The sequence below is a fragment of the Vipera berus genome, assembly GCF_964194415.1.
Source record: "Vipera berus genome assembly, chromosome: 2".
NCBI classification, from domain to species: Eukaryota; Metazoa; Chordata; class Lepidosauria; order Squamata; family Viperidae; genus Vipera; species Vipera berus.
In genome coordinates, this window is record NC_138203.1 from 87,837,092 (window position 1) to 88,125,449 (window position 288,358).

At 42.9% G+C, this 288,358-nt stretch overlaps 5 protein-coding genes, 3 long non-coding RNA genes and 1 pseudogene across 11 annotated transcripts; 4 read left to right on the forward strand and 5 right to left on the reverse strand.

The window, feature by feature from the left end:
* Positions 1 to 56,772: 56,772 nt before the first annotated feature.
* On the forward strand, positions 56,773 to 117,095 carry ACO1 (aconitase 1). 2 transcript variants are annotated; one of them, XM_081317145.1, is made up of 21 exons: positions 56,773 to 56,984; positions 71,880 to 71,997; positions 72,815 to 72,983; positions 77,685 to 77,822; positions 80,109 to 80,178; positions 81,560 to 81,743; positions 87,207 to 87,346; positions 88,207 to 88,378; positions 90,489 to 90,589; positions 92,796 to 92,912; positions 102,651 to 102,810; positions 103,979 to 104,114; positions 105,768 to 105,852; positions 107,126 to 107,282; positions 107,710 to 107,834; positions 108,371 to 108,475; positions 109,317 to 109,459; positions 110,899 to 111,046; positions 113,644 to 113,766; positions 115,956 to 116,141; positions 116,409 to 117,095. In XM_081317145.1, the coding sequence occupies exons 2-21, from the start codon at positions 71,901 to 71,903 to the stop codon at positions 116,520 to 116,522; spliced, it is 2,670 nt and encodes an 889-aa protein (XP_081173271.1). In that variant the 5' UTR covers positions 56,773 to 56,984; positions 71,880 to 71,900; the 3' UTR covers positions 116,523 to 117,095. The 2 variants fall into 2 exon arrangements, with proteins under 2 accessions (XP_081173271.1, XP_081173272.1); XM_081317146.1 differs by lacking the exons at positions 56,773 to 56,984; positions 71,880 to 71,997; positions 72,815 to 72,983 and adding an exon at positions 77,139 to 77,497.
* Positions 117,096 to 117,183: 88 nt separating this feature from the next.
* Positions 117,184 to 152,623, reverse strand: RIGI (RNA sensor RIG-I). 2 transcript variants are annotated; one of them, XM_081317140.1, is made up of 18 exons: positions 152,320 to 152,623; positions 147,299 to 147,427; positions 140,866 to 141,044; positions 139,692 to 139,842; positions 138,699 to 138,815; positions 136,933 to 137,040; positions 135,724 to 135,982; positions 134,816 to 135,074; positions 132,511 to 132,673; positions 128,990 to 129,091; positions 127,251 to 127,408; positions 126,104 to 126,239; positions 125,106 to 125,254; positions 124,564 to 124,654; positions 123,232 to 123,402; positions 120,752 to 120,903; positions 120,312 to 120,458; positions 117,184 to 118,065 (listed from the first exon to the last, which is right to left on the reverse strand). In XM_081317140.1, exons 1-18 carry the CDS (start codon positions 152,423 to 152,425, stop codon positions 117,772 to 117,774), a joined length of 2,871 nt encoding a protein of 956 aa, XP_081173266.1. In that variant the 5' UTR covers positions 152,426 to 152,623; the 3' UTR covers positions 117,184 to 117,771. The 2 variants fall into 2 exon arrangements, with proteins under 2 accessions (XP_081173266.1, XP_081173267.1); XM_081317141.1 differs by having other exon boundaries at positions 135,832 to 135,982; positions 152,320 to 152,622.
* Positions 134,687 to 149,072, forward strand: LOC308661909. Its single transcript, XR_014025050.1, has 3 exons — positions 134,687 to 134,721; positions 148,438 to 148,500; positions 148,776 to 149,072. It is a non-coding gene; the product is annotated as an uncharacterized lncRNA (long non-coding RNA).
* Positions 152,624 to 164,082: 11,459 nt separating the features above from the next.
* Positions 164,083 to 167,730, reverse strand: TOPORS (TOP1 binding arginine/serine rich protein, E3 ubiquitin ligase). The gene is made up of 2 exons (XM_081321220.1): positions 167,587 to 167,730; positions 164,083 to 166,640 (listed from the first exon to the last, which is right to left on the reverse strand). Exons 1-2 carry the CDS (start codon positions 167,665 to 167,667, stop codon positions 164,097 to 164,099), a joined length of 2,625 nt encoding a protein of 874 aa, XP_081177346.1. The 5' UTR covers positions 167,668 to 167,730; the 3' UTR covers positions 164,083 to 164,096.
* A 1,623-nt stretch (positions 167,731 to 169,353) lies between these two features.
* LOC308662265 lies at positions 169,354 to 172,341 on the forward strand. The gene is made up of 3 exons (XR_014025154.1): positions 169,354 to 169,675; positions 170,290 to 170,450; positions 170,791 to 172,341. It is a non-coding gene; the product is annotated as an uncharacterized lncRNA (long non-coding RNA).
* A 199-nt stretch (positions 172,342 to 172,540) lies between these two features.
* Positions 172,541 to 175,843, reverse strand: LOC308662266. Its single transcript, XR_014025155.1, has 3 exons — positions 174,870 to 175,843; positions 174,184 to 174,258; positions 172,541 to 173,345 (listed from the first exon to the last, which is right to left on the reverse strand). It is a non-coding gene; the product is annotated as an uncharacterized lncRNA (long non-coding RNA).
* A 2,651-nt stretch (positions 175,844 to 178,494) lies between these two features.
* Positions 178,495 to 181,993, forward strand: LOC308662752 (E3 ubiquitin-protein ligase Topors-like; annotated as a pseudogene). Its single transcript has 3 exons — positions 178,495 to 178,630; positions 179,456 to 179,893; positions 180,031 to 181,993. The product of its transcript is annotated as an E3 ubiquitin-protein ligase Topors-like (transcript).
* Positions 181,994 to 182,004: 11 nt separating this feature from the next.
* NDUFB6 (NADH:ubiquinone oxidoreductase subunit B6) lies at positions 182,005 to 189,571 on the reverse strand. The gene is made up of 4 exons (XM_081316935.1): positions 189,285 to 189,571; positions 186,702 to 186,794; positions 183,198 to 183,242; positions 182,005 to 182,151 (listed from the first exon to the last, which is right to left on the reverse strand). The coding sequence occupies exons 1-4, from the start codon at positions 189,507 to 189,509 to the stop codon at positions 182,077 to 182,079; spliced, it is 438 nt and encodes a 145-aa protein (XP_081173061.1). The 5' UTR covers positions 189,510 to 189,571; the 3' UTR covers positions 182,005 to 182,076.
* Positions 189,572 to 192,768: 3,197 nt separating this feature from the next.
* Positions 192,769 to 198,429, reverse strand: LOC308662753 (SUN domain-containing protein 5-like; the record flags this gene model as incomplete). Its single annotated transcript, XM_081318894.1, has 4 exons — positions 198,269 to 198,429; positions 195,558 to 195,725; positions 193,844 to 193,933; positions 192,769 to 192,906 (listed from the first exon to the last, which is right to left on the reverse strand). The coding sequence occupies exons 1-4, from the start codon at positions 198,422 to 198,424 to the stop codon at positions 192,769 to 192,771; spliced, it is 552 nt and encodes a 183-aa protein (XP_081175020.1). The 5' UTR covers positions 198,425 to 198,429.
* Positions 198,430 to 288,358: the final 89,929 nt, after the last annotated feature.

Sequence of the window (288,358 nt, forward strand, 5' to 3'; positions counted from 1 at the left end):
TGCAAGTAGAAAAATAGGGACCACTACGGTGGGAAGGTAACAGCGTTCTGTGCGCCTTTGGCATCTAGTCATGCCGGCCACATGACCACGGAGACGTCCTCGGACAAGCGCTGGCTCTTCGGCTTTGAAACGGAGATGAGCACCAGCCCCTAGAGTCGGAAACGACTAGCAGGCATGTGGGGGGGAACCTTTACCTTTACCTTTATCATAGTAAACCATTCCGTACAAAAATTAGTGATTTCTTTTTCCTAAGAATTTATTTATCCTAAGAATTTGGAGAGAAAATCCACCTCTCATAGCAGCCATTGGTGGAGCAGGGGTGTGTGTGTCAGCCATTGGAACAATGAATCCAGGTTGTAAGTACCTTTGGGGAAAGATCCATCATAACTTCAAACTTTGAAGCAACTGGTTGTAAGTCAAGGATTGCCTCTACTAATGGCCACCATCAATTGCCTATTGTATCTGCCCTTCAACCAAAGTCCAATGTGCCTTATTATCTCTCATTTTGGATTCAACAGATTGGAAAATGTGCTTAAAAAGATAGGCATCTACTAATACTATTGCGATGATCGTGGTGGTTGCTGGATTTGATCCCATCTCCCTCCATCCTCAAGCTGTTTATTGTTTGAGAAAATGAACAAATCGGGGGGGGGAAACCTTCCTTTTTAGGAAGGAAAAAAAGAACTTTACATAGAGTCTTGCTAAATCTGTAATAGTAAGTGGTTGTGTTACAGAATCTGTTAGAGCAGACATGTCAAACACAAGGCCCGGGGGCCGGATCCGGCCCGCGAAGTGGTTTCATGTGGCCCACGAAGCCATCCTGGAAACAGTGAGGGAACGGCCCCCACTGCCTTGGCCCTGGCCCAGAGACCCTCCTTCTGCCAGAGACCCTCAGATCTGTCCCACTCCTGCCCAGGCCCCCATAGGCACCCTTGATGCGAACGATGTAGAGCTGGCCATGCCCACCCAGTAGGCCATATGCACTCTAGCCACGCCCATCCAGTAGGCAATGCCCACCCTGGCCATACCCACCCGGCCCCCTAAGGGCAACCGCAATGCTAATGTGGCCCTCAGTGAAATTGAGTTTGACACCCCTGTGTTAGAGGGAAGAAGAAATGGCCTTGAAGAACAAGAGATGCTAATAGAAACTGTGGTGGCACAGTGGCTAGAATGCAGTATTGCAGGCTGACTCTGCCCACAGCCAGGAGTTCGATTCTGACCGGGTCAAGGCTGACTCCGCCTTTCATCCTCCCGAGGTTGGTAAAATGAGGACCAGATTGTTGGGGGCCATACGCTGACTCTGTAAACTGCTTAGAGAGGGCTGTAAAGCACTGTGAAGTAGTATATAGGTCTAAGTGCTAAGTGCTACTAAGACAATGGTCAGATGAGCAAGCCTTGAGAACCAGGCCAGGAAGATAAAGAAAGCCCAGGCCAAGAAAACATCAGAGAACATCTGAGAAAAGCCTCTTCCTAGTTCACACAAAGATAAATGAAAGGTGGGGGAAGCACATTCAGACTTGCAAAGTTCTGTTACTATTGCTTTTCCGTATAAGCAATTCTGTCTCCTATGTGGCATTGATTTCTTAATCTGGTCTATCTTGAAGGGCTGACAGAATCTCATAATGATTATTTTGCACAAAATCATCCTCAAGGCAGAATGAAGCTGGACTTAAAATATGTTGACTCTATTCATCAGATCCCATTCCTTCATTGAGTGACCCTGGTAGGTAGTTCTTATTTTCTCTTTCTTGGAAGCCCTAGAAATCCCCATTTTAAAATATAATGGTGAATTCTTTTAATTCCTCACACAGTAAAACAGTCTCCGAGCTTTGTAGAGAATGAATTGCTAAATAAGATAATAGTTGAGGTAACCTGAATTTAATGTACCTACAGTACATGTAAAGAGAACCAAGTAAGAAAGGGTTGGTGGATGTAATTTATCTTTAATGACTCTACATAAAAGAGACTACCTGCACCTGAAGCTAACAAATGATTAGTAATCATGGTGATAGTAAAAAAAAAATCAAGTACAAGATGGGCTTGTAATAATCATTTAGATAAAATTGCATAAATGGGGGCTGTATTAAGTGCTTCCTAGCAATTAGCATTGGGGGGGGAATGAAACTTTCTTGTAATATGAATGGCAGCTGGGACCATTTCTTCTAGAGATAAGCAGTTGGGTATAATGTAGAACATTGGCATGCAGGCTAGAGCTCAGATGACAATTTCCCCATCCCCAACTTGCCTCCTGTTTAATATTTAAAAACTTAACAAGATGATTGCTAATCACATCATTAACTTCATATGTGGTTAGATCCTAAGTATACATCCTGTCTGCTCAAATCTTTCTGAGCCTTATTTTGGATTGTTCGTCAACGGTCTGTATTTACATTTGTTTTCTGTTGCGAGAAATTTCATTTTCCTTGCTTTTAAGACAGGATAGGAAAAGATTCACAGGGCTGGAAGGCACCTTGGAGGTCTTCTAGGGGTCTTCAAACATGGCCCTTTTATGACTTGTGGACTTCAATTCCTCCGCTGGCTGAGGAATTCTGGGAGCTGAAGTCCACAAGTCATAAAAGGGCCAAGTTTGAAGACCCCTGATGTATGCAGTACTTAAATTGTGGCCTCACTAGTGCTGTATAAAACAATATGATCACTTCTCATGATCTTGATGTTATCCCTCTGTTGATGCAACCCAGGACTGCATTGGGTGGGTTTTTTTCCCCCTTCAAGTATAAATCGATCTGTCATCTACTAAGCTGAGGACATCATGCTGTAGTTATAATAATATGGCTGATCAGACTATTATCCCTGATTTGACAAACAAATGTGACAAGCATATTATCCACATTTTCATCAGCAAAATGTTATTTTTCACCAGCATAATGTTAGTGATGAACTTGCTGTGACATTGCTTTTTGCATCCCATCTATCTTCATTAATCTGAAAGGCAACGGTACAGCAGATGTAGCATTAGACTTGGCCTGAGCTCATATATCTGCTTGCCTACAAAACTTTCTGGATCATTTTGATCTAGACTCTCATTCTTATCTGTCAGTCTAGCTTGTTTTAAAAGATGGCTAGGAAGATACTAATAAGGGAACTGCCATATAAGCTCCTTAGGATAAGAATGGGATAATTATGTCTTAAATAACAGCTCTGGAACTATTTTTATTTTATTTTTTTGTAGTCCATGCTGTAGGCCATTTGAATTTGTCACCGTGAGCCCTAATATACCTTGGATCATTTATTCTACAGAACAGTGATGTAGGTAACTCATTATTAATTCCATTGTAATGATAGAAAATTAAGGCTGAGATTAATCACGCCCAACTCTTCCCAATAAAGATATTGTACCTTGGTTCCTGTACAAGCTAACCGCCTGATCTCATCCATTCTTATTCAGAAATAAATGTCCATGGGGGGAAAAAGAGGGCAGTATTAAACAGGAGCTATCCTATAATGACTTTTCAGCTTCACTGCCTCTGCAGTTAATATCTTCTGTCTAACACCCTTTCATCTATACAAGCACCATTAATTGCTAGAGAGGGGCTTGAATTTGACTCCATGGATAGGCATTGGGGATATTTGATCACTTTGATTAGGAAGAAAACCGTCACTAATTCCATGGCTTATTCAGTGTCCAGAAGGGAGATACATTATAAAAAATGCAAATTATATATATCCTCTGGTGGTCATATATACTGTAGGTAAGACAGCCAAGGTCCTTGCTTATTGCCATGGAAATGGCTTCGGTTAGTCTCCCTCTGTTATTCTCATAACATCAAAGAGCACAGTATTAGATCTGGTAGGCAACAACTCATCCAGTTAAAGAAAAGATACAAATAATTGAGCTTTTGCAACGACAATACACGGTAGATAGTATTTTAACCATCTGAACATTTTAAAAATGATATATTTGAAAACTGATCATAAATCCAAAGATTTATGAAAACAGAAATGACTATGAGAAAAACTGCATTTCTTTCCTTTGAGCTTGCCACCAAATGGAACGAGAGAAATGAATACAGGTAGTGACCGTTCAAAGTTACAACAGCACTGAAAAAAGTGACTTATAACTGTTTTTCACACTTTTAACCATTTACAACATTCCTATAGTCACGTATTAAAATTCAGATACCTGGCAATTGATTCATATTTATGACACTTGCAGTGTCCCTGGGGTCATGTGATCACGTTTTGCAACTTCCTAACAACCAAAGTCAATGGGGAAGCCAGATTCATTTAACAACCGCATCACTAACTTAACAACTGCAGTGATTCACTTAACAAGTGTGGCAGGAAAGGTCACAAATGTCTCACTTAACAACAGAAATTGGGGCCTCAATTGTGGTCATAAGACATGGTCTACCTGTACTTTCAACAATCAGTTCTGAAGTCAGGCGACAGTCCTGACTTCATCCAATCAGAAATTTTCTATCGTCAGATAAAATGACCATCAGAACAGTCCTCCTCATAACTGAGCGGTTCCAAATGAAGATCCAAATGAAGAAAAGAGATATTGGGTCTTCTTGCTATTTTTAATTAAGAAGTTCCAGCTCCTACGTTCTTCAAGTCGGTCCTGTTTATGTAGATTGTACATGTAGCTTCATGAATCAAATGAGGCCTTTAGGATCTGGAAAGTCAACAGTCCTAAGAGCAGCCAAAAGTCTGGATTACTTCAGAAGCAGTGATAACCCTTAAAACGTAAGGCTGGTGATACAGATGCATACGTGGAAGAAATACAGGTAGTCCTCAACTCACAATCACAATTGGGACTGGAATTTCCATTGCTAAGCAAAGCAGATGTTAAAGGAGTCGTGTCCAATTTTATGACTTTTTTTTTTCATTTCTTCCACAAACAAGTCAACAAATATACCGCAATACATAGATACATACACGTACGTTTGGGTGCTGCTCGTCCATTTCCCCTTTCACTGTATCCACCCTCCTTCTCTCTCTTTCCCCTTCTCTACTTTCTTTCTCCCTTTCTCCTTTCTTTTCTACTTCCCTCTTCTTCCTCTCCTCTCCTCTTTCCCTCACCACTCCCCTCCCATTTCTCCCCACTTCTCCTCTTTTCCTCTAACCTTCCTACTTCCTTCCCCCTCCTCTACTCTCTTCCATCTCTCCTCTCCTTTCTTCCCTCCCATTCCTCTTCCGATACAATTCAGGGGTAATGTCTGAGCAGCTCCTCTCCTTAGATTTTCAATATCTATATTAGGTATGATAACATTAATTTTCTATTACATCAATATTTCTATAAATCTTCTCGGTATATACTTCTATAAATTTTTATACTACCTCCAGTTATGCAATACTGTGTCGCCTGGGTCTCCCTCCTTATCTCCTCATTTTTCTTCCATCTAAATTAGTGTTAGCCGTCTTTTAAGCATATTCTCTTTTTCACCCACTCGTAAAATTTTCCCCAAATTTCAAAATATTCTGACTCTGTCTTATCTTTAATTATCATTGTTAATCTATTCATTTCCGCACATTCCATTATTTTCCTGATCCATTCCATTATTTTCCTTCTTCTGGAGGAGCTTTCAGTGCCTTCCAGTTTTGTGCAAACACAATCCTAGCTGCAGTGGTTATATGAATAATCAAATATGTGTTCTCTTTACTATATTTCTCTGGTAAAATACCCAACAGAAATATTTCTGGTCTTAGTTTTATACGTTGTAGTATCATCTTTTCTATCCATGATCTGATTATGTTCCAATAGGTTTTAGCTTCTGCACACGTCCACCACATATGATAGAAAGAGCCTGGTATTTGATGGCATTTCCAACATTTCATAGATCTGTCCTTAAACATTTTAGCTAGTTTTTCTGGAGACATATGCCATCTGTAGAACATCTTATACATATTTTCTTTATACGCCATCACCATTGTCAGTTTATAGTTTCTTTCCCATAATTGCTGCCATCTGTATAATTCAATCGTATATCCAAAATTTCTTGACCATTTTATCATTGACTCCTTAACTTGCTCCTCCTCTAATTCCCTATATAATAAGTAGCTATACATTTTTAATCCATTTTTCTTCAGTTCCCATAAGTATTTCATCTAACTCTGTTCTCCCCAAATTAAAACCATCTATTTTAGCATCTTTTTCATATCTAGATTGTATTTGCGTTCTCATGTACCAATCCATCTTTATTCCTTTTTCCTCTAATTGTTGTTTGGTTTTCAGCTTCCCCATGTCTGTTAGTAGGTCTTTATATCTTACAATGTTTCCCATGTTAAACATATTGGGGTGTATTAATGCTTCCATAGTTGAGAGCCAATCAGGAATCCTCAAGTAATGCTTCCTCTTTATTTTCTCCCAAACCATCAATAAAGAATTCCTGATATGATGTCTCTGGAAATAGCTATGTATTCTATTTTTCCCATACCATATGAACACATGCCATCCCAACTGTAAATCATGTCCCTCTAATGCCAATAATCTAGTATTCCTCAGTAAAATCCATTCTCTCATCCATGACATTGCTGCAGCCTGGTAATATAATTCCCAATTAGTTAAGCTAAACCCACCTCTGAGTCTTGCATCCTGTAACATTTTAAAATTAATCCTTGCCTTTTTCCCCTGCCAAATATATTTCAAAGTTATTTTATTTAGCCCCTCAAAATATTTCTTTTCCAATCTTATTGGTATTGTTGAAAACAAAAACAACAATCATGGTAATATATTCATTTTGATTATTGCAATCCTACCCATTAATGATAGTCGTACCTTTTCCCATTTATCCAAATCTACTTCAATTTGTCTTTTAAATTTATAATAGTTATCTTCTTTAATTGTTATACATCTTGCTGTCAGGTGAATCCCCAGATATTTTACCTTCTTTACAATCTGTATCTCTAACTTTCCCATCAATTCTTTTTTTTAATATTTTTCACTAACATTTTTGTTTTATCTTTAATAATCTTCAAACTTGCTACCTCACCATATTTTTCTATTTGTTCTAATAATACAGGTCCTGTCTCTAGTGGCTCCTCCAAGATAAATACTAGATCATCTGCAAAAGCTTGTAGCTTATATTCTTCTCTCTTAACTTTCATACCTTTTATATCCTTATTCTGTCTTATAGTTCTAGTTAGTATCTCTAGTGTCAATACAAACAATAATGGGAATAAAGGGCATCCCTGCCTTGTTCCCTTCATAATATTAATCTTTTCAGTCATATCTCCATTAATCATTATTTTGGCTATTTGCTTATTGTAGATTGCTTTAATTACATTTATAAATTTCTCCCCAAAATCCATAATCTGTAGTTGTCTTATCATGAATTGCCAATTCACATTATCGAATGCTTTCTGCGCATCCAAAAACATCAATGCCATCTGTTTTTTTGGGATGTGTTTCATAGTATTCTAATGTGTTTAATATAATTCACATGTTGTCTCTAATTTGTCTTTTGGGCAGGAACCCATTTTGATCCAAACGTATAAATTTGTTTAGGAACTTTTTAAGTCTTTGGGCCATGATTGATGTGAATATTTTATAGTCCACATTCAGCAAGGAAATCAGTCTATAGTTCTTTATTTTCTGTATTTCGATTTCTTCCTTTGGTATCAGGGTAATAAGTGCTTCCGACCACAAATCTGGTATCTTAGCTTCAGAGAGGAGTTCATTATAGAGTTCCAGCATTACATTGCCTAAGAATTCCTGCAATGTTCTATATAGTTCCGCTGGTAGCCCATCTGGTCCTGGTGTTTTGCCATTCTTTTGTCTTTTAATTGCTTCTGTTAATTCCATCATTGTTATTTTCTCTTCTAGTAGCTTTTTAAATTTCTCCGGTACTTTAGGTATCTCTGTTTTTTCCAAGAATTGTTTTATTCTATCATCTGAAACTGCTTGTTGCTTATATAAATTCTCATAATATTCCCAAGCTATTTTTTTTCCTTTTCTTCATTCCAGTGTTGTAAAGTCTCCTCAGCATCTTCCTGTTGTTTAATCCATCTCTTCTCTTTCTCCTTTTTAATTTTATATGTCAACCATCTCCCTGGTTTGTTTGCATGTTCAAAAAAAGTTTGTTTAGCTGCCTTTATTTTCATTGCCACTTCTTCATTTTCTATTAAGTTCATTTTATGCTTGTTCAACTCCATTAATTTTTTTTATCTTTTCATTTTGTGTATCTTTCTGTAATTCTTTCTCAAAAGACTTATATTCTTCCACCAGTTTTTTCCTAATTTGTCTTTTCTGTTTATTCTTTTTCCCCATATAAGATATAGCGAGTCCTCTCATGTACGCTTTTGCCGTATCCAGACATTTTGAAGTGAGGTATCTTCTGTTTTGTTTTCCTTGAAGAAGAAAGTCATTTCTTTTTCGATATATTGCTGGAAGTCTTTTTCATTCAATACAGTTTGATTTAATGTCCATCTTGTTCTTTTTTTTGTCCTTTCCATATAAATGTGACTGGGTTGTGGTCCGCCCATGTGCTTGTTTCTATGTTTATATTTTGTGTACTTGTAAATAAGTCTATTGATGTCCATATCATATCTATTCTCGACCAGGACAGGTGTCTGTTAGAATAGAATGTATATTGCTTCTTTTCTGGATATATTTCTCTCCAAACAGCTAATATATTTGATTCATCCACCATATTATAAAAAGATTTTGGAAGTGTTCTCCTTAGGGTCTTGTTGTTGTTTTTTGTCATATTATAATCCAGCCTGGCCTTTACAATAGCATTGAAATCTCCAGTCATGCTTTCAAATTCCAATTCTATTATTTTCTGGTGTAATTTTGAATAGAAATTTTCTTGGTTTTCATTTGGGGCGTAAATCGCTACCAATAAAGTTTTTTTACAATTCATAATTACTTCCACCATTAAAATTCGCCCTTCTTCATCTGAATATATCAATGTAGTTTGTATTGCTTTTTGAATATATAATACCACACCTCTTTTACTCTGATCTGCAAGTGAGGTATATAATTCTCCCAATTTTGGACTTCCGGTGGCTGCGCGGCGCCGGAGACAGCCTTCCCGGGCTGCCCGCGGCTCAGCTGTGTGATTTTCGCCCGAAACAGCGCCGATCAGCTGTTTGGGCGAATTTGAAGCCCCCTCCTCGGGAGAAGAGGAGGGGGTGAGGCCCCAGGTAGGGGTCGAGTTCTCCGGGGCCGCCTGAGCTTGCAGCTTGGGCGGCTGAAGGATCGAACTCCCCCGTAGCCTGGGTCGCTCCCAGCTGGCCAGCGCCTCTGCTCCTGATTTCATGGAGCAGAGCCAGGCATCTGCGACCACCCCTGCCTGAAGGAAGGACTATGGATTAAAAGGAGCAGGCAGAGCGGTACAAGAGGAAAAGGTGAAGAGGATTATTTTATTTTACTCTCGAGCTTGATGGACTTTTTTAAACTTTAAGTGAAAGTGCGTCACAATTGAAAGTTAAAGATGGCGGCTAAACCTCCCCCTAAAACTCTTCGGAGTGGTGGATCTTCTCCGGTGCAACAATCATCATTACAGGCGTTGCACCCTCCTGATGTATTGACACCGAAGGATTTACGAGATGCTTTGGATAAACATGCCCAGGTACTTTTGGAATCAATTAATCAATCAATTGGTGATAAATTTGCACAGATGGAGGAGAAATTGAAGAAGTTGGAGGAGAGAATGGAGGAGAGGATGGAACAGAAGTTCAGGGTGATGAAGGTAGACATTTTGTCTTCAGTGTATAAAGTGGCTGAATGTGTGGAAGATTTGGATGAAAAAGTGGAAGATTTGACTCAAAAGAATGCCATATTAGAAGCAAAAGTACTGGAGAATGAAGATTTAAGAGATAAAATGGATAGAGAATTGAGTCTTGCTCAATATTTCCAGATGCAGTTTGCCATTAGAATCAGAGGTTTAAAGGAGAATATTAAGGAAGATCTAAAGCAGCTGGTTTCTGAGGCTCTTGAAGTGGTATTGAATCAGCCAGCATCCGAAATAAAAGGAGGCATGGATAAAGTGTTTCGTGTGAATTCATGGATTGCTAGACAGAGAAAGTTGCCTAGAGATGTGGTGGTTTATTTTGCAAAAAGGGAAATTAGAGATGAAGTTATACAAGCTGCCTATGATACTAAAGTCGTGATTGCTGATCAAGAAGTTCTGGTTCTAAAAGAAATTCCTCCAAAGATTTTAAGGAGAAGGAAGGATTTTACATTTCTTGTGCAAGAGCTCAAGCAACGAGATATAAGGTTCAGATGGGAGATCCCAGCTGGGTTGATGGTGATGCATGAAGGTAAAAGGTACCGTCTGGTTACTGTGATGCAAGCGCGTGATTTTTACAATAATGTTTTAAAAGCAACCCCATTAACACTTCTGGAAGCTGCAAAGGGATCTGGAGAAGGAGAACATCAAGAGGCTGAAGATGGACAGACAGAGGAGAATGGTGCTGGAGGAGATCAAGTTATAACACCTTTGGATGATCCCAGAGAACAGAGGGTGACGCGTGCTGCTTTAAAACGATCAAAAAAGATAAAAGAACAAGAACAGCAGAAGTCTATGGAACTTTCACAACGTACTTACAGCCAAGTAGTGGGAGGTGGGAAAAGATTTGGGTGAGGAATGTAAAATTTAAACAAGTTTGAAATCTAAGAGAGAATGTTTACAAAATGTTTTATAGATGGTATTTAGATTTTAAAAAGCTAAGTATGTATCTGAATCATTAGCCTAAATGTTGGAGGTGCGGTGATGAAGACGTAATATATTTTCATATATGGTGGACTTGTAAAAAGGTTAAGGCTTTTTGGATAAAAGTCTGGTGGAACATACTAAGTTGATGTTGAATTTAATTACGGCAGCAAGACTTTTGATAGGTTAGTACTGGAAAGAGGAACTGCCGACCATAGAAGAGTGGGCTTTAGAGGTTTCCGACTTGGTTGAAATGGCGAAGATTTCGGCCTATTTGCAAGATTACGTGCAGGAACGCTATATTATGGAAGGGAGAGAATGGTTTGAGTTTATCCAGAATAAGTATAGGGTTAAGAAGTTTTATATTTGAATAAGGCTTCTTTCTTTGTTTCTTTTTCTATATTAGTTTTTTTTTATATATATTTAATATTACTAAGGTTTGTTTTATCCTATATAAGCTAGAGAGTGATAGATTTTAGAGTTTATGGTTGTTAGTATATGGTTGTTTATGATTGGTTTTTTTTATACATACCTTGTATTTAGCTCTGGGAAGTCGGGGGGGGAGGGGGGGAGGAAGGGGGGAGGGAGAAGGGTGGGGGAGGGGGGATTTTCTAAGGGAAAAATTGTATGTTAAAACTTTTCAATAAAAAAAAAATTCTCCCAATTTTAGATATTCTAGTAGAAATTTATGTTGTTTCTTAATATGAACTTCTTGTAAGCAAATTATGTCCATTTTTAATTTCCCCAATTTATTTAGTGTTCTTTTTCTTTTTATAGCTGAATTTAGTCCATTTACGTTTATCGAAATTGCTTTTATCTCTTCTTCCATGATTATTTATTTGAAGTTTTAGTTGCTCTCATTATTCTCATTTCTCTTTGCTCTTTTGCCTCTTTTGCTCTTGTCCCTTCTCTCAACACCCTTTCCTCCTGTTCTATGCTATACTTACTGCGTTGCTTCTCTGTCTCATCTCCTTGCTGTCTGATTACTCTTTCCCCTCTCAGCCTTTCTTCTTCTTGCTGCCCAAAGTATTGATCATAGAAAAGTTCTGCTTTCTCTAATGTGTCCAGTCTATGTCTCTGTTATCATAATCATAATCATAATCATAATCATAATCATAATCATAAAGTTGGAAGGGACCTTGGAGGTCAACTAGTCCAACCTCCTGCTCAGGCAGGAAACCTTATACCATTTCAGACAAATGGCTGTCCAGTCTCTTCTTAAAAACCTCCAGTGTTGGAGCATTCACCACCTCTGGAGGCAGGTTGTTCCACTGGTTAATTGTTCTAACTGTCAGGAAGTTTCTCCTTAGTTCTAGGTTGCTTCTCTCCTTGACTAGTTTCCATCCATTGCTTACTCCTTCTGGTATTAACCATCTAAAATTTATCCCTTTTTTAATTAAGCATTTTGTCAGAAATTGATACTCCTTTCTCAGGTTTCTCACTCTTCTTGGGATCTGTTTTAATGTCACTATCTCTCTTCCTTTGTATTTTATTTGAACATTTCTCAGCTTCTGTAGTATATCTGCCCTTAATGCTTTTTAGTAAATCTTATATGCCTCTCTCTGGGGAGAGTATTTCTCGTTGCACATCTAGTATGTATTCTAAATATCTCATCTATATCATTAATTATCTTTTCCTTGCTTTCCTCCAATGCTTCTGCTAATATTCCCGCCATTACATCTGCTAGGTTCTCTCCCTTTTCTTCTTCAACATTTTGGAATCTTAAATAATAATCAGCTCTATCTATCTCTAAAGCAATGATCATTTTTTCCTGATTCCTGTCTGTTAATATAAGTCGGTTATCAATCTCCTCTAGTCTCTTATCTGTTAATTCAATTCTTTCTTCAGCTTGTTGCAATCTTTGTTCATTTTTCTCCATCAGTTCTTTGACCTCTTTTAGGTCCTCTTCTAGTCTGTCAATCCCTTCTTTGAAGTCTGCGTGTAGAGCCAGTATCATATTTTCAAATTCCATGTTAGATCTATCTTGCTGTGTTGTATTATTGTCCAGTGATTTCTGTGCCACCGGACTCTGTGATATTAGGGCAGCTGTTGCTGGGTGTGTTGTGTCTTCTTCATTTTCTCCAGTAGTTTGTAATGTCGTTGGGGTATTATAATCCAAATGTGCTCCAAAAAAAAGAGTACAAAAAATTTCAGCGACAAGAAAAGGTGAGAACAAAGGGAAAAGGAAAGAAAAAGAGAAGGAAAAAGCCAAATATCCTTATATCTAAAAAAAAGAAAGAAAGAAATTAATCCACACAGGTTACGCTCTTTGTTCATTTCAGAATCTCCGTGCCTTAGTCCAAAAGAAGAGAAAATCAAAAATATGGTCTCCAAAGTAAAACACAATCCACCATTCAACAAACTAAAAAACAGACTCTATAAACTTCTTATCAGTGAGTCCAGCAGCTGTCATTCAAGGTCACTTACTTTCCCTTATTTTTTTCCTAAGCTTCAAGAGTATTCTCAGCTGAGATACTTGATTCATTGCCTTCTTTTGCCTTCCATTGTTATCCGCTGCTGCAGTTCCAGAAGAGGAGCTGTTTAAAAATCCGCTCCCCCTCCCACTTCTCCACGGCTTCAAATTCTTCTTATTTCCCCCCCACACACACAGTTTCCAGCATTTAAGGTTTCTCAATTGTCTCACCCAGGCAGTCCTCCAAACTTACTTTCAAGATCTTCCAAGTGGCCGCCCCGGCTTGTGACAGCTCGCAATGGCCATCTGACAGCTGCTGGTCTGGGAAGCTTCCGTCGGCTCTCCAGGAGGTTGCGATCCCTCCTGTGCTGCCAAAACTGTGCCTCCCTTCTTCACTGTCCCTACAGGACGGCTCTGATCTGTCTGAAACTCAGACAGACCCCCCCCCCACAAACAGCTGAAAAGCGACAATCCTTCAGGAGCTTCCAAAAGATGTGTCATCCCGCCACGGTGCTGGCCCCGCCCCCCCAATTTTATGACTTTTTTGCCACGGTTGTTAAGTGAATCACAAAGTTGTTAAGTGAATCATAAAGCTGTTAAGTGAATTCAGCTTCCCCATTGACTTTGCTGGTTGGAAGCCAACTGGGAAGGTCACAAATGGAGATCACATGACCAGAGATGTGGATGGCCAAGCACCTAGATTTTGATCACGTGAGTTGCTATGATGTTCATAGGTTTGAGGACTGGTAAGTCATTATTTTTTTTCAGCGCCTTTGCAACTTCAAATGGTTGCTAAACAAGTGGTCGTAAGTCAAGGACTACTTGTATGCATTCTGAAGTACTTTTCGCCCATTTCTCCTCCACTGAATTTCTTTATACTAAAGAGATATTTGAAATTTTTCCTCCCCGGGTTCCTAAATATTGCTTTATCCCACTCCTCTTAGCTTGCTCAGCGTGCCATAAAATGATTCAGGGAAGGAGGAGAAGAGAAGAGAAACAGCACACAGAATCACAAATATGGAACTGATTAGCATTGCCCACTGCAAAGACCGAGAGCTTCCCCACTTTGTAGTGCACAGATTCACATGGCTGCTCCCTCTGGAAATTGTTACGCTTCTGAGAGTTGCTGGGAAGAAGCTTTTTGAAATTTTGTGTATTTGCAAATTGCACAATGTTAGAGGAATAGTTAGAGCTGCCCTTACGGTAATACTTAGAGAGGAAATGTGGTACTTGGGGGTCTCTAGATTACCAGCCATCACAGCCAGCTCTCTGAGATGGTGGGAGATGTGCCAGAATGACAGCTAAAAGTCCAAAGATTCCTTGGTCTTCTGACCGTGGGTCCGTCTTTCTCCCTTCTTTCTTCTGAACCATTTGGTGGCGTGGTTAGCAAGGGTATTTTTAAGAAGGTGGAATCATTTCTAAATGGAATAGTACATTTATTCCAGCACTGAGCCACTGGCAAAAATGGAACCTACTAATTAACATAGTAGGTTGGATTCAAAAGATAGCCCTGGGGCTGGGTTCAAGTCATGTCCTTTTGGTTATACCTCAGCCCCCTCAAACTTTGCTCTGGACATTGTGCACTTATCATTCTCTTCCCTGTTACAATGACAGAGTGTGACAGTGACTTCTACCCAATGTTGTGCTGCAGTAAATGTCAGAGGGATAATGATGTGCACTGCCTTCTCAGATTATCACAGAGCCAACTAAAGCACCAGTAGTCTCATCTCTCTTGCATTCTTCAACTCTACATTCCTTGAGCCAAAGGATGGCACCTAGATCAGAATGGGACATCTGCTAGAATAATATGGAAAATAACAGTGAGGGCTGGAAGAAAAATCCCTCCCCAACACTGACATCTTTTTCTGTAAAAGTATTTTTTTGGGTTGAAGCCACCTAAATGAAACTGAAGGGCACACATAGATAATCTTCCAGCAGCAGTTGATCGTGGACAGCTAGGTTCAGAAAGTTGAAGTGTCATGATATTAGGAGTTATGTTAAACTAAAAGCTTCAGGAAAATGGAAGACTAAATTTTTCAGGGCAATGTGTATTCTTTTCCTTATGTACTATACTGTAAGGTAAAGGTAAAGGTTCCCCCGCACATGCGTGCTAGTCGTTTCCGACTCTAGGGCCGGTGCTCATCTCCGTTTCAAAGCCAAAGAGCCAGCGCTTGTCCGAGGATGTCTCCGTGGTCATGTGGCCGGCATGACTAGACGCCAAAGGCGCACGGAGTGCTGTTACCTTCCCACCGGAGTGGTCCCTATTTTTCTACTTGCATTTTTACGTGCTTTCGAACTGCTAGGTTGGCAGAAGCTGGGACGAGTAACAGGCGCTCACTCTGTTACGCGGCACTCGGGATTCGACCCGCCAAACTGCCAATCTTCTGATCGACAAGCTCAGTGTCCTAACCCACTGAGCCACCGCGTTCCTTCGTACTATACTGTACTGTATAGGAAATACCCCTCGTTCTGTAGAGGAGTTTGTATTTAAGAATGCTTGGATTAGAAATGGATTTTTCTTTTCTTTTTTCTGAATCTCTTTCTGAGAATCACTTTGCAATCTTGAAAATATTCTACTTCAGTATGAATTTGCACAGCACGCAAACAAACAGCTTCTTTGATCCTGATCAGGGGTCCTGAAGCTGCTGTGCTGTGGCTAAATAATGAATGGCTTCAAAATTAAGGGCTTCCTTAATGATAACAGCTTGCTGGGCTGTGAGTTTTTCATCCATTCTACATACCAAATGGTTTTACACATAAACACACACACACACACACACACACACACACAAACATACATATATACATTTATACATAGAATAGTACATTTATTCCAGCATTGAGTCAGTGGCAAAAATGGATCAATAGATATATAAAACAACAAGATGCAGCAACCAAAATAAGCAGGACTTCAGTGAAATGTATGAATCTCATTTTTACAAAAAAAACTGCCTGAAGGCTTAAGCACGGGTTGTCTTTTGTAAACTGTTTTGAAGAGAAGTGGGGAAAAACATCTAGATCTTATTTTATTGCTTTCTTTTTATCCACATCCATTAATACACTCAAGCAGAAAATAGGCCTAATGTCTTTAGCAGCTTGAGATGTTTGGGTTTTTTTTCTAAAAAAACAAAAAAAGACTTAGCAAGGAAGGAATATAGAACTCACCATGAACAAAAAATGATGACATAAAACCATGGATACTGAACTGGAATTGTCTTTCAGGGGGAAAAAACATCTTTATCAACTATATATATGTTGTCACTCTTGAGGTATTTTTTTACAAATGGCCTTTTAGAAAATTTGTATTTATTTATTTAAAAGATTTGTATGAGCACCCACCTTGGAGCAGAACTCTGGGTAGCTCCCAACCACAATAAACCATAAAACAATTTTAAAAACTGTTTAACTTGGTGCCTCAAGCCATCCTCCTTGAAGTTCTCCCACTAACCATCCATGAGCCCAGTTTCATACTACCCTAGTGCCTGGGGGAAGAGCTTCCGGGAGCCTAAAAGAGTAGAGACCTGCCAGATCACCGGGCAGGCACCACTTTCTAGGTTCTACTAGATCACAATATTTAAGAGAAGAGACCTTGAAAGTGGTCAGTCTGGTTGGGTGGGTAGACAGCCTGGCAATCTTGCAGATCACCTGGCCACATTCCACACTGGAGGGTTATCAGTGCTTAAATACCATGATTTAATTTAAAAAAAACAGTAATGGGTCTTTGTGTTTAGATATAATCTCATACAATGTTTTTCAAACTTGGCCATTTTAAAAGGGGTGGACTTCGACTCCCAGAATTCCCCATCCAGCGGTGGTCCCTGGGGAATTCTGGAACTTGAAGTCCACCCCTCTTAAAATAGCCAGGTCTGAAAGATAGTGATATAATAGATAAAGGAGATTCATTTCCCAAGGCCATTGGTCCCAAAGCCCAATTCCAATTCATATTCTAGCTCCCGTTTTTCTGTCCTCACCTAAGTGGTCACACCAAGCTTTGTAGCACAGCCACGGTTTTTTTCCTCACATCCCCACTTGAAAAGAAAGACAGGCATCTCCCTCCCCACCCCCTCCGGCCAGGTCAGGCATATTGAGGGAATTGAGACTGCAAGGCCCTGGAAGATCAGTAGAATAATCCACCGTAAATGCAAGAGCTGCTTGTGTTCCATTAAGCACAATGAATAAAACATGACAGAAACAGCACAAATGCAGAAAGCCAGGAATTTTTGTTTCAAACCCGATTCCCCGTCTACCCCAGCAGCTCCCGGCTAGTGGGGTCTCATTGCTAGTCAGCCATTACTCTGATGAATCACTGCAGATAGCTGTCAGTATCCTTGTCGGTATGATAAATGAGGCCAGGAGCTACAATGTTCCCAAGCAATGTATTCAGTTCATCTTGCATTAAAGCATGTAGCACACTTCTCCTGAGGCTTTCCTTCAGCTTAGCAACAGCTCTTTATTTTCCTTTCCCTCATTGGGAGTTTCTTCATGTGCTCTGTTTCCTCCATTCTCCCCAGCTAAAAAAAAAAAAGGCCTGAATTTCCTTCCTAGATTGCAGAAGCAATAGAGTGAATTGGCACAGTCCAGAATAAAGCAGACCCTGTGCTTTAAGGATGGATCCATGTTAAGAAGGCAAGTTGAAGCAGATAATGGTGGGAGGGAAGCCTCTTATTTGGATTCCTTTAAGACAGGGTTGTCCAAGACTGGTAACTTTAAGGCCTGTGGACTTCAACTTCCACAATTCCTCAGTCAGCCATGCTATCTGAGGAATTCTGGGAGCTGAAGTCCACAAGTCTTAACTTGCCAAAGTTGGACACCCTTGCTTTAAGAATTAGCGCATCAGGAACAAAGTTCCTCTCTATCTCCTTTCAAAAAGAACTAATATTTCAAGTGCAAGAATTTCTGCTGTGGAGGATATTCAATCATATGGCGTGAATCGCTGAAGCAATACAGACCCAGAAAGCTTAGTTCATGTTCCCTTTTTGTTCTCCAGACTGTAATAACAATTGAAGCCCTTTTAGCTTTACAGCCTTGTATCTTCCAGCCTTCGGAACTAGTTTTAAAACGGCTTCTGGCCTGCGCACATGGTGCCAGCAGATGTGCAAGAAAAAGCCTCTCCCTGCTGTCCGATCTATCTTCCTTGGAGGACCCTGAAAAGGGTCAAAAGTCACCCTGGAGGAGCAAACACCATGAGGAGGCCCTCCTTGAGATTGCAAAAGGGTGGAAGCCCTTCATTTGATCCAGAGCAGCTCCTCTGGCTTGAAGAAGAAGAGATCGGCCATCAACATGGCCGATCACTAAGCCGCTCCTGCCGAAAGCCAAATCACCATCAAGCACAACGAAGCAATCTGGAGGATTTGGGTGAGACCTTACCTTTCTTACTTCGCTAATTACTGCCCTGTGGGACTCTTCTGAAAATCTTCTCTCCGTCTCTTGAAAGATCGGCGACTGCTTACTTGGGGAACTAAAACCTTAAAGCCTCAAAAGAAACTAAATGACTAAGCTAAATAATTAAACAACCCTATTTGTACCTCTGGAATTTTTGGGCTACTAAAACATTCTTATTTCTGTGGGGACCTTCTACCCTATTTATTGCTAAAAAATGGACTAATTGAATAAAAGCCTCATATTAGTCTGGAAAAAGATTCTACATGCTATTGAGGACATCTTGTGGCAAAACCTGATATAGCAAGTAAACCTTTTTTTATTGTGAGATCTGGCTGTAACAGATGTGTGCTTGACATTATCTCTAAAGATAAGAATTGGGAACACCTGGCACTGAAAACAACCTTTAGGAATAGTGGAGGTGGACATTCACTGACTCTTATTAAAATAACCTCCACTAAAGACCTATCTGTAAACATCAAAGAAATGGAGGATTATATTCCACCACTTGACTATAAACTTGTACTTGATACAATTTTGGCAATGACTGAACAAATGAAAGCCAGACTTAAAGACAAATCTGACAGCATAAACCCACTAAATGAGACTCTGACTTCAATCGATGAACTGACAATCTAAAAACTAACAGAAGAGGAGGAAATCAACAACAAAATAGGGGACCTTAAAGAACAAGTACAATTTACTGAGAGCCTTAATGCCCAAACTTCAATTTCAACTATAAAATCTACATATCAACAAACAACAGAAGCTGAAGAAAGTAATACTAAGATGGAGGATACCAAAGGCCCTCAAACACAGTACATTAAAAATCTAACCAACCAAACAAAAACTATAACACCGGACATGACCTCTTACCTAAGCCAGATGGGACTGAAAGAAGAAGATCAGACTGAATTAATGACAACTATACTATGCCAAACATGGAGACCTGATTTATTACAATGATAATTTAATGACTATAAAGGGGTCACTCTCTTTGAAATATTGACAACTGGATGGTCTCCCTAGATTCAAACAATGTGTGTAGGAAGAAAGAGAGACACATTGGAGAAGTTAAAGGCAGTGATACAGAAGCCTGCCTGGCACAAAAAGAAACCTAGAGTTAGATTTTAAAAATGGGTGGGGTTTTTTAATGTTGGAATTTGTAATAATAAAGTTTAAAATTGCTTTTAATGGGCTAAGGGGAACTGTTAAAAGAAATAAACTGATTTTATATTTAGGACCTAGATTTTTAAGGGAATGAAAATTAGCTACTAGAGCATAATTTTGAATTATATTATAGAACTTGGAATGACACAACAAAAGATACATTGTTAATTATTGATAATTACAAAGATGATAGATAGAAGATGTTTTTGAAATATAACAAGAATGCACTTAAATGAACAATGTATGTATTTCAGATATGATAACTACTATATAATTAAATAGGGGAAATGTGGGTTACCCAAAAATTAAGTTTCTTAGATACCATAGGCTAATTTGGAGCACTGAATTGAAATTAGATAAAACTTAAAAACAGGACGTGGATAAATATCTGTGAAAATGTATTGATAATTGTTCTAATTGACTCTGTCACAACCAGAAATGTATTAATTTGATTTTGATATTATGATTAAGGGAATTGGAGAGGGAATTTTTGTTGATCTATCCTGACCTATGTACAAAAAGATTTTGTTATTGGACTTTTGATTATCCAATCACCACATTGCTTCATAAATATTTTGGATGTAAAATTAGAAAATTAATAAAACTTGTTTTTTTTTTAAAAAAAAAAAAGAAGAAGAAGAAGAAGAAGAAGAAGAAGAAGAAGAAGAAGAAGAAGAAGAAGAAGAAGAAGAAGAAGAAGTTTTAAAACAAACCTGATTGACCAACCTATCTAGACTTTCCTGATTATTTTCATACCTATTCATATCTATTTGAACATCAAGGGGTTAAGGGCACAAATAAATGTTTCTTCTGAGCCCACAAAAGTTTGTAAATCAGTTCAGTCAGCTGAGCAAAAGAAACTTTAAGCTATTAAATGCTTGCTTCTGGCCAATGACTGAGTGTCCTTCTCGCCCCCTTTAGATACTGTACATGATTAAGTATACATCTCTAATGCTTTGAGAGTTCACCATGTTGGCAAATCATCATTGCTTTCAAAACATGTTGTGTTGATGTGCTGGCTTGATGCTCTGTATTTGGGGCTGTATTACTTTATGAACCACCATGCTGCATAATCGGGGCCCAGGAAGTGGGAGGCAGAGTAAGCTCAAACTTTACTTTATTGAGAGCACAGGGAAGCTTTTCCAAGCTCAATAAATGGTATGCTATCATTTCTGAAGGAACATTCCCCTCCTGAAACAATATGGCTCCATCTGGATAACATTGCCTGTTATGATGCCGTGTGATGAAAAGGAAGGCTGTCTTACAAGGATATCAGGTCTTCCCTTTCACCTGACACTGTTTATTATCTACCTATTAGAGTGCCTGCTAAATTATGATTGGATTTCATGTCCCAACATGACATAACTAATAATACTTACAAGATTGCTTTAATCTCCTTTCAAATCAATCATTTCCAACATTATTTTTAGTAAGCACAGCTTTGTCAGTGAGAGAATTAGGAGTCCTGCTGAATAGAATCAAAGTCCCCTCTAATTTAATGTCTCTTTTTTCACATTGGCCAACTAGATGCTTTGGGAATCCTGTAAGCAGAATAGGAAAATAGTGTCTTTTTTTCTCTCTGTCTGTTTTTCTGTCTTCTTTCCATCTTCCTTCCTTCCTTTCCTTCTTTTGATTTATAACTTGCCTTCAAGATGATTAATAAACAAAAGAAGTCATTTAAAATACCGTTTTTAAAAAGTACACTTTAGAACAAACACACATCAAGAGTCCTTAAATCAGAAGTCAGAGGTCAGCCTAAATAAAAATAGGCTTGTCTGCAAGCAATAGAGAAGGACCTAAAAGCCCTTATGTTTTTTGATAGGTGAATTGTCTTCACAAAGACAAGAGGGAGACCGTAGGCAAAGTTCACAAAGTTTATTCGGTTCAGCTCCGGGCAGCTGACTGTCAACACAAACCCGGCTTTTATAGGGAACTGTCAAAACGTTACAACCAATCAGATAACAGTGTTTCTCCCGCCGTTTGGGCGGCGACCAATCAACGTACGGCAATCTGACAGCTCGGCGGCTGTCAGGGAATTCCTCTCAGCTGAGCGTTCGGCTCGGTTGGAGGACCTGATCGAGGACTGCCGATTTGACAGCTCCGGCAGCTGTCAAATCTGGCGCGTGCGTGTTTGTTATCGGCAGCTCGTCTGACAGCTGTCATTGAGAATGGCGGCCGGCGGGGCAGTGCGCATGCGCTGTTACTTCCGGCAGCCATTTGACAGCTGTCAACTGTCAAAGTCTGCCGGGCCGGTGTTTCCCTTGCTGTTTGGCGGCTCCGGGGTTCTCGATATGAATCACCCCCTTTCCCCCCCCCTGAAATGGGTATGTTATTTGTAACAACAGTTGAACCTTTAAAACAAACACTATTAACGGGGTTTTTGTCTGTTGGCGTGTTTCCCTCCCATTCAAAGTCCGCGAGGTATGCGGGGGGTCTTCTGACTCGGCTGGATCGGCGGAGGCAGGGGGTGATTTCTTCTGGTTGTGTTGCCGGTGGGTTTGTTTCCGGAAGGATGTCGGTTGGTGGTTGTAAGTCCCGGGGGGGTGAAGGTTCGTCGGGGTTGGGGGTGCTGGATGGCGCAGGCTCCTCTGGGGTTGGTTGCGGAGTGGGGTTGGGGGGTGACCTGGGTCGAAGCTGGTCTGCATGTCTGCGTTGTGCTAGCCCTGTCCCCGTGTCCACCGTGTATGATAATGGCCCTGTTTGGTCCAGGATAACCCCCTGGACCCACTTATCCCTTCCCCCATAATCCCGAGACCAGACATTTTGTCCCCGGGAGAAAGTTTTTGGTTGGGCGTTGGAGGCCATTTCGGCTGCTGGTCTGTCTGGGTGGAGTCTGTCGAGCCTTGTCACCAGGCGGCGGCCCCATCGCAGTTCGGCAGGGCTTTTCCCGGTGGAGGAGCAGGGCGTAGCGTGGTGGGCCAGGAGGAATTGTGCCAGGCGACGGTGCCAGTTCCCTGTGATGATTCTTTTGAGGGCGTCTTTGGTGGCCCTCACCATAACCTCCGCGAGGCCGTTGGACGATGGGTGGAAGGGAGCCGACGTCGAGTGCCTAATACAATTGCTCCTCGTGAAGATCTGAAAGTCATGAGAAGTAAATTGAGGGCCATTGTCTGATATTATAACGTCGGGGAGACCGTGTGTTGCGAAGATTCCCCTGAGGGCTTGGATGGTTGCGGTACTTGTTGTGCTGTGAACCGGGAGAACCTCCAGCCACTTGGAATAACTGTCCACGACTATAAGGAAAACCTGCCCTTGGAAGGGTCCAGTGAAATCAATGTGGATGCGGGACCAGGGGTTTTTTGTGAGTTCCCATTTGTGAATTGGGGCTCTGGGTTGGAGCGGACGGGACTGCTGGCACAAATAGCAGCCAGCAATGTGTTTTTCTATGTCTTGGTCGATGCCCGGCCACCAAACGTAGCCAAGGCTTTTGTTTTTACGATGCCAGGGTGGCCCTCGTGCAACGTGTGCAGGACCTTGGGTCTGTGCCTGGGTGGCACGATTACCCTACACCCCCAGAGTATGCATCCCAGGTGAGAGGTTAATTCATTTTGCCTGGAGAAGTATGGCTGGAATTCTGTGCCTGGACAGGAGGATTGCCAACCAGTGTGTACCCACGCTAACACTCTGCTAAGCGTTTGGTCTTGGGAGGTTGCAGCGGCGATATCGTTCGCCATCAGTGGGCATTCCAGGAGCTCCTGAATGGCCAAGATGTTGCTAGCCGGGGCTGGGTCTGGTTCTACGTGGGGTAAGGGAAGCCTGCTGAGGCCGTCAGCGTGACACATTTGGTGTCCCGGCTTGTATATTAGCTGATAGGAATATGCTGCGAGGAACGTTGTCCAGCGCAGTATCCTGGGAGACAAAATTTGGGGGGTTTGGCGGTCCCAGGTGAACAATCCTAACAGGGGCTTGTGGTCTGTGTAGATCACGAAGGGGCGGCCATATAGGTAGTCGTGAAATTTTTTTATTCCCGCCACTATTGCTAGGGCTTCCTTATCTATCTGGGCATAATTTCTTTCCGTTTTGGAAAGGGTCCTAGAATAATAGGCCACCGGGGCTTGAGTGCCGTTACTGTCTAAATGGCTCAAAGCTGCTCCGATCCCGTATGGAGATGCGTCGCAGGCTATGTAGAGAGGTTTGTCTTCTTTGTAGTGGGAAATGGTGGCGTTGGTGGATAGCATTTGTTTGAGTGATTTGAAACTGTTTTCATGGGCTGTTGTCCACTGCCAGGCTGCCCCTTTATCGAGCAGCCTGTGGAGTGGCTCTGCGATAGTTGCCTTCCCCGGTAGGAAGGCGTGATAAAAATTCAAAAGCCCAAGGAAAGCCTGGAGCTCTGTTTTATTTTTGGGAGTTGGGGCGGCTTTGATAGCAAGGATTTTAGAGTTGGTGGGGTGGATTCCTTGTGAGTCAATTTTGTAGCCTAAAAAATCTGCGGATGGAACGCCTATAGAACATTTTTCTCGTTTGAGTTTCAAACCTGCTTTCCGAAATCTGGATAGTACCTCTTGCAGCCTGGCTGCCAAGTTGTTTTCGGATTCCCCTGCGCTGAGTACATCATCGAAATAGGGGCAGACCCCTGGGATTCCCTTTAAGGTTTTTTCCATGACTTCCTGGAAAATACCAGGAGCCACTGAGATTCCAAATTGTAGGCGGTTTACCTTAAAGGCGCCACGGTGTGTGACAATGGTTTGGGCCTCAGCTGTTTCTTGGGTGACAGGTAGCTGGAGACACGCATGCGCCAGGTCGGGTTTGGCGAATATTGAGCCAGAACCTATTTCTGAGAGCACGTCCCTAACTGCAGGGACTGGGTATGCATGGGGATTTAATGCGCGGTTTAGGGTCGCTTTATAATCTGCGCATATTCTCACGTCCCCATTAGGCTTGACTGGTGTCACGATGGGTGTTTCCCAGGTTCCCCCATCTGTTGGTTCTAGAACCCTGAGGGCGACTAAACGATCTAGTTCGGCCTCAATTTTTTGTTTTAGTGCAAAGGGGACCCTTCTTGCCTTTATGCGGATGGGACCCACCTCTGGTTTAAGTTTGAGGTCGATGGGGGTGCCGGTATATTTGCCAAGTGTCCCGTCGAAGACATCTGCGAACGCTTGGCAAACATTTTCCAGTGTTTGGGATTGTATGCGGTTGGTACCCTCCAGGCGGATGCCCAGAGCCTCGAACCAGTCTAAACCGATGAGGCTGGTTCTGGGTGCCTCTGTGATCTGGACTGTTAAGTGCCCTAGGAATTTTTTGAATTCCACTCTCAGTTGTGCTTGTCCCTTTAATTGAATAGCGGCCCCCTGGAAATCTGCGAGGAGTATTTTGGAGGGCTGAAGGGAGATACGGCGTCTGCTTTTAAAGCCGATTTTTTTGAGAGTGTCCCAGGACATTATTGAGACGGAGGACCCGGAGTCGACCTCCATCTCGCAGGGCACCCCTTGAATCTTAACCCAGATTTTGATTTTGGGTTGTAAATGGTGGATGGTCGAGATTTTTTGTTTGGCAAGGATGGAAAACACTGAGGGCTGGGAGGTTTCCTTGGCAGGGAGGGGGGTTTTGGTCCTACCTGCCGGAATTTCCTCAAGCTCGTGGAGGGTTTCCCGGTTCAGGCTGCGGCACGCGGAGCGAATGTGCCCGGTCTTCCCACATCCGTGGCATTTTGCATTTCTAAAGCGGCAAGTGGCTCTGGCGTGAGCCCCGCCGCAGCTGGCACATTTCGGTTTGGGGCCGGTGGAAATGGATCTTTGGCCTGGACCGGCTGGTTTGGATGGCCTACGGGTTCTTCCATGGTCGGCGCTCATTTTGTTGAAGCGAGACATGATGTCATCGATGCCGGTGCAGGCCTCCGGGTGCTCGCTGTCCGGCTCCCAGGCATGGTGGACTGACCCGGCGCTGCCTCTGAACACAGGGGAGCCCTCGCGGTGGCTGTCTTCGTAGGCCATGATTTCTAATGTGAGTTCCGCGAGGTCCATCGTGGGCTTGGCTACCAATTTCCGCTGGAGCCGTTCGTTAGAGAGACCGGCGATAACCTGGTCTCTGATGCGGTCTTCCAGGTCGGGAAATTGGCATCTGCGGGCTGCGTGACGTACCCCTGCGATAAAAGCTGTGGATGCTTCGCCCGGTTGCTGGCAGCGGCGGGCGAAGTGGAGGCGCCAATACAGCTCGGACCGTCGGGGCATAAAGTGCTTGCTGAGGCGATCGGTCAGCTCAGCGTATGGAATGGTCGTGACGGGGTCAGGGCTGCAGAGCCCTACAGCGATGTCGTAGACGGCAGGCCCACTGAGGCACAGGAGGGCTGCAGCTTTGTGGCGGTCCTCCGTTATCTTGTTGACGAGGTAGCCCTCAACTTGCCCCCAGTGCGACTCCCATCCCTCGGGATGGCGGACGTCGAATTCTCTGATGTGACCTAAGTTTGCCATGGTCTGGGTCCACAGTACTGTTCAAGCTGCAGAAGGGTTCCTTTGCCCTCAAAAAAAAGCGACTTCAGCAGTGACTTATCAGCGAGAGGGATCGGAACTCCTTCGCGGTGTGAATCAGCTCAGTAGGCAGCTCTGTAGTACCGGGATCCCACCTTCGTCGGCAGGTGAATTGTCTTCACAAAGACAAGAGGGAGACCGTAGGCAAAGTTCACAAAGTTTATTCGGTTCAGCTCCGGCCAGCTGACTGTCAACACAAACCCGGCTTTTATAGGGAACTGTCAAAACGTTACAACCAATCAGATAACAGTGTTTCTCCCGCCGCTTGGGCGGCGACCAATCAACGTACGGCAATCTGACAGCTCGGCGGCTGTCAGGGAATTCCTCTCAGCTGAGCGTTCGGCTCGGTTGGAGGACCTGATCGAGGACTGTCGATTTGACAGCTCCGGCAGCTGTCAAATCTGGCGCGTGCGTGTTTGTTATCGGCAGCTCGTCTGACAGCTGTCTTTGAGAATGGCGGCCGGCGGGGCAGTGCGCATGCGCTGTTACTTCCGGCAGCCATTTGACAGCTGTCAACTGTCAAAGTCTGCCGGGCCGGTGTTTCCCTTGCTGTTTGGCGGCTCCGGGGTTCTCGATATGAATCAATAGGGAATTACAAAAGCGGGAATTGTTCTCTCATGCGCTATCAGAGATATCATTCAGAAGTTTATGGCTGTAAGAGTTGTCCTCACTGACTTGCACATGAGGACTTTTGACCTTGGAGACTGAACTGTTATAATTCATAGTTTATTCAATATCCTTACCTTCCATGGATTTGTTTTATCTCTGAAGTCACCCAAAATGGTGACCAATTAAATATGTTTTGGCGGCAAACACCTTAATTATTTATTAGCTTATCAAATAATAACTTTGTAGTTCAAAAACAGGTAAACGCAACTAGATAAATAAGTACCACTTTGGTGGGACGTTATCAGCATTTTGTGTGCATCAGCATATAGCCATGCCAGCCACGGGACCACAGAAGCATCTTCAGACAATCCTGGCTCCCTTGCCTAGGAAACAGAGATAACCACCACTTCCTAGAGCTGAACATGACTTTTTTTTTTAAATGGAAAACTGCATCCTTAATTTTTTATGATTCAGCTTCATGAGATGATTTGGAGTTCAGGGGGCATGGGGAGAGAGAGAGAAAAACACTCATCTCAGCCAACCTCCCATAGGATAAATAACGACTTTACTCAATAATAGCATATTCTTCACCCATATAAACCAAAATACTGTATATGACCTTGTTAACTGTTACAGTTTATGAATGTAAGAATAGCTCACATGTAAATCCATGTGTATGAAAGGGTAGATGTTTACGAAAAGATGTATGAAAACATCACAAAGCAAATTCTGCTGGTTTTTGCTTCATCTTAGTGCAATTCTAAGTCTCCGTGTTTTCCAGCGGGATACGTGATCAGGGTGTTAAGTGGCAGAAATTACACAATAGTAATTAGTGTGGAGTGCGAACTATTGTAAAGTGACAATGAGTTCTACCACAGCTTATATCTAAAATGAAATGTGTATTTTAATTTTATTTATATGTTTTTCTGATGTTAGCTTTTATCTATGTGCATCTCCACATGCGGGTCAAGAAGCAACAGTGAGAACTGGACATGGAACCACTGATTGGTTCAAAATTGGGAAAGGAGTCCGGCAAGGCTGTATACTGTCACCCTGCCTGTTTAACTTATATGCCAAGCACATCATGAGAAAGGCAGGGCTAGATGAATCAAAAGTTGGAATTAAGATTGCCGGGAGAAATATTAACAACCTAAGATATGCAGATGATACCACTCTAATGGCAGAAAGTGAAGAAGAACTAAAGAGCCTCTTGTTGCGGGTGAAGAAGGAGAGTGCAAAAGTTGGCTTGAAACTTAACACTAAGAAAACCAAGATCATGGCATCCGGCCCTCTCAATTCCTGGCAAATAGATGGGGAAGAAATGGATGTAGTGACAGATTTTATTTTCCTGGGCTCCAAGATCACTGCAGATGGGGACTGTAGCCAAGAAATTAAAAGATGCTTGCTCCTGGGGAGGAAAGCCATGTCAAACCTAGACAGTACACTAAAAAGCAGAGACATCACCCTGTCAACAAAAGTGCGTATAGTCAAGGCTATGGTCTTCCCAGTTGCAATGTATGGTAGTGAAAGTTGGATTATGGGAAAGGCTGAGCACCGAAGAATTGAGGCCTTTGAACTATGGTGCTGGAGAAGACTCCTGCGAGTCCCCTGGACTGCAAGGCGATCAAACCAGTCAGTCCTGGAGGAGATCAACCCTGACTGCTCTTTAGAAGGCCAGATCCTGAAGTTGAAACTCAAATACTTTGGCCACCTAATGAGAAGAAAGGACTCACTGGAGAAGAGCCTAATGCTGGAAAGGATTGAGGGCAGTAGAGGAAGGGGATGACAGAGAATGAGGTGGCTGGATGGAGTCACTGAAGCAGTAGGCGTGAGCTTAAATGGACTCCAGAAGATGGTGGAGGACAGGAAGGCCTGGAGGAACATTGTCCATGGGGTCGCAATGGGTCGTACATGACTTCGCAGCTAACAACAACAACATAAAGCTATGGTTTGGATAGTTTTCCTCATGAAAAAGGTGTTTGCACTGTGTACTTTTTTCACACAACAACCCTGCAAGATAAGTTAGGTTGGAAGAGTGTGACTGGCCCAAAGTCACTCTGTGAACTAATGTAACTGAGGATAGACTATATACCAGGGGTGTCCATTCTTGGCAATGTTAAGACTTGTGGACATCAGCTCTCAGAATTCCCCAGCCAGCATGGAGAATTGTAATTAATATTGTAGTTAATATGTCTATTTTTTTCTTTTTCTTTATTTACAAGACTGTGTTATATAAATAATAGAGTGTCACAAATTTGTAATTATATCAGATAAATATCATTGCATTGAAATAACAATTTATCAAGATTTTCAGCAACAGAAAAAAAGAAAAGAAAAACCTATTCATAGTTGTATTGCTTCATAGCATTAAAAAGTGCTGGAATTCATGTCTGTGTGTGTGTGTGTGTGTGTGTGTATACATACACATAAACATATATACATATATATACATATATACATATACATATACATATACATACACCTGTATATATATATGTATATATATATGGTATTTATGTCAGGAAACACCTGTATTCAAACATTATCCAATCCATGTGGGAAAGGCATGCTTAGGCTAATTAACCTCAATGATTATGGATTGAATGCTTAAGTTCCTACCACATAGTGAGGCCTAATTGCAATCATGTGAAAACCAGCAGAGATGCCAACAAAATTGTCCCAAGGTGAAAACTAGCTATTGAGGTTATAAAAGTTGACCTTAAATCAGATTTTAAAAAGGCTCTAATTTTTGTCTGGCTTGCATCAAAAGGATAAGGATATATGATGACCTTCCATCTTCAGAACAAGCCCCTTTATTAGAACGGTAACATGGGGCGTTACAAGCCAGAGGCATAGACGTCACAATAACATTAAATTAACATTAATGTAATATAGCATAACATTAACATTGTAAGATATGGCAAAAGTAAAGCAATAATGTTGGTGTGATGACCTCATGATGGACCTGATCTCACTTGCTCCCCCTTCTCCATGTAATGGATCCCCGTGGCTAGAGTTACTACTGAAATTCAGAAATGCAGTTTCTTTTCTATATTAAAAAACAAACAAAGCAAAATTGGTTAGTTAAGGCCTCCAAAGCCCTTAGTTTAGCTAAGAAAATACATGTACTATTTTAATGTTTGAGATATTTTTGGAATGACTCGGCTTCTGAGTTAATCCAGAGAAAGCAAAGAGTATATCAGTCAAGATCGATTTTGTTCCACTAGTCATTTTTCTGACTTTAAATTCATTTCATCTTATTTCCGCATCAGTTTGCCATTTTGGTCAAAGCAGTCCAAATGAAAAATGAAGGCATTCTGCCCACATTTGTCTTGATATACACATTTTTCTATACAGACTTTTTTTTTTCCTGTTTGCACACACTATTTACTCCGGTCTCCCCGACTCTTTGCTCTGTGTGTTTCAGTACTGGGGTTTTGTTTTGTTTTTTTTTTGTTTTTGCTAATGTGTGCGTTTTTGTGCACTAACTTCTGAAGAGAGATATTAATAGATTTTTAATAGATTCATCAAACAGAAATTGAATGGATTTCTTAACCATCCTTAATGAATAACAATAACCATAACCATAACTAATAATAACAACAACAATAACAACAATTAGGGGATTATTTAAGAGAGCTCACTTATATTTTCTCTCAGAAGCAAGCATGGGCTTGTCTGGTAGTGCCAGCTCTAATAGATAGGAATCTCCATCTTTTCTTTTCTCACCTTAAACAATAGGACACGGCTGGTATAAAAATTGCATGACCTCAGCTGCTGCTTCTGCTAGTCCAATCCTGCAGATAGACACTCTGCATAGAATTGCACCTGTCACCTGGTTAAGATTATGTTTTTGCCAACCCAGAGAAAATGCGGGTCAGGAGCACACAAATCCCCTGACATCGAATCCGTATGAATTTGTAAAATTAATGAATCAATACAAAACAAGTGCAATAAGCCTCCGTGAAGCGTTTGGGTAGGGCAGCACGTAAATAAATATGAATTTTGCGAATATATATATATATATATATATATATATATATATATATATATATATATATACATACATACATACATACAGAGTATTCTCACATCTGAAATAGCCAATATAATTTCATAGCCAATTGGTCCTCAAGGGAAACTGTTCTGCAACTTGAAAACCAGAAGGCAGGTATTCTTACTAAATAATGAAGCTTCAAAGCTGATAGCTACAAAGAAGAAAGTGACATTTAACACACACCCATACACACACACACACACAGAGAGAGAGAGAGAGAGAGAGAGAGAGAGAGAGAGAGAGAGAGAGAGAGAGAGAGAGAGAGAGAGAGAGAGATATTCCTCAACCCTAGGCTTCTGATTTTCTCCTGTTAAAGGTGACACCACTACTCCTGGGACATAGATGAATTAGTTCATTAATTCCTACACTCTCCTTAGTAACTGGGGGAAAAGATAGCAGGCCCTTTTCTCAGCTAATATAGACTGGCTGGGGGGCTCAGTGTAGCAATACAAATTAGTAAAGCGTTGGAAAGCTTGTAACAAATAGAGAAATTCTTATTTTCCTCAACTTCCTTTTTAATCTATCGGGCACCCCACCCACCAATATTTTCCAAGTGAAAACTGGGATACATAGAAGATCTGTATTGATACTGATTTCCCCTTTAAGGAAAAGGTGGAAGAGACAGGATCAGAAAAAGGAAAGGAGGCGAGGTTGTCGTGCAGGAATACCAGCTAATTTGAGGGCTAATCCACATGGAGCCCCGTTTCCCTCTGTCCTGTTTGCCATCGTTCACTCCCTGGAGACTAAAATGGACGATCTGTAACTTGAGCTGGCCACGAACAAGGAGTGCATATCAGAGGTGGTGGCCCTTTGAGAGCTGTATGCAACGAAATTTCATTTTGATGTATGCCAATTGGTGTACATTCAAAGTGACAATAAAATTGTTGTTGTTGTTGTTGTTGTTTGTTGGAATAACCATGATCTCTGTTCCTATACATGTAGCTGGCTAGTACTTTTCTGGCTAGTACTTTTCTACCATGGAAAGTCTTCAGTGAACCATGTGTAAGGAAGTAAGCCATAAACCCAGAAAACAAAGAAACCTAGGAGAGAGGCCATTTGGCTACAGCCAGATAAGGGCATAATCACAGTATTCCTTCACACCATTGGCTATTCCATTTAAGGCAAATTCTGACGCCTCCTGCAAATGATTGGTCATTAGTGTATTTGAATCTACCTCTAACACCTATGTCCTTTTAGGATAGTTTAGAAGAAAACATGTGTAACCATGATTGGTCAATTTGAATAATAATAAAATGTGATTGGTTGCTTTTGCTATAAATAAACAAGGTCCACTGCTCCTGGGAGTTGAGTTCAGAGTTCAGTGTCCAGTATTCAGTGTGCATCCCAGGAGCAGCGGGGCCCTCACCCCGAGAGATCTCTGTGTCTTTCTTTCATGGGCGCTAACCCTGGGCAGGAGCAGCCTCTGCCCAGCTTCACCAGCAGCATTCCAGAAACAGCAGCTTCCCAGCATCCCTGCAGTTGTTGTTGTTGTTGTTGTTGTTGTTGTTGTTGTTGTTGTTATTATTATTATTATTATTATTATTATTATTATTATTATTATTATTATTATTATTATTATTTACCAAGGTATCTGCCCATACATGTCCAAACACCAGTTACATCATTAGAGTTCCTTTTCTGCTTGCTTTCTGATGTTGACCTGTTAGGACAGTGGTGTTGAACCTATGGCACGTTTGCCAGAGGCGCCATTCAGAGCCCTCTCTGTCGGCACGCGCACCACCGCTGCCAGCAGCAGGTCCATCACGCTGCCATCACCCGCCACCTGGAGCAGGAGCCCTGCCCAGCACAAAGGAGGCGAAGCGGCCGACTAGCAAGCTCGAGTAGAGGTGGTAGAGCAGAGGTCACCAACCATTGTCGACTGGTGGACTGGAAGAAAAGGGAGGGGGAAGCATTTTACATGCATGCGTGCATGCGTGCAGGTGGCCACGAGCATGCACACACTGCAAATGGGGCATGGCTAGTGCCTGCGTGGTGCAGCACCCTGCGACATGGCAGCAGCCGTTTTTGCATTTTGCAGCACGGTGGCACATTTTTGCGCCCCTGTTTTTTGCATGCTGGAGGCATCACTCAGAGGTGCCTCCCAGCCCCTCCCTGAGGGCACCACAATGCTGATGCAGCCCTGGCACTTTGCGATGAATAAGTGGGTTTTGGGTTGCGGTTTGGGCACTCGATCCCTAAAAGGTTCGCCATCATTGAGTTAGGAAATCCATTACAGGTGGTCTTCATTTTACAACAGTTCATTTAGTGGAGGTTCAAAGTTACAACAGCACTGAATAAAGTGACGTATGGCCATTTTTCACAGTTACAACCGTTGCAGCATCTCCATCCTCATGTGATCAAAATTCTTGGCAACTGGTTCGTATTTATCTCACGCGATCCCCTTTTGTGACTTTCTGACAAGCAAATTCAAAAAGGGAAGACAGATTCACCTAACAACAGTGTTGCTGACTCAACAACTGCAGTGGTTCACTTAACTGTGGCAAGAAAGGTCATAAAATGGGGCAAAACTCACTTAACAACTGCTTCACTTAGCAACATAGAGTTTGGGCTTAATGGTGATTTTAAGTCAAGGACTACCATCCGTAGCATTCTTTCCCACATACAGATCTTTTCCTAATATGTAGAGGGAGTCAACCCCCTTCATGGATTACTGCCTTGTCGTGGCGAAGGGGCTTGAGTAATTCAATGAAGCTATGAGCTATGCCGTGCAGGGCCACCCAAGACGGACAGGCCATAGCTGAGAGTTCTGACAAAACGTGATCCACTGGAGAAGGAAATGGCAACCCACTCCAGTATCTTTGCCATGAAAACCCTATGGACAGTACCAAAAGGCAAAACGATATGACGCTGGAAGATGAGCCCCTCAGGTCGGAAGGCGTCCAATATGCTACTGGGGAAGAGCAGAGGGCTAGTACTAGTAGCGCCAGAAAGAATGAAGCGACTGGGCCAAAGCCGAAAGGACGCTCAGCTGTGGATATGTCTGGTGGTGAAAGGAAAGTCCGATGCTGTAAAGATTTTTTCTCCATAGGAACCTGGAATGTAAGATCCATGAATCAAGGAAAGCTGGACGTGGTCAAACAAGAGATGACAAGACTGAACATCGACATCTTAGGTATCAGCAAACTAAAATGGACAGGAATGGGTGAATTTAATTCAGATGACCATCAGGTATACTACTGCGGGCAAGAATCCCTCAGAAGAAATGGAGTAGCCTTCATAGTCAATAAAAGAGTAGGAAAATCAATACTGGGATACAATCCTCAAAATGACAGAATGATCTCAGTTCGAATCCAAGGCAAACCATTCAATATCACAGTAGTCCAAGTCTATGCCCCAACCACCAGTGCTGAAGAGGATGAAATTGACCGGTTCTATGAAGCCCTACAGCACCTTATAGAAGTAACACCAAAAAATGATGTCCTTATCATCATGGGGGATTGGAATGCTAAAGTAGGAAGCCAAAAGATAACTGGAATAACAGGCAAGTTTGGCCTTGGAGTACAAAATGGAGCAGGGCACAGGCTGATAGAATTTTGTCAAGAGAATACGATGGTCATAGCAAACACTCTTTTCCAACAACCCAAGAGACGGCTCTACACATGGACATCACCAGACGGTCAACACAGAAATCAGATTGACTATATGCTCTGCAGCCAAAGATGGAGAAGCTCTATACAGTTGGTAAAAACAAGACCAGGAGCTGACTGTGGCTCAGACCATGAGCTTCTCCTTGCAAAGTTTAGGCTTAAACTGAAGAAAGTAGGGAAAAGCACTAGGCCACTCAGGTATGAATTAAATCATATCCCTGTTGAATATACAGTAGAGGTGACAAATAGATTTCAGGAATTAGATCTGATAGATAGAGTGCCTAAAGAACTATGGACAGAGGTTCGCGACATTGTACAACAGGTAGCAACCAAAACCATCCCAAAGAAAAAGAAATGCAAGAAAGCAAAATGGCTGTCTGAGGAAGCTTTGCAAATAGCTGAGGAAAGGAGGGAAGCAAAAGGCAAGGGAGAAAAACATAGATATGCCCAATTGAATGCAGAATTCCAGAGAATAGCTAGAAGAGATAAGAATGCCTTCTTAAATGAACAGTGCAAAGAAATAGAAGAAAACAATAGAATAGGGAGGACCAGAGATCTTTTCAAGAAAATTGGACAGATGAAGGGAACGTTTAATGCAAAAATGGGCATGATAAAGGACCAAAATGGCAGGGACCTAACAGAGGCAGAAGAGATTAAGAAGAGGTGGCAAAATTACACAGAAGAACTATACAAGAATGAGCTTAACGTCCCAGATAATCACAATGAGGTGGTCACTGACCTCGAGCCAGACATCCTAGAATGTGAGGTGAAGTGGGCCTTAGAAAAGCTGAGCAACAACAAAGCTAGTGGAGGTGACAGTATTCCAGCTGAGCTATTCAAAATCTTAAAAGACAGTGCAGTAAAAGTGCTACACTCAATTTGCCAGCAAATTTGGAAAACTCAACAGTGGCCACAGGATTGGAAAAGATCAGTTTACATTCCAATTCCAAAGAAAGGCAGTGCCAAAGAATGTTCAAACTATCGCACCATTGCACTCATTTCTCATGCTAGTAAAGTCATGCTTAAAATCCTACAAGCTAGACTTCAGCAGTATGTGGATCGAGAACTACCAGAAGTACAGGCAGGATTTCGAAGAGGCAGAGGAACTAGAGATCAAATTGCCAACATACGCTGGATCATGGAGAAAGCTAGGGAGTTCCAGAAAAACATCTACTTCTGCTTCATTGACTATGCTAAAGCCTTTGATTGTGTGGATCATAACAAACTGTGGCAAGTTCTTAAAGAGATGGGAGTACCAGACCATCTTATTTGTCTCTTGAGAAACCTATATGCGGGTCAAGAAGCAACAGTGAGAACTGGACACGGAACCACTGATTGGTTCAAAATTGGGAAAGGAGTCCGGCAAGGCTGTATACTGTCGCCCTGCCTATTTAACTTATATGCAGAGCACATCATGAGAAAGGCAGGGCTAGATGAATCAAAAGTTGGAATTAAGATTGCCGGAAGAAATATCAACAACCTAAGATACGCAGATGATACCACTCTAATGGCAGAAAGTGAAGAAGAACTAAAGAGCCTCTTGTTGCGGGTAAAGAAGGAGAGTGCAAAACTTGGGTTGAAACTTAACATTAAGAAAACCAAGATCATGGCATCTGGCCCTCTCAATTCTTGGCAAATAGATGGGGAAGAAATGGAGGTAGTGACAGATTTTGTTTTCCTGGGCTCCAAGATCACTGCAGATGGGGACTGTAGCCAAGAAATTAAAAGACGCTTGCTCCTGGGGAGGAAAGCCATGGCAAATCTAGACAGCACACTAAAAAGCAGAGACATCACCCTGTCAACAAAAGTGCGTATAGTCAAGGCTATGGTCTTCCCAGTTGCAATGTATGGCAGTGAAAGTTGGACCATAAGAAAGGCTGAGCGCCAAAGAATTGAGGCCTTTGAACTATGGTGCTGGAGAAGACTCCTGCGAGTCCCTTGGACTGCAAGGCGATCAAACCGGTCAGTCCTAGAGGAGATCAATCCTGACTGCTCTTTAGAAGGCCAGATCCTGAAGCTAAAACTCAAATACTTTGGCCACCTAATGAGAAGGAAGGACTCACTGGAGAAGAGCCTAATGCTGGGAAAGATCGAGGGCAATAGAAGAAGGGGACGACAGAGAATGAGGTGGCTGGATGGAGTCACTGAAGCAGTAGGCGTGAGCTTAAATGGACTCCAGAAGATTGTAGAGGACAGGAAGGCCTGGAGGAATGTTGTCCATAGGGTCGCGATGGGTCGGACACGACTTCGCAGCTAACAACAACAGAGGGAGTCAACAGTTAAAATACCGTGGGGTGGAGAGATGGGGGCCAGCAAATATAAGACAAAATAGTGGAATTTCATTTCCTTTTGGAAAGCTTCAATGCAAGAATTTTCACTGAAATTGAAGCCATGCTAGATTCAGCCTGGCAGAGCAGAAAGAAAGAGAGCTTTTTATAAAATGTTTGTCTCCATACTCATTATTTTTAGAAAGAAACAAGTAACTAGGCCAACACTGGAGCTGATATAAAGCAAATGTTTGGCTGCAGGCAGCTTGGGAGCTTTTGATGCAGCTTATCCATAGTCCCTCTACTCCAGCCCTAGCTTGAAAAGTATTGCCTTGGGCAGTTCTTGAGAAATCAATGGATTTTTCCTACTTTTGCTGGATTTCCCTCCCCAAAATTGCCAGACATGCGAGGGGGACTCTGAAAAATGCATTGCTCCCTGGGATACATCTTGGGAAACATGTATTTTTCGTGGGAATAAATCACTGTTGCAAACTTCTATGTAAACAAACAGAGGAGGCTCTGTAAAACAGCAATCCCATACTACCTGTTAGGTAAGCCATCTTATCAGGGGCTTCTGAGATAATGTGCACAAAATTGTGCTTATAAGCATGCATTGTGCAGCATAATTCTCTACACCTGTTCTCAGAAGTGAGTATATAGAAGCAGACATACCTCCAACTCGGATGCACTGTAAATATACATGTAAATCCATTAGCAACCATAATGCTATGACTGCTTCCTTGGAAATAAGGTGCATTGTTTCCAGCAGGGCTGACGGGAAATCAGTGGAATGCTGTCAGAGTGTGCACAGTCTTATTGCGCTGAGATAACCCAGGAGTAAACACAGTAAACAATGGTTTGTATTAAATGGTGGTTTATCTTACACTATCTACAATATCATATACCAGGAACAATGTGCATACACGTGCTAATACAGCAGGATCCAACAAACTACAATTAGAGCAGGAAACAGAAGAAAGAACACATCAGCAGAGACTTCCCTTTATACAAATGCTCTTAAAGAGACACAGACCCTGCTGAGTCATTCCAATCATTACATCTTACAGCTTATATAAGCTGGTTAGCTGTTAAATCAATACCTTGACAAATGTATTCTTGAATAAACCTCTCTAGGACTATCCTGAAAATTGTTCATTTTGTTTATTCAATTGGGTTGGTTTTGGGCAGAAAGAGAGTGATGGGTGGCAAGGATGGGGCAGAACAGAAAGGGATGAACATGACATATTTTTGTATTCCTGCAATGAATTTGGGCTCATAGTGGCTTCTTCCCAGTGCACCAATATGGTCACCCCACAAACAAACATTTTGTAAATACTTCTGCCCCAATATCTCGAGAATGCTATTGTCAACAGCATTTCTTTTTAAAAAAAAACCTAACTGTAGGCTTACTATTACAATGCTGAAATATAAAGATAATAGAAAACAGGCAAATATTAAAACAAAGTTCGGGGGACAAGGTCATACACAAAAAATGACTTGTCACATTTAATGTTTTTAAAAACCATAATAAAAAAAGAATTAATTACTTTTTAGTGACATATCCTTTGTTCCCCTTCTTTTTTTTATTCTCAGCCATTAGCTGCAGGTTAGTTATTCGAACTTTGCATCAAATATTAGCCATTGTTGTTAATTTCTATCTGAGTCCATTGATCACTTAAACTGTAGCTTGGAGTAATTTGTACGGATTTTTCCCCATAGCATTTCCCATTGTAATTAGGCCTCTTAAATATTGTCTTCAATTACTGGCATTGTGTATGATCCAGGAACCAAATGTTTGCCTTCCATTTCTTTCAATGGGAGCTATAGGAATCTGCATTTTATGGGAGAGCTTGTGTTTCAACTAGAACTTGCTGGTGAACTCTTCACCTTAAATTAAGGGTGCCCTACCTTAGCAACTTTAAGACTTGTGGACTTCAACTCCCAGAATTCCCCAGACAGTGTACTTGCTTGGGAACTCTGGGAGTTGAAGTCCACAGGTCTTCAAGTTGCCAAGGTTACACACCCCTGCCTTAGATCTCGCAACACTAACTGCCCATGACTCTGCTTAAGTGCTACAGTCTTGTAGGCCCCACCTAGGCAGGAAGCAGCGCAGATGATCCTGGCTCCGTAAGAATTAATAAGCCTTTAAGGTAAGTCTGGAAAACCTGTTGCTACCATAACTAATCCATTCCCCACTTCTTGCCCTACATTGCATCATCTTCTCTTCTGTGGATCAGACCGTGGCATCAAGCAGGCTCTGCCGACCCACAGCAATGCCTTGATGAGTGCCTGGCCGAAACAGAAAAATTAGTACATGGATGAGAATCCACCAGACAGTATCTGTTATGTATTGATGTAAATTACTTGGGAACAGTTATAGATAACTGTTATGTTCGTTTAAACTCCAGACTGCCTGTCTGCAGAATTATAAGCTTGTGTTTTGGGTGGGAAAAACTGCTTTAATTCTATTGGCCACCGCCTAGCGGCAGTCCGTATAAATAGGAGTTAAGCAGCTGTCAGAGCTGCTTCTGTGTTAACCTAATAAACGTTCTGTTGTTTAACTAACTACCTTCGCCTCCTCAATGCCTCACTGATCCCAATACTTAACAGTATCCAGATTATAAACTAGATTGGGAACTAAAGAGGACTTGAGAAAGTCCTTGTTTCTCTTGACCTTCCTGCTTTTTGGCAACACCTGAAAACAGAGCCTTTGAAAAGAGTTTGCGGTCCCACATTGCTTCAAAACCTTTAATTGTGTGACAGATTCTCAGGGCTAACAGGCAACAAATCGACAAAATGCAGACTACCCGTGCCTGGCCACCCACTCCTTTCCTTTTTTCTGAGTATAATCTGAGACTCTGTTTTTTCTTCTGACAGTTCAGCAGGGAGAACTTCTTTTGCATCCACTCAGGGCCGTGGGCATCACACAGAGGCTAACATTTGAACAAACTGACTTAAAATAGCTTTTGATGCCTGCTCTCAGCATCTGTCTCCAGCTTGAGAGTAAATGATAGTGGCGTGACTCTGCCACGCTGAGCTTTTACTCCCGATTTGAGGTTTATCTGCATGATGTTAGAAACAGGGCAACTATGGAGGGAGGGGGGAACAGGGATCATGTGTCAGCCTCTCTCTCTCTCTCTCTCCCTCTCTCTCTCTCTCTCTCTCTCTCTCTCTCTCTCTCTCTCTCTATAAAACCTGTCAAAGGAATAACGCTGCTGTCAATACCCTTCCAATATGACTGGACTGCATGATTCTAAATTGACATCCCTTCATTTTGATTGATTAATTTGATCATGTGTTTTCATTTTTGCATTGCTGGTTGTTTTAATTTTACTTTAATACTGCTCGTCATCCCAGAGTCATTTTTTTGAGATTGACAGCTATACAAATTCATTAATTCCCCCCACCCCCAACGTTGCCATTCTTCCAGTGAGCTTTGGAAACTTGTTTTTTGACCCAAGGCCCCCAGAATAAGGACTTGTTTTCTTTGGTTGCCTTACGTTATCAAAAAAACTCCTCTTTGAGGGAGAAGGGCAGTTCAGAAATGTGAAATATATACATACCGTACATATATGCATACATACATACATACATACATACATACTTATTTACTTACTTACTTACTTCTAGTGGGATATATATATATATATATATATATATATATATATATATATATATATATACATACTAAGGGACACGGTGGCTCAGTGGGTTAGGACGCTGAGCTTGTCGATCAGAAGGTCGGCAGTTTGGCGGGTCAAATCCCGAGTGCCGCGTAACAGAGTGAGCTCCTGTTACTCGTCCCAGCTTCTGCCAACCTAGCAGTTTGAAAGCACATAAAAATGCAAGTAGAAAAATAGGGACCACTCCGGTGGGAAGGTAACAGCGTTCTGTGCGCCTTTGGCGTCTAGTCATGCTGGCCACATGACCACGGAGACGTCCTCGGACAAGCGCTGGCTCTTCGGCTTTGAAACGGAGGTGAGCACCGGCCCCTAGAGTCGGAAACGACTAGCATGCATGTGCGGGGGAACCTTTACCTTTACCTTTACCTTATATATATATATATATATATATATATATATATATATATATATATATATATATATATATATATATATATATATATATATATATATATATATATATATATATATATATATATATATATATATACCGTATATACTTGAGTATAAGCCGACTCGAGTATAAGCCGAGACCCCTAATTTTACCCCCCAAAACTGGAAAAAGTTCTTGACTCAAGTATAAGCCGAGGCTGGGATCCGCCGAGTGGCTTTCAGCACTGGAGAAAATGCAAAATCGCTCAAGACCAAACTCGAAGGAATCAGCTGCCGGTGGGAGCGAGGCGATCCGTGCGGTCCCGTGACAGCCAGTCGGGCAAGCAACGCGAAGAGCAGCAGGGCTTTATTTTTGCACCGTGGAGCTCCCCCTCCCCCTCCTCCCAAACTCCCCCTCTCTCCCCCTTCCCCCCACTTCCCAGAGCTGAATACAGGGTATTAACCGGCGGCAGAGGCTTGCAGAACGGCGGATCGAGCCTCTGTCGCCGGCGGCTGGATCCGCGCTCCGCAAGCCTCTGCCGCCGGCTGGATCCGCGCTCCGCAAGCCTCTGCCGCCGGCGGAGGCTGGATCCGTGCTCCACAAGCCTCTGCCGCCGGCTGGATCGGCGCTCCGCAAGCCTCTGCCGCCGGCGGAGGCTGGATCCGTGCTCCACAAGCCTCTGCCGCTGGCTAGATCCGCGCTCCGGAAGCCTCTGCCGCCGGCGGAGGCTGGATCCGTGCTCCAGCCTCCGCCGGCGGCAGAGGCTTCCGGAGCGCGGATCCAGCCGGCGGCAGAGGCTTGTGGAGCACGGATCCAGCCTCCGCCGGCGGCAGAGGCTTCCGGAGCGTGGATCCAGCCGGCGGCAGAGGCTTGTGGAGCGCGGATCCAGCCGGCGGCAGAGGCTTCCGGAGCACGGATCCAGCCTCCGCCGCGGCAGAGGCTTCCGGAGCGCGGATCCAACCGGCGGCAGAGGCTTCCGGAGCGCGGATCCAGCCGGCGGCAGAGGCTTGTGGAGCACGGATCCAGCCTCCGCCGGTGGCAGAGGCTTCCGGAGCGCGGATCCAGCCGGCGGCAGAGGCTTGTGGAGCACGGATCCAGCCTCCGGCGGCGGCAGAGGCTTGCGGAGCGCGGATCCAGCCGGCGGCAGAGGCTTGTGGAGCACGGATCCAGCCTCCGGCGGCGGCAGAGGCTTCCGGAGCGCGGATTCAGCCGGCGGCAGAGGCTTGTGGAGCACGGATCCAGCCTCCGGCGGCGGCAGAGGCTTCCGGAGCGCGGATCCAGCCGGCGGCAGAGGCTTGTGGAGCACGGATCCAGCCTCCGCCGGCGGCAGAGGCTTCCGGAGCGCGGATCCAGCCGGCGGCAGAGGCTTGTGGAGCACAGATCCAGCCTCCGCCAGCGGCAGAGGCTTCCGGAGCGCGGATCCAGCCGGCGGCAGAGGCTTGTGGAGCACGGATCCAGCCTCCGCCGGCGGCAGAGGCTTCCGGAGCGCGGATCCAGCCGGCGGCAGAGGCTTGTGGAGCACGGATCCAGCCTCCGCCAGCGGCAGAGGCTTCCGGAGCGCGGATCCAGCCGGCGGCAGAGGCTTGTGGAGCACGGATCCAGCCTCCGCCGGCGGCAGAGGCTTGTGGAGCACGGATCCAGCCTCCGCCGGCGGCAGAGGCTTGTGGAGCACGGATCCAGCCTCCGCCGGCGGCAGAGGCTTCCGGAGCACGGATCCAGCCTCCGCCGCGGCAGAGGCTTCCGGAGCGCGGATCCAACCGGCGGCAGAGGCTTCCGGAGCGCGGATCCAGCCGGCGGCAGAGGCTTGTGGAGCACGGATCCAGCCTCCGCCGGTGGCAGAGGCTTCCGGAGCGCGGATCCAGCCGGCGGCAGAGGCTTGTGGAGCACGGATCCAGCCTCCGCCGGCGGCAGAGGCTTGCGGAGCGCGGATCCAGCCGGCGGCAGAGGCTTGTGGAGCACGGATCCAGCCTCCGGCGGCGGCAGAGGCTTCCGGAGCGCGGATCCAGCCGGCGGCAGAGGCTTGTGGAGCACGGATCCAGCCTCCGGCGGCGGCAGAGGCTTCCGGAGCGCGGATCCAGCCGGCGGCAGAGGCTTGTGGAGCACGGATCCAGCCTCCGCCGGCGGCAGAGGCTTCCGGAGCGCGGATCCAGCCGGCGGCAGAGGCTTGTGGAGCACAGATCCAGCCTCCGCCAGCGGCAGAGGCTTCCGGAGCGCGGATCCAGCCGGCGGCAGAGGCTTGTGGAGCACGGATCCAGCCTCCGCCGGCGGCAGAGGCTTCCGGAGCGCGGATCCAGCCGGCGGCAGAGGCTTGTGGAGCACGGATCCAGCCTCCGCCAGCGGCAGAGGCTTCCGGAGCGCGGATCCAGCCGGCGGCAGAGGCTTGTGGAGCACGGATCCAGCCTCCGCCGGCGGCAGAGGCTTGTGGAGCACGGATCCAGCCTCCGCCGGCGGCAGAGGCTTGCGGAGCGCGGATCCAGTGGGGGGGAAAAGCCCTTTAGCAGGATTTGCCTGCATGTCTCAAGTGCTACCTAATGTGCTTTCAGCCTCAGTCGGCCACTCCACATTGTAATCACGAAGGTAGCTCTCTAACGGAAAGGGAAGGGAAGGGAAGGGAAGGGAAGGGAAGGGAAGGAAAGGAAAGGAAAGGAAAGGAAAGGAAAGGAAAGGAAAGGAAAGGAAAGGAAAGGAAAGGAAAGGAAAGGAAAGGAAAGGAAAGGAAAGGAAAGGAAAGGAAAGGAAAGGAGGAAAGGAAAGGAAAGGAAAGCCCACCATCTCTCCTCTGCCGCTCGCTCTCGCCGCTCCAGCCCTGGCGAGCCAAAGAGACGAAAGGCCCCGAGCGATAGGAAGGGGATCTCTGCCCTAGAGCGGGAGGGGGGAGGGAAAGGGGGGGAGGAAAGGCCCGATCGCTTTGTGTTGAGCTGGTTCAGCTCAGCCGGACTAGGCGGGGCTGCGGCCACCCTGACCAAACCCTCTCTGCCTGCGCGCGCCCTCCCTCCCTCCCTCCCTCCTCTCTGTCTCTAGCTGGGCGAGGCTTCCAGCCGTCGCCGTGACGCTGCACGCCCAGCTTCTCTCTGATTTCCCTGGCCCAGTCCAGTGATGCTTGAGAGGAAAAAAAAAGCGAGCGGGCGGGCGAGGGGGGGAGGGAAAGGCGAGAATGACCGCTTTGTGTTACCTGCCATGAAACCAGTCCTTGCAGGCGTCGCACTCTATCATGAAGCGGGTTACATTGTAGGGCAGCCAGGCAGCGGAAAGAAGCAGGCAGGCAGGGCGCGGAGCTCCGGAGACCTGCCGACGTTTGGGGAGGTTTGGGGAGGTGCGCGCGCACCTCCCCAAACCTCCCCAAACTTCGGCAGGTCTCCGAACGGCGGCGGCTTGGGAGAGGTGCGCGCGATCCCAGAAGCACCAAAGCCTCGGCCGCGCACAAGTCCTCGGTAAGTTCTTTTTTTTTTTGTTCACTGGAGTATAAGCCGAAGTGGATTTTTTCAGCCCAAAAAGTGGGCTGAAAAATTCGGCTTATAATCAAGTATATACGGTATATATATATATATATATATATATATATATATATATATATATATATATATATATATATATATATATATATATATATATGTATATATGTATATATGTATATATGTATATATGTATATATGTATATATGTATATATGTATATATGTATATATGTATATATGTATATATGTATATGTGTATATATATATATATATATATATATATATATATATATATATATATATATATATATATATATATATATATATATATATATATATATATATATATATATATATATATATATATATATATATATATATATATATATATATTCAAAATTGAAACCCAGTATTAGTGGAATGGGGTTTCAGAAATTGCCTAATGTTTCTATATTGTATGTAGGTCCAGCATTGTATGAAATACAAGGGAGGACAGAAAACAAGGTAAGAGTAGTCTCCTACTGGAGAAAGTCTATTCGGGAATAAACTGCCCAGTAGATTAGGGATTGGGGAAGAGACGGGCAGGAGCTCTCCTTTGCTAAAGATATTCCACCAAGGACAGAGTAACCTTGTTGCTGATACTGATATGTAGTACCCTCAGATTTCACAGTATTATAGCCCCCTCCCCACCAAACAAACTGTCCAATATCCCTCAAATTAAAATATTGTGGGAGGGTTTTTTTAAAAAAATGGCCAAATTCCTACATGATATTCAAATCTTGTGAGATTTCAGCGATCTCACTTATAAATGTATCTTTAGGATCAAAGGCTTTCATCAAAATCACAAATGCTCTGCCCTTTTCTTACACTGGATGGGAGAATAATTGCTCTCAGATCGCAATGTTGATGTCCGTCTTACCAAGCAGATCGTACAGGAAGCCTGACAGGCGGGTGAATTCTACTTTGCTCTAAAGTTACATTAACGGAATCTTGCAAGTCTGAAAGTGGAGTTCTGCCGCCATCTTCTTTACAGCCCAACAAATTAGGGAAGGTTCTTCTAAGCTTCTTGACCGATCCACTATCCAGCTGTGGGCTACAGTATGCTGCCTGTGGGCTATGATTGTTCCATAAGGTAGCATTGTTTAGTCCCTTCTCCCAAGGTCTTTCCCACATACCATTACAAGAGGGATGTATTAGAGCTGGGTTTTTCCACACTTATTCACAATAGGAACCTCTTGGTTGAAAAAAAAGGGAGGGGTACCAGTACTCCTGATCAAGAGTCAAAGTTTTAGCAAAAGATAATTGGCTGGGTTCAAATGAATCTTTTAAAAAAAAATTAGTCTCTCACAAAGGCACACTAGTTCATACCCAGAACCCTAGAATATAGTTTGCAGGATTGTGGGCTAGACTAGAGAACATCCAAAATTAGTTTCAACTCTTTGGTTCTGCATCCTAACCCCAGATTACTCAGATTACATCATTATTTATGGGGGTGTAGATCTTGGAGGCTCAATGTGCTTAGAAGGCAGTATAGGTGTGCAGAAAGAATCATCAGACAGTTCACGTGTTCAGAAATGTCATCTTTCTGAAATATATATTCAGGCTAGGCACCAGAAGAGCCACATGTTGTTGAAATCAATCAGAAGGTGAATAAATATACGCTAACGTGTGAATTATAAGGAGATATGTTTTTTTTTAGAAAAAAAAAACTTTGTAATGAGAACCTGTGTTTCTTCTTCACCCCACCCATTGATGCTACTTAAAAAAAAAAAGAATGATCTTTTTATAAGGTTTACATTGGCCACGATGGCTGGTTAAGTGCTTTCTCCTCTAACTATTGCCTGAAAATCCTTAGCCTTTATTGGAAAATGGAAACTACTCTGACTAATCTAGCGCGGCATCAGCTTGAACAAGGGAAACTCACATTTAAGGCCCTAGTTGACCCACAGATCAGTGGATCATTTTAGGCAAGTTATTTAATCTGTCCTACCTCACAGGATTGTTGTTGCCAAGGCAAGATAAAGGAAATCCCCCCACACACCTGCACACCTGGAAACAAAGTCCAAGCCGTAAGTAATGCCAGCAATTCTACTGGGTAGTTGTTCTGTCTCCTTCTCTCTTTCAGCAAGTAATTCATTGAAACAAATTGTTACTGAAATCTCCACAAAATGTGTGCGGGTCAGTACCCAGGCAAAAAATACTTCTTTTGTTGTTAGCAACCCCTTTCTATTTACTCCCAAGCAAATTTACATAATTAGCTGTGGGTGAGCATGCAGGTGCACACGCAGGGACTCAGGGTGAGAAAAAAGGGTCATCTGTGTTTTCACCCTTGTTTGATATATTTCATTGTTGAAAGCCTCTATGTAATAAACTTGTTTTTCTTTTTCATGTGTTATTTTTATTAGGAAGATCTATTTTCCCTTTCCTGTAAAATTGTATGTTTTCCATCTTTGCAACCAAAAAGGATTGGACTGATGCACCAATAGCGCCACCTATGGGTGAAAGAAGATACAGAGTCTTGGCATCTGTTCTTTGCCTGAAAGAGCTTAATTTTTGCTGACCCCTTCTGAGCAGGTTTTTGACAAGGATTTTGTTTTGCTTAGTTAAGCGAGTCATCTGTGCAGCAAAGGTGCTTCCTTCAACACCGGCACAAGCCACGCAGTCAGCAGACAGGACTGCCATCCTTTGCCTGGGAACTGATCCTCCTGCCACTTGTTAGCGTATATGGGTGCAATTAAATTAAGTATATTTAACATTGCATATCGCCTGACTTTAACACTCATCTAAAAACAAGCAAAAAGATGTAGTCTAAAAGGGAAATCAAACTGTTGCCATGGTTTAAAATGAGCCTTGCGCCGTACGAGAAGCATGGTATGAATTATGCTGCAATTAAGTCTTTTATAAACACCTTGATTCAAGGAGGAAATAACACGGAAAAATAACTCTAACCTATTCAATTGTTCCAATTCTTCTTATTAAGGTAATAGGGAGAGCAGGCCAACTAATCAAAGGCTTGTTGTTCAATTGAAGCAGCAGCAGTAAATCTTTATTTGTAGAGCACTTATGCCAAGTTATGAAAATAAAATCAAATTATACAAATAAACAGATCTAAACAAAGACGAGACAAGGTACAAGCATATGCTTGCTTATCCAATTTCAGGTTCTCAATCTGGCATTCAAGAAAGCACTTCAATAAGGATAAGAGCTTGTAAATCAGAGAGCTGTGTCCCATCGAAAGAAGAGAGCCCTTCATTTTATTTTATTTTTTGAATAGAGTTACTATATAAGTCAGGACTACACTGCTTTACCTTTGTGCAATCAAAAAGATGCAAATAAATGAAGATCTGGAACAGTACCATCAACTGAAATGGTGCCTAAGTAAAATCTAGGGGGGTAAAATGAAAGAAAAAAAATGCTTCTCCCTAGATGGAAAGCACATTAGCAAAATGATGAGGGAAATGCTACTATCACTTTGCCCATTTGGCTAGGAAATACATATCTATGTGAACAATTAAACTTCAGCACTGCCAAAGTTATTATGCATCTTGTTCCCAATTTTTTTTTTGGGGGGGAACGGTCCATTTGATTCATTTTGGATCAAAGAGCCCATGAAGATAAATGATGAAAAGGCTCTCTGAAACCACATTTGTCATAGAAGGTCCTGAAATGTACAGCAAATTCAGTATGTGAATTCTAATAGAGAAATCAATATTGCATGTTTTGCTCAATGATAGGTTGCATAGAAGCGTGTTTCCTGACCGAAGCAACATGGGTTGACTTTTTTCCAATCAGTTTCCAAGCAATCTTTTTTTTTCATATCCTTCAAAAAGTGTAGGTAGTCCTCGACTTACGATCACAATTGAGCCCAAAATTTATGTTGCTAAGTGAGACAGTTGTTGTTAAGTGAGTTTTGCCCCATTTTACAACCTTTCTTGCCACAGTTGTTAAGTGAATCACTGCACTTGTTAAGTTAGTAACATGGTTGTTAAATGGATCTGGTTTCTCCCATTGACATTGCTTCTCAGAAGGTGACAGAAGGTGATCACATGACCCCCAGGGACTCTGCGACCGTCATAAATATGAACCTAGATGGAGCTGCGTCCATGCCCATGCTCACCTGTCACTTCCGCAGCCTGGGGGGCTGGAGACCCCTGCTCTAATGTCCAGTTTCTAAAATTGTTGCCTTTTTTTTTGTTATCACTTACAATGCCTCAAGTAGCCAAAATAAGTCTGTTTCTATGGTTGAGCGTAGTCTTTGTGTCATTCTTGATTCCTGTGTATGACAGTTTCCCACACAAATTGTCTATTTTTTAAAGTTAATTCCAAAACCTTATAGAAAAAGTCACCGTTCCGAAAACCTGGTTCACAAACCTTGTGAGCTCTAAAGTTTCCTCCTTCTGTTATGTATTCAAGATGGACAGTGAATAATATTTATATAATGTTACTTATATGTAAGGGTGTAGGTCTATACATATGCTGTATATAGTATGTTTTAAATGTGTGTTGTGTATGTGTACACTTTGAGAGAAAGCAACTAAATTTCATTTTTAATTTGTGCCATTGTGCCTCCAGGAAAAAAAATGACAATAAAGGTTATCTAATCTAATCTAATTGAAGCCTTTGAACTATGGTGCTGGAGAAGTCTCCTGCGAGTCCCTTGGACTGCAAGGCGATCAAACCGGTCAGTCCTAGAGGAGATCAACCCTGACTGCTCTTTAGAAGGCCAGATCCTGAAGCTAAAACTCAAATACTTTGGCCACCTAATGAGATGGAAGGACTCACTGGAGAAGAGCCTAATGCTGGGAAAGGTTGAAGGCAAGAGAAGAAGGGGACGACAGAGAATGAGGTGGCTGGATGGAGTCACTGAAGCAGTAGGCGTGAGCCTAAATGGACTCCAGAAGTTGGTGGAGGACAGGAAAGCCTGGAGAAAGTTCTTCATGGGGTCACAATGGGTTGGACATGACTTTGCAACTAACAACAACAACAAATCTAATCTAATCTTATCTGGACCCTTAATCTATTTATAACATTTTCAGATCAAAACCTTATTTAACTTTTTTTTGTTTACTTCAAATTCTGTAAGTTCTATAATTTTTCTGTCAAGACAAACTCATCCCATGAAGACTTTTCAACTTCTCCTTCCGAAGGCCTCTAAGACAAACAGGCAGTTTTGGTCATAGGCAATTTTTAAAACTGATTAGAAAGTAAGGTTTGTGAACTTAGTGTGCTTTAAAAGGCTCCACTGTGGTTATGAGCAAAATGGTTGATCCCATAGCCTCCCGGACTTCAAACCCATAGAAAAACACTAGCCTGTGGTCTCCTCATGAGAAGTAGCCATCCAGAACAGAATTAATTTAAAAAAAAGTAGTTATCTAATCTAAAATGTCCATTCTTACTTAACAAAGTGTGTAAAAAGCAATATATTAAAGCCACGAATTAAGAGAAACTCTAACGTTGGGTGTTGTATAAATCCTCATGTAGAGTTATATTCCAGATGATTTCCAAGGTGACTTAAATTCTGTGTGCAAGACCTGTTTTGTTATAAATATCAGATTGTTTGATACTGATGCATACTCCTCACTCTTAGTTAGCAATACTTCTCAAGAGGGAATTTAAGTGTGATTTCCAATAAAAGGTGTAAAACAGGAGTCTGCAACCCACGGTCTGTGGACCTGCATCGAGCCACGGCATGCCAGAACCCGAGCCGGGCACACAAATGATGCCCCATCCTTGGCATCCTCGGAAAATCCTTTCTCCATGGAACCAGTCCCTGGTGCCCAAAAGATTGGGGCCACTGGAATAAAGAATATACACAGCTCATAAATAAGCTATCGTAGTAAACTTTGTACTAATGCTTTTTGTGTGTGCCTTCAAGACAAGTTTTGACTTTGGGCAGCTGACTAGACTTGTCCTTGCAGTTTTCTTGGCAAGATTTCAGAAGTGGTTTGCCATTGTCTGCTTCCTGGGGCTGAGAGGTGACTGACCCCAAGGCCTCTGAGCTAACTTTGTGCCTAAGGCGGAACTAGAACTCACAATCTCCCCGTTCCTAGCCTGATTTCTTAACCACTACACCAAACTCACTTGCTTGTGAGTTTCATTTGTACAAGTAGTCCTCAAGTCACGACCACAATTGAGCCCAAAATTTATGTTGCTAAGTGTGATATTTGTTAAGTGTGTTTTGCCCCATTTTACCTTTCTTACCACAGTTGTTAAGTGAATCAGTGCAGTTGTTAAGTTAGTAACACGGTTGTTAAGTGAATCTGGTTCCCCATTGACTTTGTCTGTCGGGAGGGAACAAAAGGGGATCACAACCGTCATAAATATGAACCAGTTGCCAAGTGTCTGAATTTCAGTCATGTGACCATGGGGATGCTACGACGGTCATAAGTATGAAAAACAGTCATAGGTCACTTTTTTCAGTGCTATTGTAACTTCAAAAGGTCACTAAGTGAACTATTGTAAGTCGAGGAGTACCTGTACTGTTTTTTATTTGTACTGATATAAGGTTTGATGATGTTGAACTGAAAAACAGCAGGCATTGTCCTAAAAAATTTTACAGTCAAATAAATGAAACATAGTAGCCGGTGGCTGCATTTTTCATCCAAACAGCATTCTTAATGCCACCTGCTGGTTAGGAAAACAGCCACCAATCACATTCCTTAAGGATAATGGAAGCCTGCCAATCAGAGACCTGGCACTCTTCTCATCAGTAATTATTTTTACCCTATTGAAAGTTCAACAATCATTTTGATGGGGGGGGGGGGAATAAAAAAAAAAACCACAAGCCCAGTGCCACTTTTAAAATTGCCTCAGATTGCTCATAGTCATGGCAATCTCCTGCTACTGGTCAACATTTAGTGTCATATCACAAAAATGATGAATAAGTCTAAATGTGCCCTGCTCTGTGATATGTTGTATGTAAGGGAGCCATTCTTACTTGAATTTAGTTAAACTTCTATTCTGGATGTATCCTGTCAATTTTGCCAGTGCAGCATCCCCATGGTCACATCATCAAAATTGAGATGCTTGGCAATCATATTTGACAGTTGCAGTGTCCCGGGATCATGTGTGATAACCATTTGTGATCTTTTGACAAGCAAAGCCAATGGGGAAGCCAGATTCTCTTAACAACCATGTTTCTAACTTAACAACTATAGTGTTTCACTTAACAACTGTGGCAAGAAAAGTAGTAAATTGGGGCAAAATTTACTCAACAACTGTTTCACTTAGCAACAGAAAGTTTGGGCTCAATTGTGGTCGTATGTCAAAAGCTACCTGTACAGAATTAGACTGCCTCAGATGTGGGTTGGAGATGATATGAAGAGGTGGCTTTAAAGCAGGGCTTTTCAACCAGTGGTACGGGTACCACCAGTGGTACATTGGCACCTGGCAGGTGGTATGCGACCATCCTAGAAAAGTGGTACCGGGAGAGGGGAATGAGCTGAACCGGTGGCAGCACCGCACAAGCCTGAGCGAGAGATGGCTGGAGCTGCAGGGCTGTCAGGGCTGAGCGGAAGCGCCAGGATCAGCACCAGGCTCCAGCTGGAGCTCGGCGCTTATCCCGGCACATCTGCTGAGCCCAGAAGAAATGCCGATCAGCTGGAATGTTGCAGCATCTCCAGGGTCTTGTGATTTACATTCAGATGCTTGGCAACTGATTCATATTTATGACGGGCACAGTGTCCCAGGGTCATTGAAGTGACCAAAACCTGCTGCAACTACCCAGCAGACAGGGGGAATAAAAACCAAACAACCTCCCACCCCACCCCCGCTGCCAATCCTCAACAGAAATGCTCACAACAATGAAAACCTCGGACAAGAAGAAGAGCGCCGCCAGGAGGGCAGGCAGGTGTCTTGCTTGGCTGTGGCTTGGGGGGGCACTTTTTTCAGTGTCATTGTAACTTCAAACAGTCACTAAGTGAATTGTTGTAAGTCGAGGACTACCTGTACTTCATCACTTTTTTCCTTTTTTTTTTGGTCATCAGGTTTTTGACAGCTTGCTAGGCGACTGGTGGTACTCAGATGTTGCCATATCCTAAAAGTGGCACAATGGGTGAAAAGGTTGAAAAGCCCTGCTTTAAAGAACAGCCAGTGAGGCATCCCCGAGTCTTGGTTAGGGGAGCCTTCAGGATTTGTCTGTCAGCTCAAAGCTTTGATCACCTTTCATAAAAGAATGAGTATGTTTCCAGTCCTTTCAGCAAATAGCAGTTTGGATTTTAATTCTTCCACATATCACTTCTTCTTTTTTTTCTTTTGAAATATTTCTCCTGCCCCATTCCTATAACAGATGTAGTTGCTTTTCCTCCTGCTTTCCTCTATCTGCAAATTTCTTCCAGTACCATATTAATGAAAGGAATAATGAATTCTGCATTTATTCTTTGATGTTTATGCATTCAATCATGGAAATATTTTGACACCAGCTAACCAGAATACTGGTATATGGGGCCCAGTTTCCTTCTTATTGAATATGCCTAATATTGCATTTCTTTTTATTGCATGGCAAGAAGATTCTCTTAAAACTTTTGGTAATATTTTATAATATTTATTTCTTGCTTAAGTTAGTAAGCTGCAAAGTGAAAAAAAATAAATTTGGAAATGTATAATGATTTCAATAGTCTTTCATGAGCCTGGGTCCTCTCTATTGTTACCCCTCCCACTGCCTGAGGCTACTGTAATGACAGTTGCAGTCCAAAATATAAAAGACTACCTATCAATTTAATAAAATAGAGTAGAGTAGGGTAGGGTAGGGTAGGGTAGGGTAGGGTAGGGTAGAGTAGAGTAGAGTAGAGTAGAGTAGAATAGAATAGAATAGAATAGAATAGAATAGAATAGAATAGAATAGAATAGAATAGAATAGAATAGAATAAATTCTTTATTGGCCAGGTGTGATTGGACACACAAGGAATTTGTCTCTGGTGCATAAGCTCTCAGTATACATACAAACAACAAAGTGACTCAGGTAATAATTCTGTGTTTCTTTGTGACTTTCATTGCATGTTCCATTTTCTGTCTCTGCAGCAACAAAATTGCTTTTCACCCATTCTACAGTTGGAAGCAGATAGTTTAAACAGGACCATTTATCATTGTTGTAGTCTTCTTTGTACACTGTGTAACTGATGTAGGCGGCTATTGAATCGTGCCTGTTACGTTGCTGATAACTTTAGAAATTCCCCATTCCTTTCTACTTGTGGCTTTCAAAAATTCTACGGAATTAAGATTATCTAGAATTCTCAGACCCAGGTTACTAAAGAACCACTGGCTACAAAGAGATACAGAGAACTACAAGTAGTACTCAGCTTACAACAATTCATTTAGTGACCATTCAAAGTTACAATGGCACTGAAAAAAATGACTTATGACTGTTTTTCATACTTACAACCATTGCAGCATCCCCATGGTCACGTGATCAAAATCCGGATGCTTGGCAACTGAGTCATATTTATGACAGTTGCAGTGTCACAGGATCGTGTGATTACCTTTTGCAACCTTCTTATAAGCAAAGCCAATGGGGAAACCAGATTCACTTAACAACCATTTTACTAACTTAACAACTGCAATGATTCACTTCACAACTGTGGCAAGAAAGGCATAAAATGGGGCAAAACATATTTAACAATTGTCTCTTAACCTCGCTAAGATTTTTCAAAATTAGACAAAGCAATCTAGTTGCTATCATTTATTCTGGCAGAATGCAGTTCATAGAATAGTAAATATCAAGAAGAATGTTACTGTTATTTTTGTTAAAAAAAACTTACTTGGATTTATAGAAATGCATTCAGGGCAGTATTTGAGTTGTGTCCTTAATTTTTTGCTGTATTTTCAGTACTTCACCATTAGATGGCAAACTTTGCTTAACAATTTTGATCATGAGCTAGCTACTGCACTTAAAATGTTACAGTACTCAAACCTTTTATACAAGACTTCAGTATAAAATCATATAGCTGGTTATAGCTTTTATTATTTGTTATACCTTTTATTTTATTTACTCATTCACTCATTTCCCTTTCTCGAGTAGTTTATATAACATTCCACAAAACTGTTCACTTAAACAATAACTTTAGAATGCCATTGGGAGAGAGTTGCTTGGCTTCTAACTGTTTTATCAAGTATTAGGGCATTTATACTGGGTAGCTCTTTATAAAAGGAAATGCTCAATACTACTTGTTTTTATTTCACACACACACACACACACACACACACACACACACCCTCTAAGAATCCAGTAGTCTTCGAAGTGCTCTAAATTCTGAAATTACACCAAAATAAATTGGTTAGTCTTTAAACTCTCACAAGTTTTTTTTTGTTTTGGTTATACTAAACAAAACTTGTAACCCTTCTGGCCATTATTTTAATTTGTTATAAAAAGCTTTAGAATAGAATAGAATAGAATAGAATAGAATAGAATAGAATAGAATAGAATAGAATAGAATAGAATATAGAATGGAATAGAATAGAATATAGAATGGAATAGAATATAGAATGGAATAGAATATAGAATGGAATGGAATGGAATGGAATGGAACGGAACGGAACAGAACAAGAACAAGAACAGAACAGAACAGAACAGAACAGCTTCTCTCCTTGGTTAGTTTCCAACCATCGTTTCTTGTCTTGCCTTTTGATGCTTTGGAAAAAAAGTTTGATCCCTGGTCTTTGTAGGACCCCCTCAAATATTGGAACAGTGCTACAGACTAAACATACCCAATTCCAGTAACCGTTCTTTGTATGTTTTAGCTTCCGGCCCTCTAATCATTTTTGTTGCTCTTCTCTGCACTCTTTCCAGAGTTTTAACATCTTTTTTTATATTGTGGTGACCAGAACTGGATGCAGTATTCCAAGTGTGGTCTTCCAAGCGGTACTAGAACTTCACGTGGTCTTGATTCTATCCAGTGGTGGGATTCAAATATGTGAACGACCGGTTCTCTGTGTGGGATGCCGCTTCCGGAAGTCCATTCTGGGCCTGGGCAACAAGAAATTAGCTACCGGTTCTGCTGAAGTGATGCAAACTGGTTGAATCCCACCACTGATTCTATCCCTCTATTAATGCAGCCTAGGATTGTATTGGCTTCTTTTGGTTGCTGCTGCTGCCTACTGTTGGCTCATATTTAAGTGATTATCCACTAGGACTCTGAGATCCCTCTCACAGTTACTTTGCCACTTACTACCCTGAAGGATGTCAGGTAGCTGCCATCACCTGACAGAGAAGCAAGATAAGAAATCAGCACCATGAACATCAAATGTCCAGTGGATATAGTTATTGGTCCTTACAAGGACGGGTGGAGGAGAGCACTACATCTCAGTGTGGGGGAAAGCTGAAATAATAATAATAATAATAATAATAATAATAATAATAATAATAATAATAATAATAATAATAATAATAATAATAATAATAATAATAATAATAATAATAATAATAATAATAATAATAATAATAATGGTGGTGGTTATTGGTCCTTACAAGGACAGGTGGAGGAGAGCACTACATCTCAGCGTGGGGGAAAGCTGAAATAAGGACTGATTCCTAATGAGTCAGTTGAAGGGCTTTTATTGCTTGCTAGAGGTGCTCAGTGGCTTAATGAGGCCGGAGATGGTTTCTGCTCCAGTGGTTCGAGTCCTAGCACTGCGTGTCTTGATGAGTTCCCGTCACTGACCTCAGCTGAATGGATTCGTGTTAATGCTCACTAAAATCGTCTTCAGATTACAGAATACGCCTATGGAATTGTTGTTGCTCTGTTTGCTCGCAGACGTTTCATTGCCCAATCAATTACCTAGTTGGGTAATGAAACCTCTGCGAACAAGCTCAGACAGCACTATGGCAACCCCGCACGTCAGTCCCGAGCCACGGATGTTCTCTTCTATTGTCCCGAGATGTTTTGGGTTGCAGTTTGGGCACTCGGTCTCTAAAAGGTTCTCCATCACTGCTTTAGCATCTTGACTCTCCCCTTTTCTCGAAAACACGGGGAGAGAGAGAGAGAGAGAGAGCGAGCGAGAGCGAGAGCGAGAGAGAGCGAGAGCGAGAGAGAGAGAGAGAGAGAGAGAGAGAGAGAGATATGCCGTAGGAAAGTCGGTTTCGCCGATTCAGACGCGCAGCTGCAAGACTCGGGATTAGGACGCAGGAGAAGCCAAGCGGGCGTTCCGATCAGCAAAGGGGGACGGAGTGTGTGTGTTGGACTAGATGACCTACCGTCCCTTCCAACTCTGTTATTCCATTCCAGGGGTAGGCAACCTGGGCTCTTTTACGACTCGTGGACTTTTTTTGGATGCGATTTGTTTCTGACTGAACCCAGTGGCCAAAAATGAACCACTGAAGTTGAATTCTTATTTGGGTTAACACCTTTTCTCAACAGTTCATCCCATAATCATACAGCCTGATGCTGGGTTTGCCGTAAAGAAAACTTTTACACTTCCCTTGGATTATTAATGACTCAGCAACCTGGGCTCAGCAACCTAGGCAACCTGGGCTCTTTTACGACTCGTGGACTTCAACTCCCAGAATTCCTGAGCCAGCCACGCTGAGGGGGAAAGGGAGAGGTTTCCAAGCTGAGCCACGGCTGGCTGAGGAATTCTGGGAGTTGAAGTCCACGAATCGTAAAAGAGCCAAGCTTGCCTACCCCTGGTCTATTCTACGGGGGGGGGGGAGGACGAGGGGAGCGCAGAGACTTAAGGCTTTTTACCCCGACGGGGAGGCGGGGCAGCTGCTTGTCTTGGTCCGCCCCCGCTGACCCGGGAAGGAGGAGCCTCCGGGGAGGCCGAGCAAGACTGGCAGCGGTGGCGAGCACGGGGGGTCGTTGCTTGCCCGCTCTCTCTCTCTCTCTCTCTCTCGCTCTCTCTCGCTCTCCCCCAGCGCTGCGCAAACAGCCGCCGCCTCCGCTTCTCCGGCCGGGTAAGTCTCGGCGGCTTCTTCCGGCGCGGGAGAGCGCTGCAGGGTTGCGGCTTTAAGCTTCCTTCCCTTTCCTCCGCTCCGCTTCCCTCCCTTCGTTCGGGGGCACCTGCTCGCGAGTAATCCCGCTGGCTTTTAGCGAGAGGCTCAAGAGCACGGGAAGAGGGCGCCCGGCCGAGCTACGGCGTTAAGCAGCCTTCTTTCTTTTTTTTTTCCCCGCCTCGCATTGCTGAAGGACCCGGTGGGGGAAGATTTGGCTGCGGGCAAGAGTACACGTCTGGATTCGATCGGGGTTTCGGGGACCAGACCCAACTCGCCCGAGCTGTGTCGCACCGTCCCGCGAGGGGGTTGACGAAGGGCGGCTTTCGGATACCGCTCTTGGGTCTTCTTGTCGGCTCTCTCCCCCACCCCACCCCGATCTGAAACCGTTCCGGAGGCCTCTTGGGAGGAAAATTCCCCCAAATTTGCTGGCCATCGGTCAGGCTTCCTGGGAATTAACGGAGGTTGTAGACCAGTAGAATTTGATTAATTTATTTATTTATTAATTTAATTTGTATACCGCCCTTCTCCCGAAGGACTCAGGGCGGTGAACAGGGCAATACATAAAAACAAGATACAAAAATTAAAAAAAAATTATTCAAAAGTAATTCAACAGTGCCCGTAATAAATTTATACAGATTAAAAGTTAAAAGTCCATTTATAAAATCCAACCCCGTCCCATTTTTTGAATTGAATTGAAGGGCTTCTTCGGGTGAAAAAGAGGCGCTCCGAATTCTTTTTCTTTCCCCTCCCCCAACCCCCACCTTTTTCTCCTTTATTTATTTAATTAAGGGGTGACCGTCATTTGCAATCGAATGGCGAACGACAGTCACCTCTTTATTAAATAAATAAAGGAGAAAAGGAAGAATTTGGAGCGTCTCCTTTTGGGGGGGGGGTTATTAAGTTTAGAAGGGAAAGGGGAACATAGCGGGGGGGGGGGCAGTGGATACCTATTTATTTATCTTTATTAGGTTATATCAGGGGTAGGCAACCTTGGCTCTTTTATGACTCATGGACTTCAACTCCCAGAATTCCTGAGTCAGCATAGCTGACTCAGGAATTCTGGGAGTTGAAGTCCATGAGTCATAAAAGAGCCAAGGTTGCCTACCCCTGGGTTATATCATTAAGGGGTTTGGGGTGGTTTTTTTTGGATGCGATTTGTTTCTGACTGAACCCAGTGGCCAAAAATGAACCACTTTAGTTGAATTCTTATTTGGGTTAACACCTTTTCTCAACAGTTCATCCCATAATTATTCTTGGATCGCCAGAAAACGCCACATACAGCCTGATGCTGGGTTTGCCATAAAGAAAACTTTTACACTTCCCTTAGATTATTAATGACTCAGCAATCTGAGGCTTTATTTTCTTCTCGTTTTTCTCTCTACTTCAGATTTCCTCCTTTTTTCTTTTCTTTCCCCCCCCCCCTGCCCTATTTATCCTGTTTGTCAGCAGGAGCAAAGTTCAGTGTCACTTTCACAATGTAGATTCTTTTATTATTATTATTATTTCCTAAGGCTAAGAAAGACTCTTGGGAAACTCTCATGTTTCTGTAAAAGCAGATTAAAGTGATAAAGCTTTTGTCCTAGTTGCTAATATATCTGTGAAAGGGCTTCTCAAAAGATCAATATTCAGACTGAGCACAGAAGCATTAACAGAACTAAACCTGCTAGAATTTAGAAGCTTTTCTACTAAGAAAGCTTTTTTTTCTCTCCTGCCGCTGTATTGCAAATATGAATGTTGAATTGCAGAATCGTTGTCAGACTCTTGGCTCTCTGTGCCTTAAACTGTTAAAATTAGATGGAGTTACATTGTATAGTATTTAAAGAGTGCGTATTAAATGGAATTTCCTTTCAGGAATGTATTATATGTATTTCTTCATGGTGCTCAGGATATTCACTCTTAGCCACACAGTCTTAAGTTGTGGTCTCTGCAGAGGTACTCTGAAGTTCTACATGGAACTTTATTAGGTTTGAAGTTACCTTTAACTCACCTTGATTGACCTTGGAAAGGCTAAGGAGAGAAAAACTTGGGGAATGCACTGCTAGCCCAGGAAATCCCAAGGCTGTAGGACAGACTGAGACAGGAACAACAATAAATCCACAAGCAAGCAAAGAAATTGATATTTTTTTCAGGCAAACTTGTCCATGTGGTCATTAGGAGCAAAGACCAACTCAATCTTTATTTTTTTAATCTCAAAAGCCTTAGTTCTACACTATAACCAAACACCAACATTGGGTTCATGTATCTCACTAAGCCATAATTTGTGTTGCCCATGTTTTGCCTGCTTTTAACACACTGAAATGGCTTCTTGAAAATGCCGCTTTTTCTTCTACCCAGCTAGGCAAAAGTAAGCATGATTTGAAATGTTCACATGTGCAGAGGGAAAAATAGCATATGAGTCACATTGGTCATGGAATGTATGTTGCTATGCTGTCTTTTGTGTTCCAGATGAAATACAGTGACTGGTCTAAACTGCTTTGCATACTTAAACCCCTGAGAGTCTAACTAGATTTCTTGTGTAAAAGTCATCTGTTGATACAACTGGGAGTAATAGCAATACACAAAGGTCTGGTACCCTGATTAAGCCAGCTCACAGGTATCGGCAGAGGCATCTCTTGTGTTATTAGTGCAAAGCTTTCAAGAGTTATTCTTTCAAGTGATAAACTTTGGCCCAGTTTATAGGAGAATTAATTGGTGAGACTATGTAGGAGAAGTAATTGGTGAGACATACATGTAAAACAACCTGGGGAAGTTTGAATGTTGTTTCCACCCACCCACCCTGCTGCTTGGCAAAAGAGCATCAGCTATGTTAAAAAATTTTTTACTGTTCTACCGATATACGACAGATTTTAGTTTGAAGCTTGACGTTATCTTTTTAATCTGTCTTATCATGCAAACTTTAATTAGAGGTTTAAATTGAGGGTTTCATGGGTAATGCTTAAGTCAGCTGTTCTCTAGGGATGATTAGTTTTGTCTATTGCAGGAAAATCAAAGGCTAACAAATATATAATGACAAATGCTTTCAAGGATTAAGAATTTCTGTCCTTCGTTTGCAAGCATATACACACTTCTTAAATACCAGAGGGAGAATTGCAAGCAATGAAGTTAGGTTGCAGTTATTTTCTGAAATTCCAATCACCCCAAAGCTGCAGTTCTCAGTATGATGTACAGATTTTAAATGTTACATTGGAAAAGCTAATATGGAGGAAAAAGACAGCAAACAAGCTGAAAATGGTGATAGCTGTAATAAAAATAATGTAGAATTCTAACAGCATTGAAAAGTTTTTAGTGTTATGTAAGATAAAGATAATAAATCTGCCGTTGATTGCAATACTATTAGATCCCCACATTGTTAGAATTTAATTAGAAGCAGGAAGGTAAATTTTTAGATTGAACAGAGTATGGTGGAAGAATAAAGAGGAATAAAACAATGTGGGAAACAAGTGGAAAAGTTTGTCTGACCCAAACAATGCATTATACTACAACAATTTTTGAATCGAGGTACCTAAAATCTACTACCTTAAAGAATGTGTTAAAAATCCGGGCCCCGTTACTCCTGTGGAATTGAAATTCCCACGATGTCCATGCTAGTTTTAATTGCAAATTTGTGGCCATTGCAGCATTCTAGCAGTCAGCCAATCATGATTTCTGATGCTCCCTACCAGCTTCCCACAAGCAAAGTCAGTGGGGAAGCCAGTGGGAAGTTGGAAGTCATTCCCACTTGCCTTGCTTGTTTACCCACACATGGCCATTCTGATTATCTATTCAGCTAATTAACTTACTATTGAAGTTTGTTTGCTACTACAATTATTTTTCATATATATATATATATATATATATATATATATATATATATATATATATATATATATATATATATATATATATATATATATTCAGCCTAAAATTGAATGTCCATTCTAGTCATATCAAACTCTACTACCTTTCTCTCAAAGGATGACCCAATGGGTTACAAGGTTGTTTACAGCAAAGACTTGTAGAACATTTGTAATGTTTAGTTAATTGATTCAGTTAAATCTCCCAGAGTCACAGCAGGCAGCCTCCTTATTTATACAGGTAGTCCTCAACTTACAACAGTTCATTTAGTGACCCTTCAAAGTTACAGCGGCACTGAAAAAAGAGACTCATGACCATTTTTCACTCTTAATGACCTTTGTAGCATCCCCATGGTCATGTGATTTATATTTATGACGTTTGCAGTGTCCCGGGGTCACTTGATCCCCTTTTGCGACCTTCTGACAAGCAAAGTCAATGGGGAAACCAGATTCGCTTAACAACCATGTCACTAATTTAAGATCTGCAGTGACTCACTTAACAAATTTGGCAAGAAAAGGCATAAAATGGGCAAAACTCACTTAACAAATGTCTCACTTAGCAGCATTAATTTTGGACACCATTGTGGTCATGAGTTGAGGACTACCTGTAATGAGCTATTGGGAATCAGACTAGGAAGTTTGGGTCTGTTTACTTTCCACGTAAGAACGTGGATGATCACACATTCCTAAACTTCATCTTTCATGCCCAATTTATTCTATGGGTGACTCCAGAGATAAGCCGTCTTGCAACAGCAGTACAAATGCAGAATTTCAGCACCACACGGGAGAGGATTTTAAAGGTTGTATCACAAGGTTGCAAAAGCTTTTTGGCGTATTCTACAAATATGTGACATGTTTACAGTACAATGGTTCACATGAGAGTAATCCTTTCTTGGCAGTTGCAATAGGCAAATACTGATCAAAGCATCCATCTTCTATTCCCTACAGAATGTTCTTGTCATTTTGTAATAAATGGGAGAATTTTACAACTCCAGTACTATATTATTTGACCTCTAGTTCTTTGAATAAAAGCAATTAGAATCTGAATAAATCGCCTTGATGTGATTTCTTCTCTCTCGTTCTTTGCTTGAGACCACAAATATTTTCTACATTGAGATTTTTAAAAATATTATATGTGTGCAAAGTAGTTATTTTTCCTGTAGGATGGCGTGTATATGATTGAGGATCTGGAGCTAAGATCAACAATTTACACTAAACTGTGACATGATTTGGCTTAGTATGTTGAATGAACCCCCAACAATTACAGTTTGTAATCATAGTTGTGGCTGATTATTAAGTTTGGATTCATCTTACGTGACATATTCTTTAAACTGTGGTTTGGTGCATTAACTAAGGGGTCTGTATATGTGTGCAAATGTAATTTTCTTTCCGATGTGCTCTTACACTGTTCTCTGTTTTCTGGGTCTTTTCTATCATGATCCTCACATGCAGTATTACTGTATAGTTTAGCTGAGATTGGCCTAAAGCAGGCAAACTGTGTGTGTGACCTTCCGATGATTAAAGTGAGAATTTATGATTAAGTGCCATGTTTTTCACATACCAGCAAATAGCAACAACACGTTTTTAATGAATATTTTTTTTATTAAAAGAAGATTTTACAAAGATTTTTTAAAACTACAGGAACAGAAGAAGAGGGGGGGAAAAGTTTTTAAAGGGTAAAAGAAAAAAGTTGAGAATAAGAAAATAGCAAGAAAAAGAGATCTAAAGAAGGGATTTCCCTCTCTTTTGAACAGTTACAAATATAGCGAATTTTGCTACATTTTTGCTACCTGCAGCAATCTCCACTCTTTCATTTTGCATATCACAGTTCTCTTCTCATAAACATTTCTTTTTAATCTATAAATCCAGAAATCAGCAGTTCATTTTATTCATTTTCAGCAAACCATCCAGTCAGGGTGCCTACTTTTAATAAAGGTAGTTGTAGATCCCTCTTTCAAAGCCAAGTCATCTACTAATGACTTGGAATCCGTAAAAATGTTTTGCTTCCTGAATGCTTTCAGAAAAAGGGAATGATACATGCCTCTTTTTTGGAAACTAAAACTGGAAAAATATCTCGTTGCTGGGAATAAGACTTTACCTTTTAGACCCTTTTTAAATCTCTGTGGTTTGCTAGTGACAGTGATTTTTAAGAGAGCTGAAGGTGGCAAAATTTAATGTATCTTTTTACGACAGAGGTCAGCCATGTCCACCAAAGAAACCATTTTATAATAACCAGGTGAGTCTCCCATGGCAGCTGAGCTACAGATTGTCCTCGACTCAAAAGCAACATACTGTAAATTTAAAGGAAGCCCAAATATCCAAAGAAGGAAGGTTACACCTTGGAGAAGATAATATAACCATTTAATGATGGTTATTGGATTCATTTTTTTTTTTAGCTTTATGCTGCTCGGGCATTGGTTAATTCTGAGAAAGGGATAAAGTTATCCTAAAATCTGACCAAATGGCACAGGAGTAGGGTCACCTCTCAATACTTTTCTTTGGCCTTCCTGGAAATATTTTTCCAAAGCACTGTAGAGCATGATGAAGTCTCCTTCAATTCAGGCTCAGCTCCTGTGGCCTGATCAGTGTATATGTAACCGTAAATGTAATTTTCTTGGCACAAAGCAGAAAAAGAGGAATTATTCGGTACACGGGATAATTTTTTTTAAAATTCCATTTATATCCTGCCCTTCTCCGAAGACTCAGGGCGGCTTTACAAACTTAGCAGTAGCCTTCATTCTATGTATAATGATTTTAACTGAAGCTAATTGAGATAAACTCTCGTATAAACTAACAGTTTTAGTTTTGTCCTAGTTCCTTCCACCCTGCCTCCCCACCACCACCAAAAGTAGTGTTCTGATCTACCCCTCTATCTGTTTTCTCTTGGTGGCTAACAAAATAGAAATGTGTCCTGCAGATAACTAGTAAAAGGTAAAGGTTCCCCTGCACATGCGTGCTAGTCGTTTCCGACTCTAGGGGCCGGTGCTCATCTCCGTTTCAAAGCCAAAGAGCCAGCTTTTGTCCGAGGACGTCTCCGTGGTCATGTGGCCGGCATGACTAGACACCAAAGGCGCACGGAACGCTGTTACCTTCCCATCGTAGTGGTCCCTATTTTTCTACTTGCATTTTTACGTGCTTTCGAACTGCTAGGTTGGCAGAAGCTGGGACAAGTAACAGGCGCTCACTCTGTAATGCGGCACTCGGGATTCGACCCGCCAAACTGCTGACCTTCTGATCGACAAACTCAGCGTCCTAACCCACTGAGCCACCGCATCCCGCAAAGCAGATAACTAGCATTACACTAAACACAAATGCCATTTAAATGCTTAACAGTCCGATGAGTGAAATAAGGGGGAAGGGGAGTGTTCGAAGCTACAACTGAGTGGGATACATGGGTGAAGTCCCATCCCACCCTAGATTGTCTTGTCCCAGCACACACACCTGCTTTTGCTTTCAACATCAGCTGGTGTAATTATTGCATAATTTGCATTGCACCAAGTTTAAGATCAGGCGATCAGCGTTGTTAACAGACAGTCTGGTTCTGGCTTTGTTATTTTCTGCATGGGAAAACCAAGCACAGCTATTCAGGACAGGGTGTATCTGAAGATCTTGTACACACACATTCAGTGGGTGGAGTGTCTTTTGATGGTTTTCCAATCAGCCCTGTGGATTTTAATCATATCTCTTCTCTCCCCCCCCCCCACTTTCTCCACCCCCACCCCCAATCTCCAGCTTGTAAAAAATCTTGCTTGCCTGCTTTAAGCACTGGCTTAAAGAGGTGGGAATGCTTGCAGAATCTGTCTGTTTCTTGGGGAATTCTCTGTTATTAAGTTGGGAATTCAGTTGCTGTATTTTCCATCTTCAGCAGATCACTTGGGATCTCTTTGGGATGAAATACGTATGTATCCTTTTCCCAGGATCTCTTGATAGAAAACTTAAGCAAACGTCCGCAGCCGAATTCTCGGTAACAGCCTTACGAACTGGGGAATTCTGGGAGTCACCACATCTGGATAGTCCCAAGTCTGGGAAGACTGGCATAAAACTCATAATAGAGAGTACCAACCAATCTACTGAGATCGGCACCCTTTCATTCAGCTAATCAGAAGTTGCGTGCCATTTCTGAAATACATGGAAATAAGCATTCCTTATGTTTTCCCTTGGATTAGACCACTTTGAAATTGGTGGAATTAATTCTAAGTTGTGGCTTGTGTTTTTAAGGTCCCTTCTTAGGTTCTTATGATTCTTTACTTGCTCAAAACAGAAGAATATGTGTGCGTAGGATTTTTAATTAAGAGTCAGCTCATAGAAGAGAGTTGTGGTCCAGTTACGTTAGATCCTGTCCGATTTCCACCTTCTCTTTTTCCCCTCTCACAATGCTTTCTCTGGAAACCTTTGGAGAAAATATTCCTTGCTTTTTAAATTAAATATGTAACATTGTATGCTGGATTTTTTTAAAAAGGCTAGTTAAACTGGGAAGTTGGGGGGGGGGAAATAACCCATTCCTGAAAAAGTAAATGGCAAATCCCTTCCTTAGTCAAGAAAACTATATGAATCCAGCATAACTCAAGAGCATATTCATCAGTTTCTAAACTCTGTGTTTGCTTTCTTCTGCCTAGAAATTGAGACTTGGGAAGAAGCATTCAGTACATAATAGGAGATACAGTTGCACAAATCAGCTGAATTTAGTAGACAGCGATTTCCACTGATTTGAATAGTAATAGTTATATTGAAAATCACAGCTGGTACATGCAAGAAAATATGGCCGTATGGAGTGATTTGGTTCTCCAGCACTCTTTCTCCACCATACCCTGTTCAATTCCTTTCTACATTCATTTTTTCCTACTTTCCCCTGGCCCTGTCGGAACCATTACCTAAGCATCTTGGAATAATTGAGCAGGTTCAGCCTTCATTTGTGGGCTGCCTTGCATTTGTGAAGTTTGGTTTAAGATTTCATTTTCTTTTGTAGAAATCTTGGTTTCCCTTAAGAATCCCTATACCGCCCTGGCATGTTGATGGAGCTATTTTGACCATACAAGTCAAGGGATTTTTCTGCATGGGAAAAGGCATAAGAAAGTGCTTAATGGCCAAGAATGAAGGATTTGATCCATCTCATGGCAAGCTGTTTTTTAAAACAAAAAATAACCCTTTCTTCTCCTTTCACTGTTTCGTTGCTGTGGTCAAAATGTATGATTAGCTAGGAACAGATTTCTGTCCAATGAGCAGAGGAATTCTATGCTTCATTTGTTCACTCACTTCAGAAACTATGAAATCCAACCTTAACCATCTTGAAAATAAAACCACTGGGAGCCGGAAGGGGGCGTTAGGTAGAAGGTAAGCAGACACAGAGGGACACAGTGGGTTAGGACGCTGAGCTTGTCCATCAGATGGTCGGCAGTTTGGCGGGTCGAATCCTGAGTGCCACGTAACAGAGTGAGCGCCTGTTACTCGTCCCAGCTTCTGCCAGCCTAGCAGTTCGAAAGCACGTAAAAATGCAAGTAGGAAAATAGGGACCACTACGGTGGGAAGGTAACAGCGTTCCGTGCGCCTTTGGCGTCTAGTCATGCCGGCCACATGACCACGGAGACGTCTTCGGACAAACGCTGGCTCTTCGGCTTTGAAACGGAGATGAGCACCGGCCCCTAGAGTCGGAAACGGTTAGCATGCATGTGCGGGGGAACCTTTACCTTTATCTTTTAAGCAGACACAGAGTGAACGGATCAAGGCGTAAACTCTTCTAAAATCTTGGTTTTAAATGTTAGGGTCCCATTCTTTTTAAGCACCCTCCTCCGAGTAACTCAGGCCAGTTAAGAGTAGTGCCTCTACTTGTGATTGAAACTCAGTAGTCTTTAACATTGGGGCTTAGTTGGTAGATTATATACACAGTGAATTGCTTCAGATCTTGTGGGTTTGACATTTCTAGAATTGTAGGTTTGCAAAATCTGATTCAAACCTGTCGAAACCCCCTGTGTGAAGGAAGATTGTTTTCAGCAGCAGCAGCAGCCACATGGCCCCAAACAAACGATCGCCCAGGAGGACATGTTCGCTGTGCCGTAGACAAAAAGCAAAGGCAGCCATTTTTAGAAGTTCCTGGAAAATTCATAAACGGAAACAATGATCCTACATATAGATCTGAGATAACCTCCAAGCGAAAACTCTTTTATGGCCAGATGAGTACTTTTGACTGTTGAAAAACCAGAACTGGTTTAAATCTGAGCGGTCAGGTTAGATTTCCTTATTCAAATTTTAAAAAAAAATAGTATTCTAGACAAGTCAGAATTCTGTGCTAAAATTCCCAGAACTCTTAGTATTTCGGATTCTAAATGCTCAGATAAAAGATTCACAATTCAAAGAGGAGCAGGGACTCGAGATTACTTGATTATTATTTTTTCCCTCCTCTTGAGCAAAAAAGGTCAGTAATTTATCTAGAAAGCCGGAAAAACATCCTTATTTTTCCTCAGTAGGCCCTGCACGTCCGTCCTTATAGCATCTACCGGTAGTTCTTGGTTAACATCCAATCATTCAACCATCAGTTACGATGGTGCTGAACAACGGGACTTATGATCAGTCCTTGAAGTTCCAGCTGTGGTGTCTCCACAGTCATGTGAACAATGTTTGGGCCCAGTCACATTTGTGCCTGCCTTTTGGTTGCCTTCCTAGCCATGGCGGTCAGCTGCCATACCATCTGGCTACGCTCACCGCCACCACCACATCTGCCAAACCGTGCGCTGCTAGTGAACCAGCTGGGCCCTTCTTTTGCCCCTTTCTTCTTTTGTGCTGGTCTAACGGAGGCCTTTCTTCACACATCAGCCTTCGTTCGCCAGAGAATGCCCTGAGGGTGGCCTGAACTGAAGCCCTGGCTGACGCACAAATGGAGAGCCCGGTCAGCTCACGCAAAAAGTCCCACCTACACTGGTGCAAATGAACGCGATGCAAAGGAAGGCCCTGGGTGATATAGAGAGGCGCATGGTGTGCTGTGGGCACGGTGGCGGTGGGCAGGGTTCGGAGGGGGAAACAGCTGGCAGCAACTGGCAGGCATGCAGCTAAAAGGACAGAGAGGGGTGAGGTCTAAAAAGAGGCAGTTGACCTGGCTCTTTGAGCTTTCTGGCCTGGACTGAGGGTATTAATTGGGGTTTTAATTGGTTTTTAATTAACATTTTTATATTCAAGGTTTAATATACGTAATCATTTTAATTGTTTTAAATTTTGTAATTGTGATATTGTTTCTTTTAAAAAACCTTGTAAACCGCCCTGAGTCTTACGGGAGAAGGGCGGTATATAAGTCTAATAAACTAAACTAAACTAAGTTCCTTACCTTATCGAGGCTCAGGGCTGAGAGGGACCAAGCTGGGAATAGCTTGGATCAGGATCTTGCAAGACATCAGGCAGGTGTCTTGCCCGGCTGAGGCTTGGGGGGCATTTTTTTTCAGTGCCACTGTAACTTCAAACAGTCACTAAGTGAACTGTTGTAAGTCGAGGACTACCTGTACTTCATCACTTCATATAGTTTTCTTGTCTAAGGAAGGGATTTGCCATTTTTCAGGAATGGGGTTGTGTTGTTTTTTTTCAACTTCCCAGTTTAACTAACCTTTAAAAAAAATCCAGCATACAGTGTTATATATTTAATTTAAAAAGCAAGGATTCAGTTAACAGCAGCAATGGGGAGTGCTGGGATTTCTATCCCTAAGCCGTTGAGTCACATGAAGTCGTCCTATATAACTCCGTTGCTTAGCAACAGAAATGCCAGTCCCAATTGCTGTTGTTAATTGTACAGGTAGTCCTCGACTTACAACAGCAGTTCCTTTAATGGCCGTTTCCAATTTACAGCAGCACTGATAGAAAAGTAACTTAGGACCATTTTTTACACTTAGCGACCGTTGCCGCACCCCTGTGGTCACGTGATCAAAATTTGGACACACTGACTCATATTTATGACAGTTGCAGTGTCCCGGAGTCACACGATCAACTTTTACGACCTTCTGACAGGCAAAGTCCAGGTTCACTTAACCGCGGTGTTGCTAACCTAACCACTGCAGTGATTTCACTTCACAAATGTGACAAGAAAAGTGGTAAAGTGGGGCGAAAATCACTTGACAAATGCCTCACTTAGCAAAAGAAATTTTGGGCTCAGCTGTGGTTGTAAGTCGAGAACTACCCGTATTGCTCTAGCTGCTGGCATAATTTCACTGTAAGCCTGGATGCTGAATGGTGTCCATTTATTGCAGTATGGACATTAGGCTTTCTCTAATGAAAATGGCCTGTTTGTTTAGAATGTGGTCAGTATAATTAGAAGAATGAATGATCAAAAGCGTCATTCTATTTATTGCTATCATCCTTTCCGCAGCTGAAAACTGCAGAACAGTCTCTAGACCTTATATCCACGTAGCCGGTTTAAAGTTCAGATGCCTTTTGAGGCCAACAGCAGCTTTTCAATTGATTTCTGTAAGGTCAGGTTGCAGTTAGCGTACTTCAAAAGGGAAGGCAACACATAGTGAATAAGCATTGCAACCGTGAACTTCAGTCCAGATAGCCTTATCTTGGGTGCCCTGATGTTTGTTCTGTACGGAATATAACTGCCTCGGTTTGTGCAAAAGCCTTGAAGCAGAGATGTAATTGCATTTATTTTTACGCCCAAAACTTAATTGCTTTTAGAAGAATAGGGAGTTGATTTTAAAAAAGGTAATTATTCTACAGTTTGTTTTTAAAAGCAATTCTTTATCAATTAGTTTTTAATTCTATTATCTCATAAATGTTTGGGGGCTGTTTTGGAGCTGGATAAAAATTATATCTTGTCTTCTACCTTGGTTTCTCGTTTACAAATGATATTAGGGCAAGCAGTGATCTACTTCTGAATATTTATTTTTCCTCCCTGTCTTGTGACGGTTTAAATACTGATATGTCTGTTGTATTTAATTTCTACAGAATTAGAGAGTTCTTTTATAACTAATGCAGCATAAATGTAAGATACGCAGTCAAATCTGATGATGATTATTGTCTTTTCAAATCACTTCTTCTAACTCTGCATTACTTATTTTACAAAACAGCAATATTTTTTTTCAAAAGAAATGAAGCATGAGTGCTTTATTTTACCATCATATAAGTGGAAGAACTGGCATAAGGCTAAGAATCTAAATTATGAATCTCATCTCTCTTAAAAGTTCAATGAGCTGTGTTAGTTAATAACAGAAAATATGGGGGGCCTAGAATACTGACTTATCCTGCAAAGACTCTAGCTAGCTAAAGTGTAGAAAGCTCTTTAGATATTTGAAAATGTTGTAGAAAAATATAATAGTGATAATTTACTAGTACCTGTGACACAAATTAATAAGATAATGTAACCCTTTCTTGTGTTTAAAGAAAATGCACGTACACATTTCAAGAAAAATATGGAACTTTAAGATTTGTTAAATGCTAATACAATAACAAATAACTTATATCAGGGGTTGCCAAGCCCCGGTCTGTGGACCACTACCGCAAGTGGTGTGTGTGTGTGTGTGTGTGTGAGCACGGGAAGCTCCATTTACACAAGTGGTGTGCATGCACATGAAAACATCTTCTCCCTGCCATTGTCGCTGCCGGCCCCTGGAAGCAGAAAGGTCGGGGGTCGCTCATTTATATCAGGGCTTTTCAACCTTTTCACCCATTGTACCACTTTTAGGATAATGACCCTGGGACACTGTGACCATCATAAATATGAATCAGTTGCTAAGCATCTGAATGTAAATCAGAAGACTCTGGAGATGCTGCAGCATTCCAGCTGATCGGCGCTTCTTCTGGGCTCAGCAGAAGCACCAGGATCAGCACAAGCTCCAGCTGGAGCCTGATGCTGATCCTGACGCTTCCGCTGAGCCCTGACAGCCCTGCAGCTCCAGCCGTCTCTCGCTCAGGCTTGTGTGGTGCTGCCACCGGTTCAGCTCATTCCCCTCCCCCCGCTACCACTTTTCTAGAATGGTCGCGTACCACCTGCCAGGTGCCAATGTACCACAGGTGGTACCCATACTGCTGGTTGATCTATATGACACCACATTAATTTCGTTTTTTTCCCCATGGGAATAAAGTGCATATCTTAATTTTAAAACAATTTAACAGTGTAATAGGCATGTCTGCTCATAAATTAGCTTCATTTTTTCCCATGAGGTTGCAGCTTAATAACACTATTTATTGACTTTAAATTTAACAAGGAAACTTATCAATATATATTTTACTTTATCATAACAATACCACATCAAAGAGATATTTTGTTGAAACTGTAAATATTCTATTGGTTCCCGAAGTGTGAATCCATTAGACAAATTTGTATTTGATAACGTACAGCAGGGATCTCCAAATTTGGGGATTTTTAAGACTTGTGGATTTCAACTCCCAGAATTCCTCAGCCAACCAGTTAGGGAATTCTGGGAGCTGAAGTCCACAAGTCTTCAATTTGCCAGGTTTTGCCACTCCTGACATACATAGGCCCAGGATTGGGAACCTATTTGTTGAAAGTGACTTCCTTTTCTAAAAAAAAGTCACCAAAGCCTTTTCTTAATGTGCAGCATAGGATTTTGTGGTTTTTAGGATTAATGTAATGTGTTTTGCCTTAGAGTAGACTTTGACTTTTAAAATAGGTTTCTTTAAAAAAAAGCGCCTCATGAAAAAAAAAGCAGATCTTGTTCCTCAGTGCTGAGGTCTTCATTTGTAAAGCAATAAAGGCGGGGGGGGGAAGTCCCTGCTCCAAGCATATCCTAGACATATTTAAATTGATCATCTTAAGAGCTAGTTTGGTGTAGTGGTTAAGGCACCGGGCTAAAAAGCCAGAGATCATGAGTTCAAGTCCTGCCTTAGCCAGGAAAGCCATTGGGCCAGTCACTCGCACGTCAACCCACCCTCCACAAGGCTGTCATTGTGAGAAAAATAGGAGGAGGAAGATATGTTGGGTATGTTCGCTACCTGGAGTTCTTTGTAAAAATAATAAAGGTGGGATACAAAGAAATTAAAAACTCTTAAAATAAAATTCAGTGATATAAATCTGCCTTACATTTTTCAGTAGCAGCAAGACTTTTCAACTATGAGCAACCCCTTTGCACATCTCACGGAGCCTCTGGACTTGGGCCAGTCAGCAAAGAGGTTCTTCAATCTGAACCATTTGAAAGACGCCAGATATGGTATGTTGGCTACGGCGAAAAGGACTTCTCCCATACCTGAATTCACCTCTGCTTCTTTTCCCATTTGTTGAGGGTTCTCGATGATCACTTTGGCTTTGTCCTTTGGAGAGCCATAGTGTCAGATTTTAAGATTTTTTCAGTTCCAGCCAGAAAGTTGAAGTATGGAAAGACTGGTTTTTAAGCATTAGTGCCCTTCAAAAAAAAACACATATCGGGTCAAAACTCTGAAGCACGTTTTCTATTTTGGGTGGGGGGAAAAAAGTTGGAGAAATATCTCTCCTAACAATCCAAGTGGCTTTCCTCAGGCAACCCAAACCTTTGCACCTTCGTAGATATGTGTGCTAACAATTTCCACATTTATAGGTGTCACTTTCGCACTGTTTATCACAGAAAGTCGTATCTTTTTCTTTATATTGCAGCTTCCCCCACCTCAGAGCCAGCCTCTCAGTGGGGTGGGTCTCCAAGATCCAGAATTATTAGTTGTTGATCTAAAAGATTGTAGATCTATAGATCCGGAGATTGTAGTAGAAGACTGACTTGGTTATCAATCTTCTCCATCTGTATATTCTGGAAAGTTGTGAATTTCAATTGCCAGAATTTTCAACAATGTTTGGCCGGCTGGCAATTGTGGGAGTTAACCTCTGGAGAGTGTGTGTCCAAATGGCTTTAACTCAGAGAACTTACTCTTTTTTTTTTGTGAGACTGACGTTTGAAAACCTCAGCTGTAGTTTACTGACAGAAGATAGAGACTTTCCTTTTGCTGAGTCTTCTTCTGAATTTCATTTATTCCTTCTTCCCCTTTTCCTTTCTTCCCCAGCGCATTTACCATTTTCTATTAGAATCTTGCTCGAGGCTGCCATTCGCAACTGTGACGAGTTTCTTGTGAAGAAAAGCGACGTTGAAAATATCCTTAACTGGAAAGTGATGCAACACAAAAGTATTGAAGTGCCATTTAAGCCTGCTCGGGTTATTCTGCAAGACTTTACGTGAGTTGTATATCTTTGGTGGAGAACGTCTGGCAAAATTTGAGCTTTGGGTTAAATACTAAGTCCTCAACTTACAACCACAATTGAGGCCAACATTTCTGTTGCTAAGCAAGGCAGTTGTTTGAATCACTGCAGTTGGTTAGTAATGCAGTTGTTATGTGAATCTGGCTTCCCCATGGAATTTTGCTTGTCAGAAGGTTGCCAAAGGACCCTGGAACACAGTATCCAAACTTTGATCACATGACCATAGGGATGCTGGGATAGTCATGTGAAAAGCAGTCATAGGTCACTTTTTTCAGTGCCATTGCAACTCTGAAGAGTCACTAAATGAATGGTTTTAAGTTGAGGACCGCCTGCACTGCAAATTGCACTGGGTTGAAGACTTATAAGCAGACAGCATCAGTCTCTTTCTAGGAAAACATTCAGTTCATGTTCATGAATATCAAGCAAAATTCACCAAAAACACTGCCTTTTGATATTTCAGCAGACTGTAAAACCAGTTGTTGGGCTGTAGTTGGCTACTAAGAACCCGGATACAATTAATTCATTTCCAGTTTGGGAATCCTCTAAAACAGGGGTGTCAAACTCGCAACGTCACGTGACATGTCGCGACGTATCGTGACTTTTTTGCCATTGTTGGCAATGGGGTGAGTGCGGTTTCGCCATGAGGCACCCGGCTCGCAAGCCGGCAGTTTGACACCCCTGCTCTGAAACATATGAACTTCAGTTCCCAGAATTTTCAGAATGATTGTTAGTTAGGAATTACAAGAGCAACATTCATACAACAAGTGAACATCCAGGTTGGATAAGGCTGATAATACAAATCAATACAAGTGTATACAAATCGACTGTTTTTCTCAATACTTGGCTATGTACTGCTAACATTGTGTCTCCAGGTTTCAGGACTGCTCTTCCAAAAGAACAGTTACAGAAAATAACTTTTTTCCCCTTGAACTAACCGTCTTCAATACGTGGGTCATAATTTTAAAATTAAGCTACCTTGCATCAAGGAGATATTAGTACCCTCTTAAACCTGAAAAGCAAATTTGAGAATCCTCTGGTCATGTTTTCTACTAGAAGGGGAGAAACGACCGGTGTAGAGTCATAGCTCAGAGGATCGGTGACAAGCAGAGGGCAGAGTTCTGATGACTTTAGTCTTTGATTTGGTGACCAAGGTCAGAATCCATTTGTGAAGTTCAAGTTTGAGCAAACCTTTCACAAGCATCTTTACATTCTAGGCAATATTAATGATTGCACATTGCACCTTTCTGCCAATTATTAACATCTGCTGTATTTCTTAACATCTCAGTGATGTTAATATTCTCTTTTTGAATATTTTTGCAAGCTAAATTTGAATTCCTTATTTGTAGTTAAAAAGACCTGTCAAATTTTCTACATACCACACAATCATTCAAAACTGATAGTAAAGAAATAAAATCCTACCAAACGTAATAATTGCCAGCCAACTTATCTATAAACATACAGAAAAATGATGCAGAACAAAGTAGTAAAATGAATTTTAAAATGTTAACCCATTTAACAAGTAGAAGAATTGAAAATATCCAGAATGTCTTAAGTGTTGTATTAAAAAAAACCCAGAAGATTAAAATGAAAGGGGGGGAAATAAGGTATACAAAGGAATACAGTATTAATGCCATGCCAAGTAAAGATATAAAGATTATATCTGATATTTTCCATTTTTTCTTACAATGAACCATGATCATTTTATCATATTTTCAGATCACGTTATGGAATTTTAAAAAGAAGGTTGCATTTATTTCTATATGAAAAAATACATATCTTGTAGGTAATTGATGAGCTAAGAACCGGAAAAGAAGCATTTAAAAATATCTGTTTTGTGCTGGGAAAAAGATGAATATTCTGGGGGCTTGTTACAAAAAATATTGATAGGGTATGTTTGTGTCGTCCTTGGGTGCAAGCGGGGAAGGGACCTCTATGTCTGGGTATATAGTAAATGAAGAGGATGAGCTTTAAGAACAAAGGAAGACCATCATGATTTTGCTCTCATAAAAGTAGCTTTAGATCTCCATGGTGTTGATTTCTTAGACTGGTACACCTAATAGGGCTAACATTAGTTTTGCGAATCTGAATGTGCTATCTTTCCTTCTTTTATCTTCATAACAATTGAGTTGGGCACTATCTGGAGCACTTTTGCAAATTATTTTCTTGCTTGGCTTACATTTTTCTGATCATTGTCTTGGCCTTCTTTCAGTCCTTTAAGACCATCCTCTTTAGGCTTATGGGAAAATAGTATGTGAAGCTTGAGCACATGAAATAGTTTGATTAGGTCCAGGAGGCCTCTATTTTGGCATTGGTGCTACTCGCCTGACTTGCTACCCCTGTTCACATGTGGAGATCTATTCTGTCAGGAAGAAAGATTTGAACTAGCTTTTTTCCTGACAAGCTACATGCTGTTTTTCTGAATGAAGAATATGTATTTGGAACAGGGGAACGCAGCAGTCCTTTCCAACGTTGTGTTTATTCAATACCTCCTTTGAGTCTCATATGACAGTCCGTGAAATTCCATCTATACGTTGTACACAATGGGCGTTTTTCCTCAAATCAACAGTAGTAACTATTGTTGTGAATCAAAGTCTTGTGCACAAAGTCTGAGCTTTGTGTAAATATGAATGAATGATTTAACACTTCGATAGAAGCTTCGCTGCAAGAGTAGAATCTCCATTTTCTTAAATTAGTTTTAATACATGCATTTTCATGACAAGCTAAGTACTACAACTAGAATAAGAGATTAGACTCTTGATTCTGGCTATGTGTTGCATACGTTTTGATTTTCATGTATTCAGAGCTTGTAGGTTGCCACGTAAATTCATGAGCATTTATTCCATAGTAGGCTTACTGTGTGCCTACTATGCCTAATATATGCTAGCTAAAAATACTACATATCTAAAACAAATATAATGTAGTGAAATGGAATGGAATGAAATCACTAGATTCCAACCCTTGCTAAAACCTACTGTGTGGTCTTAAGGAAGCAACTAATACCATTTTTTGAAAATGTTCCAGATGAATATGGGTTGCTGATGCTGGAGAAATGTACTTGCAAAGGATTTATTCAGACATTAGCAATGTCTGAACAAATTCTTTGTAACTACGTTTTAAGTAAGCCAGAGCATTATTAAGTTGTAGATTTAATTATGGTTTTGAATAATTTTCTTATTTTCCATTGGAGGAATTGATATTTGTGCAGACGTTTTGGGGGTGTAAAGTTAGAATAAGCTCTCCTCAGTGTATTGTAAGTTATATAAAATATAAAGTTAGTGCCAGGCTAATTTATTCAATGGATTTGAGCTATGGTGAGATACAAAGGATTTTGGGATAATATTATGAGAGTTCTAGCTTGTTTACTGTCTGTGACAAATTGCATTAAAACTGGAACACTTTTTCACATTAGTCTTTTCCTCTCTCACCCCCCATCCCCCAATCCCTGGATCTATTTGTGATTTGAGTCTCAAACACTTGATTGCAGAAAGTCTGCTTAATATTATTCAGTGTCCAAAGTAACTACAGGTAGTCCTCAACTTGCAGCCGTTCATTTAGTGGCTGTTCAAAACTGGGGGGAAAAACATTTTGCACACTTCTGGCTGTCACGGCATCCCCGTGGTCACATGATCAAAATTGGGATGCTTGGCAACTGACATGTATTTTCAACAGTTGCTGGGGCCCAAGATCATCTATCTGATCACTTTTTGCGACCTGCTGACTAGGGAAGCCAAGGGAGAAGCCAGATTCACTTAACAGCCGTGCTACTAACTTAGTAACTCCGGTGATTTACTTAACAAGCGTGGCAAGAAAGGTGGTTAAAAATGAGAGAAAATTCACTTAACGTCTATCTTGCTTAGCAAGAAAAATGTGGGGCTCAGCTGTGGTCATAAGTGAAGGGCTACCTGTATATAATAATTCTAAATGTGGGATTGGCTCTTTTATGACTCGTGGACTTCAACTCCCAGAATTCCTGAGCCAGCCTTGCTGAGGGAAAAGGGAGAGGTTTCCAAGCTGAGTCATGCTGGCTCAGGAATTCTGGGAGTTGAAGTCCACAAGTCATAAAAGAGCCAAGGTTGCCTACCCCTGATTTAAACTAAAAAACAACAACAACCTATTGATTGTGGTCTTCTGAGAGTTGTTCTGTAGTATCAATATACCTGTAAGGAAGAACAGTTTCATGGGTAATTCATGCACCTGACTGCAGTTTGGAGAATTAGGAATCTTCCTTTCCTCCTCTTTTGCTGCTTGATTTTTCAGCCTGCCCTACCATGCTATCTACAACTGAATGAGTCAGCAATCTCTGGCATTTGCCTGTTAGCATGACCTAGAGCTTGCCAGTTCAGATAACCACAGATAATTATAGTTAATGCTACAACACAAGTTGTAAAAGGACAGAAGGAAAGAGGAAAGAAAACGTGAATCTGGAGCTTGTTTGTTTGGAAAAGTCTTTTTTTTTTAGCCAGCGTGGTTTGCTCTTATCGCCTATTCAGGTGTGCTGAATCTTTAACTTCTACCATTCTCCACCTAGCAGCTCCAACCTTTGGCCTTACAAAGGTGTCGCTTGAGTGTTTCGATTTCAGAATCTTAACTTGCACGTTTTTCACAGCTCCTGGGCGATCAGTTTTGACAAAGTTTTGCCTGGTGTTGTTTTTGTTTTTTTTAACTCTCCTGTTGCAGAGGTGTCCCCGCCGTGGTTGATTTTGCTGCCATGCGTGATGCTGTGAAGGGCCTGGAAGGTGACCCTGAGAAAATCAATCCTGTCTGTCCTGCTGATTTAGTCATTGACCACTCCATCCAGGTTGACTTTAATAAAAGGTAAGAAATGTATTTTAAGCAACATGCAAAAAAAAAAAGAAAGAAAGAAAACCCCCAAATAAACTCCAGGCCTTGTTTCTGAACACTGGGTTTCCGTTTATCTGAAGCTGGAAAATAGTGCAAGAAGTAAAATAGAAATGGTTAGGAACGGTTGCTGGAATTGAGTAATCTAATGAAGAGAAGGACGAGGGTGAAGATGATAGCAGTGTTCCAATATCTCAGGGGCTGCCACAAAGAAGAGCGAGTCAAGCTATTCTCCAAAGCGCCCGAAGGCAGGCCAAGACGCAACGGATGGAAACTCATCAAGGAGAGAAGCAACCTAGAACTAAGGAGAAACTTCCTGACAGTTAGAACAACTAACCAGTGGAACAACCTGCCTCCAAAAGCGGTGAATGCTCCAACACTGGAAGTTTTAAGAAGAGACTGGCCAGCCATTTGTCTGAAATGGTATAGGGTTTCCTGCCTGGGCAGGGGGTTGGACTAGATGACCTCCAAGGTCCCTTCCAACTTTATTACTATTATTATTATTATTATTATTATTATTATTATTATTATTATTATTATTATTATTATTATTATTATTATTATTATTATTATTATTATTACTTCAGGAGGCCTAATTAAAGAAAGCCTTTAAGACTATTTTGCTTAAGAGTAAAAATCAAGTAAGAGAGGATATGATAGAAGCATATGTAATTATTCATCTTATGGAGTAAGCACAGGGAGAGATTTCTTTTCGTAATGAAAATCTAAGGCCCCACAAAGCAAATTTCAAAGGTTTAGAGTAGATAAAGATCAGTCACTTCACATACAGGTAGTCCTCGACTTACGGCGGCCCAAAATTTCCATTGCTATGTGAGTTTTGCCCCATTTTGTAACCTTTTTTGCCACAGTTGTTAAGTAAATCATGCAAGAAATGATGAAGCAAATCCGGTTTCCCCAATTATGTTTGCTTGTCGGATGCTATCTGGAAAGATTACAAATGATGACCACATGATCTCAAGACTGTGCCAAGGGCCATAAATAAATACATGCCAGCTGCTAAGTGCCCGAATTTTGATCAGGTGACCATGGGAATGCTGCAGTGGTCGTAAATATGAAAAACGATCGTAAGTCACTCTTTTCAGGGCTGTTGTAGCTTCAGTCACTAAATCAGAGGTCTTCAAACTTGGCCCTTTTATGACTTGTGGACTTCAACTCCCAGAATTCCTCAGCCAGGCATGGAATTCTGGGAGTTGAAGTCCACAAGTCATAAAAGGGCCAAGTTTGAAGACCCCTGCACTAAATGAATAATTGTAAGTCGAGGGCTACCTCTATTCTAACTCCATAGGACACACTAGATGAAGTTAAAGTGAGGTGGCATCAGTGTCTCAACCATGATTTTAGCATATTGTGAAAGGAGGATACTGGAGGATACTGGTTGGGCACACTGTCCTGAGCACAGCCATTCTGTTTCCTTGTTCCAGATTAAGGATTGATTGAGTCCAAATATGTTAACTAGTGGAGTTTGCCCTCATGCAGTATGGGTGAGGGTCACAAACCTAAGTCTTAAAAGGGGATTAGATGAATTTGTGAGGGAGAAAAAAAAGGAATGATCACCTCAGAGGTGGAGAACAAACTGAAAATTATTTACTGGGAAGAGCGCATTTCCCCTTGTGTCCTGCTAGTGTGTTTCCCATAGGATTAGCTGAACCTTTTGGTTTGAGTCAGAAACAAATCTGTCTTGGTCCTAGGCCAGGGGTAGGCAACCTTGGCTCTTTTATGACTCGTAGACTTCAACTCCCAGAATTCCTGAGCCAGCTGTGCTGGCTCAGGAATTCTGGGAGTTGAAGTCCACGAATCATAAAAGAGCCAAGGTTGCCTATCCCTGTCCTAGGCCTTTTGGTCTGATTCAGCCAATATTCCAGTCCGTCTTAACATAGTACTTTTCAAAGCCCTGAGTGCATTTTTGCCAGCTGTACTTTCTAATCTTTTTCTGCTTGCTTGTTGTTGTAATAATTAATGTTTTAGAAAACTTTCCCTCACTGTTGTATTCAGGATACCCTTTGCCAAAGTGCCTCCATGGAATTAACCATTCCGTGAGACAGTAGGAATTATTATAAAAGCTTTGTGAGTTCCTGTTTTCTCCCAACTCTCTAGTCTACAGCAATTAAAGAGCCCCGGGATCCTGAACTAAATAAATACCAACTCGCTCCCCACTTTCTTTTTCAAGGTACAGAAACTGAATTCTGCACTCTATCCTACTGAAGTTTTCTTACTGTATTAACTCCTTACCTTTCATTGCAGGCCAGACAGTTTACAGAAGAATCAAGATTTGGAATTTGAGAGAAACAAGGAAAGATTTGAATTCTTAAAGGTAAGATTGTACTCCCTCTCTGTGTCTGCAAAGCTAAACATGGAAAAGCCTACTAAGGTAGGGCAATCTACAGAATCACAATTCCTAACGTACGAGGAAATAAGACGTGGGCCTACTTTTGTCCTGGAAGAATAGCTAAGGAGAGAAGTCAGCGAAGTTTTTCTTTTCCATAAAGGAAGGGAAAGAATGTTAAAAAATTTACACAGGCACAGAATTTAAGAGAGAATTTTTATAAGATGTTTTATAGATGGCATTTAGATCCTAAGAAATTGGCATGTATGTATCCAAATTATCAGCCTAAATGCTGAAGGTGTGGTTGTGATGATGCAACGTATTATCATATATGGTGGACTTGTAAAAAAGTTAAAGCTTTTTGGATTAAAATTTGGTGGAATATGCAGAAGATATTTAAGAAAAAGATAAAGTTTTCTCCACAATTATTTTTGCTGGGTATTACTATAGACTGTACTGCTATAGAAACTAAATCGATGTTGAATTTAATAACGGCAGCAAGACTTTTGGTAGCGCAATATTGGAAGGAGGATTTGCCTACTATAGAAGAACGGACTTTAAAAGTTTCGAACCTGGCAGAAATGGCAAAAATTTCAGCATATTTGAAAGACCATTCGCAACAAAGATATATCTTGGAATGGAGAAGATGGATTGATTACATTCAGAATAAATATGGGACCAAAAAGTTTCATTTAGCATTTGAATAAGTATTAGATTTATAAGATTTATTATTATTTAGTTACTTTTAAGGAGAGTTAAAGTCCGATAGGATTTAAAGTGTTATTATAGTTAGTTAGCATATTATAGTTTAAGATTGTTAGGGTCAATACCCTGTATTACGCTCTGGGAAGTCGGGGGGGAGGGGGAGGGAGGGGAAATTGGGTGGGGGTGGGGGAGGGGTGGGTTTTATGTTTATAATGTATCTGCAAAACTTTTTAATAAAAAAAATGCTCTCCAAAATTTAGGCATCTTTAAATTTGAGCTTGGTTATTCATCAGTATCACGCATACCAAGCCAGACAGTTAATTTTGTAATTTCTGTCTAGCTTATGCATCTGATTCAGTGGCTAGCCAATTAGAATGTGGCTGTTTGCTTGAGTGTAATATCTTAATTTTATATCACGTCAAATTTTAAGATTAAAAAAATACAGAGGTCTAGACTGAAACCCTACATTGGTGAAACCACAAAGTCTGAATAGAACTTCAAAAGCTGGGTAGTAGGTCCAAGTGGGCAGAATAGTCTATAAATCAAATCTTCATATCCCAAACCTTATCAACTGAATGAGGTTTGCTGACTAGGCTAGTGAAATACTTCGTTCTTAATTTTTCTACTTCTTAAGACATTTCCCTCTTTTCCATTTGTGTTTTAGTGGGGCTCTCAAGCCTTCCAGAACATGAGAATTATTCCTCCAGGTTCAGGAATTGTCCACCAGGTGAATTTAGAATATCTGGCAAGAGTTGTCTTTGATCAGAACGGATTCCATTATCCAGACAGTGTGGTGGGTACCGATTCACATACCACAATGATTAACGGCTTGGGTGTGCTTGGCTGGGGTAAGTGCTTTTAAAATTAAGCCGTCTATTCATTGGGAATTTAAGTGGTGTTTAGCAAAATTCAAAGAATGAGAAGGTGTTATTCTGAATTTCTTCTTGTTGTTCCCTCCCCTCTTGATAAATAATGGACTGAGATAAAATTTGTTTCTGTTCAAATAGCTTTGTATGCTTGTTTATTATTTTCATCACACCTTTTTTATGTTTACAAACAACTCAAGGTGATGAATATACCCAATATCCCTTCCTCCTCCTCCTCCTCCTTCTCACAGACCTGTGAGGTGGGTTGGGCTGAGAAAGAGAGAGAGAGACTGGCCTAGAATTACCCAGTTGGTTTTCATGGCTAAGGTGTGACTAGAACTCACAATTCCCTGCTTTCTAAGCCTGATGCCTTAACCATTTGACCAAAATGGCTCTTCATCTTCTGAGGAAAAAATAAATCCATAGATAACATGCACATGTCTATGGAGATTCTCAGTCATCCAGGTAATGGCTGCCCCAAAGGTGCTTTTTTTCAAGTGGCAACTGGACTTTGTTTCTCCTTGAAGACATTTCGCTTCTCAGTCAAGAAGCTTCTTCAGTTCTCTGAAAATTCTCTGAAATGAAGAAGCTTCTTGGATGAGAAGTGAAACTTCAAGGAAAAACAAAACTCCAGTTGCCTTTTGAAAAAGCGCCTTTGGGATATGGACCATGCAATCGAACTTGGAGTCCTGATCTTGCTGAAGTGCAGCTTCCAACATCTCTAGCCAAAATCCAAAATGTCTGGAAAATTAATATATTCCCTATATCCGGTCAATGGTTTTATTTTATTTTTTAAAAAAAGGCTAATTCAGGCCAGGAACTTCAGATCACACAACCTCTTCAAATGTAGTAGCAGAAGAAGACCCTATAGCAGGCATTTCAATAGGAGAAAAAGCAAGCGGTTACTAACCCCAGTACAAAAACAGAGAAGGGATCAAATTCATAGGTGGAGCCCATATCTAGCCATAACTATGTATGGCCTAGGTCAGGGGTAGGCAACCTCGGCTCTTTTATGACTCATGGACTTCAACTCCCAGAATTCCTGAGTCAGCTGACTCAGGAATTCTGGGAGTTGAAGTCCATGAGTCATAAAAGAGCCGAGGTTGCCTACCCCTGGCCTAGGTCTTTTCATACCGTAGTTGATGTCTGATCCAAGGAAATGCTGGTATAAGCAGCACCATGTTGACATTTCTCTGGAAAGTTAGGGGGGAAAAACACCACTTAAGTTATCCTGTGACAAATTAATACCACTACTGAAATAGCCCTATTCTTGAATGGTGGAAGGAAACAAATCAGAGATTGTCCCTGTGATTGAAGGATGACAAAAGTCTCACAAGATAGAAGCCATGCCTTTAATTTCTCTAATTTCAAAGTTCTCACCATAAATCACTGAGTCAGATGAAGATTATTTTGGCCCCTTCCGTGGGAAGAGAAGAAGTTTACACCTTGGATAATATCAGTCATTGTCAGTCCCCAGAAGAAATGTTCCCACATGCCAGGAATATACTTGGAAGAATTCTAATGTTTATACATCTTGCTTGCATTCTTACTCCACTTTATTTTAAGATCAAAATCTTCCTGATTCTAGATTACCAGTCCGGTTTCAGGCCCGGCTACACCACGGAAACGGCATTGGTCGCACTGGTTGATGATCTCTGCCGGGCCCAGGACAGGGGCTGTTCCTCTATCCTGGTCCTACTTGACCTCTCAGCGGCTTTTGATATCATCGACCATGGTATCTTGCTGCGATGGCTCGAGGGGTTGGGAGTGGGAGGCACTGTTTTACGGTGGTTCTCCTCCTACCTCTCGGGCTGTTTGCAGTTTGTATCGGCAGGGGGACAGAGATCTACCCCGAGGCCCCTCTCTTGTGGGGTGCCTCGGGTTGGTTCTCTCCCCTCCTGTTTAACATCTATATGAAGCCGCTGGGTGAGATCATCCGTGGCTTCGGGGTGAGGTATCACCAATATGCCAATGATACCCAGCTGTTCATCTCCATCCCTAGCCAACCCAGTGATGCCCTTGACGTGATGTCCCGGTGCCTGGAGGCAGTGCGGGTCTGGATGGGAAGGAACAGGCTCAGGCTCAGGCTCAAACCCTCCAAGACTGAGTGGCTGTGGATACTGGCATCTCGTATGGTTCAACGTTCCATCTCTTTTGATGGGGGGAGGCACTGCCCCCCTCAGAAAGGGCTCGCAACTTGGGTGTCCTCCTGGATTCATGGCTTAATTTGGAAGTTCATCTAATGGCCGTGACCAGGGGGGCCTTTGCACAGGTTCGCCTAGTGCGCCAGTTGTGCCCCTTTCTGAACCGAGATGCCCTATGCATGGTTACCCATGCCCTCGTCACTTCTCGCCTGGATTACTGCAATGCTCTTTACATGGGGCTGCCCTTGAAGTGCACCCGGAGGCTTCAGCTGGTGCAAAATGCAGCTGCGCAGGTGCTTATGGAAGTATCTTGATACTCCCATGTTACACCACTCCTCCGTGAGCTGCATTGGCTTCCGGTTACCCTCCGGGTGCAATTCAAGGTGCTGGTAATAACCTTTAAAGCCCTATATGGCTTAGGCCCGGGGTACTTGCGAGACCACCTGCTGCCATTATCAACCTCCCATCGCCCGGTTCGCTCCCACAAAGTCGGCCTCCTCAGGGTGCCGTTGGCCAGGCAATGCCGTCTGGCGACCCACAGGGGGAAAGCCTTCTCTGTGGGCACGCCGACCCTCTGGAATGAACTGCCTCCGGAGCTGCGGATGGCCCCTGACCTTCAGTCTTTCCGCCGTGACCTGAAGACTTGGTTATTCCAACAAGCGGGTCTGGACTGACTATATGTTTTTTAAATTTGGCTTTTATTGAGTTAAATTGTCATGTATCTATTACATTTATTGTTTAATTCTTTTTTAAATTTTGTATTCCATGTTTCTTAAAAATTTTTGTTGTGAGCCGCCCTGAGTCTTTGGGGAGAAGGGCGGCATATAAATTCAATAAATCTAATCTAATCTAATCTAATCTAATTAAAGGCAGGATTTTAATATTGATGGTGATAAAGTTGAGATTCTTAATGTATGTCGAGAGAGCCTTGATATAGATCTGTACTGGTCTGTGAAGAGAGAAGAAAGGTTGATAAAGCAAGGGGAAGTTAAGATTGGCATGTGTCAAAAAGAAAGCAAAATCACGCAGTGAGATCTTAAAATACTGTCCTTGATTTCTTGCATCTCAGAATGTCTAGCCACGCTGGAAAGAGTTTAAAATAGGGATTCAAAAAATAATCACGTATATTAATTAGAACCCCTCTCCTAAATATTAAATCCCTAAAAGACCCTTTTAAATCCCAAGGGAAAAAAAACCCAGCAAATTTGACCCTCATAATCACTTTTAAAATAAGCTGAAAGTAGCAATACGCTTAATCTTTCTAGAGAATGCTTTGACTCAGCATCTGGCAGGAAACCACAGGTTTCTCTTCCAATTCCAGATGTGGTTTGTTTGGTTTTACACACACACACACACACACACACACACACACACACACACACACACACGCTCGCTCACACTTGCTTGATCAGCTAACATAAAAATGCATACTGTGCAAAGTAATAAACTTTTAAAGACTTGTTTGATTTAATGAGTACAACTACAGGCCTTTCCTCACCGCTTAGTTGAAGTGTTCCCTACTTATTCTGGAGGTGGCTCAAACCATAATGGCATGAAATTTGCTGCCCCAGTTGCTGAGCCGTGTGTCTTATTATTCTTTTGAAGACACTAGGTAAGTAAAGGTAAAGGTTCCCCCGCACATGCGTGCTAGTCGTTTCCGACTCTAGGGGCCAGTGCTCATCTCCATTTCAAAGCCGAAGAGCCAGCGCTTGTCCGAGGATGTCTCCGTGGTCATGTGGCCGGCATGACTAGACGCCAAAGGCACACGGAACGCTGTTACCTTCCCACCGTAGTGGTCCCTACTTTTCTACTTGCATTTTTACGTGCTTTCAAACTGCTAGGTTGGCAGAAGCTGGGACGAGTAACAGGCGCTCACTCTGTTACGCAGCACTCGGGATTCGACCCGCCAAACTGCTGACCATCTGATCGGCAAGCTCAGCGTCCTTATATCAATTCAAGATCAAAGTTGACAATCTTAGCAGATTTCAGACTACCCTCAACTATGATTAAACTGAAGGATGACTTAAGAAGGGGTCACTTACCACCGCAAAACAATGTGTTGGGGGGGCACAGGAAAAAAACATCCAGCCAAGACACGTGCCACGGTTAGATACAAGTGGGGAAAGCCGTATGTATCTAGAAATGTGGTGGTGTATCCCTTTAAAATCGATAAGACAGTGTACAAAACATAGCCTTGTTTTCCTCTGGTAATAGCCAAGGAAAACTAGGTCCACAATTGATCTAAATTTGATGAAGAGATGCGTGCCTGGTGTTCCGCTGCTTAATAAAATATGCTTCCTGATGTCATGGTTGGCAGATGTTTGCATGTGAGAGTATTGGGGGGGGGGGTTATGAATATAGGAAGAAGATGTAGGATCTAACAAGGGAAGGAGGCATTAAATGCAAAGACAGTACTCTTTTTATGATAGTTGTGTGCTTACGGTTCTTCCATTCCCTGTTCTTAAGCTCACTGATTCCTTTACATTTAAATGCCTTATTCCCTTGTTTTTAGGTTAATTGTGTTCTAAGTGCCTGTGGAAAGGGGGAAACCTTGATTTTGCATGCATGGTGATTTGCATAGTGCGAGAGAACAGGTTCACAAGTTAAAAGAGTTTATATGTTTGATCCTTACAGCAGAGCTTTTATAGCAAAACTATACCACGTGTTTAGCACGTACATGTTTCTCAAGGGGTGCAACGCTTAGCTTAATTTCATCTGCAGATTGGTGAATCCTACTTTGAAACTGGGTGCTTTGCAGCTTCTCAGTCCAGTGTGAGTTCTTTGGGGAAACTGGGCAGGGGACATGCCAGTGCAGGTGTCCCCAACCCCTGGTTCGTGGACCAGTACCAGGCCACAGCATGCCAGCAACCGGTCCACAAACAAGCAAAGCCCTATCCATTGGATGCAGGCAGCACACAAAACCACCCTAACCCTCCGGTCCACAAAAAAACCTCTCTCCACAAAACCGGTCCCTGGTGCCCAAATGTTTGGGGGCCTTTGTTTTGTTGGGTCTTCCTGTTACCACCTGCTTGGGCATTGTGGGAACAAAAACCTAACCTGGACAGGCTATTGTTTTGCTCTAACAGTACACTTCTGATGTTTTTTACCCTACCGGGTTACTTGCATTTCTGAAAGCATATGGAAAAGCTTCATTTTAGATGAATAACTACTGTTTTCACCTCCCCGTCAATAAAATTGTTGATCCACTGTTGCTTTCTTTGGATGTTGCTGCAAGATAAATTAGCAATTATATTTAATACCCCCTCTCTCTCTCCCCCCCTCCCTCATTCTCATTGATCAGGTGTGGGTGGTATTGAAGCTGAAGCAGTGATGCTGGGCCAACCAATCAGTATGGTACTTCCCGAAGTGATTGGCTACAGACTGAGCGGTAGTCCTCAGCCATTGGTCACATCCACAGACATAGTGCTCACGGTTACCAAGGTAATAACTTGCTTGACTGACCACGGCTGATCTTGATACAAGGCTATTGCTTAATTAATCTCAGAAATCTGCATGCTGATAGATGCAAGATGTAGAGTCTAAGTCCTCTCCGTCAAGTGGCATCAGTAAGTGTTTGAACTTTATTTCTGAGATTGTTTATTCCAATTTAATGTAATCTACAAAATCACGTAGTGGTCACTACTCTAAGCACTAATGTGTGTCAGCAGTATTGAATGAATAGAATAGTTCAATAGTACCACCTTTTAGAGATAAGGGTGTCTCTTAATGCAGAGATACAGAGGACCACAAAGTATGTTAGTGCATATTAGACGTGTGCAGGATTTTTACTTGTGATATACTTAATTTGATGACGACGTTATAATTGTTTCCTAATTCAAAAGTGCAATAAAATTTACTATCAGTTATCAACAAACATTAAAGGGGTTCCAAGAGGCATAAAAATAGAACTCAGCCAACATTAAGTTGATTGAGGCAGCCAACGCAAACTGGAGATAGTGAGATTTCAGTTTATGGGGGATACTGGTTGGTAACTTACACTCAGAGGGATTTTTACTCTAAACTTCCAACAGAAAGTTTTGTGTCATATTTTAAAACTGTAACGCAGTTGTATTTATCCACAAGAATTATTGGAATTCAATGGAACCTATTATTAAATTTGTATCTAGTGTTGCAAGATAGGTTTAGATTTGGCAGCAAATTTTGCTTAGATGGAACCTCAGATTCTCATTTATTAAAAAAAACAAAACCAAAGCTCGGTTATGACTGTATTCAGTCTTATTAGATATAGTATAAAATATGCTATGAACATGGGACTGAATGCAGACTTAAATGTGTTGCAGCATTTACGGCAAGTAGGTGTTGTGGGCAAATTTGTCGAGTTCTTCGGGCCTGGTGTTGCTCAGCTATCCATTGCTGATCGAGCTACCATTGCCAATATGTGCCCAGAATACGGAGCGACTGCCGCCTTTTTCCCAGTGGATGAAGTTAGCATCAAATACTTAGTTCAAACTGGTGAGTGGAGAAAAGGCAATATGTGAAACCAGGGTTTCTGAAACAAGAAAGCATTCATTTCAGATGGTGATAGGTTGCCTGCTTTAAGACTAGCCCATTTAAACCAACCCAGCGTTCGTGGAAAGAAAGGTAAGCACCAGTCTTGGCCATGTATCGAGATTCTCCGGTTCTTTAAAATCTTAATTCTAATGCGGTTTTAAAAATTGAATGGAAAGCTGGCACGACGCAAAACTGCACAGTGGACAGGATGCCACGTTTCCTTAAGCAATGCAGGAAATCCCCATAACAGTCATATAGATAGACCTCGGGATAAAAAAAAAAGGGGGAAGCTGGCACTATGGAAAATACCTTGCGGAACCAGAGGTGGTGCAGCAAGATAAGATTCTGTAATTAAAGATAGCCACTATAGCAGGGGTCTTCAGACTTGGCCCTTTTATGACTTGTGGACTTCAACTCCCAGAATTCCTCAGCCAGGCATGCCTGGCTGAGGAATTTTGGGAGTTGAAGTCCACAAGTCATAAAAGGGCCAGGTTTGAAGACCCTTGCACTATAGCAATCGCTATAAAAAGGAAATCTCATGGAAGACTTCAAATTCCCACAGCAGACCTCAACGTACCAAATGGACCAATTAACCCCAAAGGGCGAAAGGATTCTGAGTTAAAAAGTGTGGCTATTTCAGGTAGAAGAGAAAGGAGATATTGGTGCATTTCTATCCTCCCATTCCTTTTCGCTTGAGTGGGAGAAAGGAGTTCAGATTGTATGTATAGATTCTACTTGTGATTGTGTCCCATATAATTTATCCTGTTTTCTCAGCCAACTGGGCGATATTCATAGTTTCTCATAATTCATATAAAATGGGAAAAAGTGGTTTGTAGCAATTCATAACCGAAAGTTTTTTCTCTTCTCTCCCCAATTCCATAGACAGAAGGGACCCCCTAGATCAGACACGTCAAACACAAGGCTCGGGGGCCAGATCCGGCCCGCTAAGTGGTTTCATGCGGCCCGCGAAGCCATCCTGGAAACAGTGAGGGAAAGGCCCCCACTGCCCTGGTCCTGGCCCAGAGACCCTCCTTCTGCCAGAGACCCTCAGATCTGTCCCACTCCTGCCCAGGCCCCCATAGGCACCCTTGATGCGAACGATGCAGAGCTGGCCATGCCCAACCAGTAGGCCATACGCACTCTAGCCACGCCCACCCAGTAGGCCACGCCCACCCAGGCCACACCCACCCGGCCCCCTGAGGGCAACCGCAATGCTGATGCGGCCCTCAATGAAATTGAGTTTGACAGCCCTGCCCTAGATAGTTCTGAGGTTCTATTTGCTATTTTTTAATAGTAAACTAGGATTTCCTGCATCTGAATTTGAACAATATTTATTGCTTTATGTGCCTATACATAAAATTAAATATTGGAGATTTGTGAACTATGCTTTGGTCAGTATGTGATCTGATAAGGTGGCTTACATTGGTTAGACAATTGAAAATCACAGTTTTAGCAAAATATAAAATACTGGTCCAACCTCATGTGTGAATTGTTCAAGTTCCTATACTTTAGTGTATTTAGTTAGTAAGTCAGATGCAGCCAGTCTTCCAATCTGAACTTCTAATTTCACAAACAAGACACATGTCATCCTGAAAATTAAAGTTAGTAAAGAACAAACTTGCTTATTAATTCAAGAAATTGACCCATCAGCTCAACTAATAGTTTCAGGGATATTACATGCACATTTATATATAGACCGTATGCATTTCATATACTATTGAACATATAAATAGTAAATCCTCCACCATGTTTTGCATGCAGTATGTTTCAATTACACCCAAAATATCTTCTCATTACATGAAAAGTTAGCTGTGTAAGTATACATTGGAAGTGCCAATATGATGATTCAGACATGTTTATATTCTTCATTTTTAAAGTTTGGTTAGAACTTTACAATCAGGCTGTTAGTGTGCACACTAGATAGTTTGGTAGTGCCCAATATTGTACATTTGATGTATACACTCGAGGTTTTCTGAAATTCTATATTGCATTTTAGGTTTGCTGTTCCTTAAGAAATGGTCTTACTATCTTTTTTGTACATTCACCGAGTTGCTATTTTTGTCCGCTACAGGCCGTGATCAAGAAAAGATTAATCATATAAGAAAGTACCTTGAGGCTACAGGGATGTTTAGAGATTTCAATAACTCATCTCAGGATCCAGATTTTACTCAGGTACCTGTTCTTAAATTTGCACTTTCCTCCAGGGACAAGCCCCTGACTTTTAGACCTCTCAGGAAATGATCCTGCATCTTCCACTGACTGAAAACATAGAAGCTGATCACATTAGAAGAGCTACAAAAGCCTCTAATGAGTACAGTGGCTAAATTAAAAGATATCTAAAAACGGGTTATGTTTTTAAAATTACTGGATGGTCATAGAGTAGGCAGAATCGTGCGGCTACCTCTGGCAATCTAATTGGATTTCTATTGACGCGAAATGCATTGTTGAATTTTCTGCCCAAATCTGTCGACTGGCCTTAAGTACCGTGCATCTTGACTTGGTGGAAGCGAAAGATGGATAACCTCAAGGCTTCTTGCCTAGTTAAAATTATTGCTGAAGCCTTTGAAACAAGTCAGCACAGGAGCTACCCCATCAGATTAAGCCCACCCCCTACCCAGGGCAGACCACCGAGGAAGGACTGGAGAAAAACCCTCTTATTAACACCTCATGGCTGGGATTTCAGAACTAGAAAGGAGCACGAAGAACATTGGCAGACGTACAATGAAGCCGCTGGTGGTTTCAATTCAGGCTGGTACAGGCCTGTGTTGAAATCATTCCCCCAAGATTGTGCTATTAATCTTGGTGATTTGGGCACGCTCTGTACTTTGCAATAGCCCTCCTCTCAGCTTTTTTGATGAATGGCAAACCGTCATTGCAAACTCTCGAGAGGCAATAGATCCCCTTTATACAAGATCTTTCCAAAGTGAGAGGCTGCAGTTCCCCAATACTGCCAGAATTGCCCTTGCTGGCTGGAAGGGACGTCTCTCTTAATAATCTGTGGCGACCGGAGGCCCCCCGAAAGGCTGCCAATGCAGACTGCCCCTGCTTGACAGAGGCCTGTTGGACTCCAGCTCTTAATTCCTAGGGGATGTGGCTCTCAGCATATTTACAGGGGCGCTAGATGGGAGAAATTACACAGAACGTATAGGCCGTCCTCGACTTGCAACTTAACCACTGTAATGGCCCCTGCACCCCTCCCCAACCTCTGTTGTTCCTCACGTAGTTGTCAAACGACAAGGGTCATTAAGTGGACTAGAGGTGTCTCGTGGACGGGGCAGGCCCCTGGGAGGCCTACCACCCAGCTGGATCCAAAAAAGGAGGCAGGCAAGCAGTTTAAAAAAGGGGTGCAAAATGAGGCCCAAGTGCTAAAGAGGCTTCCAGACAAGCCTGCGTGCTTGGCTGGCCACGAGAAGCCCTGATGCTTTGAAACACCAGGAAGGAAGCTTAGTGATCAATCCAGTGGTACATTTTGCAAAAAAAAAAAAAAAAAAGGAAGCCAGGCTTGGGGATTAGGCCTCTGCCCCATTCAGCTGGTAGTCAGGAGACTGTAGACCTCTCTTAGCTCTTGCTAGTCTTTGGGGAAGCCAGCCCTCTAAATGCAAGCATGAGCTTCCTCAAACCTTTCTCTGCTTTACCCCTCCCTCATAAACCCACTATTTTTCCCAATAAAGAAAACAGAAAAAAAAGCATTCAGGGGCGGGGAGGGGGGGAGGGAGGGAGACAGACTTGTTGATCTGTCTCCCTCCCCTTTTATTAGGTGCTGAAGCTAATTTCTCCTCCTCCGCCCTCCCGTCTTGATTCCCCTTTAACCACTTAGGTTTGCTAAATTTGCTGCATCCCTGGAAAGGGGATGACAAAATCTGCAAGTTCCTTACCTCGTTGAATGGCCGGCAGGCTGAAGAGTAGAGGAAAAGAGCTTTCGTTGAAAAAAGGGAGGCGGGGAGAGTGAAGGAAGCAAAGAAAATCCTTCTGGGGATTTTTTTTTGTGTGTGTGTGTGTGTGTGTGTGAGAGCCGAAGGAAAATACTTTGCAAAGCTAGCCAAGGGCTCAGCTCCTGCGGCAAAAGGCCACAGCAGAAGCTAGGTCCTTAAGGAAAGTCAAGCAGCAAAAAGCTTTCCAAAGAAGGTTTTTCCAAGCATTTTGTCGCTTGTCTGACTCTCTTTTAGCTTTTTTTGCAGTGGCCTTTTTTAAAAAAATTAAACCTCTTTTTTGGCATGAGTTCTTAAGTCCCTTCATTCTGTGCCATCGTAATTTTGAACGGTCACTGAATGAACACTCGTAAGTCGAGGACTACTTCTATAAATATGTAAGGGGGCAGTTTCAAGAAAGCTAGCACCTCTCTGTTCCTGTTTCTTCCTGCTTCCTTTCTTTTCAGTAGATTGTAGAATTGGATCTGCAAAGCGTTGTGCCGTGTTGCAGTGGTCCTAAAAGGCCACAGGACAAAGTGGCTGTCTCTGACATGAAGAAGGATTTTGAGACCTGCTTGGGAGCAAAGGTGATGCTATTTTCTATTTAAAGCATGCCCCCTTTGTTTGGTATGTGATCTTACTTCTGATATGTTTATTTATAATTAATGTACAGAAGATACTTTGCTTTTGAGAGGCTAGTCACGTTTATTTGTGGAGGATCTGCTTGTGGATCAAACCTGAGTATTTATATATAAAGGTAAAGGTTCCCCCGCACATGCGTGCTAGTCGTTTCCGACTCTAGAGGCCGGTGCTCATCTCCGTTTCAAAGCCGAAGAGCCAGCGCTTCTCCGAGGACGTCCCCGTGGTCACGTGGCCGGCATGACTAGACACCAAAGGCGCACGAAATGCTGTTACCTTCCCACCATAGTGGTCCCTATTTTTCTACTTGCATTTTTACGTGCTTTCAAACTGCTAGGTTGGCAGAAGCTGGGACGAGTAACAGGCGCTCACTCTGTTACGCGGCACTCGGGATTCGACCCGCCAAACTGCCGACCTTCTGATCGACAAGCTCAGCGTCCTAACCCACTGAGCCACCGCGTCCCTTGTATTTATATATATGTGTGTGTGTGTGTATTGTGTATATACCGTATATACTTGAGTATAAGCCAAATTTTTCAGCCCACTTTTTGGGCTGAAAAACTCCACTTCGGCTTATACTCCAGTCAACAAAAAAAAAGAACTGTCCCTTCGTTCGGAACAGGCTGCTGAGAGAAGCTGCCTCGCCTGCTGCGCCCCCAACAACCGCCGCTGCCGCTTTCCCCCCCATCGCTCACCCGCTGCCCCCGAAAATGCCGCTGCCGCTTTCCCCCCCCATCGCTCACCCGCTGCCCCCGAAAATGCTGCTGCCGCTTTCCCCCCCCCATCGCTCACCCGCTGCCCCCAAAAATGCTGCTGCCGCTTTCCCCCCCCCATCGCTCACCCGCTGCTCCCGAAAATGCCGCTGCCGCTTTTCCCCCCCCATCGCTCACCCGTGCTTTCCCCCCCATCGCCCGTGCTTTCCCCCCCATCGCTCACCCGTGCTTTCTCTCCCCATCGCTCACCCGTGCTTTCCCCCCCCATCGCTCACCCGTGCTTTCTCTCCCCATCGCTCACCCGTGCTTTCTCTCCCCATCGCTCACCCGTGCTTTCTCTCCCCATCACTCACCCGTGCTTTCCCCCCCCATCGCTCACCCGTGCTTTCTCTCCCCATCGCTCACCCGTGCTTTCTCTCCCCATCGCTCACCCGTGCTTTCTCTCCCCATCGCTCACCCGTGCTTTCTCTCCCCATCGCTCACCCGTGCTTTCCCCCCCAATCGCTCACCCGTGCTTTCCCCCCCATCGCTCACCCGTGCTTTCTCTCCCCATCGCTCACCCGTGCTTTCCCCCCCCATCGCTCACCCGTGCTTTCTCTCCCCATCGCTCACCCGTGCTTTCCCTCCCCATCGCTCACCCGTGCTTTCCCCCCCCATCGCTCACCCGTGCTTTCTCTCCCCATCGCTCACCCGTGCTTTCTCTCCCCATCGCTCACCCGTGCTTTCTCTCCCCATCGCTCACCCGTGCTTTCTCTCCCCATCGCTCACCCGTGCTTTCCCCCCCAATCGCTCACCCGTGCTTTCCCCCCCCATCGCTCACCCGTGCTTTCTCTCCCCATCGCTCACCCGTGCTTTCCCCCCCCATCGCTCACCCGTGCTTTCCCCCCCATCGCTCACCCGTGCTTTCCCCCCCAATCGCTCACCCGTGCTTTCCCCCCCCATCGCTCACCCGTGCTTTCTCTCCCCATCGCTCACCCGTGCTTTCCCCCCCAATCGCTCACCCGTGCTTTCTCTCCCCATCGCTCACCCGTGCTTTCCCCCCCATCGCTCACCCATGCTTTCTCTCCCCATCGCTCACCCGTGCTTTCCCCCCCCATTGCTCACCCATGCTTTCTCTCCCCATCGCTCACCCGTGCTTTCCCCCCCCATTGCTCACCCATGCTTTCTCTCCCCATCGCTCACCCGTGCTTTCTCTCCCCATCGCTCACCCGTGCTTTCCCCCCCAATCGCTCACCCGTGCTTTCTCTCCCCATCGCTCACCCGTGCTTTCCCCCCCCATCGCTCACCCGTGCTTTCTCTCCCCATCGCTCACCCGTGCTTTCCCCCCCATCGCTCACCCATGCTTTCTCTCCCCATCGCTCACCCGTGCTTTCCCCCCCCATTGCTCACCCATGCTTTCTCTCCCCATCGCTCACCCGTGCTTTCCCCCCCAATCGCTCACCCGTGCTTTCTCTCCCCATCGCTCACCCGTGCTTTCCCCCCCATCGCTCACCCGTGCTTTCTCTCCCCATCGCTCACCCGTGCTTTCCCCCCCCATCGCTCACCCGTGCTTTCCCTCCCCATCGCTCACCCGTGCTTTCCCCCCCCATCGCTCACCCGTGCTTTCCCTCCCCATCGCTCACCCGTGCTTTCCCCCCCATCGCTCACCCGTGCTTTCTCTCCCCATCGCTCACCCGTGCTTTCTCTCCCCATCGCTCACCCGTGCTTTCTCTCCCCATCGCTCACCCGTGCTTTCCCCCCCATCGCTCACCCGTGCTTTCTCTCCCCATCGCTCACCCGTGCTTTCCCCCCCAATCGCTCACCCGTGCTTTCTCTCCCCATCGCTCACCCGTGCTTTCCCCCCCATCGCTCACCCGTGCTTTCTCTCCCCATCGCTCACCCGTGCTTTCTCTCCCCATCGCTCACCCGTGCTTTCCCCCCCCATCGCTCACCCGTGCTTTCCCCCCCATCGCTCACCCGTGCTTTCTCTCCCCATCGCTCACCCGTGCTTTCTCTCCCCATCGCTCACCCGTGCTTTCTCTCCCCATCGCTCACCCGTGCTTTCTCTCCCCATCGCTCACCCGTGCTTTCTCTCCCCATCGCTCACCCGTGCTTTCTCTCCCCATCGCTCACCCGTGCTTTCCCCCCCATCGCTCACCCGTGCTTTCTCTCCCCATCGCTCACCCGTGCTTTCCCCCCCCATCGCTCACCCATGCTTTCTCTCCCCATCGCTCACCCGTGCTTTCCCCCCCAATCGCTCACCCGTGCTTTCCCCCCCATCGCTCACCCGTGCTTTCTCTCCCCATCGCTCACCCGTGCTTTCTCTCCCCATCGCTCACCCGTGCTTTCTCTCCCCATCGCTCACCCGTGCTTTCTCTCCCCATCGCTCACCCGTGCTTTCTCTCCCCATCGCTCACCCGTGCTTTCCCCCCCAATCGCTCACCCGTGCTTTCTCTCCCCATCGCTCACCCGTGCTTTCCCCCCCCATCGCTCACCCGTGCTTTCTCTCCCCATCGCTCACCCGTGCTTTCCCTCCCCATCGCTCACCCGTGCTTTCTCTCCCCATCGCTCACCCGTGCTTTCCCCCCCAATCGCTCACCCGTGCTTTCTCTCCCCATCGCTCACCCGTGCTTTCCCCCCCCAATCGCTCACCCGTGCTTTCCCTCCCCATCGCTCACCCGTGCTTTCTCTCCCCATCGCTCACCCGTGCTTTCTCTCCCCATCGCTCACCCGTGCTTTCCCCCCCCATCGCTCACCCGTGCTTTCTCTCCCCATCGCTCACCCGTGCTTTCCCTCCCCATCGCTCACCCGTGCTTTCCCTCCCCATCGCTCACCCGTGCTTTCCCCCCCATCGCTCACCCGTGCTTTCTCTCCCCATCGCTCACCCGTGCTTTCCCCCCCATCGCTCACCCGTGCTTTCTCTCCCCATCGCTCACCCGTGCTTTCTCTCCCCATCGCTCACCCGTGCTTTCCCCCCCCATCGCTCACCCGTGCTTTCCCCCCCATCGCTCACCCGTGCTTTCTCTCCCCATCGCTCACCCGTGCTTTCTCTCCCCATCGCTCACCCGTGCTTTCTCTCCCCATCGCTCACCCGTGCTTTCTCTCCCCATCGCTCACCCGTGCTTTCTCTCCCCATCGCTCACCCGTGCTTTCTCTCCCCATCGCTCACCCGTGCTTTCCCCCCCCATCGCTCACCCATGCTTTCTCTCCCCATCGCTCACCCGTGCTTTCCCCCCCAATCGCTCACCCGTGCTTTCCCCCCCATCGCTCACCCGTGCTTTCTCTCCCCATCGCTCACCCGTGCTTTCTCTCCCCATCGCTCACCCGTGCTTTCTCTCCCCATCGCTCACCCGTGCTTTCTCTCCCCATCGCTCACCCGTGCTTTCTCTCCCCATCGCTCACCCGTGCTTTCCCCCCCAATCGCTCACCCGTGCTTTCTCTCCCCATCGCTCACCCGTGCTTTCTCTCCCCATCGCTCACCCGTGCTTTCCCCCCCCAATCGCTCACCCGTGCTTTCTCTCCCCATCGCTCACCCGTGCTTTCCCCCCCCATCGCTCACCCGTGCTTTCTCTCCCCATCGCTCACCCGTGCTTTCCCCCCCCATCGCTCACCCGTGCTTTCTCTCCCCATCGCTCACCCGTGCTTTCCCTCCCCATCGCTCACCCGTGCTTTCCCTCCCCATCGCTCACCCGTGCTTTCTCTCCCCATCGCTCACCCGTGCTTTCCCCCCCAATCGCTCACCCGTGCTTTCTCTCCCCATCGCTCACCCGTGCTTTCCCCCCCCATCGCTCACCCGTGCTTTCTCTCCCCATCGCTCACCCGTGCTTTCCCCCCCCATCGCTCACCCGTGCTTTCTCTCCCCATCGCTCACCCGTGCTTTCCCTCCCCATCGCTCACCCGTGCTTTCCCTCCCCATCGCTCACCCGTGCTTTCCCTCCCCATCGCTCACCCGTGCTTTCTCTCCCCATCGCTCACCCGTGCTTTCTCTCCCCATCGCTCACCCGTGCTTTCCCCCCCCATCGCTCACCCGTGCTTTCCCCCCCCATCGCTCACCCGTGCTTTCTCTCCCCATCGCTCACCCGTGCTTTCCCTCCCCATCGCTCACCCGTGCTTTCTCTCCCCATCGCTCACCCGTGCTTTCCCCCCCCATCGCTCACCCGTGCTTTCTCTCCCCATCGCTCACCCGTGCTTTCTCTCCCCATCGCTCACCCGTGCTTTCCCCCCCCATCGCTCACCCGTGCTTTCTCTCCCCATCGCTCACCCGTGCTTTCCCCCCCCATCGCTCACCCGTGCTTTCTCTCCCCATCGCTCACCCGTGCCGCCCCGAAAATGCCGCTGCCGCTCGCCCGCTTGCTCGCTTCCTCGCCCGGGGACCAGCACCAGCCAGCCAGCCCGCCGGCGAGAAGCCCGGCCCGGAGGTGAGGTGAGGGAGCGGAGTCGCTCACCCGTGCTTTCCCCCCCATCGCTCACCCGTGCTTTCTCTCCCCATCGCTCACCCGTGCTTTCCCCCCCATCGCTCACCCGTGCTTTCTCTCCCCATCGCTCACCCGTGCTTTCTCTCCCCATCGCTCACCCGTGCTTTCTCTCCCCATCGCTCACCCGTGCTTTCTCTCCCCATCGCTCACCCGTGCTTTCTCTCCCCATCGCTCACCCGTGCTTTCTCTCCCCATCGCTCACCCGTGCTTTCCCTCCCCATCGCTCACCCGTGCTTTCTCTCCCCATCGCTCACCCGTGCTTTCTCTCCCCATCGCTCACCCGTGCTTTCCCCCCCATCGCTCACCCGTGCTTTCTCTCCCCATCGCTCACCTGTGCTTTCTCTCCCCATCGCTCACCCGTGCTTTCTCTCCCCATCGCTCACCCGTGCTTTCTCTCCCCATCAAAGATCCTTGGAAGTAATGGTTGGAAAAGTTTGCAAGTCTTTGGGAAAGTTCAAGAAGTGAAAGGAATACCCTCCTCTTGAAAGACCAGATAAGGCAGACAGGGAGATGAAGAGTTCAACCGAGTTTCCTCTTTTGTTCAGGCATCTGCACCCGCTGCTTTTAAACTCGCCGGGCGCTGCAACGGCACCCGTTTTCCCCGGCGAGTTTTCCCTACCTGGCCCCTGCAGAATCGCGGCGGCGCCCCCGGAGAAGCCTACCCCGAGGCTGCAGCCGATTTTTCTTTCTCCAAGACTCTGCCGCCCAGAGCGTTGTTTCTCCCCCTCGTGCGTGCGTGGGATGAGGCGAGAAACCAACAGCCTGCGTCCGTCTCTCTTTATGTATATTTCTGTATATATCTTATCTCGGGATCTAGACCTTTCGAAGGAGAAGGGGCGGCTGGAGTTCGTGAGTTGCTGTGGGACCCAAGGGTTGGGGGAAGAGAGATGGGAGGGAAAAGGGGAGAAACCTGCCGCTGGCTAGTTCTTTGTCTGATCGGGGGAGCCTGAACAAAAGAGGAAACTCGGTTGAACTCTTCATCTCCCTGTCTGCCTTATCTGGCTTTTTGAAACGCACCACCGGCTGCTCCGTCCAGAAGCCCAGATTCGGGAGGGCTGCTTGGCTTCCACTTGAGCCCATCTATGTCCACGGGCCTCCCCCCCACTACCCCTAGACCTCCGCCGCCGGCGGAGGCTGGATCCGCGCTCCGCAGCGGCAGGGCGCGGATCCAGCCGGCGGCAGAGGCTTGTGGAGCACGGATCCAGCCTCCGCCGGCATGCAGGCAAATCCTGCTAAAGGGCTTTCCCCCCACACTGGATCCGCGCTCCTTTCTGCAGCGGAAAGAAGCAGGCAGGCAAGGCACGGAGATCCGGAGACCTGCCGACGTTTGGGGAGGTTTTGGGAGGTGCCCAAACCTCCCCAATCATCAGCAGGTCTCCGGATCTCCGTGCCTTGCCTGCCTGCTTCTTTCTGCAGCGGAAAGAAGCAGGCAGGCAAGGCACGGAGATCCGGAGACCTGCCGACGTTTGGGGAGGTTTGGGGAGGTGCCCAAACCTCCCCAATCATCAGCAGGTCTCCGGATCTCCGTGCCTTGCCTGCCTGCTTCTTTCTGCAGTGGAAATTAGCAGGCAGGCAAGGCACGGAGATCCGGAGACCTGCCGACGTTTGGGGAGGTTTGGGGAGGTGCCCAAACCTCCCCAATCATCAGCAGGTCTCCGGATCTCCGTGCCTTGCCTGCCTGCTTCTTTCTGCAGCGGAAAGAAGCAGGCAGGCAAGGCACGGAGATCCGGAGACCTGCCGACGTTTGGGGAGGTTTGGGGAGGTGCCCAAACCTCCCCAATCATCAGCAGGTCTCCGGATCTCCGTGCCTTGCCTGCCTGCTTCTTTCTGCAGCGGAAAGAAGCAGGCAGGCAAGGCACGGAGATCCGGAGACCTGCCGACGTTTGGGGAGGTTTGGGGAGGTGCCCAAACCTCCCCAATCATCAGCAGGTCTCCGGATCTCCGTGCCTTGCCTGCCTGCTTCTTTCTGCAGCGGAAAGAAGCAGGCAGGCAAGGCACGGAGATCCGGAGACCTGCCGACGTTTGGGGAGGTTTGGGGAGGTGCCTAAACCTCCCCAATCATCAGCAGGTCTCCGGATCTTCGTGCCTTGCCTGCCTGCTTCTTTCTGCAGCGGAAATTAGCAGGCAGGCAAGGCACGGAGATCCGGAGACCTGCTGACGTTTGGGGAGGTTTGGGGAGGTGCGCGCGCACCTCCCCAAATCTCCCCAAACTTCGGCAGGTCTCCGGACGGCGGCGGCTTGGGAGAGGTGCGCGCGATCCTGGAAGCACCGAAGCCTCGGCCGCGCGCAAGTCCTCGGTAAGCTCCGGGCGGTCACTTGCTTCCGTCTCCTGAGGGAAGGGGGGGCGACTGGAGCGGGCGTGTTTCCTCGCCTGCTGGGCGCCGCGATTTGCCCGGGGAACGCGCGGGCCCCGAATGGCAGCGTGGAGCGAGGAAGCGGACAGCCAGGGCTTCCCCGAGAGCCGCGGCCACACAGGGTATTCCTGTGTATTCAGGCTTGCAAAATGGCGGATCGAGCCTCTGCTGGCGGCGGAGGCTTGCAGAACGGCGGATCGGCTTATACTCGAGTCACGAACTTTTTCCAGTTTTTGGGGGTGAAAATGGGGGTCTCGGCTTATACTCGAGTCGGCTTATACTCAAGTATATACGGTATATATTCTTTCACACCTCAGTTTACATGAACGATGAAACTTTGCATAGCTGCCTTGGATAGAAATTCATTTTCTCTCCTGCTATCCAGTTCTAAAGTTTGATTCTTTAGGACAAGGTGTTTTATTTTACTAGCGAAGCCAACTTTGTGCCTAAATTTCAAAGACAGAATTGTAACAGTTTTGTTGTGCAAAATAAGGGATTTTGTAGCTAAATGAATGCTGATAACTATGGCATGGCATTTAATCAGCCAAAGGCTATACTATACTTATACTGTCATGACCATTCCCAGGCCACAGCACAGAATAAAGGATCCTCCAGGTTAGACTACAGCTTTTGTTATCCTAGATTATTGACCGTGGCTGAGGATAGTGAAGGATGGAGTCAAAGGTCAGCTGGAAGACTGAAAGCTCCGCTAAATTCTGCTAAGACATTCGCAGAGTCGGTCATTCCAACTGGCTAGGTGAGGAAGAAGCAATACAATATTTCTCTTCTCACCAGCATTTTTACAGAGCGTTTGTCTGTGATACACATCACATATGCGGAATATGGTATATCCTTCAGTTGCACCAGGCTTTGAATGACATACAAGGGTCCACCTTCTCAATATAAAGATAGAGCTGGGGGAAGGGGAGGGGGGAAATGAATTGGTTTATTTTATTTAAATCGGTTTAAAATTAATCAAAGGCAATTCATGCGCTACAAATTCGTGGGATTACTCCCATCTATCCACAAACAAAAGGATGTCCGTTAGCACATTCAAGAGAACCGTAAAGCTTCCCGAATTGTTACGATAGCAATAGCACTTAGACTTGTGTACCACTTCACAGCCCTCTCTCTAAGCGGTTCACAGAGTCAGCGTATGGGTCCTCATTTTACCGACCTTGGAAGGATGGACGGCTGAGTCAACCTTGAGCCGGTGAGACTCGAACTGCCGACCTGCAGGCAGCCGGCAGGCAGCAGAAGTAGCCTGCAGTACTGCATTCTAACCACTGTGCCACGACGGCTCTTCCATGATGGCGCGGTGTAATGAGGATTACAATAATGTAATCCAAGGCAGCAAAGAAAACCCGAAACTGGTTGATATGGAAAAAAAAAACCCAACCAGCTGACAATTGGAAGGATTTTTTTAAAAATTATATTTATATACCGCCCTTTTCCCGAAGGACGAGAAACTGAGAGATGCTAGAATGGAACAGAGCATTCAGTGGTGGACCACTGAAAGGATTGGCTGTGCTACAATATTTTGTGGCAGCTTTTCAGTTTCAAACCTCTAGATCAGTGTTTTTCACTTTCGGCAGCTTTTTAAGATGCGGGGACTTCAACTCCCATAAATCAGGGCTGTTTCCAGAGGAGGCAGAGGAGAGGACCTGGAGCTTATGGGGCGAAGGAACTGGATGAGGCTGTCGGCAGGCCCAGAGGAAGAGAGAGAGGCTTTTGGAGGAGTTGGTGGCAGCGGCAGCAGCGTTCTCCAGGGGCGAAAAGAAGCAAGGCCTCTTTAAGGAAAGGGTGGAAGAGTCAGGATCAGAAAAAGGAAAGAAGGCGAGGTTGTCAGAATACAAGCTAACTTGAGGGCTAATCCACATGGAGCCCCATTTCCATCTGTCCTGTTTGCCATCGTTCACTCCCTAGAGACTAAAATGGACAATGTGAAATTTGAGCGGGCCCCAAACAAGGAGTATATATCGGAGGTGGTGACCCTTTGAGAGCTGTATGCAACGAAATTTCATTTTGATGTATGCCGATTGGTGTACATTCAAAGTGACAATAAAGTTATCATCATATCCCCAACTAGCTCTGTCTGAGCATTTCTTACCGAATTTTTAATTTTTAAAAAAAATATATATGTTTTTGTTTATTTCTATTTGCAGCAAGGATTTAAAGGTTTTCAGATTGCCCCCGAATGTCACAACCACCATGTCAAGTTTGTCTACTGTGACAAGGAGTTTGAACTGACACATGGGTCAGTTGTGATTGCTGCTATTACTAGCTGTACGAACACTAGCAATCCTTCTGTGATGCTTGGAGCAGGTAGGTAGTCATTTAGAGCACCAGTTAATCAAAGTTATAAACTGATAGTCCTCAAATTTCGAGCACAGTTGAGCCTGACATTTCTGTTGTGAAGCGAGGCAATTGCTAAGTGAGTTTTGCCCCCGTTTTGTGACCTTTTTGCCACAGTTGTTCAGCGAGTCACTGCACTTGTTAAATGAAACGTGCAGTCATTAAGCAAATCTGGCTCCCCCCATTGACTTTGCTTCCTCCATTTTGGAAGTCATTTTGGATCTCGTGACGGTTACAAATGGTGATCACATGATCCTGGGTCAATGCAACTATCATGAAGGCATGCCAATGGCCAAGCACCCAAATTTTGATCGCATGGCCATGGGGATGCTGCAATGGTTGTGTGAAAACTGGCCACTTTAGTTCCATTATAACTTTGAACAGTCACCAAATGAATGGTTGTAAGTCGAGGACTTCCTGTGCTGCGTATTTAACTGCAGTGCCCCAAAAGCCTCTTTCAAGAATTTAGTTTGACAGCAAAACTGTTTGAAAGATTCTTGGGTTTCCCACCGTAGAAGTTGAACTCAAGAATTTTCTGGAAATAGGGAATAGCTGTTAAAAATCAGCTGAAAACTGCTGGAGACGAGGCTGTTCCCTGCCTCTTTTATTTCTCCCCGAATGCTCATTTTATTACATCTGAAGGCAGTACAGATTCCACAAAATTGAATCATTAATGTTTCTCCAAGATCTCTGGATCACTGCGCCACAGGTTCTGAGATGTAGTCAGCTTTGTTTTTCAGTGGCTTAGTCCATAAACCATAGAGAGCACATTGCTGCAGTGGTTATTCCGTTGAGTTATCATGAGGATCATGGAGAATGCTTGGCCTCTTTAAGTGTTGCAAAAAGGCAGCAAGAACAGGGACCACCATTATTATGGGAAACAGAGGCTTCACATTTTGGATTTCCTTCCATTTCAGGAGGTAAGCCTTACCCAAAGAGGAAGAGATGTCTGAGATTTATTTGAGCCTGTTTGACTAGTAGTGTGGCAAGCTGTGTAAATATTCTGAACCTAGGGCTAAATTCTCCGATTATTTCTACAGAATATTTTTTTAAAAAAAATAGAAATAGCCTGAACTAGGCTGAACGACATAAACTCATATATACCTTGGGTACCTAAGATACGCGACTCTTCATGCAGGTTTGCTTGCAAAGAAAGCTGTAGAAGCCGGATTGACAGTGAAGCCATACATTAAAACTAGCTTGTCTCCAGGAAGTGGAGTAGTCACATACTATTTGAGAGAGAGTGGAGTGATGCCTTACCTTGCTCAACTAGGGTAAGCCAATTTTTTGTTTGTTTGAATAGAAGTTTTCATTTGTACTCTCAAAGAGAGAGATTCCTGATTGCAATAAATAAATAATAAACATTTGTTTAATCAAGCACTGTATCCAAAAAGTAAGGAAAATATTGCCTTAAGACAGGGGTGTCAAACTCAATTTCATTGAGGGCCGCATCAGCATTGTGGTTGCCCTCGGGGCTGGGTGGGTATGGCCAGGGTGGGCATGGCCTACTAGGTGGGCGTGGCTAGAGTGTGTATGGCCTATTGGGTGGGCGTGGCCAGCTCTACATCGTTTGCATCAAGGGTGCCTCTGGGGGCCTGGGCAGGAGTGGGACAGATCTGAGGGTCTCTGGCAGGAGGAGGGTCTCTGGGCCAGGGCCAAGGCAGTGGGGGCCGTTCCCTCACTGTTTCCAGGATGGCTTCGCGGGCTGCATGAAACCACTTCGTGGGCCGGATCCGGCCCCCAGGCCTTGTGTTTGACATGTCTGCCTTAAGAGAATCTTAAGTAAAATATTGCAGCTGCAACTACATATGCTGTAGGGGCGTTTAGTACTTTGGATTTCCAGAGCTGCAAATACGTAGAGTACTTAATCCACAACTAGTCATGTCTTCTTCTCCGTTCAGGGCGCAGCTGCTTTAAGAAGTTGCAGACCAGGGCTGTGCTAGTGATCTTGATGTTGTGCGCCCTAAAACACCTTTTTACTGTTGAATCAGAAGAGCCGCATGGCCTTAAAAGTCACCGGTTGTGTGGCTTTACATAAACCCAATTCATACATTCAGCTGAAGAGGGGAGGAGTACAAACTGAATAGAGAATATATTAGGCCTACGGTATTGAAGATCTCATTGACTCTGAAGGTTAAGAGACAGCTGCACACAGCTAGTAGGGGAATGTTGCATGTGCCGGCATTGTTCACTGGATTACAGATTACCTGGAAAGGTGGAAGAAATTTGACACTACTTTCCTTAATTAATTCCTTAAGAAAAGGAAAGGAAAAATTAAGTCCTAGGCTAGGGGTAATTCAAGGTAGGGTGATTCGCTTATTTTCCAAATAAATTGGAAAGTGCCACGTTTGCTGTATGTCATATTGAGATGCATGCATGAGAAAGCCCAGCTCAGCTGAAATTGTACACAAGGGGATAAAGTGTCTCATGATGGGTGAGGATTATAAAATTAAATGTTAATTTTTTTACTAAACCACAATCTGAATACTTACTCCAGCCCGTCCCCACCCCTTGCTCATAAATTGATGTATCAGAAAGAAGGCTAAGCTGGAAAACGTCTTTTGTCCTCAGCCAACTTTTTTTTTGTCCCATCCTCAATCTGAAGCAGCTGAGGTACAAGTAGTTTTTACAAAAACCGCGCTTTCTGAAAGGCTGAGAGTGATTGTGAGAAGAGGTTAAGTTTCGCTATTGGAAGCACGTGGAACAATACATCGAAACAATTGATCCACCCTCCCACTGTCCCCTTCACGGGGATCAGATCAGGCAAAGCTTCCTTGCCTAGTTAGAAGTATGTACCATCGTCCTCACCATCATCATTACTCTGAATTTATTACATGGTCTGGCAAACAGTAGAAATGCAATTGTTTGATCCTTCCTTTTCTGCCAGATGTCCATTGGTAATATATTGACTTTCGTGCTCTCCGCAGGTTTGATGTGGTTGGCTATGGGTGCATGACGTGCATTGGTAATAGTGGGCCTTTGCCAGAATGTGTAGTTGAAGCCATTACTCAGGTATTGCTGAGGGTTTGTTTTTTTTAAATCCTGTGTTGTTGCAATTTTGCGTACAAATGATCAGAACCAAGCAAAAAGTAGGGTTGGTAGTGGCTGGATTTGTGGATAGACCAGGGGTAGGCAACCTTGGCTCTTTTATGACTCATGGACTTCAACTCCCAGAATTCCTGAGTCAGCATAGCTGACTCAGGAATTCTGGGAGTTGAAGTCCATGAGTCATAAAAGAGCCGAGGTTGCCTTCCCCTGGGATGGACAGTGGAAATATGTATGAATACACAGAATAGAAGGCTTATTGTTCCTACAGGTAGTCCTTGACCTACCACTGTTCATTTAATAACTGCTCATAATTACAATGGCCTTGACCCGTCCTTGAAATTGCAACTGTCACCCCACTCTCACAGTCGGCGGCAATCAACTTTATTTATGATGGTGGCAGGCTCTTGTGGTCACATAATTGCAATTTGCAACTTTTCCAGCCGGCTTCCAACAAGTAAAGTCAACTGGGGAAGCCAACAACTCCGTGATTCACTTAACCCCCATAAAAATGGCAGTAAAATCAGGTCTGATGATGATTTGTTGAATGACCACATTGCTTAGTGACCAAAATTTCTGGGGCCAGTTGTGGTTGCCAATCGACTATTGAAAAGGAAAATGCTCTACGTGCTGTAGGTTCCTTTTGCTTATTTAACACTGATCTAACCTTGTCAGTGTGTTGTTTAATGATCATTATCTTGCTCTTTCTCTGCACAGTTTAAGAACTGTTGCGATGATAGAATTATGTCCCTTTAAAACGGAGGTGGGGAACCATGGCCCCTTTATGACTTGTGGACTTCAACTCCCAGAATTCCTGAACCAGTATGGCTGGCTCAGGAATTCTGGGAGTTGAAGTCCACAAGTCATAAAAGGGCCTTGGTTCCCCACTCCTGCTTTAAAACAGTGCTTTTCAAGCTTGGCAACTTTAAGATAATGCGGACTTCAACTCCTAAGCTGTCGGGGAATTGAAGATGAAACATTTTAAAGTTGCCAAGTGTGAAAAGTACCGCTTTAAAAGAATTCCTCGCTCTTATAGTAAAGGAAAAGTAACATTGAGCTTTACTTGGACATTGAAAGCCAACTTCCCGTTTGTATTCAATATTAAGAAGTGGGTGTTTCGCATAGATTTAAGGCAGGGGAATGAGATTTCATGTGACTTTGATGGACATTGTATGTGGACCTGGGCGATGTGAACAAATAGAAACTCTTTTCTTTTTCAATATGGATGATATTTTTGCAGGGAGACCTAGTAGCTGTAGGGGTGCTGTCTGGAAACAGGAACTTTGAAGGCCGTGTCCATCCAAACACGCGAGCCAATTATCTGGCTTCCCCTCCGTTGGTAATCGCCTATGCTATTGCAGGGACTGTAAGGATTGACTTTGAAAAGGATCCTTTAGGTAAGACGTGATTTGCAAACTATTTGACCTTTTGAAGGGGTTGATTTTAAATAAGTCAGAAACCAAGCCTAATCTCCGTGTCTATGTGTACAGATCATAAAAGACTATTTTCCATATTTCTCTGTATTCATTAAGGATCATACACATGTAGGGTTTATTTATGTTCGTGGAGAAGGGATCAGCCTAGTTGTAGAAAATGAGATCCAGTTCAGCTCATTGCCTCTGTGGAGAACAAGCTAGTGGTCTAAATCAGGGGTGTCAAACTCACAACCTCACGTGACGTGTCGTGACGTATCGTGACTTTTTTTCCATTGCCGGCAATGGGGTGGGCGTGGTTTCGCTATGATGCATCTGGCCAAGAGGCCGGCAGTTTGACACCCCTGGTCTAAAGGGTGCCTGTTGAAAACCAATGTTCAATTAATTGCAGGTGTGAATGCAGAAGGCAAAAATATCTTCCTGAAGGACATTTGGCCTCTGAGAGATGAAATCCAAGCCATTGAACGTCAGTATGTAATTCCAGGAATGTTTAAAGAGGTCTACCAGAAAATAGAGGTAATACTTACTGTAATTTCTGCATCTGCTCAGATGTTACTTTTGCTTCTTGTTAGTTACAAGTTAAAACATCAGACAAAATTATAAAGGTTTTCCCCCAAACAATAAAGAGTTTCCTTGTGATAATGATATTCTAATAAAAAATCACCAGAAAGATGAGGAAAGTGCCAGTATGGGATTGACCAAATTTTGATGGAAGCAAAATGTAAACTTTGTTGGAAGCAGTGAAATTTTTGGGGAACCATTTCAGAGAAGAAACATTCTAAGTAGGCACGCTACTTGATTCTCCTGATCTCAAACTTAAATCAGGTCAGCCAGACTTTGAGTTGGAAAAATAACCACGGTTAGATGAATGTGTAAAATAATGGAGCCTTTAGTTCAGAAATTACACAATAAACGTAAGCCTGCATTTGTTTTCATGTGTTTCTGGATCAAAAAGAACTTTTTTCTGATATTGCTTGTTTATCCATAGGCTGGAGATATTTAGAATATTTACATTTGCTGTTTGTATCCTCATTTTTTTTTAAATTTTTCAGACAGTAAATAAATCCTGGAATGACCTAGAAGTCTCATCAGACAAACTATATGGTTGGAATCCAAAATCCACGTATATTAAATCTCCTCCATTTTTTGAAAACCTGGTAATTCTCTTCTCATGGCCTTTTGATGAATTTTCTGACAAATGTGCTTTGTGTATTGTGGTTTGTTTAAATTATTTAAGGGGTTTTTTTGTTTGTTGCTCTGAAAGTTTTGTAAAGTGTAAACAAAAGTAGCATGTTTAATAACAAAGTGGTGACATATAGGAAGTCTGTTGGAGGGAGGGAGGAAAGAAGGATCATTAAAATGAGTTTTTATTAGTAGGAAATAAAGCTTTTACATTTGCAAAAGTATTTGAAGTAACTAGATCACGGGTGGCAAACCCGTCACGTGACGTGTCGCGACGTATCACGACTCTTTTTGCATTGCTGGCAATGGGGTGGTCACAACTTCAGTATGATGAAACCGGGCCCGCGGGCCGGCAGTTTGACACCCCTGAACTAGATTATCTTCTAATTAGGTCAGTGCTCTGAATAACACATTCAGTTTATAATCTTTAGATTATTTGGATACAGAAGAAAGGTGGATGTACAAATAGAAGGGGGCAATGTGAACTGCTGCCCCCCCCCCCAATTTGTAACCCTGGTTAAGGAATTATCTACATGAATTATTTTGGGAACAGCCAGTTTAGTGATTATTTTAAAACACTGATCTTCCTAGAATTTGAGGTTCCCCCAAATTCCACACAAAATAGCACAAAGTGAGGGGGGGAAAAGACGGGTTATGTCCATTTAGATTTTTTTTGCAATATGATTAAGAATGGCCAGTCCTTAGATACTTCGGATCTAATGAAAGCTGGGTAAATTTCCCTTTTCATAAACCAGTCCTTATTTATATGCCTGACCAGCAAACATGAACCTATTTTGCTGATCTTTTTTTCCCCAGACCCTGGAGCTTCTTCCCCCTAAGTCTATAGTTGATGCCTACGTCCTGCTGAATCTCGGCGATTCTGTGACCACTGACCATATATCTCCTGCAGGGAATATAGCAAGGAACAGTCCAGCTGCCCGTTACTTAAATGGCAGAGGGTGAGTCCAGTCAACACCTCGAGGGAGAGGAATTTCTTTTGGACCAAGAAATTCTACCTACTTTCTTCACCATCATTTAGTCCATGGGTAGGCAAGCTCGGCTCTTTTATGACTCATGGACTTCAACTCCCAGAATTTCTGAGTCAGCCTATGCTGACCCAGGAATTCTGGGAGTTGAAGTCCATGAGTCATAAAAGAGCCGAGCTTGCCTACTACCCCTGATTTTTAGTCGCTCAGCTGTAGATTTCAACAGCAACATCTAGAACCCAATTACTGCGTTTCCGTAACTACTGCCAGGGCTGAAAGAGAAATATTTCCTAACTGCTCTCCTCATTGTGCTAGTTCTTGTGTCTAGATTCCTGATTTTTTTCCCCAGCCTCAGACTCCAATCCTAACTTAGAAGAAAGATAGTTCCTTTAATGAATATTAAGAGAAAGGCTGTCCGTGCACAAGGGCAAAATATATTTTCCGAATCATTTTAGAAGCACATTCGTAGTTATAAGCGTGCTCTCTATAGTCACCTGTGTCCTAGAGCAATGTTCCTCAACCTCAGCTTTTTTTAAACGCTGGGTGGACTTCAGCACCCAGTATTCTCCATCCCGCATGCTTTGTGTTAAGGTCCTCAGTCTTTAAATCCTCCAAATTGTATTGTATATCACCTTCTTTCTACCATGCCTTGTTGAAACCTTTTTCTGACATATTTAACTCCTTGTATTATTTTTGTTTGGGTTAGGGCTGTCACTCTTCCTGAACATACAGATGAGGAACAAACCAAATAAGCTACTACTTCTTCATTGTAAAGGCTACATTAACACGAGTCTGAAAGTACCGATCTCCCACCATTTCATTTATAGACTGAAGAATAAGGGACGGTCCCTTCCGAGCATCTTCCTCTTATCTGTTATGCAGCTTCAGGCTGTATCCTCTTTTATCTGATTTTTTTTTCACACACACACCCCGGGCAGCATTTCTTTGCCGATTTCTCAAGGTTTTTCTCACGTGCCATTACGAGGGATCATTTCAAAAAAATGTTTTAAAAATGTTTTGGAGATGCTCCCAAAGCCTATTCTTCCTTGATCATCTTTCAGAAGAATTCCTCAAATGTAGCGTCCTAAAGACTTGATTGGGATTGGGTGCCCTAGAACTGTCAACCAGCATGGTAGAAAATTTTGGAGTTGCATCTCAGCAAATCTGAAGGGTCCAGCTTAGAGAGGGCTTGAAAGATTTTGGTTTTCCTCGCCCTAACCCTTCCTCTTAGCATCGGTATTCTGCCAATTAAACCTTCGAGGTAATGGTGTCAAATCAAGGTCGTTTGAGTGGCCACTATGTACTGTGGTAGATCTTTCATTCAAAGAAGCTACATGCCCGGGGACCGAATCTCTCTGCTTATTTATTACAACTTTTGAATATTAAGCCTTGCCTCTTTGGCCTCTTGATAGTCTCACTCCTCGAGATTTCAACTCCTACGGCTCGCGCCGGGGCAATGATGCTGTCATGGCAAGAGGAACATTTGCAAACATACGCCTATTGAACAAATTCCTTAAGAAGCAGGCCCCGCAAACCATCCACTTCCCATCTGATGAAACTGTAAGTATTTTCCCTCCCAGCGTTAGGTTTTGCCCCCGTGACCCGGTAGTTTTTGGCTTTCCTGCTATTTTGCAGGACTGTGTCCTTTCAGGCAGGAGTTTCAATCTATGTGTTTAGTAGGCTTCGGGGTGCTTATACAGCACAGTAATCCGGGGCTTTAGAGGCTGTTGTAGGTATAAAAACCAGGAATTCCCTTAGAAGAAATATTCTGCGCTTAGTTACCACGTTTTCAGTAATAGTGCATGACACAGACACCGGTGAAAATTCTGCGCACGTTTTCCATTGATGGAATTCCATGGACCACGTGCCAGCTCTTTACAGACGGCCTCTAGAAACTTGTTTTGGATTTTAGATCTTTTCCTGTTAGGAAAATAACACGCTGGTGGATTTCCCAAAAAGTGCTTGAATGTTTGAGAATTTATTTTGACGGTGGGTTTATTTAGCCTTCCTAGCTGGCCAAACATCTCAGTCTGAAGAGATCCCTCTTGGTCGGCTTTCGATGACGGGAAACCAGAGCTCAAAGACTTGGCATTCATGTGTATGTATGTATATGTGTGTGTGTATGTATATGTATGTGTGTGTATGTATGTACACACACACACACACACACATAAGGGACGCGGTGGCTCAGTGGGTTAGGACGCTGAGCTTGTCAATCAGAAGGTCGGCAGTTTGGCGGGTCGAATCCCGAGTGCCGCATAGCAGAGTGAGCGCCTGTTACTCATCCCAGCTTCTGCCAACCTAGCAGTTCGAAAGCACATAAAAATGCAAGTAGAAAAATAGGGACCACTACGGTGGGAAGGTAACAGCATTCCGTGCGCCTTTGGCGTCTAGTCATGCTGGCCACATGACCACGGAGACGTCCTCGGACAAGCACTGGCTCCTCGGCTTTGAAACGGAAATGAGCACCGGCCCCTAGAGTCGGAAACGACTAGCACGCATGTACGGGGGAACCTTTACCTTTACCTTTTTACACATATACATACATATATACATCTTGGTCACCTTGATTTTAAAGTGCAAGGATAAATATATAAATAAATATATACATCCCCATTTGCATTTCACACCAAGACACGACTCTGAAAGCTGCTCCTTCCCTGTAACTCATTCATTTGCCAAATGAAACTAATGGTCCCTGTATCCCCTACAGTTAATGCTTCCGGAGGAAAAAAGTGGCATTTTTTTTCCTTTCTGCTTTATACATTACTCACGAGGGGACCGTTGGTGCTTGTTTTCTTGCAGACGTTTCACTACCCAAACTAGGTAACATCATCAGTGCTTAGTAAGGAGCGGGCTTTGCTCTCAGTTTATATTCGGCGTGGGTGGGAGTGATCTTGGAGACTCTTTGGTTGGGCTGTTCGCTGTTCGCTTGTTTGGCACTTCCTTAACTGGGGCTGCCGAACAGCAACAGTCAACATCTAGATGAGCCTAGATTAGCTCCACGATTCACGTCAGACCAACAGACAAGAAGCACACAGCATCCCAATCAAGGAACTGCCAAACAGGCTTAACAGTAAACAGCCCAACGAAGACTCCCCAAGACCACCCCCGCCAACGCTGAAGGGCAGGCCACTGTAACATAAACTGACAGCAAACCACACTCCTTACTAGCACTGATGACGTTACCCGATTTGGCTAACGAAAGGTCTGCAAGAAAACAGCCCAGCTCGGAGAGCAGCGCGGGGGAAGGCCACATTTTTCCTCTACAGCCTTAATTGTAAAGATACAGGGACCGTTAATGATTGATTGATTGATTGATTGATTGATTGATTGATTGATTGATTGACTTATATGCCGCCCTATCTCCCAAAGGACTCAGGGCAGCTAACAACAATAAAATTCAGAATACAAATATTAAAAAAAATAAACTATCACAAAGCCCCACTAAAACCAATAAAAACATTTAAAACATAATTAAAAACCCTTATCATCAGTCCAGGTCGGCCTGTTGGAAAAGGTATGTCTTGAGGTCACGACGAAAGGACCGAAGATCTGGGGCCATCCGGAGCTCCCGGGGGAGCTGATTCCACAAGGCAGGTGCCCCCACAGAGAAGGCCCTCCCCCTGGGGGTCGCCAGCCGACATTGTCTGGCGGACGGCACCCTGAGGAGGCCCTCTCTGTTTGAGCGCACAGGGCAATGGGAAGTCGTTCCTGGCAGCAGACGGTCCTGCAAGTAACCTGGGCCTAAGCCATGTAGGGCTTTATAGGTAAGAACCAGCACCTTGAATCTCACTCGGAGGCCAACCAGTAACCAATGCAGCTCACGCAGGAGGGGTGTAATATGGGAGTATCGGGATGCTCCCATCACAACCCGCGCGGCCGCATTCTGCACCAGCTGAAGCCTCCGAGTGGTCTTCAAGGGCAGCCCCATGTAGGGAGCATTGCAGTAGTTTCATTTGGCAAATGAATGAGTTACAGGGAAGGGAGCAACCATGCTTTCAGGGTCCATCATTTTTTTATGGTCAAGTATTAGTGTAAAACGCATTACGCTGTAATAGTTAATGAGCTAATCTGCAATAGACATAGAAGGAAGGGATCACCGGCTGGAGACGTTGCTTCACTAACTGAGCTTCAATTGCATTCGGTGCCTCTAGCTGGACGTGTTTGATGCTTCTGAGAGATACCAAGAAGCCGGCCACCCACTCATCATATTGGCCGGTAAGGAATATGGTTCGGGAAGCTCCCGGGACTGGGCTGCCAAGGGGCCCTTCCTGCTGGTGAGTAAGCTGTTTTAGGAAGGGTGAGCGTCACAGCATCATAGGTTTGGATAAAGCAGGGGTAGGCAACCTTGGCTCTTTTAGGACTCGTGGACTTCCAACTCCCAGAATTCCTGAGCCGGCATGGCTAAGCATGGAAACCTCTCCCTTTCCCCTCAGCATGGCTGCTGGCTCAGGAATTCTGGGAGTTGAAGTCCACGAGTCATAAAAGAGCCAAGGTTGCCTATCCCTGGGATCAACCAATGGAGTCCATCTCCTGCTCTCAGGTTTTTGTTGTCTATTCAATCTCTGTGTCAAACCCCTCTTTCTGCTAGTTTTTTCCCCCCCAGATATATCCTTGTAGGTTGACATTTATTTTACGTGGCAGTCCTCAGCTTACAATGGTCCATTTAGTGACCATTCAAGGTTACAACGGCACTGACTCGATGATCGTTTTTCACACAACCGTTGCAGCACCCCCATGGGCACGGGATCAAAATTCAGATGCTTGACATTTATGACGGTTGTAGCATCCCGGCATCACGTGATCCCCTTTTTAGACAAAAACCAGTCAAAGTCAAAGCCAGATTCACTTAACCACCATGTCATAACTTAACAGTTGCAGTGATTCCCTTAACAACTGTGGCAAGAAAGGTCATAAAATGGGGCAAAATTCACTTAACAAAACTGTCTCGCTTAGCAACAGAAATTTGGGGCTCAACTGTGGTCATAAGCTGAGGACTATCTGTATTCTACGGGACTGTAGAGCACGGATCTTGACCTTCTTTTTACAACTTCAAACAGTTTAAAAGTGCTGTCATATTCCCTCCCCCTCCCCCCCAATTATCTTTCCTCCAAACTAATCAACATCTCTAATTCTTCTCATTGCATTTCTTTGCTCCTCTTACTCTGAAAGAGTAGCAGACAGAATTTGTCTTTGCACTCCAAGTGGGCTCTGACCCATACAGTGGATCCATTCCTCCGATTTTGAAATTTAAACTTGATAGATACAGCCCAAATTTGCATTTTTCAGCAACCTGTCGTACTATTGACTCATGTTCAGGAGTTCAATTTCAATTTTAAATCCTTTGTGCAGATACTGTCACCAAGCCAGGTATTCCCCATCAGTAGTTCAACTTCAACTGTACGTAGTACTTGTGATGAAGTACTTAGTCCTAGTTAGGCATTATGTCTGAAGAGGCCATAATGCCAAAATGCAACATTGGGGTTTATCAACAGGACATCCAAGGGCATTACTGCATTTGTTTCTCCCAACTGTATCTGTTCGGAGCCCAATGATGCTGTGTATTGTTTTGGATCGTATCACTGAAATCTTTCAAGATTTGATGATTCTAGCAAGATTTCAAGGAACGATAGCTTGAAAAGGGTGCCTAGGCCTGAAAATATTAGCAGTCTTTGGGTATAGAAATAATCTAGGGATTTTAAGTCGTATTCCCTTATAAAATGTGATAAATCAGCATCCCCGCGCATGGAAGCTTTCGCTTCTGTTGAAGCAAGCCAGACTAAATTCCAAGAGTGCAGCAAAGAGCAACAAAGATGATTAGGGGACTTTCTGCAAGCCGAATCCTTCAAATGACCACTCCGGAGCCCCCAAGCACGCTAATGTATTGCCACTGAAAATTAGACATTTTAATAGTTCCCTCCTTCCCCCCCCCAAATTCATGGTACGTTCAGCATCTGGGAAAGGAGGAGAACGTTTTGCCCAATAAGTCTTGACGACGGATATTCAAGATTTTGGTTCAGCGGGTGAATTCGGCTTCCACAAGTTCTAGGTTATAGCTCCAGAGTGAAAGATACTCTTTCGTTTATACACGATATACGTGCATTTATATATTTGGATGGTTCAGCGGTCCTCTCCTCTGCCTGCCATGTCTTCCTTCAGTTCCTATTTACGATGGGATTGCCCTTTGGAGGGAAAGTTGACTTGCCACTTTTGGTCGGCAAGCTTCTCAGATGTCTTAAGACCATGGAAACGGAGAAGTTACTTCCTTGAGGCAGACCACTGGTCTGTCTAGCACAGCATCACCAACCATCGATTTTTCCCCCCAACCCTAACCCTAGAAGTGTTAAGAATGGACCTTTGATCTTCTGCCTGCATAGTTGCCCCCCCCGCCCACAAAAACATTAGCCACTTCTTTTCTACAACTTTTTAAAATTTAACTATTAACCCGCTTGTGTCTGTTCCTCAGGGTATCAAAGCAGTCCTTGCAGAGAGCTACGAGAGGATTCACCGCAGTAATCTGGTGGGCATGGGAGTCATTCCCCTGCAGTATCTCCCGGGCCAGGACGCGGAGAGCCTAGGACTGACAGGGCGGGAACGTTACACAATTATTATTCCCGAGGACCTGACGCCCAGAATGAATATCCAGATCAAAGTAAGCCATTTCTGGGGGGGGGTTGTTATTTTAATACTGTATCGCAGAGGTTCCCAACCCCTCAGATCTCTCGTTTAAGAAGTTAGGAGCTTTCTTTAAATGGGACATCCAAAGAAATGCATCCAGGAAAGAATGTGTGGTGATGTAATTTATTTCCAAGGAGATCCTATTTCTTTGGGGTTTGGGCGTATTTTTTTTTTAAAAAGTCCCCGTTTGTATTTGGTACCTTTCCTTAATCCTCCTTGTCCTCTTGTGTTCTCTCCACAGTTGGACACAGGAAAAACATTTCAAGCCATCATGAGGTTTGACACAGACGTGGAGCTCACCTATTTTCGTAATGGTGGCATCTTGAACTATATGATTCGCAAAATGGCATCTTAAACCCCCAAATGAAGCACTGCTCATATCCAGACGCCCACCTTTTTCCAGAGGACAAAGGGCTCAGTAATCATAAATGTTGTAATTATGAGGGAGGAAAAACCAAAATATACAGTAATGAGGGAATTATGTCCAGTTTTCCCCAGCGTAGTGCCTTCCAAGTGTATTAGGACTACAATGTCCAGACTTTCAGGGCTGGCTGTGGCTCCTGGGGGATGTGGTCTCAGCAGAATTGAAGGGAAAGGCTGGTAAAGGGTATGTTTCTACACGGTCAGCCCTAACCTTTTGGCCACTAGCCCGATTTACGTGTATATTTGAACTCATCCTTTCTACACTACTGCATTTCATCAATCTGTTTTGGACTTGTAGTTGGAACAAAAACTTTTATCACCCATGTATGTGGAGGCTATATCCTTTTCAACGTTTTATACAGCATTTAACAGTCCCACTTTCCTTTTCCTACCTGCCTAAGAAGTTAACCCAGCACTATTGCATTAAAAGCGCTAATCAAAAATCCCTCCTTGAAATTTTTAATACTGCTAAAACAATTAAATAACTCGGCTCTTTATTCTTTGGCATATGTACCTTCGTTCTTGTGTGCCTTCGTTCGTGGGACCGCAGGATTAAAGCTATTTGTAACGAACCAGATTTCAAAAACCAGGTAGAAGCTTTTGTGGATTTTACTTTGCTTTTTGGAAACAGGTTCAAGATAAAGAATAAATTTTGCTTTATCAGGAAGAAACATGCCTTGAGATTCTGAGCAATGTTGCAACAGCAATGGGATCCTAACAATAGATTCTAGTTGATATACTGTAGTACCTTTAGTCTTAAAATCTGAAGGATGAAAACTTGGCTTTCTTAACTATCATTCTAATTTAACCTCACCTTAAACTTAATAGAATATCTTCAGCCACTTTTTTAAACACCCAAGTACAGTTATAATTTAAAAACTACCCCTTACTCTCAGCTTCCACAAATGACCAATGATCCTTTAAAGTTTCAAATATATACCTTTGTTACTAAATTGCATAATTAAAAGACAGCGGTGGCAACAGATCAGCTTTTTTTTGAAGAAACATTGATTAATGGAAGCATAGTAAGAGCCAGACAGATGTCAAAGCTACCTTGGAGTTTGAATTTACACTGGAGTATAACTGGAAAGTTAATGGTACCCCGGTTACCAATTTGACTTTAAAAGCAGAATTAACTAGATTGTGCAAGATTATAAACAGAAGCTAAAATAGGCAGCACTTCACAGAGACATTTCTTCAATATTGAAGTCTTTCATTGCAAAATCAACATCCTTCCATTTTCGGAAATGTAACTGCTCGTTGCTAACAACATCCTGCACGGAAAAGCTCTCAATTTTGATGATGGGAATTTTGTCAAAGGTCTTGTACTTCACAATGATCCCCCAGTCGTGATGGCAGTTGATGCAATACATCTTGGCTTTTTTCTCAAAATTCCCATAGCTGTGTGCTTTCTTATGAGGTCCTGTGGTATACCGTGTTTTAAAATTCTCACCCAAAACAGTATGGTGCGACTCCTGGAATGAACACAGTACAGTTACATTCATTATCTGAATCACTTTGTAAATGAATGAGAAATATAAGGCTGCATGCTTTCTGGTCAACTTAAAATCATAACCTCTGGGCAGATTAAGTGCACTTCCATTTCTCCTCTACGGTTCTGCTTCCAACTTTTAATTTTGATACGGCAAAGCCAAGTTTTTCTCAACTAAATATAAAGAAAGGCTTTCTCACGATGGGACGCATTCAGCTACCTCGGGTTTTATTTAAAGGGAAAGGTTCCTCCGCACATGCGTGCTAGTCGTTTCCGACTCTAGGGGCCGGTGCTCATCTCCGTTTCAAAGCCGAAGAGCCAGCGCTTGTCCGAGGACATCTCCATGGTCATGTGGCCGGCATGACTAGATGCCAAAGGCGCACGGAACGCTGTTGCCTTCCCACCGTAGTGGTCCCTATTTTTCTACTTGAATTTTTTACGTGCTTTCAAACTGCTAGGTTGGCAGAAGCTGGGACGAGTAACAGGCGCTCGCTCTGTTACGCGGCACTCGGGATTCGACCCGCCAAACCGCTGACCTTCTGAGCGACAAGCTCAGTGTCCTAACCCACTGAGCCACCGCATCCCCTAGGGTTTTATTTAGGCCTGGATAAATTCCAAACTTCACCTTGTAGTAGGAACAGAGAAATATATCTTTATGTAATATTGACACAGAAAAAAAAATGTGCATGACTCCTTTGAGCCCATCTGGTTTGCCTTTTTCACCTTTTTTTTAAAATAAAAGTCCACATTTAAAAAAAAAGAATTCACCCTTTAGCCCTTATAGCTTGCAGTCCTGCTCGTTGAAATAAGTTTGGAAGAAGGATGGGATTGTCCAGAAATCTGCAATGCAATTTTTATCCCAGTTGGGGCAAGTCCACAAGTGCTATTGTTTCTGGTCTTTTTTGAGTTTTATGGAATTCGTTGGATTAGGAGCTTACATGGAGATGACAGTGGCTTTTGAGGCCTTAAATCAAGCCTTTGACGACCCTTCTTGTTTATTGCCTACACCACGAAAGCCACAATATATGTGGAATCCATGTGTGAAACATTTAAAATTTGTGGTGGGGTGGGGTTTGGAGACTGGCTACTTTTTTGGTGGAATGGTGGAGGCCTTCAAAATGTATCCTCTCTCTATTGTGCATTCACAATTCAGTCGAAAAATGCACCTGTCCAAATGCATTTAATGTAGGCACAATTACCCTTGATCTTGCCATCAATCTGACCACTTCAAAGGGACTAGAAAGTTAAGAGCTCCGTTTACCACACTCCACCTCTATGTGTAACCCAAAGGCTGGGACTCTCTCACTGAATGTTCTTACAGTGAACAGAAGCACAAAGTGCTAAAATTTACCCTTACAATTGGACAGGCCAACCTTAATATTTATTTATTTTTCACTCCTTTTAGTGTAAATGTAAACCCAAAACTCACGAAGCTGCATACTCAGCTGTGCAAAGCTTTAAAGGAAGGTGTTCAATTGAAAGGTCTAATTTAGTAACCTTTTTAAAATAATAATAATTCTTGGGTAAATTTGAAGTTTAAAATCAAACAGATACCTTTGATTTGCTCTGCTTCCTGCACCCTAGTCCTGACACCTCTATTATAGAGAAAGCGCAGAGAAACTATTAAAAATACTGTATATAGCAATGAAAGCCTTAGCACTTTCCAGCTGAAACTGCATCAATCTCCTCTAAAGCTGCATTTCTTAAAATATGGTCTGAGGAGTCCTGGGAGTCCCTGAAGACCCTCTCAAGAGTCTACAAAATCAAAATTATTTGAAAAATATTGTTAATGTTAAAATCCCATCAAACAATTGTGAGAAATGGAAGTGGCAACAAATGGGTCAATTTCAATTTTCAGTACGATAAATATCAATAAATATAGCCCACACAAAGAAAAAGGAGGGTTTTTTGGGGGGGGGCATAATTTTTAAAAGCGGGAAGGGGTTCTGAGAGAAAAATTAAAAAAAAAACACCACTTCTCTAAAGACTCGGATCATTGTGGTGTCCATTTTATTCTGCCAAAAAATTAAGCAGATGCAGGCATATTTCTTTCCTGATTTATAGTCTATGGATAAATTCTTTTATTGATTCAAATCTTTGAAACTCACAAGCCCAGATTTGGACTGAATCGGGCCTTGTTCAGAACTGAACTGGAGCGGAACCGATCTGTACCCATATCCCACCCCAAAAAAGGCACTGTTGGAAGCTAAGGCAGCAACAGGAGGTTACCTCAATCACCCGGAGATATTCCGTACTGCAGGCCTGAATCTTGCATTTGCCACACAAGAGAACTCTATTGTTTTTCCAGGGCTTTGATTCTGTCGGTTTTTTCTTGGAATCTAGCATTTTTACCAGCTGGTTTTGCAACACTTTTATCTGGGGTGAAGAGAGAAAGATGGAGTTCAAGTCACAAGGCACCAACTACTCTCGAGATCCCAGGAATGTTGTCCTGAATCAACCTCCTCCTCCTCCACCACCACCACCACAACCCATCCTGAAAATGAAATAATGACAACCAAACCTTGGCAGTAAGCAAAATCGGAAAACAGCAGCTTTGGCCGTTGTACATTTGAACAGGCTTTTGCTCATTTTAAAGTGCAGGTTACACACCCCACACCCCCGCTAGGCTGAATGGGACATTAGAAAGCCCTCACTGAAAAACTGCTCACCTTCTGTGCAAAGACCTTTTCATCCCAGCTCTGTACCTCTTCAATAGCTCTGTTCATCATTTGCTCCTTTTCTAAATTGTACCTCTCCTTCTCTTCCTGTTCTTTTTTGCTCGTCACAAGAATGCACTTGCTGTCTTTTGCTCTTCCGCGACCTGGAGATGGCACATTAGAGGAAGTCTTCTTTTAGTGACCATAATAAAGGTAAAGGTAAAGGTAAAGGTTCCCCCGCACATGCGTGCTAGTCGTTTCCGACTCTAGGGGCCGGTGCTCATCTCCGTTTCAAAGCCGAAGAGCCAGCGCTTGTCCGAGGACGTCTCCGTGGTCATGTGGCCGGCATGACTAGACGCCAAAGGCGCACGGAACGCTGTTGCCTTCCCACTGTAGTGGTCCCTATTTTTCTACTTGAATTTTTACGTGCTTTCGAACTGCTAGGTTGGCAGAAGCTGGGACAAGTAACAGGCGCTCACTCTGTTACGCGGCACTCGGGATTCGACCCGCCAAACTGCCGACCTTCTGATCGACAAGCTCAGCGTCCTAACCCACTGAGCCACCGCGTCCCTTCTAAGTGACCATAATAGGAACTAGCAATTCCATTGCTAAGGAAAGCAAGACACTGGGTGGGAAAACACATGACCACTATCGTGCTTTCTGGCTTGAAATTGCAAAGACTTATTCCATTTCACACCTTCAGGTTTTATTACCTCTAACCATTTTACTTCAGCTTTTCCCTTTTCCCCACTCCCCTGCCCTTTTCAATGCTCACCTCAGCCTGGGGTAATTATCAAGAAGGGAATTAAGTGTTCGTGCTTACATTCATTGGAGAAGAAGAGTTACAAGAGTAATTTTAATGAAAGAAGGGTACCAGCTCTGGCAACCACAAGCATGCTAAACAGTCCAGTGTACAGTATTCCCTTTTGTGTGCCAAATTACTCTCTTATAATCCCTTTCTCTCTCCATGATCAAGTCATGAATAATTGTTGCCAAGACCACCTTCTTCAAATGAAACTATAACTGGCATTACAAGAGACCCCTCTAGTCATGGCGTCTATCTATCTACCAACAAAGATTACAATGTTGAGGAGGATCCTCAGGTTGCAGATCTGCTCTACAAAAAGTGTTACGCTATTCAGAATGACAACCAAAGCAGATAAGGACCAACTGGCTTTGAGACTTCTATGTTAAAGTGCTTCAATTTATTTCTTCCCACTGAACCCATTGATCTTTATAGCAAGTTTAGCCCAGCCCAGGATGGAGATGTACAACTGAATACTATTCACTTGATAAAGCTATTGAAAAGTGGGAGATGGGCTGGGGAGAAGGACAAACCTTACAGCACATCCACTCATGAAAGAGCAGAGCTATTTAAAACAGCCACCCCCAAACCTTGTAGGAAGTACAGAAAGATGCTGTGGTTGATGGCACTGAACACTGCTGAAAGGATTTAAAAGGAACAAAAGGTGGATAATCACTCACTCACTCACTGCAAATCCTTATGAAGGTTATCAGCCAAATTGGCCAAAACTGTTACAGTTCCATGCGTAGGTCTGAACATTGACTGAAAATTATCCAGGTGGTTTTTAAATGTTGGCCCCCAAACAAGGAAAACAGTTAGAGCTTGATTAGCAATTACACATTCAGTGACTGTTCAAAGTTACAACAACGCTAACCTGGGAGATTTACGATGTGTGCTCACAAGTTGCAACCATTGCAGCATTTCAATGGTTGTGTGATTGTGACAAGGGCACTTGGCAACCAGTGTGCAATTCTGGCAGCCGCAGGATCCTACAGTCCTATTATCACCATTTGCAACATTGGCTGCCTACTCTCAACAAGCAAAGTCAATGGGGAAGCTGGTAAGAAATCATAAATCATTATTATTATGAACCATGTATGGTGTGGTATGGTATGTATGTATGGTAAGAAATTCTTACCATGTATGGTAAGAAATCATAAATCATTATTATTATGAACCATGTATGGTGTGGTTACACTGGGCAGGAGACCACAATGCTATTGTAGAGTTGTAGTTTAGCCGCCAGTGTACGGTACCAGCTCTGTTGTAAGACATGCTTGTTCGCTTCCTAAGGTGTGTCACAGGAGGGCGAACTGGCTTCATACCACAAATCACAGTCAGATAACATCATGTTGAATGACTGAAACCAGACTTGCCCAAACTGCTCCTAAAAATTAGCAGTCATGTTTTTTTTTGCTTTACGACATTGCTTGATTATGATGATGCTCTCACGTATGGTCATTAACCGTAGTTGGATTGGAGAAGTCCAACAATGGTTCCAAGCATTACAGAATGCCTCCAATATCAAAAGCACTTTGCGTTTGTGTAATAGACCCAAATAAAGTATGGTTTGCTGAATCGCTCTGTATCTGATGGTATTTCGCACTAGGGTGGACAAGCATGGCCTTCAGTTAATGTAATTAAAACCTCCACATTCAGGTCTCAGAGAATAATTTTGCCGACCTACCTCTGACTTGTATCATTTTGATGACGTTGCCTATATATTCATAAAGCAGGACCAGGTTGCACTGTGCAATATCGATCCCTTCGTCAGCAACTGAAGTTGCTATTAGAAGCTTGCTGTCCCCGTTGGCTTTGAAGGCATCCAAAGTCCCTTTTTGATTTGGGAGGGTCATGCCTAAGAGAGGTGAGAGAGGAGAGTAGAAGAGAAGTGAGAGTATCCCAATCACACAAATATTTCTCTTATCACAGGTCTGCAGAGGGTGCTCGAGGAAAAAAAAATACACCATGCCGTAAAAACCTAGCCTTGCTGAGTCAGCTCCATAAAATACAACACTTGGACAGGTTTCAAGTTCTTAATAAAGTTGCAGAGTGATACTTGAAAGTCTAGTGCAGGACAGGGGTTAATCCTCAATTCACCACCATTTGTTTGGTGACCATTGGAAGTTACCACAGCGCTGAAAAGGGTGACTTAGGACTGGTCCTTGCACTTATAACTATCCCAGCATCCCCATGATCAGGTGAGATTCAGAGGCTTGACAACCAGCCTGCATTTATGATGGTTACAGTGTCCAGGATCATGTGATGACTATTTGGGACTGTCCCAGCTGGCTTCTGACAAGCCAAATCACTGGAGAAGCTGGTTTCGCTTCACTTATCAGCCACGTCAAAAAGAGTTGTAAATTGAGGCACGACTCATGATGCCTAATTAGTTGATGTAAGTTGGTGAGAACCCAAATAGATAAGATGTGCATTCTGAACTTTAGATCTTGTGATGAGTCATGATAAAAGGGAATTGGGGCTATTTAAAACTTGGAAATTATAAATATCAAACGATAAAATATAAATATTAATGGGAAACTAAAAATTGGAAAAAATTAACCAGGATGTTGATTGTCTAAAAAGACAATGTTAAAAAACAACTAATAGGATATGTATAAATTAAAAATTATTAAGATAAATGTAAGAAAGTTATTTTTGATTTAATCGATAAAGTAAGAATTGTATTAATTTAAAGGTGAGACAGTAAATACCAAGGGGAAAAGAGGAAACATTTAATGTAATGTAATAGTTTGAGATCTGTACTAAAGATATTTGTAAGTTATTGAATTATTGACCAACTCAGCCGCCACGTTGCTTTTCAAATATTCAAATGTAAAACTAGAAAACCAATAAAATCTTCTAAAAAGAGAGAGAGTGAGTTGTAAAATGAGGCACGACTCATTCAGCAACTGCCTTGATTAGCCGTGGAAATTCTGGTCCCAATTGTGGTCGTACGTTGAGGACTATCCGTTCACCACCCATCCCTGACCTATACAGTCCATCCGCGTTTCCTCACCCGTGCAATGGTTTCTTTTCCCACGTCCTATCAGTGCCTGTGGCTTCAGATGCTGAAGTTCAGGTGTTTCTTCTATCCAGTTCTTCAATGCCTGTAAAATTCAGGTGTGATAAGAGGGATCGAAGTTTCGTTGGGCAGGTTGGGCTGGCGTGATTGCGCGTATAAAGACCTGCCCCCTTTGTACGTAATCACAGAAGTTTTGGAAATATCTCTACCGTATGACATTTTAACAACAACGAGCACACTGCTTAACGTTGGAAATTCCGTTCCCAATTTCTGTCCTAACCTGAGGACAACCGGTAACAAGAAGAGAGGGATGGCAACATCGACCCTAACCCTTTCTTATGATGCTACCAGGTGAGCAGAAGCCTTTCAGCAGCTCACCAGATGGTTGGGAGAGTGCATGGGGGTCCCATGGCAGAGGAAATTCCCCACCCATATCAAAACATAGGTAAGCTGATCTTAAATGCTAAGCCACACACAGCAGAAAATGGGGTGGGGGGGGAGAATCCCATTCCCTCCATATTGGAAGAGTTTCTTACTGCCAGCAGTGCTCTTGTCTTCACGAAGAGAATGGTGCGTGTCTCAGGGTTGACATGATATACCTCTCCCAGAATCTCTCTAATATCTTCCAATTTAGGGTTTTCATTGGATTCATCCTCGGAAGCAGCCGTGAGTTCGGGCAAATTAACTGGGAGGGGGAAAAAAACCCCGCAATTATCTAAGGACAGATAAGGGACACTTTCCCTACAAAACTATAACCTAACACCGTACAGATAAATAATTAGATTTTTACTGGACTTGTTTATATAGGTAGATAGCTGCATTTCTAAAGGATTCAAAAATCAACAATAATTTTGCACTTCACCTTTCATCCAGGGCAGTATGGATCAAGGTTGCTTTTTTTAAAAAAAAATCTTGGAATTGGTTTATGACAAACTTTTATCAGTTGTCTTGTTATAGAGTATCTCTTTTATTCACATGCTTCTTTCTCGCTATTTGTCCCTCCCTCCCTCCTCCCCCCCCCCCGCAACCCCATTCCTTAGCTCTGGTCTGTTCTGTGTTTTGACCTAATTCTCAAGTATAATCACTTAATACCCACTTAATAATATGATTTTAGCTTTTTCCGTATCATGCTAGTTTTTTTTATCATACAGGGAACTAGCTGGTAATATATCAGCAATCAACCATATGAACCTTCACCTGAAAATGATAAAATTAGAGAAGATAGATGTGTGTGTGTGTGTGTGAGACAGACAGACAAGATAGAGAGGAGATAGACAAAGATAAATGGATGAGAGAGACAAAAATTATATATATATATGGAGGGAGAGAGAGAGATGATAGAATATATAAATAGTAGACAGATGAGAAAGGATTGAAGCATTATTGGAAGACAAGACAGTTACGTTGTTTACTGTGTAAGTCAGGTTTCTCAAGTTGGCATAGAAATATGTTTGGCTCATCAAAGCAACATGAATGTAGGGACATTTTTAATATATATATACATATATATATATATATACATATATAAAAACACCTTCGAAATTAGAAGCCAGAAGCTGTTCAATTTTATCAAAGTCGCCATTTTTGGTATCCTCAAAATAATCCTTCAGATAAATCAAAGCATCTTTGGTTCGGGCATCTTCATTGATGATTAAGGCATCATTGTATTTCTGTGATAAAAAAATATTATTTACCTTATTTTTAATCCCATATAAAGGTCATTCTGAAAGCATGGCAGCAAATGACACTCAGGAGGGGAAGGGGGAAACCCTTACAATCACAGGTGGTCTTCCTTTAATGATAGCAATAGGGACTACTGCAGGGGTAGGCAACCTTGGCTCTTTTATGACTCGTGGACTTCAACTCCCAGAATTCCTGAGCCAGCTAAGAGTTGAAGTCCACAAGTCATAAAAGAGCCAAGGTTGCCTACCCCTGGACTATTGGAAATAACTATGCAACACAGTCAGGTGACAATTTACGACCTGTTCCCAATTACCATGGTAACCCGAGGACACCCTGTAGCGATGTGATATTTCAAACCTAAATCCTTCTGAATTCAAACGACTTGCTTCAATAATCTTTCACATTTGAGGCACATCCAGAAAAGATCGAAATGGCCTCACTTAAACATAAAGCAACTGATTTGAACTCCAAAGGCAGCATTTCAAATGAGAGACCCTTCCAATTCACTAGGCTGGAATTGCAAGTTTTCAGCGTAGTTTTGTTTTTGTTTGTTTTTAAAAAAACATTTTTAGATGCAACTGGAAAAAAAACACCCTACCTAACAGTAAGCAAAACAATTCAGAATGCAACAAGGTCATTTTCAACAGGATGAGTTACATGTCCCGGTTCTTGCAGCAGTCATCTGACACTCATAACAAATCAAGATACTCTAATACTCCGTTGACTACAGTAACGCCAAGAAGAATAGCAATATAGCACTTATATACTGCTTCACAGTGCTTCACAACCCTCTCTAAGCGGTTTACAGAGTCAGCATACTGCCCCCAACAATCTGGTCCTCATTTTACCAACCTCGGAAGGATGGAAGGCTGAGTAAACCTTGAGCTGGTGAGAATCGAACTGCCGAACTGCTGGCAGTCGGCAATCAGCAGAATTAGCCTGCAGTACTGCACTCTAACCACTGTACCACGAGGGCTCTAAAGAAGGAAGTTACCCACCCGGAGGTGCTGCGTGCAAATAAAAAGAGCCCTGCAGACTCGGCTTTCTTCTTCCTTATTTGACAGCTGTAACACCACAGCGTTCTTCTGCACATCGACTATCCACTGCTCGTATTTCTGGGTCCCATAACATTGATTCTTCAACACAGACAGGTTATCTAATGGAAGAAGGAAAGGTTTTTGAAAAACGTATTGAAGGCCTAAAATGAAGAGTAGAGAGATCTCTTTATTCACGTCATAACTCAAGGGGTATTGTAACCTACAGCACTACGTATTGTATTGTTCTGTCAGGCTAGAACATCTGGCCTGTATCTCACTGCATGCTGGCCTTTGACAAGGCGATGAAGACATATAACCCACTCCACTGGGTTATATTCCATTGTGTGCTGTCTACCACCTTATGCTGTCTGTTGCACTGTTCTGTTGTGTACTGTTTACCATCTTATGCTGTCTTGACAAAATCTTGTCTGCTGCTCACTGGAGAACAGCATCTGCCAGAGATTCAGATGGCCCCCACCAAAGACCTGGTTGTTTTCTTAGGCATTTGGGTGAGGTTAGTTGAGAACTGCTGTAACCAGTGTGGCTTTTTGGTGAATGGGATTGTTCATCCTTGGGTATCAAGAGTTGGTAGTTGTGTGTTTGTAATTCTTGTATGCCTCTCAGAATTAACTGTGTCAGAGGGTGGTCACATAAATCACATAAATAAGTAAAATAAAGACTGCATTGTCCAGAGTGCATGATAGTCTAAATTGGATGGAAATATAAACATGATAGATTAAGAGATAAAGAGATAACAGACAGAGATGAGAGAGAGAGAGCAGAGAGAGAGGGGGGGGGGGAGGGAGAGGGAGGGAGAAAATATGTGCTTTGAGTTCTCTTTAGAATTATGGTGCAATATGTGACATTATATCTTGTGGTAGATAAGTTTGCTTTGCTTAGTAGTATGTTGTATGACTATGTTTAATAAACTGAGCTGTAATGTGAATTGTACAGCATAGCAATAGCAATAAGACATACTGCTTCACAGTGCTTTGCAGCCCTCTCGAAGTGGTTTATGGAGTCGGCATATTGCCCCAAACAATCTGTGTCCTCTCATTTTACCAACTTCAGAAGAATGGAAGGCCTGCCATATTGCATTCTAGCCACTGGTCCGCGATGACTCGAAATGCGAATTGTACAACATAGTGCACTTTAATATGCAGTTTATACTATTTTGAAATGAAAATTCGGCTGTATTATGCATTATGGAATATATTATGAATACAAACTCTATTATGAAGCTATATAGTACAGTGAACTGGATTACAATTTTTGTGATGAATGGTGTGACTGTACTTTGTTGTTAGCTGCGAAGTCGTGTCCGACCCATCGCGACCCTATGGACAACATTCCTCCAGGCCTTCCTGTCCTCTATCATCTTCTGGAGTCCATTTAAGCTCATGCCTACTGCTTCAGTGACTCCATCCAGCCACCTCATTCTCTGTCGTCCCCTTCTTCTATTGCCCTCAATCTTTCCCAGCATTAGGCGTGACTGTACTACATAATGGTTAACGTATCTATGTAATGTGTGTGTGTGTGTGTGTGTGTGTGTTTATACGTCCATGGGTATATCACACCTTGATGCTCTTAGAAAGAGACTGCTTTGGTTCAGATCACAGGAAAAAGTGATCATTTCACAAAACTATGTTATATCAATGGAGCATATAACCGACATCACCAAGCAATCTCCATCATCTTACCAATAGGATGAAATTGTCTTGCTAGATCCTCTGCTTTCGACATCATCTGAGACACAATATCTACAAAGCGATTTTGTGAACGAGTCCCAACAAGCCTAATAACTGCAGTAAAAGTAAAAAAGAAACTGCCATTATTAGTGTGTTATTAGCTGCACATTTAAATATTCTAAAACTATTACAGGTCCTTTGTCCAAGAAAAGGTTAAGTGTTTTAGAACTTGGGGAATTAATTTATTGTGCTATCTTTTTCCAACTTTTGCCTTTCAGAGATACGGCTATAGTACCAGTATACCAGTCATCAAGTATACAAAAACAAAGTCCAGTTGCCTTTTGAAAAAGCACCTTTGGGACAACCATGACCTGGATGACTGAGAATCTCCATAGATAAATAAAGGAAGGTGTCAAAGTAGCTTGGCATATTGTTGAGGAAGTGTCTAATCCAGACGTGTCAAACACAAGGCCCGGGGGCCAAATCCGGCCCGCGAAGTGGTTTCATGTGGCCCGCGAAGCCATCCTGGAAACAGTGAGGGAACGGCCCCCACTGCCTTGGCCCTGGCCCAGAGACCCTCCTTCTGCCAGAGACCCTCAGATCTGCCCCACTCCTGCCCAGGCCCCCAGAGGCACCCTTGATGCGAACGATGTAGAGCTGGCCACGCCCACCCAGTAGGCCATATGCACTCTAGCCACGCCCACCCAGTAGGCCACGCCCACCCAGGTCACACCCACCCAGCCCCCTGAGGGCAACCGCAATGCTGATGCGGCCCTCAATGAAATTGAGTTTGACACCCCTGGTCTAATCTCTACCACAAAGGAAGGATGCAGGTTTATCATTGTGGAATTCCTGGAAATGTCATCTGGGTCCATCAGATCGAGGTCCCAATGGGGAAACCCCTTCTAGCCTAGAGTTATACAAGGTATATTGTGTTTGAAATATGTGCATGCTCAATTTATATTTAAGAATTTTGCTTCCGGTACAGTATGACTCTCTTCAACTGCTCAGAAACGCTGACAATTTGAGGACTATAAAAATGGTCTGAGCTGAAAATGTCCCCTTACAAGTCAAAAAAAAGAGAAGTCCCCAGGCTTCAAACAAACTGTTCAAATTTCACCAGGAACATTGTCACCCTGTCCTGTGTTCTAGAAGTGTTCTTCATTCAACACGGGACTGGCTGGAACATTTCAAAATTAGGATAACCCAGTCTAAACTCAAAACAAGGTCCTTTGAACTTGAAACAGTGTTCTCAACCCAAAACGTTTCAAAACGTGACATGTTCTGCATACTTTTAGAAACCTCCCCACTTTTTAAATTCCTGAGGGAATTCCTGAAATTTGGCAGGATTCCCCCACTGGAGTACACCAGGAATGCCATCTCAATTGATGGCTAAATTAATCCATTGCTATGCGTCTATTCAAGAAGAAACATGCATTTAAGGAAAAGTCCCTACCTAGCAACAGGAATTAGCTTAGTTACAGAGCATCATCTGACAAGTGGAGAAAGCTGTCAGTCTTTGCTAGATAGGTAGCTGTCTATTGAATTCAGCTGTGCCCCAACTTCTAGCCCAGGGATGTTTAATGGAAATGCCAAACAGGATCTATATAATTTGACTATCGAGACTTTTAAACTATTGCCAGAGTTCCACAACTTTTCCAGTTTTGCAGACCGGCATGGGGAAGAGGAAGGGATGGCTCTGTGTCAGTGGCGGGCGAGCACATGCATGCAGCTCCATTTACACGAGCGGTGGGCATGCACACCCGCCACTCATGCAAAAAGAGCATGCGTGTGTGCTCACCCACCACTTTCGTGGCCCGGTTCCAAAGGGCTTAAGGCCCAGTAGCGGGCTGTGACCTGGGGCTTGGGGGACCTCTGATAATAGGACATCCCCTATGGCTCTTCAGAATGGGTTATCGGATTACGGGTTTATCTCACTGAGAGATGGGTTCTATGGCAGTTCATCCCCAGTAGGAAGTCTCAACAGAACTGTTACACGAAGAAGTGTCTGGAAAGCAATCCAATTCGAACCGCAGGTGCATTTGACGCCGGATTTCATGGGCATTCCCCACACCTATTTGCAGCAGAGGGAAATGCGAGACACATACAATATGTCTCGTAATATTAATATATTCCCTTCATTGCCCCCCCAAAAAAGTTTCTTAGTATAAATTGCTGAGGAATTAAGATTAATGTGCATGACTGCTTGTGGTTTTCTTGGAGACATCCATTTAGTCACTATGAGAACAAAACGGGATACTTGCAGGACCGTCTGCTACCGGGGACGACTTCCCATCGGCCAGTGCGCTCACACAGAGAGGGCCTCCTCAGGGTGCCGTCGGCCAGACAATGTCAGCTGGCGACCCCCAGGGGGAGGGCCTTCTCTGTGGGAGCACCAGCCCTTTGGAACCAGCTTCCCCTTGAGCTTCGGATGGCCCCGGACCTCCGGTCCTTTCGCCGCGACCTCAAAACTTTTCTCTTCCATCAGGCTGACCTGGATTGATGATGGGTTTTTAAATATGTTTTAATTTTTAACTGTAGTTAATTTATTTGGGGGCTGTTATTTAATTGATTTTTTAATTTTTGTATTGTTGTTTTTTATTGTTGTAAGCCGCCCTGAGTCCTTTGGGAGATAGGGCGGCATATAAGTCCCAAAAATAAATAAATAAATAAATAAATAAATAAATAAAATGCAGCCCCATCCCTGCCTACTCCCATTCAAGGGTGGAGGCATTGGAGGAGGCAGCATAATATCCAACATAATTGCATTGTAAGGGATTTCAAGGTTAGACGTGGTCACGACAGGTTGTTTAATGACTGTTCAAAGTTAACAATGATCTCAAAAGGGTGCTTTATGACCAACAAACACCCCCTGCCCTTATAAATTTGTATACCTCTCCCATGGTCGTATGATCTTGATTTGGGTGCCTGGCAACCTGTTCACAACCGATGGACATTTGTTAAGCTCCTTGCAGTCATGTGATGGCCATTTGCAATCTTCTCTGCTGGCTTCCCCAGAAAGTCAGTGGGGAAGCTGGCGGAGAAGATTGCAAGCTGAGTGGACCACCTCTCATCTCTGGGAGCTGGGGTGATCATCTCAGCTCTACCCCATCAAGATGAGATTTCCAGCCTGCAAAGAATTTCCCCTCTCTTCTGTGTTTTTTTTTGGGGGGGGAGGGCCGCTCCAGAAAAGGAACCAAAATTATCAAGGTTTTGAAATATTCATGATTTTAGCTCTGTTTCTGCAACCTGAAGAGTTTCCCCACCCCCTCCATTAGATCTCCTTACCTTAGATTCCTTCTGCTCAGTGACCTGGGATATCACTTAATTACTGCAACCTGGGGAGGGGGTGTTCTGGGATTACAATCGCTGAGTGAAACAATCATGTGGTTGTCTCATTTAATGACCCTTTTGCTTAACGACTGAGATTCCAGTCCCATGTACGGTCATTAAACTGAAGAACTGCATGCACTCTTTTTTTAAAAAAAAGGATTACTTGTACTCCAAGAGAGAGAATGAGAATGCAGGCTCACTTTTTTCAGGTTTATGAACAATTTCTTCTAGGTCCTTTATGTTCTTTCTGACTGTTGAGACCACTTCAATATTGAGCGAAGCACAAATATTACAGATGTAGTCTATGGCCTCCATTACGTTTTTGGCATTGCCAATGCCAGGAGAAGCGGTCAATCCTACAATCTGAATAATTAAAATACATTCACTTTAAACTAGAAGTACCACACATGAATTAAGACACTAAAACATGAAAAGAAAGGACAAGGAGGGGAAAAAAGAAAGAGGCAATGCTGCCTCAGAATTATTTTCATTCACCACTTGCGCCTTTTTCCTGGCAGACATCGATGGAAATCAGAAGATGAATGTCCTCTTAGCCTTATTCAAAGAAATACCACGAGGAGTATTAAATCATTAGAATTTAAACTAATACCTTAGATTCTTTACCCCATCGTGGTATTTAGAAATTAAGTTTTAGAAGTTGTATATTTTTGTAACTCTCTATCTTGTTTATCATTAACAACAATTCCAAACCAACCAGTGGAATAGCCTGCCTCCAGAAGTTATGGCTGCTCCATCACTGGAGGCTTTCAAAAAGAGACTGGACAACCGTTTGTCTGAAAATGGTTTAGGGCAGGGATCTCCAACCTTGGCAACTTTAAGACTTGTGGACTTCAACTCCCAGAATTCCTCAGCCAGCTTTTCTGGCTGAGGAATTCTGGGAGTTGAAGTCCACAAGTCTTAAAGTCGCCAAGGTTTAGGACCCCTGATATAGGGACTCCTGCTTGAGCAGAGGGTTGGACCAAGACCTCCAAGGTCCCTTCTAACTCTGTTATTCTATGTTCTAATTATTACTGCCAGTTGTTTGAAATAGGCCAGGTCAATAAAGAGGAATGGCTGGGATTTCAAGAATACTCTTTATGGTTGTTGAGGTATTGTACAGAATCTTGAAAGCCTACCATACTTTCTCTCTACTATTACTTTATCCAGGAAAATCAAGGTGGGTTGTGGTTTTGTTTTTTTTTTTAATTCCATTTATATCCCGCCCTTCTCCGAAGACTCAGGGCGGCTTACAAGCTTAGCAGTAGCCTTCATTCTATGTATATGCCTTCTTGTTAGGGCTTTCACACACACCCCAAGCGGCATTATTACAAAGTCAGCTTAATTGCCCCCAACAATCTGGGTCCTCATTTTACCTACCTCGGAAGGATGGAAGGCTGAGTCAACCTTGAGCCTGGTGGGATGCGAACCTGCACTAATTGCAGGCAGCTGGTGTTACTTAAGGAGGCATTAGCCCACTGCTCCACCAAGGCTCTTTTAGTTTTGAGTTCCTTTCTCGCACTTTCTCTTTTCCCAGGAATATTTTTTTTCTGAAACAATTCCCTTAATAATTGGTTCCTGCCCTGGCCATTCCCCAGCATCCAATCCACATGCCATGGCATTTATTTTCATTTATTTAAAAAGGGGAATACATTTCTTGGATAAACTGCGAAACTGCTAGATGCTAATGGTGGATCAGATCATCAGCTTCTAATCGGAAATGATCAGACTTTTTATCCTCCCAGCCATCCAGAGTCAGGTGCAATTCAAAGGTGTGTTATCGATAAACAATATTTCTACGTCTTCTTCCAAGGGGTGGACAAATTAGTCCTCCAGATGTTGCCAAATTACAGCTTCCAGCATCTTTGATCATTAAGTTTATGGAATTAAAAGTTCAGCAATAATTTTGAAGCCATGCAACTTGCTCAGCCTTATGGCTTATATCGTTTAATATTTGTTGCTATTTCCTGTTCTAACAAGTATGTCAGCCATATGTTTCAGAAAATAAGGCCTAGACCTGCTCAAGTCTCAGAAGCAGAATAATGAACAAACCAATCATTGAGGACACCTTTTGAACGCTAAGTTTGGCTCTGAGTTTATTCATTGGGTTTATGATACTGAAATTAAACTACTGTTGTAGTTTATTCCTAAAAGGCTCTTCACAGAAAACAACTAAGCACAATGCCTTTCCATGTGCTGGGCGCTACAATGTGCATTACTTATTGAACACATAATTGCTTTCTTTTGGTTTATGGATTAAAATTCATCAAAATCAGGTTTGTTTGTTTTTCAAACAGAAGCTGAAATGATTACATTATTTAAGAATAGAATGGCAGACAAAGTGGATCCCTGCTACAATGTTGTTACCCTAAATGGCTCCTGGACTACAGGTGTGCATGCTATCTTCTTGAGAGGTACGTACAACATTTCCCATGTTGTCTTCATGTATTAGAAGAGAATACACAACTTGCTGAGATTTTTTTTTACCAACACAAGAAAGCTACTTACCTGAGGTAGCAGAACTGCACCTTGCTTCAGTTTAAGGGCCAAGTACTTGGACATTAACATATTATATGGATTATTCCCTGTAGTGTTGTGGCACTCATCGAATATCATCAACGTGAATATTGAAAGAGAAAGATCTGTGTCATTATTCAGAGCGTTCAAAAGAGTCTGGGGTGTCATGACAATTATATCATTCTGTTTAATAACTATTTCTGCAGGAGACTTGAAAACGTTTTCCCCACAGATGCCTGCAATGTGGTAGCTGCAAGAAAAGAGACAGATACTTCTCAGTCCTGTTTTAAGCGTTCGATCGAAAACTGCAAAATTAGGAAACAGTTATACAGGTGGCCCTCGACTTACAACCACAACAAAATTGCTGTTGTTAAGTGAATTTTGCCCCATTTCACAAAATTTCTTGCCAGAGTTCTTAAGGGAATCGTTGAAGTTGTTAAGTTAGTAACCTGGTTGTTGAGTGAATCTGGTATTCCCCAGATTCCATGCTGACTTTGAGTGTCAGAAGGTTGCAAAAGGGGATCACATGACCCCAGGACACTGCAATCGTCATAAATATAAACCAGTTGCCAAGGGTCTGAATTCTGATCATGTGACCATAGGGATGCTTGGTTGTAAGTGTTAAAAATGATCATAAATCCCTTTTTCCAGTGCCGTTGTAACTTTGAGTGGTCATTAAGTCAACTGTTGTTAAGTCGAGAATTACCTGTATAAAACAGAGATCGTCCGTTTACCTAACGCTCCCATGCACAAACACACATAGACACTCGTGAACTGGTCATATCTGACAGCGTAGTTTTTAAAATTACAACACAGGTGCTCATCACAGGTACAACCTCATACTTTACACAATGCAAGGCAAATGGCTGTTCCAGACACTGATTTCAAAATATTTTCACCTTGAGATACAGCAACAATCTAAATCAAGGGCTAGAAAAGATGCTACCGCTATTATTTTAGAACCAGGAAGCAACGGGATATCCGCATAGGACGGACTGAGATCATACTCGTTTTTGAAGTATTCATTGAAGACTTTCTTCTGTTGTTCATAAACTGGAACTTTTGTAGTGAGGAAGACCACTTTTCCTTTCTGCCCAGCAGGCCTGTTGCGGAGATGATGCTCACATATCATAATAGACACAAAAGTCTTCCCAGATCCTATAAAAATGAATAAAGGCTGGTTTGGACTTATTTGGAAGCAATGGACTAAAATTCTGAACAACAAGCTGGCAAGGCCATACTAGATGGTCCTCTCACTTAAAGAGTCCACAGTTGGGACTGGAAACTCTATCACTAAACGTTGTGGCTGCTAACTGGAAAATCTCTGACCACAACAGGCTTACAGATCTTACTTTCCCTTCGGTATTTAATCATTGCAGTTGTTAAAACAGGCCCCAAACATGGGGCAAATCTTTATTTCCTGTTTTCAGCCTATCTTGAAGGCCATCGAACAGGCTGTAGTCACACCGGACAGTTCATATATTTGTGTAAATTACTAACAAAGAATTAAGGGAGACTGAGATGCATTTCTGACTCTTTAGTCTTCATCAGTCAGCCATACCCCCAGGTTCGAATCTCAGAAGGGTATGGCTGACTGATGAAGACTAAAGAGTCAGAAATGCATCTCAGTCTCCCTTAATTCTTTGTTAGTAATTTACACACACACACACACACACACAGACACACACACACACACATATATATATGTGTGTGTGTGTGTGTGTGTGTGTGTGTATATATATATATGTATATATGTATATATGCATATATGTATATGCCCTAATAAGCAGGCATATACATAGAATGAAGGCTATTGCTAAGCACATTGATTTGTGCTTAGATTGTAAGCCGCCCTGAGCCTTCGGAGAAGGGCGGGATATAAATGGGATTAAAATTATATGTGTGTGTGTGTGTGTGTGCGTGTGCGTGTGTGTGTATGTCATTGTACTTTCATTGTACTTTGCTAAACAAGGCAGTGGGTTTCTTCTTTTTTCTTCAGGAAAAAGTTTATAGCCTTTCTTTAAAAAAAGTCTATCATAATTTTCCATTCCAATCAGCAAGAAACTTACTTCTAAGGGTAATTGTAGCTCAGAGAACTATAATCTTACCGGTAGGGGCACAAATCATGGTGTGTTTGCCCTTCAGAGCAGGCTCAGCAAGTTCTATCTGATAGCTCCTTGGCTTCCTCAGAACATAGCTGGCCTTCTGGAAGGCATCTAGAAGAACATGCGAACAAAATTTGTAACGTATGTAAAATACGACATATTTACATGGCACGCACAACAGAATGCCTACCATCCAAAATCACTATGTGGACACTAAGAGAAACATGTTCATTTAGAGCAGACATGTCAAACTCGCAAGGTCACGTGACGAGGCCCAACGTATTGGGACAGTTTTGCCATTGCCGGCAATGGGGTGGGCGCGGCTTCCGGAGTGTATTACATGTGTGAGTTCCGGCACCTTTTTCTTTTACAAAAAAAGCACTGCTCTCTGTCCCCGGTGAATTAAGCAATGTCACGGATGTCCCTCCTGTCTGAGTGTCAGGAGGCTGTGGGAGGTCTGGATGGGGAACAAGCAGCTTTTAACGAACGCTAGTAAAACTGACTGGTGGGACTTCACCAACTTTGGTACTGGATGGGGTGGCCTTGCCCCTAAAAGACCTCTTGTACAATCTGTCGGTCCTTCTGCTCAAGGAATAGGTGGCAGTCAGGAGGCCTTTTGCACAATTTCACATTGTGCACCAGTTGCAAATCTAAATAAAAACTTTGAAAACAGGATCTACGATGAGGTAATTAAGGTGATCAATTGGAAAAGAAGCTTTACATTGATGTGGTTGTTAAATATCAGGAGAAAAAATGTTTATATTCAATTGTTATCTATCAAAATACTAAGTAATGTACTTGGTTGGTAAAAGAATACTATTGGAAGAAGAGAAAAATCAAAGAAAGCTATTATGTGAGTTATAGAAATTGTTATTGTTTTTAAATATAAACCCAGGCAACATGCTGTTTACCAAATATTAAGGGAACTATGTTAATAAAATCAATAATATATATATATATATTTAAAAAGGATAGGTGTCCAAATTGATCTTGGTTTTATTTGTGTTTCTTTTTTTCTTTTTGCTGTTAATTTAGACCAGCACAAAACTGATTAAAAGCAAATAACCATACATGTAAAGTTGAAAACCTTTGCACGCATGTGTCATTTTGTACAATGATGTGTGAACATGTTTACAGACTGGGGGACTTAGTTTAAACATGATGGTTAGATCCTGAAACAACTCTACATAAAAGTTTGCAGTCTTTTTTTTTTGTCTGATTCAAGGAGCAAAAATTGCACTTACGCCTCACATTCAATCGTCAAACAATAACATTTTCAAAACAAGAAAATATCCTGCAAGCTTTCCAATACAGGCCTGTAACAGATACTTCACAGAGAAATGCTGAGGTGAAAATAGAATTTGTGCTAGGTACACTAGTCCTCTTAAAAGAACTATGGGCTCTTCAACCATGACTGTGTTCAAGCTATTTCAGGACACTAGGCCAGTGGCTGGCACAGTTCAAACTGCACAAAAGATAAATGTAATTCACTAAAAAATAAATGAGTATTCCTTTGGTATTTAATCAATGTCTGTCTTTAGTCACATTAGAAAACCTAATATTCATCCACAAGGGGCTGTAGGGAAAGCATCAAAGTTTTTCAAGAAATATAAAGTACCACAAGCACCACCATGTGAACCTGGACATACTCCGCTGCCATAAATAAGACAGCAACAGATTAACCTTTGGTAGCACAGATCCTTTTCTTGAGAAGCCACTAAAGGTTTCCTAGAAGAATTGAGCCCGAGGCAGTTTTCCAATTGTCTTACCTGAAGGTGAACACAAATTTTCGTAAAGGTTGTCGGATTCTGCTTCTTCAGAAATCTGTATTTGAAAAACACAGCTGTCTTCATCTTCATCTTCCATTTCAACATCTGCATTATCAGCTGAATACGATACAAAGAAGTCCGTTCAATTTTTGCATTTTCATTACTATTTTGCTTGGCACATCTACTGTAAAAGTACTCCTCAGATAAGTGAAAGATAACGTGAATAGGAAAGAATATATTGTCGTATTGGAATATATTGAATATCAACTCAAATGTTTTTATAATAAATTCATATTCTGCATGTTGTTGGGAATGCAATGTAAATATGTTCTAATGAATGCAGAAACACTGCAAGTTGCCATTCTTAAACAACGTGGAAGCTCCTATTTGAATAGTCATGCTTAAGTGACAAAATTTCTACATTCTTCTTTGTTTATATATTCATTGAATTTCTACCCCACCCATTTCACTAAATGACACTAGTTGAGAGACTGGAGAGGAAGGGATTTCAAGAGAGTACTGTAAGCTATTTGTGTAATGCAACGGTGGCTTCCAGCATGATTGCATTGTTTTCCATGTATATAAGACAGTAAACAAGTACTCTGAGCATCCCAAAGAGTAGGGGAATAGTTAGGCAGCGAACAAAAGCCAAAGGTGCGAAACTGAGTCTTCTAACCAGAAATTACAGTTGCAATCATGTGATTTTTTCCACTCAGTGACTGCTCCGCTTAGTGGCAGAATTGCAGGTCCCAATTAGATTTTTTTTAAATGAGGACTACCTGTAACAGCATGTCAGTGGACATCTTGCCAATTTTAAGACACATGCAAGTTAAAAACTAGGTGTTTTCATCACCTGATTATGACCATCACTACACATACCCCCACTGACACTCCACTTGGTGACTCTGCCTCTCATAACTTTCTCTATTCTAGAAGTCTTCCAAGAGAAAGAAAAGAAACTGAATGGAGAGTAAAACAAAGATATGACAATACCTCCTTTCAAATCCCATAGCTTGATTTGCTTGTCATATCCATTCATATGCAGTGCGATTTGGAAAGTTTTAGGCCAATGTTCTTTGTCTGATCGACACAGGCATTCCACCAGCTTGCTTGCACTTGCTTTTCTCCCTTTCCTTTCACTAATCTGCAAATCAGAAACATGAGGCAGAGCAGAGTACTTATTTATGGTGTTTCTAGACTCAAGACTCAAAAGATTCACTTCCACTCTTTATGGTCTTTTTGCACAAGGCAGGAAAAAAATGCATAATTTGCGGTTATAATTTGTAGTTTTGAAGATTAGGGGAAAAACTGAATAGAAAAGAGAGAGTTTTCTTTTGTAATCATAGGGCAGGAGATAATTTTGTAATTATTACTTCCTTTGATATTATTTGTTGCAAAGGAAATCAGAAGCTTCTTTTTTATATATTTCATTTCATCCTTTCTTTCTGCACCTTTGCTTTTCACTCTCTACTTCCTCGCTCTCATTCTTTGAGCCATGGTGGCGCAGTGGTTAGAATGCAGTATTGCAGGCTGACTCTGCCAACTGCCAGCAGTTTGATCTTGACTGACTCAAAGTTGACTCAACCTTCCATCCTTCTGAGGGCCGTAAAAACAAGGACCCAGATTGTTGGGGGCAATATGCTAACTCTGTAAACCACTTCAAAAAGGCTGCAAAGCACCATGAAGCGGTATATAAGTCTAAGTGCTACTGCTATTCATTTGAGTTAATTTTTATATTCTTTTTAAAACTTTCAGCAAAATTTTATGAAAATAATATCAGGAGATACACGCCCAACTAAAAGTAACTAAACTCAAAAAAACTCAACAATGATCTGAACAAAATTCACAAACCTTCTCTCCCACAGTATAGCACAAAGAGAATATAAATATAAAATAAAAAAACAAATCCAATTTTAAAATTCACCATTTATTCCTTTCTTTCTTCATGCATGTTAATTCTCTTGCTTACCAACCCGTAACCTGGACCACATCAGAATCTTCTCAAATATTTAGAGAAATGAATCAACCTGGTAAGAGTAGATAAGGGTTTTATTTTTGCTGCTCTCTGATCAAGCTAAATTAGCACACTGTGCAAAATGAAAGTCAGGGCTGTCTTCTAAAACAATGTGGGCCACCTGAGTGGATGGCGAGTTTAAATAAATAATACCTTACGAATCTCTTCCCATTCCTGAGTTCGGAGGCAGTCTGTCATGTGGCCTTGAATATCTGTGACATCAATGTCCTGCAGAATGGGCTCAATTCGTTTCAACAGTTGCCTGTGAGGTTCCAGACCTTCAATTCTCTTGAAATCCCACTGGTCAATTGCATCATGAAGGCCGGTGTAATCTTAAGAAGCAGAACAGAAGATACAAATCAGAATTAAAGTGGCAACTGACTAAAGTCGATTATCAGCAACAGGTGGTATACCTGGCGCCTTTTTAAGTTAGCTTCAGCCCACTCCAAAATGTGGAAGGTGAATGTGTTGAGAATCCCTACTGATCAATTCCCCTAGGAGACTTGGAGAGCTTTTAAACACCCTTTCTTCCTCCCCGTTCCATAATACTTGGGGGCTGAAGGAAGGATATAACCTACAGGAACAACTGACCTTCTTAATGTAAGAGATGGTTGATAACATTTATTGTTGTAAACATTTCCTTATTATCATGATGTTCTGATTCTGTTGGTTGGGTTGACTGACTTCTTTTAAGCTATTTAAAGTCAGTTAGACAGAAACGGCATCGAGCTCACACTAACAAACTAATAACACACAACACAGGGGAAACAGTTGTGTCTGGTTGGAACAGCTAGGTTAGGGGTAGGCAACCTTGGCTCGTTTATGACTCGTGGACTTGAAGTCTCAGAATTCCTGAGCCAGCCATGCTGGCTCAGGAATTCTGAAACTTGAAGTCCACGAGTCATAAAAGAGCCAAGGTTGCCTACCCCTGAGCTAGGTGAACGGTAGTTTTTTTTTAAAAAAATTAAGACCTCTTTTAGCACTTAGGACAGAATGAATAAAGGCTTCCTGCAACCTGGAGCAACCGCAGAGGCATGTCAACAGAAACGACGCTGCATGAAAGTAAGCACAATCTGCAGATCCCGGAGCTGCTAAGCCCCGGGGACAATTGTATCGTTTACCAAGACTCACGGTGGCACTAGGGCTGAAGCTGAGGCCTGGGCCTCTACTTCAGGCCCAACCTTGGAGGAATGGAATAACTAGCTGTGGCAAGCTCACTGTGGTCAACTCACCATGGCCAACTTACTGCAGGACAATTCAGTAATTCAATTATTTAAAATAATTTTTTAAAGTATTTTAAGTGTTGTCATTCACATTTCATTTTGTCCCTCCTATTGCATCCTTTATTTAATGACTTTATTCCAGACATGTGAAACTCATGACATCACGTGACGTCGCACGATGTATCGGAACTTTTTCTCCATTGCTGGCAATGGGTGGGCAGGGTTTCCTTGTGACACGTCCGGCCAAGGGCTGGCAGTTTGACACCCCTGCTCTATTCCATCATTTCAATATCAGTTTAACTCTTACCCTGCAATGAGTTGGCTGTGTTGAGTTGGCCACAGGAAGCTGGCCAAAACAAGATGCCTATATGAAGTTGGCCACGGTGAATTGGCCACTGTGACTTATCCTAGTCCACGGGTCGGCAACCCACGGCTCCAGAGCCGCATGCGGCTCTTTGAGCCGTCTCCTGCGGCTCCCAGACCTCCTCCGGCGGAGGTTTGGGGAGCTGCACGCGCAGCTCTCCAAACCTCGACTGCCCCGTTTGCAGAGATGCTGCCTTCATCCATGTTTGACGAAGGCAGCAGCTCTCCAGTTTGCAGAACTTCTGCCTGCGGTGGAGGTTTGGAGAGGTGCGCGCGCACCTCTCCAAACCGCCGCCGTCCCGTTTGTACAGCTGCCATGTTTGTCCATGTTTGACGAGCGCAGCAGGTCTTTGAATGGGCGGCGGCGGTTTGGAGAGTGCGCGCGCACCTCTCCAAACTGCCGCCGTCCCATTCAGAGGTCTGCCGCGCTCGTCAAAAATGAACGAACGTGGCAGGTCTCCAAACGGGCGGCGGCAGTTTGGAGAGGCGCGCACGCACTCTCCAAACTACCACCGCCCTGTTTGCACAGCTGCTACATTTGTCCGTGTTTGACAAATGCAGCAAATCTCCAAACAGGACGGTGGTTTGGAGAGGTGTGCGGGCACTCTCCAAACTGCCACCGTCCTCTTTGCATAGCTGCTGCATTCGTCTGTGTTTCTTTCAAACGCGGAGGAATGCAGCAGCTCTGCAAACGGGGCGGCAGCGGTTTGGAGAGCTGCGCAGCTCTCCAAACCTCCGCCTCCATGTTTGGAGAGCTGATGAGTTCATCAACCCAGAGGTTTGGAGGTCCCGGGAGAGGGGCAGGGATCCTCTGAAAGGCCGTTTCCTTCCTCAGCCTGCGAGTCCGTCCCTCCCCCCCCTAAGCTGGCGGCATTGGGCAGCGACAAGTGCGTGCGGCTCAGGATGTGGTGCGGGCGTAGGGGTGGTGTATGTTTTTGCTTGTTCTGCGCATGCGCTTGCGTGCCCACAGGCGTGCACACATTTTGCGGCTCCCACTTTTTTGTCTGTATGACGGAACCGGTTCCGAGTGGCTCTTTTGCTGTTTCCGGTTGCTGACCCCTGTCCTAGACCCAGCTTTGGTGAGACCACAGAGTGCCACTTATTCAAGATGGTCTAAATGGAGGAGGGGTGGAGGAGAGAAAATGGTTTATCTTTTGTTCAGAGTAGACAGCAGAGTTAGGCATTTTATGAAATTTTTGACACACCAAGCCCAAAACCACCTTCATGGATTACTGCCTTGTCGTGGTGAAGGGGCTTGCGTAATTCAATGAAGCTATGAGCTATGCCGTGCAGGGCCACCCAAGACGGAAAGGTCATAGCAGAGAGTTCTGACAAAACGTGATCCACTGGAGAAGGAAATGGCAACCCACTCCAGTATCTTTGCCATGAAAACCCCATGGACAGTACCAAAAGGACCTCCTGGAGGAACCTTGTCTGTGGGGTCGTGATGCGTCGGACACAACTTTGCAACTAACAACAACGAGCCCAAAGGTTCAACATCACTGATCCAGCATATGTTCTTATTCGGCATGCCAAATGATCAGAGAATTAAGTCCTATGCAAAAATAGCACCTGGATGGCTTCTCTTAACATATGGAGGGAAAGCACTGCTAAAGACCTGGGCAGAAATTGGTAAGGAAATTTAGCAACCTTAAGCTTCTGATCCTGGTCAATTGCATGGGATTGCAAGAAGTTAGTGACTGTGTTTATGGAGAGGTATTTTCAATAGCGAAACTAGTGATGGACCTTTGCTTTGCCGGAATGCGGTCTGAATTCTTTGAGGCAGGACTGGTCTCTAGGGGAAAATACACCAAATGATTTTCTGAAATGTCAAAAAAAATTGCGGAGAAGCAGGTTACTCTCCAAATACAAGAAATCTCAAAACACACTGCAGCCCACGGAGTGTCCCTTTTTCACGAAACTCTGTTCAAGCTCTGGAAAAACTGGGGAGATTTTCTCCCACAGCGGAGAGCATAAAAGTAAGCAATCCTTTCACACAATGTTTCTGATTGGAGGTATTTCCTAAGCTCCATAATCAATGTTTGGGGTTTTTTTGACCCTACAGCTATTCTCTTCTCTTCTCTGAGCTACAAAAAACAATGGTGTTTTCCCCCTGAGCAAAGGAAATTCTCTTCCTTACTGATAACGATATGTTCCCCAAAATCATTTTAACAGCATTCCCCCCCCAAAAAAATTATCCCTACTAATTTCACCGTCACGATGATGGTTTGTTTAAAGCAGAAGAACAAATGCACTATCCCTCCAGTAGGGTAGTGTGCCTACTTTGTTAATTTAAATCGCATCTGTTTGGTAAATTTTATCATAAAAATAATGAAGAAAACCCCAGTTCCTAATTCCATCTTTCATTTCCAGCAAACTTACTGTTACTTTATGTACTGGGCTTAATTGTAACACCAGGTGGTAAGCTGGAGCTAGCTAACAGCTCCCAGCAACTCAGACTCCCCGTCTCCAGTGCTGCTATTGGCTGCCCCTAGGTGGCAAAGGGTTGCTTTAAACCTACTGGCTGCCACCTAGGGGCCAGGCTATAAATTGCTGCAGGCTGCAGCTCAGTTCAGTTCCTGCAAGCAAATAAACATAACCATTGCTGAACTCACTCGCCTCGTTTTCATTCCTGCGCAACAAACTCACTACACACACACACACACACACACACACACACATATATTCAATGTCTAATACTCTGAACCAGACATGTGAAACAGAAGGCCCATGGGCCGGATTCGGCCTGCCATGTGGTTCCGTCTGGCCCGGGGACCTGTTCTGGAAACAGTGAAGGACCGGCCCATGGCACCTCAGCCTGGCCTGACCAGGCGCTGATCTACAACCTGGTGCCAGCCATCAAAGCCAGAACGTGCTCAGCCTTAGATCCACAAGGCAGCTCTGGAACCAGCGATGGGTGCCCCCGCCCCACAGGCACACTCACAAGAAGCAGCATCTCTGTTGGCTGTCTTGCCCCAAAGGCTGATTTCACCCAGGACGCTGGCGCTGGCCATCTCCTGTGCGCATATCCATGAGGCAGAGGCAGCAGGGTGGCCCCTGGCTGGTTCAAGGGCTGCCCCGTGGATCTAAGGCTGAGCGCGTTCTGGATTTGATGGACGCAACCAGGTTGTAGATCAGTGCCACACACCCCCTCCCACCAGCACCTCCATGGCCCACTCGCTGACCTAGCCTCGCAGCCACTAGGCTTTCCTTTCACCAGGACTGGCCCTCATCATGTGGGATAGTGATGGCTTGCAGCAGCATGGACATCAGCAGCACTGGCAATCTCTCCCCCTCCCATAACCCCTTCCTAAGAAGGAAAGAAATGAGAATGGGAGGGAGGGAGGGAGGGAGGGAGGGAGGGAGGGAGGGAGGAAGGAAGGAAGGAAGGAAGGAAGGAAGGAAGGAAGGAAGGAAGGAAGGAAGGAAGGAAGGAAGGAAGGGCAACTTAGTTGGAGAGATGCCCCAATTCAGACAGTTCTGCTTCGATCCTGGATCCATTTAGACTTGGGCTCAAAGGAGAAAGCAATTTTGTGTTCTCTTTTGTCACAGACAGGACTCTATTGGCAATCCAAGTTAACACTGGTATTCTTGAATTGCGAACTCTTAGGAAAGTATCCCCTCCTTGTGTGTTGCAAACAGCCATTTCCAGTGGAGAAAACAGGACAAAGCAGAGTGGGGGAAAATATTTTCCTTTGGTACCGTATATTTCCAGTCTGAATTAGAACATGGCAGGCTCCCTACAGGAGAGTCCTTTTATGGATTATGTATTAATAGAAAAGCAACTAACTTACCTCTGTTCCTAAATGCTAAAGCTGTTGCACATAAAAAACGGAGGAGCTCTGATCAACTACCACAGCCACCATTTTGACAGTTTTGCTGTAAGGTTGTCTGTGGACGCCCCCACTAAATGCAAGCATGGAATAAAATGAGCCTGGTTTGCTCTCAGTCTTTTAAGTGGCCACATACTTCTAGCAAAAGAGGCATTTGATCACAAGGCAAGGAGGCATCGAGAAATGTTTCCCCTTTTGCATTTGAGCATCCAAGAAGGGACAGGAAAGGAGAAAGGGAAAGACAAAGAAGGAAAGAGGGGAAGGAAGGAAAGGAGAATGAAGAGGGAAGGACAAAGAAGAAAAGGGGGGAAGGAAGGAAGGAAGGAAGGAAGGAAAGAAGGAAGGAAGGAAGGAAGGAAGGAAGGAAGGAAGGAAGGAAGGAAGGAAGGAAGGAAGGAAGGTTATAATGAGAGGGAGGGAGGGTCTGAGGGAAGTCCTGCCTTAGACTTGGCCACGAGCAGCCCTGCTGCCCTTTTGCCATCCCCTTGTCCCCCTCTTCCTGTCCTCTCCTGGTGGTCTCCCATCCTATCGCTGAGGATGCTTTGGTTATAAAGCTGGGTCTCCTCGCAGGGAGACGTAGTGGGCCTCTCTCTGACCCACACATTTTGCCCTCCCACACACACCATGAGCAACTTGGTCAAGGAGAGCGAGTCAATCAGCAGCAGCCTTGAGGAAGAGGTAAATGCAGCCGGGTGCCCCCTTGGGAAAGGCTGGACTGGGCGCTTGCCCTCCACTGCCCAGGGCTCCGGGCAACCTGCATCACTGAGGGTCCTCTGCATGTCCTGAGAGGGACAACAAAGGTATAGTGCTCGCCCTGGTCTCACCTTCCTCGGCTGGAGACAATGGATCCCACTCAGACCACCACAGGTGCCCACCAATACAATCAATGTTAAGCTGGCCATGCCCACCCCGGGCACATCCACCCCCACTATGCTCACCCCGGCCACACCACCCCCCCCCCCGGCTCCTCAATGTCAACCTCAACCCTGATGTGGCCCTCAATGAAATTGAGTCTGACACCCCTGCTCTGAATTCTTTGAATAATTCTTTCGTGTGACACCCATTCAGTGAAATTGCAACAGTTTACATAGATCCACTGATTTAGAGTTTTAGAGGGAAAAGGAATGTAGTTTAGCAAACACTTCCTATGTAATAAAGCAATTATACCTGATGCTTTTAGTGCATCCAGAAAACCACGGAACCATCCATCCACGTTGAGCTGTAGAATGGACTGAAGAAAGAGTTCTGCTGCCTTGGTGGGCTGGTTGCTTTCCTCTTGAATTCGCTCCACAGTCTCTAAAATTGTAGACAAAACTGTTGCAGTAAATTTCTCACCTTAAGGTTCAAAGCAAAACAACAGACTTTGAGAGTATCGCACCTTTCCCATTTGAACTTTCCAAGGGCCCATGATTCTGTTTGCAACATACTCGGAGAAGGGCGGGATATAAATGGAATTAAAAAAAATAATTCATTCTGATGCTATTTAGAAAATGTTTCTCTGTGTGTCTGCTTGCTTATTGAAAACACATTACAAGTAGTTCTTACTTACCGACTGTGTCCCTCAGCATCCATTGAGTGTTACAACAGTGCTGTCCTCAGTAATGTAATTGCCAATACAGTCAATATTCATTGCCCTCTACCTAATATGTTGTTTTTTCTTTCTCCAACCTCCTTGCAGAGTAGACAATTGGAAAGGAAATGATTACAAGAGAGTAAGCACGCACATACTGGGAAATAAATATCAAAACCAATACATATTGGCAGCCATTAGCACACTATGCAAACAGCCCGTATATTCCCCAATGGGTGTTTGCTTATTCTTTTGTAATCCCTTCTTCTCCAATCTCTCCAGTTTATGAGGGAGGCAAAGCAATTACTGTAAGCCAGACATGTCGAACACAAGGCCCGGGGCCCGGATCCGGCCCGCAAAGTGGTTTCATGTGGCCCCCGAAGCCATCCTGGAAACAGTGAGGGAACGGCCCCCACTGCCTTGGCCCTGGCCCAGAGACCCTCCTTCTGCCAGAGACCCTCAGATCTGTCCCACTCCTGCCCAGGCCTCCATAGGCACCCTTGATGCGAACGATGTAGAGCTGGCCACGCCCATCCAATAGGCCATACACACACTAGCCCCGCCCACCTAGTAGGCCATGCCCACCCTGGCCATACCCACCCAGCCCCCTGAGGGCAACCACAATGCTGATGCAGCCCTCAATAAAATTGAGTTTGACACCCCTGCTGTAAGCAATCTCTCCTGTGTCTGACTTGTTTCCCTTTTGCATGTCCTCTCGCTTCCCCTCCTTGTCCAGCTGCACCATGAAGGACCAGTTTAGGCACATCTCCTCAGCAGTGGGAAGAAGACAACAGCAAAGGTAAGCTAGGGATGACAAGGACAGTGAAGAGCAGAGATGGGTGGGAATAGGTAAGTGGGTAATGTTGAAGCTGAAGCACATCCCGTAGTCAATGTGGGCAAGTTGCCAATTTTTAAGTTTTGATCACTGAACCAAGAAATACTGCAACCCATAACTTCAAAGACCAGACATTAAATAAGATTTGTTCAGCATCATCATAACTTTGAATATTTGTGGAATGAATGGCTGTGAAGCGAAGGCTATCTGTAAAATTTTCTGTATTTCTTTATATCTAGATACTAGATATCTGGTGTTTTGCAGTCTGGCTGTGTTAGACCTGCGGAAGACGGATATTTGACCATCACAAGGATCTCTTCGCCTTCTCCATCACACTCTCTTAGTTGTTATCAATGGATGAGGTTTTACAACCAACTACAAAGCACATTTACACACATGACCAACTAAGTATGCTTCATCTTCTGTATAAGACTAAGCTTTTAAGGTGACTTGAATCACATGCCTGGCAAATGCATTACTCTACCAAACCTTTGGAAGAAATTGCTGAAATATATAATTAAATTAATCAGATACAGTGATAAATCTATTCTGCGTTCTTGTTGGTTCTAGTATTTTAAGTCTTCATCAACATAACCAATATTATGTAATTGTCAAGGTTGACTCTGGACCAATGAAATCTCTCAGCCTAGCCTATTTCATGAGGTTATTATGAGAGAAAAAAAGGAGGAATTCTATGCCCATGCAGTCTTGTTTTCCAGGAGGACAGACTGGATGAGATAAACTCTTGCATGCACAGACTAGGATTGGCATTCATGAAGTGAAACTGGGATTAGGTGCACTTGCGATGGGAGGCAGTTATCTATGAGAAATGAGGTGGTGATAAGCTGACAGGGAAAGCCAAGGTAAATCATCAAAACAATTAAAAAATGAAAGTTAGAATATTTTGGACATGTGATGAGGCACGCTCCATTTAATCCTCCAGGGAAAGATTGAAGGCAAATGAGGTCCAGGGAGAAGAAGATCATCATGGCTTCAAAAATCTAAGGGACTGGTTTGGACAAAACTCAGCAGCACTTTTTTGTGCGGCAGCTGATAAAAACAGGATCACCAACATGATCACCAACATCTGATAATGGATATGCCACAAGAAGGAAGAATCTATGGGATCATCTGATAATGTCTATGGCATGAGGATGACTTGAGAGGAGAGGAAGAAATTAACAATGATGTTTTCAAATAGTACTTTGACACAAAGGGTATGTCATTAAACAATCATATTAAATAATAATAAAAAACCTTTACAGTGAAACTGAATCACTTTTCACTTTTGGTTGTTTTTGAAAATCAGTCCCTTTTCAACCTAACCATTTGAGTTCTGAATGAAATGTGGACTGTATTTAAAAGTGAGTTAAGTGTTAGAGGGGGGGGGAAGTATAGAGAGAATGAATAGGATTACAAATAAATATACGAAGAGCAAATATGACAAGAGGAAACCTGAGAACATCAGTGTTAAGATGCAGAGGTAAGTGATTAAAGATGGTTTGCAGGATCAGAAAATTATGGCGAGCGAGCTTTTTATCAAGATTGCGTACTCTGAAACACCAGGACTTGCACGTATGAAATGTATCCATCTCTTTCCTTGTTTCAAAGAAGGAAATCTACTTTGCATTCCCAGACAGCCATTACTTATTTCACTTTATTTATTTATTTATTTATTTTAATTCCATTTATATCCCGCCCTTCTCCGTAGACTCAGGGCGGCTTACAAGCTTTAGCAGTAGCCTTCATTCTATGTATATGCAAGTAGTAGTAGTAGTAGAAGACGAAAAAATCCTGCAATTTTTTTTTTTCAGAGGGAGGAAAACTGTTAAGAAGCAGGACACGAGCGCCCCTAGAGGGCTTTAGTGCCGTCTGCTGGCAGGATTCTTGCCCCGCCTCCTCAGCTGCTTTCAGCCAATAAGTGCCCCGCTTCCCCCTCCCGGTTATCAAGATAATTCCGAAAAAGAGCAGGTTGGATGCGGGGCCGCAATGTTTGCCAAGCGCGAGGAAACACTCCCCCGCCCCGCCCCCGCTCCAATCATCTCGAGGCAGTCCACCGAACAACCTCTTGCCATGCGCGCAGGGGTTGCCTAGGAAACCAAAATCAGGAAAGCCTCGCATCTGCCGCCGCGAAAGTGCTGCGTGCAAAGCCGCCGCGAGACGCGTGAAAGAAAGATGGCTTAAGCGCAAAGCTTTCCGAACGTCAGAACCCGCTTAGCTTGACTTCTCTGCGCAAAAAAAAAAAAAAAAAAACTGCAAGAACGGTGGGCGAAATAGTGCCGTGTAGAGATGCCTCTCGGGTTCTTCGCTGAACGTCAGCTAGGCGGAAACACTTTTTCTTTCAACATCTTTCCGTCCAACCATCACCAACCTCCTCTGAAAAATCATATAGCCAATGCCTCCCGGGGGATCAACTGAAATCAACACGTAAGCTCTCTGCTTTATAAATTACGCTGCTTTGATTGGCATCGAGCACGTGTGAGAAAGGCAGACAGACAGTATATGAAAAAGCAGGAGGGTGCCTTGGTTTTTAATTTCTTCACCCTGTTTCTAAACCATCACTATGAAATTTCTGGTTGCTGTAAGCATCTCCATGTATTGCGGGCAGGTGATTTAATTCTTAAGTCAACCAATTAATTGACACGCCTAAATAATAATAATAATAATAAATAATAATAATAATAATAATAATAATAATAATAATAATAATAATAATAATAATAATAATAATGAGGAGGAGGAGGATTTATTTATTTATTTTATTGGATTTATATACCGCCCTTTCCCGAAGGACTCAGGGCTGTTTACAGGGTATTTAAAACAAAAATCAATACAAAAGTTAAAAACAATTTTAAAAGATTAAATCAAATCCCTGAAATAATATAAAAACCCTGATTAAAATTCCCAGCCTGGGCCAGAGAGCTCGAAGAGCCAGGTCTTCAGGTCCTGGCGAAATGAACGGAGGTCGGGAGGGGGGAGGGGCGGCGGTCCTGAGCTCCGTGGGCAGCTGGTTCCAGAGGGCAGGGGCACCCACTGAGAAGGCCCTACCCCTGGGTGTTACCTGCTGGCAATCTTTTATCGGTGGCACCCTGAGAAGACCCTCCCTGTGGGAATGCACTGGACGAAGGGAACTTGATGCCGGCAGCAGGTGCTCCCTCAGATATCCCGGACCCAAGCCATGTAGGGCCTTATAGGTCAAAACCAGCACCTTGAATCTCACCCGAAGGGCAATGGGAAGCCAATGCAGCTCGCGGAGCAGAGGTGTTACATGGGAGTATCGGGGAAACCCCCATCACAACCGCATTCTGCACCAGCTGAAGCCTCCCAGTGGTCCTCAAGAAGAAGTAGAAGAAGTTGTTTTTAAGCTAATTTGCTTTTTATTTGGGTATCTGCTTCTCCATTCCAAAAATCTGAAGCGACTATTCCTCAAAATATCTGGAGAATATCTGGAGATCACGCAATCATTCTAACGGCAACAGTGTCTACGGGTATTCTGAGTTAGGTGTCGCTTAAGGTGTCCCTATTCAAAAGTGTGAACAAAATGCCATCTGGTAAATCAAGCTACCTCTGTCTGACGCCCTCCCAATGTTGCATTACAGTTCCCATCGGGCCAGCCAGCATGCCCGATGGCCGGAGTAACTGGGTTATATACTCCTACATGCTCGATGGTCAGGATATCTGGGTTATATATTCCTACATTCCTAAGTGGCGTCCAGTTGGGTACATCACAACGTGATGACTGTGATTAAAACAATAAATAAAACTTCGGTGGTTCCAACTTACCATCGGACAGCCAGGTTTTCATGTAGCTCAATACATAAGCAGGATTTAAAGTCTTCACTATGTATTCCTTGCAGCGAAGCAAATTCTCTCGTTCGACCTCCGTCATTTTTCTCCTTTCTCCTTAAACCTCCGGCGTTGCAATAGTTGTTTTCTTTCTCTCTCTTTCTCTCGTGTTCCGCTTTAATTCCAACTCTGCTCCAGAAGAAATTTCCCCCCCCCCCTAAAGAAATCAAAAACCCGACCGCAAAGATCGCTCGCTCGCTCGCCCTTCTAAAACTAACAACGGGGGAAAGGCAGCTTAAAAGAAAAAAGGAGGAAAAAAAAAACAGCCTCCCGAGGAAAGCCAAGCCGTCCAATGAAAACCCTCCGCTTCGAGACCCCGCTCGATTCCTGCCAATCAGCCGAGCGGAGGCGAGAATCGAAAGTGAAAGAGGTTTCCCCCAAAGGGAGGAAAGGCGGCTGGAAAAAAACGCGGGAAACCGAAAGTGGTTCGCGGGGAGGGCGGGGACACCGTCCAAGCAGGGAAACGAAACGCGGCCCTTTTGTGTGTGTGTGTGTGTGTGTGTCTGTCCCTATTTGGGTTGGTCTCCGAAGTGGCTGCGGCGGGTTTTAAGGGCAGACGGGGCCCGAGTTCAGAAAGAAACTTTAGACAGGGGGGTCTTCAAACTTGGCCCTTTTATGACTTGTGGACTTCAACTCCCAGAATTCTTCAGCCAGCAAAGCTGGCTGAGGAATTCTGGGAGTTGAAGTCCACAAGTCATAAAAGGGCCAAGTTTGAAGACCCCTGCTTTAGCAGCTGCCGTCCCAAAACAGAGAGGGTGGCGTGGGGGGGCCCGAAACCCCTGCCCCCCCCCACGATGAGGGCGAGGTGCGAGTTCTTCCCCTCTCCGCCGGGAGGCGCTGTAAGCAGGCAGGCGGCAAGGAGAGCGCGGTGGCTTTCCCGCCCCCCCCCCAACCGCTCTAAGGGCGCTTTCTCGCCTGCACCCCAAGTTTTAGACCCCGGCTCTCCAGTCGAGATGGCCAGTGATGATCAGCTGTCATTGGGGGGGGGGAAGGAGGGATGTTAATGCCCCGACCCTCTGAAAGCCGAAGGTTGGCTGAGTGGCTTCGATGCTCCAACACGGGAAGTTTTTAAGAAGAGACTGGACAGCCGTTTGTCTGAAATGGTATAGGGCAGGGGTAGGCAACCTCGGCTCTTTTATGACTCATGGACTTCAACTCCCAGAATTCCTGAGTCAGCTATGCTGACTCAGGAATTCTGGGAGTTGAAGTCCATGAGTCATAAAAGAGCCGAGGTTGCCTACCCCCCCCCCTATAGGGTTTCCTTGCACATACATAATCTCGACTGGTTAATGGTAATTCTGGGCCACCCTGTATGTAGCGACCCTGTATGTAGTCCCCTCCCCCCTCCCCTTCTTCTCTCCCCCCTCCCCTTTTCCTTTTCAGTCTTTGGGAGGGAATGGATTTGATGATGATGATGATGATGATGATGATGCCAACTTTTGATTGCCTATTTATCTTCATCTGCTGAGGGGTAGCCCTGTACATTTTCAGCTTCATCCCTCCCTAGATTGCCAAATCCTGATCCCATGGGGGCAGATCAGAAAGCCCCTAAGAAAGTACCTCTGGTGGTTAGTGAAGACCCAGATTATTTGAAGGACCATTTCGATCTGTATCAAAGGTGCCCAAGCCTTCCTATTAGCCAAGTAAATTTACTGGTGCATCATCAGAAGACAGAATCAAGATTTCCAAAGACAGACATTTCCTGAGATGGCCGTTCCCTTTGCAACTAGAGCCATTTTGGTCTGGTGATTAAAACACCAGGCTAGGAAGTGGGAGACTGAATTCTAATCCTGGCTCAGCCATGAAAGCCAGCTAGATAACTGTAGGTCACTCACTCTTTCTCAGCCCAATTCACCTCACAGGATTGTTGTGGGGAAAATAGGACAGGGTGTTAGATATGTTTACTGTTTTTGAGTCATTTTTAAAAAAAAATAAAGGTCGGATATAAATAAACTCCTGTTTCAAGGAATGTGTGGCTCCACTCCAGGGCCAGTGAAGGAACCATCCAACCATCCCATTGGTTTAGCATACAGCCCATTCTTACCAGAAATCAGTCTGAACTTGTTTTATCCCATCCTGACCCATCTAGCTTGCAGACTTCAAATAAGGATCTCCATAATATCATTAGCTCAGTTCTAGATGGGATAGCTGAAAATCATCAAGGTATAACCAGTTGTGATTGTTGGAATGTTTTCCTTATGTGTTTACACTAAGTTAAGGATTGATAAAAGATTGTATAGGTTAGCAGCAATTCCATTTTTAAAAAGAAGGCTGGCTTCTGCCATTAGAAATAAATGACTAGTGTAGCAAAACCTATGCAAAGAAAAACACATAGCTTATGTATCAGAAGACAAACATGTACGTAGAAGGAACAAAATATTTATACTGTAGCTAACCATATATAAGGAAACTTCAATTTTAGCAAGATATGAAAGGGAAGGATTGCAGGGAAGGGAAAGATGTTCATGCTGATAAAGCATGAACCGTTGTAGTAAGCTAACATATTCCTTTCTATTAATTAGTTTAAATCTTTACACTAAAGCCTATAAGAAAGGAAACAGGAGCAGTCCATCATGGCCACTCCCAATGTTATTTGACAACCATCGGTTAAGTATATATTTTCTATCATCTCCATTGCTATATTGGATTTCTGGGCATGAGCTGCAGGAAAAGGTATCTAATGTTTCTGATGGACCATAGGATTATTGCAGTTAAGAACTTCATAGCCTAGATAAGCTATAGATACTGCAAAAGTCATAAATACCACCGCATGTTCCTTTTGTTTACTGAAAATTCTCTTCCTTTTGCACTGAAAGTTTGTTTGAGAAAAAGCAGCTTTACATACTTAGTTATCCAAACCGAGTGCACTGGCATAAAACAAAACCGTAGGAAGATTTTAGCAGATCCGACAATATTCCCTGTTCTGTATTGTCATTTCCATGTCCATCTCATTTCCTTCTCCAAAGAAGCCAATTTTCTATGAGGGATAGACAGACAGACGGAGGGGATGATAGCCATTGAACTGGCAGACCTCTATTTTTTTCTGATATTAGAGGTCATGGAGAAAAGGCAGGGGTTTCCAGTAGACTTCCTCTTTTTAAAGATTGGAGCTTCCTGTTCTCAGAAGGGGAAATCTAAAATATTTTTTATAATAATAATAATTTTATTTATATACCGCCCTTCTCCCGAAGGACTCAGGCATCCCAGGCATCACAACCCCAACCTTTAATAATCAATATGCATTCCTTCAAGTCAGTATTCCTCACAGAGCAGGGTGGCTCATGTGGTTAGGATGCTGGGTTGGAGGTCAGCAAGCCCACATTTCAAGACTCAAGTATTGCTACATCATGGGGGTGAGCTCCCGTCATTCGCTCCAGCTCCTCGACAGGGACATGAAAGGACCCTTGCAGGCATTCCACAGACAACAGTGTTGTCACTAGTTAATTATTTTAATCTGGAAGTACCTTAAACAGTTCCAGATTAAAATAATCTGGAAGTACCTTAAACAGTATAGATTTTATTTTCCTGGGCTCCAAGATCACCATAGACGGGGACTGCAGCCAAGAAATTAAAAGACGCTTGCTCCTGGGGAGGAAAGCCATGGCAAACCTAGTTGTTGTTGTTGTTGTTAGCTGCGAAGTCGTGTCCGACCCATCGCGACCCTATGGACAACATTCCTCCAGGCCTTCCTGTCTTCTACCATCTTCTGGAGTCCATTTAAGCTCACGCCTACTGCTTCAGTGACTCCATCCAGCCACCTCATTCTCTGTCGTCCCCTTCTTCTATTGCCCTCGATCTTTCCCTTCCTTCTCATTAGGTGGCCAAAGTATTTGAGTTTTAGCTTCAGGATCTGGCCTTCTAAAGAGCAGTCAGGATTGATCTCCTCTAGGACTGACCGGTTTGATCGCCTTGCGGTCCAAGGGACTCGCAGGAGTCTTCTCCAGCACCATAGTTCAAAGGCCTCAATTCTTTGGCGCTCAGCCTTTCTTATGGTCCAACTTTCACTGCCATACATTGCAACTGGGAAGACCATAGCCTTGACTATACGCACTTTTGTTGACAGGGTGATGTCTCTGCTTTTTAGTGTGCTGTCTAGATTTGCCATGGCTTTCCTCCCCAGGAGCAAGCGTCTTTTAATTTCTTGGCTACAGTCCCCATCTGCAGTGATCTTGGAGCCCAGGAAAACAAAATCTGTCACTACCTCCATTTCTTCCCCATCTATTTGCCAGGAATTGAGAGGGCCAGATGCCATGATCTTGGTTTTCTTAATGTTAAGTTTCAACCCAAGTTTTGCACTCTCCTTCTTCACCCGCAACAAGAGGCTCTTTAGTTCTTCTTCACTTTCTGCCATTAGAGTGGTATCATCTGCGTATCTTAGGTTGTTGATATTTCTTCCTGCAATCTTAATTCCAACTTTTGATTCATCTAGCCCTGCCTTTCTCATGATGTGCTCTGCATATAAGTTAAATAGGCAGGGCGACAGTATACAGCCTTGCCAGACTCCTTTCCCAATTTTGAACCAATCAGTGGTTCCGTGTCCAGTTCTCACTGTTGCTTCTTGACCCGCATATAGGTTTCTCAAGAGACAAATAAGATGGTCTGGTACTCCCATCTCTTTAAGAACTTGCCACAGTTTGTTATGATCCACACAATCAAAGGCTTTAGCATAGTCAATGAAGCAGAAGTAGATGTTTTTCTGGAACTCCCTAGCTTTCTCCATGATCCAGCGTATGTTGGCAATTTGATCTCTAGTTCCTCTGCCTCTTCGAAATCCTGCCTGTACTTCTGGTAGTTCTCGATCCACTAGACAGCACACTAAAAAGCAGAGACATCACCCTGCCAACAAAAGTGTGTATAGTCAAGGCTATGGTCTTCCCAGTTGCAATGTATGGCTGTGAATTTAATGGATTTCTATTTTTTATTTGCAATTTCAGTTTATCTACCACTTGCAAATGTCTTGAGTTTTAAGGGCAGACGGGGCCCGAGTTCAGAAAGAAACTTTAGACAGGGGGGTCTTCAAACTTGGCCCTTTTATGACTTGTGGACTTCAACTCCCAGAATTCTTCAGCCAGCAAAGCTGGCTGAGGAATTCTGGGAGTTGAAGTCCACAAGTCATAAAAGGGCCAAGTTTGAAGACCCCTGCTTTAGCAGCTGCCGTCCCAAAACAGAGAGGGTGGCGTGGGGGGGCCCGAAACCCCTGCCCCCCCCCACGATGAGGGCGAGGTGCGAGTTCTTCCCCTCTCCGCCGGGAGGCGCTGTAAGCAGGCAGGCGGCAAGGAGAGCGCGGTGGCTTTCCCGCCCCCCCCCCAACCGCTCTAAGGGCGCTTTCTCGCCTGCACCCCAAGTTTTAGACCCCGGCTCTCCAGTCGAGATGGCCAGTGATGATCAGCTGTCATTGGGGGGGGGGAAGGAGGGATGTTAATGCCCCGACCCTCTGAAAGCCGAAGGTTGGCTGAGTGGCTTCGATGCTCCAACACGGGAAGTTTTTAAGAAGAGACTGGACAGCCGTTTGTCTGAAATGGTATAGGGCAGGGGTAGGCAACCTCGGCTCTTTTATGACTCATGGACTTCAACTCCCAGAATTCCTGAGTCAGCTATGCTGACTCAGGAATTCTGGGAGTTGAAGTCCATGAGTCATAAAAGAGCCGAGGTTGCCTACCCCCCCCCCTATAGGGTTTCCTTGCACATACATAATCTCGACTGGTTAATGGTAATTCTGGGCCACCCTGTATGTAGCGACCCTGTATGTAGTCCCCTCCCCCCTCCCCTTCTTCTCTCCCCCCTCCCCTTTTCCTTTTCAGTCTTTGGGAGGGAATGGATTTGATGATGATGATGATGATGATGATGATGCCAACTTTTGATTGCCTATTTATCTTCATCTGCTGAGGGGTAGCCCTGTACATTTTCAGCTTCATCCCTCCCTAGATTGCCAAATCCTGATCCCATGGGGGCAGATCAGAAAGCCCCTAAGAAAGTACCTCTGGTGGTTAGTGAAGACCCAGATTATTTGAAGGACCATTTCGATCTGTATCAAAGGTGCCCAAGCCTTCCTATTAGCCAAGTAAATTTACTGGTGCATCATCAGAAGACAGAATCAAGATTTCCAAAGACAGACATTTCCTGAGATGGCCGTTCCCTTTGCAACTAGAGCCATTTTGGTCTGGTGATTAAAACACCAGGCTAGGAAGTGGGAGACTGAATTCTAATCCTGGCTCAGCCATGAAAGCCAGCTAGATAACTGTAGGTCACTCACTCTTTCTCAGCCCAATTCACCTCACAGGATTGTTGTGGGGAAAATAGGACAGGGTGTTAGATATGTTTACTGTTTTTGAGTCATTTTTAAAAAAAAATAAAGGTCGGATATAAATAAACTCCTGTTTCAAGGAATGTGTGGCTCCACTCCAGGGCCAGTGAAGGAACCATCCAACCATCCCATTGGTTTAGCATACAGCCCATTCTTACCAGAAATCAGTCTGAACTTGTTTTATCCCATCCTGACCCATCTAGCTTGCAGACTTCAAATAAGGATCTCCATAATATCATTAGCTCAGTTCTAGATGGGATAGCTGAAAATCATCAAGGTATAACCAGTTGTGATTGTTGGAATGTTTTCCTTATGTGTTTACACTAAGTTAAGGATTGATAAAAGATTGTATAGGTTAGCAGCAATTCCATTTTTAAAAAGAAGGCTGGCTTCTGCCATTAGAAATAAATGACTAGTGTAGCAAAACCTATGCAAAGAAAAACACATAGCTTATGTATCAGAAGACAAACATGTACGTAGAAGGAACAAAATATTTATACTGTAGCTAACCATATATAAGGAAACTTCAATTTTAGCAAGATATGAAAGGGAAGGATTGCAGGGAAGGGAAAGATGTTCATGCTGATAAAGCATGAACCGTTGTAGTAAGCTAACATATTCCTTTCTATTAATTAGTTTAAATCTTTACACTAAAGCCTATAAGAAAGGAAACAGGAGCAGTCCATCATGGCCACTCCCAATGTTATTTGACAACCATCGGTTAAGTATATATTTTCTATCATCTCCATTGCTATATTGGATTTCTGGGCATGAGCTGCAGGAAAAGGTATCTAATGTTTCTGATGGACCATAGGATTATTGCAGTTAAGAACTTCATAGCCTAGATAAGCTATAGATACTGCAAAAGTCATAAATACCACCGCATGTTCCTTTTGTTTACTGAAAATTCTCTTCCTTTTGCACTGAAAGTTTGTTTGAGAAAAAGCAGCTTTACATACTTAGTTATCCAAACCGAGTGCACTGGCATAAAACAAAACCGTAGGAAGATTTTAGCAGATCCGACAATATTCCCTGTTCTGTATTGTCATTTCCATGTCCATCTCATTTCCTTCTCCAAAGAAGCCAATTTTCTATGAGGGATAGACAGACAGACGGAGGGGATGATAGCCATTGAACTGGCAGACCTCTATTTTTTTCTGATATTAGAGGTCATGGAGAAAAGGCAGGGGTTTCCAGTAGACTTCCTCTTTTTAAAGATTGGAGCTTCCTGTTCTCAGAAGGGGAAATCTAAAATATTTTTTATAATAATAATAATTTTATTTATATACCGCCCTTCTCCCGAAGGACTCAGGCATCCCAGGCATCACAACCCCAACCTTTAATAATCAATATGCATTCCTTCAAGTCAGTATTCCTCACAGAGCAGGGTGGCTCATGTGGTTAGGATGCTGGGTTGGAGGTCAGCAAGCCCACATTTCAAGACTCAAGTATTGCTACATCATGGGGGTGAGCTCCCGTCATTCGCTCCAGCTCCTCGACAGGGACATGAAAGGACCCTTGCAGGCATTCCACAGACAACAGTGTTGTCACTAGTTAATTATTTTAATCTGGAAGTACCTTAAACAGTTCCAGATTAAAATAATCTGGAAGTACCTTAAACAGTATAGATTTTATTTTCCTGGGCTCCAAGATCACCATAGACGGGGACTGCAGCCAAGAAATTAAAAGACGCTTGCTCCTGGGGAGGAAAGCCATGGCAAACCTAGTTGTTGTTGTTGTTGTTAGCTGCGAAGTCGTGTCCGACCCATCGCGACCCTATGGACAACATTCCTCCAGGCCTTCCTGTCTTCTACCATCTTCTGGAGTCCATTTAAGCTCACGCCTACTGCTTCAGTGACTCCATCCAGCCACCTCATTCTCTGTCGTCCCCTTCTTCTATTGCCCTCGATCTTTCCCTTCCTTCTCATTAGGTGGCCAAAGTATTTGAGTTTTAGCTTCAGGATCTGGCCTTCTAAAGAGCAGTCAGGATTGATCTCCTCTAGGACTGACCGGTTTGATCGCCTTGCGGTCCAAGGGACTCGCAGGAGTCTTCTCCAGCACCATAGTTCAAAGGCCTCAATTCTTTGGCGCTCAGCCTTTCTTATGGTCCAACTTTCACTGCCATACATTGCAACTGGGAAGACCATAGCCTTGACTATACGCACTTTTGTTGACAGGGTGATGTCTCTGCTTTTTAGTGTGCTGTCTAGATTTGCCATGGCTTTCCTCCCCAGGAGCAAGCGTCTTTTAATTTCTTGGCTACAGTCCCCATCTGCAGTGATCTTGGAGCCCAGGAAAACAAAATCTGTCACTACCTCCATTTCTTCCCCATCTATTTGCCAGGAATTGAGAGGGCCAGATGCCATGATCTTGGTTTTCTTAATGTTAAGTTTCAACCCAAGTTTTGCACTCTCCTTCTTCACCCGCAACAAGAGGCTCTTTAGTTCTTCTTCACTTTCTGCCATTAGAGTGGTATCATCTGCGTATCTTAGGTTGTTGATATTTCTTCCTGCAATCTTAATTCCAACTTTTGATTCATCTAGCCCTGCCTTTCTCATGATGTGCTCTGCATATAAGTTAAATAGGCAGGGCGACAGTATACAGCCTTGCCAGACTCCTTTCCCAATTTTGAACCAATCAGTGGTTCCGTGTCCAGTTCTCACTGTTGCTTCTTGACCCGCATATAGGTTTCTCAAGAGACAAATAAGATGGTCTGGTACTCCCATCTCTTTAAGAACTTGCCACAGTTTGTTATGATCCACACAATCAAAGGCTTTAGCATAGTCAATGAAGCAGAAGTAGATGTTTTTCTGGAACTCCCTAGCTTTCTCCATGATCCAGCGTATGTTGGCAATTTGATCTCTAGTTCCTCTGCCTCTTCGAAATCCTGCCTGTACTTCTGGTAGTTCTCGATCCACTAGACAGCACACTAAAAAGCAGAGACATCACCCTGCCAACAAAAGTGTGTATAGTCAAGGCTATGGTCTTCCCAGTTGCAATGTATGGCTGTGAAAGTTGGCCCCTAAGAAAGGCTGAGCGCCAAAGAATTGAGGCCTTTGAACTATGGTGCTGGAGAAGACTCCTGCGAGTCCCTTGGACTGCAAGGTGATCAAACCAGGCAACCCTAGAGGAGATCAATCCTGACTGCTCTTTAGAAGGCCAGATCCTGAAGTTGAAACTCAAATACTTTGGCCACCTAATGAGAAGGAAGGACTCACTGGAGAAGAGCCTAATGCTGGGAAAGATTGAGGGCAGTAGAGGAAGGGGATGACAGAGAATGAGGTGGCTGGATGGAGTCACTGAAGCAGTAGGCGTGAGCTTAAATGGACTCCAGAAGATGGTAGAGGACAGGAAGGCCTGGAGGAACGTTGTCCATGGGGTTGCGATGGGTCGAACACAACTTCACAACTAACAACACCACCTTAAACAGTGCCTCTGACACAAATGGGATGGGAGTATTGCTCAACCTCAGCAGCTTTAAGACTTCAATTCCCAGAATTCCCCAGCCAGGATTGGGGGAACAGATCTTAATAAGTCAGAGATTGAGAAACACTATTTTAAAATCCAGTGGAGTTGACCTCCAGGTAATACTTTCATTCATAGTAGTTACCTGGGCTGTGAAGGTATAATAAGGAATTGCTCGAAGGCAAAACATATTTACATGGTGTTTATTTTTGTTCAGCAATGGGGCAAACCTAAAGATATCAATGAATTTAATGGATTTCTATTTTTTATTTGCAATTTCAGTTTATCTACCACTTGCAAATGTCTTGAGGGTGAGTTTAACAAAAGTTAAAAATAATAGTAAGAACCAATTAAAACAAGAATAAAAACTGTTGTGTTGGAGAAAGGAGAATTGCAACAATTGAATAGTTGGTTATTTTAAAAAAAGATTCAAACAGTTGATTTACAAAAAATATTTACTCTTGAAGACTCTTAAAAATAGGCAAGTTGGGACTATTTAGACCAGACATGTCAAACACAAGGCCCGGGGGCCAGATCCGGCCCGCAAAGTGGTTTCATGCGGCCCGCAAAGCCATCCTGGAAAGGGTGAGGGAACGGCCCCCACTGCCTTGGCCCTGGCCCAGAGACCCTCCTCCTGCCAGAGACCCTCAGATCTGTCCCACTCCTGCCCAGGCCCCCATAGGCACCCTTGATGCGAACCTTGTAGAGCTGGCCATGCCCACCCAGTAGGCCATACACACTCAAGCCACGCCCACCCAGTAGGCCACGCCCACCCTGGCCATACCCACCCGGCCCCCTGAGGGCAACCGCAGTGCTGATGCAGCCCTCAATGAAATTGAGTTTGACACCCCTGATTTAGACCATTGGGAGGATGTGAGGAGGAAAAGGAGAGAAATGATGGTGTATAAATTGATCATTCATTGCCTAATTACAGTACTTAATCTGAATAAGCAGAATTAATCAATTCTCAGGATGAATCTGCATCTCCTTCTGTTTGAACAACTGCTTCCATTAATGCTCCATAATCAAAGACTAGCATCCATATTTATTAACATAAACTCCTAACATTAAACAATTCAGATGAAAACCTGAGTTTTATAATTCCTTATCAAACTTTGATTTGAAAGCTTTTGCTAGCCTAATTCAATAGTTCCCCCCCGATTCTAATTTTTAACAATGATTAAATCATCATTAAAGCTTTTGAAGATTGCCACATAAGCTAAGGATGAAAAATAGCATCCATGGGCATGTTCCCTTCAAGAGGCCTTTAGCATAAAAAACCCCCCAACAAATCCCAGTTTAATCTACTTGTTATAACTTAGTAGGAATAAGTCATATGAAGTTTTTAATTGGAGGACTAATCCAATAAAGGCCAACCATTCCCTTCTGATGACACATCTGGATAAACGATAAATGATAATGCATCACTTCTTAACCCAAATGAGAAATATTGACCTATTGACAATTATTTGTTCATACATTACTTTTAAAAGATCAGTTCTGGGTTTAGCTTTTAAATTAAGCATATAACAAAAACTGAACCAAATCTAATTAAGGCAGGTTTTTTTAAAAAAAATATTTTGGGAAGTTTTTTTTATCATGATACGGGATTGATCTACACTCATTGTTCCATAAATAAATAGACAGAGTGAAGCCTGTATCTTTCTAGCACTGAAGTTGTTACTTAGTCAGGTAATGAAACAATTGAAAAACCAAATTCAGAAAGCACAAAGGACTCCAAGGTCACATTTTAGTTCAATTATTTATTTAATAAAAAATTTTTTTCATAAAACAAGTTACTCTTTTTGCCCTTAAGTTAAAAACAATAGTAAACAAATAATTAAAAACATTAAAAGCTAAAAAAAAAAAATCTACATCTACGGCCTAACCTATCTAAGATGAAAAATCTTATTTTATTTTTTTAAAAAAAAAAAGTTTAAAAAAATTACACATCCTGCTCTGGTGAATGTAGCTGGCAGTGTGAATTGCCATTTATCATTTGTGCCAGACGTAAAAACAAAGAGGATCTCTTAGTTGGCAACTGGTTGAAAAATTCAGCTTCCGTAACGCCACTCTCTCTGTCGCTATCACTGTCAATTGTGATTACAACAGAAGATAGTGGAGAGGAATTGATAGGATTGGTAGATTTAATTCTTTTTGTTTTCTTTTTGTCGTATCTTGACGTACACACACCTTCGTAAATAATTTCCACACTTGGGCTCCTTGACCGCTTCTTCTTCTTCTTGTTCAGACTCTCTGCTTGAGGTTGCCCGTCTGCAACACTGACCGCTTTCCCACAGATGGTCTCATCCTTTGGTAAGCATTTCTTTAGAGCACTGCTTTCTCTTACAGAAGAGGTTTCCTCACTTCCTCTCTGGGCGCTCTCCAAGTGACGTGTTTTGTATTTCCTTTTCCCACCTGGCTTTTCAGAACGACCTCTGTCACGATGCCTGGAAGTTCTGGATCTGCTGCTGGATCGACTCCTGGATCTGCTGCTGGATCGACTTCTGGATCTGCTGCTAAATCGGCTTCTTGACCGGTTTCTTGATCTTTCATAACCCCCGACAGCATTTGGACCGTATAAAGCATATTCACTTCTTTTTTTGTTTTTCTGGTAATCGTCTCTCAAATAATAATCGGTGTCTTTACTCCTGGAAATCCCACTATACTCTCTGCTTCGAGATCGTGACCCGCTTAAATCTCTAGATTGAGTGCTTTCAGTACTCGGAGAAAGAGAACGGGATGTACTCTTTTCTCGGGCTGATCTCTTTTTATTCTTTTTGTGCTTATGTCTACCGCCATCTCTCTTCTTTTTTCGTTTTTCCCTGCTGCGATGCTTCCTCTTCCTTTTCGAACTGTGATGCTCTCTGTCAGAATGCTGCATATGCGATTCAGGTTTCCTTCTTTTTGATGCATTATGTCCATAGCAGGCTTCCTTTGAAGAAAAGCTTTGTAATGAAGACACTTCTCTTAATTTATTTTCATCTTTTTCACTCCTCTTATATTTCCTTTTTTCATTGGAGAGACATTCATTAATTGGAAGATTGGCAGTACCGTCTCTGGATCCGGCAGAGAATGGTGATACGGATCTACTACCATCACTGTCGCTAAAACTGCGCAATTGTATAGGCTGCACTTTATTCACATCTTCTTTTTTCCCATCATCAGCTGAGATGTCAGAATCTGAGGACAGCTGAACCAGCTCAGGGGTTCTCTCAGCTAATGGCTTGACGTAGTCAACAATAACACAGTTGTCCGAAGAATCACAGCTGTCACCATTCACCTCTACATTTGTTTGTTCTGACACCTGCAAGCCAGTTATGTTAGCAGAAGGGTCTTCATCGGAGCTTTCAGAAGTGTCTAGAACAGTAGATCCAGAAGCACGAATCTGCTCTAAGTTGGAATACGAGGGGCCAGGCGTTTCGTCATCCCAGGGTGCCTGGCCCGTTTCACTTCTGAAACCATTAACTTCTGCTGCCTGGATTTCAGTCTCATCAGGAGAGATGGTAATAATAGAAGACTCGGAGTTGCTTCCGTCTTCACGTGATGGAGCCGGACAATCATAGTTTGCATGCTCGTCATATGCGTCTATATTAAAAGGACATCGCGCGAAGTTGACAAATTCGTGCAAGAAGTGTTCTGTGCTTTGCAGCAAAAAGGGCTGTAATTCATTAGAAAATGCTTGGCTTTCTAAATCAAACTTAGTCAAATTATTCATTATTACACGTTGTACGACATTAATTAGGGATCCATGAATTCCAAAAAGAACTGTAAGCTCACGTTTTAACCATGGAACCAGCCTGTGAAGGCAGGCAGGATTCCTACGGAAAAATTCAGCCGATATGTCCCGATAACGCCCTCCATCTTCAATATTTCTCACACGTGTGCCAGAACGATAGAGAGCTTTTCGAAAGCTAATCATCTCTTGCTCTTGAATGTGCCGCATAAATCTACCCTCCAAACTAGCTTGTCGCCTTGATGCAAGCCGCCTGATCATCTGATGCATTTCTGCATCTCTCTGCCTTGTTGTCTGAGTTGATAACCCTTCGAACAAGATCCCACAATTTGGGGAAGACATTGTCCTTCGAGAGGAAGAAGTCCTTTGGGGATTAACACGTGCAGGATGTTCTCTTGTTAAGGTGGTCGGGTAACGGAATCGCCTCCCATTAGGATTAGCAAAAGTTTCCATTTCTGAAGGCCTAACAGAATACACCTTGTAGTCATCCGCAGATCGCTTGCTGTGCACGATGGAACGAAAGGGCTGCTTACAAAGCGGGCATTCTGCTTTGTTCTTGGACCACTCCAACACACACCGGAAGCAGAATCTGTGCCAACAACGATCCAAATAAGCCACATTTTCAAACATGTCCAGGCAGATTGGGCACTTGGAATCCGGAGATATTTCCTCTGGCATTGTCTGATGCAGCCTGTTTATGCCAGGTATGAGTGAGTTCTCCTTTGGGAAAAAATTTGCCAGGGGTATCAAGCTCTGAAAATGGAAAAGAAATACAATAATCAGTGTAAACCTGGCATCTTTCTTTGCGCTGAAAATCACAATGTAAAGATCACCAATTTATCAGATTAAATCTGTTTTGTTTCCTGCAGGGAAAGTACTTAAAAATAAAAATTAAATTATTATTATTTCCTCATTCAGATATATTCTCTATGCCTTACATCAGATGGCCCCACTCTGATGTTATTTGAAAAAAACCACGAAGACCTTTTGTTCACCCTTCTTACTTACGTTTCACTGACTTTGTTGAAATTTGTGTGACACCCTCCCACCCCCTGCAAGCTGCCCCTAAGTCTTTGAGCTTTGGCTAAGGTACAAGCTCAGTAAATGATCACTGTCAAACAATTCTACTACTGACCCGGGGGAAAAAAGGCAACTTTCTATTTTTCGATGGAGAAACAAGGGAAATGTTTACGAGCGTTTTCAACAGCAAAGAGGAATCCGGGAGAAGGACACGGCCGTCTTCATTTAAAAACAGACACCGTATTAAAAAAAAACACACAACACTTTACAGGACTTTCCCGAATCCTCGGGAGTCAGAAGACGAAGGACTCGCGTCTCTCCCTCCACGGGGCGAATATCTAAGAGAGCCGTTGACCGGGCAAGCCTCGAAGCAACGGCGCCTCCGAGATCATTCAAACGTCCGCTTCTTCGCCTGGACGGAGACCAACGGATGATCGGGAGAGGCGGCGAAGCTATTTGTCCATCCCGGCAGCCAATCAGCGACCGCCCAGGGACCCAGACTTCGATTCCCCATTATCTACGTAAGAGGGAGGGCGGGGAGGGGGAGAAAATCGTTAAGACGAGCCCCGGGGGCGAGAGGAGCCCGCTCGCCTCTCTCCCGTTCTTGGGGAAAACTAATGGGAGAAAAGTGCCCGGACTTTTGCCGGGCGCTCTCCTCCCAAAGAAGCCGATGACTTACCGACTTGGACCGTTGGTGCCAGCGGCGGCTGCGGCCACTGGCGCCGGCGGCTCGGCTGCGTCGCTCTCGGGGGTCACACATGGAGGGTGGCACAAGCGGAGACAGCTAAGGAGAAGGCGGCCGCTTTGGCTTGCGGCTCCGTCCTTTCCAAACCGGATGCACAACCCCAAGTGGCAGGCAGGGGGAGGAGTTAACTTCCGGGTTGGAAGGGAAACGGGGTGATTGATTTATTTTATTTTATTTATTTATTTATTTATTAAAAGCAGTGCCTTTTTTTGTAAAAGAAAAAGGTGCCGGAACACACACATGTCATACAACCCGCCTTGCCTACCCTACAAGGTTCCATCCAAAAAAGGTGCCGGAACTCCGTTCTGAGCGTTCTATGAGGGAAAAAAAGCCCTGATTAAAAGAAACAACAAGACAGCATGGTTGGGCTTTATTTATTTATTTATTTTTACATACGTATTTTTTCAATGTCAGCCCAAAGCTCGGTGACGTCACGCTTTCTTTCCTTAATAATAAAACAGTTAAAAACCATACTTGGTTGGGCTATGCCAGGGGTAGGCAACCTTGGCTCTTTTACGACTCGTGGACTTCAACTCCCAGAATTCCTGAGCCAGCCATGGCTCAGCTTAGAAACCTCTCCCTTTCCCCCTCAGCTTGGCTGGCTCAGGAATTCTGGGAGTTGGAGTCCACGAGTCATAAAAGAGCCAAGGTTGCCTACCCCTGGGCTACACGGCTCCAGGACTTCGACTCCCATAAGCCTCAGCGATCACGACGGTATTCCCCAAAGCATCCCGGGAGTTATAGTTCAAAAGTTCGTTGCTGTTGTAACGTGCGGAGCTGGTGCAACGGCCACGTCCGGACATTCTTCCGCGCTCAAAAGATGGGGGGAAAGCCACATTTCCAATTTATTTTTCTCACACATCCTGACTATCAATTTATCAGTCGATGCGGACACCCAAGGAGAAAGCGAGGCTCTTGCTTGCACTGTCTGAACACGTATTTGTTCACGAGTAAAAAAAAACCTCGGTTCAACGTTGGAATTCAGTACGGAAGTTACCGCTGCCCTATTTAGGCTTCCTATTTATTTATTAATTATTAAATTTATACGGTATCAGATTCCGAGTAACTGGGTGGTTTACAAAACGTTAAAAATGCGTCTAAACCCGAAAAGAGCGTAAAAGAAAACAAACAAGCGAGAGGGAAAGGTGGGAAGGATAACCCACCAGAGGGGAACGGAGAGGAGAGGTTCTCCGGGATGAAAGTTGGAAATTCCCGTTGCTTTCTGGTTTCCTAAGGGACTTTCCGTCCGTACGGGAGATGCTTCGGGGGGAGGATTGTGGGAGCGGGGATGGGTCGAAATCCCGCTGGGTGGGTTAGGGCAGCGTTTCCCAACCTTAGGAACTTGAAGATGCGTGGACTTCAACTCCCAGAATTCCCCAGCCAGCATAGCTGGCTGGGGAATTCTGGGAGTTGAAGTCCACGCATCTTCAAGTTCCTAAGGTTGGGAAACGCTGGGTTAGGCGTAGGGGGGGGGGGTTTATGTTCAAAAATGCACTTCAAAACTTTTTAATTAAAACAGAAATCCCGCTGGGAACGGCAAAGACTTCTTCGGAAGAGGCTCGCCCCGGATTTATCTCAGCTGAGCAGATTTCCACCTCTGTAAGGAGTTCGCACCTATTCTACACACGCGCAAGTAAATTGCGGAAGATCCGGCTAGCTAGCTTAAAAACCTCGGTGTTCCTGGCAGGATGTGGGGGGGGGGGATTAAATCGGGAGGAAGGAATCGCAAGCAACGAAGAGCGACATATTTTTTTTGCTGGAGACCGACGGCGAACTTTTGTCCTTGCGGTTGAGAGGAATCGAAGAGCCTCCACCGAGTTTCAGGGGACGCCTGGGAATCTCCCTTCCCAAAGGGGGGGCGGAGGGAGGAGGAGGACTAGGCGGCTTTTGGCTCCCTTTGGATTCCCGCCTTCCCTTTCCTGCCGCTTCCCGAGCGAGGCGAAGGCCAACAGGAGAAGCCGGGGGAGGGGGGGACAAAATGGCGCCGCTAAACCGCCCATCTCTGGAATGGCTCTACTCGCTGGTAAGGCGCTGCTGCTTTCTTAGTCTCTTTCCCCCCACCTCTGTGTGTGTGTGTGTGTGTGTGTGTGTGTGTTGCTTGGGAGAGCGGGACACGGTATCTCCCTACGAAGAAATCCTGATCTTGAGCCACGTCAACAATGAACACCACCATTTCAACTGGGACAAAGCCAGAATCATTGGCCACGCTAAAAAATCAGCACGCACAGGAATTCATTGAAGCCTGGCACTCTACAAGATCCATCAATAAACACATTGATTTAGAACCAGCGTATGAACCTATAAGAAACACAACTATTTAAGCAACCAGTCAACGACGGAACCCACCCTCCCCCTCACCAGCTGAATTTCGCGCCACAGCCAGTCAGTCACAAGACGCGCCACACCCCGCCCCCCAACAAAAAACAGTGAGTTTTGGCGCTTAATGTGTTGCAAAACAATACCTTTTATTTTATAAGTGGTTTGAACTCAATTTGTTAATGGGAACCGAGGTTCTAAAATTTTAACTACCTGTTTTGGTTTGATCCCGGCTCTGCAGCAAAATACAACATTTTAAATTTAACACCAACAAAACACTTAGCATCAACCATGTACAGGTGTTGTTTTTTTTTTTTGCAGTGACCCGTCTTCCTTTGAAAACTGTGAAATAGAATCTTAGTGTGATGAGCTTCAAGTCTGCAAGCATCCGTTTGCTTGTAGGCAAGACCTTCACATATCTTCCATCTCTCTTTTACCAGCATCACTACCACACCTTCTAATTTGACCATACCAGTAATATGGTGAGCACCAATGTAACTTGGGAAATGTGTTATTCTTTCACTATTAAGAAACAGCGTTATTCACTCATGTGCCTTTATCCACAAATAAGAAACTGATAGAGGGATTTTCCAGAAGTCTGGTAAAAAAAATGAGTTCCTCCTATTTGAAAGTGGCTATATTCTGATTTTACTTGGCTGCAGAGAATTTTGCTTAGAACGCATTTGAGGACAAACCTACTGATTCCATAATACTAGGAATTGAAAAGATCCCAAGATGGGAAGAGTCTTATCTGATAAATCTCAAAGAACAGCCAAATTATTACTTTCTTCATAATTATTATTCTGCTGTTTTCGTTTACAGATTACTCCCTGTGGGATTGTTCAAAGAAAACCTGCAAATTATCCAGCAAGTTGTTTTTGTTTCTATTCTTTGTATATCTATTTGTGTGTAAAAAAAAAGTTAAGATTGTAGATTAAGGAAAAGCTAGGCTTTTTTATTTAATTTTTGCCTTTAAATCATTTTTGACTAAAATGACTGCAGATTTTTTGGCAAGGTTATTCAGAAGTAGTTTGGCCTTTCTTTCTAAGGCTGAGAGAGGTACTGGCCCAAAGTCACCCAGCTGCCATTGGCCATCACCTTTAACCACTTCCTCAATCAAGAATATCTACCAAATTAGAAAAGGAACCCAAAAATATTCTCTGAAAACAATGGGATGTTGCTTGTTTGCTTAGATGGCTTTAGAATGTTCTCTGTAGTAGTCATTCATGAATTCTGAATGCTGAAGTCCATTCACAAATGCAAGTTGGAAGTGGACATTTACTTTTATGACCTGTAAAATATTTTACTTTTATGGCAATAAAAATTGGGGCTACACCAATTTGATATATACCTAGGATTTCTAAGTTAAGAAACAAAAAACAAAACAAAAAAAGAAGTGAATATGCTTTATACAGTCCAAATGCTGTCAGGGGTTATGAAAGACTTAGATCAAGAAACCGGTCAAGAAGCCGATTTAGCAGCAGATCCAGAAGATCCTTGCCAGCACGTCTTCCTTATCACATATAATGTGTCTATACCCTCTAAGTCAGGGGTGTCAAACCCGAGATCCCGAGGGCTGGATGCATCACACGGAAACCGTGCTGACCTCGGCTCCGGCCAGAGGGGAAAAAAGTACGTGACGTGGCAAGTTTGACACCCCTGCTCTAGTCTTCCATCTCATAGCAGAAATGTGGGAAGGAAGACTTAAGATGGTACGGACATATTGTAAGCGGTAAAGAAGACTTGGTGGGGAGGACAGCCATGCCTCTGGATCCTGATGTCCGGCAACCCTGTGGCAGAACCAAGAAAAGGTGGATGGATTGCATCAAGATGGAGATGAAACACGTGGGCGTTGCCCCTGGATCGAGTCAAATGGAGATGGTTTTGCCGAGAAGCGGAACCTGCCATAACGTGGGAATAGCACTCGGAAGAAGAAGATTCAAGTGCAGCCTATCCAATTGCACAGCTTTCGTGATAACTGATGCTAGTGGATCTGCATCACCATCCTCTGCCAGGTGCAGAGATGGTGCTGCCAATCATAAGAATAATGAATATCTCTCCAGTGAAAAAAAATGAGACGAGTGAAAGAGACCATAAATTAAGAAAAACATTTAAAATTAATATATGGCCCTTGTTAAATATTAAATATTCCTAGAAAAGTTTTCCTCTGAGTTACAGTTTTTTGTACTTTAGCCGATATGTAGGTGTGCTTGTGCATATTGTTTATCTTGTACAGCCGGATGAAAAGGCCTTAGTTTGTATTGTGTTTAATGTTTTTAGTATTTGTTTTTGTTAACTATTGTTTAACTTTGCTGTAAGGCCTAAGGAATAACTTGTTTTATGAAATAAATTAATACATTAATTAAAATCTGACCTTGGAGTCCTTGGTGTTTTCTAAGTTTGGTTGTTTGCTTGCTTCATTATCGGACTAGGTAACATCTTCAGCGTTAGAAAAGTATGGGCTTTGCTCTGTTTATATAGCCTATTTGTTAGTGACCGTGTAGATCAGGCATGTCAAGCTGCTGGCCCACGGGCCAGATGTGTCATGCCAAAACCGTGCCCACCCCATTGCTGGCACTGGGGGAAAAGTCGTGATACATCGCGTGATGTCATGTGATGTCATGAGTTTGACATGCCTGGTGTAGATCAATCCCATATAATGATAGAACCTTCCCCAAAGATTTTAAGAACTTACCCTAATCAGATTTCGGTTTAGTTTTTGCTATATGCTTATTTCAGTTTAAAAGCTAAAGCCAGAAATGATTTCTTAAAAAGTAATAAATGCACAAATTATCAGTAGGCTAATATATCTCATTTGGGTGAAGATGTGGCACATTACCATGTTTATCCAGATAAAAGAACTGACATCACAAGGGCGTGGTTGGCCTTCATTAAATTAGTACTGTACTATGTAGGTCCCACAACTAAAAACTCCATGTGACTATTCCTACTAAGTCATGAACTGCAATTCATTATTATTATTATTATTATTATTATTAAAGCTAGAGGCATTAAAATCAAATTAAGGTCTCCAGCAGTCTTATGACAATACTTGGTTTTCTACGATATCAGTAGAATGAAACCAGCCTCAATTTCCTTATCAAATAATCATTGATATACTTCCGGGTCAGGTTACTTAACAGTAAACTGATCATGTCATGATTTACCCTCTTGTGCTTGTTAGTGAATAGCATTACTTTGCTAGTGTTATCATTAATCTACAATGATAAAGATTGTCACAGGAGCTAGCAAGAGCATATACCACTTCCTAAATCTACAGGTGGTTCTCATTTGGCATCTGTCTTGTGCAGCAACCGTTCAGTTATGATAGCAAAGAAAAAGGGCGACCAATCCTCTCATTTGCAACATTCGCAGGTCTGTAAAACAAAGGAAAGCCAAAGTTAAGAACTTAAGCAGTCACCATTTCACTTAGCAAACCCCTCATTTAACGACTGAGTTGTCTGTCCCAATTGTGATTGCTAAATGAGGACGGGTGTTTTAGAATTGCCTGACATCTGCATAAAACAGTCGACATTTGTGGAAGATAATTTAAACAAGCACCAAGTAGATTAATATAGAAATTGAACAATAATGGAGCCAGGATGCATCCTTGCCTAGGCCCTAAAATTTGGATATTTTTTTTAAGCGGGTGCCCTTGGCTACTGCTATGAACCCCAAGAGATGTGTTCACATCATTCTGACATCAAGAGTAGATACGTAAATCATAATTTATGTCCACATTAGAGCAGGTTAAATGTGAATCTAGGATCAACTAATGTTGGTTATAAACTTAATTAGTTTTGGAATTTTCCTGCCCAATAAAGGCTGACTGTAAAACAGAATTCCCTGGCCAAAAGTCAAATTGTTGCCCTGCCATATTTGATATACAACTGACGATTATACTTAACAGATTAATTGATCTGTAGTTTGGGGACAACCTTTATTCAACTTTGGGGTATATTGTAGATATTATTGACCCTTCTATTGAATCTATTAGTATTCCTGATTTAGTAGCTGACTTTATTTATTTATTTATTTATTTTAATTCCATTTATATCCCGCCCTTCTCCGAAGACTCAGGGCGGCTTACAAGCTTAGCAGTAGCCTTCATTCTATGTATATGCCTGCTTATTAGGGCTTTCACACACACCCCAAGCGGCATTATTACAAAGTCAGCTTATTGCCCCCAACAATCTGGGTCCTCATTTTACCTACCTCGGAAGGATGGAAGGCTGAGTCAACCTTGAGCCTGGTGGGACTCGAACCTGCACTCATTGGATTTTATAGAAGCTGCAGATGAAATTAAACAAATGAGTAAATTCAAAATATTACAGATTGGCTACCAAGCACTGTTAAAATAATTCTTTAATTGATATACTTAAAAAGTGAACCAAAGAAAGTAGACTAAAGTTATACTTTAATTTATATAAATTACTATGAAGTAAAATTAAATATTCCTTTAAAAATGTCCCTAATTAGATAATCTTGGCCTTTGACAATACATTGTAAAGGTAAAGATAAAGGTTCCCCCACACATGCGTGCTAGTCGTTTCCGACTCTAGGGGCTGGTGCTCATCTCCGTTTCAAAGCCGAAGAGCCAGTGCTTGTCCGAGGACGTCTCCGTGGTCATGTGGCCGGCATGACTAGATGCCAAAGGCGCACGGAACGCTGTTACCTTCCCACCGTAGTGGTCCCTATTTTTCTAATTGCATTTTTACGTGCTTTCGAACTGCTAGGTTGGCAGAAGCTGGGACGAGTAACAGGCGCTCACTCTGTTACGCGGCACTTGGGATTTGACCCGCCAAACTGACGACCTTCTGATCAACAAGCTCAGCATCCTAACCCACTGAGCCACCGTGTCCCTAATACATTGTAGAGTAGACATATTTTATGAAACATACCAGTATGATGAGTATTTTTCTTCAGAATAGCACTAAACAGCTTGAACAATCTTTAGCTTCAAATTTTCACTGGATACTACGTACATTTTTGCCAAACCTTCCATAGATATCCAGGCATTTATTTCTGTACCATTGCAAGCAGTGTAGGAGTGTAACTTTTAACTTGAAAACCAGTTTCTTGCACAAAGTATCTAGTTATTTTTCCGTAATAATGACTCTTTGGGCTTACAGTTATCCTTGTAGCCGTAGTCTTCTAAACCACATTAAAATAAGCAGTAGAGAAAATGTAAATTTCTCTTTTTTAAAAAAAATGACATTCAAGGCTATTTTTTCAATTATATGTTAATAGTATTGTATCAGATGTTCACGGCTGTTTTATCTTTATCTGTATTTCTGAAGCTTCAATCTTACTCCTGAGTCAACCACTCTTGTTTGGAATTCATCTTTTTCCAGATTATGATTTACGGAGTTCTAGAATATCTCTGTATTTCTGTGGTATTCCACTCTGGAGATGGTTCAAATATTCTGGGCTCGTATGGGATATGACTCTTCCAACTGCCATTTGGCTGCTATTCGTGTCGCGTAAATGACATAGCCCCACGAAAGCAATACAGTAGCAAGAAGAATCTGTGAAAGAAAGAAAAATAGCCTTCTTAATATAAATGTGCATTTGATATGTCAAACCTCTCTTTATACTTGTTTTATCCCCACAACCAAAATCAAATCTGCAGCCTACCTCCAAGAACCCAGGGGCTAAGGAGGGTCTCATATGAGATTAGTGTCTTACTAAGACCGTGCTTTTATACTGTAGCGTTGCTATTTATTAACTGTTCATTCTATCTTTTCCACAGGAGTTCAAGAGTTTCCATGATGGTCTCTATTTCATCCCAGTTAGGTTAAGAGTATGGCTGGCCTTAAGATATATAGTGAAATTCCATATCTGAGAATGAATCAGAACTGGACTCTCCCCATCCTAGTCTAACCGTCACTCCAATACCAGAGTAATTAGTGTGGTAAAATAAGCTTTATGTTAACCACTTTTGAATAAATCACAGTTGGCTGGATGCATTCAATTTGCTAAGTTATAAAGCATAGTTTACAATACATAATGATCTAATATAGATCCCAGTAAGCCAAAATTGGAACCAGTTTGGTCTAGTGTTTAAGGCACCAGGCTAGAAACCAGGAGACTATGAGTTCTAGTCCTGCCTTATAGGCATGGAGCCAGCTGAGTGATTTTAGACCATTCACTTTTCTCTCGGCCCCATGAAGGAATAATTGGCAAAGTACCTCTAAAATATTGCCAGAAAAGCAACAAGAACTCCAGGCAGTTGTCAGGAATCGAAGGCAGAAGAAAAGCCAGACACTGAGAGCTAAAATATCAGGTAAACATGGTTTAACAAGAAACCAAAAAAGTTCGTGCTTACCTCAGATGTTTAGATAAGATTAGAACAAAGCTCATAAGACTTCTCACCTAACTTAATTTAGTTTCTCCCAAGAATTCTATTTTTTACAATTCACTTTGAAAGAATGGACAGGCTTTTTAATTATTGCAATTGCTGGGCAACAGGGATTCAGAAAAAAAAGTGGATTAAGTTTCAAATCCTGCAGAGATTTACTGATAAACACAGACATAAAATGTGCCTACCCAAAAGAAACTGAGTGCTAGAGCTGCCTCAGGCAGGAAGCCAGTTAAGTAATGTTGGGACAGTCATTCTCTCAGCTCTAGGAAGGAGAAAACGGCAAGCTATTTTTTGTGGTTGCCAAGTAAACCACAGCGACTTCTCCAGGCAGTCGCCAGGCATGAAAAGTGACTTGAAGAAACAACATTATTATAAAGGACTAAATCCAAGCCCGCATTTGATTAAACTTAACTAAAGTCTAGTTTTCGATTAAAGTTAGAAAGAAAAGGAGAAAGGCAAGAAGCTATGGCCTAAAGTGGGGCAATGATCTATTATTCTGTACAATCTCAGTTCCTGATTTGGCACATCTGTAAATTCTTGATACAGCTCCCCTATAGGCAACCAGCTACTGAGATTAAAAGGGGGATGGGAAATGCCAGGATCATTATAACTGGAAACTTGGTCAAATGCCAAGGGTTGAGATGGTCCAGCCATAGAAGGTAATATTGTTTCTAGACAACCTAGACTAGAGACTTCCCATCGCCCAGTGCGCTCACACAGAGAGGGCCTTCTCGGGGTGCCGTCGGCCAGACAATGTCGGCTGGCGACCCTCAGGGGGAGGGCCTTCTCTGTGGGAGTGCCAGCCCTGTGGAACCGACTCCCCCTTGAGCTCCAGATGGCCCTGGATCTCCGGTCCTTTTGCCGCGGCCTTAAAACATTCCTTTTTCATCAGGCTGACCTGGACTGACAATAGGGATTTTTAAAAATGTTTTTTTAATTTTTTAATTTTAATTTATTTTATTGGGGCTATTTAATTCTTTTTAACTTTTGTATCGCTGTATTTTATTGTTGTTAGCCGTCCTGAGTCCTTCGGGAGAGAGGGCGGCATATAAGTCCCATAAATAGATAGATAGATAGATGATAGATAGATAGATAGATAGATAGATAGATAGATAGATAGATAGATAGATAGATAGATAGATAGATAGATAGAGACCTCCATGGAAAGTCTTGGTGCAGCACTGATAACAACCTGTTTCCTGAATTTGAGAGACACAAAGGTGCTTCTCTGTCCACCTGAAAAGACAAATCACCAAGTAACTCAAGCAAAGCAAAAGGCATTTATTAATGGAAAGGGGTGTGTGTGTGTGTGTGTGTGTGTGTGTGTGTGTGTCAAAGGTCTTTTACAGGGCATCAACGAAACCAATCATTTGTGTATGTAGTAAGTCAGAAATCAAGTGATCCAACAATAAAAGACACCGATTACATGCGAGACTTGAACCATAGGAAACCAACTGTTTCTATGTAACATCCCACAAGTGGCAAAGTTACGGGTTACATTACTCTCTTCCAGCTAAGTTAGTATGTTTCTTAAAATTGCAAGTGTATTCAAGGGTTGCTATAAAGGCTAATAAATAAAGGCTGGCCTTTGAGGCAACAAAATAACCCCACGGGGGGGGGTGTCTCTCGCATGGGTGGATCCCTTTACTAAAAGTGTCTACATTCTGGAGGGAGAGAGGGAGGGGAAGAGGGGGAGGGAGAGAGAAAGAGAGAAATCCCGCACCTCTCCTCGCTTTTGAGTTGTGTGTGTGTGTGTGTGTGTTAGACTAAAAGCAGCAGCGCCTTACCAGCGAGTAAAGCCATTCCAGAGATCGGCGGTTTAACTGCGGCATTCCTCCCCAGGCTTCTCGCGCCCGCGCCCCGCCCTCGCCTTGCTCAGGGAGCCTCAGGAAGTGACGTTCGCGGAGTGACAGGAAACGGAAGGCGGAAGAGCCATTTTTGTTAAGGGAACCAAAGCCACCGGCCACTCCCCCTCCTCCTCCTCCTCTTCTGGAAGGGAGATTCCCAGGCATCCCCCGAAATTAGGTGTTCAGACAGTGCAGGCAAGAGCCTCGCTTTCTCCTGGGGTGTCCGCGTCGGCTGATAAATTGATAATTATGATGGGTTAAAAAAAAATTGGAAATGTGGCTTTCCCCCCCCCCCCCACTTTTGAGCGCGGAAGAATGTGCGGACCTGGCCGTTGCACCCTCTCCGCACGTTACAAGAGCAACGAACTTTTGAACTACAACTCCCGGGATGCTTTGGGGGATACCGTAGTGATGGCTGAGGCTCTTATGGGAGTCGAAGTCCTGGAATCGTGTAAGACAGCGTTTCCCAACCTTAGGAACTTGAAGATGCGTGGACTTCAACTCCCAGAATTCCCCAGCCAGCTATGCTGGCTGGGGAATTCTGGGAGTTGAAGTCCACGCATCTTCAAGTTCCTAAGGTTGGGAAACGCTGGTGTAAGATTTCCAGGGGTCTTCAAACTTGGCCCTTTTATGACTTGTGGACTTCAACTCCCAGAATTCCTGGCTGCCTGAGGAATTCTGGGAGTTGAAGTCCACAAGTCATAAAAGGGCCAAGTTTGAAGACCCCTGGTTTAAATGCAGACGGCCGTATCCTTTCCCGCATTACTGTTGAAAATGCTCGTAAACATCTCCGTAAGTTTTTTTCCTTTGAAAAATAGCGGTTGCCTTCCCCCCCCCCTCGGGGAAGTGGTAGAACTGTACAGTTGTTTGATAATAATCATTGATCCAACATGTACGCTACCCAAAGCGCAAGAGGCCTAGACAGGCTAAGATTGCCTTTTCAAATGCTAACAATAATGCTAATAAAATTTGAGGCAACAAAATAACCACACAGGGCATCTTCCACAGGGCAAAGTCCTGCGTGTGTTAATTCCCCAAAGGACTCCTCCTTTGGAAGCACAATGTCTTCCCCAAACTGTTCGAAGGGTTATTAATTCAGACAACCAGGCTGAGAGACGCAGATCAGAAGGCTTGCAGCAAGGCGACAAGCTAGTTTGGAGGGTAGATTTATGTGGCACATTCAAGAGCAAGAGATAATTGAGCTTTTGAAAAGCTCTATCGTTCTGTGGCACGCGTGCCGGATGATGGAGGGCATTCTAGGGATGTATTGGCTAATTTTTCCACAGGAATCCTGCCTGCCTTCATAAGCTGGTTCCGTGGTTAAAAACGTGGGCTTACAGTTCTGTTTGGTATTCATGTATCTCTAGTATTGTACAATGTATAATAATGAATACTTTGATCAAGTTTGATCTAGAAAGCCAGGCGTTTGCTAATGAATTACAACCTTTTCTTATTCCAAAGTGCTTCTTGCATGAATTTTATCAACTTTGCTCAATGCCCTTTTAACATAGACGCATATGACGAGCATGCAAATTATGACTGTCCGGCTCCATCACGTGAAGACGGAAGCAACTCTGAGTCTTCTATTATTACCGTCTCTCCCGATGAGACTGAAACCCAGGTATCAGAAGTTAATGCTTTCAGAAGTGATACGGGCCAGGCACCCTGGGATGACAAAACGCCTGGCCCACCTATTCCAGTTTAGAGCAGATTCGTGCTTCTGCATCTTCTGCTCCCAGACGTGTCAAACTCATGACGTCACATGACATCCCACAACGTATCGGGAGAGTTTTGCCATTGCCGGCAATGGGTTAGGCGCGGCTTCTGGATGATGTGTCCGGCCCATGGGCCGGCAGTTTGACAACCCTGCTTCTGAAAGCTCCGATGAAGACCCTTCTGCTAACATAACTGGGTTGCAGGTGTCAGAACAAACAAATGTAGAGGTGAATGGCGACAGCTGTGATTCTTCGGACAACCGTGTTATTGTTGACTATGTCAAGCCATTAGCTGAGAGAACCCCTGAGCTGGTTCAGCTGTCCTCAGATTCTGACATCTCAGCTGATGATGGGAAAAATGTGCAGTGTTCTGACAGCACCGTGATTTGAAAAGGAAGAAAAAACATCGCTGCAGGGGGGGAAAAAAAGAAAAGAAAAAGGAGATGGCAGTAAACATAAGCACAAAGCCCAAATGATAGAATGGAGACCTTTTTTTTTTTTGAATAAATAGCTGGTATTCCAGAGCTGATGTCGAAAGTAGGCCTTTCAATGAATTTAATGGATTTCTATTTTTGATCTAGAATTTTAATTTGTATATCTGCCCACTTGCATATGGCTTGCGGGGGTCGGGTAGGACTCAACCAAAGTTAAAAACAATAGTAAATAATAATAGAAACTCTTGTGCCGGGAAAAGGGAAACCACAAGGACATTCAAACCAGAGTTTTGAGTTCAAGCAACTCATTTGTGCCAGATGTAAAAACAAAGATCTGTTAGCTGGTAACTAGTTGAAAGGTTCAGCTCCTGTGGTGACATTCTCTTTATTACTGTCAACTGCATTTACGGCACAAGATAATGAGAGGAATTGGTAGGATTTTTATCAGACTTAATTCTTTTTTGTGTGTGTGTGTTTTTTTTTGTCACACCTTCTTGTATCAGTGTAATACATGCGTGCGAGTCGTTTCTGACTCTAGGGGTCGGTGCTCATCTCCGTTTCAAAGCCGAAGAGCCAGCGCTTGTCCAAGGACATCTCCGTGGTTATGTGGCCGGCATGACTAGATGCCAGAGGCGCACAGAACGCTGTTACCTTCCCACCGTAGTGGTCCCTATTCTTCTACTTGCATTTTTACGTGCTTTCAAACTGCTAGGTTGGCAGAAGCTGGGACGAGTAACAGGCGCTCACTCTGATACGCGGCACTCGGGATTCGACCCGCCAAACTGCCGACCTTCTGATCGACAAGCTCAGCATCCCAACCCACTGAGCCACCGCGTCCCTTGTATCAGTGACTTTCCCTTAATAAATTTTCTTTTTCTTTTCTGGTTAAGTTTTCCTGTCTACAGTGCTAGCTACCTTTCTGCAAACGGCCAGGCGGTTTCTTAAAAATTTCTTCAAAGTACTGACTTTTGTCTTGTACAAAAGGTTTCCTTGCTGCCTCTCTGGTATAATACCCAGACCTTCATGGCTTTTTATTCCAATCATTTTTTAGCTGATGCACTCTTTCAATGACAAATCTGCTTAACAGCCATCAGGAGTCAACAGACTCTTACTAGACCTAATTAAAATTAATTTTTCCCCAAGCTTAGTAATAGCAGTAAGCACTAACCCTATTTATCTGTTCTGGATATATTTATGATGGTCTCCACACTAACGCTTTAGTGTGAGTAGCCTGAATGATGAAAGTTTTGACTTCTGTTGGCTATTATGTTCACCTTGATCCTTTATTCCATTTTTGTTTTATCTTTTAATGTTTCGCTCATTTCGCCGGGACCTGAAGACCTGGCTCTTTGAGCTTTCCGGCACAGGCTGGGGTTTTTATATTTCTACTTCAGGGATTGAATTTAATCATTTTTGTTTTTTTAATTTTTGTATTGATGTTTTAAACACCTTGTAAACCGCCCTGAGTCCTACGGGAAAAGGGCAGTATATAAATCTAATAAAATCTAAATCTAAGTTGTGTGTTTTCTAAAGCCTATCAATAACCAAAATAAAGTACTTTGTTGTTGGATTCAGTATCTATAAATGTTTAGTGACTGCACTTAGGAGACCTATTCAGCATAGCGTTGCCTCCCCCATATCCCCACAGTAGCCAAAAATCATTAAGTCTCTTACTATCCATTTTGAATTATATATTCATATATATAGGAAAGAGGTTATTTTTTCCATTTTGCAGGTCCTTGAGAGCCTCAGTCATCACAGATTGGTATTTCTGCTGAAGTTCCTTGGGATGGTGGAATTCCTTTTTCCTCCGTCCTGTCTCCCTGATAAATGAAAGGGGGAAAAAACAATGTGAAAATATTTTAAGGAAAAACATACACTATGTACCTCCATGTTTTTATTTTCCGGATGAAAGTATTTATGCACAATTTATACCAGAGATATTTTTCTTAACTTAGAAATCCTCGTTATAGAACAAATTGGAATAAGTCAAATGGAGGTAGCCCCAATTTTGTATTGCCATAAAAATAAAAACGTTTTACAGGTCATACAAGTAAACGTCTATTTCAAACCTGCATTTGTAACTGGAGTTCAGTATTCAGAGCTCAGAAACGGCTGCTACAGAGAACATTCTAAAGCCATCTAAGTGACGAAACAACATACCCATTATTTTCAAGGAACACTTTTGTGATCCTTTTTTAAGCGCTCGCAGAGGGAGGGTCTTCTCAGGGTGCCGCCGGTAAAAGATTGCCGGCGGATAACACCCAGGGAGAGGGCCTTTTCTGTGGGTGCGCCTACACTCTGGAACCAGCTGCCCGTGGAGCTCAGGACTGCCCCTGACCTACGCTCATTCCGCCGGGACCTGAAGACCTCTTTGAGGTCTCTGACCCAGGCTGAGAATTTTAACTGGGGTTTTATTTTCAGGGATAATTTAATCTTTTAATTCTCTTTTAACTTTGTATTTTATATTGATGTGATTTTAAAATGCCCTGTAAACCGCCCTGAGTCCTTCGGGAAAGGGCGGTATATAAATCTAATAAAATCTAAAATCTAAAAAATCTAATTTAGTAGATGCTCCTGATTGAGGACGTAATTAAATGTGCTGAGCAAGTTTACGTCCTGTCTTAGGCAGGAAGCCAACTGGGTGACACTGAGCCAGTACCTCTCTCAGCCCTAGGAAGGCAGGCCAAACCACTTCTGAAAATCCTTGCCAAGAAAACTCTAATCACATTAGTCAAAACTGATTTGAAGGCAAATATTAAATGAAATACAGTAAGGTTATTATTTTCCTTTACAATCTTAAGGTTGTGACAGGTTTTTTTTTTACATAAATAAATAGATGTTATAGCATATTAAGAAGACAACTTACCGGATACACTGCAGGCTTTTTTTCAACAATCCCATAGGGAGTAAGCTGTAAACGAAAAGCACGGAACAATGATTATGTAGAAGGTAACAATTTAAATGTTCTTTGAAATTGATCAAACAGATTTTTCCCATCTTGTAATATTTTCAGCTCCTTCTAGTATAGAATCGGTACATTTGTTTCTCAGCAAAATCCTCTGCAGCCAAGTAAAACCAGAACATAGCCACTTTCATGAATGGGTGGAACACTCATTTTTTACTAGGCTTCTGGAAAATACCTCTATCACTGGATAACAGCACATGAGTGAATAACACTGTTTTTTAACAGTGAAAGAACGACGCATTTTTCAAGTTACACTGCTGCTTACTAAATATATTACTGGTACAGTCAAATGGTGGTATTACAAGGGGGTGGTAGTGGTGCTGGTAAAAGAGAAACAAGATATCTGAAGGTCTTAATAATAATAAAGTTGGAAGGGACCTTGGAGGTCATCTAGCCCAACCCCCTGCTCAGGCAGGAAACCCTATACCATTTCAGACAAATGGCTGGCCAGTCTCTTCCTAAAAACTTCCAGTGTTGGAGCATTCACCGCTTCTGGAGGCAGGTTGTTCCACTGGTTAATTGTTCTAACTGTCAGGAAGTTTCTCCTTAGTTCTAGGTTGCTTCTCTCCTTGACTAGTTTCCATCTGTTGCTTCTTGTCCTGCCTTCGGGCGCTTTGGAGAATAGCTTGACTCCCTCTGCTTTGTGGCAGCCCCTGAGATATTGGAAGGCTGCTATCATGTCCCCCGTACTCCTTCTCTTCTTTAAACTAGACAGACCCAATTCCAGCAACTGTTCCTTATATGTTTTAGCCTCCAGTCCCCTAATCATCTTTGTTGCTCTTCTCTGCACTCGTTTCTAGAGTCTCAACATCTTTTTTACATCATGGGGACCAAAACTAGATTCAGTATTCCAAGTGTGGCCTTACCAAGCCATTGTAAAGTGGTAATATGTCTTGCCTACAGGCAAAAAGATGCTTGCAGAATTAGAGCTCATCACACTAAGATTCTCTTTTACAGTTTTCAAAGGAAAACACAGGTCACTGCAGAAACATCCACACATAGTTGATGCTAAGTGTTAACAGGCTGTTCGAACAATGCCATACTGACAGATGAGGTGAAAGCAAAACTGCTAGGTATTAATGGAAAACACTACATTTGGCGGGGGAAAAAACCCACTGAAATGCTGCATTGCAACAAAAGAACTTTATTGCAACCATGAAAAATGATGGTGGAATCAACATGGCTCTGGGCAGTTTTCTGGCCTGCGACCCAAATTGCTCACGATTATTGAGTGAACGATGGATAATTTGCAGCAGATATCAAGGCAGGATGCATTAGGTAAAGTGGCTACCATTTGGGAGGAGAGAAGGGGAAAAAACGTAGGCTGGAACAGTGGGGAAACAAACAAATTAATAGGGAGACACGTAATGCATCTAAGTGAGACAAATGAAAGAAACATATACAGGATGGGGAAAACCTTGCTTTAAGAACAGCACATATAAGGAGAACCTGGCTGTACTTGTGGGATCATAAGCTCAAAATGTCCCAGCACTGTAATGCAGCTGCAAAAAACAAAACAAAACAGAAAGCCATTGATATCTTGAGGAGCATCAAGAGAAGCAGATATCAGATGACACAAAAGTAATTATGCCGCTCTACTCTGCCTTAAGGGACGCGGTGGCTGTGCGTTAGGATGCTGAGCTTGTCGATTAGAAGATCGGCAGTTTGGCGGGTCGAATCCCGAGTACCGCATAGCAGAGTGAGCGCCTGTTACTCGTCCCAGCTTCTGCCAACCTAGCAGTTCGAAAGCACGTAAAAATGCAAGTAGAAAAATAGGGACCACTACGGTGGGAAGGTAACAGCGTTCCGTGCGCCTTTGGCGTCTAGTCATGCCGGCCACATGACCACGGAGACATCCTCGGACAAGCGCTGGCTCTTCGGCTTTGAAACGGAGATGAGCACCGGCCCCTAGAGTCAGAAACGACTTGCACGCATGTGCGGGGGAACCTTTACCTTTACTCTGCCTTAGGCCTCATCTGGAGTATCATATTCAGTTCTCCACAACTCAGTTTAAAAGATATTGATAAACTGGAGCGAGTCCAGAGAAGGGTTACCAAGATGGTGAAAGGATTGGAAGTCAAGTCTGATGAGGAATGATTAAAAGATATAAATAAGGTTAGCAGAAGAGAGGTTTGAAAGTGGATGTGATAACTGTCTCAAATATCCGTTGCATTTTAGAGGGTTCTGACTTTTCTTACTTGGTCCAGTGGATAAGGGTAGAATTAATGAGATGAAACTTCAAGGAAATAGATAAGGTACATAGAAAAACATCTTGACAGGAGGAACTGTCAATCAATGCAATTGGTTGCCTCACGGAGTGGTATCTTCCCTTCCCTGGAAGTATTGTTGTTGTTGTTGTTGTTTTACAAAGCTGGATAGTTCTATATTGGGGATGAGGTAGTTAACACTGCAGTGTGCAGGGAATTGAATTTGGCGACCTTTTAGGTCACTTTCAACTTTATGATTCAGCACTGTACTAGTTAAGTTGTAGAGAAGAATGTCAGAGTATTATTGAGTATAAGTTGAAGCTTACACAAATGTGAGCCATGCAGCGCAATGATCCTAAACACGCAAGAGAACATCTATAGCAGAGGAACTTTTTCATTCCAAAATAATCTAAGTGAAACCCCAGACCTTACTCAATTAAATTATTGTGATGTCACCTAAAGCAAGCAGTTCATGCAAGATTAGAAGTATCATTGAAAATACTTCCAAGGCAATATGCTGGATAGCAATAGGAAAAGAAACAATGTTAAAGTCATTACTGTTAAAAGAATAGTTTAAGTTATTAAATCTAACACTTCATGTACTATTTCCCACAAAACAATATTGGCTCAATCTGTTCAGGAAAGCTATTGACATAAAGCATGGTTCTTTATCTGCTTTAACCAGAATCTCTCACCCCTTAAAAAGGATTTAAACAAACCTCTGATCACACTGGAGACATTCATTATTATTATTTTGTAGTAGCATGATATCAAAAGATCTTTGCATGTTGCATTTTCTTGGTGGGTGTGTATCAGATTAGAAAGAAAGAGATCACCTTTGGGGTTTCCACTGGATCTCAGATTAACTGAATAGTAAAAAAAATGTATTTCTTTTCTCCTATTCTACCATTCCATACCAAATCATGAGTGCTGAGTTCATAATACTTCTTAAAGGGCAGGCACTAGTGTCCAATCAGGAAACAGGGCCATCCTAAATTCCTGCTTCCTCAGAAAAAACTCTTTTGTGTCTCAGAAGCTAAAATAGAAGGTGCATTCCAGCAATCTGAATTGGGGGTTGAGGTGGGGGAGGAACTTTAACATCTGTTAAGCCTAGCTTTCTAATATCAGAAATAGAATGTGTTATTGGAATTAAATCAGCAAAAAGATGTACATCCCACATACATACGTACATACATACCTGGACGTGATACTTGACAATATAATGGGCAAGCCAGAGAGGAATAAGAAGGTTTATTAAACCAAATTTTCCAGCGTTGTAGAGCTTGAATACCTAAAAATAATTTTAAAAATTAGTTCTTTAACACTTGATTACATCAATGCAACTTCATTGGATTTGTTGAAATTTTAAAAATTATGTTTAATGTTATTTTTAACATAGCAAACTACGGTAGAATCTTGTAGGAATAAATCTGCCTTTTGGAATAGCCTCGAGGTAAGAGAAATTTGTCTGTATACATTTATTTATCATTTTACCCTGCACTAGACTATATTTTTATGAGTAGCTGAATTACCCATAAAGCTAATTCATTTCAAGTAAGTTTTCATAAATCAATTTATCAGATACAGATAGGAAAATTCACACAAAATGGAAGAAAAGCTTCTCAGCTCTTCCCACCATGCTGAAAGATAAAAGGTGTCTTGCAGGATGTGGTTATCTCTCAGAGACTTTATATAAATGTACTTTATCCCCAAACTAAGAACTTTCACATATTGCCACATTCCTTTATGAAAACAGCCTGTTTTGTTCTCCAAATATAGGAAATCCCAGATATATTACAGAAATACACTACCCAGGCCTCACTTCCTTTGTGGAACACTGCCTTTTCATTTCATCCTATCTTTTTCAACAACTCTAAGGGTTTCTATGGCAGTTGTAATTTAGTTTCTCATAGTTTTTCAAAAACAGAAGGCTGAACATTATGTTAGAAAATATTCCTGGGTTTCAATGGAGTTGCTCTGAACATACACACCACATATGTATTAAAGATGTTGTTGTTGTTGTTGTTTTGGCAATCCTGAGCCCTGAATGAGATTAATCATCTTTGTCAATGGAGACTATAAAATACAGGTAGTCCTCATCTTACAACAGTTTATTTAGTGACCATTCAAAGTTACAATGGTACTGAAAAAAGTGACTTATGACCATTTTTTCACAATTAAGACCTTTGCAGCATCCTCGTGATCATGTGATCAAAATTCAGATGCCCGGCAACTGGTTCATAGTTATGACTGTTGCTGAGTCCCAAGGCCATATGATCACCTTCTGCAATCTTCTAATAAGGAAAGTCAATGTGGAAGCCAGATTCACTTAATAACTGGGTTACTAATTTATCAGCTGCAGTGAGGCACTTAACAACTGTGGCAATAAAAGTCGTAAAATAGGGCAAAAACTCACTTTACAAAGAAATGTTGGGCTCCATTGTGATGGTGTATCCAGCTAATGGCTGTGATTTCCCTTAGCACTTCATTCTTTAATTTTATTTTTTTCTATTTTCTACCGTATTTTTATTTTATTTACATCACGAACCATTCAGAATCAATCTGGAACAGGGCAGTAAACCCAATCCAATCAGTAAAGCTAAACAAACAAAGCCAAGGAAGATCTGATTTGCTAAGGATACTTACATATTATGGAGAGCCTTACATATCATCATATTTACTTTAGCAGGCTTTTTAAAACTCAAAAATTTTAGCTTCCTTGGGAAGAGCGTTGCGACCAAGTGAGCTACAGATTCAACACTGCTCTACCTTAAAAAGACACTGGTAATTATTATTATTTTTTATTTTATTTCCATTTATATCCCGCCCTTCTCCGAAGACTCAGGGCGGCTTACAAGCTTAGCAGTAGCCTTCATTCTATGTATATGCCTGCTTATTAGGGCTTTCACACACACCCCAAGCGGCATTATTACAAAGTCAGCTTATTGCCCCCAACAATCTGGGTCCTCAAGATGCTTCCTCAGAGAAGCATCCTTAAGCAAGATGTCGAGAAGGTGCATAGGTGTGGGTATTAAACCACACAAATCATAAACGCGTCTGCTCAGTAGATGCGTGTCCGAACTTGCATCCAGAGGACCAGGGACTTCTTTTTTTTTTTACCTTTAATCCCAAGAAAACGTAGGGTGGCAATCTTAACCGATCCAAAATAATAATAATAATAACAACAACAACAACAACAACAATAAGGTTGACTCAGCCTTCCATCCTTCCGAACAACAACAACAATAATAAGGTTGACTCAGCCTTCCATCCTTCCGAGGTAGGTAAAATGAGGACCCAGATTGTTGGGGGCAATAAGCTGACTTTGTAATAATGCCGCTTGGGGTGTGTGTGAAAGCCCTAACAAGCAGGCATATACATAGAATGAAGGCTACTGCTAAGCTTGTAAGCCGCCCTGATCTTCGGAGAAGGGCAGGATATAAATGGAATTAAAATAAATAAAATAATAATAATAATAATAATAATAATAATAATAATAATAATAATAAAATTAATAATAAAATTAATAATAAAATTAATAATAATAATAATAATAATAATAATAATAATAATAATAATAATAATAATAATAATAATAAAAAATAATAGCATACCCGAGATGTCCTCCTTTGCTTTGCTTCAGAGCCCCTTCCCTGAAGCTATGCCCGGGCTAGATGCTGCACTACAACTCCTATGCTCCTCAATCTCTGAGAGCCACCACCTTGCCCAGAAGGCACCGCCCCGCCCGCCCCCCCAACTCCTGCCTTCGCCTGTGCTTTACCTGTCTCTTCCATAGCCTCTCGGGCTGTAGGAAGCGCTCCCAGAAGCCTTCCACCCAGCCGACCTTCCGCGGGGGAAGGACAGGTTCCCGGGGGCTCAGCTCCTGGTCTTTGAGCCAGCGGCGCCGGAGGTCGCGCAGCTGCTGGCGCCGGAGCTTCTCCTCCGGAGTGTAGCCCATCACCTCCTCGGGGAGGTCTTTGGGTTGCAGCCCCGAACCCCGCGACATCTTTGCCCTCCCGTGTCTCTCGGACCCTTGCGCGGGCCCGCCCCTCTCTGCGCATGTGCGACCTCTCTGGAGGACAATCCTGGGAAGGAAGGAGGGAGGGGTGGACGTCACTTCCGAGTCGCGTGCCCAGCCATAGAGATAGGAATGAAGGCCAACGATATCGGACGCTTTATAGGGGTGGTGGGCAACCTTGGCTCTTTTAGGATTCGTGGACTTCAAGTCCCAGAATTCCTGAGTCAGCTTGGCTGGCTCAGGAATTCTGGGAGTTGAAGTCCACGAGCTCTAAAAGAGCCGAGGTTGCCTACCCCTGGGCATCTGCTGTAGCTTGGCCATAGATTTTTTTTTTCTTCCCCTGGGCATCTGCTGTAGCTTGGGCATAAATTTTTTTCCCCATATTTCTTCATATATAATTGTTTTGTCATTTTACCCGGGTCTGGAGTAGGGCGACTCTAAAGAAGCGTCTTGAAACCACGTCGTCTTGTATTTTAAAACGAACGGGAAAGGGTTCCCCCCCCCACTTTTCCCCTAACAGCTCTCCCTCTTGGATGCCTCTTCTTTAGGCAAAACAGTGATTCCTAATAAAATAATTTTATATAATATAGGCATAATATATATAACAATTGTGTATTGTATTTACTGTATTAATTATAATATTAGGATGCCTGAACTGTCGCATCAAGACAAGACACCAAGACAAGTTGGCTTATCAGATCAACTCTGAGGGATCCTTGGTGATCACTGAACTTGTTTTCTTGCAGACCTTTCATTATACTTTTTTGCGCCCGTGAAATTGTGAAAGGTCCTTTAAAACAGGGCTTTTCAATCTTTTCACCCATTGTACCACTTTTAGGATATGGCAACATCCGAGTACCACCAGTCACCTAGCAAGGTGTCAAAAACTTGATGACACCCCCCCCAAAAGGAAAAAAGTGATGAAGTACAGGTAGTCCCTGACTTACAACAGTTCACTTAGTGACTGTTCGAAGTTAAAATGGCACTGAAAAAAGTGCCCCCCCAAGCCACAGCTGAGCAAGACACCTGCTTGCCCGCTCGTCGGTGCTCTTCCTCCTGTCCGAGGTTTTCATTGTTGTGAGCATTTCTGTTGAGGATTGGCAGCGGGGGTGGGGTAGGGGGGGTGTTTGGTTTTTATTTCCCCCCCCCCCCATCTGCTGGGTGATTGTAGCAGGTTTTGGTCACTTCACATGACCCTGGGACACTGTGACCATCATAAATATAAATCAATTGCCAAGCTTCTGAATGTAAATCACAAGACCCTGGAGATGCTGCAACATTCCAGCTGATCGGTGCTTCTTCTGGGCTCAGAAGCACCGGTTCAGCTCATTCCCCTCCCCCCCGCTACCACTTTTCTAGGATGGTCGCATACCATCTGCCAGGTGCCAATGTACCACAGGTGGTACCCCTACCACTGGTTGAAAAGCCCTGCTTTAAAAGCTAAGTAAACGAGGTCAAGCTGAGGCAATTTAGCAGGCTAGAAGTGTAAGCCTGTCGAAACTGCAAACTTAAAATGAAAGGCATAATGGATGTGGGTGGTGGGGGAACTTCTAGTTCTCTTGATATTTTATAATAATTTTACAGAAGCCAGCAAGATGTTTGGTCAGCAAATTAATTAAATGGGCCCCTCATCTTGGGCTTAAGACAATGGGGAATACATTGGCAGATGATGGGGTGCTCCCAGTCACCTGTTGATTATCATCAGCTTCTTGTATTCCTTACATCCTGTGCTCCTTGGTTTCTGCCAGAGTTGGGGGTTGCTGAATTAGAATTTACCTTTCTCAATATTTCAGCATCACTTGATGCCATTAGAAGACTACAAACTGAAGTATCCTCAGTGTCTCAAATTGTTATTCAGTACCCCATAGCTCTTTTATTGGCAGATAAAGGTGGAGTTTGTGCACTCATTAATGCTAGTTGATGTACCTATCAAGAGAGCCAGGTTGTTTGTAGATGTACAAGCTATTTTAACACGATATGCTATTTTTCACACTGTAGTATATGTTGATGCCCCTCTTCCTCTCGATTTGCTTCAGTGAGATCTGTGCATGCCAAGGCATGAGCCTAGGGGCCAGACTTGGCTGTCACCCTGCTATATGACAAGGAATGTCACACTCTGAGAAAACTATGATCTGTCTAGGACAGTGATGGCGAACCTTTTAGAGACCGAGTGCCCCAAAACCGCCCCCCTACCCGTCCCTGCTCCACCCTGTCCGCTGGGCCACCCACCACCTCCACGGCCCGCCACAGATCAGCCAGGCAGCCCAGCAGTGCCATGGTGGCCATGCCATCCGCCCATGCCCCACAGCATCATCTACGTGCGACGGGGCGCAAGGGTGGAGTCTTGTTGCCGCTGCCTGGCTACCATGTCCTCGGCTGCACTGCTTCGCATGGGCTGCGCCCAGGGACTACTCTCTTCCAGGGGGGGCTGCTGGTGAGGAAGGGGCCGTGGGAGGAGGCGGGGCTGGGGCGATGGTGCGTATGCCCACAGAGAGGGCTCTGAGTGCCGTCTCTGGCACGCATGCCATAGGTTTGCCACCAGTGGTCTAGGATGACATCTCTTCTTCTGTGATGAGATCATGCCATTTATCTGGTCAAAACATAGAGAAACAGTGAACTGCTGATGGAAGAAATCACCATCTCTCCTCCTTCACAGGCAGACCATAAGAAGCATACCTAGGCCACATGGTTAGTTCATTGGGACTTTACTTGCAAGTGATACACATAGGACTGTGTTGCTAGTTATGTCCATTTGGGAGACACCACTGAACAGCTAAGCATCTGTCATGGAAGAAGTATTCTTCCTTCCATCAAGTCCATGAGAAAGAGGAGAAACGTTCTAGAATCGAGCTCCAGCTGATAACTCAGAATATATTTCAAGGTCATATTTTTCTTGTTCTCTGTCTTTTTTTCACACAGTGCATTTGTCTCTATGTCATAATCTGGACAAAATATTTATTGGGAGATCACAGTCATCTCATCTTTTTGAGAGATTGGACAGAATCAAAAGTACTCACGCAACTCAGATGAGTTCAACAACTCCATGCCTTTGCGTTAATCTAACTGAATTTTCAACTGAAATCAAACTGAAATCTGTTAAGTCAAATAACTCAACATCATTAGTATGTCCTCGTGTTTTCTTTTCCATTCTCCCCTGGGAAAAGCTAGAGCAAATTCTATGTGCTCTTCACACTTGCTCAGTATAAATGTTCATATTCCTGTTTTCCTTTATTTATCTTGGGAGATTTCATCCACTTGCTTGCCCAAAAGCAAGCTTGGCCATCCTTCCATGCACCCTGACTCGATAAATGCAGGTGTATTCTGGATTTCCCCAATTGCTCTGCACTTTGATTTTTACATACTGGAATGCCTTCTCTTGTTCATTCTGAAATGTAGATGAGGGAAAAGAAGAAACATAATAAAAAGCAATAAAGATGAAATTATCATATCGAATGGCTCTATCAATTTAACAGAAAAGCGCAAAGCCTGTATTTCTGCAGGCCTGTTTCCCACACAGTGATATATCTGCTTTGGGATTGTTGATGTCAGAATCTATTTATATCACATTCATAAATGTATGTTTAAAACATTATCCCCCCCCATATGGATTCTGCCATCTCCCGAGGAAGGAGGAGATGGCAGTGTGGATTCAGCCTGCCTTAGGTTATTTCAAAGACCAAGGGAACCTTTTGAACTGGGGGGATCAAAAGGAAGGGTTAGAGAAGAAGGTATCTGCCTCGTGTTTTCTTTTAATTCTGGAGAGGAAGAAGGCAATAACCATAAAGATTCAAAGTTCCTTTTTTCCCACGAAAGGGATGACACAAAGTAGAAGGGTGGGGGCTGACCAAATGGGGTTGAGGGAAGCGGGGTTGAACCGGGTAGCCTTTATAAAATTTCAATTTGTAAAACAATACTAAGTCCTGTCTTGTATTCCCACAACCAAGCACGTCCTAGTAAAGATTCCTTTTGGGCTAGAACTGACTCCAGGAGTTTTTGTCTTCCTAAGACGTGGTTTGGGGTGGGTCCTGACAGTTACTCATCAGAAAGGAGATTGGTGTTGTTGTTGTTTTTTAACTATGTCCCATTAGCTGCCATCAGTATAGCGAATTGCTGCAGATGATTAAAAACTACATCCTCAGGAGGGACTCTGGTTTTTGAGCTCAAGTCTAATCCACTCTTTAAAATACTGAATTGAAAGTTGTCTGACTTTTAGCAGATGGGGCAGAACTTGAAGAGGTTCTTTCCAAATAGCTCAACCTAACACAGCTCGTGGCTCTCGTTTTTAATTTTACCTCTACCCACTTCTCTCATGGCTACTTTACCTTCAGTTGGAACGTCTGAATTAATTCTTTCTCCGTATCATACATGAATGTTCCCAGCAGGATCTCCTCTTTTGTTTCATCATTTAGCCCCTAAAATTATAGGGAGGGAATCAGAATTAGAAGATTAAAAAGAAGAGTTGGAGGCTGCAGCGGCCCTGAAGGACAACCTTGAAACAGTTCTTCGTCAATAGGTCAAGGCAGAAATAAAACAAAAGTCTCGACTCTTGACAGGCGGGCCACCTTTTAATAGCGAGGGGAATTATTTTATATGAAATGGGCAGAGAGCTACAGGGAGTGGCAGGATAAGTACACATTTCACCCTGAAATATTGCCAGGGGCTTTCGAGACTTTGTTTTTAACGCGATATTAAGATACTTATGTTAAGGCTTATGTCAGAAAGCCGTGCTGCTGATTTTCAGCAATTCTGGTGTACTGATCTGGAAATTGATATTCTCAGGAAAAGCTGTAAGCAGCAGGCAAAAGTCTTGTCCCTTTCATTCTCCTCCCATATAAGGTAAAGTAAGGTAAAGGTTCCCCCGCACATGCGTGCTAGTCGTTTCCGACTGTAGGGGCCGGTGCTTATCTCCGTTTCAAAGCCGAAGAGCCAGCACTTGTCCGAGGATGTCTCCGTGGTCATATGGCCGGCATGACTAGACGGCAAAGGCGCACGGAACGCTGTTACCTTCCCACCGTAGTGGTCCCTATTTTTCTACTTGCATTTTTACGTGCTTTCGAACTGCTAGGTTGGCAGAAGCTGGGACGAGTAACAGGCGTTCACTCTGTTATGCGGCACTCGGGATTCAACCCACCAAACTGCCGAACTTCTGATCGACAAGCTCAGCGTCCTAACCCACTGAGCCACCGTGTCCCTCTCCTCCCATATATTGTACGCCAAATAACTATGCTGTATAGAGGTTGTAGTCAAGGCAGAAAGTCTTCCCAATAGTCACCTTATGGGAGTGGCCCATGGAGTAGGCAAAGTGACAATCTTTAAATGCATTCACATGGGAAGCAGCAAAGAAACTGCTTGTCATTTTCTGAATTAAATAGACCAGGGAAGGTGAACCGATGCCATTGGATAAGAGAAATTAATAAACTATTTAGGGTGGTAGAGTCTGGGAAGACACTATGGTTTGTCCTACAATTGGAATGGCCATTTAGCCCATTGCTCCATATTACATGTCTATAGAGATCCAAATTAAAGTATCTATGTAGATTATTATCTGGACTCTGTTACTAGTTTGTCCAGCCTCTATTGATAGGTTGCCAGTCCAAACTCTAGAGAAGTTGGCAGTATATCACATGCTAATCCCTTCACAACAAGATTGTCAAAGGGAACAAACAGCTGGCATATCCAAAATTAATGTATTAATTTTTTTTATTAGATTTGTATCCCATTTTCATTTGTTATAATTTAAGGCAGGTAGCTAATGCCCCCACCTCCTATTTTTCCCCAAGAACCTTGAGAGATGAATTGGCCTGAGAGAGAATGACTGGCCCAAAGTCACTCAGCTGGCTTTTGTGCAAAAGGGAGGACTAGAACTTGGGGCTCTTATTTCCAATCCTTCACCCTAACCGCTATACCAGAGTGGCTCCATATCACATATCAGATTAATATCAAGGACTTAGTAGCCTTAGTGCTTCCTAAGTCAGAGCTCTTTTAATGCACTTTAGAAGAAAGATACAGGAAACGTTAAAGCAGTATTGTACTCACATAGACCAAGAAATCCTTTAAGGCGCTTGTGATTCCTTCCGAAAAAGCTATTGCTTTAGAGATGTGCTGAATTGTAACAGCTGTGAGGTGGACTTTTTCAGGCAGTTTAATTACTGCTTGGCCATCTGATCCCGAGAATGCCCAGCAGTTTCCAGGGTTAACATCCGGCTACATACGGGAGGCAATTCACATAAATAAAATGTTCAACAGACACAGCCTGCAGGTTGATTTTATCTGTGAGTAAAAATAACAACTGGGGTTTCTCCAGGAGTGTGGTGACGTTTATTGTGCATGTGTGACAAAATTGCTCCTGACCTCTTAGCTATGTTTTCTCTGGCTTAAGAGGTCAGATACACCAGCAAAGTAAACTGTTACTTGGCAAATAGTGTTCTGTATTTAAACCAGGCTAATATCCCAACAAGCGTACATTTTCCAATCAATTGCAAACTGGAAAACGTCATTCTTCCCTTCTGAATGAATGAGGCACTCTCACTTTCTCATCCTCTGCCATTCTATCTGTCTTTTAATCTCACTAAGGAGAAGGAAGGCACAGGAGCTCACAATTTTATTTGCATCCCCCTAGAAAAGAACGGAACGGATGAGAAACTGGGAAAATGTTTCCATACGGCTGAGGAAAGGAGAAGGTAAAAAGAACAGATAAAGGGGGATGGATGGGATTAAGCACATTACAGGAGTATTCCCGGAAGATTGGCAGATTGTTACTAAAGATGGCATGTTCCCAAGCATTTATCATCAGCAGTCAATGCTTCAACAGCATCAAACTAAATATACAGGGAATCATTTTCTTCATTCTCCATAATGAAGAAATCTATAGAAATGGAAGAGAATTCTCCTTTTGTTTCCCACTGTCAAGGGAGCATAAATAAGGAGAAGCAGTCCACCCTGTACCAAGAGCAATAGTACTTAAATCTATATACCGCTCCACAGTGCTTTACAGCAAGGCTTTTCAATCTTTTCACCCATTGTGCCACTTTTAGGATATGGCAACATCCGAGTACCACCAGTCGCCTAGCAAGGTGTCAAAAACTTGATGACACCCCCCCCAAAAAAGGAAAAAAGTGATGAAGTACAGGTAGTCCCTGACTTACAACAGTTCGCTTAGTGACTGTTTGAAGTTACAATGGCACTGAAAAAAGTGCCCCCCAGCCACAGCCGAGCAAGACACCTGCCTGTCCGCCTGGCGGCGTTCTTATTCCCCCTGTCTGCTGGGTGGTTGCAGCAGGTTTTGGTCACTTCACATGACCCCGGGACACTGTGACCATCATAAATATGAATCAGTTGCCAAGCATCTGAATGTAAATCACAAGACCCTGGAGATGCTGCAACATTCTAGCTGATCAGCGCTTCTTCTGGGCTCAGCAGAAGCACCAGGATCAGCACCGAGCTCCACCTGGAGCCTGGCGCTGATCCTGGCGCTTCCGCTGAGCCCTGACAGCCCTGCAGCTCCTGCCATCTCTCGCTCAGGCTTGTGCGGTGCTGCCACCAGTTCAGCTCATTCCCCTCCTCCGCTACCACTTTTCTAGGATGGTCGCGTACCACCTGCCAGGTGCCAATGTACCACAGGTGGTACCCATGCCACTGGTTGAAAAGCCCTGTTTTACAGCACTCTCTGCGCTGTTTGCAACATCAGCATATTGCCCCCAGCAATCTGGATCCTCATTTTACCAACCTTGGAAGGATGGAAGGCTGAATCAACCTTAAACTGGTCAGGATCGAACTCCTGGCAGTGAGCAGAGTCAGCCTGCAGTACTGCCTTCTAACCACCCTGCCACCACGAGGCTTGCCATCATTTAGAGTATTTTTAAAGACAGCAACATAAAACTTCACAAACAATTCGAGATATACATTCAGAAACAACATTCAGAGGAGAAAGGGAACATTGTGCACTTCTTTGGAATATTCTATTTTTGAGCTGGAGAGTTTTGGGCATCCTTCTCAGCCTGTACTAAACCAACCAAAACCATATTGTTGTAATTTGTGAACACAGCCTTAGTGTAATGCCAGGAAATGCAACAGTTATATTTTCAAGTCAGAAGAAAACAAGCCTTGAGGAATTGCAGAAAAAGCTTAGCCATACACAAACGTGTGCATAAGACCATAACAAGCTACGCTGTGCTTTCCTTTACTGATTTCATAAAAGTTAAAATGAGGTCGGATTTTATCAACATTTCGATCTGGCATACAAGATCTCTTAAGAAATCCAAAGGCTATAGTGTAGGCTAGATTGAAAAGTTAAAAGAAAACATCCAGAAGAAAATAATGACATGGAGTAATAAATAAAAAATAAATAAATAAATAAATAAATAAATAAATAAATAAATAAATAAATAAATAAATAAATAAATAAACAAACAAACCTTTATTGTCAAAGTACAACATGTGTACATTGAGATTAGCTGAGCCTCCCCCCGTGCTCCCTCCCCCCAACACACAGTGACAACAAACCCTCCATCCCACCACACTATGTGAACCAACTATACCACACACCGGCCTCCCAAGTCAATTCTGCATAAGTTCACAGAGATTATGTCCCATTTAAAAGCCTAACAGCCCACGGATAAGAGCTATTTTTCAGCCTGTTGGTATGGCTGGCTATGAGATAGAAGCTGGACTCAAGGGGCAGTACTTTTTTTCCCAGTTGATAAATTGTATTCTTCCACTGAACTAATTACTTGATAGCGATACTGCACCTGTAAAATAGTTTCAGGGGGGTTGGCTGAGGAGATAAATGGAAACCAACAGTAGTCCTGGTGCAAAAAATCGTAACTCTTGGATGTCCTGTCTTTATCAATCGTGGCTCCTAGATAGACAGACAGATGATTACGTACCCTCAGGCTATTTTCCATTTCTAGTGAGCACATAGATGTATTTTCTCATGAAACTAGATGACATTTTTTTTTTAAGGCTAGAATTAGTACAGAGTAAAATGCAAAGCGATTCCTTATCAGAAATTACGTTAATTCACATGTAGTTTCCCAATATCAGCTCCCACATAGATAGTCTCTATGTAGATAGATTTTTATAAAGGCTAGAATAAGTACAGAATAAAATACAAAGAAACTTCTCATCAGAAATTAAAACTAATTCACAGGTAATTATCCAATAGCATCTTTTGGAGAGTTTAGCGTAGAGAGAGAGAGAGGGGAAAATCTGTCAAATATTATTTCTAGTCACTTTAATTTTTTCCACAAACTTCAATTCAGTTCTATTCCATTCTCATTACCAGTCTGCTCAAAGTGTCGATTTGCCCATATTTCCTTCAATATATATGTTTACTTATTAAACAAATTTATATGGCTGCCCAACATTTACAGTCACCCCAGACAGTTTACAACAGGAGTTCCCTGGTACCGGGCCAAGACATGCCAGCAACCGGTCTGCATAAACAAGCAAAGCCCCATCCGTGGGAATGCAGGCAGCACGCAAAACCATGCACTCTCAGGTCTGTGGAAAAACCTTTCTCCATGGAACTAGTCCCTGGTGCCCAAAAGGTTGGAGATCTCTGGCTTACAACATTAAAGTATCACAGTGTAAATACCCATTAATCCCCCCACACACCCTTCCTTATGACAATTACCACAAATTCACATAATTCCCTATCAACCAGGGGTCCCCAGGAGGCCAATCTTAAAGAGAGCCCTTCTCCTTGGTCCCACAAGATGTACCTCCCTAATAGATGGAACCCATGACATACTTTGCCTTCTGGTGGGCCAGGAAAATGTAACTCAGGTTCTCCTTGTAGGGATTTAAATATGATCTCCAGCACCTTGAGTTGCACCCAGAAGATTGATAAGTTCCCTCAAAGGAGGTGATACATGCACAAATCTTGTCTTGTGCAAAACTACGTGGGCCAATTGAATTTTGAATCAACTGAAACTTCCAGATACTTCGCTAGGACAGTCCCATGTAGACCACATTACAGTAGTCCAAATGGGAGGTGACTACAGCATGGGTGATGGTGAAGCAAGCATGTTGATACAGGACTGGGTGTAACTGGCGCACAACTCGCAGTTATGCAAAGGCCCTCCTGGCCATGAGTTGCAAACCCAAAGCCAATCCATCTTTGTCAGGACATTACCTATTGATTTTTGAGCCCAGTCAGCCATCTGTATGTCGTCTTCAAAAATCTTCTTAAAAGCCAAATGGAGCATATCAAGCATTTCCTGTGAAGAAGAAAAATGCATCAGGTAAATGGTTTATACAAATGTCAGATATATATAATAATAATAATAATAATAATAATAATAATAATAATAATAATAATAATAATAAGTAGTAGTAGTAGTAGTAGTAGTAGTAGTAGTAGTAGTAGTTGGGACCTTGGAGGTCATCTAGTCCAACCCCAGGCTCAGGCAGGAAACTCTATACCATTTCAGGCAAATGGCTGTACAGTCTCTTCCTAAAAACCTCCAGTGTTGGAGCATTCACCACTTCTGGAGGCACGTTGTTCCACTGGTTAATTGTTCTGTCAGGAAGTTTCTCCTTAGTTCCAGGTTGCTTCTCTCCTTGACTAGTTTCCATCCATTGCTTCTTGTCCTGCTTTCAGGTGCTTTGGAGAATAGCTTGACTCCCTCTTCTTTGTGGCAGCCCCTGAGATATTGGAACACTGCTATCATGTCACCCCTCACCCTTCTCTTCGTTAAACTACACATACCCAATTCCAGCAACCGTTCCCTATATGTTTTAGCCTCCAGTCCCCCAGTCATCTTTGTTGCTCTTCTCTGTGCCCTTTCTAGAGTCTCAACATCTTTTTTACATCGTGGTGACCAAAACTGGATGCAGTATTCCAGGTGTGACCTTACCAAGGCATTGTAAAGTGGTATTAGTACTTCACTTGATCTTGAGTCTAGCCCTCTGTTAATGCAGCCTAGCACTGTGTTGGCTTTTTTGGCAGCTGCAGCACACTGCTGGCTCATATTGAAGTGATTGTCTACTAGGACTCCAAGATCCCTCTCACAGTTACTACTAGTGAGCAAGGTACCACCTATACTATACCTGTGCATTTGATTTTTCCTGCCTAAATGTAGAACCTTACTTTTTTCACCATTGAATTTCATTTTGTTAGATAATGCCCAGTGTTCGAGTCTGTCCAGATCTTCCTGTATTTTAAGCCTATCTTCTGGAGTATTGGCTATTCCTGCCAGCTTGGTGTCGTCTGCAAATTTGATGAGTTCCCCATCTATCCCATCATCCAAATCATTAATGAAGATGTTGAAGAGCACTGGGCCCAGAACAGAGCCCTGGGGCACCCCACTACACACTTCCTTCCATGTAGCTGCAGTTCCATTGAGGACCACGTGCTGAGTACGGCCTGTCAGCCAGCTACGAATCCATCTGGTGGTGATGCTATCTAGCCCACATTTTTCTATCTTATCAAGTAGTAGGTTGTGATCTACTTTATCAAATGCCTTACTGAAGTCCAAGTAAATTATATCTACAGCATTTCTCTGGTCCACTAATTTTGTCACTTGGTCAAAGAATGCAATAAGATTTGTCTGGCATGATCTGTTTTTGACAAACCCGTGTTGACTTTTAGTGATGACTTTGTTTGCATCAAGGTGTTCGCTGATTTGTTGTTTGATTATCTTTTCCAGAATCTTCCCAGGTATTGAGGTCAGGCTGATAGGTCTGTAGTTTCCTGGATCTATTTTTTTCCCTTTTTTGAAGATGGGAACTACATCAGCTGTCTTCCAGTCCTCTGGTAGTTCCCCAGTGCTCCAGGATCTTTGAAAAATATAGTTCAGTGGTTCTGAGATCACGTCTGCCAGTTCCTTGAGAACTTTGGGGTGTAATCCATCTGGTCCTGGTGATTACAACTCATCTAGGCTGGACAGGTGTTCACTTACCATTTTCTTGCCTATCTTAACTTGCGTTTCTATTCTGTTTTTTATGGCACTGGTTTTGGTAGGTTGGACTGTTTTTTTCCCTTTGTGTAAAGACAGATGCAAAAAACGAGTTAAATAGTTCTGCTTTCTCCCTGTTGCTTGTCACCTTCTTGCCACTTTCCCCCACTAATGGGCCAATCATTTCCTTAACTTTTTTCTTGTTTTTTTATATGTTGAAAGAAACTTTTTTTTGTTATTTTTGACTTTGGTCGCAAGCCTTAGTTCATTTTGAGCCTTAGCTTTCCTCACTTCATCTTTGCAGGCACGGGCTATTTGCTGATATTCTGACTTAGTTATGTGCCCCTCTTTCCAATTCCATAAATTATAAATAGCACCGTAGACTTGGTTCCAACTGCTAGCAACAGTCTGGAGAATATGGACAATGAAGCATCATACCCAAAAAGCCAAAATTTGTCAATTCAGGAAACGGTTTGTTCCTCGAGTTTGCTGAGTAAAAATAAGAAAGAAATGTGCCCAAATGAATAGCCTGTAAAGGAACATTAAATGGTATCTAATAATATTTCTTTTTTTTAATCAAATTTAAGCTAAGAAGGAATGGCTGCTTGTGCTTAAAACAGTGTGTACCATGATTCTATTAGATTATTCAGATGTCTTCATATGTGATTTAAGAACGTGGAAAGGTGATGGTTTTGAAGTATGCACTGTAGCCAGCCTAGGACACAACTGAAAGCGCTACTTCAAATATCCTTCCGGCTTTCTCTAAGAAATGACTCAGCTGATCTCTTCAAATCTCTCAGACCACTGAAAGATAGCATTTTATTTTGAGAGCTCTAGTCAAGGGCACTTTGGGGCCCAACGTCAAAAGACGAAACTTGAGGTCGGTGCAAAAATCTCTGTGCAATGCCTACATTTTTTGGATGTGAAGGCTGGGACTTCTGAAGAAAAGCGGGTAGAAAGGAGAGGTGACTTAATAATTCATAGGACCGTCAGTTAATCCAGCCAGACTATCTCACGTAGCAGGTTGGAGAGCTACAAATTTCCCCTGAACTTTTTGTTAACTGGTAACCCCATTTATTTATTTATTTATTTATTTTATTTTTATTACATTTATATCCCGCCCTTCTCCAAAGACTCAGGGCGGCTTACAAGCTTAGCAATAGCCTTCATTCTATGTATATGCCTGCTTGTTAGGGCTTTCACACACACCCCCAAGCGGCATTATTACAAAGTCAGCTTAATTGCCCCCAACAATCTGGGTCCTCATTTTACCTACCTCGGAAGGATGGAAGGCTGAGTCAACCTTGAGCCTGGTGGGATGCGAACCTGCACTAATTGCAGGCAGCTGGTGTTACTTAAGGAGGCATTAGCCCACTGCTCCACCAAGGCTCTCTTCATAATTTTTTACTATTTTATTTATTATTAAATTTCTATGCCACCCAACTTTCCAAACACTAATTGCTTTGTCTTGGCCATAAAGACCTCAAACATACTAGAACAGGGGTAGGCAACCTTGGCTCTTTTATGACTCGTGGACTTCAACTCCCAGAATTCCTGAGCCAGCCACACTGAGGGGAAAGGGAGAGGTTTCCAAGCTGAGCCATGGCTGGCTCAGGAATTCTGGGAGTTGAAGTCCACAAGTCATAAAAGAGCCAGGGTTGCCCACCCCTGTACTAGAACAACTTTATTGTGAGTGTCACTGTCACAGGTGGTGAGGAACCTCTGGCTACGGGTTGTCCAAACCTTTCCAGCCCAGATATCCAGTAGTCCTACTATTTGCCTCATGTTACTGAACACATGGCACTTTCTTAGCCAAGCAGACAACACCCATCATACAGAGGACACTATGTTCCTGCTCAAGACATTTAAGCATATAAAAGAGCTAACTACACCACACAAGCCTATTTAGTCCTTTCATAGAATAACAGAGTTGGAAGGGACTTTGGAGGTCTTCTAGTCCAACCTCCTGCTCAAGCAAGAGACTCTATATCATTTCAGAGAAATGGCGGTCCAGTCTCTTCTTAAAAGCCTCCAGGGATGAAGGCAAGCCATCCCACTGGTTGATTGTTCTCACCGTTAGGAAAATTTCCCCTTGGTTCTAAGTTGCTTCTTCCCTTGATTAGTTTCCACCCATTGCTTCTTGCCTTGCCTTGTGATGCTTTGGAAAGTAGGTTGACCCCCTCGTCTTTGTGGCAGCCCCTCAAATATTGAAACAGTGCTATCATGTCACCCCTAGTCCTTCTTTTCATTAGACTAAAAGGTAAAGGTAAAGGTTCTCCCGCACATGCGTGCTAGTCGTTTCCAACTTTAGGGGCCGGTGATCATCTCCGTTTCAAAGCCGAAGAGCCAGCGCTTGTCCGAGGACGTCTCCGTGGTCATGTGGCCGGCATGACTAGACGCCAAAGGCGCACGGAACGCTGTTACCTTCCCACCGTAGTGGTCCCTATTTTTCTACTTGCATTTTTACGTGCTTTCGAACTGCTAGGTTGGCAGAAGCTGGGACGAGTAAATATCGGAACAGTGCTATCATGTCACCCCTAGTCCTTCTTTTCATTAGACTAACTATAGCCAATTCTTGTAAGCATTCTCTGTATGTTTTAGCCTCCAGTCCCCCAATCATCCTTGTTGCTTTTCTCTCTACTGTTTCTCAACATCTCGCTTCTATTGTGGTGACCCAAACTGGATACGGTATGGGATGTTAGTGCCCGGTATGAAATTATAACATACCCTTTGCAGCAGGAAAGGGACCCTCCCTGTGGTTCAGTGATTTCCCTCCTGTATTTTAAAGCACATTTGGTACTCTTGAGGCTGGGCACGAGAACAAGCCCAAGAGACTTTAGTTTCATAAAAGAAAAATGACGTTCTATGGTCGCAATAGATGTGAAAAAAGAGAATGATAATCTGGAAAGATAGGAAAGCAGAGAATTTCTGAGATTAGTTTCAGCTTCCTACTTTCTTCTCTCCTGGAAAGTCACTTTCCTCAAGGATTTGCTTTGTGGTCTGTAAGATGCCTTTCCTGATGCTGCCGATCTCAGAATGCATGTGATCCATCTCTTTTTTAAGACCCTGAATTTCATGGAATTGTTCTTCAAGCAGATGTTGTGATGTCCTTGGAATAAAGGGGTAAAAAACTGATTGTCAGGATTATATACGTGCTGGAAAACTCTGAAGTTCTTTTTAAATGGCACCAAAAGGATACCAACCCTAATACTGTTACTGCCATCTAGTGTTGCCCAGATCTTTGCGGTAGACCAGGGGTCGGCAACCTCGGCTCTTTTATGACTCGTGGACTTCAACTCCCAGAATTCCTGAGCCAGCATAGCTGGCTCAGGAATTCTGGGAGTTGAAGTCCACGAGTCATAAAAGAGCCGAGGTTGCCGACCCCTGCGGTAGACTAATGTAAGTACAGGTCGATTTAGTGACACTTCAAAGTTACAACGGCACCGGAAAAAAGTGACTTATGACCATCTCTCACACTTACAACCATTGCAGCATTCCCCTGGGTCACGTGATCAAAATTCTGATGCTTGGCAACTGACTCATATTTACGGCCGTTGCAGTGTCCCGGGGTCATGTTGATCCCCTCTTTGCGACATTTTGACAAGCAAGAGTCAACAGGGAAGCCAGATTCACTTAACAACTGTGCTTCTAACTTAACAAAGTGCAGTGTTTCACTGAGCAAGTATAGCAAGATCGTCATAAAATGGGGGCAAAATTCACTTAACAAACGTCTCGCTTAAAAAAACAAAAATTTGTGGGTTCAATTGTGGTCGTAGGTTGAGGACTGCCTGTAATCATAACTGTTTGCCAGACCATTCCTGGGCCTGCAGTCCACCAGCCTATTATCGTGGGTACATAAGCCAGGACATTAAGGCATTTTTCCTGAATCTGAAGGATGCTCGGTTCAGGAAAGTGCTAAGCTTGTAAGCCGCCCTGAGTCTTCGGAGAAGGGCGGGATATAAATGGAATAAAAATAAAAATAAAATAAAGTGTGTATTTAAGCATGCCTGAACCCAACACCTTAAACACCTTAAACTCAGGAATTAATCCTATTGAACTCAGTGGAACTTACTCTTCCAAAGAAAGAGACATAGGATTGCAGCTTAAATATTTTATCCCAGGGACAAAAAAATTGTCTACTGTTATTATGTCGTGGGCTCTGATGAGCAGGAACGAAGACACGCAGTTGAGTACAGAGAAACTCATTCTTTATTTCAAGGCTTTTCAACTTTTTCACCCATTGTACCACTTTTAGGATATGGCAACATCCGAGTATCACCAGTTGCCTAGCAAGGTGTCAAAAACATGATGACCCCACCCCACCCCAAAAAAGGAAAAAAGTGATGAAGTACAGGTAGTCCTCGACTTACAACAGTTCGCTTAGTGACTGTTCGAAGTTACAATGGCACTGAAAAAAGTGCCCCCCCCAGCCACAGCCGAGCAAGACACCTGCCTGCCCGCCCAGCGGCGCTCTTCCTCCTGTCCGAGGTTTTCATTGTTGGAAGCATTTCTGTTGAGGATTGGCAGTGGGGGTGGGGTGTTCAGTTTTTATTCCCCCCCCCCCCGTCTGCTGGGTGGTTGCAGCAGGTTTTGGTCACTTCACATGATCCTGGGGCACTGTGACAGTCATAAATATGAATCAGTTGCCAATCATCTGAATGTAAATCACAAGACCCTGGAGATGCTACAACATTCCAGCTGATCGGTGCTTCTTCTGGGCTCAACAAAAGTGCCAGGATCAGCGCCGAGCTCCAGCTGGAGCCTGGCGCTGATCCTGGCCCTTCCGCTGAGTCCTGGCAGCCCTGCAGCTCCAGCCATCTCTCGCTCAGGCTTGTGCGGTGCTGCCACCAGTTCAGCTCATTCCCTTCCCCCACTACCACTTTTCTGGGATGGTCGCGTACCACCTGCTAGGTGCCAATGTACCACAGGTGGTACCCATACCACTGGTTGAAAAGCCCTGCTTTATGTAAACAGAAACTGTACTGACGAATTGGAGTCACCCTGCCTCAATATATAGCCAGACCCTATGGTATTAACCAATCAGATTGAACCCATGTTTGCCACCCAAAGTTGACCAATTGCAGGACCAGAGACGTCCTGTCTAGGTTGCTGGAGAACCGTTAATTCTCCAGCAACGCATGTGGTGATATTCCAAAAGCCCAGTACATAACTGTGATCTCTAACCAAAAGCAAATGCATAGTTGTTCCAGGGAAGTCTTTCCATGTGTTTTCAGCCTTGATTTCCTCCAAAGTCTCCAGCAAGGGATAAGAATTCATCCAAGCCAAGGATGGGATTGGTCAACCTACTGTTTTAACCCTAATGCACATGAGGGTTGAGGCCAAAACTCTTAGGCCAGGGCGTGGCTGACTGGAGAATTCTGGGAGTTGAAGTCTGAAAGTTGCCAAGGTTGGACAGGCCTGTCCTGGATGGCTCCTGCTTGTCCAAGCCTGGCTGGATGCTGCTGCATTTAAATAAGCCACATTCCCACTGAGATTTGTACAGCTCCCATCCTGGCCTTATTTATACAAACCATAAATTGTGACTTTTCTTCCGTATCTTAGGTTTGAAGGGGGAAGAGACCTCCTTGTGGTGTTTTGGTTTATTGGATGAGGAACTACAGACTTTTTTTTATGCTTAGGTATGTTCTTGTTTTTTCTATTGTATTTTGAAAACTGCCCGGAGTCATCATAGATTGAAGCATCTTATAAATTTAATTAATGAGTAAAGTCTTTTTTCTTTAAGATATTTTGGAGGGATGTGGGATAGCCTTACCAGAGTTCATTCAGCTCAGTTTCATACACTTTTGTAAGTTCCTATTGGGAGAAAAACAAACATATGATCCAACTTTAATATAAACAAACAATTTATAACATGCAGACCCCACCATAATTAACCGTAATCTATGACCATTTTAGAAAATATATATATACTTAACTTCAATTCCATACTTACCCAGCCAGAATTATGTAGCAGATTACAATCTGATCATACTTATTACAGATAGTCTTTCTTCATTTAGTGATTGCCTCAGCTAGTGACAATTTACAATCACAAAAATGATGAAAAAGTAACTTTGGGACCAATACCCACATTTATCTTTTCAACATCATTTGGTTACATGTTCACATTGCCTTGTGCTTATCCCATACCCCCTCATGGGAGACAAGAGAGTTTTATTTATGTTTGCTTGTTTGTATCCCATTTTTCATTATTTTTAACAAATAACCCATTACGGTAAACATATCCAACGCACCTTCTTCCTTTTATTTTTCCCACAACAACCACCTTGTGAAGTGAGTTAGGCTGAAAGAGGGTGACTGGCCCAAGGTCGCCCTGCTGGCTTTCATGGTTAAGGCAGGACTAGAACTCACAGTCTCCTGGTTTCTAAGCCAGCTGTCATGGTTCCTTTAATTTAACTTTAATTGCTATATCAGGGGTAGGCAACCTTGGCTCTTTCGTGACTCACGGACTTCAACTCTCAAGAATTCTGGGAGTTGAAGTCCACAAGTCATAAAAGAGCCAAGGTTGCCTACCCCTGTGCTATACCAAACCCAAGCAAGCTATCACTTCCTGAACTGCTTGTTTGCGTGGCAGTGCTACCTCCAGAGCTGCTGAGAACAACTTAACAAGCTTAGCTGCGTAACCTTAATTAGTTGATTACAGCCTGCTGGCAGCTGCTGCCTGGAACTGACGAAATCCTAATCAGTTTCACCCTGAAGGCATTTGTCTCCTAAGAAGCTAGCAACTACGCTCCTTTCAATGTGTATTCCTCATTGTGTGCCTGCTCACCGTCCAACGAATGTAAATACAAACCTTAATTCCCTTCTTTCTAATTATTCCAGTGCCAGGACGAGCATTTCAAATGGTGGGGAATAGGGGAAAAGAGGTATATGCTTTGGCCTTTTCCCCAGTTTTTTCATAAATTGAGTTTCCAACTCCTTCCACACTGTTTGGGCTCACACAGCTGTTTGGGGTTGTATCCTTCTGATGCTGTGAAGCAGGGGTGCCAAACTGATGGCCCATGGGCCGGTTGCATCATATAGAGGCCGCACCCACCCCAGCTCCAGCAATGGAAAAAAAAGTCACGATATGTCACAACACATCATGTGACACAGCAAATTTGACACCCGTGCTGCAAAGCAAGGGAAAGCTGAAGTAAAATAATAAGCGGAATTGTGGTCATGTGTTTTTTTTTCACTTAGTGGCAGCTTTGCTGAACAACCAACCTGTAGTTTGCCAATTGCAGTCACTAAACAAGGACTACCTGTTATTGGAAATGCTAAAGTAGAGGAGCCAGCATTGCTATCAGAGCCATTCTTTTATTTTTATTTTTTTTAAAAAAAGGAAATCCAGGTTTTAACTGTCACATCCATGATGCCAGACTAATATTGTCCCCAGTCCAATATATACACAAATTCACTTGCTGTCTTCCGGATACAACATCTCTGGCAGCCGGAAAATCCAAGAAAGCAAATGGGAACAGCACCTCCATTATAATGGCCTCATTATTCAGCAAGGGCTTGTTTTCACTGAGAATCACTACTGAGGAAAGACTCTTTATGTGTGGCAGCCATTTTGTTTTGAGGCCCACTGCACGCTTCCCAAATTCTCCATGAGTTGCCCAATCTGGCCCCAAACCATTTTGATTACTTCCATTTCTGTCTATTACGTGGAATGGTATTTACCTTTGATGACAGGCCATCTGATAATTGCAGATATTGACAAATGCAGTAAACGGTACCTGTAAGAAATAAGCAAAAATGGGAAATGTTTGTACAATTAATAATAATAATAATAATAATAATAATAATAATAATAATAATAATAATAATAATAATAATAATAATAATAATAATAATAATAATAATAATAATAATTTAATTTCTATACCGCCCTTCTCCCGAAGGACTCAGGGCGGTGTACAGGGCAAATACAATAAAAATACAATATACAAAAGTTAAGAAAGAATTAAATAATAAAGCCCTACAATAACCCTACAAGTGCCTTTTAACTTGAAGTTTCATGTCCAGGAAATTGCTAAAGTTACACAGAGTCAACCTGGTTATTTCACACAGAGGGAATTGCCCACGTGCAGATTCACAGACTCACTTTTTCACGTTGCAAGTCCAATTGGAAATTACACGACTCTTACCTAGAGTCTCTTAACTGGGATTTATTACAGAACAAGTCTCAGCTCAGCCTCGGAATCTAGTTTAGTAAATATAAAATTTCCTTTGATCCAATCTAGGTCAGTCACTGGGTCTAGAGGTTTACTTTTCCAAGTTTTCAGACTTGTATTGGAGACCATATTCAGGGAACATTTCTCTACTGGAATCTCCTTTGAGTTACGTTTAATGGCTATTAACCGTGGATGCGCCCATGCACTTTTCTTAGTACAGGTATTCTCGACTTATAACAGTTCATTTAATAACCATTCGAAGTTACAACAGTCCTGGAAAAAAGTGGCTTATGACTGTTATTCACACTTATGACTGTTGCAGCATTCCCCTGGTCACATGATCAAAATTCAGACACTTGGCAACTGATTCATATTTATGACGGCTGCAGTGTCCCGGGAACAGCTTTTTTGACCTTCCGACAAGCAAAGTCAATGGGGAAGCCAGATTCACTTAACAACTGTTTTAATAACTTAACTGCAATGATTCACTTAACTGTGGCAAGAAAGGTCATAAAATGGGACAAAACTCACTTAACAAATTTCACTTAACAGCATACATTTTGAGCTCAACTGTGGTGGTAAGTGGAGGACTATCTATACTTTTGTGCCTCTGGCAGGACTGCAGACATGCAACATACTAGAAGAGTATTAGGAAAGAAATCTGTTCTCTTTTTCTCAAAACTCTTCAAGAAGTAAGTTAGTCCTATATACTCTGAGATTTTGCAACTTTACTGGACACTTTCTCTCCTCCATTTTGAAAGAATAGAAAAGCTTGGAAAACTAGTTTTATAAACACAGAGTAATATAGAAGTGGATATAAGAAAGATATCACCACACATAGCCATCTCCCGCTACCTGAAGGAGCATTTAGAAATTCACTTCTTCCTAGCAATACTTGCCATTCAAACTCCCAACTTCTTCTACTTCAAACACCTACCCAAATTACAGAATGTCTTTCAGCAATGGGAGAAAAATCTGTATCTGCTGAGAAAAGGGTGAATACTCATAGGGTGTACAATAACATGCCCTTGCATACAGGTTGGATACTTCTGCTGTGCACCTTCATGCGTATTCGTCCTGCAAGAATCTGCAGGTGTCTCATGACTTGGTTTGGAGGAGGAGGAGTTGGAGCCAGGACCATCCAACAGGGAGGACACAGTCTACTCCAAATGAGTGGAGAGTCCAGAAGCTGAGGACTAGGCAGCTCCAGGGCCGTCTGGCAGGTGGGGTGGTGGTGGTGGTGGCCAACCTGATGGGGAGCCTCCTTCAGGAGTACAGCTGTAGAGGGTCAACAGAGATGACAGGCTGACGAGGAACACCTGCCTCCCCCACTGCTTCGTCGACGAGGAGAACAGAGCAGAGAGGGGCACAGAGGAGGTCAGTGAGGTTGCTTGCAAGGAAGCAGCCCCAGCCTTCCTCACAAGGAAAGCTGCGGAAGGGTAATTTAACCAAATGCTGAGGAAGATGTGTTTGCCAGGAACAATTCTTCATTTTGATGTGCTTCTTCCTGGCTTCCCTGGATCCTGTTCCTTGAACTTTGGAGTTGGACTTGACTCTCAGACTTCGGACTCTTAGACTGTGTTTTGATTGCTGGAACTCTGGACTTGTTGGTACTGTTACCTCCCTCTTGCCTTGTGGGTCAGCTGGGACTTAGTTTGTGAACCCAGACTGAGGGAAAACTGAGGGCTGGGGCAGAGCTTCATTGGCACCCTCCTGGGTTGTTTGTCACTGTGATAAGTGAGCAATAAATGGACCCTCCTTAACTTCTGCCTTGCCCATGTGACTTGGGTTAGAACATGAACTTATCTGAATAAAGCAGGGGTCCTCAACCTTGGTCACTGGGAGTTGAAGTCCACAAGTCTTAAAGTTGCCAAAGTTGAGGACCCCTGGGATAAAGGATGCCTTTATCTCTGGCACATTGGGACTTCTGACACTCAGATGCTTGACAGGAGCACCTTTTATGTTAGATTCATGAGAACCTGCCGCTATTCAAATGTTTCTCGAATCTCAAGTGGAACAATGAATACTTACCATAAATGACTGAGACAGCTATGATGAGGGATGTCAAGCATTTCACACAGTTTGCCATAGGATTTTGGTTTCTGAGGAGGAAGACAGGATGATTAGATGAAAGTCAATGGACAGAACAATCCTTAGAAATTGCGAAGGAAAAGAATAGGAATCTTGATTATAGGGAAGGATACCCCAGGGCGTTATTGGTTCCCTTCCTAACCAGAGAGTTAACAAGTCATTCTGAGGATTGCTGCTACTTTATGTCTTTTTTTTCTCTCTCATCTCTTCCTTGCTTGATGTCTGCCATAAAACAATGCTTGATGTGATGTCATCAAACAAGATGTTTCCTCAGCCCCCTGTGCCAATGGTATCCCATCATGCATTATGGCTATACTAGCTATTGCATGAGAAAGGGAGCAAACACCTAGCAAGTTGCGTATATTGAGTTCAACCAGTTCAGCACTGTTTAAGTTGTTAGCAGCATTTTTAGATTTCACACAGGAGTCTTTCCCAGACTGGACATGCAGACATGGAGCTGGAAATTGCCTGGATGTAAAAACAAGTCATTTTGTCCTAAGCATCAAATTCTAGACAATGCTCAGATTATTACATTGCTTGACCTTACTTAGCTGGTTTTACTTTCTTAAGCCAAGGGAAGAGGCTACTGAAATAAATTAGAATAAGATCATCATACAGAATGAATGGATTGATGTGATATAATATTGTCAATTTTTAAGGTGGACAAGACTAAGAAACCAAGGCCATATAAATTTGGATGTTTTATTGTAAAGCTATGCTAACAGAATCTTGTAAGTCAATGTGCTTCCCTCCTCCTTCATTTTGTCTTCTTGTGACCCGGGAAGGGACCTGCCTGAGATGTATTCTCACTTTTTTTTCTTGACCTGGGCTCAAGCCTGTTTACCTAACTATTGCCTTCGTAGTGACACAGTTTCCTATCTTTCAAGAACATTCCCTCGGCCCTCCATATATCTTCGCCAACTGAGAGCAGTCCAAAATTATCTAGAAAGAGGCAGCCATCTTGACAGGTGGAGGGCAAATGATGAAATATGTATCATCATGCAAGCCACATGACTTTTGTACTATCCCGTGATATTGGGGAGTATGAAAGGCCAAGCTTTGCATCATGACACGTATTTTGTCCTTTGTATATCATCATGGTCTGCTCTGGATGCATGCAGATTTTGAATTATTGGGCCATTATTCAATCTAAAATCAGATATCTTGATGGGTAAGGCATATCTTTTATGCAAACCTAGAACCTAGGAGAAATTTCCTAAAGGTGAGAACAATCAACCAGTGGAATGGCTTGCCTTCAGAGGTTTTGTGGCCCCATCGCTAGAGGCTTTTAAGAAGAGACTGGACAGCCATTTCTCTGCAATGGTGTAGGAGCAGGAGGTTAGACTAGAAGACCTCCAAGATCCCTTCCAACTCCTGGCACATGCTTGCTCTAGATATCCATAGCAGTTTACGCTGCAAATGGACTATCTATCTCTATGTTCAGAGTTAAAAAAAAATTCTCAGAGACCCTACAGTCCTTAGCCCACCTCAGAACTTCGTATTACAAACCCATTGCTTTCTAGGGCCAATAGTGTCTTCCCCTTTCTAGATATAAAAGCTGCAGCAAATGTGAATATCACTGTTGTTTCTTGAAAAAAATGTAGTGATAAATCATAGAATGAGTAAATGATTGCAAATTAAGCCTCTCAGCAATTAGACCTCATTATATAGCTTTTAAAGGGACAAGGTGGCTAAGTGGCTTAGGATGCTGAGCTTGTCGATCAGAAGGTTGGCAGTTTGGCGGGTCGAATCCCAAGTGCCGCGTAGCAGAGTGAGCGCCTGTTACTCGTCCCGGCTTCTGCCAACCTAGCAATTCGAAAGCACGTAAAATGCAAGTAGAAAAATAGGGACCACTGCGGTGGGAAGGTAACAGCGTTCCGTGCGCCTTTGGCATCTAGTCATGCCGGCCACATGACCACGGAGATGTCCTCGGACAAGCGCTGGCTCTTCGGCTTTGAAACGGAGATGAGCACTGCCCCCTAGAGTCGGAAACGCATGTGCGGGGGAACCTTTACCTTTACCTATATAGCTTTGGTACCAAGATTCTGCTCAGTAACGGACCTGAGTAGTAGCATGATGCGAGCAGTTGACCCCAATTTTAGCTCTCCCTCTTTACCGTTGATTTTGTTTTACATCTACCATAAGGCTTTTCTGCTTAGGCTTGGTAGCTTCCAGGGGTATTACCTGTGGAAGCAGTGTAAAGTTCATTGTCCAGGCATGGTAAATGAAATCCAGGGGATTGCAATAAAATTGGCGTAAACTAGGAAAAAGTTGAAATGTTAAGCTAAATCACAGGACATGGAAGAGTTTGCTCTTCTAGACCTCCACCCTCTGGGATTATACTTTAACCAGCTCCTAACAAGGTCACGGAGAGGAAAGGGAAATAAATCGGAATTGTGGTTAGGCATAGAATAAGCTCAGCAGCATGTTAAGGTCACACATTTGAGACACGGAAAAGCAGAAGAGAGAGGAACAGGAAAAGAAGAGTGGTTGAAAACCAGCAGGAGGATCAGCAGAAAGACGACTTGTGAATAAGCAGTAAAAGGAAGAGATAAGACACGCCTCATCTTTCTTCCTACAAGTAATGGGAGGCGAGAGTGCGAAGCCATCCAAAGGTTTCAAGACGTCAGAGGGTATCTCAGCCAGTGTGGGTAGAACAAGGTTGACAACGGTCACCACCAGAGAAATTACCCAGTAAACTGGCTGGAGGAGATCTGAGATTTGGAGAATCCGAGAGAAGCAGAATTGAATTGAGAGGGAGGGACTTAGGATCAGGAAGAGAGTGAGAGAGGAACTGTAAATGAGACCTGGCAGAATCGGTGACTTATTTATTTATTATTATTTATTATTTAGATTTATATACCACCCTTTCCCGAAGGACTCAGGGCGGTTTACAGGATATTTAAAAGAAAATCACTACAAAAGCTAAAAACAATTTTAAAAGATTACATCATTCCCTGAGAAAAATAAAAACGCCAGTTAAACTTAAAAAATTCTCAGCCTGGGCCAGAGAGCTCGAAGAGCCAGGTCTTCAGGTCCCAGGGGAATGAACGGAGGTCAGGGGCAGTCCTGAGTTCCGCGGGCAGCTGGTTCCAAAGGGCAGGCGCGCCCACCGAGAAGGCCCTACCCCTGCGTGTTACCCACTGGCAATCTTTAACCGGCGGCACCCTGAGAAGACCCTCCCTGTGGGAGCACACTGGCAAGGCTTTTCAACCTTTTCACCCATTGTACCACTTTTACGGTATAGCAATATCTGAGTACCACCAGTCACCTAGCAAGGTGTCAAAAACTTGATGACCACAAAAAAAAAAGGAAAAAAGGGATGAAGTACAGGTAGTCCTCGACTTACAAGAATTCACTTAGTGACTGTTTGAAGTTACAATGGCACTGAAAAAAGTGCCCCCCAAGCCACAGCCGAGCAAGACACCTGCCTGCCCGCTTGGCAGCGTTCTTCCTCCTGCCTGAGGTTTTCATTGTTGTGAGCATTTCTGTTGAGGATTGGCAGTGGGGGTGGGGTGGGAGGTGTTTGGTTTTTATTCCTCCTCCCCGTCTGCTGGGTGGTTGCAGCAGGTTTTGGTCACTTCACATGACCCTGGGACACTGTGACCGTCATGAATATGAATCAGTTGCCAAGCATCTGAATGTAAATCACAAGACCCTGGAGATGCTGCAACATTCCAGCTGATTGGCACTTCTTCTGGGCTCCACAGAAGCGCCAGGATCATAGCCGAGCTCCAGCTGGAGCCTGGCGCTTATCCTGGCACTTCTGCTGAGCCCTGACAGCCCTGCAGCTCCAGCCATCTCTCGCTCAGGCTTGTGCGGTGCTGCCACTGGTTCAGCTCATTCCCCTCCCCCACTACCACTTTTCTAGGATGGTCGCGTACCACCTGCCAGGTGCCAATGTACCACAGGTGGTTCCCGTACCACTGGTTGAAAAGCCCTGATTTATAGAGTCAAAGAAGGGAGAAAGTTAATTGCAGGGTAATTCAATGCCTAAAATGCTTCATTAAAATGCAATAAAATAGTGGGTTATTATGTAAAATTAAAAACAATACATTATTATAATATATAACATGAATTTATAAACAAGTAACTTTTAAAACATTTGTTTTAATATTTAAAGTACGGAAAGTGTATTAAGACAATTAAAATAAGAAAGGAGTTAGGGTAACAGCTCTTTAACCCAGGGTTCCCCAACCCCCGGTCCGTGGACCAGTACCAGGCCATGGCATGCCAGCAACCGGTCCACACAAACAAGCAAAGCCCCATCCGCAGGATGTAGGCAGCACACAAAACCATGCCCCTACCCCCCCCGGTCCGCAGAAAAACCACTCTCCATTGAACCGGTCCCTGGTGCCCAAAAGGTTGGGGAACTCTGCTTTAGCCTATTTAAAGTCTTCCATGTCAAAACACATCAAATATTTGATATTTCCAACCTCTACCCCACCCAAGGTAGATCTTCTGTAATGGAGACTATCAGATGCAAAGTTAGCTGTCTTGATTTTCTTTCCAAAGGAGCTTTTGAACATTTTTACATTGCTACTTACCTTGCACAGCAGCAGGATTGTAAAAGTTTTCGAAGAAAGCAGATAACAGAATATGCAATAAGGCTGGGAATCCAGCATATGGTTTCTGTGAAACAGAACAATTCACAAAACATTTAAGCAGTTGGTTTATAAAGTAATTGGGAATATACTTTTTTGTTCACCTGATCTGCTGAGGACTATAAGTATGAAGATAATTAATACCTTCCTAGAAAAAAAATTAAATAACACTGGTAAATTCACAGTATAAAGTCTTAGCAAACATGCCAGTTAATATTTCTTGTATGCACCATGTATGCTATTGTTGTATATGATTCATCATGTCATCCTCATTCACCATGAGATATAGGATGAAACCCTATTTTAGTAAGTGGTGGGATCTAAGGTAAAGGTAAAGGTTCCCCCGCACATGCGTGCTAGTCGTTTCCAACTCTAGGGGCCGGTGCTCATCTCCGTTTCAAAGCCGAAGAGCCAGCGCTTGTCCGAGGACGTCTCCGTGGTCATGTGGCCGGCATGACTAGACGCCAAAGGCGCACAGAACACTGTTACCTTCCCACCGTAGTGGTCCCTATTTTTCTACTTTCATTTTTACGTGCTTTCGAACTGCTAGGCTGGCAGAAGCTGGGACGAGTAACAGGCGCTCACTCTGTTACGCGGCACTCAGGATTCGACCCGCCAAACTGACGACCTTCCGATCGACAAGCTCAGCGTCCTAACCCACTGAGCCATCGCGTCCCTTGGTGGGATCTAGTCAACATTAAAACCCAAAACAAAATGTTAGGTCACGCTAAGATCTAGTTTTGCATCCCATTTTAACAAATAAGGGTCTCCAAATTACTGATGTGCAGAATGATAAAATGAAGTGGGTTAATCTGAATATCTGGATATAGCCAATCACTACTGACCTTCGCTGCAACCCAGCGGAGATTAGGTCTTCTTAAATCTTACTAAAATCAGAGGAACTTTTAGAATTAAATATTTATTTCAGTTAGACTTTGTAAGATTAATTTTTTTTCTGGACTGTATCATAAGGCAGGACTTTTCAACCTTTTCACCCATTGTACCACTTTTAGGACATGACAACATCCGAGTACCACCAGTTGCCTAGCAAGGTGTCAAAAGCTTGATGACCCCCCCCCAAAAGGAAAAAAGTGAGGAAGTACAGGTAGTCCTCAACTTACAACAGTTCGCTTAGTGACTGTTCGAAGTTACAATGGCACTGAAAAAAGTGCCCCCCAAGCCACAGCTGAGCAAGACACCTGCCTGCCCCCCCGGTGGCGCTCTTCCTCCTGTCCGAGGTTTTCATTGTTGTGAGCATTTCTGTTGAGGATTGGCAGTGGGGGTGGGGTGGGTGGGGTGTTTGGTTGTTATTCCCCCCATCTGCTGGGTGGTTGCAACAGGTTTTGGTCACTTCACATGACCCTGGGACACTGTGACCATCATGAATATGAATCAGTTGCCAAGCATCTGAATGTAAATCACAAGACCCTGGAGATGCTACAACATTCCAGCTGATCGGTGCTTCTTCTGGGCTCAACAAAAGTGCCAGGATCAGCGCCGAGCTCCAGCTGGAGCCTGGCGTTGATCCTGGCGCTTCCGCTGAGCCCTGACAGCCCTGCAGCTCCAGCCATCTCTCGCTCAAGCTTGTGCGGTGCTGCCACTGGTTCAGCTCATTCCCCTCCCCCGCTACCACTTTTCTAGGATGGTCGCGTACCACCTGCTAGGTGCCAATGTACCACAGGTGGTACCCATACCACTGGTTGAAAAGCCCTGTCATAAGGGACTTTAATTTTAAATCTCCACCAAAAACTGTTGGTGGAATTCCTGAAATGAAATCCTACTCTTTAAAAAAATGCCATCTTAATAATACATTGTAAGACTTTCACACTAAGTCAGAAAATTACTATGTCCAGTGGGCAACCTTAGAAATGGAGGTTTTCTGAGACACACTGTCCCTTTCTACATGTAGGAAGACATACAGTAGATGGGAAAGATAAGATGGGGGTAGTCTCAAGCCTGTCATTGCTGTATTTACAGCTTACTATAGGTTTGGATGAGCATGTAACATTCTGTACTACCGAACTGGCACCAGGCACCACAAGGTAAAATATCTTGCTACCATCTTGTATCAAGTGGATAAGAAAAAAAAACTCCAGAAGAGTTTATATTTGTCAATCTACTTAAATATTATTCAAAGGTATAACAATATTTGTCCATCAGGATATTCTAAAGTTGGGAGGTGTCTTGGAAGACTAATTTCCATCCCTGATTGCAAAGCTGTCTAGCTTCTGCTTGGATAACTTTAGTTGTCAAATGCATAATATTTTTAGGAATGCTGCAGGAAAGTGGAACTGCCAAATACGTACTCAGCGTACTCCTTTCAGATGAAGCTGTGGAATTTGATGACAAGCGGCTACAGCAACTCTCACCGGCAATGACTTCTCTGGTAAAACCTCCTGCCAAAGAAAACTCATCTTATTATCCAGTCACCACTATCATCTATATCAGGGGTGTCAAACTCACAACGACATGTGACGTGTTGCGATGTATCGCGGCTTTTTTCCCCATTGCCGGCAATGGGCTGGGCACAGTTTCGCTATGATGCATCCGGCCCATGGGCCGGCAGTTTGACACCCCTGTTCTATGTCAATGATTACACATTGGATTGGCAGCAGCTGCTCTGATGTCCATCTGCATCAGTATATATTTCTACAATCCGTACAGTAGTTTCCTTGAATAGATCAGTTGCCAGAGAGAAGATATAAGGGGAACAGCAAAATTATGCATTGTCAGACCAATACTGAAAACCTTAACTCTTTAATGGATTTGTATATATACTGTATATAAGGGACGCGGTGGCTCAGTGGGTTAGGACGCTGAGCTTGTCGATCAGAAGGTCGGCAGTTTGGCGGGTCGAATCCTGAGTGCCGCGTAGCAGAGTGAGCGCCTGTTACTCGTCCCAGCTTCTGCCAACCTAGCAGTTCGAAAGCACGTAAAAATGCAAGTAGAAAAATAGGGACCGCTACGGTGGGAAGGTAACAGTGTTCCGTGCGCCTTTGGCGTCTAGTCATGCCGGCCACATGACCACGGGGACGTCCTCGGACAAGTGCTGGCTCTTCGGCTTTGAAACGGAGATGAGCACCGGCCCCTAGAGTCGGAAACGACTAGCACGCGTGTGCGGGGGAACCTTTACCTTTACCTTTATATATACTGTATAGATCTAAACTAGCAAAATGATTCAAGATGCAATCCTGACATGTTTTTTCTGTTTGTTTGTTTGTTTGTTTGTTTGTTTGTTTGTTTGTTTTAACTCTCTGGCCTCTAATCATTAGTGGGTATTCAAAGCCTAAATGTTTCTGGCACTTACGCCCATTTTCTTCTCCCTGATCGTAAATTGAGGACATCTGACTAGATGAGGTAGTAGACGTCCTGGGGCAACCTCCTGAAGAATTATGCAGGTACCAGCTGAAAGAAGAAGAGTTACAAATGATCTCCAATGCTCTACAAATGTACATGTTATGCTGGGGCACCATTTGTAATCACCGGTAAAAATACCAACCCTTTAGCATTTAGCAATAGCATTTAGACTTATATACCACTTCACAGTGCTTTACAGCCCTCTCTAAGCAGTTTACAGAGTCAGCATATTTCCCCCAACAATCTGGGTCCTCATTTTACCGGCCTCGGAAGGATGGAAGGCTGAGCTAACCATGAACCAATCAGGATCGAACTTCTGGCAGTGTGCAGTGAGTTGGCCTGCAATACTGCATTCTAACTACTGTGCCACTACGGCTCCTGAATAAAACTTTATTCATCCTTTATAGCTGTAATTTGGAGGCTGCCTGAAATACAATACATTATCCCAAGAATGATGTTCCTTAGTGTCTTTAGTTCCATCCATTGTGGCAACAAGGCATATTAAAATACTACACTATTTGATATTTCTAAATGTTGGTTCTAGCCTATGGGCAGGTACAGACAGAGTCCAAGGGAGGTGTGAAAAAATCTTTGTTGTTACAATAAATCCATCTTTCTCAAAGTTTCACTGTATTGTTTTCATTGTTCATTTGTTTTTCATGTTAGTACAGTAGCTGGACTATTAGGGGAGATGTGTACATTAAGATTATACTTTTTCCCAATATTTTTTTATTTTATTCAAAAAAATTAAAATGCAAAATACAAAGGGGAAAAAATAACAAAAACAAAACAAAACTGGATAAAAACATTTTTAAAAAAGATGTGTTAAAGTGACAAAAAAGAAAAACACACATCCCTCCTATTGAACACTGACAAATATATTGCAGCAATAGCTTTCCCCCTTGCAAAACAGGTTCTAGATTTATAAACTTCTACATCTATTTGCAACCCAATTTGTCCTGTAAGAAGAAAAAATAGTTAATGATATGGAGGAGATGATCAGGCTGAGGCTGAGGGAGGAGTCAAACACATCATAAGTCATGAGTCCCTGCAAATCCACAAGAGACCTAAGTGCAACTCACCTCAAATTCCTCTCTTATCTCCCATGCATTTCCCTTAATGGTCAGTTGGCCAGATTCTTGTAAAGAGTTTACGCTTGCAATAAATCTTTATGCTCATTTATACTCATTTGAACTGCCTGAATCTCCTGATTTCCCAGTTGCTTCACAAAGTTAATGCACAGCAAAGTTAAACTTCAAAGCCCTCTGTTAACAATACGTTAACAAGATGTTATTACAATTAACTTGATTTAAGGTTGTGCCATTAGATGGTATTGGGCACCCTCACCTGCCCTAAGTCACTTTTCCCTCTTCATATCCAGATAACTCTTCATTCCAGTTTCTCAATATCATCTACACTGCTTTGAATTTCTTGCAGAAAGGCCGGTATGTTACATACTAGGAATAAAGATTTGTTTGTTTGTTAACTTTATTTGCTGCCCATGTTGCTGTGGAGTGCTCTGGGTGGCTTACAATATTAAAATGGGGGGAGGGAATGATTAAAAATCTAAAAATTACAATAGTAAGGGAATGAAACAATAAACAATGGAAGTATAGTAATATGAAATATGAAATTAAAAAGATGAGCAGAGGGGAAGCAGGAAGCAGAGAGGAGAGGTGGGGTCAGCAGGTTAGTCTAGTAAACACCTCCAGTGATGTACTTCCTTATTGGGCCCCTAGGGCAGGGGTAGGCAACCTTGGCTCTTTTATGATTCGTGGACTCCAAGCTGGCTCAGGAATTCTGGGAGTTGAAGTCTACAAGTCACAAAAGAGCCAAGGTTGCCTACCCCTGCCCTAGGCCAATCGGGCAAGCCAAGTCTCCAGGCTCTTGTAGAAGGATAGGAGGATGGGGACAAACCTCACCCCGGGGGTGGGGGAAGGGGCAGAATGTTCCAGAAGTTTAGCGCTACAGCAGAGAAGGCTCTTCTCCTGGATCCTATCAGTCAAAATTCCTAGATCAACTTTTAAGATGTTTAAGAAATGTCAAATTCCATCAGTCTCTATTGTTTTAATGCTTGATTTCTGTGGCAGTTGCCAATCTCCAATGTTCTTCTTTTGAATGTTTACAGCTTTATTATGTTAAGGTATATTTCAATATATGGCATGGGGTCCCTTTACATAGGTCATTTTTATCTTATGTAAATAATGTTATGGTATCTGCTACTCCTACATTCTTTCAAAGGTACTATTCCTAGGAAATCCTCTTCACCACGGTTTGCTAGCTGAGTCATTGTCCAATGGCTCATTGCAGAAGATTGAGGAGTCTGTTTTTTTAAACAAAAACAAAAACAAAACACACCCACTTATACTTCGCTTAGGGATATGGCCAGGCTAGTTTGGCCCAGATGCCAAACTATGCCAAACTAAATATGAATCCTAAAGTGCACTGAAAACTTCCTTATTGTTGTATGGCACAGTGGAAAACCAGGCCTTTGGGCAGCTTATCTTTGGTTGTTGACCTCCTCAGCAACTGATATCTGGATATGACTGGAAAAATCCAGGATTTAAAGGAACGCATTTGGAAACCCAGTGATGCAATTAGAGAATCATTTACAAGCAATTAATGAATTGCAGCACCCCACGTGCAATCCTGTAGTCATTTACAATGCCTTCTCCATCTGTAGGAAGCTATACTGTACAATTTCAGTTTGACTCGAAAACTGAGGGAGTGGTTGGTTGCGCCCGCTTGTGAATTCTGGGAACTGAGGCCTCAAAACAAGAGCATTAATTTGGAGACAACTCTCCTAGATTCTTTTTCACAGATATATTTGTTATCTTGCAGTACCTAAATATAAATGCATGCATCCTTCTTACTTGTTTGTCTGGGTCTTGCCTGATCCTCTTGTTGCCCTGGAACTACTATCTTGCTCATTAGAGTTATCTTGAAAAGCTGACATCTTGTTATCTTGAGCGTGACATCTTCGCACAGAGCGTTTCCCATCCATCACTGGAAGAACAATGTGATAATTGGATGTATTTGGAAAGAATTGTGTTGGTTTCTTCTTCTAACTTATGCCAAAAAGTTACATGCACAAAAAAGCACCCTGCTTTCCGCATGCATCAAAATAGCATGCATTCTGTCTTTCCAATGCACTTCTGTGATGTGTGAAGATTAACTGCCTGACCTCCAGTGTGTGAGGTCATAATAGGTCTACAGTGAGATAAATGTGATCATCTCGTGACATCACAAAGTGGCATATGATATTATCAGCAGGGAATTTTGTTCCTGTTCGTAGCAAATGTATGGTCACGTACTTCTCCATATTGATCGTGGCATTTTTGGGGTTAGCCAAATAGAAGCTGCGGCTCATGCTTCTGTCACAGAAACATGACTCTTTTAATCAAGTTCTTTAGGGAAGAATCAGAAAGGAAGGGTGCATATTTTATCTCTGTTCCAAAACCAGGAATTGATCCTAGGTCCAGTTCTTGGCACTGCAGTGCAGATAATGTTTGGCTAAACCAGGGGTAGGCAACCTTGGCTCTTTTATGACTCGTGGACTTCAACTCCCAGAATTCCTGAGCCAGCATGGGGAAACTATGGCCCCTTCATGACTCGTGGACTTCAACTCCCAGAATTCCTCAGCCAGCGTGAGGGAACGATGTCCCTTTTATGACTTGTGGACTTCAACTCCCAGAATTCCTGAGCCAGCATGGCTCAGCATGGAAACCATTCCCTTTTCCCTCAGCATGGCTGGCTCAGGAATTCTGGGAGTTGAAGTCCATGCATCATAAAAGAGCCAAGGTTGCCTATCCCTGGGCTAAACAGATTAGGGATCCAGAGCAGCTTCTTTTGTTTCTAACCAGCCCCCCTTTTTTACAAAGTTGCTTGTTATAATCATCCTTTTGGAGCAATCCACGGGAAGTTTGTGTTGTGGAAAGATCCGACAGTTGCTACATTACCCCCCCCCCCATATTAACAGATGATCACACTCTGTGCACCGTCTGTAATAATAGAAGTTGATCCACAAAAGCAGATCCCTGTGAATGCCATTTTCCTTCATGGGGAGGAGACCTCAGTATGAAATCTGAGGACCCAAAGCTAAGGAGCTTTTTTAAAACAAAAATAACAAAAGTGATTGTCAGGTGAAGAAGGAAAAGAAATGAGTTGAAGTGCTGGATATTTTCACTAGAGGTCAGTCTTACTTCGTATTAAACAGCTCACCCGCTCTTGGGTGATCCTTTCAGAGACACATATTTATTTCCTTACTTAAATAGAGAAAGAGAATGAGCACGGGTGGGCAAAAAAGGATTGGGAGTAGGAGTGACTTCCAACTTCCTACTTGATTCCCTATGGATGTTACTTGCGGGGATCTGGCAGGGAGTTCGGAAATCATTCCTCTTCAGGTGACCAGTGAAATTGGGAGGAAAACTGTGGCCCCGCTCTCCGTCCCAGCATGTCCATAAGGGCCCCACTCTCTTTAAGGAGGAAGGGCTCACCCATCAACTTCTGGGGCTTCCCAAAGCTTCTGAGTCCTTCTCTCATCCTTACTTCACCTCCTTCCTTCCTCTCCAACTTTGCTATTTCAATTGTCAACCTAGGTTCCAAGGCAGCCAACTGCCATTTGCCTATCCACCAGCTGATTGGATGCAGAGGGGAGAGGGAGGTGGGCAAGAAGGTAGAGATACAGTCCCCCCATCCTATCTTGCAACATGCAACCTGTGGGTTTCTGGGAAGTGTAGTCAGGTGGCACTGAGGTGACAACTTTCCCAAACTTCATTCCTAAGTGAGCCATGGGTGCTGGATTTCTGTAAATTAGCTCATTTGAGTTACTTTGGTTCAATAATTGTTGCCTTATAGACTTATACCTTCCAATTGAAAGTTACAAAGAGACACGAGAGAATATAGATATACCATAGCACAGGGGTGCCCAACCCCCAGTCCGTGGACCGGTATGGGCCGCGGCATGCCAGCAACTGGTCCGCACAAACAAGCAAAGCCCCATCTGTGGGATGCAGGCAACACACAAAACCATGCACCCTCCAGTCCGCGGAAAAACCTCTCTCCACAGAACCGGTCCCTGGTGCCCAAAAGGTTGGGGACCTCTGCCATAGCACACCCCCACAGATAAAGCTGCAGAGAATCATAGCTTCCCAAGGCAAGAGATGGTCCTCTGATGAAGACGTGGTCATCATACATGGTCACTATATATAAAGATATGTAATCCTTATGGTATTCATTGCTCTTGTAGCCTTGGAAGGGATTTAAAGGTGGAACACCACATTTTAAATAGATGTGGGAAAGGGACTAGGGCCAGTATGAGGGTATAAACATTAATCCCTTGATCATTGTTGGAATCTGCTTTTCCTCCCCATATTCTCTTATCCATCACATGGAGCTCATGTCTGAGTTAACATTTTTGAATACAGTACTGCATATATATGCATGTTTGTTTGTGAATGTGTATGGTAAGGAGGTGGTAGAACCAGCAATGCTTATGTGTTGCATTTGTAATGCTGGAATTATCCAAACAGAAGTATAGGGCATTTTTGCTCTCTTGCCCTTTTTCCTGCAGCCTTGATCTTGCAACAACAAAAAGCTGTAAGATTGTATGTTTAAATGTGTCTATCATTGGACAGTAAGTTGTTCCTTCCTTGCTCAAATCTTGGAGCCTCTCTAAGGCTAAAACATTGCATTATAGCATGCACTTTAGAGATTCAAGACAACATCATTCATGCTAATCAAGGAGTGAGGAAGATCTGTTTACAAGAATTTCCTTCTGTTTGGATAATTCCAGCATTACAAATGCAACACATAAGCATTGCTGGTTCTACCACCTCCTTACCATACACATTCACAAACAAACATGCATATATATGCAGTACTGTATTCAAAAATGTTAACTCAGACATGAGCTCCATGTGATGGATAAGAGAATATGAGGAGGGAAAGCAGATTCCAACAATGATCAAGGGATTAATGTTTATACCCTCATACTGGCCCTAGTCCCTTTCCCACATCTATTTAAAATGTGGTGTTCCACCTTTAAATCCCTTCCAAGGCTACAAGAGCAATGAATACCATAAGGATTACATATCTTTATATATAGTGACCATGTATGATAACCATGTCTCCATGTCTTCATCAGAGGACCATCTCTGGATTCTCTGCCAACTGAACTATATTTATTGGATTTAAAAATCATAATTTCAACCTTTATTAACTTTATAAGTAATTCAAGGCAGCAAACATACCTAATAATCCTCCTATTTTTTCTGTAAGGTGTAAAGTTAAATACTAGTTATAATATGTATACTGTAGATAGGCGCAGTATTTATATGTTCTGAACAATGTATAAATTTTAAATCAGATAAAACCACTAAAGAAATTATGGGAAATATCTGGTCTGCTTTTGGAAAGTAATTATCAAAGCTGTAAGTTCATGTTTATTAATCATTCACACCCAATTATTCCTTATTCCTTTCATTTTTTTGTTCTCTAGAAAGATCCTTTGATGGTTTCCACTTTATATTTTTTTATAAAATAAAACTAATTAGATGGGTAAAGGACGGAAGCTTTTCAAAAACCTCTGTGTTTTTCCATTGATTATGAATTTCATTTGCATAAATAAAACATCCTCGGTGGTAAGAGCTAAGCAACCTGGCTTTTCAAGCATTGGGTTTCTCTCTGTTTTCTCTTGTTCCTATCCTTGCTAGCTAAACCAGGCCAGATTTTACAGTAGTGGCCAAAATTGTGGAAACCTTTTGGGGAAAGTGTATTTTTGAGGTTTGATGGCTAATAACACCACTTTTTTTGTTGAGTAGTACCATAAAATTATATATCAATGGAAAGATAATTTAATCAAGAATGTAATGCAACAAAGTTTGTTCAATTATCTGTTCTGTATTCTATGAAAAGCTATAGCCAAATAACCAGAAAAAGGAAGCACAACTTGCTTAGGTTGATAACAGTTAGCTTTCCTTCATATGATTGTAGCCGATGAGCATGAGTGTTTAGAGAGCCAATCAGGTGTCATCTTGTTTTGGCAATGAGCCAATCAGATCGCAGTAGGATTCAGTTATTGATGTCATGTATTGAAGCTGAGAGGACATTTGTCAGTGTGTTATGTGATCACTATCAAGTTGGTTGGGTTTTTATTTTGTTTTCTTTCAGTTAGTGAGCTTGTAAAATGTAATAAAATTAAAGTAATGGTGCAAAGAGTTGACTGGTTGCCCAGAAAGCGATATAAAATAGTATTATTAAATGAACAAGGCTACAGTTATAAAGAAATTAGAAGAAAAATTGGTGGAAACCTAATCAAAGGTGGCATTTCTACTGTACACTTTCTCCAAAAGGTTTCCACAATTTTGGTCACTACTGTAGAGGGAAAGATTGTTTGTGCACAGATTTGTAACTCAACATCCCCAACTGAAAGTGGTGGTCGTTAAGTGAGCCCATTCATTTGATTGGACTTTTTTGTGTGAAACCAACAAAAAAAATGCCAGAAACTGGCAGAAACGGGGGGTTTGTGAACTGTGACCATGCAACCACAGAATGTCATAACCAGTTGACCTACCCAACCATGGAGGGGGGGGACAGGATGACCATTTACAATGGCCAGTGGTGCTTTATGGGCCGTAAAGTACCAGTTCTGAGACTGTTGTACCTCTAAAGCAGGGGTCTTCAAACCTGGTCCTTTTAGGACTTGTGGACTTCAACTCCCAGAATTCCTCAGCCAGCATGTCTGGCTGCGGAATTCTGGGAATTGAAGTCCACAAGTCATAAAAGGGCCACGTTTGAAGACCCCTGTTCTAAAGCATTATAAAATGATCAATCATTAAGCAAGGACTGCCTGTGAGCTATTCTTAAATCCCCAATGAAAACCTGATGCAAGGACAATTGAACCTTTACAGTTCAACAGAAACTTCACTGCGACTCAGAAATATCTTTCAGGTATTGAAGAGGGATTTGAGTTGGATCACTGTCTTACTCCCAGCTTGCTGCTCACCCCTTGTAGCCCACAGGGTTGCCAAATGGACACTGCAAACATCTATAGAAGGCAGACTTGAGCAAGAACAGAGGAAGCCTCAATGGGAGCAGGACTGTGCAATGTTCCAGAAAATTAAATAAATCTAATGAAGGCAGGGGAGATGGACATCTTGGAGATTGCATACATAGAGAGCAGATCCAGGCTTATAATCTTTAGAAAACAAACCAAGTGGGTCATAGTCAGCTGCTGGCCCAGAAGCCTCATAATGTCTCTAAACAGCACCTACTTGCAAGGGACAGGAGGCGGGGGACAAGCAGTAGATGGACATTGTGTGAGAAGTATACAAATTTTTCAAGGTTGGTTAGGCCAGGCCAAACAACAGACACCCCAGGGATGTTAGGAAAGCTATTTTATTATGGCAGGATATTAATAACAGGACTCTGAAAGCTGTTTCCGTTCCAAAAACAATAAAAGCAGACCTATTTTGAATTTCTCATTTTTCCCCACTTTCCCAGGACTGAACTGCCTTACTTCTCATTAATGCCTTCTCCCAGGTCATCTCCATATTCCTTTTATGCTGTTTCCATTCTTCCCTTCTTTGCCTTGCAATCCTTCAACTGTTGCCACCCCAGGATGATTCAACATCTGCTTTCTTCCTTAGATCCCAGACACTTATAACCCTGGTTTCATATTGTGAAAATATTCTTGCACATTCAAATGTTTTTCATGAAATTGCACGGATGTGGTTACTGCCCCACAATAACCAAACAGTGGAGGACAAGAACCGAACAGAACATTCACACTGCCATTTTTGCTCAGTCACAAGATTGTTGGTACCACGTCAATTTCCTAAATATGAAACATTATTGGGGATCACGCTTTATGTAGATATATTTTTTTAATTACTGCAATCACTTTATGTTTAACATAAGGACACCTTCCGATTCTGCTGGACCTCACCTCCCCATAATTCAACTAGCTTTCTTTTCTATATAAAGAAAATATGCTCCTTCATAATACATACCAGCAGCAAACTCAAACAGGATCAGAAACCATTTTTTAAAAAATATATACATCTTCAAGGTCACTGTAGAAAGTAAGGACAGTCCTGAAAGGATGGAGTCCAGTCTATTGTCCTGGGATGCCCTCTGATTATTGGGGCAGGGGAAATGAAAAAGAAGGGTAGAGGTGGAACTGGGATATATTATCCTAAAAAGATATTGTTGGTTAGAATCAAGCACAGCAACATGCCATGCTACAATAGTTTTTGGCAGAGTCGACATACAATAAAACAGTAACGCTTGTATGGAATTCCTCTTAACAATGAAATTATAAACAGTAAAGGAGTAAACCAATGTTGGAATCTGAAATCTATGTTGGGTTGTGTTTGTGCACGTGTGCACACCATACACACCTGCAACAAGGAATTCAATGTATTGGAATAGTGGGAACAGAAGGTGGGAAGAAATAGGTAGCCAATAATTACGCAAGAGAATAAATGCTGAAGCGGTTGAACTGGAAGTAAAAAATCCAAAGCTTTCAATTAAAGGAAGGAAGAATTAAAGAGACAGTTGAAAAGGGGTCGATGAATGCTGAGCATGTTTCTGAATTCTTATTGCTTTTGAAGATAATTATTTGGACAGTAATACCGGTAATTATATAAATATTGGGTACTCGCAAAAGGGATTTAAAGAATATTCTCCATGTTCATCACAAGATGGCAGGATATATCCAGAGACAAAAAGAGTGTGAATGAGTGAATGAGATGGGGTGGGGGGAAAGAGAGAGTGGGGAGGATTATGAATATTTAGCCTTCTTTCAAAAATTTCCAGAAGCCCAGATATATATATGGAAAGCGTATATAGCATTCTCCGGCTAAGTCCCATAGTGTTTCTAACTATAGAAGCAGATCGAGGTAGTTTTAATATCTGAATAAAAAGTCTAAAGCAGAAGCCAGGTTTATCTTTAACAACCAATTCTAGAGAGAGAAAACCTTTCAGTTACTTTAATTCTTTTCCTATCGAAACCATTCCTAATTTCAACAGTGGTGTTACTCATGTACATTATTGTATATGTTTTCCTCTCCATGACCTGTTTTCTTTGTTACCTTCTGCTAGGAGGCTTCATGACACCCGAAGCAGAACATCCAGATCCAGCCAGTTTTGTTCCATATAGCATCAACCTTGTGAACTCTCAGGTTTCCCTCTTTCTGCTATGTATTCAAAATGGGCAGTGATTAATATTTATATGTATTATACATGCGCGCGCACACACACACACACACACACACACATATCACAGAGAGAGAGAAAGAGAGTGAGAGAATGTGTACAGTATATATATATATATATATATATATGCTGTATATACAGGGCTTTTTTCTCATAGAACGCTCAGAACGGAGTTCCGGCACCTTTTTTGGATAGAATCTTGTAGGGTAGGCAAGGTGGGTTGTATGACATCTGTGAGTTCCGGCACCTTTTTCTTTTACAAAAAAAGCACTCTGTGTGTGTGTGTGTGTGTGTGTGTGTGTGTGTGTGTGTGTGTGTGTGTGTGTATATATATATATATATATATATATATATATATATATATATATATATATATATATATATATATATATATGTATGTATGTGTATATATATATATATATATATATATATATATATGTATATATATATATATATGTATGTATATATATGTATATATATGTATATATATGTATATATATGTATATATACAGTATAAATACAATAAAATAAATAAATATGTATTATATATGTGTATAGGTAGATACTTTCCTTTGAGAGCAGGCAACAGAATTCATTTTTAATGTTGGCCAGTGTGCTCATAGTAAAAATGGCAATAAATGCTATCTTCTTCTCTTATTATTAGAAGCCTGTTCTGAGGCTTCTGGTTACCAGATATGTCCTTCTATAAAACAGAATTTCCATTTAATCTAATGTTACCTACATCCTAACTCTTTTCCTGTTACTAGGAACAGCACCACCATTCTTAGCAACTAGGATCACTTATTTGAAACTAGTGCTTCAAACCATGACTATTGCGTACGCTGACAGTCGCAAGAGAACTGAGGTTTGCTCAGTGATGGACAGAGACTAATTTAAAGTAACAATAAAGGGGAATACTTGTAGCTCAGGATTAAAACGAGGGGTTCTGGGCATAGCTCCAGGAAGACTGTGCAGACATTTATATGGGATGGTCTGAGGATTCCTGCCCTGGGTAGGAGGTGAGCTAGAAGATATTCAGGGTTTCCCCAACCTTGTGATTCTATAACTGTTTGCTTTACTTTAAACGGAGGGGGTCCTTGTTGCTCTCTGAGCTTGGCTGTTTTCTTGCAGACGTTTCGTTACCCAAACTAGGTAACATCATCAGTGCTGTTATGGGGTTTGCTTTCAATTTATATTCTAGTGGCTTGCCCTGTCAGTGTTAATGGGAGTAGTCTTGATGTTTTCTTTTGGGTTCGGCTGTTCACTGTTAACTTGTTTGGCAGTTCTTTGACTGGGGCATTGTTCACTTCTTGATTGTCATCTACAACATATAGTGTAAACGCTGCAACAACCACTATGTAGGACAAACATGTACAAGATTAGCAGAACACATCCATAAACATCGAATGGCAATCAAAAGACATGATGAAAACTCTTTAATTTCACAACCTATGGACACACTTAACCATAATTTCAGTTGGGAAACTGTGACCATCCTAGACCAACTCCAAAAATACCAGAGGATTCCTGGAAGCCTGGCACTCTGACAATTGACCATTAATACACACATAGACATAAACAACATCTACAAACTGTGCAAAAGAGATGGTCAACAAGCCAAACAGGGAGCAAAAACACTAAAAAAAACCAGTGATAGAATCATATGGTTGGAAGAAATTTGACTATCTTCTCATTTAAGGGCAAGAATCCATCCCATATAAATGTCTGTATAATCTTCGTTTGAAACCTTCCAGTGATGAAGGACCTATAACTACAGGAGGCAGGTTGTTCTACTGTCTAATTAATAGTTCTGAAGTGTAGGAAATTCCTCTTTACTTCAAGTTTGCATCTCTCTCTATAAATCCCAAAGGTGCTTTTCAAAAGGCCACTGGACTTACTTGTTTTTTTTTCCCCTTGAAATTGTTTTGCTTCTCATCCAAGAAGCTTCTTCAGTTCTTCTTGGATGAGAAGCGAAACATTTTCAAGGGAAAAAATAAGAAAGTCCAGTTGCCTTTTCAAAAGCACCTTTGGGACAACCATGAGCTGGATGATTGAGGATCTTTATAGACACTTTCTCTGTAAAGCTTCCTCCCATTGGTAGTTGTCTATCTTCAGGCACTACAGAGAATAAATCTATACCCTCTTTCCTATTATTGCTCTTCAGGTATTGGAAAACTACTATCATGTCTCTCCCACCCACCCACCCCAGCCTTATGTACTTTAGATAAACATACCCAGCTTTTTTAAAACTGTTTGTAGGATTTAGCCCCTAAGCTCCTCACCACCTTTGTTGCTCTTCTTGGCACTTTTTCATTATTCAGGATACTTCTTCCATTGTGGTGTCCAAAACCAGACACAGTAGAATAGAATAGAATAGAATAGAATAGAATAGAATAGAATAGAATAGAATAGAATAGAATAGAATAGAATAGAATAGAATAGAATCTAGTCCAGCCCCCTACTCAAGCAGGAGAACCTATACCATCTCAGACAACTGACTGTCCAGTCTCTTCTTAAAAAGTTCCAGTGATGGAGTGCCCACGATTTCTGGAGGCAAGCTGTTCCACTGGTTAATTGTCCTCACTGTTAGGAAGTTTTCCAGTATTCCAGATGACCCTAGGACACTGCAACCATCATAAATATGAATCAGTTACCAAGTGTCCAAATTTTGATCACGTGATTCTAGGGATGCTGCAACAATTGTAAGTGTGAAAAATAATCATAAGTAACTTTTTCAGTGCCATTGTAAGTTCAAACAAACTGTTGTTAAGTGGAGGACTACCTGTAATTTGCTCGTTTCTTTACACACACACACACACACACACACACACACACACACACACACACACACATATGTACTCTTCCTTCTTTTTAGTATTTTTTAGTGCAGCAGGTCTAATGAAGAGTATATATAAATAAGTATAAATAAAATCAGTTTGATCTAGTGGTTAAGGCACCAGGCTAAAACAGGAGACCGTGAGTTCAAGTCCTGCCTTAGCTATGAAAGTCAGCTGGGTGACCTTGGGTCAGTCCCTCTCTTTCAACCCAACTCACCTCACAGGGTTGTTGTTGTGTGGAAAATAAGAGCAGGAAGGTGTGCCGGATATGTTTTCCACCTTGAGGTATTTGTCAAAGTCAAGACAGAAAAAAATAAAACGGTTGGCCCCAGTATTAGAGGATGAAACCGTTTTGCAAAAAAACACAGCAGCTCAACTTCCGGTAGTTCTATGGCTGACAGCATCTCTTTATTTTTCTTGTCATCTCCTCTAGCCTAAATTAAGAGTTGTGCAGATCCTTAAAAGGGGTTTTTCAAAGGGTGGCAGCATGCACAAGGCACCTCTCTTCAATTCATGAAAGGACTGGTGTCTTTTTCCAGGTTTGTGTGGATGCTTCGTCGACTGCTCCCAACTGTGTCTGCATGCAGGGATGCAGAAACACATTAGGCGTCACTTTGTACATGCATGACCAGCCACTCCAGCTGAGGGAGGGATTAAGAGCGGGGCCTATAAGATTAGTCAGATCTAAAGCCTCACATCTGAGGGCCTTCCACATCTATTTATATTGCCTGCATTTCTACAATTTCTCAGAAGAGTTAATCTGTTGGGGAAGGCGTTTAACAAATGGAAAAAAAAATCATATGAGAAGGTAGCAAATACCAGTATTCTCATTATAATTGATTCTAAAAATAAGTCTGCATACAAAAGTGACTGGCTGGCTGAGCTGTATTTCTCTGAAGCTATATAATCCAGCTCATTAATCTTAATCCTTATATTAAGTCAGGTGACTGGCTCCTTCTGAGACTTCAACCGACCTTACTATTTTGCCCACCATGGGCAAAATACATTTTTTAAGGAATTGTGAAGGGAGATTGCTACAAACAGGATTACTGAACTCTCGTGAATGTCAGCAAAGCTTGTGTAAATGCACCCTCATACGCTGTACTGAAAGTGTACTGAAGTTCATCTTTGGTTGATTAGACATATGGTTACATTCCTTTGGGGAATATTTCTGACAGCTGGGTTACTAACTGCTTGCCTGAAGAAAGTGGACGTCCATGTTGAATTGCTCAATGAATATAGCACACAACATTCTTTTGTCCCTGTGTTTTTTTAGTAAAAAATAAAAATAATAAAAAAATGCATGCAAAATTCTAACTAATCAGTATTAGTTCAATGGAGCTAACTTATGCATTTGATGGCACCAAGCAAGGGACCCAGAAAGCTGGCCGAATGGTCCGTTGTTTTCCACTTTGCATCATGCAAAGCAGAAAGCATGTAGAACTTCACTCCCATGGAAATGCAGAAATTGGGGGAAGAACATCTTTAAAAACAGAACAGAATGGGCAATCATTTATATAAGGTAAAGGTTCCCCCGCACATGTGTGCTAGTCGTTTCCGACACTAGGGGCTGGTGCTCATCTCCGTTTCAAAGCCGAAGAGCCAGCGCTTGTCCGAGGACGTCTCCGTGGTCATGTGGCCGGCATGACTAGACGCCAAAGGTGCACGGAACGCTGTTTTATCATTTATATGTTGTACATCATATCAAGGTGTTAGGTTCTGTCAATACCTCGTCTTATCACTACTGTATGTTTTGCAAAATCCTTTTTGTAGCCACAAAGGAAATATCAATTGTCTGGATCCTAAATGGATCTCTCACTTAAATAAAGACAGTTTTGAAAATATTGAAGAAATGTAGAATTTTAAATGATGCCAACTGTAAATTTGTTGAAAGAAGAAAAAGCTTCCATTTTCTTGTGTCTATCAGTTCCTCTTCAGATTTTTAAAATGTATTCTGTGAATGCAGTAATGAATAGTGAAGCAAATGTGTTTATGCATTTAGGTAATTTTGCTTCTAACATTGTCTGGAATGGGAATATTAATAATATTGTCTGATCTATTGTTGAAATATTTAATTGCCTGATCTATTGTTAACATGTAAAGTGGATTCAGTGCTCAAATGGAAAGAACCATTAACCAAAATGTACATGCACAAGAAGAGATATTAACATATCTGGAAAATTCCAAACATAATATATATATGCAACAATGAAAATTATAGGGGAAAAAATTAGCCCATTGATGATTGAGCAAAATGCTCTCAAAATAGCATAGGGCAAGGCCATAGTAGAGAACTTGTCAACCCTAGCTACATACAACAGTAACTGGAAGACCAGTTGTAGTTTAAGCAAAGAATGCTAGATCACAGAATTTCAAAACACACCGCTTACGGAAAAGAAATGTTCAAACTCTAAAATCCCTGAGCCCTTAGAATAATGTATGTATGGCCTTCCAGTGAATAGAATTGTAAGGCATTTTACAATTGTAAAATTGTCAATTTGTCCAAGCAGAGTGGAAATGTGGAGTAACTGAAGAAACCAGTTAGAGACTCTGCTCTATAAACAGTCGGGAAGGAAGATAGCCAGCATAAAAATGGAAGGTGTGCGTATGTGTGTGGCGGGGATTCAGAGCCATATAAATAGGTTCCTGAGTTCTTGAATACTTCTGGAAAGAAATATGCTGTGATACAGGCTGCATCAAGGGTAATTACTCACCTTTAGCCAAACTAGTGAAGGGCACTTCATTGCTCTAGATAAACTAGTCAGGAACAATCTGCTATCTTAGAGTCAAGGGAGGTGAATCTTCTAGTGAAGCAACTGAGCTGAGAGACTGCTGAATGGAGAAAGGTGCCAGCTGTTCTTTGGACAGCCCTCAAGACTGTGGCAGGGTAAGTGGGAACAGGTTAGCTGCTTTTTCCAAGATTTTTTGGGCAGATTATCCCATTTAGCCCATTGGTACAGCCTTAACCAGACAGTGAACTCTCCATGACAGTGAGAAAATAAGGAACGGCTGCTGGAATTGGGTATGTCTAGTTTAATGAAGAGAAGGATGAGGGATGACATAATAGCAGTGTTCCAATATCTCAGGGGCTGCCCCAAAGAAGAGGGAGTCAAGCTATTCTCCAAAGTGCCTGAAGGCAGGACAAGAAGCAATGGATGGAAACTCATCAAGAAGAGAAGCAACCTAGAACTAAGGAGAACTTTCCTGACAGTTAGAACAATTAATCAGTGGAACAACCTGCCTCCAGAAGCTGTGAATGCTCCAACACTGGAAGTTTTTAAGAAGAGACTGGACAGCCATTTGTCTGAAATGGTATAGGCCAGGGTTTCCTGTTGGACTAGATTACCTCCAAGGTCCCTTCCAACATCATCATCATCATCATCATCATTTTTATTATTATTATTATTATCATTATCATTATTATTATTATTATTATTATTATTATTATTATTATTATTATTATTATTATTATTATTATTATTATTAAAAGCAGAGCCGTCCACATCAAAAGAACATCTCCCCAATCAAAATAGCAAGTAGAGCAGGTGATCTGAGTCATAAACCAGCTGAGATAAGGCCATGATTTTTATGACCACTATGAGATTCTGAACACTTCTAGGCAAGCCAGGCCCAAACTTGATTAGAAAATCCTTAAGCTCAGTCAGATAGGGGTCTCCAAAATCAAGTCTGAGCCCAGCTCTACAGAGATTTCATGAACCAACAGGGCACAACACAGTAAGAGAATCCTCCTTATATCTCTGATCCCATGGCCAAAGGACACTCATTCAATAAGAACTGGTCCTCTCCTATGTACCCTGTTATATTGTTTTTATGCAGGGGTTTTCAAACTTGGCCAGCCAAGGCACACTGGCTGAGGAATTCTGGGAGTTGAAATTCACAAGTCAGAAAAGGGCCATGTTTGAAGACCCCTGTTCTGATGGATCATCACCACACCATATCTCTTCCCGTTTCCCACAGCTTGCGAGTACCTAGCCAGGAGAAGCTGAGTTCATGCCTGCCTAGCTAACCAGGATTCAATTATACAGGAATTTTATGGTTTATCGATATTTACAAACCAGCTTCTCATTCTTACGAAGTTAAAAATGCACCAAGAACATATAATTGGCATTTTTTTAATTAAAATCAACAGCCAATCAGCCAATTAAGTAAGACACCTGCTGCTTAATTTCTGAACAAAACATCTGGAACATATTAAATGTTAATTCAGGGTGAATTAAATATCTATAGCCCTGTGGTTACCAGGTATAATATACTGCTCAAAAAAATAAAGGGAACACAAGATAAGACATCCTACTATTAAATACAGTACATTGTGTTGTTTAAGTGTTCCCTTTATTTTTTTGAGCAGTATACAGTACTGTATATGAGCTAAAAGGGCACATCTTTTATTTGTTGGTCTTGAAGTAGTTGGTGTTTTTCATTGAAGTTTAAGATATTTTGTTTAATTAACTCACCTTGATTGGGACATATGCTTTTGTAGCATTTTATATAATTGCCAGTTTAATTTAAAAACAACAGAAAGGGAAGTAAATGCCCAGCAGTAGAATACAGGAGCCAAGACGAAAAACAGTAACAGTTCTTTCTAGTGCATAGAAAACATTGTGTGCTTGCCAAGCAAAGAGAGTAATGGAAATAATATATGAATAATTTTCTCAACTGCTGTTTCTCTCTTCACTCTTTTTTCAACCAAATGAATTCCCTAGACAAGTTATTCGTTATAACTGGACAAATGCATTACATCAGGGGTGTCAAACTCAATTTCACTGAGGGCCGCATCAGCACTGCGGTTGCCCTCAGGGGGCCGGGTGGGTATGGCCAGGGTGGGCGTGGCCTACTGGGTGGACATGGCTAGAGTGCGTATGGCCTACTGGGTGGGCATGGCCAGCTCTACATCGTTCGCATCAAGGGTGCCAATGGAAGCCTGGGCAGGAGTGGGACAGATCTGAGGGTCTCTGGCAGAAGGAGGGCCAAGGCAATGGGGGCTGTTCTCTCACTGTTTCCAGGATGGCTTCACGGGCAACATGAAACCACTTCGCGGGCCGGATCCGCCCCCCGGGCCTTGTGTTTGACATGTCTGCATTACATGGAAATCTGTTTGCTGGGTAGATTATGTTCATATGAAGATCAAAACCCAGAAAACAGCAGGAAGGGATCTGATAAATATTTATTTATTTATTTATTTATTTTATTTTAATCCCATTTATATCCCGCCCTTCTCTGAAGCCTCAGGGCGGCTTACAATTTAAGCATAAACCAATGTGCTTAGCAATAAATATACATTCAAAAGCATATATCCTAGGGCCATGGTGGCGAACCTATGGCATGCGTGCCACAGGTGGCACGCAGAGCACATGCTCCATCGCCCCAGTCCTAGGCCTTCAGATGGGTTTTATAAAACCTTTTTGCTTTCGGCCTCCACCGCCATGTGCAAAAAAAAAAAGAGGTTCAATCAATCAATCAATTTCAACTTCTCGCCGGAAAAAAAAGATCTCGCAAAGTTGGAATTGATTGATTGAACTTTTTAGTCCCACCCAGGCTGCCGTTACCACCGCAGCCACGGCCAGCCAATGGGCCACCCCCAGCCAATGGGCCACCGCCACCCAGCAGCCAATGATACATAAGTGGGTTTTGGGTTGCAGTTTGGGCACTCGGTCTCTAAAAGGTTCGCCATCACTTCTCCTAGGGCCTATCGTATCTGGGCTGCCAAAGTCCAGAGAAGTATTAGATAGCAGTAAAGAGAAACAGGAAACTCTAACTTTTCACAGGCAACTAGTGACTGTTCAGATTTTTGCAGCCCAGTTTTAATATGAACAGAGGTACTCCTCAACTTAAGAACACAACTGAGCCCCAAATTTCTGTTGCTGAGATACTTAAGAGAGTTTTGTCCCACTTTACGATCTTTCTTGCCACAGTTGATAAGTGAATCACTGCAGTTGTTAAGTTAGTTACATGGTTAAATGTATCTGGCTTCCCCCATTGACTTTGCTGGTCAGAAGGTCACAAAAGGTGATCACACAACTCCGGGACACTGCAATCTTCATAAATACATGCCTGTTGTCAAGCATCCGAATTTTGAGCACATGACCACGGGGAGGCTGCATTGGTGATAAGTGTGAAAAACGGTCATAAGTCACTTTTTTCAGTGGTGCTGTAACTTCAAATGGTCACTAAATGAATTAAGTCGAGAGCAACCTGTAATGTTCCCTTGTAGGGAAATGTTACTTGTTTGGGGTCCAATCCAGCTATTTTAAAACATTCAATAGGAACAGTCAGTGAGCGTGCATTGAGGGGCAAAACTCACTTAACAACAATTCTCTCACTTAGCAACAAACATTTGGGGGCTCAATTGTGTCCATTAAGTTGAGATTGCAGTAGAAGTTGGGTTGTGCTTCCAGATTTGTTCCTTGACATTTAGGAACGGTATTATAAGCATTTAGCCATCCCAGATGGGGATACAGGGAAAGCCTGTAGCGATCGTATTACCTCTTCCCCACCCCCACCCCCAAAATGCACAAACTCTATTGTCTATCAGGAAGTCTATATTTAGTGGACCAAAATCTCTTTGTGAGACACCAAAGAAAACCAGACTTAGCTGGGGTTACTAGCAGACAATGAACCTATTGATTCTACAGTGGTTTAAAGTATTTATCAGCATTCCATCCAGACTAAAATGTTAATATGGAGTTTTGCTCAGTCAGATGTGGCTGTTTATGAAATAGTACATAAGAAAGTTCAGATTAAATAAGAAACCCCGTCTCACTATTAAATCAAAACTGAATTCGGTTTTATCTGACTTTTTACGAGGCACTGGGTTTCTCCAAGAGCTATTCCAGCACTTTTTACATTTCTATATTATCTTTAATGATAATACAGATTTTGGTTTGCCTTCTAAGCAATTAAGATCCATCAAAACGTTTTGAGCTGAACAGGCACAAACTGTTTCCCCCCCCCCTCTATTGTCTATCCTATTTTGAGTTCCTCTGCTTTTAATAAATCATAACAGTATTTTCCACTGTAGTAGTCTGACAAAATATTATCCTGCCTTGTGCCATACAGTAATAAAACTGGCAGAGGTGGGCATTTAAGGGGGAAAAAAATCCATTTGGCTTTGCTAGCTCAAGCTTGTTAAGGAATTTGTAGGTCACAGATAGTTACTTTGGTAGGTATAAAAGTAACCATCGAGGTTTCTTAAGCAAAAGGGAAGTAAGAAGAGCATTTACGTAGAGTGATCCCAGATCCCATATAAACTATTCTATGACAAGATGCTGATTTGTCAAAGTTAATTGCCCGCTGAACCTGACTACAGTAGGTCTATTCCCATAAGTCAGGGAAGCAAAAACTGCTGTTCCTTTTATTTACGCGAATAGTATTTTTAGCCTTCAATAAAATGGCAATCAATACACTTATCAAAGCAATGATATATTGGAGCAATTCATACTGTATGTTTGTCTATCAACAGAGGCTCTAGAACAGGGGTGTCAAACTCAATTTCATTGAGGGCCACATCAGCATTGCCGTTGCCCTCAGGGGGCCGGGTGGGTGTGGCCAGGGTGGGTGTGGCCTACTGGGTGGGTGTGGCTAGAGTGCATATGGCCTATTGGGTGGGCGTGGCCAGCTCTACATCGTTCGCATCAAGGGTGCCTATGGGGGCCTGGGCAGGAGTGGACAGATCTGAGGGTCTCTGGCAGGAGGAGGGTCTCTGGGCCAGGGCCAAGGCAGTGGGGGCCGTTCCCTCACTGTTTCCAGGATGGCTTCACGGGCCACATGAAACCACTTCGCGGGCTGCATCCGGCCCCCGGGCCTTGTGTTTGACATGTCTGCTCTAGAAACTTAAAAACTGGTGATGCAGTTTTTCTTATAGGCTGAACAAAATTGAACCTGCAAATGTTATTGTAGGTTTAAAGTCATTTAGAGAGGCATTGTGGCATCTCTATGTAGGTCTCAAATAATTCCTGAATGATTAAAAAGAATGAATTGTCAAAACCAAAACCAACAATCTTTTTGTCGGTTCCAGTTATCTATTTGTAGACAAGGGAAGTTTAATCAGAGCCTTTCCCAGAGACACAAATTTATCCCGGAGACCTAATGATCCATTCACTTGTCTTTATCTATAATTCCCATTATCCCCAGCTGTAATTATGCAGATTAAAATGCAACACTATATAAAGGATGCCTCATTGGCAGAGTTGGGACTTATTCCAAGAAAATGGGTTCCCTTTTAAACGGAACTGTGGTACCGTATATACTTGAGTATAAGCCGAATTTTTCAGCCCACTTTTTGGGCTGAAAAATTCCACTTCGGCTTATACTCCAGTCAACAAAAAACTTACCGAGGACTTGTGCGCGGCCGAGGCTTTGGTGCTTCCGGGATCGCGCGCACCTCTCCCAAGCCACCGCCGTCCAGAGACCTGCCGAAGTTTGGGGAGGTTTGGGCACCTCCCCAAACCTCCCCAAACTTTGGCAGGTCTCCGGACAGCGGCGGCTTGGGAGAGGTGCGCGCGATCCTGGAAGCACCGAAGCCTCAGCCGCGTGCAAGTCCTCGGTAAGCTCCGGGCGGTCACTTGCTTCGCGTCTCCTGAGGGAAGGGGGGGCGACTGGAGCGGGCGTGTTTCCTCGCCTGCTGGGCGCCGCGATTTGCCCGGGGAACGCACGGGCCCCGAATGGCAGCGTGGAGCGAGGAAGCGGACAGCCAGGGCTTCCCCGAGAGCCGCGGCCACACAGGGTATTCCTGTGTATTCAGGCTTGCAAAATGGCAGATCGAGCCTCTGCTGGCGGCAGAGGCTTGCAGAGCGCGGATCCAGCCTCCGCCGGCGGCGGAGGCTTGCAGAACGGCGGATCGGCTTATACTCGAGTCAACAACTTTTTCCAGTTTTTGGGGGTGAAATTGGGGGTCTCGGCTTATACTCGAGTCGGCTTATACTCAAGTATATACGGGTAATTTGATTTTTTATGTTTAATTGTATTATAAAATGGAGCAGGGTGATATAGTTCTCTTCAAATACCCAACCGTTTTGGACTGCCCACGATTTTCCATATAAATATTTTATGCTGTTGAGTAACTTTGGAAATGGATTATCTTTGATGTATCTCATGAGATAATTGCTCAGAAAATGAGACTGAGCAGAATGTGGCCTTCACCCTGACTTTCCTTTTTGCTCTTGAGAGAAGGGAAGCAGAACACTGTTATAATTCTCGTTTTTGACAGAAATGAAGTTTTAAGAAGTAGTCCTGCTGTTTCACTAATTTCTCTACACAGAAATCTTCCCAAATGTGGCTTGTTCTGCAAGATTACTGGCAAACCGCCTGAAATCAGGCCAATCCATTGCCATAACTAGGAACAGGTGGAAAACTTTTGGAAATTTGGATTTAATCTTGTGACAAAATAGTCTCCTGAATATAAGCAGAAGGCTAAAAGAATACTAAACAGCAGAACATCCTGTTCAAAAATATGCTCATACTAGGGTCATTTTGGATGGAGATATCAGCTTATCTCAGCTATCAATACATCCTAAGATTCATAAGAATAGAATAGAATAGAACAGAACAGAACAGAACAGAATAGAATAGAATAGAATAGATAATAGGTATGGAATGGAATGGAATAGAATAGATAATAGGTATGGAATAGAATAGAATAGAATAGAATAGAATAGAATAGAATAGAATAGAATAGAATAGAATAGAATAGAATAGAATAGAATAGAATAGAATAGAATAGAATAGAATAGAAAATAGGTATGTAATGTAATGTAATGTAATGTAATGGAATGGAATGGAATGGAATAGATAATAGGTATGGAATAGAATAGAATAGAACAGAACAGAACAGAATAGAATATAGAGCTGGAAGGGACCTTGGAGGTCTTCTAGTCCAGCCCCCTGCTCAAACAGAGAACCTATACCAGGGGTAAGCAACCTCGGCTTTTTTATGACTCATGGACTTCAACTCCCAGAATTCCTGAGTTGCCTACCTCTGACCTACACCATTATACTGGAAGTAAAAGTAGATTAAGAAATAACTGAGGATAAAAAAAGCCTACTTTCTATCTAATTTACATCTTGAAGAGGGAGAATCCCAAGAGAGAGAAAAACAGTTCCCCTTTCTCTCTTAAACAAAGAGAGCCACTTAACTAACAGTATGGCAGATAAGAAAGACACAGAAGACCTTTCCACTCCTGTATCTTTTACCATTTGACTTCTAGTCAAAATAGTGCAGAGAGATGTTATAATCTCCAACACAGTCATTCCTCCAACTCAAAGGAGAAAAGCCTGAAGCCTGTTTCATTGTACAGACAGGAGGAAAGGTGCAAGCATTTGAATGCTGCTTTCACTATAAATAAGGTCTGCATTTAGTACACAGCAGCTGCTGGAATTCTTTTGTAATTGCTTTATTAGGGTGCCAGCCCCACTGGGTAGACCAGAACAAGAAATCAACTCAACAGGAAAGCTAAAATTACTTTTACTGAGATTGGCTCTAATAAAATAAACTTGCAAGTCTGATTATTCTATTCTATTCTATTCTATTCTATTCTATTCTATTCTATTCTATTCTATTCTATTCTATTCTATTCTATTCTATTCTATTCTATTCTATTCTATTCTATTCTGAATCTTAGGATTTATTGATAGTTCCTACTTATAGTTCAATGAATGTGGGAGATGACTATCAGAGCCAGCTTCAAATATCATCTATCCTTTGTAGATTTAAAATCAGTTTTGCCTCTTATCACCTTCTCAACCCCTTGTTGACTTCAGTCGACCTGGTATAAATTCATCAAGGTCATCGTCCTTACTCTTTACAATTAGTTGTTCTACAATAAATCTGCAGATCAGAAGCTCTTAGGTCTTTGGCTGTTGTAGACTTTTCTAGTTCTGTTTGTTGAGAAAAGCTTGATAGCACTGTTACGGGAAAATAAAGACCTATTTTGGAGTTACAGATCCCTGCCATATGAAGCACAGTTATTTTCTACATCCTTGCAGTTGTACCCATAGCATCCCACAAATCTCTCCATCTGGCCACAGAGGAGCCTTTTGAATTCCCTGTCTTGCCCAAATTGGTTAACAGTGCATAAAAAAATAATAATCTGTAGGTACCGGTCTGAGTAACTGGCTCCACTGCTCAAGTGCTCTATTAGGAATTTTTTTAAAAAAACAGGAATAACCCTTTCAAATGGAATTGCCTTCTTGTAAGTACAATCCACTATTTCATGTCTTGCACTTTGGAGTAAGAAAGAATAAAACTTGAACTTCTTCTTCCTCCCTCTGTCCTTTTCCCCCCAAGACTAATCATACTCAGCTCCTTTAATTTCTCTTCATTGGTCTTTAGACCATCTTTATTGTCTGCCTTTAAACCTGTTCAGATCCTCTGAATTCTTCTGAAAGAATTGATTACAGAACTTAAGGAGTGGGGGTGGTTTCTGACCAATTTCAAACAGAGTGGAACAATGACTTCCTACTATGTTGATACAACCTAAAATTATATTTGCCCTTTCTGCAGCCACATCATACTGCTGGCTCAGATTCAATTTGCAGACAACTGCAACTATCTTCTATTATATTTTGAAATTCTTTCCCTTTCCCTTTTCCTGCTGCAGCCAATATTGGAAGAGCAGAAATGGAGAATTCAGAATTTTATAGTTGAGGTAGTCTTCCTGCAGCAACCCCTTACTCAGCAACCGTTCAAAAATATGATGGTGCTGAACAAAGAGGCTTAAGACCAATCCTTGTAGTTGCAGCCAGTCACAACATTCCCATGGTCACAGGATCCCAACTTGGATATTTTGCAACTGGCTTGCAATTATGATGGTTGAAATATCCCATGATTGTGTGATCACAATTTGTGACCTTCACTGCCAACTTCTAATGAGCAAAGTCAATGGGGAAGCCAGCAGGAGGTTGCAAGTGGTGATCACATGATATAGTGCCTAACAGGATTTATCTACTTAGCTACTGCTAAGCTTGTAAGCCGCCCTGAGTCTTCGGAGAAGGGCGGGATATAAATGGAATTAAAATTAAAAAAAAATTAAAAATTAATGAAAACTGCTGCAACTGCCATTGTAAGTTAGCTCAGTCGTGTGATATCACACTGTACAGCTATGCCATTTAATGAGGGAGATCCCAGTCTCAATTATCCTTATTAAGCAAGGACTATTTGTTTTTAAAAGAACAAGCTAAAGACCGTAAGCAAGAAACTCAGTTTTACTGTCAATCAGACTTAACCATGAAATTCAGAAGATATGCTATTTAGCTATATTAAATTTGTCTGATTTCCTATATCAGCAACTGCACTTTCTTATGAGCCTTTATTTTATGTTATCATTTTCATAGTCTTCACTTGGACAAAATTCACCACTCTTTCACATACTGTTTCGCTGTTGATTTAGCAAATTTTCAATTCTAGATCTTTTTTTTATGACATCCTCATGTATAATTTTTAAACAGCCAAAAAAATACATAATCTTTTTCCAATTGTTTTTTAAAAACACCCTTTTCCTCCTAATATTCTTTTTTCTCAACGCCACCACATTTCTGCAAAAATAAGAAAAAAGGGGGGAGGGGAAGAAATTCAGCAGAAATGTTCCTATGAATTTTTGAGAAACGTTTTGCTCAGCTCATTTATGTCACAATAGGAATAGATAATTAAATGAGCTGAGCAAAAAATTTTCTCAGCTATTCATAAGAACATTTCTGCCGAATTTCTCCCCCCCTCCTTTTTTTTTCTCATTGATTTTGATTTCCAGTAGCAGCAACATACGCTGAGGCAATTATTTGGATCTCTTTCTTTATGGTATCAATCTTTGTAGGCAAAGACATTTCTTGGAAGGTACAAAGACATTTTACCTCAGAAGGATGAACTGGAGGAAGGATGAACCAGAAGGATGAACTGGATTGTGGTTATCTCTTACTGTGATTTCTTCTAGATTGTTCTGTATATATAGAAATAACCAAACAATTCTCCTATGGATTTCAGCCCAGTGGTTCAAAGCAAACTTAACAAAGCAAAATTAACATTGGTTCTCCACTTCATACTAATTCCTAGCCTCCAACTTATGACGTCATAAATTAATGATCTGATATGCTAGCTTAGCTTTCTATTCATTCAGAAGTTCCAGTGCCAACATGAAACCAAAAGAAAATAACCTCAAATCACTACACATCTCTATTTTAAGATTCTGTGAAAAGCCATTAAAAGATTTATGTTGCTTGTCTCAAATCCAATCTAAACAAAATTTATCCTTGACAATTTTCTTTTCCTTTATTTAGCGTATTCTTTGGAGAAATTGCAATGGCTGCTAAACTAACAGAAACTTTGTTGGGGGAGTTAGCAATTAAACCATTTACTATTAAAATGTAAATAGCAAAGAGATGTAGTGTTATCAATAACACAGCTCCTCTGCGAATAAGAATATTCACAGCAAAAAATAATGTGGTTTATAAAAATGAACTCATTTTTGCCTATTCAGATTTTTTTTTTTGTGGCTTAACTTAATTGTAGGTCTTTTTTATGTTTGTGTCTGTATAACCAGCTCCTCACTCTTGCCTAAAATGCAGGCAGCAATAACCCCTATATCATCTTTAAAGGTACAGAGACCTTTAAAAATATTTAAAGCGAATAAGCCATTAGAAATACTACTAAAAAAAACATCTATATCTTCCCGAAAAAATGTTTTGCAACACAAAGTAACAATACCTGACGTTTAAAAATTAAAGAAAAAAAAACTAGACCCAACTTATCCAACATTAATCAAACTTTAAAAAAGTATTCCTAAGCTATTAAAACATGCCGTTTTACTTTTTTTAATGCACTGATTGTCTTGTAAATACAAACTCTGACGGCAAAAAGCTGTACTTAGTTATGAAAATAAGTGTAACTATTCTTAATCCATCAGAATCTTCACAGTGAGAGGTAATATGATTTCTGATGCCAGATTTAGGAAACAATAAGCCAGAGTCAATAGCAGACACAGGAGATGAATTATACTTATGCATTAAATCATGACTGCAATTCTTTAATGATCCATGTTACTTTGAAAGGAGAGCTCTGAAACTTATCTCTGGCGCAGAATAGAGCCATTAAAAGTATCTATTGAAATGAGATAGTCATTTAAGACAGTCTATGTTGTATTGCATTGATTCTGTATAAGGTATGGTGACTAACAGCAAGTTTCTAATTCAAAATTCTCGCTTCAGTTTGATCTTTAAAAAGTTAAATGGTTAGATCCAGATAATATGAAAGATCATCTCAGCCCCTTGGGACACCTGATCCTTTTTAATAAATACTCTGGACAAGGATGTATGTTGGATTGATGAGATATTCATGATGTTTGGATTTAAATTAGGTGTCATACTGGAGAGATTATGTCCTTTTGGGAAGGCTGCAATCTTGAAAGTCAGCTTAGAAATATTTATAATAAATAAAGTCGTTCACACGGACATTTATCCATTCATGCCCTAATGAATGCATTCTTTAAAGGTTCTAGCTATCTGTAGTAGGAAAGAAAATATATAAACAACTGGAGCTTAATTTCTGAGCAATGAATGTTGGGTTGAGTGTTTACACTCAACAAAATCCTGCTATATAAGAAAATTTAGAATCACAGGCATTTTATTAACTTTTATAAGAATTGCTGCTGCTGAAATTAGTGTGTTGGACAGGTGTGCATTTTGATTTTGCCTGTCGAGTTCCAAGTTGTTTAAACTGTATGAAATGTCCAGAAATTGTATTTTCCGCCTGCTTCTTTTGTGGATAGATAGCCAAGTAGGACCTACAAACTTTAGGACTTGTTATCTCCGTGGTATCCAAAGCAGAACACCCAGATTCAGTCACAGTTTTGTTCCACATAGCATCAACTTTGTGAACTCTAAAGCTTCCTCTTTCCACTGTGTATTCAAGATGGACAGTGATTAATATTTATATATTATTTATATGCAAAGGTGTAGGTTTATACATGTCGTATATAGTATGTTTAAATATGTGTTATGTATGTGTACACTTTTGAGGGCAAGCAACAAGATTTCATTTTTAATGGGTGCCAATGTGCCCACAGTAAAAAAAAATGACAATAAAGGTCACACCTGTCCGAGTCACACTACTGCCTGTTCGATGGCCTTCAAGATAGGCTGAAAACAGGAAATAAAGATTTGCCCCATGTTTGGGGCCTAGCAAGGTAATCTAAATAGTTAACATTTGACACATATCTCCCCTTGCAGAAGCTAACAAAGCGAGAGAGATCCTGTGGCTCAAGAGGTAAAAACAACTGCCTAATGTGCAATCAGCCCAGGTTCGAATCTCAGAAGGGTATGGCTGACTGATGAAAACTAATAAGTTAGAAATGCATTTCAGTCTCCCTTAATTCTTTGTTAGTAATTTACACACACACACACACACATATACATATACATATACATATACATATACATATACATATACATACATACACACACACACACACACACACATATATATATATATATATATATATATATACACACACACACAAGCTCAGGCAGAACTCTTAAAAGAGTCGCTTTTGGCAATATCATTAAGATGGCAACAGTTAAAGGTAGGTAGTCACAGGCTTGGCACAGTTGAGACTAGGAATCCAGTAAGTAAGTGACCGAGACAAGATACCCAGGAAAACAGCCTTGTTCCCTTCTGGGTGGAGGGGTCTCCGTGGTATCCGAAGCAGAACATCCAGATTCAGTCACAGTTTTGTTCCATGCAGTATTAACCTTGTGAACTCTAAAGCTTCCTCCTTCCGTTACATATTCAAGATGGACAGTGCATAATATTTATATGTTACTGATATGTAAGGGTGTAGGTCTATACATATGTGGTATATGGTATGTTTTTAATGTGTTCCGTATGTGTACACTTTGAGAGGAAGCAACTAAATTTCATTTTTAATGGGTGCCAATGTGCCCACAGGGGGAAAATGACAATAAAGGTTATCAATCTACTTATCTACAGTGAGGTGGAACTCGAGAGTCCTAGGCAAGCATAGCCAGGTAAACCCAACAGAGCTGAGGTTTAAAATGTTGGTTTTTTTTGCATCTGTTCCCAGGGAGGGAAGGAGGGAGGGAGGCCAATAAATCCACTATGCTGTGGTGCCTCCATTCAACCGTCCATCTGCAGCAGTTTACTCCTCAGCATTGTTTCTTGGTTTGTCTCTTTGATCTATGGAATCCTGATCTCGGCTGCTGAATCTTTACCTCCTATGCCAGTGGTGGCAAAGCTATGGCACGCGTGCCAGAGACAACACTCGGAGCCCTCTCTGTGGCCTCTGTTGATCTATAAACCAGTGGCTGTAATCTAAGAGAAGGACCGGGGAAATGAATGCTGTGCAGTTTTATAATCATACACAGAAAGATATTCAAAGGCTTGATGGACACTCATTACCTGTCAGTTAACAAGAGTCTCAAAAAAATTCTTTCTCTGTTTGAAAAAGCATTTAATCATTTGGCAGATCAAATACAGACTGCAAACACTACATTTCCCATTTTTCTTATTTATAAATTTATATAAGTGTTAAAATAATGTGTCAAATAATATGTACATAAAATCATTGCTGTGCGGTGTACTTGAACTTGTTACAAATTACATCTGTGTGTGTGCGTTTCATACTGTATACGTTTTTTTTGATGCAGCTTCATAGAAGAATTTATATCTGTTCTCACATTTGGAAGTTTTTTTTCTGCAATGGATAAGTATTAATTTTTACACACAATTTCATATTTGGCCATTTTTATATGGAACTTATGAAATGGCTCTTATGTCAGCTTAGTCCTAAATAAATTCTGATTATTGATAGAAACTGAATGTTGCCTTTCAAACTTACGTAGATGGCTCAAAGTGATGGACATTTCAGTCCAATATCTCTGGAGAATACTAAATGTGAAACAATTAGAAGCTAAAGAAGCTTTTTGGCAAATGTGAGCATTTTTAAAAACATTTTAGTATTTCGCAATTCAGTTCCAAAGAAACTCCAATAAGAATATATAAATTGGTTAAACCATATCAAGCATATTATTTGAAGTTAAATCGATTCCTAAGGGGGAATATCTCAAACCACTTGCGGAATCCAGCCAACTCATGATGAGCCACCACATCGTTGTCTTTAAACAGGATTCATTAGCGAAGTAGATAATGAATAATGAATTTCTCATCCTTCTTTCCGCCTCCTCCACTCCCCCAGTCATTACAGAGTAGCCCTAATGTTCAAAGAGATTGCAAGAGCGGCATTATATTTCATTGCCTTTGCTAATTAAGCATTACATTTCCCCAGAAATTTGTCACATACAGAGGTTATTTCGTACCTGTTTTGAGTTTTAATTTAACTGGAATCCATTTTCTGCAAATTGGATATCCACGGGGGTGCCCAAGTGTGGCAGGATTCAAATTTAGCAGTCTTTCTGTTGCGATCAGCACAGAAACTGGCCAGTGAGATTCAAGGTGCTGGTAATGACCTACAAAGCCCTACATGGCATGGGTCCGGATTACCTACGGCAGCACCTGCGGCCGGCGTCAACTTCCCTCCGTCCAGTGTGCTCCCACAGAAAAGGCCTCCTCAGGGTGCCTCCGATCAGAGAATGTCGACTGGTGGCCCCCAGGGGGAGGGCGTTCTCTGTGGGCGCGCCAGACCTGTGGAACCGCTTGCCGGTTGAGCTCCGGATGGCCCCCGACCTTCGCTCCTTCTGGCGGGATCTAAAAACCTATTTATTTGAGCAATCCGGCCTGGTCTGATGGGTTTGGGGTTGGGTTTTTAACATGGTTTTAACTATTGTATATATCGGGCATAAATTATTTAATTGTTTTTTAACTTTTGTACTTTGTTTTTTAATATTTATTGCCCTGTACACCGCCCTGAGTCCTTCGGGAGAAGGGCGGTATAAAAATTTAATAAATAAATATTATGTTCAGCTTGAAAAGTACTTGGAAGTCCCTCCTTCTATCTATTACAGATAACAACATAACAAAATGACTTTTAACACAGCAACATCTGTATGTAATGATTTTCCTGGATTATGTCTGGATTATCAATTCACTAAGACACTGGCAGTCAGAACTTTTCAGAACACTTTAATCAGCTAGCATCAGTTGATGGAAGAGACTAAAGGCCATCGTCAACTTTAGGGGGCAGTGCTTTTGTGTGTGTGTGTGTGTGTGTGTGTGTGTGTGTGTGTTGTTTTATCCTTGAGAATAAAATACAAAATAAAATAAACAAGCAAAATGAAACAAAGCAAATGCATACATTCAACCCTAACAACAACAAAAAAGAAAAAAAGTGTAGAAAAAAAAGACGAAAGTGGTCAATTAAATTTAACATTTAATATGTAGGATCCACCCTGGCTGGGTGCTGAAAAAAAAAGAAAAAGCAGTAAATTCATCTCGCCTTTTACATATGCTACCCATTAACTACAGGTATGTTTTTGTTTAGTGAACTCTCTAAACTTGCAAGTTTTATTATGTTCAAGTGATTTTTCCCCCTTCACAGTTGATGAGACTTCATTGTTATTGTGAAATACTATTTCAAAATTTTACCCTAGACTCACTCCTAACAGGTGACTAACAAATGAAGCCAACCCAACTCCCAAATGAAAATTGATCAAATTATTGTTCTTTTAAAACAAGTTTTATTGGTTTTTCAGTTAAACTCTACATATTTAGAAAGCATGATGATGGCTGGGTAATCAGAGATTCAGTAACAGAGTTTTCAGTATATAATTCAGGTTACATTATCAAAACATCCTTCTCAATTTCCCTAAACATTTCATACAACCAGTTTATACTAATAAATTTCTAGAAATAGCATGGTCAGTTGAAAAATTTCTCAATTCAATTTCATTGAGTTATATCTATGTCCTGTTATTAAAGTTTAAAGGTAAAGGTAAAGGTTCCCCCGCACATGCCTGCTAGTCGTTTCCGACTCTAGGGGCCGGTGCTCATCTCCGTTTCAAAGCCGAAGAGCCAGCGCTTGTCCGAGGACGTCTCCGTGGTCATGTGGCCGGCATGACTAGACGCCAAAGGCGCACGGAACGCTGTTACCTTCCCACCGGAGTGGTCCCTATTTTTCTACTTGCATTTTTACGTGCTTTCGAACTGCTAGGTTGGCAGAAGCTGGGACGAGTAACAGGCGCTCACTCTGTTACGCAGCACTCGGGATTTGACCCGCCAAACTGCCGACCATCTGGTCGACAAGCTCAGCGTCCTAACCCACTGAGCCACCGCGTCCCTTAGTTTACCTAATTTTACCTAATTTTAGTTTACCTAATTTTAATTTTAATTATATCATTCAAATTTAGCCTTTAACATCCCAAATAATATTCACAGCCCAAAGTTCCCTTATTTCATTACAGCAATGAATGAGGGAAATATGTCCTTTCCTGGTCGTCTTTAAGTTCAAGTTTTTCATGCTGTACACTTAGTGATCTTAATGCTAAATTTATTGTAAGAAAAGAATAATGAGACAATCTAATGACAAAATCTCATTAGAATCTACAACTCTTCAAAATCATTTGTTATCTCAGTGGCAGCTGGTTTCTGGCTATCAGAGACCTTGAAGAAACTGTCTAGCATAGAACATACTTACAACTAAAAGAAGGTACATTCTGGGAAATGGAGCAGAATTACATTGTATTGTTTTGTGATGACAAGATGACAAGCTCCTGTTTTATATTTAATGTATATTAAATATATAAATATATAAAGTCAAGGAAGGTATTGAAGAAAATATTAAATATTTAAAGGCATTAAGAATAAAGATTCTTCCATCTTGCTCCTGGCCTAGGTGAGGAGTAGGGTGGAGATGTATGCATATGCCAACAATCCCTAGGAATTGAAGTCAACTTGAAGGAAGCAAGAGCATGTAGCCTCAGAGTGAGGCAGTAAAATAGGTTGGTCAGGGAGGGGGAAAAAAGATGTTTATTTGTCCATCATAATCACATATAATCACACTGCACCTTTATAGAACATTTAGATATATCTGTGATTCTTCTAAAAGCAATGGAATAGCTGCAATCTTGAAGAGGCTGTAACATACAGCCCTCTAGGGCAGTGTGAAAAACTCTTAAACTTTGGGTTTTCTTCTTCAGGTAAAATCTGTCCATCTTGCTTGGTCTGACTAACAGAGGATGAAGGTGCCCTTCCCTTAGAGAGATTAGGTTGGCATTCTTAGTGACAACCTTTTTTCGCTTTGAAACAGCATACTCCACGAAATCAAGCTGGCCTTCACATTTTTAAGCTTCAGGAAATAGGTTAAAAAAATTTTCCATCAGATTTTTGGGAAGGGAGTTTAAACTAAAGGTAGCCACAGATTTCTTCGGGGATGCAGGCATGTAAAATGTGTGCATATATGTATGTGTGAATATGTATATGCGGTTGTGCATGGGCGCACACACGAGACTCCAGCATTATTCAATGATAATAGATCACATACAGTATTTTTCTGGAAGCATCCTCAAGCCTTGAGCATTTGCAAACAAAACATTTGCAAAAGCATCCTGTATGTTTTTCAGCAGGTAAAATGCTTTTTCACATTCAGTGGCATGCAACAACTAACTCTGAATGTTTTCTACTTTGCAAATCTAGTCAGAGAACTCCAACTTAATTATCATTTCCCTACCACACCTGACTCTGTGCTAATAAAGAGCTTCATATATAATTTTATATTTTCTGTGACTCCTACAATAAATAAACAGGAACAAGATTTCTGAGGAAATAACGCACTGAAGGCAGGGGAGTTGCATACATTCTGTCACTATATCTGATTGACAACCAAAGACATTCATTTGGAAGATTTTCATATTAACCGAGCAATAGCAAAAATATAAAATGACTCTACTTGGGAACACTGCCAGATTGCCAAGTACTTTGAGTTGACACATGTAATTCCCCTAGGAGTGAGCTTAATAGAAGAATGGATTGAAATTGGGCCCTCTATTAGAAAGGAAATCACTCAAAGACTATAAAACTAAAACCAGTCCGTTCTATTCAGTATGCCTGGCACATTAAAGAGATTCATGGACAAAGCATTACAGCCTTGATACAGTATAAAAATAAAACATCTGTAACTGAAGTCAGTGTGTTTTGTGGATACACCGGTGATAGTTATCTTGCAGAAATGCTGTGTGGTTGTTCTGTTTCACTGTTTTTATTTCTCAGTTCAATCTACAGCTGTAGATCTCCTGGTGGTCTCCTATTTAAGCTCCAACTAGAACTGTCCAATGTCCAGCCTTGCTTAGCTCTCCTGTGATCCAGCAAGCTTGTTTTTCATACCGCTACCTGCTGTGACTAAATTTAACATAGGCTCACCCATTTAGTAAGAAGGTAAAAGAGGCTTCATTAAGAGTCAGGTACAAAGAATGTAGAATTAAACTGCAAAGCAAATGAACTTCCCAGATAGGAACCTTCACAGTACTTTACAAGCATTTTTTTAAAATCCCATTTATATCCCGCCCTTCTCCGAAGTCTCAGGGCGGCTTACAATCTAAGAAGCTAGCAATAGCCTTCATTCTATGTATATGCCTGCTTATTAGGGCTTTTGCCCCCCCCAAAGTGGCATTTTTACAAAGTCAGCTTATTGCCCCCAACAATCTGGGTCCTCATTTTACGTACCTCAGAAGGATAGAAGGCTGAGTCAACCTTGAGCCTGGTGGGACTCGAACCTGCACTAATTGCAGGCAGCTGGTGTTACTTAAGGAGGCATTAGCCCACTGCTCCACAATAGCTTTTTTTTTTTGGTTGCTGGTCTATCATTGTCATTATCCTTTCCATGGTAGAGACAATGGCTGTCTTTATTCCAAAAAGAGGATAAAGCAACAGCAATTGCTACCTACATCCTTCTGCACCTGCTGAAAAGCTGTGCTGCCTCTCTGCTGCAGAAGCAAAAGTGAGGAGAGAGAGATGTTTAAGAGAAGGATTCGCCTCAAGCAGCAGAGCTTTGTGGGATGGCTTTTGATCCAGATTTGGTTGCCCGGCTCTTTTCTAATACTGGGATCCTTTAACAGAATAGCAGAGTTGGAAGGGACCTTGGAGGTCTTCTAGTCCAGGCCCTTGTTCAAGCAGGAAACCCTACACAAGGGGTCTTCAAACTTGGCCCTTTTATGATTTTGTGGACTTCAACTCCCAGAATTCCTCAGCCAGGCACCTGCTCAACTAGCCTAGTAAATGGCTCTATTAATTCAATGCACCGATTTACTTTGGGCAGGGAGTCGCATTAATTCTACTTAGTAAAAGGTGCATCATCTAGATATGCTTCTGGAAAGAGATACAGGATTCCTAACTCTGTTTTCCATTCATTTTGCTCTAAAATAGCATAATGACTCATTGCAATGACTGGCCAAATCACTAGGGCTTGGGAGTTGATGAACTTCTCAGAGACAGAATTATTGGGACAGATGTTGTAGTTAGCCACAGTTATAAGCACAAGGATTACAAAATCAATGAACATGGTCTCCCAGCATTACCACTGCAGGCTGTTAGTTAGGGGAGCAAGTACATGTCAGACAGGTGTTGCCATAGCAATAAAGTGACATCATTATAGCCATACATTGATTGCTAATTACATACTGCAAGAATGTCCTGTAAGGACTTTGAATGTATATATGATCACTGTTTCTCTCCTTCATTCCTGGCCTTAAAAGGTCTATAATCTAGAAATACAGGTAGATAACAGAGAAAAATAAGAGAAATGAAAATGAGGTCAGGGATCAACAGGGAAAAATATGCAGTCTTTCAATTACACATATTTTATGTATAATTAAAGTGGAATAGAAAGATACTATGAGTGATATGAATGAAGAGGAATTGGAAGAATGTAACAAAGGGGACAATAAGGATGTGTATATGATCTTTTCAATTCTCTGTTTAATGAGCACAGAGACTATTGTCACTATTTCACGATAGGTAGGACAAAACAATATAATTGCATGGCTTGATGTTATCACCTATGACCCGTGCTATTTTTAGTCTACTCTTACTTTGCATAGCAATTGTCAAAATTATTTGCTAACTCAAACCAATGCTCTATGAAACAGCTACTAATATGTTGCTAGAAGTAAATGAATCAATAGTTGAGCAATCCACATTTAAATATCTATTAACCTCAGAGGAAGCCCACCATGTCCTTATCTAATTCACTGGAAGAATTTAGATCAGACATGTCAAACACAAGGCCCGGGGGCCGGATCCGGCCCGCAAAGTGGTTTCATGTGGCCCGCGAAGCCATCCTGGAAACAGTGAGGGAATGGCCCCCATTGCCTTGGCACTGGCTCAGAGACCCTCCTTCTGCCAGAGACCCTCAGATCTGTCCCACTACTGCCCAGGCCCCCATAGGCACCCTTGATGCGAACGATGTAGAGCTGGCCATGCCCATCCAGGTCATACGCACTCTAGCCACGCCCACCCAGTAGGCCACGCCCACCCTGGCCATACCCACCCGGCCCCCTGAGGGCAACCACAATGCTGTTGCGGCCCTCAATGAAATTGAGTTTGACACCCCTGATTTAGATCCAACTAATCATTTTCCATTATGTAAGGGACATGCTGCATTAAATATCATTAGATCAGTCAGTTGGCCACAAAGCAAAATTACCATGGGGTGACTGACTGTGTTACCTTGTTGTGCTTCTACTCTAGGGGTCTACAAACTTAGCAACTTTAAGACCTGTGGACTTCAACTCCCAGAATTCCTCAACCAGCCATCTTGGCTGAGGAATTCTGGGAGTTGAAGTCCACAAATCTTAAAAGGGGTCAGTTTGAAGACCCCTGTTCTACACAACCATTCTTGTATCAGTCAGGAATTTCCAGAAGAGGGGCTCATGCAGATACATAGAAGAGTGAGCTCTTTTGCAGATTAAATTTTATGTGGCTCTTTTTCAAAATTTAAGTACCTGAGTACCTTAGCTGCATGCACAATTTTCATAGTATTGTTACTAACATTAAGAATACTCTGATCACAGGATTAGGCATCTATGGAGATTCTCAGTCATTCAGGTGCTTTTCAAAAGGCCACTGGACTTTCTTGGGGTTTTTTTTCCCCTTGAAAATGTGTTGCTTCTCATCCAAGAAGCTTCTTCAATTCTAGCCAGAACTGCAGATGCTTCTTGGATGAGAAGCAAAACATTTTCAAGGAAAAAAAACCCCAGTTACCTTTGAAAAGCACCTGGGACACACGACTAGGTGTGACAGAACTTTTTTTTTCACCTTTAAGTCAGTTTGATTCCTGGTGACTGCTTGGGCAAATCTGTGGGGTATTTATTTATTTATTTATTTGTTTGTTTATTTTTCAGAAATGGTTTGTCCTTGCCTTCTTACTAGAGCTGACAGATAAACGACTGGCGGAAACTCACTCAGTTGGCTTCATGCCCAAGGCAGGACTAGAACTCCCAGTCTCCCAGTTTCTAGATATTATTTTGATAATATCATGAGTAAGAGCAGTGTTAAGGTTAAGATGGGAAGCTTCTATAGGTGCTGGTAAAAAGTTAGCTTGCTACCAAATTTGCACAAGTCAAGAGGGAAAGCAGTAAAGATTAGTATAAATGAAATCTTTTTCAGTGTCCATGTATATACCAGACTGTTCAGTGTCATGTATATACCAGCCCATTAAGGAGGGCAACAGTCTTTTTTTAAAGATGTATTAGAAAAATTAATATACCCATCTCTGTTTTCATTTGTAGTTTTTGCTGCTATATGACCCTTCTAAATATGTAGTTTTAAACATAAACGTGTTGTGAGAAAAACAGGAGAGTGAAGCAGCATATACATTGCCTTGAACTCTTAAACAGAAACAGTGATACATACACCTAATGAATACGTACCATTACAAAACTAATTTCTATTTTAGGCACCTGTGTGTCTCGCCAGCTCTCCATCCATCCACCCATCCATCCATTTCTCCATCCATCTCTCTATCTCTTCATCCCCATTTTAGGAATTTTAATATAAATTTCATTTCTATAACTTTTTTTCACTCACCACCTTTTCTTATTTCTTTCCTTCCTATATTTGGTTTTTGCATGTCGGTGCTCAAATGCTAACTTTTTTGCTGTCATCTAGGTTGTCAGGAGTTTTGTAATCCCAGATCACTCCTCTTACTTTCACAGATTGTATTAATGCCCCAATTAGATGACTCAAGATTCGCAGAATTGGCAAAATTCTAGAGGCTCTTGTTTTGTGTGTGTGTGTGAATGTGAGGGGAGGAGAGAGAGAGAGAGAGAGAGAGAGAGAGAGAGAGAGAGAGATGAGCTGTTTGACTCCCTGCTTGACAAAAATCTATTGGGAGTTTAAAATAATAGCGAACAGGGTGATGTAATGGTTAAGATGATAGCCCAAGACCTGGGACATGCAAGGTCAAGTCCATTCTCAGCCCAGAAGCTCACTGGGAGCCATTAAATCAGACATAGTTCTTCAAGCTAATCTACCTCACAGCATTGTTTTTCTGGTGAAAAATTGATGGAGAGAATGCTATCTATATTACCTTGAGTTCCTCGAGGAAAGCCAGAATATATATTTGATACATAAATAAATAAAATCTAATAAACCAGAAGCTTTAGGTGCAATATGATAGCTTGGATCCAGCTTTAAAACTCCTCAAAGCCTGAAGATGTCTCTAAAACCGTTCTTCGCTTGCGTGTACCTAGCTGAATTTAGAAAGATTCCCCCTGTGAAGAGGACACTGGCCTCAGCAAGCTGTGCATCCATGTTTGTACTGGATTAGATAAACAATCATCAGACCGTTTTCAGGAGAGCTAGTAGCTTATAATGTGTTGCCTCAAGCAAAGCTCCCATGCTTGCTGCATTAATTAAAAATAATGAGAACTACACCAGTGAACAGGGCAAATATGTTGAGGCCAAGAAAAGAGCCAACGTTTCTTTCAGGAAGAAAAAGAAGCTCTTAGAAATTTTGTCCTGTGTGGTTTACAGACCAGCCACTGAAACCTCGACATCCCTCTTCTGAACCTGGATGATGTTGCTTTGCTCACCGTTTTCCTCTGTGCATATAAGCAGATGCATCCCCTGATTATTTCAAATTTATTACTGTTGCTGCAACAGTTCAATGACCGTGTTCATAGGATAAGCCTCAAGTGGTCAGTGGAAGAACGAGGAGCTGCTGCACCTGCGCAACTTGCTCAGTTTGGAGAATATTTAACTACGAATACTTTTTTTAAAAAAATAGATGTGCATACTGTAAAAACCGCTCCATTTGCAAACCTAGGCAGTGCATTATTTCATGAACCAGGTTAAGTGTAGCATAGCCAATATGCTTGAACGTATACAGTAGTCATACAGATCTTTGTTCTTCTTTTAAATGTATGGATTTTCTTTTAAAATTCATATTATAACTGTTTTTGGTAAAAGAGATAGTTGAACCTGCACATATAAACTGCATGCATACCCCACTTTCCTGGGGGGGGGGAGGGAGGGGCTAAGATAGCCTTTCTATTTCATGCCCCTGAAATGCAATAATAAAGATAGTCATCTATTACAGGAACAAATTTTGCCTTTAAAATTGCCATACCTCACAAACACAGAAGAAGGACTAACATTTCAGCTGATCTTCTTTCAGTGATGTCACCTGTTCATTGCTACATCCCCTGGGCCAGGGGTAGGCAACCTTGGCTCTTTTATGACTCGTGGACTTCAACTCCCAGAATTCCTGAGCCAGCATAGCTCAGCTTGGAAACCTCTCTCTTTCCCCTCAGCATGGCTGGCTCAGAAATTCTGGGAGTTGAAGTCCATGAGTCACAAAAGAGCCAAGGTTGCCTCCCCCTGCCCTGGGCCTTTGGTGACCATTAAAAAAAAGAAAGTTCTTTCTTTCTTTCTTTCTTTCTTTCTTTCTTTCTTTCTTTCTTTCATCTATCTATCTATCTATCTATCTATCTATCTATCTATCTATCCGGTGCTTTTTTTTGTAGAAGAAAAAGGTGCCGGAACTCACCCATGTCATACAACCCGCCTTGCCTACCCTACAAAGTTCTATCCAAAAAAGGTGCCGGAACTCTGTTCTGGGCATTCTATGACAAAAAAAGCCCTGTATCTATCTATCTATCTATCTATCTATCTATCTATCTATCTATCTATCTATCTATCTATCTATCTATCTATCTACCTATCTACCCCAATCGGAAACACTCTGACAGTCTTGCTTTAGAATTTAGCATTTAAAATTGTTTGAAAACGAACTAAGAAGGCCATCATTTGCATGTGGCATAATATATAGTAAAAATTCTAATTGAGAGTGATGTGGGAGCAAACACAATAAGGAATAGCACTACATATCTTCTTGGTCTATAAAAAGGGCTCTAAGTAGAACTGAATACTTTAAGACACTTTCTTCTTTTGTCCAGCCTGTGCTTACATAACTGCATTTCGTGGCTAACAAATCTATAAAAAGAATGGGGAAGAGGTGCAGGTGAAGAATGAAATCTATGCTCTGCTACTCTCAAGCCTGCATTAAGGATAGATGACCCCAGGTACACAGAAAAGATTGGCTCTCCCCAGAATAACACCTTTGCTTGGCTGTTACATGACATACTGGGGAAAGAGCAAGCACGGCCTTAGAAGGAACACTCGCTTCTCCCATGTGAGAGATTTGCTCTCATTGCTCTGTGCTACAAAGAAAGTAGGTTACAAGAGAGTTGAGGGTGTGAAGCTGAGGAGTCTCAAAAGCAACTACATGCCAACCAGTACAGAGTTCAGTGTTGATGCAGCTACTAAGCTGTCTTGATTCTCCCTGATTTCTCTTGACCTTCTCATTTCTTAAAAAGCTAAGGGAAAATGCCCACTTTTAATGTAAACATCACTCACACACACACACACACACACACACACACACACAGAGAGAGAGAGAGAGAGAGAGAGAGAGAGAGAGAGAGAGAGAGAGAGAGAGAGAGAGAGAAAGACAGAGAGAGAGAGAGAGAGAGGTTGATAATAACTATAGGTAGTCCAAACATTGTCATATAGACAGGAATGCCAACTTATATTTACTAGCTTCTGCTCCTCTGAGCAGAAATTAATAGAGACAGGTTTTTATAACATGTGATCTGCAGGTCAACCAAGGATGATTTCCATGTTCCTAACCAGAAATAATAAGAAAGGGAAAGGCAGGAGACTCCATTTTTGCCACCAATTCTCCTTATCGGCATTTCCCTGGCTTTGTCATTGTTAAGCAGACTTTGCTGGATTCTGCCTCTTGAGGACAGTTGGTTTTCCCCCAGTGGCCTCTTGTCACTTCTCCAATCTTACATGCAGAAGCTCTGTGACTTTTATTTTGTTCTACATGGGCATAGAAGGAGTAAACCTGTTCTGTACCAGCCTGCTACCGGCCCTGCAGAAAAGGCAGGGACAACCCCTTTACAAACGGCAAGAGGCTGGAATTACGCCTGCCAAATTTATAGCTACAAAAACAAACAAGACACGAACCAAGAAACAGGAGCTTTAAGAAACACGAACTATCCAAGCGGTTGCCTTCAGCAAACCAGCCCTCCCCACACATTCCCCTTATATAGAGTTCAGGGCGTGGCTTCTCTCTGCCTCCTTCCGAGAAGCCCCATTGCCTTCCTCTGTTTACTCCTAATTGACTGCCTCCTGCGTTGGGTGTCCTTGAACAGGGCCAGCTGTGGGTCATCTTCATCCACGCTGTCAGGCTCACACAGCTGGGTCTCCGTGGTGACCAAGTGGGAGGGGCCTGGCTGAGGGCTCTCATCAGCAAGATCTTCAACCCCCTCAGCAAGGTCTTCAACACCCCCCTCCTCCTCCTCTGAGTCGTCCGACCCAACTGCCGAACCCACAGGCTGACCCTGAATCACAACAAAACCAAGAGAAGGGGTGGCTGTCTTCACTTGTAAAACCATTTTGTAAAAGTTAAGCAGGGCCGCGAGGCTTTCCCCTTGCTGCTCAAAGTGAGTATTTGGTGTAGGATACCATTGTTCTCTTTCTTGCAGTCTTGCCATCTTGTCGGCAGAGCCAGTTTAAGCCACGTGCAGCCGCACAGAGCCCAAGCACGGGGCTCCTCTTCACACGTCTTTCTCTCCACAACCCTGTCCTTCTTGCTGCCACTGACAATCCCTTGCACCGACTCAACTCAAGTTCTGCCTGAGCCAACAACTGCACGTGTTGCGGTCACTTTCTCTGCCCAGTCGGAAGGCATGATGTGTATGAGCATGCTGCAGTGACTGAAAATAGGGTGTGCGTGTGGGGGTGGGGGTGAAATCCCACTCTGCTCTGGCAGATCTTGTCATTGGACATGAAGGAGGTGTCTTGTGGTGGTCTACTGGATTGTGTGCGACTGCCTCGTAATGACAATTTTCTCCAATGCATTCCCAGCCATACTGCCTTTACCCCATTGCCCACCCCAGATCCATCCCTCCCATCTCCAAATTGAGGAGGAACTGCCCCCTTAATATTCCCAGGAAAAGGCCCTGCTCCTTACAAGCCAATCAGAGCCCTGCCGTCCTTTACATAATTTAGCTTGAATGTTTTTTTCTGGGATGGAAAAAACAAAGCCTGCGGAACATGGCTTCTAGATTTATTTCCCCCCCCCCCCGCAATCCAGCAGTGATCATAGGAAATGTCTATATTTAATGAAGCAATGGGGAGTGGGTGGGGTAGTGTTTCGTCTTTCATGTTGCATCTCTGTGTTTGTGTGCACTGGGAAGCACAGGGTGGGCTGTATATGCTCCACCAGGGTGGAAGAAAAGGGGGCTTGCAACAGAATTGCCAGCAGCATTATGAGACACTCTGCAATTGTCATTCTCATAGCTATGCATTATGCTCAAGATAAATTTTTTCCCCTAGATTGTTTTCTCAAACCCTAATCTGGCCGCTTTTTGAAATCTTTCTTTTGCCAGCTGCTTTTAGAATAAATTTGGTCTGGTTCTATGCATTTTATGAAGTTCTGTACAGACAGACAGATAGATGGATGGGCAGACTGAATGTTGAGTTTCTATCAACATTTAATTGGGTTGGAAAGGATAAAAATTAATACCCAGCACACAGTAATATAGTTTAGTTATCTATAAAAATTGAATACAGGCAGGGAAGCATTTAAATATAAAATTTTATATATATTTTATGTGGCAGAGTCGGGTCACCATACACACACACACACACACACACACACGAATGAAAATAGAATAGAAAGCCAGAAGCTAGAATAAGTGATGCGGTAAAGTTCTAAAATAACAGCTCTATTGTAGCATTCCATAAATGGATTGGACACTATCACATCTCTTCCACATTAAAGCAGCAAACTGTCCGTATCTCTTGATTACCACCTGCTGCATCTGTGCTCATTGACACAGTGGTCAGACTATCACTAAAATGTTACTTGGAGCGGAATCAAAGCTGGATTACTTGATGAAAAGAAAATAATGAGTGAGTGGCAGATAAAGAGAGAGGATATGGAGAGAAAATGCAAAATTACCATGGTCTTAACTATGCAACAATCAAAATATCGTGACAGTGGGCTTCTGACTAAACACCAACCATTAAGTAGGCAGTAAAGAGGAGGGGGGGGGGGAGAAAGGAAGAAAGAAAAACCTCAACATTCAGAACTAAGATAGCCCAAACTTCTGTACCAAGAAAGAGCTGAATTTCACGACTTGTATAGTGTATGGTATGTGATTAAAATTATACATACACATATATACATTCATTTGGTTAAAAATGCAAGGAGCAAAACCTCAGGTATTAAAAACCTTGTACTTTGTCTTTTCTTTTGCAAGTTTACCGGGTGAGTTCATATATATATATATATTCAAGGATAACTTGAAACTATGAGCCAGTGTTTGGGACAGTGCAATACTATATTATATTACCTTTCACATTGGTCATGCTAGTGGGACTTAACCGGAGTTTAAATTTAGGAACATCTATAGGAGCAAATTTTTTTCAACTCACTGTAATGGCTAGAAACACAAATATATTTTAAGGAAATCATGTTATGTGTAAAGGAGGCCACATCATGAAATGACACTCTACTAACCAGTTTGGTGCTCTTTAAGTAGCTCTTGATCATTCCTAGCCAGCACCAAAATTTGGGGGATTTTTACTTTCAAAGCATTTGGAACAGCAGCAGCCTGGTGGCTGGGAGAAAGAAGAAATTAATTTGGCTTAACTTTACCTAATGAGAACTTTGCTCAGCAATACACATGGTTGAAGACTTTTTGACTTTTCACCTCTGGAATCAAAGTTTCTAAGTTCCGGTCCTGAACCAAGGAAGGTCACTCCTTGACCATCTGACTTGATCATTTTTAACTAGTTAACAATTAAAAACTAATTATTTCAAGGGTGTAACTTGATTTAGGCTCATTATCTGGGTCACAGTACACAAGTATATATACAAAACAGTGATTTGAATGAATGACATTTATTAGCAGCTTGTTTTAATGGAATATAACCAGCTATGTTAGTTACCTTTAGGGGCAGGAAAATATAAAACAGAACAATATTATCTTCATTTTGGTAATAATTTTCAGCTTTGATTTTGTTAGGAACAGATTATCTAAAGCAGTGTTTCTCAATCTTGACAGTTCCACGCTGGGGAACTGTAGGAGTTCACATATCTTAAAGACTGCCAAAATTGAGAAACATTGATCTAAACACAGCCTATTCTGATGTGTATCATTCTAGTAAGAACTGTCAAAACCATGCAACTCTAAGGCTTAAAAGTACTGACTGACACCTGAGAATTTACACTTTCCTTGAGAAGCTTTTGAAGCAAGTCTTATCCAAAGGAAGGACATGCCTGGATCACTCAAGGATCCTTAAACTATACCTATGTGGCAGGCTGACAGAGCAACTGATAAGCAATAACCCTCAGTGCTAGAAGACAATTTTAGCCTGGGAGCGGAAAACCTTGGCTTAATTGAGCCTTCTGTGGCAGGATTTCAGGAGCAAAATGTAATTACCAGAGCTGGAATGTATACCTGTGTAATCTTATTCTTTCAGCAGTTGAAATCCCTTTTTTTTTCTTCTCCAATTTCAGGCCAAAAGAATGATTGATTGTTCTCTCAGAAAGCAGGAGCAAATGCATGTACAGCACCGGTGTGATAGAAAACTTGATTTTGACCTTGGCCAGGATTCAGCCAAAATTAAGCTATTTTCACTCTTGTGACTATCAGTAGGAAATCTTCAGGTCAGAGCTAAAAGAATATCAGCGCCCTGCATAGCTTGATGTATGCAGGTGTGATATTAAACATTTTATTGTCATCCCTGTATGTAAGCAATTCTTTAACTTAAAAAGGTCAGCAGGAAGATTCTCGGACTAGATTGCCAAGATTAGTGAGATTCTCGTCCATCAAAATATATAGCTAGAAGCATTCAAATATGCAACTTCACTTTGTCCCATCCCCAGCTTCGTGCTGCAATTGGTACAATTCACAATGGACAATATCCCATTCCTTTCCAGGTTCACGAGTTGAGAATATAAACCATAAGATTGGAGAGATCGCTTTCATCAGCCCTGTGTATTGAGTCACACATTGTTTTTCTAATCACTGTTATTTTTATAATTTTTATTAAGATATGTAACAAGATCCGCATCTATTTTGTAAGCTATTAGTTATTATTTTTATTAATATCTCCCCAAGGACAATTATTTAATGTTCATCCCTTTAATAGTCAGAAATTACTCACTGAGTTTCCAAATGCAGATTTCCCTCATCTGAATTTATTTTTTTCCTTTTCACGTAACTGCCTGCTTTGAATGCTAGCAGATGTCTTTCAGTGCTCCCACTGATTTTTAAAATTCTTGCAAATACTGTCTTATTAGCTAATTTAACTTCCTGTTAGAATTATGGCACATCACATCTTTGCGATGCCACACCTGAAAGGAAAGCGAACATATCCAAACCATGTTTTTTCCCCTTTATATTCCTTTCATTTTGTGTGTGTGTTCAAGCACTTTTTATGTGTTTTTTTTCCCTTCTTCTCCTTGACAATGTATGTATTGCCAACAGCACATTCCTGAAAGGATCCTTGGGCTAGGGGCCAGATAAAGTAAGTGGAGACTGGCAGTGAAGGCTGATGCATTTAGATTTGAGAGGCAAATAGGGAAGGAGGCTAAAACGTGCATTTTATTTCTTGCTGTGCATGCATAGCAAAAGTGCTTTTAGGCATCACTTAGGGAACTGGGCAGGCAAACTTCCAAGCAAGAAACTGCCGGCTTTCCCCCACTACTGAATCAGGTAATTTCCTCACTAGCTACCTATCCTCAAGTTGGCACAGAAACAAAACAATGACGGTATAGCATTTGCAGACCTCACTGTTAATCTTTATCTTAGTGTTGCTGTGTCTGAATTACTGCTGAGCGGTAACCTAATTTGTGAATGTGGCATTCGTTATAAGGTGATGGGCTTTCTCCTCTGATTTTGCTGCTGGCCCCTTTCAGCCTTTCGTCAAGTAGCAAGGGAACCAGTGTTGGGATTCAGCCGGTTCGCACCACTTGGGTAGAACCAGTAGCTACTTTTTTGTTGCCCAGGCTCAGAACGGACTTCCAGAAGTGGCATCCACACAGAGAACTGGTTGTTCACATATTTGAATCCTACCACTGGAGGAAACCAAAATATACCTAATTGGGGCACTGCAATAAGAATAGCGAAATTCTGCCTTCAGGATCCTCTCTGGCTCCTCTGCCTTCCTACTGCATCCTACTGGAGCATCTTCCAAGTTTAAAAGAAACAGAAAGGAAGACACCGCGGCAGAAATAAAATGAAAGAGGAGAGAGGCAGACCCCATGGTTGTACAATTAGCTAGGCCAGGGGTAGGCAACCTTGGCTCTTTTATGACTCGTGGACTTCAACTCCCAGAATTCCTGAGCCAGCATGGCTCAGCTTGGAAACCTCTCCCTTTCCCCTCAGTGTGGCTGGCTCAGGAATTCTGGGAGTTGAAGTCCACGAGTCATAAAAGAGCCAAGGTTGCCTACCCCTAAACTAGGCTCTGTACAGTGAGGTAACTGAACTGGGTTAGCTGCTGGATGTCAGCCCTTGAGGTAGACCAGATTAGAACTAAACTTTATTGAGATATGCTATATTAATAGAACCTTGCAAATCTGTCTGTATTTTGTCTTTCCTTCCTCTTATACCTCCATTTTGGAGCTACCCTCAGCTTCTTCCTATTACTATCTCCCTTCCCAGGGTTATGAAATGCTTCTATCCTTGTTTTAATAATGTTTTCGGAATATTCCTTTCAAAGCTATCTCCGTGACTCTTTACACTGAGTGACCAATTCTCATGCTACACAGGGAAAGTAGGAAAATGATTATGAAAACTCACAAAATCAGCAACATTTCCTTATTCTCTGGGTAACAGAATGAGAAAAAGCAGAGATATTGTATTTATTTATTTATTTATTTATTTATGGGATTTGTATGGGATTTAAAAGTAAGAACCCATTTTAAATTACTGCTTAAACGCGTAAGTCCAAACATTCCTCCCCTTCTTCTCCAAATAAAATAAACTTGCCTCTTTCTGCAAACGTGGAGAGAAATCTGAATCAAAAAATAAAAGGTGAGGTGAAGATATGAAGGGAACTTAGGGAATAAAATGCTAATGAAAGGAACAAACATTGGGAGAAAAAAAGGTTTCAATGGAGGCTGGCTATTGATTAAAAGAACAATATATGCTTGCAGTTTCCCCACTCTCAAAATACATGTGTGATCATACCCACCCTTCTTTCAAGGTCATAGGTGACAAAGCATGTCAGATATTACACAAGGTGAGGCTTCATGGTGTCAGAATAAGGGGGGGATTCTTCTTTGTACTAATGCAGCTGATGATTTAAGCCTGCGTCACTCATGAGCTGAGGATGGCAAGGGCAATAACACGGGAACAAAACAAAAATTTGTAGTGACAGGACAAGATAAAATGCCATCAACTTTGTGTGGATTCTTAGTAATCACACAGAATGACTTCCAGGATTATATGTTCCCAACAAGGTCCAGAAATGGTGCACCCTTCCCTATGTATCCCCTGCTGCTATTTTTTTTTCTTCTCTTTCTTTCCCTTTCCTGGCATTGTTGACTTCTTAATGTTGCTGGGTTTTCCACCTCAGAAATCTGTTTTCTCAAGAATATTATGCCTGTTTTCAATGTATTGTGTCTCATGTATGTATGTATGTCTTTTTAGTAGCAAAGTTTCTCAGTCATGGTGCATATTTCAATGGTAGGTTGTTTTATCGAAGAACCCAGATTTAATCCCTGATATTTCCAAGATGGAGAAAAACCTCTGCCAAAAATACAAGAGTTCATGCACCCTCCTGTGTTCCTCGGGCAACATTAAGAAGCATCAAAATGAATATGGCGAGAAAGGAGAGTTAGCAGACATTTCATGAGGTGGCCATCCTAAACAAGCAAATTCCCCTGAAGTTTGTAAGTCTATTTTCTTAACCTGCTGCTGTGTGTGAATATTTTCATAATTGATCCCAGGTGTACTTTTTATGAGTCTGAGGTCATGTCCACATAAGATTTTTGCAACAGTTTGGAATTAGCTCCAGATTCCTTATTCCAACACTGGCCAAGTGGAAGAGTCAAATGAAATTACTACTAACCTGAGCATCTTATATAGTAATATGTGCTGCTGGTAAGATCACACTTGGAATACTGCAGGGGTGTCAAACTCAATTTCATTGAGGGCCGCATCAGCATTGTGGTTGCCCTCAGGGGGCCGGGTGGGTATGGCCAGGGTGGGCGTGGCCTACTGGGTGGGTGTGGCTAGACTGTGTATGGCCTACTGGGTGGGTGTGGCCAGCTCTACATTGTTGGCATCAAGGGTGCCTCTGGGGGCCTGGGCAGGAGTGGGACAGATCTGAGGGTCTCTGGCAGGAGAAGGGTCTCTGGGCCAGGGCCAAGGCAGTGGGGGCCATTCCCTCATTGTTTCCAGGATGGCTTTGCGGGCCACATGAAACCACTTGGCGGGCCGGATCCGGCCCCTGGGCCTTGTGTTTGACATGTCTGGAATACTGTGTTCAGTTTTGGTCACAATACAAAAAAGATGTTGATATTCTAGAGCAGGGGTCCCCAACCCCCGGTCCGTGGACCAGTACTGGGCCGCAGCATGCCAGCAGCTAGGCCGCACAAACAAGCAAAGCCCCATCTGCAGGAGGCAGGCAGCACACAAAACCACACTCCTTCCGGTTCGTGGAAAAACCTCTTTCCACTTAAACGGTCCCTGGTGCCCAAAAGGTCCTCTGTTCTAGAGAGAGTCCAGAGAAGAGCAACGAAGATGATTAGGGGACTGGAGGCTAAAGCATATGCTTGAACAGTTGCAGAAAGTGGGTATGTCTAATCTAACCAAGAGAAAAACTAGGGACTTATGATAGCAGTCTTCCAATATTTGAGGGGCTGTCACAGAGAAGAGGGGTGTCAACCTATTCTCCAAAGCAACTGAGGGTAGGGCATGAAGTAACAGATAAAGCTTATCAAAGAGAGGCCCAACCTAGAATTAAGAAGAAATTTCCTGTCATTGAGTGGAATTGCTTGCCTCCAGAATTCATGGGTGTCCCATCACTAGAGATGAGAATGGACAGCCATTTGTCTGCAATGGTATAGGTCTCCCGCTCAAGCAGGTGGTTGGACTAGAAGACCTCCAAGGTTTCTTCCGGGTCTGTTATCCTGTATGTGAAACTTTTATCACTCTATCTAGTCTTTCGCAGTGCTACAGCTCTGCTAAACGTCTGCACAGTCAGTTCCGCCTGGGCATAAATTCTTGCTTTCCCCTTGCTTTCTTTTCTTGCCCGAGCTCTGTTCTGAACAATTTAAGGTGAGGATTATGAAGGCAATCATTACCGTTGCAGCTTTTTGAAAAAAAAATAGAGAGTAAAAACTGTGATAGTGTGGACCCGCCCTGAAATACCTTGTTTGTGAATGTTGATAATAGCATGAAATATTATTGCAACAGTATGAACATGCTAGCTCAGAGTGCCTGAACGATCATCTTATTTCTCCCAAACTTGTATCTAAAGTCTTCTTTGGAAACTTTCTCAAAGGGACTTGACTAGGCCCAATTCTGATTTTAAAAGTAGGTACTGAAAAAAGATGATGCCCCTCAATGTGTTACTCCTCCTTAGAAAAAGGTTTATCCTTTTAGATTTTAAACAGAATTTGAATGCATTCACACTTCCATTTTCAAAATACTGCTTTAGCCACTTATAAACTGTATTTTTTAAAATGTTTTTCTCGTTCTTTGCTTTTATGTATATTGCATGTTTTACAGATTAACAATAAGTCAGGAAAGGTGTTGATTGAAAACTGTAAAAAAATTAAAAGTTACATCCATGCAGTAAGCAATGCCAACTTATATCTAACTTAAAGATGTTAGAAGTGCAAATGGCAATTTCAATACTGTTTGTACAGATAGCGAAATATGATTCCTTAGCAAGATGTTACAGGAGATGATGGAATCCCAGAATACTTATTACAGACGACAAAAACTTGTCTAATTTCCTGGGAAATCTGTCAGCAGAAAGATCTGGGTTAGATGTTCAGCATCCCTTCCAAATCTCCACTTTTTAAGCCCTAGCCTAATCCAAAGCACAAAGTGTTTTCTTCTTTTCCTGGGAGGCTAAGTCCTTTTCATTCCAACAGAGCAATTTCAGGATGTTTAATCATCATGAATATAATGTTAAAAGACCAGAGATAAGTCTCTCCCTAAGCGAAGTGTAATTGACAGAGAGGTGACAGATACCTCAGGAGTTAAAACATGACAACACATAACTCTTGAAAGGACTCTGCTGTTTCCAAATAGGCAATTCAGTGACTCCAGAGGAAAATATGTTAAGCTTTGCATACTAATCAGTTATACTGGCCTTTTAAAGTAATGGCAATGAAAAACATCAAGCTGTTCAAGCATGGAGTATGTTTGGGCTTTAGATCTCCTCAGTGAAATTCAGGAACAGCAGAAGCTCTACGAATGGCATCAGGGACACCATTCTGGAAAACTGAAGCAGTTCCTGGACACGCTCCTAACGTTCCAGCAAGGTTTAATTTGGCGCAAGAAATTTGTGAGTAATGCTTGTGATACCACACAATGGACCATGAGTGAGCCCCTCTATTGGAAGTTGCCACCATACACCTTGTTCATCAAGTGTTCATCCTGAACAAGAAACTCAGTGACAGAATATATATTTCGATGTATGAAGATCCCAGGCTCAATCTCCGGCATTGCCAAACAATGCTAGAGAAATAAGAGAGTTACTGACAATCAAAACCAGATAATAGGTAAGAAACCTGTAAATCTACAAATGTTATTACTTAGATTAGGTTAGATGAGATTAAATTACCTTTATTGTCATTAGATTACCTTTAATGTGGGCACAACGGCACACATTAAAAATGAAATGTAGTTGCTTGCTCTCAGAGTGTACACATACATAACACACATTTAAACATTCTATATACAACATATGTATAGACCTACATGCTTACATATAAGTAATATATAAATATTAATCATGTTCCATCTTGAATACATAACAGAAGGAGAAGCTTTAGAGTTCACAAGGTTAATGCAGTATGGAATAAAACTATGGCTGAATCTGGATGTTCTGCTTCGGATACCACAGAGCCTCCTTCCAGAAGGTAACAAGGAAAACAGATCGTGAAGAGGATGAGTTGTGTCCCATTAACCCTGATTGTTGGTCATGTTAGTAGGGACTCATAGGAATTTCAGTCCAACAATTGGAGGGCTATAGGTTAGCTAGCTTTGTGTCAAGCCCCGCCGGTCCGCCGCCCGCTCGGGCCTCGACACTGCCACCGGCAAGTCCCAAAACCGGCTGTGATGGGCGTGGCTTCGCCCGAACACCGCGGAGCGTGCCGCGGCTCCTCCGAACAGCTGGCCGGCGCCCAGCTGACCGGCGCGCTCCCTCCGGATTGGCGGCAGTCCCCTTGTCAAGCCCCAGAACCTACCGAGATGGGCGTGGCGTCGCCCGAACGCCGTGAGGCGCGCCAAGGCTCCGCCGACCAGCTGGACGCCGATGGGATGGGCGTGGCGTCGCCCGAACACCGCGGAGCGCGCCGCGGCTCCGCCGAACAGCTGGCCGGCGCCCGGTTGATCAGCGCACCCCCTCCGGACCGTCAGCTCCGTCGGGTCCCGGGCGTTCGGTCGATGGGCGTGGCCTCGCCCGAATCCTGCAGGACGCGTCGCAGCCCCGCCGCACAGCTGGCCGGCGCCCAGCTGATCGGCGCATCTGTCTCACCTCGGCGGCAGGACTCTGGGCCGCAGGAGGTGTCCGGGCAGGAACAGACTGGGGGCAACGCGGGACCGAACGGACAGACAGGGCCGCCCCAGCAAAACGTGGAGGGGTGTGTGGCTATGCCCGTGTTGCCACCCTCATTCCCTGAGCGCCTAGAAGGACTGGGGGGGGGGAGCTCGCTGCCGCAATGCCGGCACGGACTGGGGCGCACGAGGGAGGCTTACCGGGAAGGGGGCTTGGCGGGCCGCAGCGGTGCACACGGTGGGTGGTGGCTATGCAAGGTGATGGGTGGGGCATTTATGGGGAGGCGGGCGGATGCCGGTTTGCTTTGAAGGGGTGGGGTCAGGGCGTGGTAACCTGATAAAAGAGCGTTGAGGCTGGATGCCTCAACGCTGACTTTACCGCGGTTTGCTTTGGAGAAGAAATAAACCTTGTTACCCGTTCCTTTTGAAGTGCTTTTGTTTCCTGGCAGAGGACGTCGTGACAGTAAGTCAGCGTTATTCTAGGATACCTACTGCTGTTACTCACGCTTTGGGCATGGCAGAGGATCCATCGGGGCTTGATCTGGCAGCCGAGGAGGAAGGGGCTGTTGGGGCTGCAGTTGCAACTCCCCCTGATCCTGGCGAGCCGGAGGGGCCAGCAGTGCGGCCGAAGACCAAGGGGGTTATAGCCTCGGCTGAAGCTGGTGACAGTTGGGAGGTAGGGTCTCTGGCTCAAAGCGGGGGAGGGTGGCAAAGCCCTTCCTTGGAGCGTTGGGACCAAGACCGTGGTGAGGGCCGTCCACGGGCTGGTGTGCCGGCTTGGAGGGAACGGCGGCTGACGGAGGAGGAAGGCGAGGAGTGGAGCTACTCTACGGCCCCAGGGGCCTACACGATGGACGTGTTGCGGGACCGTTTTGGGGAGTTTGGCTATCAGGACACTGCACCTTGGTCACCTGCGGGACCGGCTCAGGAGTCGCGGCGGTGGTCACTACAGAGGCTGACACCCGGCCAGGCGGGCCAGCCCAGTTTCCGCCTGGCAGGCCCAAGGTTTCGGGGCCCGCCATCACGGCTGACGGAGATGGGAGCTGTTCAGGCCGAACGACAACGCCCCGGGGTGTCAGACCAGGCAGAGGCCACCAGGTGGGCAACAACGGCCGGGGCTTCCGCCCGGCCATGGAGCAGGCGGCACCAAGCGCCAGGTACAAGGGGGCCCAGGGCCCAGGGGGGCCCCTGGGGCCCGGGGGTGTTCTGGGGCCCTCCACCACTGCCGGTTACGTACGACGGCCACCCTGACCGGCTTGCCATGTTCCTAAGCCACACCATTCACCACCTGGACCAGTACGGTGCAGCCTATACCTCCCAATGGGCCATGGTGGTGGCTATCACAGCAAGTTTGCAGGGAGAGGCCGCGGCATGGGCGGCTGACCTGTACGGCGAGCATGCTCGGGAACTGGCTGACGTCGGGTTGTTCCTGGAGTCACTGCGGACGCAGTTCGAGGACGTGGCCCGTACTCACAGAGCCGAGGCGGAGGTGGTGGGGCTGCGACAACAAGGCAGGCCCGCAGCGGAGTATGTCGCTGAATTCCGCCGGGTGGCTCGTAAGCTCCGCTCTTGGCCGGAACGCTTGCTGGTACACCACTTCCAGTCGGGGCTGGACGGCGCGCTGCGGAGGGCGTGCGTGGTGCGTGGAGTGCCCGAGCGACTGCTGGAGTGGTACCGGGTCACCGTAGAACTGGACGTCCGGCTGCGCGAATGCAGGGGTAAGGCGGAGGGGGTGGTCGGGACCCGTAGGACCCCCGAAAGGCCGAAGGAGGAGGGTCGGAAGGCCGTGGCCCCAACGGCAAGCCCACCCGTGCCGCCTCCAAGATCGGCTATAAGGTGTTTCCGGTGCGATCAGCCGGGGCACCGAGTGGCCGCTTGCCCCTTGCCGGCACCTCGTGCCGCCGCAGCAACTCCCGCCGGAAAAGGCCCTACCGCACGGAAGTCGCTGGAGCGAACAAGAGCAGCTCACCAGCTGGCATCCCTGATGACCACAGCAGCAATCGGCACAGAACCACCCGAGGCCAACGACCCAGAGCCCTACGAGAGCCTGGAGGAGGAGGAGGACCCTATGGTGAGTGACCCAGTGGTGCCCTTCACAGTACCGGTCGTACTCGTCAACCCGCGTTCGGGACGTAGGGAGGCTTGCCCAGCACTGATCGACACAGGCAGCACCCGGTGCCTTATCAGCCAAGTGGTGGTTGCTCGGCTGGGATTGGAGGTACGCCGCCTGCCAACTCCTCTTCGTTTCCAGCAAGTGGACGGATCCCTTTTGGGGGGGGCTCCAGTCACTCGGGTGACGGGTCCTATTCGATTGGAGATGGGGACCCACTGGGAGACTTTGCGCTTCCTTGTCGTACCATCAATGACGGAGACAGTGATTCTGGGACTGACATGGCTCGACAAGTGGGGTCCCACGATCTGGTGGGGGGAGGGTTGCCGGCACCTGCGGTTGGGGACAGGGCCACAACCACCACCACACGCATATGTGGGTCCTGCAGAGCGGCCTGGTGGTGAGCGGGTCCAAGGGGCAGAGGGGGTGGCGGAAGCCTGCTTCCCACAGGTGTACGCCGACCTAGCAGAGGTTTTCGACGAAAAAGAGTGCGACGCTCTGCCACCCCACCGAACGACGGATTGTGCCATCGAGCTGGAGCCGGGCGTAAAACTGCCGAAACCGCGCATGTACGCGCTGACGCCTCGCGAGATGCAGGAGCTACGTCGTTACGTCGACAAAAACCTCGCGAGGGGGTTCATCCAACCTGCCCGATCCAAGATAGCAGCGCCAATACTGTTTCGGGAGAAGAAGGATGGCACGCTTCGCTTGTGTGTCGACTTCCGAGGCGTCAACGCGGTCTGCGTTGAACATCTGTATCCGCTGCCACTCATGAAAGATCTTCTGGCACACCTGTCGACGGGACGCATCTTCACGAAGCTAGACCTACGGGAGGCGTATTACCGGGTGCGGATCAGAGCTGGGGATGAGTGGAAAACGGCGTTTAACTGTCCGCTGGGCAGTTTCCAGTTCCGTGTCATGCCGTTCGGACTCCAGGGGGCCCCAGCCGTTTTTATGCAGATGATAAACCAGGTGCTTCACAAGCACCTGTACCGCGGGGTGTTAGTGTACCTGGATGACATTCTGATATACACTAAGACTATGGAAGAGCACGTTGCCCTCGTGCGCCAGGTGCTTCGGAAGCTGCTGGCTGCCCGCCTCTATGTGAAGCTCACCAAGTGCGAGTTCCACAAGACGAGGCTGGATTATCTGGGGTATCGCTGGACGCCGATGGGATGGGCGTGGCGTCGCCCGAACACCGCGGAGCGTGCCGCGGCTCCGCCGAACAGCTGGCCGGCGCCCGGTTGATCAGCGCACCCCCTCCGGACCGTCAGCTCCGTCGGGTCCCGGGCGTTCGGTCGATGGGCGTGGCCTCGCCCGAATCCTGCAGGACGTGTCGCAGCCCCGCCGCACAGCTGGCCGGCGCCCAGCTGATCGGCGCATCTGTCTCACCTCGGCGGCAGGACTCTGGGCCGCAGGAGGTGTCCGGGCAGGAACAGACTGGGGGCAACGCGGGACCGAACGGACAGACAGGGCCGCCCCAGCAAAACGTGGAGGGGTGTGTGGCTATGCCCGTGTTGCCACCCTCATTCCCTGAGCGCCTAGAAGGACTGGGGGGGGAGCTCGCTGCCGCAATGCCGGCACGGACTGGGGCGCACGAGGGAGGCTTACCGGGAAGGGGGCTTGGCGGGCCGCAGCGGTGCACACGGTGGGTGGTGGCTATGCAAGGTGATAGGTGGGGCATTTATGGGGAGGCGGGCGGATGCCGGTTTGCTTTGAAGGGGTGGGGTCAGGGCGTGGTAACCTGATAAAAGAGCGTTGAGGCTGGATGCCTCAACGCTGACTTTACCGCGGTTTGCTTTGGAGAAGAAATAAACCTTGTTACCCGTTCCTTTTGAAGTGCTTTTGTTTCCTGGCAGAGGACGTCGTGACACTTTGAAGAAGATGAATACTGAATTAAGGACTTTGCTTCTGAATGAGACATATTGTACTGTGCATTCAGAAAAGAGAATATACTATATGCTTAGAAGTAAGTCTTTTCTGTACTAATCATTTAGGACAGTGGTGTCCAACTCACAGCCCTTGACAGATAGTAATGCGAACCCACAAAATCATAAACCTTTGATATTATTATGTGATTTATACACGCTATATTTTATATGTGGCCCAAGACATTTCCTCTTCACTCAACGTGGCCTAGGAGAGCTAAAAGGTTGAACACCCGTGATTTAAATATTACTTGTAGATTTGCTAGGATACAGCTGGATCAAACATTTCTTCACTGGAAATTTCCTCTTTACACAAGATACACCTAGACCAGGGATAGGCAACCTTGGCTCTTTGATGACTCATGGACTTCAACTCCCAGAATTCCTGAGCCAGCAGGTTGCCTAACCCTGATCTAGACATTCATTCATTCATTCATTCATTCATTCATTCATTCATTCATTCATTTGTAAAAGGTAAAGGTTCCCCGCACGTGCGTGCTAGTTGTTTCCAACTCTAGGGGCCGGTGCTTATCTCCATTTCAAAGCCGAAGAGCCAGCGCTTGTCCGAGGACGTCTCCGTGGTCGTGTGGCCGACATGACTAGACGCCAAAGGCGCACGGAACGCTGTTACCTTCCCACCGTAGTGGTCCCTATTTTTCTACTTGCATTTTTACATGCTTTCAAACTGCTAGGTTGGCAGAAGCTGGGACGAGTAACAGGCGCTCACTCTGCTACACGGCACTCAGGATTCGACCCGCCAAACTGCCGACCTTCTGATCGACAAGCTCAGCGTCCTGCCAGTGGCGTAGCGTGGGTTGTCAGCACCCGGGGCAAGGCAACTGGAAGCGGAAATAGAGGGGCGGGCGGTGACGTCACGGCACCGCCGAAAAGACGCGCCCCGCAGCGGTGTAGACTTTCCAAGAAGAGTCACGCGCATGCGGGATGCTTCCAGGTCCCTCTCGAGGGCGGCTGGGCGGGGCTCCGACCTGTAAGAGGCGCTGCATTCAAGCTCGCACATGAGCCCCGCTAAATAAAGCCACGCATGCGCACGAAGCTAGGCCGGCCATCCGGCGGGTCCGTCTTCGCTCGGCCAAGCTTGCCGGGGCGCCTGCGGGGCGCTTGCGGTTGGCCTGAGCCTGGGCAGAGAGTTGGGCGCTTCTATTTATTTTATTCAGTTTATGTGGCCGCCCATCTCACCTGCCGGACTCGTTTCGCTTTGCAAAAAAGAGCAGCTCGAGAGCGGAGCCAAGCCGACTCTGTGCAGCCCTTGGGGCTCCCTGAGCAGCTCAGTGCGAGCGCACCCCCCCAGATGTTGCAGCCGGTGCGGCCGGCCCCCCTGCAACCCCCACGCTACGCCACTGCGTCCTGCCTTTATTATTTTAAAAAATAACTCTAGAAGGCAAACATATCCAACACAACTTTCTTCTCCTATTTTCCCCACAGCAACAACCCTGTGAGGTGAGTTGGGCTGAGGCACTGGCCCAAGGTCACCAGCCAGCTTTCAGGCCTAAGGTAGGACTAAACTTGCGGTCAGACGCTTTCCAGCCTGGTGTCTTAATCATGAGACCAAACTGCATTTATTACTTACTGTCTTACGTAACTACAATCAATCAATCTATATAGCCAAACCCCCAAAACTATGTGACACCAGAAAGCAATTCATATTATCATGCAAAGAGAAGAGAAATGTTCAGATAAAAGATTTTCAAACTGCAACAATAGTGCTAAACCACTTCATGATGAAGTGGAAATGAGAACGTGGAGGTTTTACCAATGTATAATGTTGGCTCCCACAAACCCAAGATCTGAAATACTTAGTAGTCGGCAAATAGTCCACACAATCAAAAAACTACAGCCCACTGGTAGAATTTAAAACAATTTAAGTTGCTAGAAAGAGAAGGTTTCCTCAGTCTTTCTCCCACACATACATGGTTGCCATATTGCGAGGAGAAAGTGGAGCCATTACGGTAGCTTTATCACTGTCACACATCCCTAGTGCCACTGATATTCAATCACATGGGAAGCCAGCTTCTGTAGAAAAAAACAACCCATCCCGTTACAGAAATTCAAACAGCCAGTTTGGGGTAGTGATTAAGGGAGACTGGGTGAGCGTGAATTCTAGTCCTGCCTTTGGCACAAAGCAAACCGGAGGATCTTGGGCCAGTCACTCTCTCTCAGACCTAGGAAATCTTGCCAACTACTTCTGAAGTTTTGCTAAGAAAATGGCACTAAATTGACTCACCAGGAGTCAACACTGATTTAAAGGCACAAACCCCTGCCCCCCCCCCAAAAAAAAAACCAACTATAGGAATTCAGCACCAAACATGTTGAGGTTGTGCACCAGAATGGAAATAGGAATATTGGCAGAGATGGTGCCAATAAGTTTCTATCCGAGTTCCTCTGATTAAGTTACCGTAGTCTGAAAAAAAAGGGTATTAGCAAAATGTATTGGAAATCAAGTTCAGGATCCTCTGGGGCCAATGATCCAGAGGAAAAGAGAAGCTGCCCTAGATTGCTGAAACTTTTTTCCACTGTGACAGAGCTACATCATTAGTAACTGATATGCCAGTTGATTTGGAAACTGCTCGTCTCTTTTTATTTTGAGGTTTGATTGCACAAATACGACATTAAATATTTGTAACAAAAGATACCATTGCATGTATTTCAGGAGCACCTGCCTAACGGTTAGAAGCACACGGCTTATTTAATACAGAATGACAAAATCTGCAGTGCCTCTTTAATCTAATGGCTGGCTTTACACCAAGGGTACGAGAAATTATCAGTGCGGTACTGTCCAGCCATGGTGGAACTTCCATACATTTTCAACCCTCAAAGTCACCTTCTGCAAGAAATCCGGATTCTTAACGTTCAGCTGCCTTATCCACTATCAACGGCACCATGTGAGACTTGGAGGGAAGCGGGTGTTCCCCCTTGATATCCCCCCTCCCCACCCTACAGCACGCTCTCCAACAATGCCGTTTGTTCTTTAATGACTCACAAATCTGAAATGCCTATTCAGGCTCCTTCTCAGTCTGTGCCACTAATTCTTTTAATTAATCCCCTATGAAACAAACCGTTAGAATACCCATTGTTAATTTGTTCCAAAGCAAATGATTATCTAAAATTTACACAGTAGGGAAATTCTTAATTAGACTGTCATCAGCTAGGACTCTAAGTGCCTCTGGGAGTAGGAGGCTAATTAATTATTCCTACCACCAATGTAGAGAATTTTTGGTTTAGCTCTAGCTACTTCATTGTCCAGGCCTAGTGTACCACAAGACAAACTGCTCGCCTCAGAGATTCTCAGAAGGGCGGTCTTTCCATCACTATGAAATGTTGATATGTCAGAATCTCAAGATACATTTACTCTGTCAAGTGTCTAATGATTTATTGCTGGATCTTGCAGTTAGAAGCACCATGCTAAAAAAAATGTAAGAGGACTTGTAGAAAGGCTGGCCTACAGATGGGGTGAGCAGAATTAATGTAGAATAGGCAAGCTTGACAAAAAAAAATAAATGGAGTCAAACTCGATTTCTGGTGATTTTATGGACAATTCCCTATAGGCTTCTTGGTAAAAGTGGTTTGCTATTGCCTTTTTTTCTAAGATTTTTATTTTAACTTCTGCATCTAGACTACAACTCTCAAATGGCCCCAAGGCATGTATTAACCCTACAGCCCGACATTCTGTTATTTAATTACAGTAAATATTAACAGAAATATCAATTTCATGAAATTTAAAAAAAACAGTTTGTTGATGATTCCAGTGCCTCTGCAATCATATATAATATGAGGAGGTAGAAATAAAGTTGACGTTTTCTTTTAAGAACGTTTGCCTGCAAATGTTCTCCTCAATGGGCAGAAATATTATGCTTCGTGTATCTTAGTCTACAAAAGGTTATGCTATAGTATTATTTTTAAGGTAACGCAAAGCTCTTTGTTGCTTTTATTTCCAGTTATCACCCTGGAATCAGAATATAGTGGATGCAAACAGATGCTCTTACAGAGGGCAACACAGTTAACCAGCTACTGTACATGTATGCAGCAAAAGAAACTGCATTCTAAGAATATTTAGCCACTTCCACTTCCAATTCTAAACTCCCTTTTAAAAGTTTCTATTTCTTATTTGTACGGAAACCTTCCATGGCATCTAAATGCTTCCCTATTCCCACATTTTCAACTGACTTCAAACTATGAAAGCTGTTTTCAAAGTGGTCTCAACAGCCTGTTATTGTTTGATCAGTAACTGCAACAGGTCCACTCATATTCCACAAAAGCAGCTAAAATTTGGTAAAAAATATTTGTTGGATCTAAAAAAAAATATAAATTCAAGTGTGGGGAACCCTAATAGTTCTGAGTGCTGATAAGGTGACAAAGGCATGCAGTTGATAATGGTCATCTCATTATTTTCTCACGGCAGGTCTGTTAGATATTTCTGGATTGCTGTCTTTCAGTAGGCAATACTGGCCAGCTAGAATGCTGAAAATTTCATTCTGGCAGAGAAGAGGAACAAAAATGATTAGGGAGTGGAGGCTAAAGCATACAAAGAATGGTTACAGGAATTGGGTATGTCTAATTTAATGAGAAGGGACGCAGTGGCTCAGTGGGTTAGGACGCTGAGCTTGTCGATCAGAAGGTCGGCAGTTTGGCGGTTTGAATCCTGAGTGCCGCGTAACAGAGTGAGCGCCTGTTACTCGTCCCAGCTTCTGCCAACCTAGCAGTTCAAAAGCATGTAAAAATGCGAGTAGAAAAATAGGGACCACCACGGTGGGAAGGTAACAGCGTTCCGTGCGCCTTTGGCGTCTAGTCATGCCGGCCACATGACCACGGAGACGTCCTCGGACAAGCGCTGGCTCTTCGGCTTTGAAACGGAGATGAGCACCGGCCCCTAGAGTCGGAAACGACTAGCACGCATGTGCGGGGGAACCTTTACCTTTACCTTTAATTTAATGAGAAGAAAGATTAGAGGAAACAATAGCACTGTTCCAACATTTGCGGGGCTCCTACAAAGACAAGGGGTGGTGGTGGTCAAACTATTTTCCAAAGCACCAAAAGGCAAAATGAGAAACAATGGATGGAAACTAACCAAGAGAAGCAACCTAGAACTAAGAAGAATTTTCCTAATGATGAGAACAATCATCCAATGCAATAGCTTGCCTTCAGAACTTGTGGGAGCTCCATCACTGGAGGCTTTCAAAGAGACTGGACAACCATTTGTCTGAAATGGTATAGGGTCTCCTGCTTGATCAGGGGGTTGGACTAGAAGACCTCTGAAGTCCCTTCCAACTCTATTATTCTATGTTCTGTGTTCTAGCCACACCTGGAAAATCAGTTTCCTCTCCTCATTCAAACCACTCAGTAGTTAGAAACAGATGATTATTAAAGATTCATATCCAATGACAGTCCGTTTATTTATCTGAAATCAAACTTCATTTGCAATCACATAATTAATGTAATCAAACTAGTGTTTCTAGGTGTACTTTTTGTGTGAAATCTTCTAAGAATGCTTTATATTTTATCTCTTCAATAACATATGTTTGGCTGTGCATGAGAATGCAGTTCTTCTTTAGTAAATCAAGTCAACTATTGTTCCTTGAAAGATAAAAACTCAATATATTTGATTAGATCTGTTTTACCCTAAGAAACCTCACACACTGTATTAAGCCAAGTTTGTTTTGACAATGGTCAAGAGTGATTTACATTTTAACCATCATGCTGCATCAAAATCAAGTTCACACAATGTTTAAAGAAAAGTGAGATCCCAGAAAAGATTCCTTCTACAGTGTTTGGTGAAAATAAAATGTAAAACAAACAATACAAAACAGCTGCTATAATCTTTCCCAACTGAGTAGTAAAGCCCAGAAATTATTACAGCAGCTGTTTTGCTTTTGGTGTATTGCTTAGAGCAGCTGTTTTGATCTTTTGTGATTTTTATGGAAGGTTAATACCATAGTCTTCTATAGACTGTACAGAAGAATACATATATTTATCTGCCTTACATTCACACTCTCTCATGCAGTTTCCTCCAAATTTCTGGTAAAAAAAAAACACTTTTCAAATTAAATGGGAAATGCAAAACTTTTTGTTCTCTGGTATTATTTCATTGACAGTAACAATCATAGAAAGAAAATGTGTTCCCTTGTAACATTTTGAAAACATATCAGAATGGATGGAAACTAAGCTTCCAGGTGAGGATCTATGATGAACTAGATGTCCCTGAAAGAGTGGAGATCAGCAGCCCGAAAGCAAATTCTGCCCAGCACTGTCTGTCCAGATAAAGGAGGTATCATGAGATCACCCATTTGAACTCCGGACAGCTGCTCTTCAGAGGGCAGGAACTAAAGTTTTTGCAGTTGATACATGAGTTGAGCTGGACACAAGGTTTGTACATGGCTCACTTTCTTAAACATTTTCAGATGTAATTAATTTGCAGCAGGATAAGAGTATTCCACTTGGTGAATTGAAACATTAATGGGAAAAGTAAAAGAATTTGAAGCATTAGCAGGTTTGAAGATCAACAAACTGAAGACAAAGATATTAATGAAAATAGAAGATTAATAAAGTGGGCTTTAAAGTAGAGTAGGAAGTAAAGTATCTGGGCATCACTATGATAAATGTGCACTGTATGTTATTTCAAAATAACTATGTTAAGACATGAAATGAAATTTAAAAAGATATGTTAAGATGGGAGAAACTAGACATGCCCAATTCCGGCAACCGTTCTTTATATGTTTTAGACTCCAGTTCCCTAATTAGCTTTGTTGCTCTTCTCTGCACTCTTTCTACAGCAGGGGTGTCAAATTGCCAGCCTGTGAGCCGGCTGCATCACAACGAAACTGCGCCTACCCCATTCCCGGCAATGGCAAAAAAGCTGTGATACGTCGCGTGACGTTGCGAGTTTGACACCCCTGTTCTAGAGTCTCAATAATTTAGAAGTATCCTAGTTAGTTGTTTCACTAATGATAAATTTTTAATCAGTGACTGGTACTCCCATTATAACCTTACAAATATTTTGAAAAGGGAGTAAATACTGTTAGAAAAGCCTCCCCATCCTTGAATGTCTGAAAACGAGAATAATCCTTTTTGCAGTGTCTTTACTATGGTCACTTATTACTGATTATTACCCTCACGTTATTTTTGTTCAGAGAAATACAGTGGTCATACACAAAGGGACAAGTAAAAATGATATTCACTTTAAAATCTAGGCAATTGTACGAGCTGACTCAGTTAGGTTGCCATTTGGTTCTAAGTAGTTACACAGATGCTAAGAACTCATTAAAAGCTCCCCACTGAATAGACTTTTAAAGAGTCTGCATCAGAAATCTTTGAACATATATCTCACCCTTGGGACTATAACCATCTCCATGTTCATGCCAGAAAAATATACAGTAGTTTCCTCAAGCTAGTCTTTTTTTTTTTGACTTTCCTAAATATCTAGCCTTAGGGGCTTATTGAACAAATCACTTTCCTCTGATAATTCAGACAATTTGGAACATCTTCTGCTAGAGTCACTGTCACCAGATCTCATAACTTGGCCATAATAGGACTATCTAATCAGCTTGCAAATTCACCAGACAGCAGCTGATGGTTGCAGAGTCTGTACACCATGTGTCTAGTTGTTATCTAGTTTTGCAGCCCCAATACAGGTAATCCTTGAGTCATCTGATCACCTTTTGTGACCTTCTGAAAAGTGAAGTCAGTGGGGGAAACCAGAGCCGCTTAACAAACATGCTACTAACTGAACAATTGCTGTGATTCACTTAACAACTACGGCAAGTAAGATCATACCCAATTCCAGCAACCGTTCCTTGTATGTTTTAGCCTCCAATCCCCTAATCATCTTGATTGCTTCTCTCTGCACTCTTTCTACAGTCTCATCATCTTTTTTACATCATGGCGACCAAAACTGGATGCAGTATTCCAAGTGTGATCTTACCAAGGTATTACAAAGTAATACTTCATGTGATCTTGACTGTTAAGGCAGTATAGGACTGTAGTGACTTTTTTGGCAACTGCAGCACACAACTTTGTGGATAGGGCAGGGGTAGGCAACCTTGGCTCTTTTATGACTCGTGGACTTCAACTCCCAGAATTTCTGAGCCAGCCATGCTGAGGGGAAAGAGATAGGTTTCCAAGCTGAGCCATGCTGGCTCAGGAATTCTGGGAGTTGAAGTCCACGGGTCATAAAAGAGCCAAGGTTGCCTACCCCTGGGATAGGGGCTGGGACGTCTAGCAGGTATGAAGTTTTGGCATAGTGCTTCTATGAGAGTCAGCAGGGGAATTCTGGGAGTTGAAGTCTACAAGTCTAACTTCAAGGACACCCTTGCTGTAGAATCTGCTACCAATACTCATCAATGTCTACCCCTATTCACATCTGAGCAGTCATTTGTTAAGTGAAAATAATTGGGCACTATTTTGAGACTAAAATAGATCTCTCAATATAATGGAGCCATAGGTGGGCAACTTTGATGTCCATTATGGGTTTTTTCTAGAGGGAACTGGCAAATTTAAGGATAAATAAAAAGATAATTTGGGGTTTTTAAAGTGTTTAGTTTCTTACTCATTTGTGATGTGCTTATTTGGTAATGATTCTGAAGAAGTGTTTCAGGGATTATTATATGAGCACAGCAGATCTGTTAGTCAATAAAGTAACCCAGTTTTTATTTTTAGTTTCTGCACAAGCTTGAAAAAAACGGTGCTGGGACTTTTTCAGGCTTGCATGGAAAAAATGCAAGGGTAATATCATGGCCAGAAGTACTTCTTACGAATAAATTTCAAAATGTCTAAATCCCTAAAATTTTAACATATTTTAGTAATTTAGAATTGTTTTGAGAACTCAGAAAAAATATCTGAATTCCTCAAAAGCTTCCTACTCTTCTAGTTCAATGCTTTTAGTGGCATTCCTAAGGAAATATTATTCCTAAAAGATTGTTTGCTGAGCCAACTGCCAATTGTTAAAAATGAGTACAATTTAAGGCAGGGCTTTTCAACCAGTGGTACAGGTACCAACGGTGGTACATTGGCACCTGGCAGGTGGTACGTGACCATCCTAGAAAAGTGGTAGCGGGGGAGGGGAATGAGCTGAACCAGTGGCAGCACCGCACAAGCCTGAGCGAGAGACGGCTGGAGCTGCAGGGCTGTCAGAGCTCAGTGGAAGCACCAGGATCAGCACCAGGCTCCAGCTTGAGCTCGGCACTGATCCCGGTGCTTCTGCTGAGCCCAGAAGAAGCGCCAATCAGCTGGAATGTTGCAGCATCTCCAGGGTCTTGTGATTTACATTCAGATGCTTGGCAACTGATTCATATTTATGACGGTCACAATGTCCCAGGGTCATGTGAAGTGCCCAAAACCTGCTGCAACCACGCAGCAGACGGAGGAATAAAAACCAAACACACCCCACCCCACCCCCACTGCCAATCCTCAACAGAAATACTCACAACAATGAAAACCTCGGACAGGAGGAAGAGCACCACCGGGCGGGCGGGCAGGCAGGTGTCTTGCTCGGCTGTGGCTTGGGGGGCACTTTTTCCAGTGCCATTGTAACTTCAGTCACAAAGCGAACTGTTGTAAGTCGAGGACTACCTGTGCTTCGTCACTTTTTTCCTGTGTTTTTTTTGACACCTTGCTAGGCGACTGGTGGTACTCGGATGTTGGCATATCCTAAAAGTAGTACAATGGGTGAAAAGGTTGAAAAACCCTAATTTAAGGGACTTCAGCTCTGACAGAGCCTTAGAACCTGAAGAATTAATCCATTTTAGGCCATAGTTATCTAAATGGTAGTAAGGCACATTGGCTAATCAATGAACTGTATGTTGTGATGCAAGCAGTGTAATCTTTCGTAAAATAAAATAAAAAGCCTGTACTGGTGGCACCTTAAGAAACAAAATGAAAGATAAATGGACAGAATTCAGAAGTCATGGTGCATGGTGCTTAAAGCGGGCTTGTGTTTCTGCCTAAGTAGTCTGGCGTATTTTGCAACTCATGCAAACTTCAGCAGCATTGAAGGTGAAAGCCACAGGATGAGCGGTCTGATCAAACTGAACAATGATTTAACAGATCCAGAAAAGATACAGAGTTGACAGAGAAAGCAACTCTCCACAATGAAGGCAAATAATGGAACAAGCCCAGTGGAAAAAAGTGATAAGTGGAAGCAAGAGACCTATAAAATATTCTGCACTGCTGACAGTCAGAAAACGCTTTCAGGCCATTGCAGAGAAGAAACAATTCTAAAACCTCATGGGAAGAACAAGAAAATGGGGTAGAACGGAAAATGGGAAAGACAAGGGGGAATGCAGCTATGCCTTGCAAAAGACTAAGAGAATTATAGCAGATGATGATTCACTAGTTATAAGCAATCCAAGTAAATGTGTGTCAACTGGACCTTGCAGATTGTGATGTGTACTATCTGCCAGAAATGCAGATTAGAGATATGGCAGAATCTTCCAGGCTTATTGAATTTACTGACAATTATCCCTTGACACGGAGACAAATGTTCCAGCAAAAAACATGCAAGGTTATTACCCTGGCCTTTGAAGATTTAAGGTTATTACCCTGGCCTTTGAAGATTTAGGAAACTTACACCTAGGGAGTTAAGGCAGTCTCTTTTAGCTTGGAAAGTTGGGGTAGGTGGGTGGATTTCTAAGCTGTGTAGATTCTATTCACTGGAGAATAGGGGTCAGTTATCAATCTATGATTGTCTGTGACCTTGGATAAGCTGCATCTCATAAGATCTTTATTTAACTTTTAAATTTAATATTTAATTTAAAAGATCTTTTACTTAATCCTTCAGTAAGGGTGGTGGTTTTCAATCAGTTAAAAGTCCTCCCGATTAAGATTATGAACACCACAACAAAACACGCTTATCAGTCCTTAAGTGTTTAACGCTCTCTCTCCCCCTCCCTCCCCCCCCTCTATTTCCCCCCCTCTCCTGTGTTGGGCTGCAAAAATCAAAACGATCATTGACTACTAGACCAAAGACTTAACATTTCTATATTTCTTTGCTGCCATCTAATAGTTGCTTCTGCCAACCTAGCAGTTCGAAAGCATGTAAAAATGCAAGTAGAAAAATAGGGACCACTACAGTGGGAAGGTAACAGCGTTCCGTGCGCCTTTGGCATCTAGTCATGCCGGCCACATGACCACGGAGACGTCCTCAGACAAGCGCTGGCTCTTCGGCTTTGAAACGGAGATGAGCACCGGCCCCTAGAGTCGGAAACGACTAGCACGCACGTGCGGGGGAACCTTTACCTTTTTTAAATAGTTGCCTGATATATTTGAAGGCTTAGATCTGACGCCTCTACTAAAAGTCCAATTGCAAACAGTTTCAACCAGGAGAGGGGAGGCATCAAGGAGAACCAAATAAAATAAATACATAAATAAATATGTTTGTGTGCTTTACGCAGTGTGTATGTATTATGATGAAACCTGAAAAGATATACAGTATAGCAAATGGAAAAATGGACTAAAGAGAAGCATGCAGTGCTTGTCCAGAACAATAGAAAGACAAAAAAAAATTAAACTCAGAATATGTTGAGATTGGTGAGGGTAAAAATGTCAATGGGGTTCAAAATAAAAAGAAAATATTCTGTATCAGCTGTTCAGTGAAGGCAGGAAACTGATGACAGTTAAGAAATAAAAAATAGGCTACTTAAGTCCAATTTGGATTCAGTCTTCTCCCATATGTGCTCCATCAGGCAACAGTGAAGAATAAGATGAAAGGACAAAATTGGAACTTGAGATGGATAAAACTTTGCAGGGGAAAATATATTGACTTTGAATTAATTCAAATCTATAGAGCTAGATGAATTGCATAATTGGGTTCTAAAGAGCTTGCTCATGGTCTGGAATAATTTTAATGTATTATCTTTATAAAAGCTGGAAAGAGGATAAAATGCCAGATGCCTGAAAAAGAATAATTATTGCCCCTATATTCAAAATGGGGAAAAGATGGATCAGGGAACTCTAGATTAGTTGGTCTAACTAACATTGATAGCTCAGAAGATTCTAGGGTATGTCATAAAGCGAACCATTTATATACCTCTTGGATTTCCCAAACACACGTTTTGTCTAATTTTATCTAATGTTTTCCAGTGGGCAGCTTAACTGATTTAATGTCTAATCAGCAAGGTAGTTAAAGGTGGACTGAACAGCATTATAATTAAGTAGATATATAACAGGCTTTAACAATACCTAAGATTATCTACCAGTGGTTTCTCATTGAACTAGAGTCAAATATGGAGTCAGGTACGTTGAGATACAGTCTCAGGGCCTAGTCCTCTCCCCCATTTATGCCAATGGTTTAGATGAGGAGGTAGAGGCTATACTTATCAAATTTGCAAATAACTGGGAATGGGAATGAATAAATACTATCCTAGATGGGAATGA

Excerpts from the sequence above, each read along its gene's own strand:
- ACO1 (XM_081317145.1), top strand. The coding sequence starts at position 71,901 with ATGAGCAACCCCTTTGCACATCTCACGGAGCCTCTGGACTTGGGCCAG. Across the intron at positions 72,984-77,684 it reads GTTATTCTGCAAGACTTTAC|AGGTGTCCCCGCCGTGGTTG; the intron begins GTGAGTTGTATA and ends CTCCTGTTGCAG. Across the intron at positions 90,590-92,795 it reads AGGATCCAGATTTTACTCAG|ATTGTAGAATTGGATCTGCA; the intron begins GTACCTGTTCTT and ends TCTTTTCAGTAG.
- RIGI (XM_081317140.1), bottom strand. The coding sequence starts at position 152,425 with ATGACGGAGGTCGAACGAGAGAATTTGCTTCGCTGCAAGGAATACATA. Across the intron at positions 132,674-134,815 it reads GTGCAGTTCTGCTACCTCAG|ATTGTAGGATTGACCGCTTC; the intron begins GTAAGTAGCTTT and ends TTAATTATTCAG. Across the intron at positions 120,904-123,231 it reads CAAAATGATACAAGTCAGAG|GTCGCGGAAGAGCAAAAGAC; the intron begins GTAGGTCGGCAA and ends TGCCATCTCCAG.
- TOPORS (XM_081321220.1), bottom strand. The coding sequence starts at position 167,667 with ATGTGTGACCCCCGAGAGCGACGCAGCCGAGCCGCCGGCGCCAGTGGC. Across the intron at positions 166,641-167,586 it reads GGCACCAACGGTCCAAGTCG|AGCTTGATACCCCTGGCAAA; the intron begins GTAAGTCATCGG and ends TTCCATTTTCAG.
- NDUFB6 (XM_081316935.1), bottom strand. The coding sequence starts at position 189,509 with ATGTCGCGGGGTTCGGGGCTGCAACCCAAAGACCTCCCCGAGGAGGTG. Across the intron at positions 183,243-186,701 it reads TTGTCAAGTATCACGTCCAG|CTTACTCCCTATGGGATTGT; the intron begins GTATGTATGTAC and ends TTTCGTTTACAG. Across the intron at positions 182,152-183,197 it reads AAAAGCCTGCAGTGTATCCG|GGAGACAGGACGGAGGAAAA; the intron begins GTAAGTTGTCTT and ends TTCATTTATCAG.